The sequence below is a fragment of the Podarcis vaucheri genome (genome assembly GCF_965113315.1).
Source record: "Podarcis vaucheri genome assembly, chromosome: Z".
NCBI lineage: Eukaryota > Metazoa > Chordata > Lepidosauria > Squamata > Lacertidae > Podarcis > Podarcis vaucheri.
In genome coordinates, this window is record NC_138758.1 from 31,055,619 (window position 1) to 31,343,976 (window position 288,358).

Consider the following 288,358-nt stretch of genomic DNA (forward strand, 5'->3'; position numbering starts at 1 on the left):
TAAAAATACATTTTCATTTAACATTTACATTCCAGCAGCGGGAGAAAAGCGAAGCAGGGCTCCCTCCATCGGCTCTACTGTGGCAGGCCAACCCCACCAGGCTTCCTCTCCCCTCAAATGGCACTTGAGGGAAAGCCATTCCCTCAGGCTGCCTGGGGGCTTATCCACACTTCCCCTTGTCTCTCTTCTTTCTCAGGGAAAACCTCAGTCTCTAGAAAACACAATTGCTGTTTGCTCCAACTGAGTGCTAAAGAGTGGCTTTCCCTGGGGGAAAGCAGCAGAACAAGAGGAACTGAGATCTCAGCGGGAGAGGTGGGAAGCAGGAAGCTACCTCCATCACCTTTGCCAAAGACCCTGCTCCACCAGGCACCTCTTCCTGCTGGTCATTCTAAGAACAGCTGTTTAGAAATCTACCTGGGTTTTTGTTTTTCCTCTTCCCTCTCTGTGTCTTTGCCCTTGTGTGTCATTTTTTAAAAATATGGTAACCCTGTGGAAAGATACTTTTCTTGTTTTGATTGTTTGTGAACCACTCTGGGAGCTTTTTTGGCTGAAGAACCGGGTACAAACTCAACAAAGAACGCTTCTTTCATGTAGACTTTTTGCCATTTTTGAAAGGGTGGATAACACCCTCCCAAATTTTGACCCCAGAAAATGTCCAGATATTGTTGATACCACCCATAATTAAAAATAAATAAATCTCTGATTAAAAAATAAATCAAAAGAAGGAAACAAATAGGAAACGCATGACTATGACACTACCAGGATCCACAAAGGTGGCTGTTACACCCAATCCCAGCACAGGAGCCACAATGAATCAGGGATACTAAGAGCATATTAACAGTTCCTTTGCCTTCTGTACTGTTTGTAAATACTTCACAGGACAGTCACTGATCCAAAAGGAAGGGCCCTTCAGTCACAAAGTAGCCTGCCAGGAAACCTTGGCCACCAACTCAGTCACTGCAAAACTGTTCCTGCCTCCCCTTTTAGGAAAAACTGACTTCTTCCAAGCGGACATCAAATCTGGTAGCATCCCCAGGGGAGAGTCAATTTAGCACAAAAGGTGAATGGCAGGCATACTATTTTCAGCTCTTTCCGTTCCACATAACTCTGCTTTGAGAGAGGAAGGTAAACCACATTTTCTGGGGACTGGACCATAGGCTGGGCTTTCTTTCTAAGTGGGGTCATCTTTGTCCGGTTATCCACATCTTGGTCTCAGGTACAGACATTGGCCATTTGTTTGCTCAACTCGCAGGACTAGTGGCTGGCCAAACAGCAGAGGGAATTTCAGAGGTGAAAGGATAGAAGTTTACAAAATCATGCATGGCATGGAGAAAGTCAACAGAGGAAAATTTGCCTCCCTCTCTCATAACATTAGAATTTGTGCGCCTCCATTAAGGTTTAAAGTTGGCAGATTCAGGACAGATACCCCCCCCAAAAAAAAAACCTTCTTCATGCAGCATGGAGTTACTGTAGTTGTGGTTGTTGTTTTTATTTATCCACCCTTCACCCTAAGGTTTCAGGGTAGGTTACAACATTAAAACACAGTATTAAGAACAGTTTTATAATAACTTCCCACCACAAAAGTAAGGTGGATCCTAATAATATACACCTCAAGTATCAAAAGGCAGACTGAAAATGCGAGTTAAGACTGTGGAACTTGGTTCTACAGGAGACAGTGATGGCCACCAAATTAGATGGTTATTTTTTTAAAAAAAGATTCCATGCCAGGGGTCATTGGGAAGGGAACTGCAAATTGAACTACTAATATCATAATGCTATTATACAAATCAATGCCGTGAAGGCATTCGAAAACTGTGTATGGTCCTATTTGCCTTGCGTCAAAAAGGCTGTTGTAGAGATGGAAGGGGTTTAGAAAAGAGCTACCAAAATTATCAAGGAGTGGAGCTCTTGCCCTGTGATGAAAAGTTGCAGCATTTGGGACTTTTTAGTTTAGAGAAAAGGCAAGTAAGAGGCAACATTATGGAAGTTTTTACAATCATGCATGGCATGGAGAAAGTGGATAGAGAAATGGTGCTGGTCCCCCCCTTATTTCATAACACTAGAACTTTTGGACATCCAATGAAGCTGAATGTTGGGACATTCAGAACAGATAAAATAATAGTCCGTCCTCAGAAGGGCACTTCACTGAGTTCCGCAGATGGGGAACGAAGCACAAAGAACCTAAATCAAAACCAATCAAAAAGACGGTGGAATCTTTCATTTATAAAGTCACGATGTTGTCAAAATGTCAGGGCAGCTACATCTCTATTACTTGAGTCAAAAATAGAAAAGAAAAGAAGCTAAGAGAGCGGGAGATGGGGCAGGTGTGCACCGCTTGCAGGCAGAGAAATGTTCATTTGAAGAAAACAGTCTTACATGGGAGCGGGGAGGCGGCCCCCCCCCAGCTCTCCAGTATTGCTTTGGAAACCATGTTCCGTACATTGCAGGTGCCTTGGGGTGGTGGTTTAAATAGGAGAGTGAAATCAATAAGATATAAGTGTCTTAAGGATGGAAGGTCACCGCGGCCTGGCTTCGCTGCCTAGAGGCCATACAATGACAGCGGAGGATGTTTAGCAGCAAAGACATCATCAACAATGAAATATTTGATGACATTGCAAGGTTTCTCATTTGCAAACAAGAGAATGGCTATGACTCAGGGATGTAAGCGGAATTGAGCCTGGATCCCAAGAACTCTTGTATTCTTCGCTCTATTACTTTCCAAGGGCATCTTACCCTGCCCTGTTCCTTCTATACATGTAGAAAATATAGCATTAAGAAGCATTGTTGTATTAATCATAGCAAGAGCAAAACAAATTCTTTAAAGAATATTGGCCTCCGTCTATTGAATTTGATTTGCGTCAACAGCGAAGAATCGTCCTTCCAGATGTTCCTAGTCTGTTAAGGACTAGTATAATACCTAAACACTTTAATGTAAAAAACTACAAATTAGATTTGGAATTTAATGTTCCAGGTTGCTGTGTCTCCAAATCATTGTGTCCTCTGGTTTGTTTATTAGTTTGGTGTATCAGCAAGAACTTTACTAAGTTCACAGTAAAGTTTTGTTTTGTATGTTGTGTTTGTTATTATGTATTTCTTATTTGAGAAATTTCAATAAAAATTTATTCAAAAGCAATAATATTGTTGAGTGTGTGATTTCTTAATGTTAATATATGATATAGAAGTGATTATGGAAATGCGATAGATATGTTAATGTCATAGGGATGTCAGAAAGAGGGAGGGAAGGAAGTCAATGCTCCTTTTGAGCAAATAATATAAGTTGTGAATATGTGTATTGAACTGAAATGAAATATGGAAAACTCAATAAAAATTATGATAAAAAAGCAATAATATTGTTGTAGGTTTGGGAAGAGGGTCAGTCTAGACAATGCCCATGGGGCCCTTTCCAACCCTGTGATTCTGTACCTATGAGGGTAGACAGTATAACAGGAAACCTGTTGAACCAGCCAGATCACTGCGTTTGTAAGGTACTGGCCTGGGCTGGCCAGTTAAGTACTGCCAATGTCTACCTGTCCAAAGAGAAACAAATGGGTGGCCCTTTATGCACCTCACCTGATTGGAACTACAACAACCTAGGATGGAGAACAATAAACTAAGGAGTGTGTGAGAGAATTTGGGGCTACTGCTGGAAACTGGAAATACAGATGCTCCTCTTGCTCTGGGCTGGACCCAAAGCTGTGGCTTTGGGGCTTCCATGGAAACCAAATGGGGAAGAAAGATCTGCTTGAGTGTTAATGATGTGAGCCCTTCCTTCTATGTTCAGGTTTTATATGTATGTAAATAAAACCACAAATACTAATGACCTCACAATCTCCATTCACTTTCATTCCAAGGAAATGGAACCATAGGTCATAGCACAGCACCCCTGGAGTCTCTTAGCACTCAAAAGGGGGTGGGAGGGCATGCAGCAATATTAATTCAATTCTGCAGCAAAGGCATATTAAAACATTGTTCTCTCATTCCACATCAAAATGTTGCTGAAAACAGTTTATTTCTAGGTCCATCAGAACGTAATATATTTTCTAGTTCAATTCGTGCAGCCAGTACTTTAGAAACAAAACAAACCCTGCAACACTACGAAAACCACCTCTAGTCCAAACTTGTTTACAGATCACAGTGTTGAGTCCTGGTTCAGACTGGTTGCAGCGTGGTTGCCAGGGAAGAGAGTGGATCAAAGGATTTACAGAGGCTGGCTATGGCTGATCTGAGAGATATTTTATATCACCTGTGCTCTCATTCTTCCAATAATAATACTTGCTTACATCAGGTAAGCCTCTCTGTTTGTAGTGAAACATGCAATGCATGAACTAACTGTTTAAAATTTTTAATTGTTGTAACCTGCCCTAGGACCTGATGCAACAGCAAAGAAAGCTAATGCTATTCTAGGTTTCATCAATAGAAGTATAGTGTCCCAATCAACGGAAGTCATATTGCTGTTCTCTTTTGCCTTGGTCTGGGCTCCCTCATTTAAGGAGGATATTGACAAGCTGGAATGTGTGCATAAGAGGGCAGTCAAGATTATCGAGGGTCTGGAAAGCAAGCCTTATGAGGAGTTGTTGTTGAGGGAATTGGGTATGTTTAGTATGGATAAGAAGAGACTGAGAGGAGAATTGATAGCCATCCTCAAATATCTGAAGGACTATCTCATAGAAGATGGAGCAAGCTTGTTTTCTCTGGCTCCAGAAGGAAAGACCTGAACCAATGGCTTCAAGTTACAAGAAGATTCTAAGCACCAGGAAGAACTTTCTGACGGTAAGAGCTGTTTGGGACAGACTCCCTTGGAAGGTGGTTGGGGTCTCCTTCGTTGGAGGTTTATAAGCAGAGGTTGGATGGCCATCTGTTATGGATATTTTAGCTGACATTGCAGCACTGCAGGAGGTTGAACTACATGATCCTCGTCCCTTCCAACTCTACAATTCTACGATTCTAGTAGTAGTAGTACTTCGCCTGACTGGGTTGCCCCAGGATGTGTAATGTTAATAATACTGTAGCCTCAAAGCTGCATAAATACTTGCACATTCATATTTTGCTGCAGGCTGCACACAGCAACATGGGTTTTGTAGTCTTAATGCTTCAAAAGTATCTGGAAAATATGCTTAATTATTTTATACTGGAAAGGAAAATGTTAGAAAATCTAACAATATTTTTACTGCCTACACAACACATTATCTTGGATGCTTGTTTTGCACCCTGTTCAAAATGTGCCCAGGGCACCACATTACATCACTTTAGTTCCACTGGTGCTGTCAGATGCTGAGAAGTTCATATATTGTGTATCTCGGCTAAGTTCTTGAGGATTTTATGATGCCCACACCCACAATTACTTAGCAGCTTCAGGCTATAAGCCCAAGGAAGCACATCCTGTCTACACCCACAATGAGATGAATGTAACATCTGGATGACATTACCAGGGTTTTCTATCATCTAAAATATCCGTGGGTCTTTGCCATGTTTCCCTCCCCCCTAGCATGATATATTCTTCAATAGTACACAACCTCAAACTTACTCTCCATGGTTTATCACCAGAATAACTATCATCCTCAGATTCCATACTCACAATCATTAATGTGATGCAGCCATAAAAAGGGGGGGTTAGAATGGTAACTAGTCCCCCTTCTATTGCCTCTCCTCTCTTTTACCCTCCCCTTTTAGATCTGTTCAACAATATGTGTAATACATTGCAGGACAAGGAGTCTATGAGAGCTTTCCACCAGAACATACACACACAAATAGATCAAAATAAAAAAAATTCCTTCCTGTAGCACCTTAAAGACCAACTAAGTTAGTTCTTGGTATAAGCTTTCGTGTGCATGCACACTTCTTCAGATACACTGAAACAGAAGTTGCCAGATCCTTCTATATATAGAGAAGGTGGGGAGGGGTATTACTCAGAAGGGTGGTGGGAATCGGAGATTGGCAGATAGCTGAGATGAGCCTGATGAGCCTGTTGACGACTCTTAACGACTGTAGTAGGTCTTACAGGAAAAGGCAAGGGGTGAGAAGGTGAGAAGTGGCTTAGTCATGTATAATGAGATAAGAATCCAATGTCTCTGTTCAGACCAGGTGTCTCCATAGTTTTAAGTTTGGTAATGAGTTGCAATTCAGCAGCTTCTCTTTCCAGTCTATTTCTGAAATTCCTTTGTAGTAAAACAGCTACTTTGAGATCTTGTATAGAATGTCCTGGGAGATTGAAGTGTTCTCCTACTGGTTTCTCTGTTTTGTGATTCTTGATGTCAGATTTATGTCCGTTTATTCTTTGGCGTAAGGTTTGGCCTGTTTGTCCAATATAGAGAGCTGAAGGACACTGTTGGCATTTGATGGCATACACAATGTTAGACGATGAGCAATTAAATAGTCCCGAGATGGTATGTGTGATGTTGTTGGGGCCAGTAATGGTGTTGTCCGGGTACACCGTCTAACATTGTGTATGCCATCAAATGCCAACAGTGTCCTTCAGCTCTCTATATTGGACAAACAGGCCAAACCTTACGCCAAAGAATAAACGGACATAAATCTGACATCAAGAATCACAAAACAGAGAAACCAGTAGGAGAACACTTCAATCTCCCAGGACATTCTATACAAGATCTCAAAGTAGCTGTTTTACTACAAAGGAATTTCAGAAATAGACTGGAAAGAGAAGCTGCTGAATTGCAACTCATTACCAAACTTAAAACTATGGAGACACCTGGTCTGAACAGAGACATTGGATTCTTATCTCATTATACATGACTAAGCCATTTCTCACCTTCTCACCCCTTGCCTTTTCCTGTAAGACCTACTACAGTCGTTAAGAGTCGTCAACAGGCTCATCAGGCTCATCTCAGCTATCTGCCAATCTCCGATTCCCACCACCCTTCTGAGTAATACCCCTCCCCACCTTCTCTATATATAGAAGGATCTGGCAACTTCTGTTTCAGTGTATCTGAAGAAGTGTGCATGCACACGAAAGCTTATACCAAGAACTAACTTAGTTGGTCTTTAAGGTGCTACAGGAAGGAATTTTTTTTATTTTGACTATGGCAGACCAACACGGCTACCCATCTGTAACACAAATAGATGTCATCTTGACTGTTTCATCCTCTCCCTAACCACCACCTGCTACCTATTTGTTCCAGCATCTCTTCACCCAACCACAGTCTTTGAAAATGCTTATTCAACCCAATTCCCCCATCCTGTATATTCAGATCCTTCCTTGTACCCTATCTGGAGTTTTTTACTCAAATAGCCAGCCTTTGGGTTCCTTCTTAAATGGTTCTTATCAGTTGTGTAGTCAAGCTGACGTCTTGCATACATGGCACAAGCCTCATGGATGACAGGTTCCACAAAAATTCTACTTCTGTTGGTGACGACTTTGATGGTTTAATTTGGATGAGCAGAATATGCCCTTTTGCACAGCTGCCATGCACTGGGCCGACAGCTTCATCAGGCTGTCCATTATGACAGTTGCCACAGGAGGACAGAGTTGCTCTTGTACTCAGGCTCTGCTTGCCTGTTTCCCACATGCATCTTGTTGGCCACAGCAGTGAGAACAGGATAAAGGACTAGATGTGCCATCGTTGGCCTGTTTCATCAGACTCTTCAGATGTTCTTAATATAGGGCTACCAGACATCCCCAGTTCCCTGGGACAGTCCCTGGATTCACCAATCTGTCCCCGGACAAAATCTGTCCCCGGAATGTCCCCGGTTTTTAATTAATGTCCCTGGATTTATGCCTGGGGACTTCTGGCGAGGCAACATGGTGGACGCCATGGCAGCGAGCAGCACTGGAGGTCCTGGACACGTCAAAGTTCCAGCCAGCCAATCCACTGGCGGGGGGGAGGGGGCTATTTAAACCGAGGCGCGAGCCAGAGAGCTTCTTTCTGGCTTGCTTCCTCGATCAGCGCTCGCCCTGAACTCGCACAGAGCTGCCTGCAGCAGAAGAGCCCACGGTGCTCTTCTGCTGAGGGCTCTGTGCGCCCAAGTTGGGGGGGGGCGGTGAGCAAGGCACTGAGGAAGTGAAGAAGAGGAGGAGAAGCATAGAAAAGAGTTGTGCCACGTTGCGAGACACAGAGAGACAGAAATTAAAATTATGTCTGATTCAATTCCTCTGACCTGCTCATCAAACAATGCACCAGAAATGGAGTCAACAAGGGAAGCAAGGTGAGAAGACTATGAAAGATGGAATGGCCCATGGCCCTGGGGGAGATGAAACTCAAGGCTCATTCACATTCCTATTTGCCATGCTGCTTTCCCCCAGGAAACCCTCTCTTTGGTGCTAAATTGGAACAAATGGCAATCACCAATTTAGCACCAAAGCCAAGGTTTCCTGGGGGAAATTGGTGGGACAAAGGCAATACCTAGAAAGCATGGGACAAGCAGGGAACAGCTCAGAGTTGTGCTTCCTAGGCACTCCCTAGTGGAAGTGTGGACAAGCCCTCGGTGGCAAGGCAGCATAACCATGGAAAGGTTTAAGCAGGACTTCACCATGCAAGGTACAAGAATGGATGAAAAAGAAGACCCTCAAAAGATAGCATGTATTTTTGCCCATAGCTGAGCATACAACAAAAGGGATAGGCTGGGCCATAGCTAGGGGGTGGTGAGGTGGGCCCCCGCCAGGGGCGCAGGCAAGGGGGGGTACAAAATCGGCTTAAAATATGTCCATAAATATGTCTATAAAGAAAAATATTGATTATTGCCTCATAAGAAAAGGTTTTAAATAGAGGGTGAATTGAACGGGTGGCAGGGGGGTGGGTTGGAGGAGAGGCAGAAAGAAGAGCTAATTTGTCCGTGGCTAGGGGGCACAATCTGGACGGTTCTGCCGGGGTGCAAGATCACCTAGCTATGGCTCTGGGCACAGGCAGTCAAAGAAGCAGGAGGCAGGGCAAAGTGAGGTAGAAAATAAAGGGAAGGCTTGTTGCACTCAGTTCATTAATAAAGCTGTTTCGAGTTCCGCTCCTCTGACCTGCTCATCATTACAAGGACCAAGAGGGTGTGACTGTTGAAGAGATGCCCAAAAATCAGTTATGGGGAATCTAGGGATGCTCTGGGAAGATGGGCCTAAAGGCATTTCCCAGATGTCCCTAATTTCCTTACTGCAGGATTTATTTCATCAAATTTATGCACTGCTTGATTGGGAAAAAAAGCAACTGTGGATAAGCCCATGTGTACATTAAAACCAAGGACTTACCCACACTTCCTCTTGTTCAGCTGCTTCACGACTGGGAAAACAGCTCTTTAGTGCTCAATTAGAGCAAATGGCAATTTAGGTTTTCTTTCCCTGGATTGCCATTTTTTCCGATCTATCACTAAAGAATGATTTTTCCATTGGAAAGGAGTGGGGCAAGGGGGAAACCACTCAGACCTATGCTTTCTAGATGTGTAACAAGTGGGAGTTTGTGAGCCCCAATTGGGGGGGGGGGATACATTTAAAACATCCTGCCCACTTCTAAAAAATAATAATCCACAAACAGTTAAAGGCCAAAGCCTGGTTATAGAGGAATTGGGGGGGGGCAAGTACCTAAATATATACTGTATTTTTTGCTCTATAAGACTCACTTTTACCCTCCTAAAAAGTAAGGGGAAATGTGTGTGCGTCTTATGGAGCGAATGCAGGCTGCGCAGCTATCCCAGAAGCCAGAACAGCAAGAGGGATTGCTGCTTTCACTGCACAGAGATCGCTCTTGCTGTTCTGGCTTCTCAGATTCAGATTTTTTTTCTTGTTTTCCTCTTCCAAAAACTAGGTGCGTCTTGTGGTCTGGTGCGTCTTACAGAGCGAAAAATATGGTAGTTACCTGCCACCCCAACTCTACAAAAGGTGTGAGACTGCAGCTCTGAATTATACCACGTATATACTCTGGTTGATCCAAGAGTATTCATTATCTCAACAGTCTTACATGTTTCTTTCTTTCCCTCATCGCCCTTCCATTACAACCTCTTTCCTCTGAATAATAAATAATTGGATTTCTATTTGGTTCCCTGACTTTTCTTCTTTTTCTCTCTTCAGATTTTATCTGTGTTGAAATTATGTACATAACATGTACGTCACTGGACTTTTGTTTCCTTCTGTATGCATTATAAAAGAAATATAAATTCAAAAACCCAAATAAAAAAGGACACCCTCATTGTACATTTGCTCCCTCACAAGACAAAGGGAAGCGCACGGAGGCAGGAGGCAGGCATTAGCTCTTCAGCCCACAGCTGCAAGCAGCCTTTACTCTCTGCTCCCTCAGACTGCTGGTTGTTCTAGGGGCAATACGATCCTGTTTACCTCCTTCGGATGAAAGAGTGATCGGGAGACGTGTTCTTTTAAGGTGTTTGTTTTGTTTCAATGTGCAACTAGTATTTTAGCCTTCTCCTCTGTTTAGCTTCTTTTCGTGTCTTTGCATGCTCACTGTTCTCAATAATTGGAGAGACGTCCAGTTTCCCCCCTCCCTGCTTCTGACTCTCCCCCCTCCACGCTAACCTTAGAAGGGTGAGGGGGTCCCCTACAGGTGGAAAAGGTCCCCTGCAGCAGTTTTATGGTATGGCCATCCCTAGTTATCAGTACCGATGAAGGGGAGTCTATAAATATTTTTTAATAGACAAGGACACAAACAAATCCCTGCTGAGGGGCACCCACAATTGTGGGGTTTCAGGAGACCATGGTGATGCATCTTCAGCTGTTGCCATTGGCTACAGAGTACCTGTGACATCACAAAAGTACATGGCGGATATATAAGTGGCTATAAAGGTGGGCCTTATCTTGTTCCCTCAAGAGAACACAGAGGGCAGCAGCTGTGACATGCAGCATTGCCCAGCTTTATTCCACCTGCAGGAGGTGAATTTGAAGATGGACAGAGATGATTATCTGGCAGTGGGATGCTGTGGAGCAATAATAAGGCAAGTTCACTTGCTGAGAGGGACCTCAGCTTGAAGGGGGCTGATACCCAGTGTCAGAAGCAGGTTGGTGTCTAGCTGCGGACCTTGTGAAAGTTGGCAGGTGTTGGTGGGTGGAAGGTGGTGGAATTCCCATTCTGTAAGGCTGAAGCAGGCTGGTTTTGTCTTTAGGAGCTGGTGAGTATTTGTGGGTTGGAGACAGGGCACATTTGTGTATGGATGGAGAAAGATGAGGGAATAAGTCTGTTGAAGTTCTTCACAAATATTGCTTGGTATATGCTTGTGTGTGAGAGAGGTTTTGACTGTGGTTGAGGCTAATGGGTGTGCACAAATGTGATGTGTGAAAGAATATTAATGAATAGATGAAACCCATAGAAGTTGGCAGGCAAATGTCACAAAAGTAAATAGTGGCTGAGGGGAAAGAGGTAGTTCTTATGGGGAAGCAGGCAGGGAGGGTAGAGACCCATCAGGAGAAGGAGGCAGAGGAGAAATCAAGGCAGGACCAGCTGGAGACACAGTAAGTGGGGGAAAACATTTGGCTCCTTCTTGTCTATTTGAGTTGCCAACTTTTTGTGCTTGTCTTGTGCCTGTCTCACCTATATAGCTGTAAAAAAACAAAAAACTAATGCTATCACTGAGAATTCCCACCCCTACCCATCCCTGATAAATTTATTAGGATCTCTAGGTTTTGAAAAGTTATGCTTTAGTTGAAATATGCCTGCTGGGTCTAGTAAGGTGTTGATCCTTCAATGTGAACTTTCATCCATGTATTTTATTTTAAATGATTTTATAAGCTGCTTAGACTTTTCAGTGTACAAGGTAAAAGCAATAAACAATATCATTAAAGCAGAAATACAGCAGAAGATCAGCAAAGCAGTAAGTATGAAAGCATGTTGAAAACAATAAAGGCATACTTTTGGGGTAATTAAAACAATTTAAAACAAAGTCCAATCTTATGGGTCAGGGAAAAGAAAAAGAATCTACAAAAAGATACTTTGTGGAATCGGGGGGGGGGGGGGGTCAGACTGTGAGCCATAATGAGCCACAAAGACCGGGGTTTGAATGTCACTTCTGCACTCAACTAAAGAGAATGTTTTACCCTCAGTCTCCCTCCTTCCTCCCTGCCCCACATATTTACATAACAGTCTGAGATACTTGCAGCTGCCAGTGCCATGCTAGGGATTAAACCTGTGCCAGATATGGCTGGGGGATGCTACCTAACACCCCACAAGAACATCGGGCTTCCTAGCTAAGCAGTCCCCACATCTGTCTTTGCCAATGTGGGGTTTTAAGGTTCCAAGGTCCCCATTAAGTTCCCCTGCAACACTCTCATCACCCCAGTTTGAGATTTGAAGCCTAAGCTTTAAGAAGCAGCCCCAGTTGCAGTATGCGTTTTCTTTCTTTCTTTTTTAAAAAAATATTGAATTGTTTAAAAGTGCAAACATAACAAAATGTAAGAAAACAAAGATTTAAAAATTCAATCTGTATAGCTTCTCAGCCTGGAAGGACAAAAATACAAGGATCTAGAGCAGCTTCAAAGCAATTCCCTTTTAGGAATAATAAATATTTATTAAAGTATTATCCACTTATGAGTGCCATCGTTATTGAGAATAAAGGTTCTATATAGTCTTAAATTTGAGTCAGGCATTTGCATATACTGGTGGCACAAATACTGTCACTTTCCCCTGGGAAACCCAACCTTTAGCACTCAAGATTAAAGTTAAAGAGCAAGTTTTCCCTAGGAAAGGAACAGGGCAAGGGGGAATCTGCCAGAACTGTGCTTTCTAGGCATGGAACAAGCAGAAGTATGGGTGAGCCCTGAGTGACCACCTGCCTCAATATTTGTGTAACAAATAATACCATACCCTATGGGGGGGGGGGAGTCATTCAAGCTCTACCCTTTAGATGCTTTTAGTTTGTGAGAAATCTTTTCAAGGACAGCATTTTGCAAAAACCCTTGAAGACCAGCAATCCAGATTATTAAGATTAATATCCAAATTACTGAGAGGTGTGCTTTCTTTGCTTACAGATATACACCAAAGAGCCCCCTGAGGAAGCCAGACAGATCCAAAGAACTGGAAGCAGATTCTTCACAGAGCAACTCCTATAGGAACCCACTCTCCAAAATGCTGCGCCTCAAGGTATGTCCACCTTAAAACCTTGCTTCTTCTCTCACTGTATGAAAAGGGGATTTAAATCAGGAAATATTGCTGTGAATTTCCCACTCAGGAACTGCACTCCTAATTATCTGCTTTCCCTGTGGTTTGAACCCACCACTGTTTGCAAACAATTTGTAAAGAATGGTCTGTCGGCAAAGGCAACCCCATTTAGGGAAATTTAGCATATTGTAATTTTATTTGTATTAAGGGTTTTTATTAGTTTTATTCTTGTGCTTGTACTGGAATATAATTAGCTGTTCATGCCTCTGAAATCCTAAATAGGATGGGTGGTATATAAATGTTTCTGAGTTGTTAGGAGACAGCTGTTCCTCAGTCCCCAGAGCTTCAGTCCCCAAAGTTCTCCGGGAAGAGGGACTGGTGGTTAAACCAGTCTGAGAACATGTGGAGACTCTTTTCGGGAGGGAGGGAAACAGGGAGTTGGGACAACCAACTTTTTTGCTTCCATATAACACTCGCGCTAGTTTTTCTTGTCTTCCTGCTGCCTCCGCCCCCCCCCCCCGCGCTTCTTCTTTATCAGTGGTAAGATTTATTATTTTCCTCTGCCCCCATCCAATTCTGCTTTCACATCTTGAGTTTATCTGGAAAGTATACTGTCAGGGAACGACTTGGCTGAAGTTGCTGGAGGAGACTTCGTTCCTTTAATGAAGACCAGGTTGCTTTCCTAATGCCTGAAATGTGCCGCGGTGAAAGCAATCGCGGGGAGGAGGGTGGACGGGGGGCGGTGTTGGCAGGAAGGATGGCGGAAAGCGAGCACTTGTGGCTTTGCAAACCTCTTGTACCTTGGGGGATTTTTGACAATCTTCAAGGCTTTATCCAAATCCCAGCAGCTTCAGTGGGAAATGGGAATCCTCCTTTGCCCGGTAGTGATTCCTGCCCATCAAACAGCTTGGAGTCAGGTGAGAGGAGGGTGAGCCCATAAGTCTTGTAAACTCTGAGGATCTACTAATGGGTGTAGCCCGGGGGGCAGGGCAGCTGCCCACAGGCATAGGATTTTTGTTAAAGGGGTTTTTGGGAGAAATCATGGGTAGAAATACGTGATTTCATTACGTGGGGCAGGCTTCTGCTGGGGGGGGGAGGGGCAGAACCTCAGTTAAGTGAGTGCTTTCAGTGCTGCCCCAACTTCAGCTCCAAAGCTGGACTATGATAGACTATGTGGGAGAAGAGACTCAGCAAAGAGCATTTAAGAAGGCTGAACATAGCAGACCTAGTAAAGTAAGTGAAACGCTTTTGCCCTACCACAAAAAGCCTCTGCTCATCTTTCTTGCTCAGCCATGGGTATGCCTAAGGAGTCAGGGAGGGGCAGCTCCCCCCCCCATCAAGTAAATCAATACAAAATCTTAACTGAGGTCCTGCCCCCCCCCCAAACATAAATGTTGGCTATGCCCATGTGCTCAGCCATGCACACCACTTGTACCATAGAGCTGTCATTCAGTGCCTTACAGAAAGTAAAGACATGGCTAGTGACAACGATGACAGTCTCAATGGGCTTTGGTTACTGAGTATACACCGAAAAAACTGCATGGGGGAAAAGGAGGAATTTGAGAAAGAAGTGCTGAAAAGGTTTTCAGCAAATCCAAGAAAACTTGTTTTAGTTTGTTTTTTAAAGCAACATAAAAAATACATGTTCCTTGTAATTTCGCAAAATATACCCATTAACCACATGAAAGGTACTCCCTGGTGCTAACTGTTTTATTTAACTTCCTAGTTTTCAAATGACTGAAGATTTTGACTGGATTTTTCTGAGCACTTGGGGGCAAAAGAATAATTTAAAACAACTGCTGTTGAGGCATTTCATTCTGAATCTGCTAGAGAGCCTGACAGGGGCTGATGGCAAGTGGGTGTCCTGCCCTCCACCACCCCAGAACACAAATCCTGGCTACGCCCATGGTTCTGTGCCCTTATAAGCTCCCACAGTGAAAGAACCAAACCAATTCAAATTCAATTCAAACCAAGACCAATTCAAATTGGAAGCATTAGGAAGAACTTTCTGACAACAATGGAATGGAGGTGAGTTTGGAAGATGGTGGACTCTTCTTCGTTGGGAGGTTTTTAAACCAAGGTTGGATGGCCACCTGACAGGAATTCTTAAACTGTGATTCCTGGATTGCAGGGGGTTGGACTAGACCCTAGGGTGTCCCTTCCAACTCTGCAGAGGGTCGTCAAGTCTAACCCCCTTCAGTGCAGAAATCTTAACTACAGCACCCATGAAGGTGGACATCCAAAAAAACCTCCAAAGAAGGAGAGTTCACCGCCTTCCAAGTAAGTCTGTTCCACTGTCAAACAGCTCTTACTGTCAAAAAGTTCTTCCTGTTTAGTCGGAATCTCCTTTCTTGTAACTTGAAGCCATTGGTTCGAATCCTACACTCCCGAGCAGGAGAAAACAGGTTTGCTCCATCTTCCATGTGACAGCCCTTCAGATATTTGAAGATGGCTATCATATCTCCTATCAGTGTCCTCATATCCAGGCTAGGTAAAGGTAAAGGGTAAAGGGACCCCTGACCATTAGGTCCAGTCGTGACCGACTCTGGGGTTGCGGCACTCATCTCACTTTATTGGCCGAGGGAGCCGGCGTACAGCTTCCGAGTCATGTGGCCAGCATGACTAAGCTGCTTCTGGCGAACCAGAGCAGCACACGGAAACGGCGTTTACCTTCCCACCGGAGCAGTACCTATTTATCTATGTGCACTGTGATGTGCTTTCAAACTGCTAGGCTGGCAGGGGCAGGGACCGAGCAACGGGAGCTCACCCTGTCGCAGGGATTCGAACTGCCGACCTTCTGATTGGCAAGCCCTAGGCTCTGTGGCTTAGACCACAGCGCCACCCTGTGTCCCTCATATCCAGGCTAAATATACCCAATTCCCTTAATCAAAGAATGTATCAATTTTACGACATAAATAAGGACAACCAGGAGTCAGGCTCAGCAAGCAAGGGAAACGCATGCCACCTTGGAACCCAGCTGGACCTCATTACTGAAGCAAAAATCACCTGCAAGCCCTTTAAACCCCTTAGGGCCCAGGGAAAGCCAATGGCTAACCTGGGTGAGCAGTCAAGCCCAGATCTGGACCATTCTTTACTGAGCTGCTGCATTTATGTGGCTCACCACATGAGGGCAGCAGTTCCTGAGGAAGGCGAAGGCCTTGGACTCTGCCCTGGACTCATTAAGGATTGGGGGGGAAAAACCTAACTAATAATTATAATGCTCACTAGTAGAGGTGAGAGCAGCTCTGTGGGCACAGCCTGTTTCCCCCCCTTCTTGTTCAGGTTTTACATAGTCATTTAGAATAAACAAAACATGTCATGTAACAACAACCGTGTTAGGCAGGTCAGTATCATTATGTTGCAGATGGGAAACTGAGACTGAAAAAGGCAAGCCTCAAGCCACATGGCAGAGGTGCAGTTTGACTCCTGATCCAATTTAATTTCAAACTGATAAGGTTTTTTATTTATTTATGTTGTAAAATTTATACACTGCTTGGTTGTTGTTTTTTAAAAATGAAAGCTCTCACAGCTGTCTAAAGACTGCTGTCTAAAATAATCGACAAGGAGAATTAGCAACAATAGTTTTAAGACTTTCCTCCTCCTAGTGGTGCAGTAAAAAATTGCTAGCACATTGGCAAAGCTAAGCAGGGTCTGGTGTGCGTTGCAGGGGATTGGCCAAATCAGTGTTTCTCAACTGGGGTGTTGGGGGGGGGGTCACCTGGGGCCCCCAGGATATTCCAAGGGGGGCACAGGTGAAAATCACGTAACTGGGGAGCCACGGCACGAGACTAGGAGGCCACAGAGGGAGGCGATAAGTGAAGAAAACAGAGACGTGGCCGAGAAAAGAAAAAAACAAACAACAAACAAACAGAAGTAAAGCAAATACAGTGGTACCTCGGGTTACATACGCTTCAGGTTACATACGCTTCAGGTTACAGACTCCGCTAACCCAGAAATAGTACCTCGGGTTAAGAACTTTGCTTCAGGATGAGAATAGAAATCGTGCTCCGGCAGCGCGGCAGCAGCAGGAGGCCCCATTAGCTAAAGTGGTGCTTCAGGTTAAGAACAGTTTCAGGTTAAGAACGGACCTCTGGAACGAATTAAGTTCTTAACCTGAGATACCACTATACAAAGCAGAGAAGTGGAGTGAACCGAGAAGTGACCATAGTTCCCAGTGGATGGATCGCCACACACCCCCTACAGCAGCATTGCTTCCATTTCCTTCTCCCTCCCACTTTGGGATAAAGCAAAATTGTTTTTCATGGCATTTCCTACTTTGTATTTGGTAGAATCAGGTTTCAGTAGTGTGAATGATTTGCTTGGCCTAATGCGGAATCGCCTCAATGGACAGAGATGATCTTCGGTTATCCCTCACAGAGATAGAACCGGATATAAAAAAGCTTGTTTCTGGTCCTCAAGAACAAGGTAGAGAAATACTTAAAAGTATAAGTTTTTACGTAATTGTCTTTTCTATAAATTATAAAAATTGTAAGTAAAGATTGTTCCATTTACAAACAAAACTGCCTTTCTTAATAACTACCTTTGTATAGGTAGGGAGGGGGGGCCACAGGAAGAAAAAAAGTTCAGAAAGGGGCCACAGCTCAAAAAAGGTTGAGAAAATTTGGACTAGATGACCCTCAAGGTCTCTTCCTACTCTACCATTCTATGATTCAAAAATTAAGATAACAATAGACTGATAACAGGTTGAAACTCACATCAGCTTTCTAAACATCTGGGTAGAAAGGTAAAGGGTAAAGGGACCCCATCTGGGTAGGCTTGTCTAAACAAAAAGTGTTTTCAACAGGTGCCAAAAAGAATACAGTCAAGGTGCCTGCCGGATATCAATAGGCAGAGAGTTCCAGCAATACTGCTTTTAAGCAGGACAGAGCCTAGTAGGGTAATTTTAAAAGGTTTTAAACAAAAAACAAAAAAATAAGCAAAATCATCACAAAATGGTGCAGGGACTCCAGTACCCTTTGTAATCCTTCTTGGCACCTCCTGGGTCTTCCTTGACCCTCCTAAAAAGATGACATTGCTCCCGAGTCTGGATCTCCCTGACATTGTTCATTTCAGCACCTGGAAGCCTTCATCAAAAGGATGGTCCTGCTAGGGTGACTGTTTCTGCCTCCTTCCAGCTCTCTCTTAATGCTCACTTCATCCCGTGAAGGCAGCTGCTTAGCAGTTACTGCTTCCAGGATGGAGCACAGCATATGAGCAAATGTCCATATTTAGGCAGCACGAGGAGGAGCTACTTGGTTTGTGCAAACTCCCCCCCCCCCTTTTCCTCTCTTGGCTGATGAGGAAAAGCAGGCAGGCAATGCTAACTTGCTCCAGTCGCTCAGCCCCTAGCTCTGGGCCTGGACGTCCAAGCGCGTCAGCAGCTTTGCCCAAGGATATACAGAGTCCATCTGGACCACAGCAGGGCTTCTCCAGCCTTCTGCTGATGGTGGGTGAATGTGCCTGCAGCAACAGCAGCAGCAGCAGGAGCCCTGGCTGACCACCGGTCCTCCTCAGGATGACTCCCCAGCAGAAAGCCAGCTTGTCACCACAGGGGCAGAGTGAGCAGAATTTGGGAGCCTGTCCTCCCACCCAGGAGTGGAGCAAGGCAAGTACTTGAATGGTGTGAAAGGAGGCTGAAGGTGCAGAGAGTCTGTGTCAAGCGGTACAGCTAGGCTGGCTGTTCCATGTGTCTAGAGAAGTTACCTCTCTGTCCGGGCTGGAACGGCTTGTCCCCACATTCCTTCCTGGATGTTTCACTTTTTCCAATTTGTTTTTCTTCCCCTTCCCTTCTATTTATTGCTCGTGTGCTCATTTCTCCGCCAGCTTCTCCTGATGAGCCGCTCTTGAATCCTTGCTTATTTTCTTTTACTTGATCGTACCACAGAATCTGCTGAACCCGCAGCTGCTTCCTCCAACCATATGTATTTCCCCGCACCGGGATAAACTTTCCGTGCTTAGCTAGACAGTGTGTAACCACTAGACCTGTCCAACACACTTTCCTCTCGGCAGCCAACACATCTCTGTGTGCAGAGTACATGCTTATACAACGGTTCTCTGTGTGCTGTTCTTGTGCATGCCATATATCATGCACATACTAAAACAGACAGGCAGTGCTTCTGAATACCAGTTGCTGTAAACCACAGGGGCAAAAGTTGCCCTTGAGCATCCCACTGGGACATCTGGTAGGCCCCTGTCAGAACAGAACGCTGGACTAGATGGGCCATTGGTCCAATCCAGAAGGCTCTTATCTGTTAGACAATATTTGCTCAGCACACCCATTAGGCAGAATTCCATAAATATGTTTGTGGTTTACCAAGACTGAATAATATAATCACAGACTGATTCATGGCTTGACATTTCAGGGCCATTTCACACATTCCCTAGGCAATCTAAACCCAGATTTATATCCAACCCACAGCCAGTTCTTTACTTCTGGAAAAGTGTAACTGTCTAATATGCATATTTTAAAGCACCTGTCAGTCACACTAACAGTTCACATTCTGAAGACTGTCTAAGACTATCAGTAGCTACATGTTGGCCATGCTCTGGTCAGAAGCAGTAATTCTTCTGAATACCAGTTGCTGGAGACTACAGGAGGGGAGTGGGCTCTTGTGTTCAGGTGCTGCTTGCTGGTTTCCCACAGGCATCTGGTTGGCCACTGGATGCTACACTAGATAGGCCACTTGTCTGATCCAGAAGAGCTCTTCTTCCTTTCTTCTGTTTAAGTAGACACCTGAAAATTGCAAAACATAAAGAGGCATTTCGTGTAAAGCTGCTGGGAGTTTTGTTGCTAACCTGGATAGTTAAAACCATGACTTTATTCTACTTGAATTCTTCATTCAAATGTTTCAAGGGGACATCTACTTAGGGTGGCCATGTGTCCTACATTCCCAGAAGAGAGTACTGTATTTGATGAGCTGTCCGGTTTAACAGCAGAAAACCCTAAGAAGCGAGAGCAAGTTGTACACCAACAGTTAGGACCTTGGCAGCAGACTAAGCAGAGATGGATATATGCATTTCTGTTTAAATTATAGTAATTTGCAGTATAAATATAAATTAGCACAGGGTGATGCATTTCCTCTCCTGGAGTGATGAGTAAGTGGACAGCTTATACCCACTGGGTAGGAAATGCCTGGCAAAGAAGGTGCTCAGTTGCTCCAGACCAGCTTACTTGATGCTTGAAACATGAGCCCTCCAAAGTTTAGGTAGACCTACGCCAGCTGCTGCCCTCCACTTGTAGAGGTGGCCAAATTTCACGGTGAGGTGAATTTCTGTCAACCAAGGCTGCTGTTTTTTATACTGTTGTTAACTGTTGTGATGCTGTTTTGTCTGCTAATGTTATAGAACTGAATGCTGTACAGGTGGTGGTGGTGAGGAACAACAGGTATACTTGCAGGAGAAATTATCCCATTACCTGATGCTACTTTAGATGCTATAAAATCCCTCACCTTTCCTCTGAGGAGCTCAAGGTGGCATGCGTGGTCTTCCTCATCATTTAAATCCCCACAATATTGTGAGGTGGGTTAGACTGAGAGGCCATGACCAGCCCCCAAGGTTGTGGAGAATGAGGTTCCTATTTTTGTGTGGGAGTGTACTGTGGTTCATGCCTTTTGGGGGAAAGCCTTTTATCTGACCTCCAAAATCTATGTCTCCTCTAATTCGGCACTTGCCAGGCGTATCACTGGATTTGACCCCAAATTCTAGCCTTAAATCTAAAGAATTAATTTCCTTCCTGAAGCTAGGCTAGTTATTGCCCAATATGGAAGGAAACCTCTAATATACCAATAGTGGTTGGGGTTAATAACATCTGGAACATTGCTCTATCAGAATGCCTCACATATCACTGGTGAATAATCAAGGGCATCTCCAAAAAGATACCTTTGACACAATTCGATCTCCCTTTTTCTCTTTTATTGGGAATGGGATATTTTAATGCCATAATCATTACAGAGGTGTCTGTGGAAGTGATATATTGATTGAAAAATGTCTAGTATACCAGATCAGTAATTGGGTCCCTATTGAGGGTATTTGGTGAGCCAACATGACAGTGATGAGGGATTGAGGATTGGAGTAATTTTTCTGTAGGATTATGGCAGTGGACAAAGCTGAAGTGTAACTTTTGAATAAACGTGTGTGTTTTTTAATAATAATAATAATAATAATAAGTGGCATACATGACTGTCCATAGCCACTGTATGTCAACAACCCTGGTCACCAAGTGAGCATTGTAGCAGAATGGGGATGGAGTGTCACCTACCACAGATGTATAGTAACTAATTTATAAGAATATCAATAGCTCACCAATAATTGGCTACCTTGTAACAACTCAGAATCGTCAATACAAACAAATGTGACCAAAGGAAATAGATTTGAAATTGATATGAGCAGCAAAACCTTAATACAAAGTGAGGAAGGTGTTTTGTGCCAGAATCCAACTTGGTATATTGTAAATAAGCAATAAATGCTCTCAGAGGGGCTCATCTCCAACCCCCCCCCCCCGCTGCCCCCTTGACTCTTAGCTCTCCCGTAGGTCCTCCCACTGTCCTCCAGGGGGCGGTACCACCCACTTTGGGGACCACTACCATACACTACCATGCAAAGACATTTCCCTTCCCAGTGACTGTCCCTGTCACTCTCCAGCTCTTCCAGCTGCAGGCATTTATTTCTTTAGTCTTACTAGCCAGAGTGGTGCAGTGGTCAGAGTGTCAGACTAGGACACTCCATCCCCATTCAGGTGAAGGTTTTTGCATATTTGGTAAGTCGTTATATATTAATATTTTGTGCTGCAAATTTGCTTCACCCTTATGTTTTTGTTAGTAAGAATATGTAAAAAAGACTTTTATGCAATATTCTTTGCCATTTATATTTTTTTCTAAGCTACAGAGCACATGCTTATTTTTACATAGGTTTATTTTTTGAATAAGGGAGCAATTAATTGTTACTCTTCTGAATTTTACTGTGTTAGCATCCTCCTTAGTGGGTCATGCAAAGCCCTATTCTAAATAATGCTTTGACAGGGTAGGGGGCACTGGTGATGATTTCAGGGAACCAGGGGACAGTGGTCCGAAAAAGTTTGGGAACCACACTGGTCAGTGGATACACAGTGCTGCCCACTTGGGGTTTTCTCCTTTCCCCAGGTGCCTCCAGTCTGTCCACAGCACAAGGTTGGCTGCCCTCCCTTCTTTTCTTGTCGTGCCAAAGTGAGAAGATTCAGAAATGTTTAAGCCTTGTGTGAAAGGGGAGCTACTTCTAAATAGCTTGGTGTTAGCTTGGATAACTCAGTTGGTTAGAGCACGATGCTGATAATGCCAAGGTTGCAGGTTCGATCCCCGCATGGGACAGCTGCATATTCCTGCATTGCAGGGGGTTGGACTAGATGATCCTCAGGGTCCCTTCCAACTCTACAGTTCTATGATCCTTACTCTGAATATTATTGCTCCCTTCGAGTCCATTCCTGCATACCAGTGCGGATATGAAAGGTCCGTCCAGTCCCGTCCCGTCCCCCCACCCAGTAGGATTTACACTAGGGTAGTTACAAAATCCCCATCTCTGTTCCTTCACTTTTGCAGCCCAGTCTCAGGTAGGGGGTCATTTTGGTGATTTTTCAGAAAGGTGTGGAATTCAGCATGGTGGGGCGAATGTTATTACTATCATTATCATAGTCATTTATTTAGACCCCACCTTTGGCCCTGACAGGGTTCTGGGTGACTAACAGATAAAAACAAGAACCACTAAAAATAGGGGGGAAACAATACAGTGGTACTTCGGGTTACATACGCTTCAGGTTACACACTCCACTAACCCAGAAATAGTGCTTCAGGTTAAGAACTTTGCCCCAGGATGAGAACAGAAATCATGCTCCAGCGGCGCGGCAGCAGCGGGAGTTCCTACTAGCTAAAGTGGTGCTTCAGGTTAAGAACAGTTTCAGGTTAAGTACGGACCTCTGGAACAAATTAAGTACTTAACCTGAGGTACCACTGTAATAAAAAAACAAGTAAACATTGATAGAATTAAAACTATATATACATACACAATCTTATTACAAACATACAGATAATTACCATAAAACCAGCATGGTGACAGCCCTTTCATTAAAAGCAGCCAGTTCTCAAAAGAAGGACTTCACCTGCCAGCAGAAGGCCAGCAAGGAGGGAGCCAGTCTAACTTCTCTAGGGAGGGAGTTCCAAAGCTGTCTGGGTGCAGCCATCACTGAGAAGTCTCTCAGGTCCTGAGCCCCCATGAAGTGTGCCTGTGAGGGTGGTGGGACTGAGAGAAGGGAACCCAGGCAGGTTCCTATAAGGGAATAACATATTTCAAATAGCTTGGGCCTAAGCTGTGTAACAGTAACACCCTGCACTCCTTTCCTCTTGGTAAATGGTTGCTGGTGGGTGGTGGCAAATATTTATTTTATTTGCAATCAGAAGAATAGGGTGAGCCCCTATGAAAGATATCTCATGTATCCAAGAGTAAAGAGGCGCATCTGTGGCACACTACAGAAGCTATGCCATGTGAATGCCTGACTAAATAGCACCATATTTCCTGGGCCACTTTCCCCTGCCTTGCAGCTGCCGTTTCCCTGCCAACCCCCAGAATATCCATGGAGTGACATGAGCTGCATTCACACAGCAGTCTATGCCATTTCATTTTCCAAATTATTTAAATTTGTATACTACCCTTTATCTATAGATCTCAGACTGGTTCATAACCTAAGATTACAATATAAAAAGCACAAAATGATTCATTCTCTCCTACTACCTGTTGCATCTAGGCTGCAACTGGTCAGTTTCAGTGCAAGCCTATGATTGCCGGCTGCATCTTGCCTTCTTCTCCCTATCATGTTACTTTGGTAAGTAGTTCGATGGGGAGAAGGTCCTGAGTGTGTGTGGCTCTGCTCATGGATTTTCAGAATGACTTCTTAATGGCTTAAGAAAAAGAAGGAGCTTGGTCTATTACAAGACCAAACTACATTGCAAGGTGGGTCATTAACAGACTGGTCAACAAAGACCTGAAATTTAATAAACAGTGTATGTAAAACTTTAGAGCCAAATGTTGTTTGACTCCCAACTCCCACCATCCCTGATGATTCTGGAAACCTAGCAGAATATAGTGGAAGTTTAGGACTGATTTTTGTATTAATTGCTTGGGGGGGGTGATATTTGCAACCTCATTGACCGAGAAAATGGTGAAGGGTAATGTGATAAAATGTCAGGCTCTAATCTGGCATGCAGTCCTTTCCTGCTGCTTTCATGGGGGGAATCATGGGGAAACAGAAGCAAGTATGTGCAGAAATAGGGGTGGGGGCGTTGCCCAGTGATGTAGTGCAGTGTTGTGCCACACCACACCCACTGGTGTGAATAAAATTTATCACCACGTGCGCAGATCAGTAAAAAAGCAGCACTTCCATAACACAACAGTTAGAGTACTGCAGCGTGAAAGGAATGTTAGAAAACTACCACAGTATTTCCTGCATCTGAATGCACCCCTGATGTCAGGAAATGTAACATCATTTCTAGGAGACAAGTTGCAGTTGCAGGGGGTGGGGGGGGTGGGGGGCAGCAAGCAAAGGAGGCTAGTGGCACCACCTCTGTTGTCAAACAGCTGGAGTAAAAACACAGAAAAACGCAGCGTCAAGAAGAATGGGCCTGTGCCCTATGGCTATTGGTGTATGCAGGACTGGATCAAAGAACAGAAGTCCAGGGCCCTGCAGCCCTGGGCCCCCAAAATGAGCGTGGCAGGTGATACAGCACACATGGTTGCTGAGCTTTTTTTAAGGGAAACCCCAAAATTGTTGAGGTTTTTGTTATTCAGTTGTTGTTTTTTACTTGCCTAAGATCCAGAACAAAGCACCACCTTTAGGAAATTCCTCCCGGACATTCATTCCGCCTCTGAATTCATAGTAATGTCCAAGAAAATCCAGGCATACGGCAGTCCTACTGGTGTGGGCATGCCTGGGAGTTGAAGACACCAGGCTAATACTTACCACTGTAGCATCCTTCCTTTCCACTTATCTTTTCTTTAAAACGTTTTATAACCACGGGGCAGATACCTGGCCATGTGCATGGTTATCGGTGCTCATTTTATCATTTCTAATTGGAAACCACACCGGTCTTCTTTTCTACAACAAAATGCTGATTATTAGTCCCAAAGAAATGTATTGAAAGCATAAGGAAGCATGTCCCATTTTGTTACTTTAGTCATGATGGTGCTGTGATCTCAGTGACTTCAAAATGCAAAACTGCACGTGCTCAGAGTCCTTCCTTTATTTCTTTTTTTTAAATCAGTGCTGGTAAACTTTTTTTAAAAAAAATATTTTGGCTCTAACATGGCAGGAATGTAGAACCAGCTTCAAACACAGCTAGGCTGTTCTTTTTATTAATTCAGAAGCTGGGCGGGGGTGGGCAACACACATCAAACAAAATGCAGTATTTTGTAAGAAACAGCGTGACAGATACAGGATAGGTGTGGACTGTGGCTATGTTTACAACACTTCCCAAACAAACAATGGGAGTATACTGCATGTGTCCACTGGGTCAGTTTTTATCTGAGCTGTGGCACATCTGGGGAAGGGGATTCAAACCATTGGATGCCCCTGCATACAAAACATTCCCAGTGCATGGAAAGCCAGATTGATCTGCTTTACCCTGCTTTTTCTTAGTGCAAGGGAATTTGATGGTGTGAAAGTGGACTAATGTCTGGAGTTGCTCTGCCCAGACACAGGGCCAGCCACCTTCTGGAGAACTTAGCCATGGTGGGAATGTGGGTGGTTTCCTCTCAGACATTTAAGGTAAAGGTAAAGGGACCCCTGACCATTAGGTCCAGTCATGGCCGACTCTGGGGTTGCGGCGCTCATCTCGCTCTATAGGCCGAGGGAGCCAGCGTACAGCTGTGGCCAGCATGACTAAGCCACTTCTGGCGAACTGGAGCAGCGCACGGAAACGCCGTTTACCTTCCTGCCGGAGCAGTACCTATTTATCTACTTGCACTTCGTGCTTTCGAACTGCTAAGTTGGCAGGAGCAGGGACCAAGCAAGGGGAGCTCACCCCATTGTGGGGATTCGAACCACCGACCTTCTGATTGGCAAGTCCTAGGCTCTGTGGTTTAACCCCACAGCGCCACCCACATCCCTCATTTAGGACATTTAGGATGCAGCAAATGCCTAACACTTTAGAACAGTCCTTTCAGCCTTGGGACCCTAGTTGGACTGCAACTCCCACCATCCCTGGCTGAGGAGGCTGGGAATGATGGGAGTATTAGGCCAACAACACCTGGGGACAGGAAAGCTGAAGAACACCAGCTTGGATGAAAGAAATTCCCTCCTCTTCCTGAAAGGAATAACAGTAAAGGTAAAAGCACATCAATCCTACACAGCTTCTGTGGGAAGGAAACATGAATCCCTGTGATCCATGTGTGTAGGGTGAATAGCAAGAGAATAAGCTGGGTGCTTAAATTCAAAATGTGAGGCTAAACTCACCCTCCAGCAGAAGAAATTCCCCAATAGCAGATTTTGAACTCACAAAAGTCAAGCAGCATTATAATGTGGGGATATACCGTATTTTTTGCACCATAACACTCACTTTTTTCCTCCTAAAAGGTAAGGGGAAATGCCTGTGCGTGTTATGGAGGGAATGCCTACGGGTGGCATGCCTACGGATTTTCCTCCTCTAAAAACTATGTGCGTGTTATGGTCGGGTGCGTGTTATAGAGCGAAAAATACGGTAGGTTACTGTACCCTTTTATACCACTTAGCTGTATCCAGAGCTTCCCTCTTTCCTACGCCTCTTAGCACTTAACTGGTCATAACACTGAAGTAAGTTTCAAATGTGTTACTTACAAAACGTTCTGAAGGTCAGATTCATTCATGTATCCAGACAGCAGCAAGGAAAACTCAGGCAGAATACTCTTGGATAGAATATACAGAAAGGTTGCTTCAAACACGTGCTCTAAGCTTGGAGCCTGCTTAGGCCTGCTTAGACACGTCTTCTTTGGCCATTAACATCATGTGAAGAGAAAGAGAACAGGAAGAAAAGGCTTCACTTCCTCTCTCATTTGAGAAGAGGGGGCATCACTTAGCTGAGTCTAGGAATCCAGCTCTATAGTCTTAACCCCTTCACACACTAACTAGCACTAATGCGTAGTTATGTTTGACTGCAATTTCCCATAGTTTTTATGTCCAGGCTGCTTCAGGTTGAGCTTGCAGTTATCTTATCTGTGCCTCCCCTTCACATGGAACTGCTAGGTCCTGCTTCTTTAACAGCTAGATCACTGAATCAGTTGTAGCAGATAAAGCAGGCCTGATCTCCAAGAGGTCTTAGAAGGTTTAGGGCAAGGATGAGGAATCTCTTTACAGACTGGTCTCAGGCCCAGACATACCTGCAATTTGCCACTTGTTTGCTAAATTCACAGGTCTAATGGTTGGGCCAAGTGTGCAGCCGAACAGCAGAGGGAACTTAAGAGGTGACAGGCTAGAAGTTTACAAAATCATGCAAGGCATAGTGAAAATTGGCTAGAGAAAAGTTTTCCTACCTGTCTCATAACTCTAGAACTTGTGGACATCCAAGGAAACTGAATGTAGGAATAGATAAAAATTAGTCCTTATTAGTAGTATTAGTGTTACTGAAGCAAAAAAATAATAATCAACACAAGAATAGAGATAGAAATACAAAGCAAAACAAACAGTGCAGTATACTCTCCTTAAACCAGGTAAGCAGAGTACTTAAAACCATTCCAAAAGCCAAATTTCACACTACCATGGAGAAGGGCCCTGGGTGTCTGTATTTGTTGGATATATGGAAGACTAGATGGCCCATTGGCCTGATCCAACAGGCACTTCTTAAGTTCTTCATTCTACTCCAGTGCTTTTCAACAGCAATTCATTGTACAGAAATTAGCAGGTGGCAAGTGATTATGAAGACCTGGCCAATCCAGTTTTTCCCAGTCAGTTGGCAATCCTTTGTCAAGGTGCATATGCAAACTAGCCAGAGGGAAAGGAAGAGAGCAGGGTGTGGCTTTTCTCATGTCTGTACCTGCCCAAATTCCTTCTTAATAATGCCATTACTTTGCACTTGCCTGTAGCTTTCAGATGTCCAAAGCACTTAACATTATCCCATCATCTTACAACAATCCTGTAAGGTACACCAGTATTATTAGTGCCAAGTTGCAAATGGGAAGTCAAGGGTGATTGGCTTACCGAAGGGCGGCGGGGGGGTGTGCTTCCAAAATTCTGCATCTGAATTTCATAGATGAGTAGAGTTGGAAGAGACCAAATGGTTATCTAGTCCACTCCCTTCAGTGCATGAATTTGTTCCCAGATTTTGGAGTTCCAACTTTACCTGAAGATTTTGCTTCTGAAGTGGAGCTGTGCCTTAGAAAGTTTTTATCTTTCCTTCCTGCCCCCCTTCCCATTTCCAAATTCTGTACAGAGCACTGCTTTCAGTTCCTTCGCATCTCTCTCCCCTCTCCCCATTTTGTGGTGATAGTATATTTTGGTGGTTTTTAAGGTTTACCAGTGAGCACATAACTCTTGTGTACTGACACACATCTCAAAGGTGCCTTCCATCTTGCTCCCTTTTCTCCCTCAGATTGGCGTTTTCTAAAGGCGTTTTTGTAACCATTGCTTTGCAAGTGTCCTTACCTGCAGCCTATGCAGGCAGCACGAGCAATTGTTAAATCATTGCCATTTATATATTTGGGCAAAACCTGCAACCAGTTCATTCAAGGGTCTTGCAAAACATGTTTCCTGACCAGGAATTGAACCCGGACCGTGGCGGTAAGAGCGCCGAATCCTAACCACTAAACCACCAGGGAATTTTTTTTAATTACTGCCATTTGTACCTACAGAAGGTGTATCCTCTTTGCCTAAATTGTACATTTATTCCTTTGCACCCTCTCCTTTCAACGCTCAACACCTTTTTTTTAATCTCTTGACCCCCATAAGTTTATTGATAAACCGGAAGACTAATATCACTGTGTTTATGTTAGCACTCTGTATGTCCAGTGGTTTCCTTCCCTTGCATCATGCAGGAAACTTTACAATTACATACCTCTTTTCTTTTGGCAGGGCACTCTAAGTATGCTCAAAGGCTATCTGCTCTGGCACAATGCATGGCAAATTACAGTATTTCATTTCAAGGTACCATATTTTTCGCCCTATAGGACACACTTTCTCCCCTCCAAAAATGAAGGGGAAATGTGTGTGCGTCCTATGGGGTGAATACAGGCTTTTGCTGAAGCCTGGAGAGCGAGAGGGGTAGGTGCGCACCGACCCCTCTCGCTCTTCAGGCTTCAGGAAGCTCCACACAACCCTCGGGAGCCCGGCGCGGCTTCAGCATCGCTCTGGCTCCCATTCTGGGGGCTGTGGTTGGGGGAAGCTAGGGCGAAAAATACGGTACTTGAGTTTTGCTATGCTCTGAATCTCCATGCCCTTGCACTAGACAGGCTGGGACCCAGTTTGATTTATTTAACGAGGAGTGCAAAAAAAAGGGGGTGGTTGGGAGGCACTTCTGGCTTCCAATATATCTGCTCCTGTTATACCTATTAATTCCATTGGGGTCATTGTGGTTTCTCAAAGGGCAACACACAAAATAGACATGCCTCAAACCTGTCCAGCTGCCACCATAAGCAGTCAGATGCCATGCTTCTTGGTTGAAAAAAGTTTATAGGGACTGTGACATTAAGTTGATCAAAGCTTTGCAATTTTAATAAACTGGATTCAGCAGCAGCAGCAGCAACAACAACTGAAGTGCCTTTTTGCAGAATCCACACATGATGTTATTAGCACCAAAATACTGGCCTGTATTTTTTCATTTAATCTGGATTTACCCTTTCTGGAGAAAATCCAGTGTGTTGGTTGGTTGTTTTTCAAGTCGGTTGCCGATGACCCTTTTGCAATATCCATTTACATCCCTTTTCTGTAATAACCCTGTGTCTTGACACACAACCTTTTGGAAGAGTCTGCTCTAAGTTCGAAGCGAGACAACAGCTTCCGCCACCTTAGAGGTGGAAGGTGGTTTTAAAGAGCGGTGGCTGCTTCTGATATGTGGATATCCATCCTTCTTTCACCTCTGCTCTGAAAAGGTTTTGCATGGATTCAAAAACCTGCCAAACCTCTTTGAGCACATGTGCCAGTCAGTAATGGGAAGGAAGTATATCTGTACAACATAGAAAATGATGCCTCTCCTAACCCCACTTTTAGCCAACTTAAAATACTATTGTCTGTCTCCTGCTTTAAAAGAATGAATGCAGCATGTTTTAAATAAGGCTTTCCTGTAAATTGTATGCCAACAAACAAGACCTTTTCCACTTAACGTTTCCCTTAAGGGGAACGTTACAGTCGGCTGCCAGTAGTTCTGTGGAGCTGCCTGGGGTGCTATTTATTTATATACAAACTGGGTGCCGTTATTAGAAACAGCTGGCAATGCTAAAAGTTAAATTTGTAGTTCATGGGTTGAAGGGCTTCAGACGTCTTTACACCTAGAGAGAAGCACTGATCTCAGTGCAAATGCGTTCACTATTATACATCTCTGAGGCATCCTGGTGGTGGAATGGTGCAGTCTTGTTAGGTCCTGCAAGTTATGGGACAAGGGGAGAGAACATAGCATGGGATACTGTTTTTAGGCGTATTCCCACCGCTTCTGTAGCATGAAATTCTGAGCTCAATATTTTTCTAGGGTCTCTGAGCATAGGTATTCTGTTTAACTCTTGCCTTTATGAGTCATCAGTTGACATCACCTAACACACACACACACACACACACACACACACACACACACCTAACTAGGCCCACGTGCATTACCACATAGAATCACAGAATTGTAGAGTTGGAAGGGACCTCAAGGAATCTCAGCTGAAGCATCCATTATAAATGGCCATCCAGCCTCTGCTTAAAAACCTCCAAGGAAGGAGAGTCTACCACCTTCCTCAGGAGTTAATAATGCACTGACTGAAGCAGTACACACATACACATTCCCATGAATTTATTGTCAATCATTTCACTTGATGACTCACTCACACACACACACACACAAAGAGCTACGTTGTGCAAACATCAGCAGCTTAAAATGCAGCTAGGTCATTATATTTCTTAATTCTGATTGAAGCTGGTTTGGGAGAAAACAAATCAAAATGCAGGATTTCAGAAGAAACAACAGGTTAGATATGGGTTGTGGCTAATATTAGGTGTACACTGCTTCCCAAGCCAGAACTGGGAGCACACTGGGTGCCAGAAAGAGTAAACAGGAAGGAGCACACTAGGGTATTGGGAGACTGGGGTAGGAGCTGTCCACTCTGGCCACATGGTGTGTTCATTTGGATGCCAAATCCCCTGAATTTTGGTGGTTGCAAATTGCATCCCTACACAAAGAATACTGTTGTAGCTGGGGTACCAGAGTGAATACAGTGGTGCCTCGCAAGACGAATGCCTCGCAAGACGGAAAACTCGCTAGACAAAAGAGTTTTCCGTTTTGGAGGTGCTTCGCAAAACAAATTTCCTATGGGCTTGCTTCGCAAGACGACAATGTCTTGCAAGTTCCTGCTGGTTTTTTCCCTCCCCCCCCCCTTTTTCTAAGCCGCTAAGACACTTATCAGCTGATCCGATCAACAGATAAGCCGCTAAAAGCTGCTAATAGCGCTAATCCGTCAATGGGCTTGCTTCGCAAGACGAAAAAACCGCTAGACGAAGAGAATCACAGAACGGATTATTTTCGTCTTGCGAGGCACCACTGTATTATAAACAAATAAACAGTTGTGTTTAGATAATATTTGGGATATGGATGCAAGAGAACTATTCCTCTCCCCCCACGCCTGCTCTGAGGATTGGAAAGAAACAAGATAATTAGCAGGTTGCCTAGATGATGGGGGGGCCTGATGTCACAAGAAAAAATGTCCTTTTTGAAATCTAAAGGTTTGCTAGGAGGAAGTGGGGCAGAATTCCATGGGCTGATGTGGAGGTGAGAAGCAGGAACAAGGAGATGGTGCATGGGATGTCTCTGAAAGCAGTGCTGGGTGGTAGGGAAGGAGTTAGAAGATAGGAATAATAATAATAATAATAATAATAATAATAATAATAATAATAATAATAATTTATTATTTGTACCCCGCCCATCTGGCTGGGTTTCCCCAGCCACTCTGGGCGGCTTCCACAGAAACCAAAAAACACTAAAATATCATACATTAAAAGCTTCCCTGAATAGGGCCGCCTTAAGATGTTTTCTGAATGTCAGGTAGTTGTCCATCACCTTGACATCCGATGGGAGGGCATTCCACAGGTCGGGCGCCACCACCGAAAAGGCCCTCTGCCTGGTTCCCTGTAGCTTCGCTTCTCGCAATGAGGGAACCGCCAGAAGGCCCTCAGCGCTGGACCTCAGTGTCCGGGCAGAACGATGGGGGTGGAGACGCTCCTTCAGGTATACTGGGCCGAAGCCGTTTAGGGCTTTAAAGGTCAACACCAACACTTTGAATTGTGCTCGGAAACGTACTGGGAGCCAATGTAGGTCTTTCAAGACCGGTGTTATGTGGTCTCGGCGGCCGCCCCCAGTCACCAGTCTAGCTGCCGCATTCTGGATTAGCTGTAGTTTCCGAGTCACCTTCAAAGGTAGCCCCACGTAGAGCGCATTGCAGTAGTCCAAGCGGGAGATAACTAGAGCATGCACCACTCTGGCCAGACAGTCAGCGGGCAGGTAGGGTCTCAGCCTGCGTACCAGGTGGAGTTGGTAGACAGCTGCCCTGGATACAGAATTGACCTGTGCCTCCATGGACAGCTGTGAGTCCAAAATGACTCCCAGGCTACGCACCTGGTCCTTCAGGGGCACAGTTACCCCATTCAGGACCAGGGAGTCCTCCACACCAGCCCGCCCCCTGTCCCCCAAAAACAGTACTTCTGTCTTGTCAGGATTCAACTTCAATCCATTAGCCGCCATCCATCCTCCAACCGCCTCCAGGCACTCACACAGGACCTTCACCGCCTTCACTGGTTCTGATTTGAAAGAGAGGTAGAGCTGGGTATCATCTGCATATTGATGGACACCCAGTCCAAACCCCCTGATGATCTCTCCCAGCGGCTTCATATAGATGTGAAAAAGCATGGGGGAGAGGACGGAACCCTGAGGCACCCCACAAGTGAGGGCCCAAGGGTCTGAACACTCATCCCCCACCACCACTTTCTGAACACGGCCCAGGAGAAAGGAGCGAAACCACTGTATAACAGGAAGTATAGAACATAGGGTGCTGCCTTATATTGAGTCAGATCACTGGGTTCCTCTAGCTCAGTATTGTCTACACTGACCAGCAGCAGCTCCTTACAGGGTTTCAAGCAGGGTGCTCTCCCAGCCCTACCTGGAGAGGCCATTGGGAACGGAACCTGTGACCTTCTGCTTGCAGAGCAGTTGCTTTACCACTGAACTATGGTCCTTCCACAGATGGTCTACTTCATGTACATTTTCAATCCTGCAACAACCTTCCTCTTTAAAACCTTTGTAGGAAATAAACAGACCGATAGGAAATAAACAGACCAATAGTGTTGACAAAAATGGGTGAAAATTTTTCCAAAACTGAATGCCCAAAATAATTACTCCCTCCAAAATCAGGCAGGGTGGGTTTAAGCTTGCAGCACTACCAAGACACAAAATGCAAAACAAAACACAAAACAAAAGAACACCAGGATTCCTCACACCACACCCCCCCATATAACTTATTGTGTGTGCGTTTTCCATTGAAGTGAGTGTGTTTGAAGGAGGAGAGAGGGAGCTGTCCTGTTTTTAGAGCTGTTGCTTGTGTTATCAAAGGAAGAAAAGAGAGGCAAGATGGGCAAAAGCATTAAAGAGAGTGGGAGGCAATTAGCATGTTTTCTTTTCCTTTAGACTAGAGAAAGGTTGCTTGTTTTAAAATCTTAGGTAATTTCCTGGGGGCTGACCTTAGCAGACTGGAAACTGAGCCACAATGAACAAAATGAATCTCAACAGAGACAAATGTCAGGTTCCACACTGAGGCAGGAATAACCAGATGCACAAATATAGGATGTGGGATGCCTGGCTTTTGTAGCGGTCCATGTGAAAAGGATCTAGGAGTCTTAGCAGTCCTCAAGCTTCACATGGGCCAGCAGTGTGGTGCACCAGCCAAAAAAAGCTAATGCAATTCTAGGTAAAGGTAAAGGGACCCCTGACCATTAGGTCCAGTCGTGGCCGACTCTGGGGTTGCGGCACTCATCTCGCTTAGAGGCAGGACCAGGTGCCCCTGTAGATCCTGCCACCTGAGGTGGTCGCCTCACTTTGTCTCGTGCATGGGCCAGCCCCAAGGGGGGGGGGATATGTGAGCCTGCAGCCGAGTTAATAGTAAAGCAGAATGTTCCCCAAAGCTTTACACTGTAGTGTAAATTGGGAGGAATCTCTTTTCCATGCCCCCAGCACCCCCCCAAGCTTACCTTGACTCACCATTGCCCCGTTCTCATTAAAAACAGCTTCCCCCAGTTGCTCCGGGTTCCGTGTTATTTGTTTCCAGGCGGGAGCATCAACATTTGTCTCTCAAAGCAGGCTGCAATATAAAAGAAACCATACACTATGATAAATGCATAGTATCATTACAATGCTTGCAAAGTATCACATTTAAGAACTCAAAAAACCCTAAAATTTAAACTTTTCCATATTGGGACATGGGCACAAGGCAGGCAGGCAGGCAGGCAGGAAAGAAGGAAGGAAGGAAAGCAGTCTCTTTTACATAGTATTTCTGTGTGTTCTTAGGAGGGGGCATAAAGAAAGTATATTGGTTAATATTGTCATGTACCACCCACAATCTCTGTCTCGCGGTGACAAGATTTCAGGGCGTTCCAGGGGCCCACACAGGAGTTGTGTTTCATTTGGAAATCAGGCACAGCAGAGACTGTATTGTCTTTAAGATATGTGTTTTTACTGACACATATATGCATTCAAGCCTACTGTGGAGAATTCCAGAGCATGCACATCTCAAGAGGGGCATACTTCCTGCAGGTGCAAATCATTAGACCTCTGTGTCTCTTTGTAACAGCCTGCTCCAGTCAGTCCACATGGCTCCTGCAACCCCCTTCTTCCCAGAAACCCTTGCCAAATGCGGCTTCCCCTTCCGCTGACATCATTGCTCTCTGTAACCTTGGCAACCTCCCTCTCTGTGCAAGGCAGAGTTCTTGTCTTGTTGATTTCTTCTATTGATGGGTTAATGACTGGCCATTTCAGCCTTTGTTTCTTAATGGCTTATCCCTGGCAAGCTATGTCAAGCTGGGCTGGCTCATTGTCGGGAAAACTTAACCCAGCAGTGTTTGGTACAGTAAATCAAACCTTGATTAATTCTAACTTTTACTAATTCCATAAATTATGGGTGCCCTGCACCCAAAAACTCTGGGACTTCAGACACGGGTCCCAATATGAATGGAACCTCTTCCTTCCCTTCTGCCCTGCAAAGGCTCTGGTGGCAGATTGCTCTCCAGTCCCTGTTTCGGCAGGGAGGTGAGTCATCAGAGGCTGCTTTTCAAGGCATGTTTGCTGTAAGTGCCCCATTAGTCCACTTTTTCCACCAGCCACCTCTTCAAATGCTATTTAGCAAATCAGAGGCTGTGCCCGTTGTGTGATGCTTTTAAAGCATAAAGGGATTAATGTTCCACTCTAATGAAAACCAGATGTAGAAAGTTGCCTGGCTGAAAGCTATTTTCCACTGCCAAGCTGCAAATGAAACGATTTAATCAGCATGAAAATTGTTGCCAAATCTACAACTTTGACCGTATCTCCCAAGCTGAGATGCACCAGCACTACAGGCATCTGGGATCTGCAGGCAGGTCGTCCAGTAGAGGTGATATTTAAAGCACAACTCCAGCTCAGGTTTTTAATTTTTATTTTAATTTTTATTACGCAAAAAGGGGGGGGAATGCAAAACTCTCATGTGTACTGAATCCTGGAAAAGTCCAATAAGCATGAATGGATGCACAGACCGACCATCAATAACGTACAAATATTGGGACTATTCATGCTCAGTATAATCATAACAGTAAAGGTAAAGGTAAAGCGACCCCTGACCATTAGGTCCAGTCGCAGACTTTATTGGCCAAGGAAGCCGGCATACAGCTTCCGGGTCATGTGGTCAGCATGACTAAGCCACTTCTGGCACGGAAACGCTGTTTACCTTCCCGCCAGAGCGGTACCTATTTATCTATCTGCACTTTGAGGTGCTTTCAAACTGCTAGGTTGGCAGGAGCAGGGACTGAGCAACGGGAGCTCACCCCATCACGGGGATTCAAGCTGCCAACCTTCTGTTCGGCAAACCCTAGGCTCTGTGGTTTAACCCACAGCGCCACCCATGTCCAATCATAATAGTAGTTAGGGCTTATTAAATTAGTCATATTGTACGTATAGAAGATTGGTTGTACAACAGATCCCTTGCTTTAAGAATAATTCTTAACTAGTTCCCATTCTTGTTCAAACTCATTGATTCTTTGCTTTCCTTGTCTTGTAAAAAAAAATAAAAATCAAGTTAGCTCAGCTGGTTAAAGCATGGTCCTGATAATGCCCAGGTTTGATCCCTATATGGGACAGTTGCATATTTCTGCCTGCAGGGTGTTGGACTAGATGATCCTTATGGCCCCTTCCAACCAACTCTACAATTGATTATAAGATTCTATGGTTCTACTTAAAGCACCAAATTCCCATAGTATAATGAACACCTCTTTAAAGAATGAATTACTGATGTTTTGCATGTAGTGTCTGCACTGCTAGCACTACATAAAGAATTTTTTCTCTTTGTGAAAACCTGCTCTTTAAAGCTCAATCGGAGCAAGCAGAAGTCCGCAGAAAATGCAAATTGATGTTTGCTGTGATTCAGTCCTAAACAGCAGGACAAAGAAAGGCCCATGCATACCCAGAACATGGAAGCGAGGACTGTGCCTGGAAAGTGCAGGGCAAAAGGTAAGTACAGTATGGATAAAAACCCTTGGTGTTTGGTTCTCAAGTTGTGAAACATTTGGCATTAGATGGGGGATGAGTGTTTGAGTTCACTTACAAGAGAGTCCCCTTCCTCCCCCACCCAAAGAAGCTAAAGAAAAATATGAGTCTTAAATACAGATAGGCAATTTTACTTACTCGTTTTCCAAATCTTAATTTCAGTTTGTCAGATTTTTAAAAGTCCTCACAAGAAATTACCAGCATTTAGGGAGCACTTTATCCTAATATATACATTTTTGCAAGCAGTTCTACCTAATGTAGCATATTTTCTTGATATGCTATTGCAACACATCTATGCATTTGTAAGCACACTGTCCCCCGATATGTGCGTTTTGTACATATTTTGGGGCAGGGGATTGGAAAACTGCAACACAAAATGTATAGAAGTGCTAAATTTTGTTTTTGTTTTTTAAAATGATATTTATTAAAGTTTCAGAAAAGGTTACAAAAATAAGAAAAAGGGGAAAAAAGAAAAGAGAAAATACAAAATACAGAAAAATAAAAACAATTAAAAACAAATCAATCTTTCTATGTCTTGTCTTTCATTTACTTGTTTCCCTGACCTCCTCACACCTCCCTTTTTTGTATTCCTGTTCAGTTAGTTAATTCAGCAAATCCTTTCCCTCTTTGTTTTTATCTTAATCCTTTATCTTAATATATTATAACTTTAAATTCTCACCTGTTAACAATCCATTTTTACATACTCCTTTGTAACATTGCTGCTAAAACCACTTAACTTCATTCCGACATCATTCTAACATTCATTAATTTTGCAGTATTTCTGTAAATAGTCTTTAAATTTCTTCCAATCTTCTTCAACCACCTCTTCTCCCTGATCTCGGATTCTGCCAGTCATTTCTGCCAATTCCATGTAGTCCATCACCTTCATCTGCCATTCTTCCAGGGTGGGCAAATCTTGTGTCTTCCAATACTTTGCAATAAGTATTCTTGCTGCTGTTGTAGCATACATAAAGAAAGTTCTATCCTTCTTTAGCACCAATTGGCCAACCGTGCCCAGGAGAAAGGCCTCTGGTTTCTTCAGAAAGAAGTGCTAAATTTTGAAGGAGAGCTGTAGTGCATGTATGTGTGTGAGTTAGAAAGGTTCACATTAAAATGCAAGCTGAGCTGGACTTCTATCCCTAACTTAGGAAGTCATCTGAATGCAAAGAAAGAGCAGAAAACATCATCGTAGTGAGAAAGACTCACGTGCATCCCATCCACACCATAGATATAAGGTACTATTATGTCACTGTAACAGTCATGAAAAATGCTGGAAGTTGTAGTTTGTTAAGGGTGCAGGGAACTGTATCTCTCTGGTTCTCCATGACTGTTAAAAGCAGTGTAATCATGCTTTAAATGTATGATATGGGTGTAATCAAACTGAGGAAGAGAGCAGACTGAGTTTAACAAGGAGGCAAATTTTAAAAGAATTGAGGGAATCTACAGCTGAAGAATCAGAATTGTAGAGTCGAAAGGGATCTTCAAGGTCAAGTAGTCCGAAAACTCACTCTTTAAAGCTAAAGTGCAACAAACATCAATTGGGGTTTTCTGGGGATTGCTCCTTGCTCCAATGGAGCTTTAAAGAGTGGGATTTCACAGGTAAAAAAAGAGAGCACTTGGACATAGAGCTTTAAAGCATGGACCATGCCTGGAAAGTGTGGGGCAAAAAGTAACTGTGGATAAGTCCACAGTTGCACTGAAGCACGTAAGGTTGTTTGCTTGCTTGCTTGTTTGTTTGTTTGTTTGCAGTATCCATGCAAAATCATACTTACCTCTACAGAATATCTAATGGAAAAACCTTTTTCGAGAAATGGTAAATTTAGAATAAATGAGACAGAAAGACTTATGGGAGAGCATTTCGATGAGGACAATGTATGTACTTGGATGCATGAGTACTAAAGTGCCTATTATTTCGCAGATATACTGTTTATTGGCCATGGCTAGAAAATCAATCAGTTATGAAGAATGAACTTCCTATACTGTGATATTGTTAGCTTGTTGGTGAAATTGCTGTATTGCCAGGAATTGCTGTATTGCTGAAGTAACTGCCTCTGCTGTCTGAAAGGATTGGTTTAAATGGCTACCTCTTTTCAAAACATTTTGGACGAATTGGTCCAAAGATCTGTTGTGTGAGCCAAAGAAGTCAATTTCTGCAGGGGTGGGGCAGTGTAGAGGGGCAACATGATGCAAACATGTCAGCAGGAGCTCTGTTTTGCTAAAGCCTAGCAGCAGATATTTTTTAAAAAAATATTAAAATGATAAACCCTGTAATGCTCTTCAGAGCCCTACGTTTTGCAAAGCTTTGTGTTCTGGGGACTCTTGGAGGCCTGCGAGACTGACAGAGGTCACAAGCCCTGGAAAGGTAAAAGGCCAAAGGAAAAGCTGAAAAGTTCTAAGCAAAATGTGCAAGCAAGCAATAATGCAGACCAATTGGACAGCTCTTCGCGATTTTAAGGTAGCAAAGAGCAGGAGATGGAGGATTGTGGAGAAAAGTCAATCTTTCCTTTTTTTCTTCTCACAAAACAAATTCCTATTTGTGGGGACCTATTTACCTGCAATATGGCAGTCTTGGTCCATGCTGGAATGGCTGCTGTGCCTATAAATTTCACCCAGTTTATACAAGAAAGAGAAAAGTTCAAGTTTCGCTTCATGCAGGATGCAGAATAGCTCAGGGTTCACCTTAAGGGTTCGCCAGCAGGTGAATACTGTTTTGTTTCAGCAGGCCTTTAGGAACTGGCTTGTTTTCTGCTGCTCCAGAGAAGCGGACACGGAGCAATAGATCCAAACTACAAGAAAGAAGATTCCACCTAAACATTAGGAAGAACTTCCTGACAGTAAGAGCTGTTCAACAGTGGAATTTGCTGCCAAGGAGTGTGGTGGAGTCTCCTTCTTTGGAGGTCTTTAAGCAGAGGCTTGACAACCATATGTCAGGAGTGCTCTGATGGTGTTTCCTGCTTGGCAGGGGGTTGGACTCGATGGCCCTTGTGGTCTCTTCCAACTCTATGATTCTATGATTCTATGAACTGGCTGGTTTTTAAGGAAAGGGTTTTTAATAGGGCTTTATTATCTGTATATCAATACCATTTTTTGGTATTGTTTTAATTACTTTTAAAATACTTTTTGTATGTTTTCAGCTTTCTGTATCTTATCTGTGTTATTTTAATGTGTGCAAAGCACTTTGAGTCCCAGTCTGGGGAAAAGGTTGCATATAAACAAACAAACAAATAAAACAACAACAATATGAGTTGAGTGGAGAGAGCAAGAAAGCAACTTGGAAGCAGATACAAGGCAAATTTTGGGACTCTTGCACACCCCTAAGGGGGGGGGTGTATGCTTTATGCTGCCAGTTATCAAACAGGCTTGGCTGCCCATTAATCCAGGAGGACACACAAAAGAAAGTTTTTTCCCCCAATAGAACGTAAATCATTTTATGGATGGCTATGGAGAGAGAAATGACACATTTGTGGAATAGGAAATGTCTGCAAATGATGGTTTGCTATAATATGGCATAAGGTATATAAATTCAGTAAATAAATACATAAAATAAGCAGTGCTATTTTTCTAGAAAAAGAGGTGCTGGAACTCACTATGAATGTTTGCCTCATTCTCTTAGAAGGGGCCAAAACTAAGTTCTGGCTGAAAATAAAGCTCTAGGCTTAAGCAAGGGAGCCAGGGACTCATGGCATCAGCGCCAGAAGGGGCACTTAGTACATATCCTCCAACATTTCTCAGATGAAAATAGGGACATCCATTCCATAACGATAATTTTACTATTTATACCGCACACATCTTATTGGGTTGCCCCAGCCACTCTGAGCAGCTTCCAACATATATAAAAACATGATAAAACATTAAACATAAAAACCCCTCCCCTATACAGGAATGCCTTCAGACAGCTTGGGGGGTTGGATAGCTCCATTCTCGCCAACATCCTAAGGACGTCCTAAGGAAAAGCGGGACATTTCAGAATCAAATCAGAAACCGGGATGGCTTCTCTAAATCAAGGATGTTCCCTGGAAAATAGGCCCAACAGGTGACTCTCAGGGTGCTGTTCTGAATGTCCAAGTGGGTACTACCTTGCTGTTCAGTGGCTGGGTGTTTACATAGTGGAAGAAAGGTAGGATATAAATGTAAGGAAATAGACAATTGATGTGTGTTCCTTTCAGTACAGATGGCGACCATTTTGCATGAGTCCAACTGATGTGCAACCTCCAATGTGTGGGTCCTTTTGGACCTGGAAAAGGGCAGAATGGGGGTTGGGAGTGGAATGGGCAAGGTGGGCTTATACACGCTCAACAGCCATGCATGGGGGACAGGAACAGAAGCCCTCGTGCAAAACGGTTGCCATCTTTATTTTAAAATTTGTGACCACCTTGGATGCCTTTGCAGAAAGGTGGCTTATAAATACAGACATAGAACGAAACTTCATGGGCAAATTCACACTATGCATTTAAAATGTTATGGTTCCACAATCGTGGTTTCCTCCAGATAATTCTGAGAGCTGTAATTTGTTCAGGGTGCTGAGAGATGTTAGCAGGCCCCTACAGTTTTCAGCATAGTTTGACAAATCTCTCCTTTCCTGAGATTCCTGATAATTGTAGCCCTGGGAGAGGAACAGAGGCCTCCTAACAGCTCTCACTACCCTGAACAAACTACAGCTCCCAGAATTCTGTGGGGATGTGAGCCCTGATTGTTTAAGGGGGTATTATAGCACATTAAATTATATAGCACATTAAACATCACAGTGTAGATGTGACCCATATTCTTTTAAGGTAGTATATCCAGTGCTTTTTTCTTAAAAAATGTTTAAGGGTACAGTGGAACCTCGGAAACCTGTAAACTCAGACGTTTTGGCTCCCGAACTATCGAAAACCTGTAAATGATTGTTCTGGTTTTTGAATGATTTTCGGAGGCCGAATATCTGGCACAGCTTCCATGGTTGGCTGCCAGAGTGTCCTGCAGCCAATCTTGAGTCAAGAAAATCACTATTTTAGGGTTCAAATCAGGAAAAATAATACAGTAAATGGACAAAAGTACAAAGATTCACAAAATGTTTAGGGATAGGGTACCCCTGCATCCCCCCAGAAAAAAAGCAGAGCATATCAGCTGCAAGAGAGCCACAGGAAAGGAGGCTTGCCACCTTCATGTCTGGCTTGGGCTGTGGGCAGAAAATAGGATGCAGGACTAGAGAGACCATTAGTCTGACCCCGGAGCATCCTTGCCAATCACCTGCAATTTCAGGGGAGAGTTGATGTGGGCCCAGGGAAAGACCCACAAGGCTCCATCTCTTCTGGCAGGGTGCCACACTCCTCCCACCCCAAAACACGTGGGTTCTGGCAGAGTTTTCCCTGCAGTCACCTTAAGGTAGAAAGGAGCCCCTTAGCGGTGTGGCTCCTCTGCACCATCGCATCAAATACTCCTGTGGGTGCACCCAACTCTTTTCTGGCCTTTAAAATGGTCGCCTTTGAGAAGGGTTGTGCTAAGAGTAAGAAAACAGCCCTGCTCTCAATCTTAAAAGACCCCGAGGAATGTGCTACATTCTTCCAGCCCTCGAGGTTGGCGCCTGCACAAAAATGCTCCTTTTGCCAAATATCAGTCCAATGAAATGCTTGTTTGCTTTCTTTTTTAAAAAATGCCTCACTTCATAATTTACCTTGGCCTGGAGACGAATCTATATAGACAGAAACCCATTTTACCTTAAGCTTTTTATACTACCCCCCTCGTGCTTTCACACACACATAGTCACAAACATTCTCCTGACATTAACAGTAGTTGCTTCTCTTCCACTTTAAAAAATTACCAAATGGAGGCTTTGCTGCCTATAAAGGTTAGCCCAATAACCCTGTGCACGTTCACTCAGAAGCAGGCCCCACTGCATTCAGCAGGGCTGACTTCCAGGTGAGTGGGATTGCATCACTTGTTGAAATGTTAGGTCTTCTTTGGCCATATTATAATTGCAAATCATAAAATGAAAGAAGCTCATTTATGTTCACAGCCAATTTATGGAGCTGAAACAAATAGACTCCAAAATATATCCAAATAACGTTCCTCTGTGAACTTTTTAAAAATATATTTTATTGCTTTTTCACATAGTCATTGCTGTCAATGTTTCCCTTTTTTTAAAGGGAAATTACCTTATTCTGAATAGGATTCCTCGCAAGTAAAGGGAAAAGTTGACAGCTATGCATACAGTAAACATAATTTAAAATACAATAGACAACAACAACTGGCAGCTACTCATTAATAGGAAAGTGACATAATAACAGCTTAAAATTGGAATTTTGATGGTGAATATTTTACAGAAATTTGCTGGATGCTTGAATGTTTCTTAAATATTGTCTGAATCATTCATGTGTGATATCCTGTGGTTATCTAGGAAAATACTCTTTGACATTTGATAACAGCTATTTTGCAGTAGTTAATAGGTGGTACGCAAAGTATCTGGTGGTGTCTGGTGGGTAGCATGCTATAGTACAGGGGTCGGCAAGGTTTACCTCACCTGGGCCTGTTCACTCCAGCGAAGATCCCTCTGTGGGCTGGATTGCGTGATTTCCAGCATCTGCATCTGTACAGACGCGATTTCTGACCTCAGTGTCTGCACACACACGATTTTCGGCGTCTGCGTCTGCGCAGACACGATTTTGGGCACTGCAGAAGGGAGTCACCACGCCATGCTGCACTGGTTTAGTGCAGCGCGCAGGGACTCGCCAAGTGGGCGGCCTGGTTTGGGGGCAGATTGGGGGCTGGTTAAACGACCCCCATGGGTCACTTGTGGCCCATGGGCCTTAGGTTCCCAACCCCTGCTATAGTAGCTGCTAATACTTGATAATTGGTGTGCACTAGCATTTAGCATTTGCCAATATCTAATATCTGACATGAAATGGTATTAGTAGCTCATGGACATGCAGTAGGAATAGTATTCCACTGTGTATGGTATTTCACATAGGTTTCACTAACATTTTGTGAGATCCACCTAAAAAGCAGTACAATACTGTAAGTAAGTAAGTAAGTAAGTAAGTAAGTAAATAATACGTAATGTTTTGCTATTTTAAAGGAGTGGAGGAAACTGTTCACTCTTTCTCCTATGCACTTGAACACAATTGGAACGGGACTGGTGTTTGCCATAGCTTTCTTGTTTTGTTTTTTTTAAGTAATTCCTCCAGTTTATCAAAATCCTGAAGCTTTCATCAGTTTAATGTAGCATTCACAATAAATTTTTCCAACCAAGAAGTATAGCATATGGCTGTTTATGGTGGTAGTTCGACAGGTTTGAGTTGTGCCCATTCTGTGTGTTGCCCTTTAAGAAACTGTAATGATTCAGCAGAGTTACTTGGTAAAACAGGGAGCTGGTATATCTGAAGCCAGAAGTGATTTACTTTGCACACTTCATTCAATAAAAAAAACTGTTTCTTGCCTGCTTGGTGCCACGGCACGAAGACTCTGTGCATACCGTAATGAGTGCCTTTCAGTAAAACAGACACTGCAGACAGTAATTAGCCATGTACGTTGCCAAAACAGGCAGCCTCTGAGCATGCTCAGAATTCCTTGCCAAAAGAAAAGAGGTGGCCATGAAGTTGCCGGCGTGATACAAGGACAGGAAACCCCTGGGCATACACGGAGGGGTATATTCAGTGTTAGTCATATTTAGAGCAGACTCATTGAAATTGATAAACATAATTAGCTAAGGACCATTAATTTCAGTGGATCTATTCTAAGTATATATTAATTTGATATAGGCCAGAGTGCCTCCCAAACTGGAAATGAAGGTATGAATGGTGCAAGGGAGAGTAAGTGGCTTATGAGTTCTTTGTACTGTGAGTGTGTGTTTGTTGTCTTGGAACATATTTAATAGGGCCAGTTCTGGAATGGCTTCTAATACCTGTGAAATATACTTGGAGTCAAGTGTGAATTTCATGCTCTTTATTCAGGTCATAGTAGCAATGAATGAAACTTTCCCCAAAACGTCTAGCTATATACAGTCATACCTCATGTTACGTTTGCTTCATGTTAAGTTTTTTCAGGTTGTGTCCCGCAGCATCCCAGAAGTACCAGAAAGGGTTACTTCCGGGTTTCACCGCTCGCGCATGTGCTAAATCCTGCTTCGCGCATGCGCACAAGTGCCAAATCACACCGCACACCTGAGCAGATATGGCACTTCAGGTTGCGGGCTTTTCATGTTGAGAACGGGCCTCCAGAACGGATCCTGTTCGCAACCAGAGGTACCACTGTATACATTATTTACACAAAGGGTCCCGTGTGATTGGCTAATTCCGGGCTGCTCCTGAAGGCCAATCAGGTTGCTGATTCACTTCATCCAGGAGCTGGATTGGGTGGCTCCTGCAAACCAATCAGACTGCTGCATTCTGGATCCTATTTTTCTAGGATTCAGCTCAGTACATAACAACCTGCTTTGTTATTTTGAAGATTTCTTGTAGGACTGATGTCCAAAAGGGGTGGGGTGGGGGAGAGGATTTGATAAATCCTCTTGTCATGATGGAGGTTATGCTGTGCCTTGACATTGGGAGGCAGCAGTGCTTACAAATACCAGTTTCTGGAAAACACAGCAGGGGAGATTTCTGCTTGCTGGTTTCCCACAGGCGTTTGTTTGGCCACCGAAAACAGGATGCTGAATGAGATGGCTACTGGCCTGATCCAGCAGGCCGTTCTTGAGCTCTACCATCAGTAAAAGTTTGCCTTGGTGGTGATAAAGGGACCACAGAGCTGTATTGTATTATACATTCCTGTGCATCTCACAGTTGTAGATTTCTATTTGAGGAACTGGCTGAGTGTTTTTGCAACAGCCAATGTTAGTGAAAGGGTATGAATGATTGAATGATGAACTGCGTGGCAGGACTGGTCTGGAGTGTAAGCAAAGTGTGTACAGTAAAAGTAAGTTTCCTTTGGGTTTGTGATTCCTTTGTGCTAGAAGTCCATATCCTAACAAATTAAGATGGGAAGACCTTCTATTTTAACAGACGGAACAACCTTGACGCAGCATTTCCCCTCAACTTCCCTTAAGTATTGTACTGCAACATTAAAAAATTAACCCAGTTTAAAATTATCATGAAGAGGGTATGTGCAATAATTTATTTTTTTATTGCATTTATATCTCACCTTTTTCCCCAAGGAGCTCAAGGTGGCATACATGCCCTTCCTTGTCATTTAATCCACACAACAGTCTTTTGAGGTAGGTTAGACTGAGAGGCAGGAACTGGCCACACCCAGTGAGCTTCATGGCCAAGTGGGAATTTTAACCCTGGTCTCTCCCAGGTCCTAGTCCGCCACTCTAACCACTATAGGACACTGCCTCTCATAAATAAAACTCTGCCTCATTATTCGAATTCAACCCAATCAGAAAAGAGACTAAACAAATCAGCTCAAAGAAAATCTTATAGAACAGAGCATGTGGATCTCTCAAAAGCCCCCCCCCCCATACCTATTAAGCACCTGATTTTTGTCTGAAAACCCTGGGGTTGCTGGCTATGGGTTTTTGCCCCACTCAGAGCTGTTCAGATGCTCTTAGCTTCCAGCCAACAACTCACAGATCCTGTCTTTTGTGGCCAGCAAAATCACCTGAAACAAGGGCAGTTGCACAGGACTCTTCCATGCCTGCCCTTGGGTAGTGAAGCAATCTGCTGTCCTGGAGAATGGAGCTGTAAGCACTCTGAGATGCAGTGGGGTGGAAGCTCAGGAAACAGCCACAGAAACTGATTTTGTGAAAATACACCACACCAGAGCAAATGCTGTAGATTGAATGAGGTAGAAAGAGAAGTATTCCTCCCCACCACCCACTGCCATGTAATGATACTTGATTTATTTTAAATATAAGTGGTATTGGAGATCCTTCTGGATTGAAAGGCAGCAAATCTAATTAATTAAGCAACATCCCATCAGCCCTTCAATAAATGATCCAGGCGTGCGTCTTCTGCCAGCCATTCATTAGGGAACTTTAAAAATATAGTCATTTTCTGCATTTCATTTTGGACTGGTTACTTGCTGACACCTCTCCTTTACTCCCTCTTTTGTAAATCTAGAGTGGCTTAGAGGATATTAAATATTCTAGACTCATTGTTTTATGCCAGCTGCCTGTTTATCCCTTGAGGACATAGGATTGGCTTTGTTCCTCTGATAGGTTTAAACTGCTGAGGTAGCTTGTGGTGCTGCTCCTGAAGTACCAAGCCTGAATTCTGTCCTTTAAAAATCTGGAAACCCCATATCACTTGAAACTTTCATTGCTTAGGGGCTAAGGCATTTGAATTTCTGTGGCCAGGCTCAAAGGTATGCGACAAAATCATATTTGCACAATGGAAAAATGAAGATACTGTGTGATGATAATAAAAACAGTAGTAGAAGGGTTGACAAAAGCAAGCAATAAAACAAATAATAAAAAGCAATAAAATTAATAAGGAAATTATCAAACCACAGTATCATCATGACTAATTGTAGCTGTCTCTGAAAGTGCTCTACACAGAGCTGTGCAGCAGCCAGTGCAAATAATAATAATAATAATAATAATAATAATAATAATAATAATAATAATAATACTAATTCATACTTGGCTTGATTGTAAAAAAAAACCTAATGCAGTTTTCTAAAATGCTAAAATTATCAAGTAGAAAAGCTAAAAACAATTTAAAGACTTTAAAAAACATTTTTATTGATTTCTTCCTCTTGTTATATAAGAAAATCAACAACTTTCAAAAAATTAAAGTAGCAAGAGGTTAAAAACAGATTAAAATTCAAATCAACTTTCTAAACATCTGGGCAGGCCTCCGGGTTAACAAGGACCACAACTTTATTATCGTATAACAGGAACTGTGGCAGGGTTAATACCTCAGCAGCAGCAGCACGGCCAGCACTACCAATGGCAGAGTGAGGCAGCAGCCTCAGGTAGCAGATGCCAGAGCGAAGCATTCTTTGTGAACAGTCTCATGAAGGCAAGGATGAGAAACATGTGGTGTTCAAGATGTGGTTGGACTCCAGCTCCCATAATTTCTGATGTTTGGCCATGCTGGCTCTCGAGGCTGATAGGAGCCATCAGGGCCGTCTTAAGCATATCCGGCGCTCCCCCACCCCCCTGTTTCCCAGAGTTGTCGACCTTTTTCTTTAGGGAGCTGACACCACACTTACACATTATCTCCAACAAGCCCTTAGGACAAAATAAAATGAAAAGGCAGAAGAAAATGTAATGAAGTCCTCAATTCCAAAGCAAGACTCATTCAAGACTCAGCAGTTCTTCTAATGCATCCTCATGATTCAAATCACCACATATCAAAAAGTTAAAGCAATCACCAGTTTGTTGTTCTTTAAATAAATTGATAAAGACACAGAGAATGCAGTGCCCAGCCAATTTGTGTATAAGTACAAAGCTGACGTTTTCAAATATTGGGGGGTGGGTGTAAAGCAGTGACATCCGGAACCTAAAAAGGACCCAAAACTTGGGTCACAAAGGCTGCAGCCCTAACTGCACTTACCTGAGAGTAAGCCCTGCTGAATCTAATAGGACCTTAAAACCCGCCCCCGTTTTTAAAGGACTTTTTGTTGGTGTTTGTTTGTTTTTAACCACTAACTGCATGGAGAGCACGCTCTCGAGTTCTCCCCAGGTGCCATCACTGAGGGGGGTGACATTTGGCACACCGCCTGCCCGCAACTCCCAAGCCTAACCTGAGCTGTCAGGGAAGGGGCAGAGCTGCACCACCTTGTAGGCAGCCTTCCCCCTTCATTTTGACAGCTTGGGGGAGGCTTGGGAGACGCGGGAGGATGGCGCGCCGTTGCCCCCTGCTCCTGGGCTGCTTCCTGGGGGGGGGAGCCTCCCCTGAACTGTCAAAAGGAAGAGGAGAGGAAGGCTGCTGGCAAAGCGGCGTGGCTCCCTCCCCGCCACCGCCCAGGAAGCAGCCCGCCATGGGCAGCTCACTCCATACACACCCTGGGCGGCTCGTACCCTGGGACACTTGCCCCACCCCCACGGTCCCACCCCCAGGTGCACAGCATGTGCGCCGCTCTGGGTGCCTGAGCAGCTAGCTCCGCCTCTGTGTGTGTTGTGTCCTGTTGGCGCAGTGGTTGCAGCAGCACTTACCCTTCTTCTGATAGGATGTGCTTGATGGGGATGGACAAAAATATGGGGTTGAGAAGGGTCAGTTGGGAGCGGTGTGAGAAATGTCCTTAATTTCATCTGAGGAATGTTGGAGGGAATGTTATCTAAATGGTCTGTCATCCCTTAGTATTATGATCCTCCAGTTAGGAGGTGGTCCCTGGGAGATCCTCTCTTCAGTTTTGCTGAGCAAACACAGTCAGTTCCCTGCGGCTTTAATCTGAGGACTTTGCCCTTTTGAGGTCATGTTTTAAGCTGTGTATATGTGTGTGTGTTCCCCTTCCAGAAATCTTATGAATAACCTTGCTGGCATAAATAATTTGCAGGACAGCAAGAGAGCCAAACTCATCCCTTGGTGCCATCTCCCAGAAAAGTGTGTGTGTGTGTGTGGTAAAACAACAAACTGCTTTTGGCAGATATGTGTTCCGCCCCTCCCGCATGTCCTCGTTTTGAGGACATTTTAAAATAAATGAATCATCTTCCATTTCTTGGAAGGAAAGAGGCAGCTTGTTCCTTTCAAAAAGCGTCCTTCAGATGTGATTTAGTACCTTCAGGCCCAAAATCTTTGCAAAAACTTTTGAGCTCAGATTAAGATGCTCTCTCAGGATGAGGGGGTGGGGAAATAGTAAAAATATCAAGTGAAGGCGCATTAGTCCAAATATTTACAACCAATCTCCTTAGCTTTAAGTTCACATTAAGCCAGGGCTCCTGCCTTTCCCAGGCGGTACAACCTCCTCCTGCTGTCCTTTCCTTACTGATGCCCTTTAAAGTGTGGGATAACCAGCCTCGTGTAACCAAGAAGCATAAATTAATTAAAGCATGAAGGGGTTAAAACCATAGAGCAAACTGTACTGCCAGGCTTAGCTAGATTATCTAGCTTGGAAGGGACTAGAATCAATTATTTGGTCCCGTAAGGCTATCTAATGAACTCAGTGTGTGCAGAAGCCAAGTTGCTTGCTTCAACTTAGTCGCATGGCTCTCACAAGTAACTCTTATACCAGTAACTTAGGAACTTTCACCACTTTGAAACTAAGCCGAATTTTCCTGCCTGTGCAACTTTCTGGAGCATATGAATCTGAACTTTGAATAGTTTGCAAGCTAGCCATTTTTAATTTACCAAACGTCTGGCCTTTTTCCATGCCAGGGGAAAAGGGAAATTTTGGTACTCACAAAGGTATATTTTAGTGTATACATATTTGCATGCTTTTGCTGCTTACTTTGTGATTTTAAATTTCTGCTGGGGCTCTCTCACCAAAGAGTACTTGCCCCAAACTTGGATCTTGGCACCCAGGAATTACCTTTTACATTTGGCTTCTTGCCAGAATGTTTTGTGTACTGCCACAATTTTCTAAGTAATCATCAGCAGTCTCCTTTTACCATAGTGTACATTCATAGAATCATAGGATTGTAGGGTCATCTAGTACAACCCCCCACAATGCAGAAATCACAACTAAATAATCCATGACAGATGGCCATCCAAACTCTACTTAAAAGCCTGCAATGAAGGAGAGTCCACCACCTTCCCAGGGAGTCTTTTCCATTGTCAAACAGCTTTTACTATCAGAAGGTTCTTCCTGATGTTTGGTTTGAAGCTCCTTTCTTGTCATTTGGATCCATCGGTTTGGGTCTTTCCTTCAGGAGCAGCAGAAAACAAGCTTCCTCCATTTTCCATTGTTCAACCCATCAGATACAGTGGTACCTTGATTCTTGAACTTAATCTGTTCCGGGAATCCATCTGACTCCTGAAACCATTCGAAAACTAAGGTGCGGATTCTGATTGGCTGCAGGAGTTTCCTGCACTCAAGCGGAAGCCGCGGAAGCCGCGTCAGACGTTCGAAAAACGTTTGCAAACCTTAACACTTCCGGGTTTGCGGCATTTAGGAACCAATTTGTTTGACAACTAAGCCGTTTGGGAACCAAGGTACCACTGTATTTGAAGGTGATTCTCACGTTATTTTACCACTGTCAGTCTGCCACCCCCTCTCGCAAGGAGGCATTAATCACCCCTCTGGCCCAGCCAGCTGTCCCCTCCCTCCTAGTTTTTATCAGCCAAGAGGGGCAAGTGTACAGAGCACCTCATCATCCTGACCGATCCAAGCACCTTGTCCATATCCTCAAACCTTACTAACTGAAACTCAGCCAACACAACAGGAATAGACAGTACACTGGACACCCCTTGAGATTCCTCTTCTGGAATAGAATAGAATAGAATAGAATAGAATAGAATAGAATAGAATAGAATAGAATAGAATAGAATAGAATAGAATAGAAATTCAATGGCTATAATATAGCTATATCAGAGGGCAGATCCACCCCATAAATTTAAAGCACATGAGAATGATGGATAATATAGTTTGTTAAGGGTGCTGGAAATTGTAGTTTTTTGAAAGGGGAAAGCACATTTTTCAAAAGCCACCAGAATCCACAGTAGCAAATGAGACCTAGTATTTCTGTGACTTTGGGCAGCTTGGAGTCCCGGATCCATATTTACACTAAGTGACTGACCCTGGAAGGGTATGAAGTGGAAGTATGAGGGAGCAGGAGCAGGAAGCAGCTGTTGGTGTTTGGAAATAAGTTATATGAACCTCATTTTGTGGACAGCTTCCCTCTCTCCCAATTGGCCTCCCAAGGTTTTATCTGTTCTCCATAAAAAAATAAATAAATCATTTCCTTGCATGGGGTTGCAGTGACCTGCTGCACACTGATAGAAAACAAGAACACAACCCCACAATGCAATGCTGTGGGCATGTTTTTGAGAAGGGAGATTATCTGATAGCTTAGCTATAAATTACATTGGCGGGTGGGGGCACCCAATAACTTGATGACACTTTAAAAATAACACAGATTCCATGAAAGCTTCTGCCTTAATAAATTAGTTGGTCTTTAAAGGCGTCAGGAGATTTGGGTCTCATCCCCTACCTGCACACAACCAACCTACACATGGAAACATATGAAACAAGAATCTGGGAACTCTTTTATAACAGGGGAAGCCACTTTGGCAGAGGGCAGCTGGAATCAGGAGAAAGCTGTGCTTTTCCTGCACTGACGCCACATTCACACTATACCTTTAAAGTACTCTGATGCCACTTCAAATAGTCATCATGGCTTCCCCCTGAGAATCCTGGGAGTTGCAGCTTGTTAAGGGTGCTGAGAGGTGTTAGGAGACCCTTTATTCCCATCACAGAGTAACAATTCCCAGTGTCCCCTGTTGGGAAGGATTGAATTGCACTCTAGTAATTGTAGATCTGAAAGGAGATGGGGGGCGGGGTTCCTCCTAGCAACTCTCACCACCCTTTGCAAGCTGCAGCTCCCAGAATACTTTGGGGGAAGCCATGACGGTTTAAAGTGGTATCATAGTGCCTTAAATTGTAATATGTTTTATTTTATTTCCCCAAAACAAGAGCACAGAAGGTCATCAGAGAAATGCCTACACAGTAATGGTAAATAGAGTTCTACATAAGTATATTAAACTAATATGTAATTTAGGAGAGCCGTATTTCTTTCCTAAACCATATTTAAATGGTTGCTTTTAATGCTGTAAGCCACCCTGGGACCTTAGCGTAAAGGGCAAATAATAATAATAATACAGTGGTACCTTGGGTTACATACGCTTCGGGTTACATACGCTTCGGGTTACATACGCTTCAGGTTACAGACTCCGCTAACCAAGAAATATTACCTCAGGTTAAGAACTTTGCTTCAGGATGAGAACAGAAATCGTGCTCCAGCAGCGCGGCAGCAACAGGAGGCCCCATTAGCTAAAGTGATGCTTCAGGTTAAGTACAGTTTCAGGTTAAGAACGGACCTCCGGAACGAATTAAGTACTTAACCCGAGGTACCACTGTAATAATAATGGTGTGAATGCAGCCTGAGTGTCCCTCTCCTTCTGTATGCTTCTGAGCATATTTTTCTCATTTTGTTTTTTTTTAAAAACCACTGCAGTCCCTGTTGCTCTTTGTATAAACATGACCACTGCTGCTGCCAGATAATTTTGACTGTGGAAAAGGTGATTTTTAAAAAATGCTCTGGATCATTAGGAAAGAGTCTGAAACTTTAACTGCCCATGTCACAATGCCCTTATGCGCATCTGTGATGCAATCAAATGCGGAATGCTGCGCACAGTTCTGTTTACTTCACTACAAAAAGCTGGAGAAAGTGGAGAAAAAGTCACCCAAAGCAATTGGCTGACTTGTGTGGCGGCACATCTGCCGCCATAGCTAGTAGGAGCAGGGATGAGCCTGTGCAATGGTATTGGGTCTGGGGATGGGAGGAGTGGAGAGCCCCTCTAACAGAGCTGGCTGCCATCCTGCTTGGCTTTCCTGCATTGGCAGCAGCTATTTCAGATTACCAGGGGTCTCACCTAGGTCCGCATAAGAACATAAGAAGAGTTTGCTGGATCAGGCCAATGGCCTACCAAGACAGCATCTGGTTCTCACAGTGGCTAACCAGATACCTGTGGACAGCCCAAAAGCAGAATCTGAGCACAAGAGCCCACTACCCCCAGTGATTTCCGGCAACTGTTATTCAGAAGCTTTGCAGCATAGCCATCATGGCTGGGAGCCATTAAAAGCCTTCTCCATGAAATTGCTTAATCCTCTTTTAAAGCCTTCTAGGTCAGTGGCTATCACTGCCTCATATGGGAGTAAGTTCCATACTTTAATAATGCGCTCTGTGGAGAAGTGCTTTCTTCATCCCAAATCATCCAATGTTCATCTTCATTGGCTGTATGCAATTTCAAGTGCCATGGACTAGGAGAAAAACTTTTCTTTCTCCACGCTTTCCATAAAATTACCTTGCATAATTTTATAATTTTGTGTGTTTATTTTGAATCTGTGGACAAAGGGCGGTATACAAATTTAATAAACAGAAATATCATGTCACCTCTTATTTGCCTTCTCTCTAAGTTAAAGGGTCCCAAACTCTGCAACTTTTCTTCATAGGAGAGTTGCCTTTGATCAGGGGTCAGCAATCTTTTTCAGCCGTGGGCCGGTCCACCGTCCCTCAGACCATGTGGTGGGCCAGACTATATTTTGAAAAAAATATATGAACAAATTCCTATGCCCCACAAATAACCCAGAGATGCATTTTAAATAAAAGGATTTATAAAAACTCATGTAAAAACACGCTGATTCCCGGACCATCCACAGGCCAGACTGAGACGGCAATTAGGCTGCATCCGGCCCCTGGGCCTTAGGTTGCCTCCCCTCCCCTTGATCATTTTGATTGATATTTTTCCAGCTCTACAATATCCTTTTTGAGGTGAGACAACCAGAACTCTTCACGGTATCTCAAATGCATTTATACCATAGATTTATAATTCCCGCTGGATGCTGCAGGAGGCATGTGGGGCTAAACGTCAGACAGACTTTAGGCCACAACTCTTGTGGTCAACAGATCCTGTGCCGGTCCCAGTTATTCTTCTTAGTCAATTTTCACACGTACACATCTCTTGGTTTGTTACTGGTTTGCACTCTCACCTGCCCCAATGGGGGCCTCCAGGGCAAATGCTTTCAAGGAAAGGTTATAATATTTGGAATTATTCAGTTCAGAAAAATCCTGAGGATGGGGAGACATGATAGAGATATGAATGGAGAAAATGGATAGGGAAAGGTTCTCTCTCTCTCTCTCTCTTATATAATATGGAACTTCCTAGTGATGACTACCAACTCAGATGGCTTTAAATGAAGATTAGACAAGATCTTGGAGGATAACGCTATCAGTAGCCAATAGCCATGATGGCTATATTGCCTCCAATATGCATCGGCATACCAGTTACTGTTGACCCTGAATGAGAGAATACCATTGCACTCATGACTTGCTTGTGGGCTTCCCAGAGGCATCTGGTTGGCAACTGTGAAAACTAAATTCTAGATAAGATGGACCTTTGATTCAATCCAGTTTATGCTTCTGCAAGCTATTTTAAATTGTAGTTGCCATTGACTAGACCAGGAACCTTTTATATGCAGGATCTGCTCTGCCATCAAGCATTGCTTGCTTCTCTAAGAGTTCCTGTACTAACCAATGAAGTCCAGGCTTTCTGCACAAGTTTTCTTGCTTGACGTCTGTTCTGTCCCTTTTAATGTCAGAAGGAAAGCGTTCGCTGTACTGAGCAGGGCAGGTGTGTTGGGGTGTTCTTGTGCTCTGTCTTAAGTTAATTGTCTGGATAATAACACAGGAGACCATGCCAAGATCACAGCTTGGAAGGAATCCTGGCCCATTTCAGCAGGCCACATTGATAGCAGCAGGCCATACATGGGTTTGGAATGAGACTATTAGACTCTCACGTTTCCCCCTTGCCAAGAAACACAAGGCAGGAATTGGCAGCTTTAGGATGAGTAATGCACAAACACGGTGTGGCGTGTTGCAAGTTTTCAAGCACTTTCAAAGTGTGTTTGAGTAAATGTGGATCTGTCGCCATGGCCACGGAGCAAATCGAGCGGTAGAGTGAGCTGGGTCTCTGTGAGAAGCCCCAGGAATGTGCACTGGGAGAGCAGAGCAATCACTCCTGCCCCTGTTCAAGGGTGGGAGTTGTGATGAAATGAGGGGGAATTGATGCACATTGCAGAACCTGTAAGGTTTGCTTGACCCGGTCACCTGCCAGAGGGACAGAACATTTTTAGGAGACAAAGACAAATGCTTTCCAGGTGGACAGCAGACTTTCTAGGTCATGTTCCACACTAGCAGCAGTATTTCAGATCTCATTTATTATGGTGATGATTTATGGCATGAGACAGGACCTCCCCATGGTGCCAGTAAAGAGCCAGAATGGATGCTCTGCAAATATAGCCCAAATAGGCGAGGACAGGATGGGAGCCCAGTGCTGCTCTGCAGCAATCACTGGGGCGTCGTTTATAGTTAAGCACTAGAGCGGGAATCCAAAGCCTGGGCAGAAAATGAAATGCATACATAACTAGAACCTAAGTGCATACTTTGCATGAAAACCCCCAACCTGCCTGAAGGTAGAAAACATTGTGGGTTGGGAGCGTTAGTCTGCATGATGTCCGGAGTTCCTTCCAGTTCTTGGGTGCAGTACCCAGTGCGGGTCAGAATCATATGGAGGAGATTGCAAACCATTGGGACATCCTACTGGAGACCCTTAGCCAATTAGGGAGGGAGGAGAAAAGTAGTGAGGATGGAAAAAGGAAGAAATAGGCAGTTCTTGTTTAAACCTGAAACACCACCTGACAGAAAATTAATACTGTTCCTTTAATAGTGAAACCTTCAAGCTTTATCCCTCATTGCGTGTTTGTTTATAAAAAATACCAGGACAGACTTTGCTCGTGTGCTCAAGACATCGATTCCATAGATCATATTTTGTTACATTGTGCAAAGTATGAGCAGGCCAGGGTTGAACTGATACTACCCTTGCTGGTGCCTTTCCCTGGAAAGTCAGAGGCTCACTATGTCAGGTTCCTACTGGAAGACCGGACAAAAGCTAGAACGTTGGCAGTGGCAAAGTTTTTATCGGTGGTTGCAAGAACAAACGAGCCCTATATTCCAAACAAAGTGCTTGATTAACCTGGAGGTAGGCTGTATGAACTCTGTATTAATTTGTAATGTTTTGTTGGGTCTCTGGACCGTAATAAAGATTGATGATAAAAAATAATTTTTTTCCCATTCTCCTTCAGCTTTAATTTGTACCTAGTTCAGGGAATAAGATATCAGGAGTCCTTGTTGTTGGTCTGCGTATGTCATATAGATAATCCTTGAATTCTCAGGTATCAGAGGGAGGGAGTAACTAACCAAGGTTAAAAAACATCAGATTGGGTCATGTTGCCCAGCTTCCATCTTAGAATAATAGAATTGTAGAATTGGAAGGGACCCCAAGAGTCATCTAGTCCAACCCCCCTGCAATGTAGGAGTCACAGCTAAACTCACTGAGGGAGTTTGTCACAGAAGAAATGCCTGGTTTCCCTCTGAAATCAAAAGAACAAGCCTTTGCTGTGTCCTGAACTCCCATTGACTGCAAGGGAGTCTCTCTGCTCTTTGAATGGTGGCCTCCTCCTCCAGATTTCATTAAAGATTAACCCACTTTTAGTTTTTTTCCTGCTACATATTTTGGCACTTAATAGTTTTTACAGTTTTTTGTGACTTAATATTGATTGGATTTAAAAAAAACAACACCTAAATCTGGAAATGCACTTCATGAGTCCATTGTGTTATGTTATTAATTTCAGTATTTATATACCACTTTTCATCAGAAATTATTACAAAATGGGAAAACATCTGTGATGTTATGAGTTTGTGGGTGAGGGGGTCAGTCCCTTCCAATTCTCTAGGTCCTATACCTAGTATGGGTTATAATTTAACAGATGAGGTTGCTGCAGTAAGTCAGACTGTTTTCTTTTTAAGACCATGACCTTAGCTGGCCACTTAAGTGTCCTAATCAACAACCCCAAAAATGAGCTTGATTGCAAGAGCTGCAACCTGCTGATGCGGCCCTCCATGCTAATGGATGGGCCTTTCCTCCACTCCTTCACTTACCATAGCTGTTAAGTAGAACAAGAGCCAGTGTGGTGTGTGAGAGACAAGCTGGGAGCCAGAGACACAGAGACCTGCTTACTCTGTGCTGAATCCATAGCTGCAACCAATGGAGAAGCAAGATCTGTTGGGATGTTAATGCTCTGAGCCCCTCCATGTTAGGCTCAGATTGTATATGTGTGTAAAAGGATGCGGGTGGAGGTGTGGCCAAACCACTAAGCATCTTGGGCTTGCTGATCAGAAGGTCGGCGGTTCAAATCTGCATAACGGAGTGAGCTCCAGTTGCTCTGTCCCATCTCCTGCCTACCTAGCTGTTCGAAAGCATGCCAGTGCAAGTAGATAAATAGGTACCGCTGTAGCAGAAAGGTAAACAGCATTTCTGTGCGCTCTGGTTTCCTTCACAATGTTCTGTTACACTAGAAGCGATTTAATCATCCTGGCCACATGACCCAGAAAGCTGTCTGTGGACAAACACCAGCTCCCTAGGCCTGAAAGTGAGATGAAAGCGCCGCAACCCTATAGTCGCCTTTGACTGGACTTAACCATCCAGGGGTCCTTTACCTATACCTATATGTGTGTAAATAAAACACACCACAGTCTTTAGGTGGTGTGTAACAGTCCGTAGAGTGGCAGATGGTAGAATGCTATACATATTTTCTCTGGGAAGACTGCTGGAGTAAGAATATGCTATTTACATGCTTATGGTCTAGTTGCACCCCTCCCAATTCTATTTCCTGGGAACTCTTTTAAAAAAGTAGTCCTGTGGCCCTGACCTGGTCTTAATCTTGCCTCACTGAATGGCCTGAGCTAGAACAGAGTTGGCTTGTTTTGCCTGTGCTATAATCCTCCTGCTCTTGGTGGAATGATGTCATGCAAAACAAGAGGACTTTTTTATTTTTTGCAGAGTTGTATTTCATGGGAAGGGCATCAAAGGAGTCAGAAGAGTTTCCTCACATAGCCTGTAGTGCTTTTAAAACAGGATCCATGTGCAGTTTGGTTGTTATCAAATGCGTATGCTGAGAAATTCCTTTCTATGATCCATTGAGAGGATCGCCTGTCCCCATATGAACCAACTCAGACCTTGTGATAATCATCTGAGGCCCTTCCTCATGTGCCTCCTCCACCAGAGGTCTGAAGAGTGGCAACACAAGAACGGACCTTTTCTGTGGTGGCTCCGCATTTGTGGAGTGCTCTCCCCAAGGCCGCTTGCCTGGTGCCTTCATTACATATATTTAGGTGCCAGGCAGAAGCTTTCCTCTATAACTAGGCCTTTGGCTAATTAAACAATCAATGTCCTTTTACGCTATCTGTGTGTGGTGGGATGGGGGGTAATTTTTGTTATTGTGGTATGTATTTTTGTGTTTTTATATTGTAAACTGCCCTGTGATCCTTGGACGAAGGGCATGCTTCTGCTCTAAAGTAATTATAAGATTGCAGTGGGAATCACTATCATATGCCACAGTCTGGTTCTCAAAAGGATGATGGGATAAATGACCCGTTAATAAATAAACTGCTTGCTAAAGTTCACACTGATCCTTTTTTCATTAAATAAAGAAATCAGATTTGTCTGGCTTGATCTACCTTTTGGCAAAGCTCCAGCATCCCATTTGTTTGTTTTTCTTCCAGCTCTTGGATTGTTCTCCCCTGCCGCCGCTCCCCCCTCCATTTAAAGTTTATTCTGTGGGTTTTCGTGCTACTGAAGGCAGAAGAACATTGTTCTGAATTCCTGATTGTTAACCATTTAATTTAATTTTCTTTTTTGTAAGCTGAAAACAGGACCCAAAAGCACCAGGCCAGAGGTGGAATAAGACCATTGAATTAGGATCTCTGTTATATGTTACCTGAACAGACTAGAGCAGCTTTTGCCAAGTTGATGGTATAAGAAAATTTGGGGTTTGGCTTTTACAGACCAACTCTCCCTTTAAGTGACCCTGTATCTCCTAAGTTCACTATCAATCAGAGAAGAATGAGTGAGGGCAGGAACAAGTTGAAGAAAGTAAGGCAGATTTTCATTTTCTGTTGCAGCAGAGTTCCCCCTCCCCCTTGCAAGGAGGTGAGGAACCAGAACAAAAATGTTTAACAACTTTTAAAGACTTTAGAAATTGCCCAACCCCACCGCTTGTAAGCATCAAACAAGCATCACAGAAAGAGGTAATCTACAACAGAAATTTGAGAGTATGACTTGTCTCCTGACTGTCAAGATACCTGATAATGCTTGATGATTGCCTTTTCCTGGCCAGTCTGGCCCATTATTTTGAAATGGCAAATACCTTAGTTCTTGAATCCATTGCCACGAACCTACCTTTATTCATACACAGAAGATGCTCTTTTGACAGGCCTGCTCTGCTTTTAGCAGATACTTGCCAGCCAGGTTTTTGCGGAGTGGGTAGCCCATTAATGTGAGAAATCTATCTATTTACAGGATTTGCAGGTTTTTGAAGGATATTGTGAAAGGTTTTTCCAAGATACTCCTTTCTGCTTCAGAGAAAATCGCTCTGTGAACTCAAATGAAGTGTCCTCCCCCCAGAGGCGTAGGAAGGTCAGGTGGTACTCGGTGCGGAAAATTTCTTGTCACCCCCCCACATTGAATTTTTTTTTTTTTTTGGCCTGCAAAAATGGTTTAACATTTCTTATTTTCTTACAAAGGAATGTGGATTCTGGGCCTCTGATAACAAGTAGGCGACTATGGACAGATACTTAAATCTACAGGATGGATTGTGTTTTGGCTTGTGTTATTTTATTTTATTTATATTTATTGTTTATTTATTTAATAAAATTTATTTTAAAAAACCTGCAAAGTGATTTACCAAAACAAAAAACCACCACAGCAGTAAAATCATGAAAAATTAACAATCCTACTTTAAAACATACAAGAGCTAAAATATTAAGATTAAAATTACTTCAACTTCCTAAGCATCTAGGTATGCTTGTCTGAAGAAGAATGCTTTTAGCAGGTGCCCGAAAAGAGTCTAGCAAAGGCACGTGCTTTGTTGCAATAGGCGGGGAGTTCCAAAGTGCAGGTGCTGACACAGTAAACAATGCAGTACAGGTATTTATGTGGAACCTGTAATAGTGCTTGAAACTACTTAAGGGGAGCTTTTATTTATTGTGATTTCACCATGCTCTGTATTATCTGAAAAGGAAAACATTTATTAAAAAAACAGGACTGCACAGCAGCAATCTAGTCTCATCATGATCAGTGGAACTTATTCCCAAGCCGACGGTGCGTAAAATGGGCTGCAATCCTAAGCACCCCTTGTATCCAACTTGTACCTAAAACTCTGCACAAGCCTGCACCAGAGAAGTGTAGAGTTGGAAGGGACCCCTGAGGGTCATCTAGCGAAACCCCTGAGGCAATGCAGAAATCTCAACTAGGCCATCCCTGACCAATGGCCACCCATCTTCTGTTTTTCCCCTCAGCCAAGACAACAACGGAGACTTGGGGGGGGGGGAGATAAATTTTGACAATGGGGCAGATTTGTCAGGCATGCGCAGGAACAGCTTGAAGACTTTACACAGAGAGGAACCCCACACGGGTTTCCCCGCATGTAACGTAACAGGCTGGGAGCCAGCTCAGATAAAGAGAAAGACATTGGGGGACGGGAGGACAAAAGAGTACCAAAGTCTGCTCTTTGGGATGGTGGCACTAGGGCTCTGGGACCACCCTCCTCAAAATATTTGCTTGTCTTCAATGTATTGTTATCACTGTTGTTCTATAGTACAGATCCTTTTAAAATTAAACACTTTCTCTAAAATTAAAACGGCAGAAGTAATCAGTAGCATAGATATCAAAGGAAAGGCAAGAGAATAGTCCCTAATAAATACAAGGAAGACACAGATACACAAGCACACAGAAATAAATAATCCAGCCTTGGGGAGAGGGGTGGGAATGTACAGCTAGCTGTACTTAGCCTCGAGATGGCAGACTGGAAGGGCTTGAAAAATGAAAAATAAAAATCTTGTGTCTAGGAATATTTTTCTGCAAAAGCATCAGACTAGTTGTCAAAAGTGTGAACTTCATTAATAGACCCTATTTAAAGGAATTGTTCAATTAGCCACAGAATTGCTTTTGCTGATTTCCCCCATCTTCTTTTAATTACACAACTGCTTTTGGGGGGTGTTAGCTTCATGTAGGTAAGACTGAGGTATGTGGCTGAGAGGGTGGGGATCCTACCTTCATCCAGGGGAGGCTGAGGAAAAGGGGAGGCTGGCCTGCCGAGTGCCCAGGGCGGCGCTGAGCTGCTCCTCCTGGCACCACGTGCAGGCAAAATGAGGCGGCAGTGCTGCCATTGTCCCGTGCCTTCCACTTTTGGGGGCAGCAGATGCTTTTCAGATGGGGATTGGGGCCATGCCAGGCAGCGGCCTTGGCAGGCTTCCCCAGGAGCCCAGAAAGTCAGCCTATGTGAAGAAAATGAAACTAGGCCAAGTAGATTTGGCCTTGCCTTGCCTTTGCCCCGCCTCCAACCCAGCTGGCCAATCAGCTGCAGGTAGGGGGTGGGGCCAAGGCAAGGCAAGGCCTAATCTAGTCGGCCTAGTCTCATTTTCTTCGCATAGGCTGATTTTCCAGGACCTGGAAAGCCTAGCGGAGGGTAGGGCAGTAGGGCGGTTCATAAAAAACTTTTTTGAAAATGCCTGCTCCAAAGGTCTTATCTTACTAAACTAGGGGTTATATAGCTATATCTGAAATTTCATGCATATCAATTAATATCTTGACCCTGCTCCACTGAATTGAAATTTCAGCCTTCAGGACATAGGAAAACAGCCAATTAAACAGCTATTTTCGTGGAGGAGGGTCAAGATATTAACTGATATGCATGAAATTTCATATATAGCTATATAATCCCTAGTGTAGTAAGATATGACCTTTGGAGCAGGCATTTTCAAAAAAAAGTTTTTTATGAACCATCCTAGTAGGGCAGTAATTGTTCCTTGATAGTTTGTTACCCCCCTCTATGATGGCACCTAGGGTGGCCCGCCCCCCCTTCCTACGCCCCTGCTCCCCCCCCTCGTTTTTAAAGAATATTTCCTAATTTCTGAAGCGTGAAGGATTGCTTTTCTGTGGAGTGTGCATCTGCTTTGTGTTCATCTTAGAATTTGTGTAACACTGACACCCCCCAACTCCTAATATTTTGGACCACAGCTCCCATCAGCCCTAGGGAGCATGTGTCAATTCCCTATACCCAGCAGTTGATCCTTCTGCCAGATAAACTTGACTCTGGAAAAGGTAGGTTTTTTATGTCTTGGATTATTAGGAAAGCATCTGAAATTAACTGCCCATGTCACGATGTCCTTATGTGCATCTGTGATGCAACCAGACTTGAAATAATGTGCATAGGTCATGGAAACTCTCACCCATAATGATTGTGGGGCAGGAACATCTTCCCTGTAACTTACATGTGTGCTGAAAAGAGCTCTATTCTGAAATGTCAGGTGGCACAAGGGTAGGGGTGGCTGGGCCCAAGGTCCTGAAACTCTCTGGGCCAACCACCATTCTAGTTCATTTCCAGACTCATTGGGGGAAAGACTTTTCTAAAGACCAAATTGCACATGGCATTATTCACACTGTTAACTGTGGCATGATAATTATTGTTTGTTTGTTTTTGAAAATTAATGAGGGAGGGAGATTTAGACCACCGTGTGCAGAGGGAAGGCTTTAACCATTTACCCCATAATGTTCACAATTGGAATTAGGTCCACCACACTTGCTCTTTGCAACAGGAGAAAAGCTGTGCTATTTATTTTCCCCAAAGGTATAAATGACATGATATAAACACCCTATCTACGGCACAGCCACAACTATTGCTTAAATTGTATTTTGATTTTTTTGCATATTGATTAATTCCCCTGGGACTGTAAGCTTTTTCTTCTTGTTCCGCAGCTGCGCCTTGCAAAAATCCAATCTTAGCCACCGAATTTAAGCTTGGCAAAATCCCTCAGGTTGTCTGCGCTTCTAATAAGACCCAATTCAGTGGCTAAAATTTGATTATTTGCAAAGCACAGCCACAGAACATCGAGAAAAGGTCTTGTAATAGGGGGATTAATCAGTGCATGATAGGGTCAAAATATGGGTCAAGCAAAGGTATGGATGAGCCCTTGAGCCTTTGAGAAGCAAGCTGAAGAAGAGAACGTTCTACGTGGCTGTGGATGCTTTTCTGCACATACACATACATTTGCAGAAATAGGATGCTTCAGACACCAAGGCAACTCTTATCTAAAGTGTCACCACACATCTATATGGAAGTCCTTATTTAAGTTCCACAAACTGTCTGGATCAAGTTGACTTGGGGCAGGGCAAAGCTGTTGCACATGACTAGAGATGGATCAGGCCTCTCCATATGGGAAATTTGAACATAAGAAGAGCCCTGCTGGATCAGGCCAATGGCTCATCTAATCCAGCATCCTGTTCATCCAGGTGCCCCAAACTACAAGCAGGACCTGAACACAAGAGCACTCCCCCACCCCATGGTTCCCTGCAACTTATTCAGAAGCATTACTGCCTCCAACCCTGGAGGCAGAGCATGACATCGTGGCTAGCAGCCATTGGCAGTCTTTATCTTCCACGACTATGCCCAATCTTTTTAAAGACCTTCGAGTTGGTAGCAACCACTTCCTCCTGTGGCAGTGAGTTCCATAGTTTAACATCCTTTTTGCTGCCAGCGTAGTTCAGCTTTAAGCATGTGGAAACTAGTGAATTGGTGGCATACAGTACTTACCTAATCTGCCTTTTCTTTTTTTCCTTACAGAAAATGAAGCCTCTTGGACAGCGGAAGCGCTCAACACCTGTTGCACTCAGCAAGGCACTCAGCATGTCTAAGCATCACTCCGGGTCAGCAACTTTCATTTGCAATCCCTCCTTAGTATGTGCATGTGCTTGGGTTTTATTGCCTAGATCAGCCTTTGCCAAGCCTTAGCGTCATATGACCATACTGGGTAGAGCTGAGGGGAGTTGTCCAAAGCATATTGAGGGCACTAGATTGGCAGTGGCTGGCCTAGAGTGATGGGGACTGAAATTACCAATATTCTCCCAGTCCAAATATCCAGCATTCTATTATCTTTTTTTAGCGGGGGGTGCCACTTGAAAGATTTATATACCCCCTGACATTTAAAAAAGAAACAAGCTTGAAAGTGGTTTACAAAGAGAACAAAACAATAAACATATTAAGAAAATCTGTTAAAAACAGCTATTCAAAACTTTTCAAAGAATAATTAAACTTATAGATAAGCTATAAACAGATCAAAGCACATTGATAGGTTTGCCTGAACAAAAATGTTTTTAACAGGTGCTTTAAAAAGAGTACAGCGGAGGTGATATAAACAGGCAGGGAGTTCTATAGGGTAGGTACTGCCACACGAAATGCTTGAGTTCTTACAAACGGTGTGATGTGGCACCTGTAACAGGATCCAGTGCTGCAGATCAAGTGTGTGTTAATGGGGTAAGGCAATCTGGCAGATAAACTCACCTCCAGTTGTAAAGGGCATTGTACTGTATACTACAAGTTCAAGCTGTTAAGGGCAACAGCTTGAACTTGGCCCAGCAGCAGATTGGCAGCCAGCACAGACCATCTTCCTCTTGTCAGCAACTGTGCTGCAGCATTCTGCACTAACTTCAGCTTCCAGATCAAGTGCAGGAGAAGCCGCACACAGCAGTAATTCAGTACCAGTTCCTCAGGTCAAAGCGAACAAGAGGGCATAAATAGGTAGTGCAATCGCATAAGTAAACTGGCAAATTTTAGGCAGATCCAAGGCAACTGATCACATAGGAAAGTGAGGTCTGGATTGTGCCTACTGGCCTCACCTCCAAATCTCTGCAATTTCACCTAGATTTATTCACAGAGGCTGTGTGCCAGGGTAGCAGACCCTGTGGCTTTCCAGGTATACTGCAGCTCAATTTTTTTGTTTTTGTTTAAAAAATCTGTTACAGTCATTTGACCACATGCAATCTTAAGGGCACTGGACATTTAACTGCTGATTAGTTTTTTCTCTGCCCCCACCCCATTAATTCACAGGAGGGAAAACAAAAGAGCCCTAGTTCCCATAGGGCCACTGTGGAGGTTGCCCTGACCTCCCCCATCCTTCCAGGCTTCCTCTTTCCTGCACCAAATTACATTCAATTTGGCTTAGCAAAGGCCGTTTTCTAGAAGAGACTTGTTGGCAATGCTGGACATTCCACAGAAGAAGCAGTGAGAGAGGAAACAAAAGTGTGTGGCTCTTCCTCTCCTGAAGGCAACTTCTAGGTCTCCCTGGAAAAGCGGAGGTGGGCATTTCCTCCGAGGGTGCAAAGTTCTCTTGATGTGGGTCAGGGTGTGCTTCTGTTCCCTTCAGATGATTCCTAGAAACATGAATCACTTCCTCTCTCTTGCTGCTTCTGTTGAAAAATCTAGAGTGGTCACCACAGTTTATTGCAAGGCTGTTCTAAGTATATGGAGAAATATCCATTACTTTCCCATTGCAAAACTGAATGAACGCTGCCCGTCTCTTGATAAATCTGTCCTGCCAAATGCAGTGGTACCTCGGTTTATGAACTTAATCCGTTCCAGAAGCCCGTTCTTAAACCAAAGCCATTCTTAAACCGAGACACACTTTCCCTAATGAGGCCTCCCGCTGCCGGTATCCTTCCACAGTTCAGCTTCCGTTCCTAGACCGAGGTAAAGTTCGTTAACCGGAACACTACTTCTGGTTTTGCGGAGTTCTTATACTGAATAGTTCGTAAACAGTTCTTAAGCCAAGGTTGCACTGTACTGCTTTGTGATCTTATTTTATAGGTCCATTTAGTCATTAATGTTATTTCCAAAATTTCAGAATTAAGAAGCACAGGTTTCTAGTGGATGGCAAATTTGTAAATTTATTCCAAACTTTGCTTTGCACAAAATGGAACACTAAACACCCCCCCACCCCTTCCCCATATGTAACAGAATGGATGAGAAAATAATTTGGAAGGAACAACTATCATTGTTACTTGAGGCCTAGATGACCTTGTTGGCTTTCCTGGGTAGAAAACCTTCAAGTTAGTCTACTGAAATCCAATCTACTTGGGCCTGCCTTAGAAGACAGTCCAGAAATTGCAGCCACTGCAAAATTCAGCAGCCCAGAGTGCTTATGGGAGTGGCAGACTAAGCATATCCATTGTCAAAAAAAAAAACTTCACTGGTTGCCACTTGTTTTCCGGACCCAATTTGAAGGACTTATACTTATGTAAATCGAACCATCTGAAGGTTAGAGACTTCTCATGCATGTGAAGACTGGTTCCGGGTGGACTGAGTGGACGAGACTAATAGTGGGTCCAGTGGCCAAGAAGGCAGTTTCTGCATGTGCTGTAGAGGGAAGTGAGGGGCTGATGGGACTTGTCAACCTGGGAAGAGAGCCCATCTAGGAGAAGGAAAACTGATCCTAAACCTCCCCTGCCTTGAGGGCATCTTCAGGAGAAGAAAAGGCTAAGGAAATCCCTACACAAATCCAGAATGGTGTCCATAAGACAGTTGGATGGCGCCTTGCATGCCTTCTTTCGGCGGGGGTGGGGTGGGGTGGGGCTAGCTAAGGTCCTGCCCCTCATTGCATGAGGGGAATTTGTGCCTGAGCCTTCTGGACTTTTCAAAAGAACAGCAAGCCCAAACGGCTGTCTCTTTAATAGGGAATAAGTTATCACAGAGTTTGGAGACTCCCTCACCCCCACCAGCAATGAGATGATGGATTCTAGAAGGCCATGCTCTCTGTCATTCTTGTTCCAAAGATGCCCTCACAAATAACATTTCCTGCCAGTTTATTTAATTGAAATAAATATTTTCTTTAAAGCCAAGACAAAAAAACTTTAATGATTTACACTTTGAACCAAGCAAGCTTTTATGGGAACACTATTTTTCATTTAGCACCATACTATAACCCCTCTGCTTTGGGGAAATGATTTGTGCAGCTTCCAGCATGGTTTTTATCTGAGAGGAATTCTTGCACTGGCTGCCACTGAGAAGGCCTTTCCTTCTTCCAGCTTTCTCCATTTTCTGCAAGCGACTCGAATGGGAGAAACACATTCTTGGCTTTATTTGGATGCAGGGAAGAATGTCTTTTTGCAGACTAGGCAGAGGGCAAAGAGGGGGCACTTAACATTTCCTGGGTTGGCCTGACCCTGGGAATTTGTCACAACGTCACTGGTGATTTGTAGGTTCGCGTATTATTAGTTCCCTTGCATTGCATTTTTTAAAGAACAAGATTAGATAGATTTTGGCCACATATACAAAACTTGCACAATTGCTGGTTCAAAGCGTTAATAGATGTTGGTGTTGGATTCTGATTTAGAAATAATTAGTTTGGGGGGAGGAAGCGAGTAAGAAGCAAAATGATAGAAGTTTGTAAAATTATGCATGGCATAGAGAAAGTGGATAGAGAAAAGCTTCTCTCTCACTCTTGTGTAACACTTGAACAAAGGATTTGCTTTCATTATATGCTGGGGAACAGCCCTGAGAAAGAAAAGAGGAAGGTGTCATGCAGATACAATACAGTGGTGCCCCGCAAGACGAATGCCTCGCAAGACGGAAAACTCGCTAGCCGATAGAGTTTTCCGTTTTGGAGGTGCTTCGCAAAACAAATTTCCTATGGGCTTGCTTCGCAAGACGACAATGTCTTGCGAGTTCCTGCTGGGGTTTTTTCTCTCCCCCCCCCCCTCTTTTTCTAAACCGCTAAGCCACTTATGAGCTGATCCGATCAGCAGATAAGCCGCTAAAAGCTGCTAATAGCGCTAATCCGCTAATCCTTCAGTGGGCTTGCTTCGCAAGACGGAAAAACCGCTAGACGAAGAGAATCACAGAACGGATTCTTTTCGTCTTGCGAGGCACCACTGTATTCTGGGAGGGAGTTCCAGGGATAGGAAGGAGGGGCAGGTTCATTTAAAGGAGCAGGAGGTTTTCAGGTAGATAAAGGAGTGCTAAGAGTAAATGAACCAAGCTCCAGTAGGACCCTGGGTGGATCTGGTCAGGTTGGGTCTGAAGTGGATGCTTAGACTCCAGAAAGCACTCATTTTGTGTATCAGCCCTGTATGGGTGATGATGAGTCTTTCTTAATCAACCAATTTGGTATAAAATAATTAGGCAGTGTCAGTAACATTTTCCTGTTTTACAAACTAATATCTATTTGAGGTGATCATGTGGAACTTGATGATTTGACCTTTTTTTATTATTGAGCAGTTTAGAACTTTTATATTAGACCTTATATTGGAGGCTGACGACTTAAAGTGAATGCATAAAGCTATGTACTTGATTTGGGGGGGGACAGCTGCCCCCCTTACTACACCCATGTCCCAGAGACAGGGGCTGCCACTGCATCCCTGGTCTCCCACACTAATTGAATCTTCTGCCAAGTTGATAATGGCCTGATTGTGTTTTTGCAGCTGGCCTACCTTTTCTTATATTGGTCATGTGGTTTGAAGAAACCAGGAAGATTGTCTGGTTTTATTTTTTGTGTTGATTCAGATTCACTGGCATACACAAAGCACGAAGAAGAGATTTATATCCAAAACATATGTGCAGGATCCGTTGGGTGAGAGGGGTTGTTTCTGGTGTTTGCCTGAGCTAAGGATTGAAGGGGCCACCTTCATCGGCATTGACTCCACTCCCCCATCACAACTCATTAGATAATTTCTCTTTTTCAGCAGGGAAGTAACTTGTCATCCCGTCCATTCAGACAATGGATTACCAGCCAGGGCTTTCGGTAATCCAAATTCCGTTTTCATTTTGGAGGAACAAGTACAGCTAACCGCAGGCTTACAGACGCAAGAGAGATGTTTGTTCCTCTTCAGCAATATGTTGGTTGTTGCCAAGTTCAAGTAAGTGCAGATTTGATCTACAAGGCTGTTAATGAAGTGGGTATTTCTTAGGAGTACCTTGCAAAGGTTACTTGCCCAGGTGTCTGTACTTGCTAATGGAACCTTCTTGAGTGTGGTCCATTTGTGGCCTCTCTCTCCATTCTCAGAATTAAGCTAGCCATTGTTGCACCCTCCAGATGTTGGTGGACTACAGCTCCTCTCACTGTTTGCCATGCTGGCTGCTGGGACTGCTGGGAGTTGGAGTCAAACAGCATCTGGAGGGCATCAGGCTGGGGGCGTCTGGTGCAAGAGCTTGCTTAGCTTATCATCAGGGGAGGAGGGCAGTGGTGAGCTTGAGCAAATCATATTTGGAAAATGGGTGTTTCCAGCTGTTTGTTGATGATTGTGTGATGGGCACATCTCACCCATGCAAAAAAATTTTTTGCTACATCCACATAACTTTATTGGCACCAGAATACCTGCCTGTATTTTCCCTCTATTGAATCAGGATTTACCCTGCACATGGAAAATCTGACAAGTATTTTTTTTAATGCCAGCAATCTGCTTATGATATCTGAACGACCTGTTTGCAGAATTAATGAAGTCCTCATATGGAACACCCCAAGTTTCTAAAGTTCTTTTTCTTCATCTTTTAGGGTATTATTATTATTATTATTATTATTATTAAAACCTGGCCATTTTCTGAAATGGACCAGCAGGATAGAAATGTGCTATAAATCAGAATAAATAAATAGTCAAGTCCTGACTTTTTGATTTCTTCATAAAACAAGTTAAAAATGCAACAAATATTCTTATGAAATTAGCACATGAGGGGCATAGGGTTGAGCGGGAGGGAGAAGCAGAATTAAAGAAATTGTGCAATATTTTGCCAGATTGGTTTTGTTACTGCTAAGTAAAATCACAACAAGGCTAATGACTCTTTTATGAAATGCCAGACCCCAACAGAAATGGGGAGACTTGGAAAACATCAGTCTCTTCCTATGCAAGGTTTTACTGGTGTGCAACCGAACAAATAATTGTGATTATTTTATCATTTGTTTTATTTGTTACAGTAATTTGTATCTCACCATTCTACGAAAAAATTGTGCTCAAAGAATGTCACGATATGGTAAAATAAAACAGAAAATTTACAAGAATGAACAGAACGTACACTATTAAAAAGCAACAATTTAAAACATAATACATTCTTTAAAATTATGCTGGAAGAAAACAGCTTTCACTGCCTCCTGTGTAGATTTGGGAATTGACTGCTCCATTGGAGTCTTTTCTCTCATAAGGAGGAAATTTCTGGCCCCTGATTCCTGACCCCAACAACAACCATTCCCATTCATAAATCTGTGGGTCCATCCTGCTAACAAGGAGGGTGACTTCACTGGTGAATGTGTGTCGGGATGAATGAACCTGCCAGTTTCAGTTTCATCTCTCATTTATCCAGTCTTCAAGTTCAGGTCTCTCTGCATTCGCACATCAGTTTCCGAGTTACTGCTTTTAAAAGTCCTCATAAAACTTTGTTTGTATTTAATGTATAATTTTCCTAATACAGTTTACACAACTTGTATGCATTTTTGCCCTAGTAATGCATATTTTTATTAACAACCCCCCTATTGTAATGCACTTTTAAATGTTGTTTTCACTAACGCATGCATTTGTCCACATTTTCCATTAAAATGTGAGTTTTTGTGTACCTTATTTGATCGGAGAACTTGCAGCACAAAGTTCTTCTTTTTTTAACTGCATTCTGTTTTTAAAAGAATATATATTGTATTGCTTTTTCACATGTAATTTTAAAAATAACAACAGTAAGCAACAACAATAGCAGCAAGTCTGTCATTTTTGGGGGGGAAAGTGTGTCAGCAGTTGGAACCAGCAATTAGAACAAATCTGTGATGCATTTTAAAATCTCTAATCAAATAAGCCTCTCCAGATATTTCCATGGGGAAGTTGTGTCAAGAATTTTGTAGGACGGGTGTGTTTTTTGTCACATATTGTTTTGGGAAGAGTGAATCAGGAAGGTTTACCTTTAAGGCAAATTCAATCAAATTTTTCTCTCTCCCCTTATGGGTGGTTCGACAGTGGTCATAATTCAGGAGAAGTGAAGATAAATGGTGGGGAGGTCTATGGTGAGGATGCAGAAGAAGACATGGGCACCACATGCCGTCTTCCTCTTGCCAGCATTCTTAACATAACCTGTCTCTGGCTTTGGATCTAGGTCAACCTCCAACTTGAAAGTGAAGAAGCAGGTGCACCTGAGTAAGGTGTGGACAGGCAGCTGCCTCAGTGAAGTGTCGGAGAAAAGATTCACCCCTGAGACCTCCTTTGTGATTGGCTGGCCCACCACCAACTTTGTTGTCACTTATAGGTAACACCTTCTCTCAGAATTCATCATCTATCCCCCCCAAAAAAAATCACCTCACATTTTCCTTAAACAACATCTGATGACAACACAGGGATGTAGAAGCTGACCTCCACCACCCCTCACTCACTAAGAATGTTTCCCAATCTTACTTACTTTGTTTGGCTAATTTATTTACAAAAATTATCTCCCACAAAAATTTATCTCCCACAAAGATCTGTGCTCAAAGTAGCTTATGGTAATTTTAAACAACAGAATATATAAGCAGTAATTTGAGACAGGTCAAAAGCTGTCAATGGCAAAACTACGATGGCAACAACAACAGGAGTAAAGAGTTAACAACATCAGTTTGAACCAGTATTATTAATATGGAGATTCATTAAGGATTGAATGGTAGTTTAGCTTCCTTTGAAATGTTTGAGATTTCCTGCATGAGGAGAAATCTCAAAATTCAACCATTCATTCATTCATTCATTTACATCCTTTGGAACATACCATGAACATGACTTAAAATACAAATAAAATTCAGTTCTGGACACATCAAAAAATCACACAAGGATTACTGTCTTCAAAGCACAGTATAAAGATAACCATTCTTACTATGATTCTTACTGTTACAGCATAAATAAGCAATGTTGAGTACCTCAGAGTAGCATCCTGAGATAGCTGCATTGCATCCTTAGTTTTCTTATTCTCACACGTTACAAAATCAGACCAATCTGACCCAATCAATCAAACCAACATTTCATTCTTTTTAGTCCCTCTAGACAACTTTATGTGTCAATTTATGATTTCTCATTTGTGAAATATTTGGGGGTCATACTTGCTCTTTCTTTCTCTTTTCCCCTTTGTGATGCGATTCCTGTAGCCATTTGACCTTTGAAATGATTGTGCCTATTTGTCCATTTCGTGGCTAATTTCAGGTGCACAAAGTATACATGCTCTGTAATTCCCCCCCCCCAGCCTGTATCCCTCCAGATGTGGTTTGACTACACCTTCTGTTGGGTGTTGATGGGGGAAAGCTGCACCCAGCTGAGAGTATCTGTTATCTGAAAATAGACAACATTCCCTCCTTTACATACTAATTCTTCACATAGCTATACTATGGGATTTGTTACCACAAGATGGAGTGATTGCCACCAACTTTGATGGCTTTAAAAGGGGCTTAGACCAGTGTTTCCCAACCGGTGTTCCGCGGCACACTAGTGTGCCGCGAGACGTTGCCTGGTGTGCCGTGGGAGGGAGGCGGGCGAGTCGGGCGGCGAGAGGCGGGGCGGCGGCGGCGAGGATCCGCGTCGAGCTGGGGGCGGCTCCGCGGTGGTGGTGCCGAGGTTTCTCTCTCCATTCTCCCCTCACACACACACACACAGGAAATAACACAGGATCAGCTGACAGGACCCGGCCAATGGGGCGGCGGCGGGGCAGCGCGCGCAAAAGGGAGGAGTGCGAGACAGCGGCAGCGCAGGGCGGGAGGGCGGCGCATTGCGCGTGCTCAAACCCGCCCTCCGAGGCGCAGAGGGGAGCTGGGCAAGCGCCTTCTTCAACCACGCGCTCGTTTAAAAGTTTCTCTTTCAAAAAGGAAACGTGGGTTTCTTCCACCCCATTGGCTGCGACTCCGGCCACTCCGTCCTCCTCCCCCTCGCCCGCCCGCGGCGCCTCGCTCCTCAGCCTCCGCCATGTACCGCTCGCTCCGCTCCCTCCAGCGCCTGAGTTGCGCCAGGGGCGCTGCCGTCCACGCGCGCCAGAGGGGCCCGCCGACCTGCAGCCGCCATGCGCAGCCACGGAGGATGGTGAGCGGCGCCCCCCCCGCTGCTCGCGCAATGGAGGGAGGGAGGGAGGCGCAAGGGCGTCAGAGGTGACCTTTGCCGGCCTCTTGCGGGACAGGCGCCTCCTGCGCGGCTGAGGGGCCCCTTCCCGCCTTTGTGGGCCTGACGCGGCCTCAGGGTTCCCTCCCTCTCTCCACATATATAAATTGGCTTTTATTATTAGTGCTTTCGCATTCCTTTTTCTCCCTCCCAGGAGCTCCGGTGGGGGGGGGGCGGGCGGGGCTCCCCGCCATTTACCCCCAACAACCCTGTGAGGGAGGCTGGGCTGAGAGGATTCCAACCCGCGTCCGCCCCCGCTGCTTCCTTCAAGTAGCGTCCTGGGCGAGGACAACATTTGACGGCCCCTCCCTCAAATATCCCTCATTTTCGCAATAATTCATTTTGGTACAGCTGCTTTTTCCAACGGATCTGTTCAGTGTTGTTATTTGCGCCCCTCTGCCGCCAGCAGCGTCCCAAATCCAGCGCTGCTCCCCTCCTTAGGATGCCAAGGACTCTGAATTGGGAAGTGGCCCCCTTGGGAAGAGGGAGGCTTGCCTCCAAGTAAAGATGAATATGAAAGTACCTTGTTTTTAAGGGCCTGCGGTGGTGGTGGCTGTTTAACATCCAAGGCTCACAACACAAAAACACAAAACTACATTACATGGGACAGTGGTACCTCGGGTAACTGAGGCTTCAGGTTACAGACTCCACTAACCCAGAAATATTACCTTGGGTTAAGAACTTTGCTTCAGGATGAGAACAGAAATCGTGCTCCAGCATTCAATTTTTTTATAATAATCTAAAAAAGTTAACTACAGCTTTGAAACTTCCCAGGAGAGGCCGCCCAGCGCGGGGCTCTCGCCGTCTGCCTGCCTGGCTGCCTGCGAGCTCGGCGGGCAGTGCCTCCGTCCGCAGCGCCCGCCTCGCGGCTCTTATTCCCTGCCCCTGCCAAAGCTCACCCAGCCAAGCCGCGCTCTCCTTCCTGCCTCGCTTTGCTGCCTCCTCCCCCCCACCCCCAAAGCTTGGAGGTTCCCCGGCGCCGGCCCGCAGGTTTCACCCCCTTCTCACACCTGTTCGCGCTCCTTGCACGGAATGGGGCGGATGGGGAGGAACGGGGCTCGCCGCTGCCTCCGCTCGCCCTCCCCCCCTCCGCCGGCGGTCACGCGATTCTTGGCTTTTTGGCGGTTGGCACAGAAGAAAGGCAAGGGGGGGAATTGAAACTTACACTTTCGTGCGTCCCTCCCGGCGTGACGCTGCGCGCTGACATCACGGGGCTGTGGTGTGCCTCAAGATTTTTTTCATGAAACAAGTGTGCCTTTGCCCAAAAAAGGTTGGGAAACACTGGTTTAGACACCTTCATAGAGGATTTGACAAACAAAGGCACTACTCACAATGGCTGTGCTGTTCCTCCAGGGTCAGAGGCAGTATGGCTCTGAATACCAGTTGCTGGAAACACAGGAGTGGAGAGTTGCTCTTGTGCTCAGGTCTTGCTTGCTGGTTTCCCACAGGCATCTGGCTGCTAAGAGAACAGGATGCTGGACTATAAATGGGCCATTGGCCTGATCCAGCTTCATAGCTCTAATGTTCTTAATGTAGAAAATAAATACCATATTTTTCGCTCCATAAGATGCACTTTTTCCCTCCTAAAAAGTAAAGGGAAATGTGTGTGTGTGTTATGGAGCGAATGCAGGTGGGAGGCTCTGCTCAACGCTCCCTTTAAAGAATATTTTTTTTCTTGCATTCCCCCTCTAAAAACTAGGTGCATCTTATGGTCAGGTGCATCTTATGGAGTGAAAAAATACGGTGCCTTTAATTCATTAAGTCACTATTCCATCACATCCACACCATATATTTAAAGCCAATGGCTTCCCCCAAAGACTCATGGGAGAAGTAGTTTTCCCACTCATAGCTACACACAGTTAAGAACTACCGTTCCCATGGTATTTGGTGAGGGTCATGTTTAAATATATGCATTAAATATATGGTGTGGATCAGCCCTTTATTCCTGCTTCAGCAAACAAGGTTGGCTGACATTTGCCCCCCTCAATATCTTCCTGATTGAAGCTAAAAATGTTAAATTTCTTTCCTCATCTCATCCAGGAAATAATTTCCTATTGGCCATTCAGGCTATTGGGGAGTCTCTGCTCTGCCGCGCATTGCAGGATACCTGACTAGAAGAATGACGACTCTTGCCATTTGCTTTTTACAGCCAATATATGTTTGGGCAAACCTTGGTACAGGTTCTGTATCTCTCACGTCATTGCAGGGAAATAGTTTCTAAGAATTGCAAGGCAAGGAAAGCAGACAAAGCAAGATATTAATTAGAGGCCGTAGCCCAACGTGAAAAAGATGTTTGCTTCAAACGTCAGAACAAGGCACTTGCTCTCCCCCCCTTATCAGAGCCTTGCTTCGCTTCGCCAGGAAATTGAGCTCAGCAGCACAAGAAAATTATTTTTACTAAAATAGAACAGGAAGGGGCTGTGCTTTTGTACTGGGCCTTTGTCAGAAGGGACAGTGATTTATAGTTCTGTATATCATCTATGGCAGTGGTAACAAAGAAAGGGGGGAAACTTCCCCAGCCTGAGAGCCACATTATTCTCTGGATCATCTTCTGGGGGCCACATGCCACTGGCAGGCAGGGCTAGAGGCAAAAGTGGATGGAGCAATGAATGTGGCTTTTACCCTTCATATGGAAGGCTACAATCCAGCCAGACAAGACAGAGATTTCTATGGAGGAGGTTTCTATTCATAGAGAATAAGTCTATCAGTGACTGCTAGCCATGATGGCCAAGCTCTGCTTCCATGGTTGGAGGAAGTAATGCTTCTGAAAACCAGTTGCTGGAAATCTCAGGAAGAACTTGAGTGCTCCTCTGCTTGGGTTTTGCTCAAGGGTTTCCCACAATGAGCACCTGGTTGGTCACTGTGAGAGTGGGATGCAGGCCTAGATGGGCCCCCTTTGGCCTGATCCAGCAGGCTCTTCTTATGCTGTCATGGAAACCACAGGAGGGGGAGAGTGCTATTGTTCTCAAATCCTGTCTGCTTGTCCCCCACAGGGAACTGGAGGGCCACTGTGAGAAGAGAATGATGGACTAGATGGACCATTGGCCTAATCTAGCAGACTTTTCTCATGTTCTTAGGCACACACATCTCAACCTCTGAGACATTATCACAGTTCACCCACACAAAAGCACTTGAGGAGCAGGGCCTGGCAAGGGGTGGGACCTCTGGAGGGGGAATAGCATAGAGAGAGTCCCAAGGGCCACAGTTGGCCCCTGAGGCCACAGTTGTTCCCCACCCCTGTTGCAGCCAGAGGACTTTTGATGCTTTCTTACCATTGTGTTTACTACTCATTTTCAGATCGCCTGAAGTGAAGGACAGGTGGATGTCAACACTGCTGTGGTAAGAGTTGCATTCTTTTTGTCTGCAGCAAGGATGCCACGTGGCGTAAAGGTAGGAGTGGCATTGTGCCATGGTGGCCTGCCTGTGGCATCTAGTGGCCCTTGCCATGGTTGCTGCCTGCTCCCCACAAAAGCAGGCTAGAAGCAGGGCTATCTCCATCAGTTCCATAGTGGCAGGCCAGCCTCATCAGGCCTCATCTCCCCTCAGCTTGGCACCTGAGGGCAACTGCCATTCCCTCAGGCTGACTCAGTGGGAGAAATGGGAAGCAGAAGGCTCATTCCATCAGCTTTGCCAAAAGCCCAGATCCATCAGGCACCTCCTGCCTCTGAACTGTTCCAACTGTTTAGAAATTAATACTGAGTTTGAAATTTAATTTTCTTCTTCCCTCCCCATCCCTTTTTCCTTGTATGTCATGCTTTTTGGTCTTTAGGTTGTAAGCCTGCAGGCTGTTTTGAATGTAAGCTGCTGTGGAAACCTTTTTGACTGAAGAATTGGGTACACAAGTTATAGATAGATAGATAGATAGATAGATAGATAGATAGATAGATAGACAGACAGACAGACAGACAGACAGACAGACAGACCAACTGGAAGAGGGAGGAGGGAATGTGTTGGTCTATAGTGTGCCTCAGAGAGTACTGTCTTATACTTTATCAGTGTTCTACTTTGATCCCATTTAGCCACTATTCAGGTGTTCATTCACAAGGATAGCCAATGTCCTGCAGCCTGCAAAGCAGGCTCATCAGCTCCCGGGGAAGATGGGAGTTGTAGTTCCACAATATTAGGAGGACATCTTTTTAGCTGCTGCCACATAGGAAACACATGGGAAGGGTGGCATTGCAGTGACAGGCAGCACCCTAGACTAACACGCATCCATTAAAACAGGAATAGGGAACCATTTTCAGCCTGAAAGCTACACTCCTGCTGTGTGGGTAGCTGCATGCCAGGGCTGGGCGTGGCCAGAGATGAAAGTGGGTGGGGCTTTACCTTTGTGCGGTAGGTTACATTCCTGGCAAACAGAAATCAGAGGTCTTGAACATACCCACATACCCACACATGTGTAAAGCATTATCACGGCCCCAGGACCACATTCCAGCCAGGACTGCTCTGAGGGGTACAACCTGAGGAGAGGTGTCGTGGGCTGAGCGGGGTCCTCGGGGCTTGAGGTTCTCCACCCCTGTGTTAGAACCTCTGAAGGGAGCTACTGAGTGTGCACAGGACTTAAATGGCATGGAGATCCTTGAGTGAAATCAACCCCACCCCAAAAACGTTAGTCTCCCCAAAATGGTCTGTAGCAGTGTTTTTAGTGCCTTTCTCTGCATGCCCCAGTAACTATACACCTTGTGGTTTATTTTCTTAATGGTAAATTTATGAATTGCAGGCACATCAATGAAGTGAAGCAGGCTGAGTATCCCAAAAGCATACCCATGCAGATTTTGTTGATGGACGGTGACCACAGCTCCTCTGTGAGTAACAGTGGGGAAAATAGCCTGGCCTATTAGGTTGGTCCTGTTCTTCAGTACTGCCGTATGTGGCAGTGCTTAGTCTTGATTTTCAATCTACAGTGGTTTTAAGGCTCTATGTTACCTGAGCAGAACCTAAATGTGTTTTTTATTCTTTGTGTCAAGAGCACTGCAATAATCGTCTCCAATGTAGAAACAGCAGAGCATGTCATCAAGAGGACCACTGAGAAGCTGGGACTTCCTGTAAGTGCAAAATTTATTTCCTTTTAGAAATGGCTCAGCAAGTACTGCATTATTATTTTTACTAGGTATGAGGCGGGGGGTGGGAAGATGAAGTCACTTGAGCTTTCCTAAGTGTAACTGAGGCAAGGGATCCACTCATGCCCAAGAAGCAAATAGACTGGAGAAGGGATCTGGGCCACATGCTTTTGCATTCTACATTTAAAAAAAATTAAGTAGGTATTAATGAACAGGATGTTATTTATCTAGACTTACTGTGTATGCATTTTATTTTGGGGGGGTATACTGGGTTCTGAGAAGGAGTGGAAAATAAGCACTAAAAGTGAATATGCATGATTTTAATAAATACATAATTATGTCAACTGTAGGGTTGTAAAATACAGATTGGTTCTTTTATGACCAACATATTCACATGAATGCTTGGGTTTCACCCCTTAGTATAAGACATGAGTGTTGCAAGTTGCCGACAAAGCCATTGATTTCTGTGGCTTTGCAAGCATTCCTCCATGAGAAAATTGGTAATGTCAGTTAAGATTCCCTAAAACTCTCTCCCCCTGCTTTCCAAATCACACCTAAACTTTGCCACTGCTAAGGAAGGCAGTCTGGGAGGCACAAGGATGAATTCTCAGTTCATACAGAGCAAGTGGCTGTAACTCGTGGTCAAACCTTTTGCTCTGGAGCATGTCCCAGAATCCCTCTATAATGTACAGGGGTTCCTTGAGAAAAGAAGAGTTTGAAAGCCACTGGCCTCATCTCTTGCCACCTAGGCAAAATATACTAGTTTATAATTAGACTGTGGTGTGCTAAAATGTGCCATGTATATAATGACTCAAGACATGTTCATTGGCCTGACTCGCATGCTTTTCAAGTCTTTTGTGTGGATATTGCATCCATTTCCAACCTAGATGGCTTTAAAAGAGCATTAGACAAATTTGTGGAGAAGGAGGAGGAGGAGGCTACCGCTGCCTGCTAGCCATGATGGCTGTGCTCTGCCTCCACTCTCAGAGGCCATAATGCTTCTGAGTACCAGTTGCTTGAAACTACAGGAGGGGAGAGTCCTCTTGCTCTTGGGTTCCTCTTGCAGGCCTCCCTCCCACTGATGCATCTGGTTGGCCACTGTGAGAAGAAGATGGTACTAGATGGGCCATTTGCCTGCTCCAGCAGGCTCTTCTTATGTTCTTATGTAAGCCGCTGCTGTCCAGATGCATGGCTGTGCTGGTTGGGGCTGATGGGAGTTGTAGTCCAAAACATCTGGAGGGTACCAGATTGGGGGAGGCTCCTGTAAAGTTTCAGCTTTGACTTCTTTCCGTCTGACTGCCTTCCCCTTTCCTCAGCTGTACTGTTCCGCTTCCTCTGAATGTCAGACATGCTGGTCACTCTGTTGTATTCCATCAGGTTTGCAGCCCTGCATTTCCTGATCCTCCCTTCACCACCTGCTGCCTGGGCTTCATTGCCTGGTATCCCCTTCTGTTGTTTTGCATCCCCTTTTCCCAGCTTCTCCAGTCCTTCATTCTGCCACCTCATTTCTTTCTGTTTTTCAATCCACAGGGCCGGCCAAGAGACTATCTCCTTTGGGTAATACCAGGAAGGGACAATAATGCTTACCCACTTATCGGTAAGAGCTCTTGCTTTCTTGAGTGAACATGGATAATTCAGTATTAATTAATGTCAAAATGAATATTTGTAAGTCCTTCTGATGTGAGTGGCATCTTACCCTTTCATTTCTGTGGAGTGAAATTGTTGTTCCTTTTATCATCCAGGACATTGCACTCTGTGAGGCAGTGTAATGCAGCAGCAAAAAAACAAAACACAACAACCCTAATTCAATTCTAGGTTACATCAGCAGAAGTTGAGTGTCCAGATCAAGGGAAGTAATAGTCCTGTTCTGTTTTACCTTGGTCAGACCACACTTGGAATACCGTGTCTAATTCTGGGCACCACAATTTAAGAAGGATGTTTATAAGCTGGAACATGTGCAGAGAAGGGCAACCAAGATGATCGAGGTTCTGGAATCTAAGCCTTATGAGGAACAGTTGAGGGAGCTGGGTATGTTCAGCCTAGAGAAGAGAAGATGGAGAGGTGATATGATACCCCTTTTCAAATATCTGAAGAGCTGTCACATGGAAGATGGAGCAAGCTTGTTTTCTGCAGCTCCAGAGGGTTGGACCCAAACCAAAATACAGCAGGTGAAGCTCTTATGGCCAGGACTTGTATAAACAGGGGTGTTTGTGAGGGCATTTAGTGGAGGAGTTTGAGGGGGAAGCATGAATTCCATCTCACAGCATATTTATGACTAAGAGACACAAACAGTGAACTGCAACACCTGTGCCATGTTTGCCTTCCTGTCTAAGAATGTGCAAAATCATACATGACAGATGGCCATCCAACCTCTGCTTCGAAACGGTCAAGGAAGGAGAGCCCACCACTTTCAAAGGAGAGTCTATTCCACTTCCAAACAGCTCTTACTGGCAGAAAAGTCAGAATGTCCTGTAGTGTAACTGTTTGGAATGTCCTTTATTGTAACTTGAACCACTGGTTTGGGACCTACCCTCCTGTTACCTCCATACACTACTGCCTCTGTCCTGCCCCCAGTAAGGAATCACCACCACCACCAACTCTTCCTTTGGGAAGTGGCAGGAATTGTTCTGTATCATCATTACACCATGTGATCTCCCACTTGCAGTCTAAAGGACTACAGCCAAATACAGGTTTGCCACATCAGGGAGAACCAGACCCTTTCTGAATGAAGGCTCTCCCACACTTCCATTTGTCCCAGGCTTTCTGTGCATTTGCCCTGCTGCTTTCCCTGGGAAAACCTGCTGTTTACCACTGAGTCGGAGTAAAAGTCCATCAGGGTTTTCTGCAGATTGACATGAGTTCGGATTCAGTGGTAAACATCAGGTTTTCCAGGGAAATGCCAGGGTGAACAAAGAACCTCTTGGACCCATGCCCAGAAACCATGGGACAAGTAGAAGGGAATCCAGGACAAACAGAAGTATGGACAAGCCCTGAGTGAAAGAAGAATCAGATTCAAACCTTCTGCCTAAAGCAACCCAAACATCATATGGTTATAAAGGTCAGGTGCCACCCCCCACTTTCTACAAGACTCCAAGGGGTTCCAGGCTCTCACCCAGGGTCTGTGGTCCTTTGGAAAATTGAGACATGGCAGAGACTGTAATAGCTTTGAGAAAAATGGTTTATTCACCTATTTACACCTTCAGTCTGTATGGAGGGAGTCCAGAACTTATGGCATGGTCATCTGAAGCAGAACTTATCTCCCACAGCAGTGCAGCCCTGAAGTACAAGGCATCTCTCCCAGCCAGCCTTCAGCCAACCTGCCCAAGATGGATCCCAGTCTTTCTTCTCTCCCCTTCTTCTTCCCAGCAAACCTTGCTAAACAACCCTCTTTTCCTGTCACCTCACACCCAGTTACGCTGACAACCTTCCAAATCCCAGACTCTGTTCACACGTCAGAGCAAGGGGAAGGTCAGTTTTCTTGTACTGCCAATGGCCCTCAACAGCGTTGTATTGTTTTTAATAGCCCTAGCTTGGCCAGGTTGTTTTGCATTGGCTAGCTCAGGAATTCCTTTGCAGCTTGTATTTCTCCCTTCACATCCCAAATAATCAAAATCCTACCATTTATTAATTTCTAGGGTTTAGCCCACCCAACCCAAATCTTTAACACCATGCTTCCCACACCAACTTAGACAAGAGCTATGAAATTCAAACTTGCAAGGAAAACAATGCCTTCAGAGATGCTGTGGGAGGAAAAATGTTGTTTCCCTTAATCAACTACTCCTGTTTAAATAAGCAAACATCCATCTTCCCATTATGAGCGTGGAATCTTCAGCTTGTTTATTTCTCCTGTTAAAGAATTCCAGCTGATATTTCAGGATATTATTTCAAGTACGATAGGCTGGTAGTTAATTCAGATGGAGTTTGTAAGGACATAAGAGCCTGCTGGATCAGACCAATGGCCCATCTTGTCCAGCATCCTAATCTCACATTGGCAGGACCCAAGCACAACAGCTGCCTCCCCTCTTTCGGTTTCCAGTATGTGGTACTCAAAAGCATTTGCTGCTTCCAAGCACACAGAGAGAGCATAGCCATGATGACCGGTAGTCATTGATAGCCATCTCCTCCTATGAATTTGGCTGATCTTCTTTTAAAACCATCTAAGTTGATGGCCATCACTGCCTCCAGTGGGAGTGAGTTCCATAGTTTAACTCTGCACTGCGTGAAAATGTCCTCTTTATCCGTCAACTTTATCTTCCAACTTTCTGCTTCAATGGACATCCACAAGTTCTAATGTTATGAGAGAAGGAGGGCTTTTCTCTATCCATTTTCTCCATTCCATGCATCATTTTATAAACTTCTATCATGTCGCTTCTTACCTGCCTTTTCTCTAAATTAAAAAGTCCCGAATGCTGCAACCTTTTTCATAGGATAGTTGCTACATCCCTTCGATCATTTTGGTTGCCCTATTCTGAACCTTTTCCAACTCTGCGATACCCTTTTGAGGGGAGGCAACCAGAACTAAAGACACTGTAATCCAAATGTGCTCACGCTATCAGTTTGTATAACAGCGTTGTGATGCAGGCAGTTTTATTTTCAATTTGTTTCCTAATGATCCCTAGCATAGAATTTGTCACGGCTACTTCACACATGGCTGGCAGCTTCTGCTTCATTGTGTTAAACATTGTATCCTAGTTCAATGGATTTCTGAAATAGATACAATGGAACAGTCTATACATAGTGCGCTGTCTATTCAGATGTTGCTGTTTTTCTTGGTAAAAGAATAAATGAATCCATTTAGCTCCTAAACAGCTTTGCGCTGCCTTTAAGGAGCCTAAATAAATGCTTGGGTTTGAACTGAGGCTAAATGACTGGTAACAGGGAGTGATTTCAGAAATAGGCAGCAGGAAATTAAGATCAACACAATATTTTCCTTTAAATTAAATAATAATAATAATAATAATAATAATAATAATAATAAAAATGCCCTATGAAGGCAAAAAGTGTTTTGGATTTTTTTGCCATTGGCACATATCAGAAAATGATGCAAGTTTAGATGTACAATAACATTACACAGAGTATTTACTTTGGCTGAGAGTATAGGGCATGTCTTTTCAACTTTTTCCCATAGTGTTTCATAACAATTTCTATTATTAAATGTGACATAATGACAGTATCGTATTTAGGGTTGGGCTTTCTGGTCAAAATGGGACTAAAATGAGAGCAGAACTTTTGATGAAGGCTGTTTGGGAATGTTGACAAGAGCAGCCTTTTCCTTGAGACTTTTCAGTTAACTTATTTCAGAGGAGCCAAAACCCTTTCGCTGTTGCTTCTCTTGGGCTGTGGGAGATGTCAAAGCCTTTTAAAGCAGGCTCAGCAGATTTGGGGTCAGAGCCCCCTTCCACCCTCCTCCTCCTTTAGATTCCCTTTCCTTTGGATGGCTAACCATGTCACATCTGTGATGGGCTTAAGGTTTGTTTGTTTATATCCTACTGTGTAGCCCACAGGGATCCTCCCCACCCCACAAAATTTCACCAATGAAAATTAGATCAAAGTCTAGTGTGAGGAATAGACCTGCCATGCTGTATTACTTCCTTTACAGGTAAGGGATGATCCCATGTCTGGTGTGAAGGATATTTCCACAGTTTCTTCCTTTGGCTAGATGTGGTTGGTGGGCACAGGATTCTTCTCCAACTAACACCCCCAGGCCAGTCAGTGACCCACAGTGGATCTGAGTCTTGACTAGGGACTGGAGGATAAATTAGATTCAGGGCTTATCCACACTTATCTTTCATCTACTCTTTCTAGGCTCTGTGTCTGAGTGCCCTTCTTTTTGCCCTGGAGTGTTCCCAGTGAAAACCTGCTCTTTAAATATGAATTGGAGCAAATGGCAATCTGCAGAAAACCTGATTCCTCTGAATGAGCACTAAAGAGTGAGGGATGGGGGGAAACTCCAGGGCAAAAAGCCCCCAATGTTTGGACATGGAGCTTTTAAGCACAGACCTGTACCTGGAAAGAGGGGGATAAAAGAAAAGTGTGCATATGTTGTAAACAAAATCTGGTCTTGTTCCCTTATGGGGTACACAAGAGCCCTTATAGAGTCCTTTGTAGGTTCTCCATCGGTAGGAGAAAATAACAGAGGCCGACCAGAGAATATTGAGAAGCAAAGCAGCTAGTAAGCCTGATCTTTATTAATGCTGTTGCAACAGGGTGCTCCCCTCACACTCAGGAGAGTGGAGGAGGACCCAGAACAAAGGTGTGCCTCCGCTTATATAGACATTTTGAAATTCCCTGCCCTGGAGCTCAAGACCACAACCAGAAACATCATGCATACATCACAGAAGGGGTGTAGACCAAGACCACCCCCCAGATACATCATACCTACTTCATAGAAAAGGCAGTCTACAACAGAATTCTGAGTGCTTTGTTTATCTCCTGTCTGCCAGGTTATCTGATAACGCCTTATCTGTGGTAGTCTGGTCATTTTTTTTGAGATGGTAATCACTTAATACCCAAGACAATGGGAAGGTTCCTTCACCCTCACCCTCCTTGCAGAGAAACATTTGGTCAGTTTGGGAGTCAAAATGATTTCAGGGCTGTATTTCTGTGCTGCTGCAGACATGTGGTTTATATATTTATGTATGTCTTTGCTTGGTACATTTATGAACATTTATTATATATCTAAGGCCTTAAAAATCTTATAACACATAATAAGCCCTTTGTTCTCATTTGAAGGGAAATTGTCAAATTCTCACTTTCCTAAACAATATGGGGACGAAAGCACGGGACCTTACTTAGAAATCTGTACATGGGTTGTTGGAGGTGCGGGTTTCCAACCAAACTGTGTTTACAAAAATGCATATACATTGGTACCTTGGTTGTTGAACTTAATCCATTATGGGAGTCCGTTTGGCTCCCGGAACTGTCCGAAAACCAAGGCGCGGCTTCCAATTGGCTGCAGGAGCTTCCTGCACTCAGTCAGAAGCCACGTAAGCTGCATCAGACGTTCAGCTTCTGAAAAATGTTCACAAACCGGAACCCTGTATTAGGAGAGAGCATGCATAAAAATGGAATATATGGTGAAAATATCATACAACATGCTAGAAGTTGCTTGCAAGAAATGTGTACCTAAAACTGCATACAAAAATGCATGTATTAGGGGAAATCTGCAATAAAATGCTAAATAATTTTTGTAAGGACTTTTTTTTTTAATTGCAAATTGCTGCAGATATTCAGAGAATTAAGTTTAAGATTATAAAAATGAGAAACTGAGAGTTCTGAAATACAGTGGTACCTCGGGTTAAGGACTTAATTCGTTCTGGAGGTCCGTTCTTAACCTGAAACTGTTCTTAACCTGAAGCACCACTTTAGCTTATGGGGCCTCCTGCTTCCGCCGCACCACTGAAGCACGATTTCTATTCTCATCCTGAAGCAAAGTTCTTAACCCAAGGTACTATTTCTGGGTTAGCAGAGTCTGTAAGCTGAAGCGTATGTAACCCGAGGTACCACTGTAGAAAGGTCTTTCCATCCCTCGTCGTGACAGGCAAGTTCTTTCAATGCATTTAATTTCGTAAGTCCAGCTGGTTTAAGCATGGTCAGGGCTAGCGCCTTGACTGTTTTCAGAAGCTAACACCTCTTGTTGTTGCAACAGGCCATGAGCAACCCTTCAGCATTATTCTCAGCTGCCTCGAAGACTTCATGCACCAGCCACAAGATACGGACAACAGAATGCTGTTCACTGATTATTATGGAAATTCCATCCTGGACCAGCTCCCCAGGGATAGGCAATGCCAGTTCATCCTGAAACTCAGACACCAGGCTCCAGAGCAGCTGCAGAGAGGTAAGAATATAGTCCCAAATTGCTGGCAAGACCTTCAGGGATTTCAGCTTGTGACCTACTGTTTTAATTGTGGCTACAAATTTAGTACCAACATGAATTTTCTCACTAATTAGGAATCCAGTAAATTCAGATGCAACTGTTTGAACTCTGGGCAAATGTTTGTTTATTTATTAAGGCAATAAAATTGTCAAATGTTATTAAACACCATATTGGTTTATCAAATCACCAAATATTGTTAATGGAGATAGTTGAGGAGCAGGAAAAGGATAAAGGCGGAAGGCAGAGGTTGGCAGTTTGTCCTCCTTCCCTAGTGGAGGCTAATAACTGCTTCAGGAACTAGAAGATTCAATCAGCGAAATGAGTTGCTGCTGTTTTGGGGGTGGGAGGACTGAACACCCCTCCCGCAAGCGAATATCTTTCTAGTCCCTCATTTCTATATAATGCATGCCAGTAGTTCACAAAACAGTTCTATCTCTCTGCATAAGGATCTTAGAGACCTCCCTGCCTCATTTCTAATAGCTGCCCATCATTCTGCTTTATTAGAAAGCAATACCTCTCAGATATTATGGGCAAGGAGAAAAGGCTTTCTCAGCCAGGATGGACAGCAGGGGAAGGAGAGGACATTTGGAAGTTCATGGAAGATCAGCAGTCTCACTTCTTAATTGCTCCGAATTGCCTGCCTGGTACCCAGTTTGTACCTCATCAACCTTGCCTTAGAAAGGGAACACCCTGAAACCTGAGGTGCATTTGTGCTTTCAGAAAAGGTACAGAAGCACACCAAGAGGAAGAAATCTTTGATCGATTGGGCACTCCGCCGAAGCACCAGCACCCCAACTGGCAGCCCAGTATCACAGTCTCCGACCACCTCGAGGAAGCTTTTTGGCCTGTCCCTGGAATCATTGTGTCCTGATGGAAACCTCCCCAAGCCAATTATGGTAAGATGGGGACCCAGGGATGTTGTTTGGGTGCCTCTGCAGAATAGCTTCTTTACTCTTTTGTTCACTGTGTCAGTGCATATTTAGATGCATGGGAAGAAGGCTGTGAAGGTGGCTTGGGCCCTGTCTGCACTATACATTTAAAGCAGTATCATACCATTTCAAACAGTCATGGCTTTCCCCCAAAGCATCCTCGTACCTGTAGTTTGTTAAGGGCGCTTAGAGGTGGTGGTGGTGGTTGGCGCTTAGAGTTTGTTGTTGTTTGCATTTATGCCCCACCTTTTTCTGCAAAGAGCTCAAGGTGGCGTACATGGCTCTCCCCTTCCTCATTTAATCCCCACATCAACAGTGAGGATGGTTAGGCTGACTGGCTCAAGGTCACACTGTGAGTGGGTTTCATAGCCATGTGGGGATTTGAACCAGATCCTGGTCTAATACTACAGAACAGTGGTTATTAAGAGACCCCTGTTCCCCTCACATAGTGACAATTCCCAGAGTGGTTTATTATGGTTGTTAGTAATAATAATAATAATAATAACAACAACAACAACAACAACAACAACAATAATTTCATTTCTATACTGCTTTATATTTCTAAGAAAAAAATCTCAAAGCAGTTTACAACACATTAAAACATCAAATAAAATAACCCAGGATAAACATTACTGAAGAAAATCAAGTACAAAGGGAGTTGGACTAGAGGACCCTTAGGACCCCTTTCATATCTATGACTCTATAACTGTTTATAATACAGATGGTACCTCAGTTTTCGAACATCTCTGTTGACAAACAGTTCAGTTTTCAAATGCTGTAAACCCGGAAGTAAATGCTTCGGTTTCCAAACACGCCTCGGAAGTCGAACATGCCATGCAGCTTCCGCTGAGTGCAAGATCCTGAGGCCTAGTTGTCGGCTACTGAGTTTTCAGTTTTTGAACATTTCAGAATTCAAACGGTCTTCCGCAACTGATTACGTTCAAAAATCGAGGTACCACTGTACAGTGGAACGTCGGTTATTTGAGCATCTCGGAAGCTGAACGTTTTGGTTTTTGAACACCGAAAACCAGGAAGTAATTGCTTCTGTTTTCGAACACACCTTGGAAGTCGAACGGCTTCTGCTGAAGTTTTTTCAGTTTTCTCCGCTGAAATTGCAGACCGCCTTTTGCACCTCGGTTTTCAAACGTTTCAGAGGCTGAACGGTCTTCCGGAATGGATTACATTCAAAAACCGAGGTTCCACTGTACTGAATTTTAAATTGCAACCTGCCCTGGGACCTGCTGGTGAAGGATGGGTAATTAACAGCAACAACACAAATATTACCTCTGTCATGAATGAGAGCTTAATCTGATTGTCTAAAATGCAAATTGTAAGAATCGCCCTTAGTGATCATATAACTGACATTGTTCACTTCCACACAACCCCAGGATATCCTGCAACTCCTGTACCATGAGGGCCCCACCACAAGGGGCATCTTCAGGCGCTCAGCTAATGCCAAGACTTGCAAGGAACTGAAAGAAAAACTCAACTCTGGAGATGATGTCCAAGTGGATGGTGAATCTGTCTTTGTGGCAGCTGGAGTTATTACAGTAAGCTGGACCATATTGGTAGTACTTTAAAGACCTTAAGTTTTGCTGTGCTGACTAACAAGGATCTGCTGCAGTGGCTTAAGTGGGGGAATCATAGAATCAAGAGTTGGAAAGGACCCCGATGGCCATCAAGTCCAACCCCCTGCAATTCAGGAATTTCAACTAAAGGGAGGGCCTTTAATTCAGAATTGATGGCAAGTGGTGTCTTATAACCCTCTCAGCCTATGGGCAACAGCAGTTTTGAGTCATCCCATACTAACATCCAGGCATGTCAACTAATTTAGATAACAGTAGAGAAGTGTGAAGGGTTAAGGACTGGCAATCTGTGCAGAAAGAAAGAGGCATTCAACATGTCATTCTTCATGGCGATTAGTAAGAAAATTGACCCTCCTTGCTCCCATGATAGTGCAAACTGTGCTTCATGGAGATACTGATGATGTTAATTTTGCCCAATAGGTTTTGTTGCAAACAGTGAGGTTTCTAGTATTGTGGTGTTCTGGGCTTCTTACAGGTGGATACTGAGAAGCCCTGGAAAATGAAACCAAGTGTGGTAGAGCAGCATTGAGCAATATGCTTCTATCTGCACAGCACTGTGCACAATGCCATCAGACTGAAGTGCACAGGGTCCATTCAGCTGGTTGGCAGCACCTGTGGGGATTGAATGAGCAAATACTTGTCAGGGCTTTGAAGCCCATTGCAAAACATTCCAGTGGCCACCTGGTGTCATTGTGATGCTAGGTGGTTGACTGGTGGGTGTCCACATCTGCCTATCACAGGGTTTCCCAAACTTGAGTCTCCAGCTGTTTTGGACTACAATTCCCATCATCCCAGACCACTGGTCCTCCTAGCTCTGGCATGGCCAAACTTGGCCCTCCAGCTGTTTTGGGACTACAACTCCCGTCATCCCTAGCTAACAGGACCAGTGGTCAGGGATGATGGGAATTGTAGTCTCAAAACATCTGGAGGGCCAAGTTTGGCCATGCCTGTCCTAGCTAATAATGATGGGAGTTGTGGTTAACATCTGGAGACCCAACTTTGGGAAGCCCTAGCCTATCAGATTTGGGCCATACGGTGAGGGATAAATAGACTTTTCCCACCCCTACCTTAAACTGTGTGGTTTTTGACACACACTCACAAAATCAGGGCTTTTGTGCTTCATTGTAGAATAAATCTCAAAATCAACTCAATTGCTCTCTGCATGACTAACCAAATCACTCTGCATGTCTGTATTTAATATAGGATTTCCTACGCAATATACCTGACAGTGTTCTATCCTCAGACATGCACGGGCTGTGGATGGAAGCCATGGATAAGGAAAGCCGAGCACATAAGATTGAAGCACTCAAAAGGTTTGCTACTGGGGCAGTCTGCTTTGATAACCCTGGGTAATGAATATCTACTCAGTCTCCCATTCCAACTGCCATGTGGGATCCTTTAGAAAAAATAGTGCCATATGCTACATTCTAGTAAGATGCTCTTATTTTAAGGAGAATTTCAAGCATGCCCCCTCCTCAAAATGGCAAGGGGATGGAAAATTACTTGATCCATGTAGTGGGGGGGGGGGGGACATATGTGGACCCTGGCTAATTTCTCTTAGCCTGACTTTAAGGGAAGGGCTCAGCAAGAGACCACAAGGTTTGCCAGCAGAAGATCCAAGATTCAATCCATGGTTTCTCCACGTAAGAGGATCGGGGAGGGAGAGAAGGAAACAATGGGAAAAACCTCTGCCTGAATCCCTGGAGGGCCACTGCCAGCCAGTGTAGGCAATACTGAGCCACATGGCGCCTTCCTGTGTTCCTAAACTCAGAGTGGTTGTGAGGATAGAATTGCAAGGGAAGAGCCTTGCCTACCACTCTTGAGTGCAGTCGAGGAAAGGCAGATTTGGAAATGTGATCTATCAACAAGCAAGCTTCCAATATTTCCTGGAACACAGGTTGGAAGCCACTCTTCCGATTTATGCCAGCTGCTCTTCATTCAGCAGTTGATGGCTTTCCATGGGCTTTATACATGAGCATAATAACAGGCTCATAATTTGGGGTAGAATTAGAAATGCAGAAGCATTCAAGGCTCAAGTCCTGCTATGGATTCAGCTGAGATAAGGCATCATTTGCAGGAACCCTGCTTCTCAGTTGTGCTGCCAGCTGCCCTGGACTGGATACTTACACTTTCTCGGGGGAAATGATAAAACTTTAGTCCAACATGCAGTTGCCAAAATCAAACCCAAGCAGCATGTCCAAAGGATTAAAAAATAATAATCCTTGTTAAGAATTCTAATGTTGCATTCAAAATTAAAGTAGCAAAATTTCCTGCAAATGTTGAATGCTTGCTTTTCCTTTCTCAGTTGATGTGCAAATTTGAGGCTCAAGTACATTTAGGGTGTGTTTTGGCTGTGCAGAGTAGTAGTTACTATGCCACGAAAATCCCATCAGATGTGGACCCTCCTTCAGGGAGCCGATTTGCCCTTTTTGCCTGTGGTCTGAGCTGATGTTCTTCATTCTCGTTTCTCTTCCTTTTTTTGCAGCTTAGTGAATCAGCTCCCAGAAGCAAACCTCATTTTGCTCAGACACCTATTTGGAGTTTTACATCACATTGCGCAAAATTCGACAGAGAATCAAATGAACGCCTACAACTTGGCCCTCTGCATCGCCCCCAACATGCTGTGGCTTCCCAGTCCAACATGTCCTGAGGAGGAAAGCAAATCCACAAAGAAGGTAACAGCCTTCTCTGCTTCTGGGTTTTTACCCACATCCCTTTCGTTGGCTTTTCCCTTTGGCTCAGACACTCTGAACTCTGATTAGACTTCCCAAATCCTTGTTAAGTTTGTAGTCTCTTTTCTCAGAGCTGGAACACAGAGCTAGCAGTTGCATGATGCTAACCCTGGCCCAAATTGCTTTGGTCATCATGTCCAGAGGATATTTGTGATATGGTATGACAGTACTGACCACAGTAGCTCATGCACTGGTTACTTCAAAACTGGATTACTGCAATGCACTCTATGTGGGACTTCCCTTTGCAGAATGCTGTAGCACAATTGCTGACAGGAGTGATAGCTTGTCAGCATATAACATCTCTGCTCAGAGATGCACACTGATTGTCGATTTGCTGCAGGGCCAGGTTCAAGGTGTTACTGTATATAAAGGTGCTTAGGATCAGTTTACCTGTGAGATCACCCCATACATGCCCACTTTGACCACTTCAATCTGCGGAACCGGCTCTGTTACAGGTGCTACATAATACTTGTTCCATATTTGTAAGAATTCAATCTTTTAATGTGGTAGCACCTGCACTTCAGAACTCCCTGCCTATTGACATCAGTCAGGCGCCCTCACTGCACTCTTTTTGGTGCCTGCTAAAAACATTTTCATTTAGGCAAGCCTAGTCAGATATTTGGGATGCGGGCGGCTCTGTGGTCTAAACCACAGAGCCTAGGGCTTGCCAGTCGGAAGGTAAGGTTCCAGCAGGAAGGTAAATGGCGTTTCTGTGTGCTGTTCTGGTTCGCCAGAAGCGGCTTAGTCATGCTGGCCCCATGACCCAGAAGCTGTCTGCGGACAGACACAGGCTCCCTTGGCCTATAGAGCAAGATGAGCACACAACCCCAGAGTCACCTGAGACTGGACCTAACGGTCAGGGGTACCTTTACCTTTACCCAAATATTTAGAATGCTGATGTGTTTTTAGTTGTTTGCTGGTCTGGATTTTCTGAATCTTTTAATTGTTTTACTAATAATCTTACTGTTTATTCTTTCAGTAAACCGCTTTGAGGTTTTTGACGATCAAGCAGTATATAAATTTTATGAAATAAATAAAACTAAGTGGGTTTGGGTGAGTGTAAAAGGGCAGAGCTGGATATAGCACAGATCTTGTCCTGCTGCATGCCCTAAGCAAGCCTCATGCCCTCAGGCACAATGTCCCAGTCCTAGTGTTAATGTATAAGATTCACTGCTGGTCTCATTCGTATATCTTATTCATATAATTTATACAGCACTTGATTATTTAAAAAAATGAAAACCTCAGAACGGGTTACAAAGAAAAGATAAATCAATAAAATTATCAATAAGAAAAAGTGGCATCAACAATTTAAAACTTTCAGGAAGTTAAAATTACAATAGACACCCGCTTTCTAAATGTCTAAGCTTGTCTAAACAAGAAAGATTTTAGCAGGTGCTGAAAACAGAACAGTGAAGGCACCTGCCTGATGCCAATAGGCAGGGAGTTCCAAAGTGCGGGTGCTGCCACACTAAAAGATTTGAGTTCTTACCAATGCAGAGTGGGTATTACGTGGCACCTGTAACAGTGCCAGTTCCACCAAGCAAAGCAGTCTTGTCCTTTGTCTCCTGGCTCATCCACACTTCCACTTGTCCTGCCACTTTCCCCCAGGAAAACCTGCTCCTTACCGCTGAATCAGAACAAACATCAAAAAGCATTTCTGCAGATTGATGATTGTTCTGATTTGGCAGTAAGCAGTGGGTTTTCCAAGGGGAAGTGGCAGGACAAATGAAAAACCACTTGGGGCTGTGTTTTCCAGGCACAGGACAAGCGAAAATGTGGACAAGCCCTTAGACACCAAAATGTTCCTGCTGCTCCTCTGTCCACATCTAATGCAAATTTCCCCTGCACAGAGACAAAATGGGTTTGTTTGCTGATTGTGTGCTTCAGCTCTTAATCGCACAGTAGAATAGAGACTGGAATAATTATACATAATAACTAACAGACAAGTACCATGTTGTTGGAATTAGCCACATGAACAGCATCCAGAGCTGGTGTCCTCCACTTAATAGAATCATAGAGTAATAGATATTACCTTGGCAACTGCTCCCTTTCATACAGGTGGCCAGGCTGGTGCAGTTCCTGATTGAAAATTCAGCTGAAATTTTTGGAGGAGACATTGCTACACTGTTCCAACAGTCAGAGAAAGAGAAGTCCAAGAGTGCGGGTGCCTTCCTAGGTAAGACCATGGCTGAGATACATATCTGTTCATTTAATATCCCCGCCTTTTCAGCATGCTAATGATGGATTACATCCCAAAATGGAATAGAAAGGGGCCGGGGATTTCAAAGTAGAAAGAATCACCTGACTGGCTATGCCCACAGGATTCCTCCAGTCACTCCAGCAACCTGTTCTCACAGTGGCCAGCCAGGTGCCTGTGGGAAACCAGCAAGCAGGACCTGAGGCACTGTAGAGGCAGAATATAGCCATTGTGGCTAGTAGCCATTGATGGCTCTATCCTCCACGACTTTGTCAAATCCTTTTTAAACCCATCTAGATTGGTGGAGAAAAGAGAGAGAAGGAGAAGGGCACCAAGCTGTGGCAGAGCTGATTTTCCCATTAATCCCCACCTCCCAAAAAAACCTAACTTGTCCCATTTATTTCAGTGGACCTAAGGAAGGGGGATTCATGGAGGACAAGGTTATCGATGGCAACCTGCCATGATGGCTATGCTCTGCTGCCACAACCGGAGGCAGTAAATGCTTCTGAATACCAGTTGCTGGAAACCACAAGGTGTGGGGAGAGGGCTCTTCTGCTTGTGGGTTTCCCATCTGCTGGCCACTGTAAGAACAGGATGCTGGACTGGATGGGTCATTTGGCCTGATCCAACAGGGCTGTTTTTTGTGTTATTAGGTGCTCCCAGATGGGCTCTTAATACTGTGGACAGCTGAGATATTATAAATGGGTTGTTGGCAACAGGTTTTCTTTACAGTGGTGCCTCGCAAGACGAAAAGAATCTGTTCTGCGAGTCTCTTCGTCTAGCGTTTTTTTCGTCTTGCGGAGCAACCCTATTAGCGGCTTAGCGGATTAGCGCTATTAGCGGTTTAGCAGTTTAGCGGCTATTAAAGGCCTAGTGGCTTAGCAGCTAAAAGGCTATTAGCGGCTTAGCGGCTTAGAAAAAGGGGGGAGCGAAAAAAATCGCAAGACTCACAAGACGTTTTCGTCTTGCGAAGCAAGTCCATAGGGAAATTTGTCTTGTGAAGCGCATCGAAAAACGGAAAACTCTTTCGTCTAGCGGGTTTTTCGTCTTGCGAGGCATTCGTCTTGCGGGGCACCACTGTACTGAATTTTCCTCAAATCCAAATTAAAATGGGGTTGAAATCCAAATTAAATGGGGTTAAAATAGGGCTGGCATTTTGACACTTGTGTGTTGGCGCTGGAAATAAAAACCACACACACACACACTTTGCATTCCTGAGGAGCACAGCAGATGCACATTTATCTTGATGTGGCTTCCTCTTATCCCCACAGGCCAGCTCAATGATTCCTCAGATGAGATGGAAAGTGTTCCCTCCTACCAAGGAAGGGCAAATCAGCATTATGTGCGGGAAGCAGGCGGTGAGGGCCTCTTCAGCCCATTTGATGGACTGATGCTCAATGAGGATCAAGAGGACTGGGATTTGTTTAGCGAGATCACTGCCTGCTATCAGAGCAAAGCTGGGCACGCCAGTTCCAACTGCTGCGACTTCCTGAGAGAGCAGGGATCCTTTTGCTCACACTGCCCAGTCTGCTCACTGGGGCCCTCAAGGAATCGGTGCTCTTCGGAGCCCAGCGTTTGCCTGAGCTCTCAACTTTCTGTTGAGGACCACGAGCCAGTGGCCCGGCAATCCAGTTGTGATGCCACCATCATGCACAGCCACAGTGATTACGTCCGCAGGCTCCAGCAACTGCAGATGGAGAGCCAGAAGATCATAGATGAAGGGCTGAACCCTGGTCCGAGCAAAGGAAAGCAGAATTTCTGGGGGGCCTACCCAAGCACCAGCATGCCCAAGAAGCTTGACCCTCTGAAGTCGTGCCTGTCTAACACGTCTAGCTTCTCCAGCCTTTCATCAACCACCACATCTGCCTCCTCGCTGAGCTCCTTGGAGAGTGCTTTCTCGTACTGCTCCGAGTCATCTACCTTCAGCCCCACTGACGCCTCCACCCCGTCATTCACATTTGAGACGTCTACCAAGCACCACGGCTTGTCCCCTAAGATGACAGAGAGATCCTTGAAGGAGTGGCACAAGCCCTTGACCTCCCCATTGCCACTGGGCCCTTGCAATGTGGGCGCTTGCTGCGGGAGACAGGTGGATGACCAAGAGCCAAGCTGCAGCAGCAGAGTGTCATCGAGGGTCTTCATACCCGTAGGTAGCCCGTTTCACGAGGACAACTGGGACGAAGAGCGGAAAGATGCAGGAGCTGCTGAGATGTTCGGACGCACTCCTGTGAAGACAGACTTCAGAGGTCATTTCCCTAATACCGAGAGCCCTTCTCTGCCAGCACCGCAAGTGCAAAGGGAGAAATCTGTGAAGCACATTGAGATCAGTCGTCCCAAAGCTTCGCATCATGGCCAAGAAAGCCTGAAGCGCACCAAGATAACCGTATTCATGGCACCTAAAACGAGCTATCCAACAGCATCTCCTGTAGGGCAAAACAAGGAGGAGACAGCCAAGAATCTGCAGAGCATGAAAATTCATATTCCGCAGACAGTGTTCTACGGGCAAAACACTCCTTTGGTTCTCCAGTCTGCCTCAAGGAGATACCACCATGAATCAGTGAGCCAGTCACCCCAGGTGGAGATCCCTGAAAGTGTTCCCCTCGTGGAAGTCCCAGGGGACCCAGCTGAGCAGGAAGGGTGGCACACCAGGGTCCAGCGGAGCACATTCGGCCAAAACCTCCGCGTCTTTCTCCCGACCTCCATCCGCAACACCGTCCGGGAGTACTTCAACCAGGAAAGCTCTAAGGAATACTGCATGATGAGAGCAGAATCGGTGGAGAGTGAGCTTCTGCGGAACAGGGCAGAGTGGCTTAGAAGCCAGCCCCGCCCCAGCGCCCCGCCCAAGAAGCACAGCGGTCGAATGTTTCCAGAAGAAACCATTGTCTAGGAGCAGAGCACCTGCACCTTGCGCATTTTTGTGCTTTCTTTCCGCATAGGGAGGATAGTCCTGTGAAAGTGCCTCTAAAATGCTTAGCTGAGATGTGAAGATATTCGTTTTCATGGGCTGGTGTCAAGTGGCTGTCAGTGTGGTCATTTGTAGCTTTTCCCTTGGCCTCTGTGTGTGTGTGTTTTCCCTGCCCAGAAGAAAAGACGGGAACAGATGGCTGCTAACATGAAGCCGTACTCCACACATGCAAAGCTTCATCCTGCTGCTTTCTGCTGAAGATGCCAGTTTGCACAGAGGGGTGAGCAGACAGGAGCAGAGTCACTCAAAAGGATTTTTGTTGTTGTTGTTTCAGCTCCATGCAAACGTCATGGCAAGCCTACAAGGACGCTGAGGAGACCCTTTCAATTACATTGGAAAAAAAGTACAACAAAAAGAAATCCTGGCTGTTTTTTGTTTTGCTTTTCATCACTTTGTTAGGTGAAACTCGAAAGAAAAACATTTCATTTCATTCCCCCCCCCTTCATTTCTGAATTCTCATTGTTTGTGTGTTTAACTTGGGCATGACGCCCAAGGCCGTGTGGAAATAGTTATGTGATGTGGCCAAGTATGGGACAAAGCAAGAAAGCTACTGGTCTGCTGAGTTTGGTTTGGTCAACTGGCTGCTTTCTTCTTAGGGAAGACCTACTGAAGCTCTCAAGGTATCCCAGGCTTGGCAGGCTTCGTGTGGCTTGTTGATCATACTTATGCCATCCCCATTTCATCTTGCCTTGACTCATGTGCTTCATGTGAACATTATTTCTTTCTTGCAATGTTCTTTTGAAAGAATGGACAGATGTCTCAGAATAGCCCTCCTTTTATCCACAGGGTTTTCACTTACCGTATTTTTCCATCTGTAAGACGCTCCCATGTATAAGACGCCCCCTATTTTGGAGGACTCAGATTTAAGAAAATGGGGGGAGATGTATCCATGTATAAGATGCCCCCTAATTTGTGACATTATTTTAAAGGAAGAAAACCTAGTCATATACACAGAAAAAGATGGTAACCTCCAAATCTCCCCTTGTCAGCACCGCCAACTTGAAAATTTCTTCGGCGGATTTCTTTATAAGGGACGCTGGGGTCATTTACAACTTTCTACAACTCTGGCTACTTCATGAGGTCCTGTCTCAAGGTCCCTCCCTCCCCAGCTGTGTTTTGATGCATCAAAGTTACTGGTCGTTGTTGTTATTATTATTTATTTGAACTTACTAGTCATTTTGCACAAAGGTCTTAAAATGTCTTACAACTAACAGCAACAAAAATAATATGCAGTACTAATAGTTTAAAACAGATACACAACACAAGGTAATCAGACCATGAAAACAATCCCTCTCCCTCCAACATAGGTCTGACCACAAGAAAAAAGCCACCAAAGAAGGGGGTGCTTCCCAGATAACTGGGGGGAAAGGAACATCTTTGCCTGGAGGAAAAAAATATCAATGTCAGTCAGCGGTGGAGCAAGCCGATCAGGCTCCTGGGGCGACGTGTGTGCTGCGCCCAGGGGCGGAGCCAGTCATCCACGGGGGCGGAGCCAGCTGGCCACAGGGACACCGTGGGGCCTCCAAGGAGTCTGTCTCCTCCCACTCAGCCACCCTACAGCTGAGGAGCAGGTAGCAGGCAGACTGTTTGGGGCAGCACGGAGGCTGTAGGTGCTCAGGCCACGGCATCACTCCCAGGAGAGACGCATGGCCTGGGCACTCTGCAGGCCCTGCAGTGAGTGCCGCCCACCATTTTGTCACCCCCTCAGTGGGGACACCCGGGGCAGACCACACCTACTGCACCCCCTTTGCTACACCCCTGATGTCAGTGCCAGGTGTGTCTCCCTAGGGAGAGATTTCCATAGATAGGCCTACTGAAAAGGCCTGTTTTCTGGACAGCTGCTCTCTGGACAGCTGCTGGTGGGGTACACAGAGAAGGGGCTCTTATGCTGACCTCAGGATCTTGGCAGGCATGTGTGGGAGGAAGGTGTTCTTTAAAGTATTGGGCTCCTTCTGAGCCATGGAAAGCTATATAAATCAAAACTGATTTGGTTGTATTTTCACATAGTCCAGCATAGAAGGAAGTTTGTATGTAGAGTAAAATGGGCAGAAGGAACAGAGGAAGGGCAATCTGAAATGAAATTTTAACAGGTGGCAAATAGGTCTGGCAATACCTTAGGGCGTTTTTTAAAAACTAGGCATACTGTGCTGTGGGTAGCGCTGACCCTGGTGCAAAGAGCAGCCTGCACTGATTTCAGGAGGGAAAAACAAAAGAATAGTCTGAGCCCAAGCATTGCCAAGGGAAGTGCATGGATGGCTACCCCCAAGTGAAATCATGTGATCCTGTGTGCACTGGAAAATGCTGTCTGGCCGGCTGCCAGTGCTGGCTCATCCACAGGGACAGCAGATCTGGCCACCAAGGAATACATCAACTGCTAGCTGAACCACATCTTTCTGTGAAAGAAGAGAGCCATCCTTGCTTAGGGGACAGAAAGAGTATGTGATAGAGATTTTTTGAAGCAAGGTTTCGTTCAAACATTATAGAAGGTTTTCCGAGTGGGACATGTAGAAAAGAAAGCTGGGCCACTTCTTTAAACAGTGTTTATTCGCTTTAACTGCCGGTTTAAGAAGCTTTAATTGTGTCTGTGGTCTGCTCTTGAGCATTTTTCATTGAACCTAAAAGTAAGTAGAAGATCTCTCTTCCCTTAGTCAGTGGAAATCACTGTCCTTATCTTTAAACTGGAAGAAATAGATTTTTCCTGCTGATACGTGATCATTTAAAAAAAATAATGTTGCTGTTGTTCGTGTCGTGTCCCGTTGTGCTTGTTTGTTCTGTGAGTACAAGTTTAAGCTCTTTGTTGTCAATTTCTCTTGCACATAAAAGCTGATAAAGAGATTGTTTCCTTCTAGATTTCTAAGCTATGGTTGTAAAATATTTAATAAAAGAAGCACAGCTTTATTTGTCGAAACTGCCTACTCGTTTTTGTCCACTGCTTACTAAAGGTTGCTGGCTTTTAACACACATTTTATTTGTTAGAGACCACAGAGGAATTGTTGCGGTAGAAAGAATCCTACTCACTTCATGTTTTTGCAATTAGGAGGGCTGGAGGTCTAAAGAGGTGCAGGGGTAACAACGACCTATGCTACCCCCTTGCCTCTTAGTGTCCCCCATAGCGATTCCCACCGCCCTGCACGGGGTGGCACCCCCCACTTCGGAACCACTGGTCTACAGGGATGGCATTCCAAAGCTATAGGGAAAAGGCCACTCACCGCACTGTCCTAGGGGGTGGGCACACCAAGAGGGCCTTCGATGCAGATCTCAAGTGTGTGGGCAGGGTGGTCTGTGTGCAGGCAACCCAACAATCCAGACCATATTAACACTGGCTGATTTCATGGACAGATCAGAACACACTTAACTCTTTCCCATTGAAATCAAGACTTCAGAGTGGCTCTCTTTGGCTGGAACACTGCCTGGTTCCCTTTTATAGTTCACCAGTCGCCACTCCAATACCTCTCCATGCAAAACCTCTTTTGTATGCTTGATTGCTAACATACACCTACAAACGTGGCCCTTTGGGGTCCCTTCCACCTCTACAATTATATGATTCCACGTATAGCTGTTCCTAGGGTGTTTTGCACTGTTCAAAAAGTGCATCCCCCCACAACACCTTTGGTTTCCTGATTACATGTGGGATATCATATATATTTTTCCTGGTTTGTTCTTAATATTTAACAGGCTCTTGGGCCATTAAAATGTTTCAGGAGCAATTCACAGTATTGAAGAGGGCAGTGAAGATTCTCGACAGTGGGAAAGAATCTCCTTATCTAAATGTTCCAAATCCCCGTTTTCAAGATAGGAGTAAACAGAATGAAAAGTTAAGTTTTCTTTGGAAGGAAAATTTTAAATATGTATTCCAAGAATCTAGAAAGATATCAAACTGGCTCAAAAGTCATCCTGACTTCAGCCCAAACAAGGAGTTTTGGCAGGGTCCGAATGTCCCCTGCCCCTCTCAGCTGCACATGAACCATCAAACTGTTGTCATATTATTAAAGAACAACAAATAATTTAGGGAGCCTTATTCTCACATGTTTACTAAAAGTGGTGGAGGGATCATGTCCAGGAGGCGGAAACTAGATTTGCTCCAGATGCTTAATACACCACTCATATTCGGGGTTTTCAAAGTCCTCATGGGGCTTTGCAAGAATCCTGTGCTTGTCGCATTGTTCCATTCCCCAATTCTTTAGATCCTGAGGTCAGTGGTGCCCTGTGCCCTCCCCCACCCAAAAAAGGGTTTAAAAATCAAGATTACAAAAGTTGGGTGCCACCCCCTCTCTCTGCTGAGCGGTAGAAAAAGCCCCTTGGGGTTCTGGGCACTCAGCCAGGGTCTGTGGTTCTTTGGGGACTTGAGACACGATGGAGACTGTCATAGCTTTAAAAAATATGGTTTAGTCACCTATTTACACCTTCAGGCTGCATGGAGGGAGTCCAGATCTTACTGCATTGTCATCTCAAGAGGGGCTTGTTCCCTTGTCTTCCACAGCATTGCAGCCCTGGAGTCCAAAGGCATCTCTCTCAGTCAGCCTTCAGCCAACCTGCCCAAGATGGATCCCGGTCTTTTCTCTTCCTTCTTCTTCCCGAAGTGTTTTCTTCCTCAAAAACTTTCTTTTCCTGTCCCTTCAAACACACACCTTGGCAACATCTGTCTCCCCAGGGCAAAGAATTACTCTCAAATGGCCCATCAACACCTTTTGTCATGTTAACAGATTTGTTCTTCACTGGGCCAGCCAGACTGGTTTACATAAACCAGCCCAGGTATTCCATGTCTGGCACAGCTCTGCAGCTTGTACTTTTATCCATATCCCAATTAAAATCCTACCATTCAATAATTTCTAGGGTTTGGGGAGGTCCTCCCAAATTGATAGCATTATTACTTATTAAATGTATTAGTTTCTTTTTTGCCACAGCAACTTGAGACGAGTCACAATAAACAGAAAACAAGCACATACATATGCAAACATGCATAAACTGCATTAAAATATCCCACCCATGCCGAAAGGCCACAGTCAAAATCCAAAGCCCTGGTTAAAAAAGGAAATGAATGAATACGCAGTAAAATAGCAAATAGAATTCAATGCAAAGAAGAAAAATCTTAATTTCATATACATGTTCATGGGACTAAACTGAAGATGACGGAGTAATAATTTGGGGTCATTGCAGAGAGCTTGATGAAGATGTCGATGCAGTGCATGGTGTTCGTGAAAAAGGCAAATTCCATTCGGAAAGGAATTGAAAATAAAGCTACCAATATCATAACGCCATTACACAAATCAATTTTGGGACGTTTTAGTTTAGTTTAGAGAAAAGGTGAATAAAGGTTTTTAGTTTAGAGAAAAGGTGAGTGAGAGGCGACATGACAGAATCAAAGAGTTGGAAGGGACCCCCAAGGATCATCTAGTCCAACCCCCTGCAATGCAGGAATCTCAGCTAAAGCATCCAGGACAGATGGCCATATGTTTATAAAACGGTGCATGGCTTGGAGAAAGTGGAGAGAGAGAGTTGTTCTCCATCTCTCATAACACCAGAACTTCGGAACATCCAATAAAGCTGAATGTGGGAAGATTTAGGACAGATAAAATGTAAATGTAGTAAAATATATAGTTAAGCAAGCAAACAAATAATAAAAGGCTGGTGGTCTTAAGATTATAAAACAAAATAACTTTGAATTTGCAAATAAACCGGGAAAGTTGCTGGCTTGGCAATTTAACAAAGAGAGTAGACCAAGAGTAATCAATGACCCAAAAGAAATAAGACGGGAATTTGTAAGGTTTTACACAGATTTGTATAAGAAAGAAAAATAAGATCTCAAACAAATAGAGAACTACGGTATATAGAGGAAAGTAAGCTGGGCAACACTTCAATAGAAAGTATAGAGCAACTAAATAGTCCAGTTTCAATGATTTGAAATTGGAATTACATCAGGTGATAAGTCAGGGAAAACTGGGTAAAGCCCCAGGGCCAGATGGTGGACTACTACAAAAAATTCCAGAACAAGTTAGCTGTCCATAGCTGTCCAAAGTGCTAGAAACAGGACAAGCTCCAGAGACTTGGAATGAGGCTTATATCACCTTTCTACCAAAACAAGATGACGACATGACAAATCCCAAAAGATTTCGTCCGATCTCAGTACTAAACTGCGATTATAAATTATTCGCAGCAGTGTCAGCAAATAGACTTAAAAGAACTATGAGTGATATAATACATAAGGACCAAGCAGGCTTTCTTCCCAGCAGACAGATAAAAGTTAATGTTAAAAATATAATAAGCATAATAGAATACCTAGAAGTGCATAATGAAAAACAAGCAGCATTGATATTTCTGGACGTGGAGAAAGCATTTGACAACATGTCTTGGCTATTTATGAAGAGAGTTCTGAGGGAAATGGATTTGGGGAAAACATTTTTAAGGGCTATAGAAGCAATATGTACTGAACAACGAGCAAATATTATTGTAAATAACATTATTTCTGAGAGGTGGAGTCATGAAAGGAACTAGACAAGGGTGTCCATTGTCCCTATTATTGTTTATTTTGATTTTGGAGGTATTGACACAAAATATAAGGAATAAAAAAAATAAGGGGTATAAGAGTGGGCCAACGAAATTATATAAAGAGTGAAAAGAAAGTAAAATACCTGGGAAATATGGTTAATGGTGAATAATCATAATACCATTTAGTGATAACTATGTATGGGTTTGGAAAGAAATAAAAAAAGCTCTGCAAATTCGGAGTAGAATGCAATTATCACTGCTAGGTAGTGATTGTGTAGCATAACTAAAAATTATTGAAAAATGATTTATACTGAACGAAAAAAAACCATTTTAAAAATCCTTTCCCAAAAATCCAGAAGCATTGCTCTTAGGGTTAATAACAACAGAAGTCTCCAAAAAAGAGGGAAATCTGTTTCTATGTGCAACAACGGCTGCCCGTGTACTATTAATGCAAAAATGGAAAACAGATAAAGTACCAATGATAGAAGAATGACACATTAAACTGTTAGAATATGCAGAGCTAGCAAGGATGACTACTAGAATAAGAAACCAAAATGACTAAATATATAAAGAGGACTGGATATTTTTAATGGAATATATGGAAATGTATTATAAGCAAACAATTTACCGAGCAGGATGATAAGACTTCCAGCAGAGTAAGAAATAAATAAAGTATATAAAAGTTGTTGTGATAGATGAGGTAAACTTAGAAAATGCAGGGGAAAGAGAGGATAAAGGAACCTCGGAAGGAGAGGATAGAATTGTTTTATGTTGTTGTTTGGTTTATTCTTTGATATCTAAAATCTAAAAAAAACAATTTGTTTGTATTTCAAAGATTTTTCTTTATTGTATCATTTTTGTTTATATTTTGTTGATACGGAATCCTATCAGAAAAGCATATCCAAAAAATATGAATATCTAATCAAACAAGCAAATAATAAAAAGCTGTTAGTCTTTGTAGTGAAATACTGTAATAATTTTCACAGTCAAACCCGCATTTTGATGTTTACTTATTAAGAATATTTATATCCCACCTTCCCAAAAGAAAATTGCGCAAGGTGGCCAACCATAAACGGAAAATGCATCGAACAACAATCTAAAACATATTAACTATACTATGAAAATCACACAATGAAGAAACAAACAGTTATTAAAGAGGAGGATTAATCACAGATACAAGCAGCAGAAAGGTTTCTAAAGCTCACCAGCTTTTAAAATTATATTTATATAAGTTGGTTTTGAGTGAAACAATCTATTGGTCCCTCCTGCAACAGATGCAGGGTTTCTGTGATTAGTCAAAGAGCGAAGGCTGCTGTGAACTGGGTTATTATAGTACACCGTAAGACTGGGATGCCCATCACCTTAGTTGATAAAGTTTGGCAGTTCCCCGCATTGCTCACAGTAAGAATCACCAGCATTGTTAACAAAAAGTTGCTTCCATTTCACCGTCATATGTATTACAGACCAGCAAAATGAGGTTCAGAGACATAAGGACCCCAGGACTATCATTTAAGTATCAGGGGCATGCTATGCAGTTTCCACGTATGTCATGCCAAATATCGAACTTCAGTACACATGGCAGGTTTTAAACACAGAAGGCATCTCAAGAAGTCACAAGGAAAAGCAAGCAACAGCAAAATGATCAAGAAACATGAAGCCTGAAATGATTGCATTGTAGGAAGAGCATTCAGGAGAACACTGTGTCAGCTATTATTGCTTGGTTTGCTTCTCCACTTCCAGTTCTCTCCTGATGTCTGACACATCTGTGGGGACCTGGACCGTGAGGCCATCCATCCAATTCTTCACGCGCACCTGGCAGCCTAGACGAGACCTTATAAAGGACAAAAACAGACCCAGACATCTCTTGGTTTTGTTGTGTGTGCTTTCTTGTCTCCCTGGCTTCGGAACTCACTTCCTAAGGAAGCAGCTCCTCCCCACTGTGCTTCTGCCCGACAGCTGAAGGCTGCTTTACTCCAAAAGGCCTTAGGGAACTGGCTTATTTTAAAGGAAAGGGCTTTTAACAACGCTGTGCTGCTTTTATTTATTCTTTATTTATTGAATTTATATGCTGCAATTCATCCGAGGATCATGGGGTAGTTTGCAGTATGAAAATGACAAAAAATACACTTGGCAAATAAAAGCAAGCTTTTGTGTATGTGTAGCTGTGGAAATGGGACGCAGGTGGCGCTGTGGGTTAAACCACAGAGCCTAGGGCTTGCCGATCAGAAGGTCGGCGGTTCGAATCCTCGCGACGGGGTGAGCTCCCGTTGCTCGGTCCCAGCTCCTGCCAACCTAGCCGTTTGAAAGCACATCAAAGTGCAAGTAGATAAATAGGTACCACTCCGGCAGGAAGGTAAATGGCATTTCCGTGCGCTGCTCTGGTTCACCAGAAGTGCTTGGTCATGCTGGCCACATGACCCAGAAGCTGTACGCCGGCTCCCTCGGCCAATAAAGAGAGATGAGCGCCGCAGCCCCAGAGTCGTCTGCAACTGGACCTAATGGTCAGGGGTCCCTTTACCTTTACCTTTAAGCTATGAAATGTGTCTCAATTGTTGTTGAACAATGTAACCAAATTACAGTTACAGTTATTGATAGTCCTATGCTTTTTCCTCTATTTGGAAACAAGTACCGGTAAGAAAAAACCTCTTCAGCTTTTCCAGTCAAAGACACTGGGTAGGGTCACATGTACTAGGTATGTATGTATGTATGTCTCTCTCTCTCTCTCTCTCTCTATATATATATATATATATATATATATAAAATAAAATATATAAAATATAATAATTCACACACACAATAGAATCAAATGACATCAACCCATACTACTGCAGCAAGCTGCCACTCTTCACTGAGGTCATCTTTGGAAGCTTTGCTGTAGGTTCCCTGCCATGGGAGATAAGGAGGCTGGTGACCAGAGACACAGCCTTCTTCACAGTGGCACCCTGCAGGTGCAATGCCCTCTCTTCTGAGATGCGCCTGGTGCCAACCTTGGTTTCATTTCAGGGCCAGGTGAAAACCTGCTTATTTACTCAAGCTTCAACTGATCATTAATCTCACTACTTAATCTCTAGCTCACTTGGTTAGAGCATGGAACTGATAATGCCAAAGTTGCAGGTTCAATCCCTGTGTGGGACAGCTGCATATTCCTGCAATGCAAGGGGCTGGGTTAGATTAGGGTTGCCATATTTCAAAAAGTGAAAATCCGGACTAAAAAATTGTTGCGCTTTGGGGGGGGCAAAGTTGTTGAGCTGCTTCTTTCTTTCTTTCTTTCTTTCTTTCATCTTTTTTTCTGCCATAGAGGACGTTTTGAGCTATTTTAAAGTAAATTTGCCAGAAATCTTCACTTCTGACATGGGTTGCCATACGTCTGGATTTTTCCGGACATTTCAACTATTTGAAATCCCAGACGCTGACTGCAAGGGCCAAATCTCAGCTATGCCCGGGAAATTCTAGATGTATGGCAACCCTAGATTAGATTATCCTCAGGATACCTTCCAACAATTCTGTGATTGTTGCTTGTGCCAGAACCAGGTCACCAGATGGAACAGAGCTGCCAGAATGGCATCCTGGGAGCTGGATCACTGTTGCTAAGTAGGAGGATTGAGATGGGGGAGGGGGCAGCACTGTGCAAACACACTGGCAGGAGCGCCATAATGACGCCACTGGTGCACCTACATGGCAGTAAACCTCACTACCACCTTCATAGAATCACAGAACTGTAGAGTTGGAAGAAACACCAAGGTCATCCCCCTGTTTCTCTGCCTCTCCTTCCTCATTTTTCATAAGCAATTTTGCTTCCAGTGGTTCCACAAGCTATAAAGGTATTCTTACTGCCATATTCCCCAGAGAGGAACCACTTCTAAAATTTCACCTGGCACTAAAAGAAAATCAAAGGGGCAACAGGAATTTCCATGTTGCTTTTTAAAAGGCTAGAACTACGATTCTGAGGATGCAGAATTCTGCCCCCATCTTGAGTTTCAATCCTGCGCAGTTCAATTCAGCATGCAAATATGCAGTGTCTAGAAACAAGGTATGGATACTTACGTCTCGGTAAGTCCGTATGCCAGGTCCAGCATATCTATCTCTTCGTCACTGATGGGGTCCAGCTGTTGAAATGTGCTGCCCTCAAAGATGAGGTGGCAAGTGGAGCAAGCCAAGGCCCCCTCACACGCCCCTTTGGGGGTGAAAGGAATCAGCATCAATGCTACTTGTCTTAGTCATCTGCTGCAAGAACCTACAGTGTTGCACACATATATCACATACTCTCCAACATTTCTCCGATGAAAATAGGGACATCCCATTCCATAACAATAATTTTACTATTTATACCCCACACATCTTTATGAGTTGCCCCAGCCACTCTGGGCAGCTTCCAACATATATAAAAGCATAATAAAACATTTAAAAAACTTCCCTATACAAGACTGCCTTCAGATGGCTCGGGGGTCAGATAACTCCATATCCTCCAACATTTCTCCAGTGAAAATAGGGACGTCCTAAGGAAAAGCGGGACATTCCTGGATCAAATCATAAACCGAGATGCCATCTGTAAATCAGGGAGGTCCCTGGAAAATAGGGACACTTGGTGGGTCTGATATTCTAAAGACACCACTATCTCTGCTGACCCTGATTCCAAGGAAACAGAACCCTGAGTAAATGCTGGAACCCCTGAAATCTGTCACCAGTCGGAGATTACAATGTGCACAAACAGTGTCCCCAACCCTAAATTACTGTAGTTGAAGTGCAATTGCTGATGGTTGCTACTGCATCCCATAAGGTTTGTTGGCTAAAATCATCAATGGATAGCCCCCCTCCCTCCGTCCCTCCCTCCCTCCCTGAGATCGCTGAAAAAGAAGAGTTTGTAGGCTGTAGATCACTTGCACCTGCTTTTGCTGCCACCTGCTGGATCTGCCTTATTACAACACATCATTTTCTTCTTCCTTACACCCCGGCAGAGAAAGCAACAGATTTGTATTTCATTTATTTGTTATTGCATTTATATATCACCCTCCTCTCCAGGAGCTCAAAGTGGCATACATGGTTCTTTCCCTTCCTCACTTAAGCCACACAACAACCCTGTGTCAGGCAGAGAGGCAGTGACTGGCCCAAAGTCATAGAATCAAAGAACTGTAGAGCTGGAATCATCCAGTCCAACCCCCTGCAATGCAGGAATATGCACTTGTTCCATGCATGGGTCAAACCTGCAACCTTGGCATTATCAGTACCCCGTTCTAACCAACTGAGCTATCCAAGTGAGCTTTGTGGCTGAGTCAGTGGCATAGCGTGGGGGGTGCAGGGGGGGGCCGGCCACACCGGGCGCAACATCTGGGGGGGCGCTAATCTAGTGGAAGAGACTCGAGTGCTAAAATCCACGGGTTAGGGGGCGCAAATTACTTGCCTTGCCCCTGGTGCTGACAACCCACGCTACGCCACTGGGCTGAGTGGGGACTTGAACTTTGGCCTTTCCTAGGCCCTGGTCCAACACCCTGAGCCCTGTGCCACCACTGGCTCCTGCTGCCTCTAAGGAAGACCACATAACACAGACTTGCATTGGCACATATAGTGTTTGAGAGAAAGTGGGAATCTTTTACCTAGTGGGGTAGCTTTGTGGGTTTTGCTTGTGCAATTATTTTTATTCATTTATCTGAATAAATAAGTTGGACACACTGGTATGGTGTGTGGGTATCGGGGTGTGTGTGGGTGTGTGGGTGGGTGGGTGTGTGTGTGTGGCATGTGTGATGGCTACAGAGGTGTCCAATTAGGGGTTTCAGGTCTGAGTCAAAAGGAAGTAAAACAAAGTTGGTCATTGCATGGCACTTGGACCCTCTGAACTAGTGCTGTTTCCTTGCAGAGAGAGAAGTGCCTGCGTTCACCACGAACGCCTCCCTTGCTCTCTTAGAATGGCAATGGTACACACTTGAGAGGGGCCAGAACAGAGCTCCATCTGGCTAGAGCCATACAATACAAGAGTCTCCCACCCACCCAAACCACGTGGGGGTAGAGCAGGAAGGTAAGAGAGAAAAGTGTAAGAAGAGAGGCGTCCATTTGTGGGGCTCATTTTGAAAGCCTGACGCATGGACTGCTTGCCTGAAAAGTGGGGACTGAGTTTATTTATAGAAGACTGCTGTGAAGAGTAAATAGTGTTTGATTCCAGCATGCTGTTAGCAACTGACTGCTTTTAAGGAAATGGCCTTTAAATCGTGCTGTGCTGTTGTTACCTATCTACACTGTAATATATTTGTTTTTACATCATTTATGATTATATTATAGGTTAATTACTTTGCTTTAATCTTTGTGAGCTGCTTTTAATCCTGGTTCAGGGGGAAAGGCAGGGTATAAATAAATAAAATTGATGATTATAACAACAACAACTAGATTGCTTCTCCTGACTAGTATCTAGCTCCTGCCAAATACACTTTGGAACTCCCTGCAACTTGATATCAGGCAAGCACGTTTGCTGTGCTCTTTTTGGTGTGACATTTTTGTTTGGACAAGACTACTTATATATCTAGAGCATTGATGTGTATTCTAATCTGATTTTTGTTTATTGCTGATGTTTTTTTTAATGATTTAAATTGTTGCCCTTACCTGTTTTACTTATGTTTTATGGCTTTCTCCTTTTTTCTAAACGACTTGAAGGTGGTGTGTTGTTGTTTTTACACATTTTATGAAATAAATTAATAAAAACAGTAACTGGAGCTGTATACATGTTACTGCCTTAAAACACAGTTAGGCTGTTCTTTTTCTCAATTTGGCTCTAAGGTGGTTTTGGGAGAAATGCGTCAGAATATAGCATTTCATAAGAAATGACAGGATGGATCTGGCTCATTACTAGCGCCATGTGTTACCACTTAGCAAATCGGTGATGGGAGTGCGCATGAGGTGCGGAAAACGACTTAAGGCTAAAGAAAGAGAATGGGTCACATCACTTACCAAAGCCATCGATGTCGATGTTTTGATTCATCACCACCTCCAGCAAGCTTTCTCCTTCTTTAGCGGTGACTGAGAATTTATCTCCATCCCGGTTAATAAAATTTAACTTCACTTTCTCAGTAGATCTGTGGGAGGGGGAAGCACACATTCAATAAAGTTAGGATGCTTCCAGACATGAGAAGATCAATATTATCATTGTTGCAGTAAATGCTTCCAACGGTGACGGTGGTGGCGGTAATTAAGTCTTGTTTTCATTTGCTTCCTATGAAGCATCTCAAAGGGATTTCACAGTACAATAAAAGCACATGCAAAGCAATTACCTAGATGAAAACAATTTCACATCCAATACTGATGCAACCAATGATGATGATGATGATGATGATGATGATGATATCCCCACCTATAAATGGCTTGTTGGAGACCTCTTCCAAGGGAGCTCTGAGAATTGTAGCTCTGGGCGAGGAATAGGGGACCTCCTCACAACTCTCAGCACCCTTAACAAACTAGGATTCTTTGAGGGAAGCCATGGGTGTTTAAAGTGGTATCGTCATGCTTTAAATGTGGTATGACTGTGGCCTAAGGGGCAGCAAGAGAGGATTCAGGCCCAGGCGAGTTTTAACCTGCCAGGCCAAATGCAGCTGCCAGGTGTTTTGTCCTGCTGGGTCCTTGACCATCTCCCCCTCTCAGTTCAGCATGCCCCAAGCAGGGAGATTTCTCAAACCACGGGTGGGCTGTCACACAGGCTGCACGTGGCCTGTTGCATCACAAGTGTGCAGGCCTGAGATAATGGTAGAGAAGTGTGAAGGGTTAAAGACTGGCAATCTGTGCAGAAAGATTAGAGGCATTCAACATGCCATTTTAAGCAGTCATGACTCCCCCAAAGGCTTCTAGGGGTTGCAGTTTGTTAAGAATGCTGAGAGTTGTTAGGAGACCTTTATTTCCGTTCCAGAGGTATGATTTTTAGAGTGATAGAACAGTCAATCATTCTTTAGTGGAACGTATGGAATCTATCTATCTATCATCTATCTATCTATCTATCTATCTATCATCTATCTATCTATCATCTATCTATCTATCTATCATCATCATCATCATCTACCTATCTATCTATCATCTATCTAATACTGTTTTTCAGTTTGAATGTGTGGGTACCATGAATCCAATATGGGAGAAAGGTGGGAGAGTTTTGTTGATTTGTTTTTTAGAAAAGAAAAGAAAAGAAAAGAAAAGATGACCAGTAGAGAGATGAGGTTGTTCCAATGGAAGGATCTGTTCTTTCCCAGGCTCCATACATAGCTGTATTCAAATAAATTGCCATTCATGCATCTTGCTACAACCTCCTCACAGCTGGAGCAAAGGCACTCCATCACAAAGACCTAGAAAGGTGGCTTAACGGTGCAGTCCTATATGTGTCTGCTCAGAAGCAAGTCCTGTTGAATTCAGTGAGATTAGCATCCACACCCCCTTCCTCCAATGGGATCTACGGAAGCAAAGAATTTACGGTAGTTAAGATCCTGACTTACCCTGTGCCCCCCGCGGGGACATATTGAAGCCTGTGGCTGGTACTGAAGCATCTCCCCAGGTGAAGGCCAGCCAGTGCCGGACTGCAATCAGTTGTCACAAAGATAACCTGGGCTCTGGCCCTGTGTGCTTGAGACAGCCCAAGGCGGAGGAGCCCAGAGATGCTCCGAGACATCATGCTGACAAATCTTGATGTCTCCTAGTCTTTCAAGGACTGCAGTGCTGATATAAGTGCAGATGGGAAGGGGTTGGGACAGCCTCCCTGGGAGGGAGGGAGAGAGAGAGGGGGCACCGTTGTTCCAGCCCATCCCATGGGGGGGGAGTGGGGAACTGTGGTTGCACAAGACATGGGTTGCAAATGTGGTCACATGCATAGGCTTGTGTCAGCCGTGATGAGACTTGCATCCCTCATTTGTTCTGACTTATTGGAAACTGCATCAGCACGAATACTGCCTTTCGGGGAAAGCTCACTTTGCTTAATTTTGAGCCAGGGGTTCCCCTCCCCCTCTTACATAGTAAGGCTGATCCATCATATGCAATGGTCACAGCATTTGGGGGTAAGCAGAGGATGTAAGGAGGGGCAGGAGCTGCCTGCTGTCCTGGTCTCCTTGGCGCACCACTGCAAACCTTCACCTAACTGCTGCGTCCCCAAGACAAATGGTGACCTGTTTATTTGCTACAATCTGAGGGACGTGGGGTTACTGTGAGGGATGTCTGCCTTGAGGCCAGGGAAATCCCTGATCCCATTTTAGATCACTGGTTGCAGCTGTGAATGAAATTTGGGCACATGTGCATGCAGGGTATCAATCTCTCCCTTGCTGCTGCCTTAGAAATAGGGGGGGGCAGCCCCTCTCCTGGACTCCAGATGGTGAAAGCCACAAGGCCTGCACGTCTTTCACTGGCCAAGTTTTAAGATGCGTCCCTGGCCTCCTTCTGCTCCCCAATCAGAAGCAGCATCCTGCATGCTGTGCCTCAACCATCCAAGTGGCTTATCTCACAGGCAAACCTTGAACTGAAAGATGTGGGAGATGAATGTCCATCAGTGTCCCTTTTGCCAAGGACGCCCATACGACTGGCAGCGACCTCTCCTCTGTCATCTGAGAGACTGTTGCTCAGAAGGCAGGACAAGACAGAGGCCCTTGGAAGGGGAATGGGGGAGTCCGTTTTTATTTATTACGTTTGGTGTACATGCACCAAGCTAGAGGGATTTAAAAGAGGATTGGACTAGGAGGAGGAGGCTGTCAGTGGCAACTGGCCATGGCAGCTGTGCGCTTTCTTAGTGGTCAGAGGCAGCAGTGCTTCTGAATACCAGTTTCTGGAACCCACAGGAGGGGAGAGGGCTCTTGTGCTCATGTCCTGCTTGCAGGTTTCCCATAAGGGGCATCTGGTCTGTCACCAGGATACTGGGCAAGATGGGCCTCCTTTGTTCTGAGTCAGCAAGCTCTTATGTCCTTAATACTCTGCAAAACAAGAAAGTGCCAACTCAGGCCATTCATCCATCATGCATGGTGAAAGTGGGCAAAGGAAAGTTATTCTCCCTCTCTCATAACACTGGAACTCATGGCTACCTAATGAAGATTGTTGGGATATACCGTATTTTTCCGTGTATAAGACTAGGTTTTCCCCCTAAAAAATAATGTCCAAAATTATACACGGGGGCCATCTCCCCCCATTTTCTTAAATCGGAGTCCCCCAAAATAGGGGGCATCTTATACATGGGAGCGTCTTATAGACGGAAAAATAAGGTATATTGGAATATATAATGAATTATGTTGGGAGATTCAGGACAGATAAAGGGATGTCCTTGTTTATGCAGCAGAGAGTTATACTGTGGAACTCACTCCCACGGGAGGCAGTCATGGCCACCAGTCTAGATAAATACTTGAAGAAGGCTATCAGCCTTGGCTGCTAGCCATGATGGCTATGCTCTGCCTCCATAGTCTGGGGCAGTAATGCTTCTGATTATCAGTTGCTAGAAACCACACAGCAGGGGAAAGTGCTCTTGTGCTCCATTCCTGCTTCAGGGTTTTGTGTTGGGGCATTTCGTTGGCCCCTGTGAGAGCAGGATGCTGGACTAGTTGGGCCATTGGCCTGATCCAGCAGGCTTTTCTTAGTTTAGTGTTGGCTATATGAGGTGTGGAGAACCAGTTGCTCCTCTGACGTTCTTGGACTCTGTGACACCCATGGGCCGAGCCAAATGGCAAGGATGATGCATAGTCTAACAATGTCTAATAGAGGAGATCCCTGGGATTGCTCCTGGGACCTTCTGCATACAAAGCAAGGGCTGTCCCACAGAGCTATTCAACCCTTCCCTAAAAGGACCCTGTGTTGTAGCTAATGGATTAATGTATTTATTGCAGCTAAGATTTGGGCTCCATTGGGAAAAGGCAGAAACACCAACTATAATATCATGGGAGCTTAAGAGGTGGTCTCTGCCAAAATATTTGAAACCCACTAATCTTATGCACATCAGAGAAGGCATAGGCGTGAAACATGGATTGTAACAATTAGATTTTCTCAGAACTGGAGAAATCAAGATAAAACGAGAGTTGATAGCTGGTTTGGGGGGGTTATTAAAAACAATAACTTTAGGATGCAGAATGATGGATGTAGTAATTTAAATTATATATTTTATTGGATTAATGTATTGTACATTATAGATTATATCAAATGCTCTTTATAAGATATTGTTATTGATTTAGGGGGTGTCTATCTGGATGATGCCCTGAGTACCTTCCAGTACCTGGTGTCCTTTGTCTGTGGAGGTAGAATGTAGAAGCGCAAGCTTCCAAACCAGCCCCCTTGGCCAGGCAATGGTTTTGGTACCTTGATTAGCATAACCCAACAAATTGCTCTGTGTCATAGAACAAATGGGTGGGCCTTCCTGGCTCACCTAGCTGTTAGGTTGGAGAACAAGTGCCAGGGTGGTGGGGGTGAGCTGACCTGGAAGCCAGGTGGAAGCTGGAGACACAGAGAACTGCTTGCTCCATGCTGGATCCAAAGCTTCAAGATCTGTTGAATGTTAACACTGAGAGCCCCTCCGTCTTAGGCTCCGGCTGTATGTGTAAACAAAGCTGTATATCCTAAAGTCATCATAGTCTCTGCTGACCTTCTTTCCAAGGAAACAAAACCCCAAGTAAACACAGGAACCCCCAGAGTGCCTCATCTCTTGGGGGTTGGGGTGGCCTGTACCAATATTGTGCATGTTTTGTATTTATTTCAACCATTATTTTTAAAGCCTTTCCAGGCCTGCTCACTGGTGCATGGAAAACTACAGCTCTCCACCACTCTCCCTGCTCTTCAGATCCAGAAGTGCTGAGGCCAACAAGCCAGGGTTGCACTTCTAGGAAGACAGAAGATGACACCCAGAGAGGAGCTTGGAGGACATTGAACTGGGGCCAGAAGGTCTGAGTGAAGGTTGCTGCAGCTGATGTTTTTCCTCATTCCTGTGGAATCCTTGAGTTGCCTAAGAAGTATTTGCAGCCATAAATCATTAAGGCTTGCCTGTGCCCCTTGGAAACTCTTTCCTTGACTCTACTATAATCACATCCCAAGGCAGAAATGAGAGAGGCCAACACTGTATCTGTACAAGGTGACCAGTTTCAGGAATCCAGTATCGTTTTGCAAGTGATTATGTGGAGATGAGTTTTCCCATTAAGGAAGCAGAAGGGACAGAAACTTGGGAGTAATTATATAAATAGAAGGTGAAAAGCAACATGACAGAAGTTTATAAAATTATAAATTAAAAGATAATGCTTTCTCCTGCTCTGGAGGCTAGGAACTGAACCTGAACCAAGTTACGAAAAGAGATATTCCTACTAAACATCAGGAAGAACTTTTGGACGGTAAGAGCTCTTTGACAGTGGAACGGACTCCCACGAGAGATGGTAGACTCTCCTTCCGTGGGAGGTTTTTAAGCAGAGGTTGGATGGTCATCTGCAAGGTATGATTGAGAATCCTGCATTGCAGGGGGTTGGGGGTTGGATGAGAGGACTCTTGGGTTACCTTCCAACTCTGCAGGTCTATGATTCTACTCCTTTAATTACTTGGCATGTTGCAGAAAATGGTTGAATTGCACACAATAATTACTCACTTAAATAGTCTTTCTCAAGCCTACCTGGAGATACCAGGGATCAAACTGGAGGCCTTTCATGCATTGAGGCACCTGTTCTTCCAGTGAGGTATGGTCCCTCTGCATAAGATGTAACCCAAACCTGCAGCACTATTCAGAAATTCTCTTATCTATATTGTTCTACAATGCCCCCTAATGGTTCAATAGAGCACATGGCAAAGGGTTTTCAATTTCATCAGATTCAAGGGGAACAAATTTATGTGTATGACTTCTTATTTCAAGGCAATTTAGGAGGATTGAGTTTTGCAGTGGCTTAATAAATTAAAATGCATTCAATTTTATTTTTATTTTTTTAAAAAAACCAACCTTGAGTGTTTCAAGATGTCAAAGGGCCTGAAAACAAGGAAGTGAAAAGAGCTGAATATGGTTAGCCCGGAGAAGAATTAAGATGGCGTGACAACCATCTTCAGGACTTCTGCAGAGGATGGAGCAGAGTTAATCAGTTGTCAATAATAATAATAATAATAATAATAATAATAATAATAATAAATTTTATTTATATCCCGCCCTCCCCAGCCGAAGCCGGGCTCAGGGCGGCTAACAACACTAAAATAGTGCAACATTATAAAAACATCATAAGAATTAATTAAAATCAGAATTGATGGCAATTCTATTACTGCAGGTGATTACTGCAGGTGGCCTTAACCAATGGTGGAAATGGGAGAGATTTCAGCAGAATTTCAGAGAAGCTTCCTAATAGCAAGCACAGGCAAACTCCAGCCCTTCAGATGTTTGGGACTACAATTCCCATCATCCCTAGCTAACAGGACCAGTGGTCAGGGATGATGGGAATTGTAGTCCCAAACATCTGGAGGGCCGGAGTTTTCCTATGCCTATTAATAGCACGAGATGTTCAACAGTGGAACAGGCTGTCTCATGAAGAGAGTGAGCTCTCCTGTTTTGGAAATATTTGAGTAGAGTTTGGGCCACCACTTAGGGATGCTGGAGATGAAGACCTTGTACTGAGCATGGGGCAAGACTAGAAAAGTCTGAGCTTTCTTCCAACCCTGATTCATGCAGTGACAGCTTTCATCTAACAACACCCAATCCTTGCTGGCCTATAGGGTAAGTAGTCCTTTTGCTGTAGCACAGATCATTGTTCTAGTAAATTTTCCTAAGCTATAATAGCACTCTGGTTAATCAACCGGCTGTATTCCCATCCCAATTCTAGGCTCATCTTGCCCCTACCCCTCTGTTGACCCCAGTACACAGGCAGCTTCCATCTGCAATGGATTTAAGTTACAAGAAGGGAAATTTTGACTAAAACCTTAGGAAGAACTTTCTGGCAGTAAGAGCTGTTTGACAGTGGAATGGACTCAGAAGGTGGTGGGCTCTCCTTCACTGGAGCTTCTTAAGCAGAGGTTGGATGGCCATCTGTCAGGGATTCTTTAGCTAGGATTCCTGAGTTGCAGGGGGCTGGATTAGATGACACTTTGGGCCCACTTCCCCCTGAGTTGCAGGGGGCTGGATTAGATGACACTTTGGGCCCATAGAACTCTGCAGTTCTATGATTCTATACTGAAAGATCAAACTCTCAGAATCATGGGTGTGTACAGGTCACTAACTGGACCTGCAGATTCAACCAGCACCAGAATAATGCACACACACAAACACACCAAGGGTTCAATTGACCTAAACTTTATTGGCACTGAATGAAGAGAACAGGCTGTGGACTTTAACAAAACCCCTTTGCAGGCAAGGCATCTGAGTGGCAAGGATCAACATGGCTGGCCTGCCCCACAGAGACACAGATCAACCTTACAACCCCACCTGGGAAAACTGGTGTTTTAACAAAACATGTAAAAAGGTAGACATAATTTACAGCCAAAAAAAATAAATCCAAAGCACAAATATAAAGCCAGACACAAAAAAATGCTTAATAGGGTAACCCCCTCTCCCCCAGGATAGGATATATCCAAAGTAATAGCAAGTAAACAAGTTGGGGGGGGGAGTGGAGGAGGGGAAACCTCCATGAATCCCAACAAATAATTAAAAAAGTGTCTAAAAATCTCATGGTAATACTGAATGCTTCTTACATTAATTTCCTGCAAAATATCAATCTCTTTACAATACAGTATACATTTGTCCATGGAGAAGGGGGGCATTTCCCCCTCCCCCTCCACATTTCCAAGATTAATATTTTCTAATCGTGCACAGCTAGAAAAAAAGAGAATGAAATCAATACCATTAGATACCACTGGAATAACATAATACTGGTAGGATCAGGGGAGAGCTGAACCAACTACATGAGGAGTTAAGGCTTCTTGGCATAGGTTGGCTTGCTCCTTTTCTAGAAGTGAAAGGGCAGGAGGAAAAGCAACTGTGCCAGTGGAAGGTGTCAACAGAGCTCCGTGACCCAACCAGGGGCGATGCAGAGATGCTTTAACTACTTCATTAGTTCAGCACAGACCTGGGAGGCTCTGTGCTGATTTCTCTTGTGAGGATGTAGTTCTCTGAACCAAAGTGTGCCAGTAATGTGGAGGAAAACTGCCAAATTACAAGTTTGGGGCACAAAACGTTTTAAAAAGTGATTAAAAGTGATAAGGAATCACAGACTCTTCAGTTTAAGGGTAAATGAGTTGTGACAAGTTCAGCTGCAGTGTGTGTGTGTGTGGGTGTGTGTTAAAGTGTTCTAAGTAATGAGGTTGCATATTTTCAGGAGGAGGAGGAGCTGACAGTTCCTACCCTCACTTCCTAAAGGCACTATGTATATATATATATATATATTAAAAAAAGAGAGAAAGGGGGTGCATAACAAACTCACAGAAGACATTTAGACTGTGCTATTTTGCAAGCTGAGGGAGTCTTGCCTCCATGCAGCTAGGGCTGCCAATACCAAGCTGCCCAAAGCAGGCTGACATGGCTTTGGGACAGCTATGGGAGGTTTTTCGCTGCCCTCACTGGAGCGAATCAGAGCAAGGATGGGGAGCCTGTGCCCCTCAGATGTTGCTGGATGACAACTCCCATTGTCCTTGGAGAGCCACAGGATCCCCACCCCTGAACTGCAGCTCCTGTCTTTGTTCCACTCTCTCCACACAACTTTCCTGTTTCTAGTGGCACTGTTGGTATTAACACACTTTGGGAGGAAAGGGGCGGACGGAGAAGATCAGAAGAGATTATGCAGTTCAGGAGTTTAGAGGTGCAGAAGAGCAGGACAGCTTCTCTGCAAACAAAACTCGTTTGAAAAATAAGCTTCTTAGACTGTGGGTTGGGGGTGGGGAGACAGGCAGTCCCCAGCTGTACCTGATGCGGTCATGGCACAGGTAAAAGTGAGGTAACAAACTCTCTTGAAAAAAGGGAAGCCCTGCCAAAAAACTGGTGGCCAAAGTAGCACTAGAAGGTTCTGTCTGGACTTAGGAGGCAAATAGGAGCAACCTCCTAAAAGAAAAGTCGCATAAAACTTATTTAAAAATTCTGAAAAGCAAAAGGCACTCCAAGGCAAAGAAGGAAGGAGGAGGAAGAGTTTGGATTTGATATCCCGCTTTATCACTACCTGAAGGAGTCTCAAAGCGGGTAGCATTCTCCTTTCCCTTCCTCCCCCACAACAAACATTCTGTGAGGTGAGTGGGGCTGAGAGACTTCAGAGAAGTGTGACTAGCCCAAGGTCACCCAGCAGCTGCATGTGGAAGAGCGGGGACGCGAACACGGTTCCCCAGATTACGAATCCACCGCTCTTAACCGCTGCACTACACTGGCTCTCCAAAGAGATTTGGAGACAAGATCTGCTGCATTCCAACAACCAAGGCAGCAGAGACCAAGGCAGGTTTTGTGACTGTGCAAGTGGCTGGTGATGTGAAGAAGACAGGGTGCTTTTTTGCATTTGGTCACAAGTAAACATGAGGACTCTATAAAAACTTTACACCCGTGGAAAAGGGTGTCATAAGGCACCGATAACGTGGGCTGTGTGTTCTACAGACCTCCCTTGAAAGGGCCAGCTGCAATGTTTCCCCACATCTGTCTTGCTTTCTGGGGTTTATGGCTGCACATCCTCTTCTGAACACTTAAGTTGGACTGTGCTGGTCAATATGAATGGGACAAAGTATGTTGCTGCTACCAATCCCAAACATCGTCTCCTTATTGGACAGGGATGGGGAACCTGGAGCCCTCCAGATACTGTTGAAATCTGCAATCTCTGGTGGGAATCGGTGGCCAGCAAAATTTGGAGGCCAACAACACACGTAATTGGATATGGCAACATTTCAAGAGGGGAAAACAAAATATACTCAAATCACAACAATTATGGAATCCTGCCTCTTTCAACTGCTTAGGCAGTGGCATGTGCAAAGTGATAAAAAGATCAGGGTGATCCGTTTGGTCTGCTAAACCTCTGGGAATCATAAAAAGCTTTGGTCTTTCGCGTGGGTGGGTGGGTGGCACAAGAACATTAAATTCTGCTTCAGTAACTTTTCCTTCCAAACTTCTTTTTTAATTATCAAAACTAGACAGGCTTAAAAAGTAAAGATACCCCAACACACAAGTCTCTTCAAACATTGGCTAGAGAGACTAGTGGCAGGGATGGGTCCTTGGGGGGGGGGGGTCACAGGACCAGCACAGATGTTTCATAAAGCTGCATGGAACAGATTTCTCTCTTCAACCCAGGTTGAGAAAAGAAAATGGGGCATCACCATAAAAGTATATATATTATTATTTTTAAGGCACAGCTGACTAATCCTGTTTCACCCTATGTTGGATGGCAGCCTCTGCACCCAACTCTCAGACAGACTGTGGTGACTCTTCTGTAGTGGTTCCAGCACAACGCAGTTAAACACAGAAAAAAGGTGGCGGGGGAGGGAGGAAGAGTGCAGGGGAGACAGCAGAAGGCTCACAAATGATTACATGGACTCAAACTCATCAATGCGTTGCTTGGTGTTGCCCTGCCGGATCTGGCGGAGGGTCTTGTATTTGTCACGGCCCAACCTCATGTTCTCGGCATGGATCATATCATTGGCAGTCTTCTTTGTTTCGTCGCGGGCATTGGCCAGCTCGGACGTGAGAGCCTATAGGTGCAAAACGGGAAGGGGGGAAAGACCAGTTTTAAAATGTTATTTGCTTGTTTTATTTCATAGAATTTATACACTGCTTGATTGTAAAACCCTCAAGCAGTACACAATAAAATTATAGTAAAAGCCATAAAAAGCAACATACGAAAGATAAAATCAGCAATAAATGAAAAAAATAGATCAAAACATTCATATGTTTTAGTCAAATGTGTTGCACTGTTTGGTGCAAGTGGAATCCCAGTTGCCTGAGGGCAGAGAGCCCCAGAGGGGAATGCTTCTCCGTGAAGGCCACTCACAAATCCAACAGTGGAGGAATCAAGTGACATTGCCTGAGCCAATCCAAGAACATAACAAGAGTCTGCTGGATGGGGACAATGGTCGATCTGGTCCAGAATTGTGCTCTCATCGTGGCCAACCAGATGCCTGTGGAAAATCTGCAGGGATGACCCAAGCAGAAGAACACTGAGCTTCTTTTTCCAAGGTTGAATTTTTGGGACAGTAATTGTCTTCCAGCCTAACTCACCTCACGGGGTTGTTGTGAGAATAAAATGGGGGCAGGGACCATGTATGACACCTTGAGCTCCTTGTAGGAAATAGAAATCCAATAAAAAATACATAGCTCTCTTCTCCTCTGGCTCCCAGCAACTGGTATTCAGAAGCATCTATATGGGGTCAGTAAATCCCAACAGGGAAAGATGCTGGACCGGGTGGGCTCTGCCCCGGATGTTCTTAGGCAGGTAAAGAGCCAATAATAGCACTCAGACAGTTCTGATACTCCGAACGTCTGAAACTCTCACCCACTACTCCAATGTTTACATAGAATTTTGTAAAGGCTACTGTTTCAGTCTCACACTGAAACTCTCATCTCAATTCATTTTACTGTATTATTATTATTATTATTATTATTATTATTATTATTATTATTATTATTATTATTTAACTGGAAGCCACCCTCAATGTTTTATTGAAATGCAGGGTGAAAATATTTTGTTAGAAAGAAGCCAAGATAAACTGCAGATGTGTCTGTACAATGGGGACTGGATCCTTCAGCTCTGTTGTGACAGGGCCTAAAATAGCATTTTGCCAGAAGAGGGTGTAGAGTCCAGCTGGCCAAAGAGACAGATGCATTTCCACCTGGCCCTTTTATTAACTTTATTGTGAAAGCCATCTGAAAATATTTACTGCTGGGAACAAAGTGGGAACTTAAGTGCAAGCACTGGATGTTACAAGAGACACATAGCCTCCTGCCAAAAACAGAAGCCTGGGACATTTCTCTTCCTGTTTCCCACAATGTGCCAACAAATAAAAATCCATGTTATGATGAGATATTATGGTTGTTCAAACTTCCTGCCCCAATCCACTGGGCTGCCAGGATGGGGGAACCAAGTGTGCTGATGAAGCATCTTTTACTACCAAGGTTTATGGGAAAGACATCATGGTATTAGCTATGCTACTCTTGTACCACCTGTAGGTGGATCAAGCCCTTAACAACCTGGGACCAGGTTACCTGGGAGATGGCATTGCCCTCTTTATGGCCACTCAACCACTTGCTTCATTCTGTGTAACTGGCACTATTACAAGTGCCACATAATACCTATTCTGAATTTGTAAGAAATCAGTATTTTAGCACTTTGGAACCCCCTGCCTATTGATGACAGCCAGGCACCTTTGCTGTACTTTTTCTGGCACCTGCTAAAATACTCAGGCATCTAGAAAGTTAGCTTGTTTTTATGTTTATTGTTGTCCTTCATGTTTTGAATGTTTCAAATAATTGTTTTTACAGCCCCCCCCCGCAAAAAAATATTGTTTTGTCTTTTTGGTAAATGGCTTTGAGCCTCGCCCCCACCCCCCTACAATCAAGCAATACATAACAACAACAACAACAACAACAACAACAACAATTTATTATTTGTACCCCGCCCATCTGGCTGGGTTTCCCCAGCCACTCTGGGTGGCTTCCAACAAAGATGAAAAATACACTAAAATGTCACATATTAAAAACTTCCCTGAACAGGGCTGCCTTCAGATGTCTTCTGAATGTCAGGTAGTTGTTTATCGCTTTGACATCTGATGGGAGGGCATTCCACAGGGCAGGCGCCACTACCGAGAAAGCCCTCTGCCTGGTTCCCTGTAACTTGGACTCTCGCAGTGAGGGAACCACCAGAAGGCCCACGGAGCTGGACCTCAGTGTCCGGGCAGAACGATGGGGAAGGAGACGCTCCTTCAGATATACTGGACCAAGGCCGTTTAGGGCTTTAAAGGTCAGCACCAACACTTTGAATTGTGCTCGGAAACGTACTGGTACACGTATTTATGACGTGAATAATAATAAATAGGTGGTGCTAGACATTTGAGGGAAGCGGGTCTCAGCCCCACACCCTGCCCACCAGCCACACTCCCCCTCAAAGTAGCGTTGGCCCCACATTACCTTCAAGTGCTTCTGGACCCGCTCGTTCTTCTCTGCCTCCGTAGTCCGCTGCTCCTCGCTCCGGTCCTTGGCGGAGGCATGTGCCCTCAGCTCTGCGCTGGCCTCAGCAGCATTTTCATCCTGCTCATCATCATGTTCATTCTCAGACTGCATTGGTTCTGGAACATGCTGGGTGACCATGGCTGACTTCAACTCCTCTTTAGTCTTCTCTAGGTCTTCCTGGACCATCTGGGCCTGAGGGAGGATATCAACCCACCAATGGGTTAGTAGAGCTGGCGTTTGTCCACAGACAGCTTTCCAGGTCATGTGACCAGCACAATTAAGCTGCTTCTGGCACAACGGAGCACCATGATGGAAGCCAGAGCACACGGAAATGTCATTTGCCTTCCAGCCACAGCGGTACCTATTTATCTACTTGCACTGGTGTGCTTTTGAACTGCTAGGTTGGCAGGAGCTGGGACAGAGCAACGGGAACTCACCCCGTTGTGCAGATTCGAACCGCCAACCTTCTGATCGGCAAGCCCAAGACGCTCAGTGGTTTAGACCACAGTGCCACCCACGTCCTTATATATAAAGACTCAATTTCTCAATGAATACATTATATTGTGGTCTGCCCTCTCCAGTTCTCACCATATACGTAAGCTTAGCATTGCACACTATGTCCAAGGTTTAATTTAGCATTGTCTCAAGAAGGTTGTTCTCATTTTTGCCAAATTCTGACAAATCATAATTCTAGCACCACTTAAGAGATTCTGCATTAATTCGGTGTCATCCTGGTGCATCTGAGAAAGCCAGTGTGGTGTAGTGGTTAGAGTGCTGGGCTATGAACTGGGAGACCAGGGTTTGAATCCCCAGTCAGTCAAGAAACCTACTGGGTGACCTTGGGCTAGTCATTGCCCCTCAAGTCTAACCTACCTCACAGGGTTGTTGTGAGGATCAAATCAGGAGGGGAGAACCACGTACACCACCTTTTGTACTTTGGCAGAAACAATGGTATATAGATGCAATAAATATCTAAATAAAATCAGGTCAGACCAGTGGGCCAAAGGTTCCTTCATTGTTGTTCTAGAGCAAGAGTCAAAGTCATGCATCACAGATTATCATGCATGTACTGGAGAGGGCCATGTCTATTTTACACAAGTTAAATGCACATTTGCTGCAACACTGACATTGTGGAAGGTGGACAACACGCCTTGTAGGCAGGATCCCCTGCCTCTCTGTGCAAATGGGGTGTCTTTACTTTTCCCCATCACTGGGACAAGGGGAAATGGGGTGGTCACTCCTAGGCACAGGAGAGGAAGGAAAAGGCTTGTTCCAAGACAGGACCAAGACACCCCACTCACTTTCTGCTGCCACTGCACAGCCTCGCTCTCCTTCTTCTGTCGAGCCAGTTCCAGCTGCAAGATCCTATTGGTGAGCTCCATCATTTCAGACGACTGCAGGAATTAGCAGAAGATCACAAGTAAAGTAGGTGACCAGGCTCCTAAAATGCTACATTGCCCCACTACTCCCCAATCTGGCCCTTGCTCAGCTATAAGGTATAAAGTGTACTTTCCACACCCCTGCTGTGATCTTGGGATGCAGCTAAGAAAACTAATACAAAAATCAGATTTGTAAGTGTGCACGATTCTTCAAGAGAAGAACCCTGGTATACACGCATACCACCCTAAGAGAATTACAATTCCCAGGTCTCCTGGGGAGGGAATAACTATTAAACCAGTTTAAGCCTGCAGTGGAGCCTGGTTTTCTCTAGATAAGGGGTCACCAACCTACGGCCCGGGGGCCGGATAAGGCCTGAGGGACTCGTTTATCCGGCCTGCAGAGACCCCCGCCACTGCTGACCAGTCTTGCCAGCTTGTGCACATGCACACGGGCCTCCTCCAACCCGGATGTGCACCATTTGCACACGCTCCCCCACCCTCTGCGCAATCATCTCTGGAGACACCGGCCCGAGGCAAGGAAAACTTGGAGACCCCTGCTCTAGATCAGTGGCTCCTAGACCTCTTTGGCCCACCACCCAGTTCCCCTGCTCTCCCTATAAAAAGCATTACTGAGAATAGTCGTTTGCATGACCCACTAAGGAAGATCATAACACAGCAAAATTCAAAGCAGTAATAAAATTACACATAGAACCCAGTTAAAACTATTTAGTTAAACTGATTCAACAAAACTGGTGGACTTATCCAGTAGTGCCAACTTTCCAGAGTTTAATAGTAATTCACACCTCCAGTATCCTTCCCCCTTTGCCTCTAAATGCCCCCCCCCCCAAATCCCACCAGCCTCCAGGGTTAGAGTCAACAGCTTTTGGACTAATGGCAAGTCTAGCTCAGTACAAATAGCGGCCATTTCCTGCCTTTATGAGGACCCAGCTGCTGGTTAAATTATTTATTAATACTTGACCACCCTGGAAAGGCTTAGCAGATCTAATTTTTATATTCTAGCTCCTGTTGATGTGATGAACAACAGCGCCTATTCTACATTGGAATTTAAAATGTGTCAGCATTATCAACATTGTTTATTAATTTGGACTACCACATTATGTATTGAAATGAACTGATAATGGGCAGTTATATCAATATGCATGTTTCTCTAGTGTGTTGTGAGCCACTTTGGGGTCATTTAAATGGAACAGCAGCATACAACATGCAACTTAGGAACTCCCTGCCTACTGACACAACGGGCATTCACTGCACTCTTTTCAGTGCCTCTAAAACCATTTTTGATTGGCCAAACCTACCCAGATAGGTAAAACACGGGCATATTTTTATATGTTTTCAGTTTATCACTGATTTTAATTTTTAAAAAATGTTTTAAGTAATTGGTTTCACTGATAACTTTATCATTTTCTTTTTGCAAACCGCTTTGGGTTTGCTTTTTTTTTTTTACAGTCAATGTGGTATATAAACTTTATGAAATAAAATAACTTAGCTGCTATTGCTGGGGGTTGAACTAGATTACCCCTTTGGGTGCCTTTCCAACTCTACAATTCTATAGAATTCCATAAACACAATGACTTCCTAAGAACCCCAGAAGGGGCTGGCTGCTAGATCAGACCACTAAGCCCTCCCCATCCAGCATCCTGTTCTCGCAGTGGCCAACGCAGGCAACGCTTTTGGAGAGCCAGCCTACCAGCTGCTCCTGGGTCTTCTTCTGGTCATTGGAGGCCTTCAGCAAGGCTTCTTTTGCCTCTTCAGCTTCCTGACGCTCCTTCGCCAGCTTCTCCGCTTCTTCCTGAGCTCGCTTCCTTTCTTGCTCCAACTCTAGTGCCTTGCGGGTCTGCTCTTCCAGTTCTAGAGAGAGAGAGAGAGAGAGAGAGAGAGAGAGAGAGAGAGAGATAGGTCTACAGCTTGCCCACCAACTCTGTAAATCAGCACCAAGCTCCCCTTCCCACCACCTGCAAGGTGGGCACCAGAAGCTTCCCCTACCTAGCTGAGCTTTCTTTGTCTGCTCTTCAATCTGCCTGAGCCGTTCCATCAGCTCCTCCTTCTCGCGTTCAATCTTTTCCTTCTCCTTCTCTGCCAGCTCCCTCTTCTTCTTCTCATTCTCCAGCAGGGCTCTAGGCAGGGAGGAAATGTGAAGGATAACACAAAGTTCAACCCCCACCTGGCTGACAGATTTCCAGTTCTCTCTTGTGCAACAAAACTCTTAGTTGAGGCATTCTCGTTTTGCATCAGAAGTTTTTCAGTCATCGGCAATCAATATTTTGTTTTTAGCGTAAATTTAAAAAAAAGTAATTTTCTAAACTTTTAATGCTGATGCTGCACTCGTTTGCTCAAGTGGGCGCCTTCTGTGCCAACTTTTAAACACTAGCCGAAAACTTTTCTGTACTGCCAGGCCTATGCCGGAAATTAAGAATACATCCTTCCACAATGGTTAATTGGTGTCTTGGTTTTTTTAAAAAAAATCTTTTTAATGGTTTTAGTTGTATAATTTTATATTTTTATTGCTGCAAACCACTTTGATATATGTGATATAGCAATATGCACATTTTTAAAAATAAACAAACAAATGAGCCTCCATCAGAACAGGAGTGGGGCAGGATCCAGCCAGTGGGCTGGTTCCTGAGCTTTCCCCCACCCCTGCAGGTTATTTTACAAGTGGGCAGGGCCACCCAGCTGTCAATCACCCGATATCACAACAACACCACATTCTTCCTTTGCGGAGGTAGCTTGAGCTGCACCCACAGAGCAGCATCTTTTGCATCCAATGCAAACAGATATTTGGGCCTAGGAGTTAAGCACCACTGTTTGGCTGCACAATGGAATCCCCAACTTGGAACTCCAAAGCACAGCCAATCCCACCAGGGCCTGCTGTGACTGCCAATCAGCTGATGAACACAGACAACAAGGCCTGCTTGCTAAGGAACAATCCACAGCATTTTAAGGCTTCTAAATGTTCCTTTGCAGCTTCCTCTCTATTTGCCCCACACCTATAAGGCAAACGAGTGTGGTGTGAGGAAAACAGACTTCTAAGCTGAATTGTGACGCATGCTGAGCCTATTTGACCTATCAGCTGGAGCTTTCTCCCACTGCTACATCCTTCTCCCTGCAGCTACAGGGAAATGCTGTTCACATATGTTACAGAATAGACCCATTACACAGAAAAACCATACACTTTGCATGCAGTGGGAGTCAGAGTCCAACAGAATCCAGAGAGCCACAGTTTCTCCATACCAATGTGAAACTAAGAAAAGACTGCTGGATCAGACCAAAGGGGACCCATCTAGTCCAGCATCCTGTTCTCACAGAAGCCCTAATAGGAAACCCACAAGCAGGATCTGAGCGCTTCCACCCTCCCTTGTGGTTTCCAGGGGGCGTAGGCCTCTTCTACTATATTCCAGCTGCAGGATTTGCCTATGGAAAGAACACATGCCACACCCCAATCACTAAACTCCAATCTTGCCACAACTTTTCCTATAGAAGATGGCCATGACTAAGACACTGTGCACCAGCGTTCGGGAACCAGTTATGTCAGCATTTGGCACTCTGTTCAGAGGCGTTTGCATTCAGTTGAACGCACCTCTCCATCTGTTTTTGATGCTTCTCCTCTCGGGCTTGAGCCTTCATCTGCTGCACCTCAATTGTGTCTGGCTTACGCCGACGCATGTAGAGCTCATGGTTCCCCATGCAAAGAGCCAGAATACGCTTGTTAATCCTTAGCCGTGGGGCATAGAATACAAAGTCCTTTGAAAGAAAGATGAAAAATAAAGAATGAATCATGGATGCACCTGCGTCACTTCCCTTTCTTCTCCAGTAGTAGCTAATGCCTCAACTACATGCAAAATAGCATCCAATTAATTAGGCAATTTCCCCCATGCAAAAAGACAAAAGGAGCAAAAAAGAGCTAAATGGTTGTTCAGCAACCTTTAGCTTCAATGAGTCAGGAAGCTGGAAATCTGGATAGGAATTTAAATCTGAAAGATGACCTTTAAATAAACCTCACTCGAATATTAGTGGAGCATGTCTACATTGTGTTTCTGTTGAAATGTTGCACACAACCAGCTTTGAGTGTTGTCTAAAAACCAAACATTAACACAATAAAATATCCCATTACTGGAAAAAGAAAAGCACAACCAATTAATACGTTATCAGATTGAAGTAGCAGAAGTAAGTGAATAATAATAATAATAATTATAATAATTATAATAATTATAATTTATTATTTATACCCCGCCCATCTGGCTGAGTTTCCCCAGCCACTCTGGGCGGCTCCCAATCAGTGTTAAAAACAGTACAGCGTTACATATTAAAAACTTCCCTGAACAGGGTTGCCTTAAGATGTCTTCTGAATGTCAGGTAATTATTTATCTCTTTGACATCTGATGGGAGGGCGTTCCACAGGGCTGGCGCCACTACCGAGAAGGCCCTCTGTCTGGTTCCCTGTAGCCTCACTTCTCGCAATGAGGGAACTGCCAGAAGGCCCTCGGCGCTGGATCTCAGTGTCCGGGCTGAACGATGGGGGTGGAGACGCTCCTTCAGGTATACAGGACCGAGGCCGTTTAGGGCTTTAAAGGTCAGCACCAACACTTTGAATCGTGCTCGGAAACGTACTGGGAGCCAATGCAGATCTCTCAGAACCGGTGTTATGTGGTCCCGGCGGCCACTCCCAGTCACCAGTCTAGCTGCCGCATTCTGGATTAATTGCAGTTTCCGGGTCACCTTCAAAGGTAGCCCCATGTAGAGCGCGTTGCAGTAGTCCAAGCGTGAGATAACTAGAGCATGCACCACTCTGGCGAGACAGTTTGCGGGCAGGTAGGTCCTTCAGGGGTACAGTTACCCCATTCAAGACCAGGGAATCCCCCACACCAACCCGCTCCCTGTCCCCCCAAAACAGTACTTCTGTCTTGTCAGAATTCAACCTCAATCTGTTGGCCGCCATCCATCCTCCAACCGCCTCCAGGCACTGACACAGGACCTTCACCGCCTTCACTGGTTCTGATTTAAAGGCGAGGTAGAGCTGGGTTTCATCTGCATACTGATGAACACCCAGTCCAAAACCCCTGATGATCTCTCCCAGCGGCTTCATATAGATATTAAAAAGCATGGGGGAGAGGACAGAACCCTGAGGCACCCCACAAGTGAGAGCCCAGGGGTCTGAACACTCATCCCCCACCACCACTTTCTGGACACGGCCCAGGAGGAAGGAGCGAAACCACTGTATGACAGAGCGCTCAGCGCTTCGGGAACACACCTGCAGCCTACACAGACCTGCGGGAGTTCCCACAGGGATGTCTAGGCTGCGGATAGCAGCCTGCTTCCCGGAGCACCGGGCGCCCTGAAAGCAGAGCGCCCGGTGCTTCGGGAACACATCCGCAGCGTGGGGAGCCCTGCAGATAGCAGCCTGCTGCCTGGCGGGTGGGGCGCCCTGAAGCAGAGTGCCCCGCGCGCAGGGCAGACATCCACAGCGTGGGGAGCCCTGCAAGAGTTCCCCGCAGGGCTCCCCACGCTGCGGATAGCAGCCTGCCGCCCGGCGGGTGGGGCGCCCTGAAGCAGAGCGCCCCTCGCACTGGGCAGACATCGGCCAGCCCCACAAGCTCGGGGGACAGCAGGGAGGCGCAGCGCCACCATCCCGCTGTTCCTTGACCTTGTTCGGTTTCCCCGACCTGCTTTTGGGGGGGGGAAATAAAGGGGAATTTTTTTCCCTTTATTTCCCCCCAAAAAAACTAGGTGCGTCCTATGGGACGGAGCGTCCTATGGGACAAAAAATACGGTATATGTGCAACACTCACTAGTCACACCAGCTTAGGAAATACAGATGTCTTTGTTTTAATGGTGCCTCTCACTATTTCTTTCTCTTATTATCTACTGTTTGCTTGCTTTGCATATGGTAGGAGGTAATATCCTGCAACTGCACTTTTGAGTTCTTAGTAATGGTAATAAATAATTATTTAAAACAAACAAATTCTACCAATCAGCTACTTGTTGAAGAAAAGGTGGAGGTAGCTCTGTATGCAAACCCTGGATATGCTGAAGGGATCCCATTAAATCAAATCAAATCAAATCATACACCCCCATAAAGAAAAAAGGCTTTGGAAGAATTCCGTGCATCCAGACAAGGCATTTAAGTGCCAGGAACCATTCATCTTTGCAGCGATATTGCTGTTACTTACACACAGCAAGGTTCACCTCTTCCAGAGTGAGCTGTCTCACCGCAGGAAAACTGTTCTCATGAAAATGAAGCAAACACCTTTTTTGGCACAATTGCTGACCCAGAAAAACAAAGCAGATGTCCAGGAACCAGTTAATCTAAAGAGTCCTGAAGCACTTCTGCTACCAGAAAGGCAAGAGCAATCCAGAGATCTCAATGGTATTGAATTGAACAGAGTTTGAGGGTTGGCTGCTCACTCAGCCCCGCAGATGAAAACAAATGACAACTTCTCTCTAGCTTTTGTTTCAAACACCCGATGAATTTACCTCACCTTTGGAAGAAGAAGACACTTGACTAATCACAATGGGCTTTTATGTTCTATCACTAAACTACCAAGTGGAAAACTCTTCACACAAATGACTGTTTGAAAAGCTCTTCGTTCCTTAGAGTGCCCTTCGTTCCTTAGAGTGCCCATCAAACCAGCTGTATACCCAGTTGTGTGAGGTTTATTGCAGCCCTCTGCAATCTGCTGAGCTCCACACATTCCAGACTGCAACTACTACCAGTCCCAGCCAGTTTGAGCACAGTAAAACAAACAAACAAACAAACAAACAAACAAACAAACAAACAAACTGGGAGTCACTTGTTTATGAAAATCTAAATGTTCATTCTGTCACCAGGGGATTTCCCATAACAACCAACTGGCTTTTTTGGTTATGTAGATAGAGCAAAATAGAACAACCCCAAATTACTGATTTTCAATTAAATATTTGAATAGATTATTAACTAAAATATTTTAAACTACAAATGAAATCTTACTGGGGCTTTCTTGTCAATGGGCTTGATAACAAACTTCTTATCATTGAATGAAATGTTTCTAATCTCACTCCAAGGGAATCCGATTTTTGGTGTTAACCTGAAAAAGATGAAAGAAAGGATTTAATGTTTCAAAAGCTGAGCCCATTGGAATACTTTGGCAGTTAAACAACCTGACTACACTGATGTGGCACGAATGATTTTCCATCATTGAGACAAAAGAGGTAATGTTGCTCAGAATTTACAAAACCAGATACACTGAATTTATGTAAGATTTGCACAGAATGCAATGTAAGTGGCTTGGACAGTGGCTTGTCCAAATTGCCCAAAGCAACATACTAAATCTTAGGCCTCAAAAGGATACAGGATTTGGAGCCTGGAGAAAATATACACAATCTTAAATGCAACTCAGGCTATTAGGTGAGTGCAGACCCATTCCATGTGATTTCCATCTTATATGAAGACACTTACTGAGGAACTGGTGCCTATACAGTAGTACCTCGGGTTACATACGCTTCAGGTTACATACGCTTCAGGTTACAGACTCCGCTAACCCAGAAATATTACCTTGAGTTAAGAACTTTGCTTCAGGATGAGAACAGAAATCACACGCCAGTGGCACAGCGGCAGCAGGAAGCCCTATTAGCTAAAGTGGTGCTTCAGGTTAAGAACAGTTTCAGGTTAAAGAACAGACCTCCAGAACGAATTAAGTTTTCAAACCGAGGCACCACTGTACACACAATATTATTAATCCAATGACTGAATGCTTTGGTAGATGTGCTACTGGCCTTTTTACACAGTGCATTTTGCGTTACATTGCAGAAAGGGGACACCCAACAGAAGCTTGCACCAGTTTGGTCCACAAGGTTTGGAGGTCCCTGCAGTTACCTGCTTTGTTAATACTTTGTTAATTAAAATCAGTGCCTAGAGGAAATATATAGGGCACATGAGGTCAGGAGTGCATAGATCAGTAATTCCCAAAGAAGCACCAGTCCAGATGTGGATCACACAGGGCACCACAGGAAGACTCAAGCATGTAAACTACTATAGAAAATAAACTCCCACTTCTTTCTGGGATCACTGACCCTATGTAACCTGATAAAAATACTTCCTTAAATTCAAAGGATCAATTGAATTGGGAGTATGAAAGCAAGACATAATCATGGAGCATCTCTCAGGCTCAAGAAAGTCCAGATGTTGCTGGACTACAACTCACATCACCAACTCTGTTGTCGCAGATGAGCCCCATCAGGCCTCCTCTCCCCTCAATGGTGCAGCCATTCCTTCAGGGTGCTTCAGTGGGAGATAAGCCCAGTTCCAACAAGCACCTCCACCTACCACTGAACTATGTAGGCTGGTCATTATAGGAACAATTGCTTGAGAACTGGTATGGGAGATTTCCACCCTGCTCCCTTTCCTCCCTATCCCCTTTTCCTTGTGTGCCATTTAAAAGAAAGGGGGGAAAAGATTGTAAGTCTGTGGGAGATGACTGCCTTGTTTTAATCAATGGCATGTAAGCCATTCTCAGAGCCATTTTGGCTGAAGAGTAGGGTACAAAAGCTCTAAATAAACACAATAAATAAATAAATCATCTCTGGCCCCATGTCACGCTATCTAGAATGGATGGTGCTTGGGATTCAAGCCTTCCCATACCCAATCTCAGGTTCCAATCCCAAATAAAATTTCTGGGAAATAAACACCCACCCATCAAATTGGGATATAAATATTACACCACATTATCTCTCCCACTAAATAAACACTCTCCCTAGGAGACTAAGGCTTTGCATTTAGTCCCCTATGATGGATCCAGCAAAAGCTTTTAGCTGTCATAGATAAAGAGGATATGAATTGCACAAGGTGGGGACTGACATGAAAGAACTGCTGCTGTGATGGTTTTCTTCGAGCCTCCTGAAAACATCTAGGTAGCCAGCTGGCAAATGCTAGAAGAAGGTTGCTGGACTTTGATGCACTGATGCCTGATGCAACAGATGGCCCTCTCCCCTCCCAGTCCCCATGCAAGTTTGAAGGACAGTCTTGTTACCTGTCATTGTGCTCATAAATGTTGAGTCCAAGGGCATCGACTCCCAACCAAAGTTCTGAGCCCTTCTTGTTCTTAATACTGAAGTAGTTCACACCATACATCTCCAGATCTTGTGCAATTTTCAGATATTCCAAGATGGCATCTTCTCTAAAAGTACACAAGAGAATGGATTTTTAATACAATCTTCGCAAAGCATAAAAAGGTAAAGGTAAAGGTACCCCTGCCCGAACGGGCCAGTCTTGACAGACTGTGGGGTTTGTGCGCCCATCTCACATTTATTGGCCGGGGGCCAGCGCTGTCCGGGGACACTTCCGGGTCACGTGGCCAGCGTGACATCGCTGCTCTGGCGAGCCAGAGCCGCACACGGAACGCCGTTTACCTTCCCGCTGGTAAGCGGTACCTATTTATCTACTTGCACCCGGAGGTGCTTTCGAACTGCTAGGTGGGCAGGCGCTGGGACCGAACAGCGGGAGCGCACCCCGCCGCGGGGATTCGAACCGCCGACCTTTCGATCGGCAAGCCCTAGGCGTTGAGGCTTTAGCCCACAGCGCCACCCGCGTCCCTTCGTTCACAAAGCATGGCAGAGTTTAAAAGTAGTTCAAAACACAACACTTCTGACCTCCTGTAAATACAATGATGGGTTTTTCCAACCAAGCCTCCAAGCATATTTTTAAACTACGAAGAGGTAGCAAGTTGCCTATATCGACAGCATCCCTTCCAGAGGTTGTCATGCCCCACCCAGTCCCACTCAACACAGTCTCAAGGGTTACAAGTGATGGATTTTGTAATCATCATCAGGAGGCGAAGGGAGAGCTATAGGTTAGTAATTCTTTGTCAAATCATTACTGCATTAATACTATTGCAATGCCCAAAGATCTACCAAAGCTATTACAAGGTTTTTCTATGGAAAAGGGGGCCAATATATTCCGGCAGCCTCCCAGGTCTTTGCTGCAAAAATATTAACACAACTGACATATGGCTCTCAGATCTGCAGCTTCTTAAACCTTGCTCCCTTAGAATCATTCCAAACTAAGTTCTATCAATGCCTGTTAGGGATCCCTTCTTGTGTGTCTAAACATAGCTGTCCGCCTGGAGGTCTGGCAAATCCCTGTTAGTGCTCAGATATGGATTCTGAAGATCCATTATTGGTTAAAACTTATCTTTTTCCCTGTTGGGTTGGCACCCTTAACCCTACTGGATTCCTACCAATCCAAATGGAAAGCTACACTGCACGAAAAGCTAAGAGGCTTGGGGTTTTCCCCACACACCCTGATAGTTGTAGGTTATGAGAAAGCTAGAGCAATAATCCGCCAACGAATTTGGGATGTGGAACCGCAATGCCACGTGAGCAGGATGAATAAACACCCAGCAATAAAAGATAATGGGAGAGGATTTACCCCAGCCAATTATTTGTCAAAATTACAAATACCTAAATACAGACAGCCATTTACCCTTGCTAGATTTAACGTGCTGCCATCTGCCTTATTGCAGGGCAGATTCGAGGGTAAACCATACGCGGAATGAGTCTGCCCCTGCGGCTTGATGGAGGTAGAAACTGTCTCTCATGCCTTGTTACGCTGCAGTTTCTACAGGGATATACACTCGGTATTTATTACCCCTGCTATGCAAAAATCTTCAAATGAATCCGAACTTCAATGTCTAAAATCACTGGTAGATGACAAGGATCCTGAGATCACATTGTTGTTGTTTAGTTGTTTAATCATGTCCGACTCGTTGTGACCCCATGGACCAGAGCATGCTGGCACTCCTGTCTTTGAGATCACGTTAAGGGTAGACAAATTCTGTGTGATTGCCATAAAACTTAGGGAACAAGCTGTGCTATCATAATTATCAAGGCCATAAATGATGATTTTAGGTTATATGTCAGTGACTAAGTTTTAATTTTATTTTTTTAACTGTTGCTATATCTGTATTGTCCCTGTTATATCTGTATTGTCCCTGATAATATCCCTGCATTGTGCCTAATTGCAAATTCAAATGTATTCCTATTGTGTTTTATGACTTCCTTGATATTGTATGTGGGCTGGAACTGGTCTGTGACCGAAATAATAAAATTCATTCATTACTGCATTGACTTCTGTGATGCACTTTGAATATTTAAAGATGAAGCTATATTATGAACAAAAGATGCTCTTATACAACACAAACCAATTATTTCTATAATTTCTGACTTACCTGAGCATTCCTCGATGTTCTTCATGCCACACTTGGATCCTTTCCTCCCACTGATCCTTGTTAAGTTTGTGCTGCTCCAAAACCCTAGGAAGCAAAGAACAGCAAAGCACATCAGGAGATAAGCAGCTTCCATACATGTAAAACTGTGGCAAAGGAAGCTTGTGGGGAATTTATTTTTCAAACTCCCTCTATCTGTACAGAGGAAAATGTAGTCCCCTAAGCTCAATCAGTGGTCTGAGAGTTGTTCTCTGGTGCTTCTACCTAATACAAAGGTGGGGAACCAGATGCAGGCAGTCGGCCAGATCCTTATTTCCCTTAGGAGATAAGGGCAAAATTGCACATGTTGATGGGGCCTGGTCATCTGTCAATCATCTGAGAGCCCCACATTTGGAATATTGTGTACATGTACACTTTTGGTCTCCTCATCTCAAAAAGGATAATGCAGAGTAGGAAAGGGCTCAGAATAGGGCAACTAAAATGATCAAGGGGATGGAGTGACTCTCATTGGAAGAAATATTGCAATGTCTGAGACAGTTCAGAGAAAAGGCAAGAGGCCACACGACACATGTTTATAAAAGTATGCATGACATGGAGAAAGTGGAGAGAGGAAACTCACAGACATCCAAAGAAGATGAATGTTGGAAGATGCAGTACAGGTAAAAGAAAGAGCTTCTCTTCAAGCAGTACAGAGAAACTATGGAACACACTCCCACAGGAGGCAGTAATGGCCACCAATCTAGATGGCTTTAAAAGAGGACTGGGCAAATTAATGGATAGGAATAAGGTTATTGAGGGCTACTAGCCATGATAGCTATGCTCTGCCTTCACAGTTGGAGGCAGTGATGCTTCTGAATCCCGGCTGCTGGAAACCACAGGAGAGGAGAGTGTGGCTGTTGTGCTTGAATGTGGCAACCCGACAGTGCTGTTATTCCATGGGAGTCCGAAGTCAGTGCTGACAGGCAGTTTTGTGAGCAAGCAAGGCAAATCCTTCTCTTGAACCTCCCATGCCTGCTCAATGATTGGATGGAGAGGGAGTGCTTGTTCAACCTTGGAGGAAGCTTTGGAGTCTGAATGAGAAGGTGCTAAGCTATCTTTTTCTGCTGCTTCTATATTTCCCAATCTCTCTTGTTTTTTGCCAGCAAGGCTTGGGAAGAAAATTCTACCCAAGCAGGAAATACAAGACCCCTGATTTTCCTTAGCTCTGCCACACTGCAGCACAAATTAGAGAAACACAGACTCTAGGGCAGAGAGGTGAGAGTGCGGAACTCTTAGCAATGACTGAGAAAGGCCCAGCTAGTACACTAGTGTTTGCCTCCATTGTAGGAGGTGGTGTGCCTCTGAATATGTTGTTAAGGAACATGAGCAGAAGAAGTTGCTGTTGTGTCTTGCTTGTGTGCTTCCTAGCGACATCTGGTGACTGTGGTAAACAGTACACTGGCTGAAATGGGCCTTTGGACTGATCCAGCAGGACTCTTCTTATGCCCCCCTGGATTTAAGAACTTAAGAGGAGCCTGCTGGATCAGGCCAAAGACCCACCTATAATTCAGTGGCCAACCAGATGCCCCCAAGGGAAAGCAGGACCTAAGCACAAGTACCACACCCTCCCCTCCTGTAGTTTCTAGCCCCTGGTATTCAGAAGCATTGCTGCCTAGAACTGGAGGAAGAGCATAAAAAATGTGGCTAACAGCCATCTGTAGTCCTCTCCTTCATTTAAATGAGCATTTTCTGTTTCCACACAAATAGAAATGTGACTACAGAAGGCAATTATGTGTAACAACATGAATGAGGCATAGACCGGAGATAGACAGATAGGTCTATCCCCAGCTGGAGCAACTTACGAACATCTTGTGGGGAGCAGACAGGACTGAGTCACTCTTAGGCTAGCAGCTGATTGTCTTTACACTGAGATCACCAGTCACTTATGGAAGTTAACATACTGCACCTTTTTTTACTGCCATTTAGATCCACTGGAAGAATATGAATAGTGAAAGTCACAAGGAAGTAGTACACTTCCCATAAGGCTAGAAGCATGTGTCAAATCTGACCTACCTTAGAGGAAGCAGTTTGTCGCCAGTAAGGTAACCAGGGTTGTGCACCTCCTTGTTGAAGTCACCATATTTGGACTGGACAGCATAGGAAGCCAGCAGGACGGCAGTTTCTGGGGGACAGTAGATGTCATCATTCAGGATGCCCTCCTTCACTTGGAGGAAGAACAGGCGCTGGGTTATGTCCTGGATCAGCTCCTCTGCCACATCCTCTGGGTAGAATTTGGCACGGAATTTGAAAAGCAGTGGGCTCTCTTTGCGGACATCCTGCGCTGTTACCTGCAGCAAATTGGTAACAAGGTCTAGATCAGTGGTTCCCAAACCTTTTCAGGCCACATTCATACACACGGGCCATAGACTCAAGCCCAGTGCCCACCCCATAAAAAGTGTTATTCAGAATAGTGGTTTAAATAAGACAGTAGCACGTTTCAAAACAGTAATGATTCACTGCACATTAATCAGAATCCATCAAAACTGTTTAGTTTAATTAATTCAACAAAATTGATTAACTTGATCTGGCAACACTAGTTTTCAGAGTCTGGTAGTAATTTAGCAATAGTCTTAGACACCAGATTTAATAACTACTTAACTGTTCAGCAAATTCTTAATGCATTGGGTGATAACAGTTTCCCAAATGTCTGAATTAAAGGTACTTAGCAGGAATCTTAGATCATCAACTCCAGTGCCCCCTAGATAATCCCACCTCCCCCTGGGGGCGATACTGTTCCCTATGAGAACATTTGTAGAATGACACTTTCATCCAACTATTGTACATTCAATGAACGACCACTTTTGTGATGGCTCTGTACAGCTGTTGTTATTGTAGATATTACTTTTTCTTTTCTCTTTTTTATATCTAATTCACTTGTAACTGAAAATCATCAAAAACATGTTTTTTACAAATAGAACATACCCAGACCTTTTCTTCCTAATAAAGTCAGGGTTCAAGAGTATTTATCCTGAGACTGCAGTTCCTGTTAAGTTAAGGCAGCAATTTCTTGGTGCAACCTGTTTTTTTTTTAAAAAAATGTTTTGCTGGGGTTTCTCCTACTGCTCTGGAGAAACACTAAAAAAAGAAAAATAAAGAAACTGCTGCTTCTCAAAAAAGTGGGACCCTGTCTTTTGTGGGTGAGGCAGCAAGCAAACAGGTATGTCTATAATTATATTTATTTATATCTTCCCTTTCCTCTGACTGGGATTCAAGGCAGCTAACACGAATTAAAATGACTCAGATAAAATACAGAAAGCTTAGCTACATAGTAGATAGATAGATAGATAGATAGATAGATAGATAGATAATGACAGTTTAAAAAATCATTAAGCTCTAATATAATTAAAACAATGTAAAAAAAGAAATCTATTAAAATGCAGACAATAAAACAAAGGATGACATATGCCCACATCAGTAATTACCTTTTTGTTGAGTTTCAGCCATGTAGAGAAGCCCTTGGTATCCTGGTACTGGAGTCCAAAAAACCAAACCTCTCTCAGACCTATTGTTTTCACAACCTGTTTGGGAAAACCAAAGAGAAAGGTACTTTTTAAGTAAAAGTTACAGGTGGTTGTATTTGAGCTCAAATGTGGCCTAGGAAAGGTGTTACATATCTCCAGGAACACCCAGTGGCATAAAAACAGGGGAAAGTTCAACAAAGGAAAGAAAGAAAGTGCTTACCAGTGAAACCCCACATTAAGATCCAGTGGTGAAGATTTTAAAAGCAAAAACAAACATTTTAACTTTTGCTTCCCCCCTCGCTCAGAAACACTATTGCCCATTCTCCCCCTCCCGTTCCATAAACTCATCCCCGGCGCCCCCTACCCTGTAAGAAACATTATTCAGAATAGCGGCTTGCACGAACCATTAACAACACGATAAAATTCAAAATAGTAACAATGAATTGCACATTTATTTAAAATCCAATTTAAACTGTTTAGTTTAAGTGATTCAGCAAAACTTATGAACTTGATCCAGTGATGCCAGCTCTTCAAAGTCTGACAGACAAATATCGGGGGGGGGGGGGACGAGGGAAAAGACAAGAAAGCCTTATAAAATGTTGCCGTCTTAAAGCACAAAACTCTAATTGCATTAAGAAAGGCACACATAATCATTCAAGTTATGGTGTGTTTATAGATGCTAACAGCCTGTTTTCTTCTTAGGAGTAAGGCACATTAGCTCTAACAGCATTGAGGCCAAGAATTCATAGACCTCCAAGAAAACCAAGAAAAATGTAACTCTCTCATCAGCTTGAATGTCTAATGCCTGTTTCTCAACTGATGATGTTAAGAGGCCCTAAAATCCTCTTATAAGAAGCAAATCTCGGGGGGGGGGGGAGGAGGACACCTTCTGTTATATTTTACACTATCCAATATGGTCTAGTTTTTCTTAGCTGTTCTTATACCAAGACTTTTACTTACTAATTACTTTTCTAGCCCTACTTATTTCCTCCAAGGAGCTCAAGGTGGTGTACGTGGTTGTCTTTCTCCCCATTTTATCCTCACAAACAACCCTGTGAGGTAGCCCTGCTGCCCCATGTTTGGGGGGGGGGGCGGGTATCACACACTGGCTCAGAGCAACAAAATAAGCCTCCCTAACTGCACCCCCTCTCAACAGCCCACACAGATTACACAGCCTTTTCCCCAAGGCAAATGGATGACTCTGGGCCTACCTCACAGCTTAGTTGTGGGGAGTAAGGGGTGGAGGGAGAACCATCTATTCCACCTTGAGCTTATTGAAGGAAGAGGTGGGACATAATCAAAATAGGGAATTCAGCCCTCTCATACGTTTGAGGGATTGGCAGGCCTGATTTATAGGAGTGTGGGAGAGGAGCAGGCAGAACTCGTATGGACCTGTCAAACTAGTTCCTCAAAACCACCTTTCACATGGATAGTGATCGCTACAATGGTGTAGTGAATTCTGAAGTGTAACTGTTCTTCATGACAACCCCCACAGAATTTAAAGGGACCCCATGGGTCATCTAGTCCAACCCCCTTGCAGTGCAGGAATCACAACTAAAGAGAAATGCATTATAGCTGCAGAACCAAGGCAGTTTTCTTTTCTCACACCCTTGATTAGCATCCCACCTGATGGAAGAGTTCTGGTGGACTCAAAAGCTTGCTGGTTTAATTTGGGTCACATTTTGGCTAGAGAGACACTGGAATCTTTCCCTCAGCTGTGCAGGCTCATATAACTGGACACTTCTTTCTGCTTAAGATAATTTTGTGGGTTCCTCTCTGATAAAAATCTTGCTTATTTAAGCCACTGTGGTGCAGTCATTAAGACTGCTGGTATGACCTGTGGGTGATTAGGGTTCAAATTCCCACTTAGCTATGAAGTGACCCGTGGTCACAAGTCACTGCCTCTCAGCCTAACCTACCTCACAGGGTTGTTGTAGGGATAAAATGAGGACTAGGACCTGGGAGGAACCAGGGTTCATATCCCCACTTGGTCATGAAGCTTCCTGGTTGTGACCTTGAGCCAGTTGCTGCCTCTCTCAGTCTAGTCTACCTCACAAGGTTGCTGTGAAGATAAAATAGGAAGGAGGAGAAGTATGCAGGCCACCTCTAGCTCTCTGGAGGAAAGGCGGGATATGAATATGTTACAATTAAAGACTGGCAAACAGCACTGCAGGATATGACAGTCATCTTCCCTGCTGTGAAATAAGGGGTAGCGTCAAAAGCGGGCTCCCCCCTCCCCGGCAAGCTCTGAGAGTGAGGGGGTCGGAGCTGCAACGCAACGAATAGAACGATTCCTTTGATGGTACAAAGCTGCGAGACTGTGAGGTATTAGCGGTCAATTCTTCCAACGCTAAAATCACTTAAGGACTGTACCGTGAGTACTTTTTACATTTGGATTAAAATTTGGAACAATTAGGAGATGGGTAAGGGAATTTAAAAAGAAAGCCAGTCCCTACCCGCTGACAGATTAGTATGAACACAGTTTTCAGCTGCAAACCAGGTTCTTGCAGTTCACCCTGTCCTATGCTAGTAGGGCAGCTCGTCAACATTTATTTGCTTATATAGTGCACGTTCATTTGAGTTACCATAGTAAAAAACACACCCAACATATAAATGTAATAATATGTAATGAAGTAATAATAATATTCTTCCTCCCCAGATGTGGGCACCCAGACACCCTCCTTCTCATAATATGAATTTGTCAGCAAAGAGGTCTTCACAGGGGCAAACTATTATAAGGGAAAATGGACGGCCCAAAGCAACACACAGTAGTAGCAGATCTGGTAGCCGTTGTAACTCTCATAGGCTATGCTTGAGTTTATTTAGTTATTATTATCTATTGCATTTATATCCCACCTTTCCTCCAAGGAGCACACACACTTCTCCCCCTCCATTTTATTCTCACAAAAATCCTGTGAGGTGAGTTAATCTGAGAGCAAATGACTGGCCCAAGGTTACCCAGTGAGCTTCATGGCGAAGTGGGGATTCGAACCCTGGTCTCCCATGTCCTAGCCAAGCATTCTTAGCCATTACACTGTACAGGCTCCCCTCTCTCTTCTGAGGTGCATCACCCACGCAGCGCCCTCACCACTCCCCTTGCTGTGGCAGTGCAAGGCAGGCTTTAAAAACATTTATTTGGGTGATGTGAAGTGGCGTCCGTTTGCTAGTTCTGTTTTGGAACACCCAGCTATGATTACACAGAAGCTTTGTAGTGAACCATTGCTGTGGTGAGGGCACAGCATTATATTTTATATAGTTTTAAAATTGCTTTTTAAGTGTTGTGAGTCGCTGTGGGAAGATTTTATTTTGAACAACAGCTAAGAAATAATTAAAATAAATTATGGCTAGAGAAAAGCTAAGGAGTGTCATCTTGGCATGCCGGCCCATTTTTTCCAGGATCACCTGGCAAAGTGAAAATGGAAAATCTAGCATCACTTCTCATTAATATCACTGGTTATTGCCTTGAGTAGCCCAGAATGTTCTACATACCACAATTTTAAAGAGGACCAGGGGTGACCTGCATTTCTTAAACTACCCTTATACTGCCAAGTATGACCTTCAGAACCTATTGGTAGGGCAGATTTCAAAAAGAGTATTTCCAGAAGAACGACGGTTTCCACACCAAAAGGCATTTTACACAGACACAGTTTTAGTTATAGATTAATTGGTCTTGGAGCTGGTGATACAATCACTCAGACACACCCACACAGTTAATAAAGACCATAGGATATGCTCCCTTTCAGCAAAACAAAAAACAAAACAAAAAAAAAAACAAAAAAAAAACAACCACAAGTTCTTGGCAGCACATGTTCAAGGCACATGGGGCTACCACTTTGCTAAAGCTAAGCAGGTTTTGGGTCTAGTCAGTGACTGGATGGGAGACCATCTTCATGTGTGCCACTCTGGATTCCATGACAGTTAAAAGAAAGCGGGGTAATAAAAATGAATGAATGAATGTGCATTTGTGTGAGCTATTTGCTACAGCATTGCTTTCACATACTCCCCATTTTAGCACAAGACACATCAATATAAAAAACCCTCCCATCTCACCATATCAGTGTGTTCCCTTAATTTTTGCTAGGCCTGAGTGAAAGGACCATAGGGACCATCTTGAGAAATCAGGAATTCTGTGATACCAAGTTGGCAGGGTCAAAGCTACCTTCTCACTTGAGAGGGATAGTTAACACCCCCCTGCAAAAAACAAAAACAACCCTCAAGAAAACAAACAGCAATCACTCTAAACAAAACATTGCACCTAGCTGCCCAAGGTGAAAGCAAACCACTCTCCTAAAAAGAAAAGAAAATCCCTCAAAACCTAGCTTAGACTTTCCCCCTCCAGGTCATTTTACATCCCTGACCATTGCCTTCAGTAAAATTCAAATGCCATGTAATTGTTTCATTCATAGTGAAGAATGGAATTCCAAAGCAGAGACTGACTGGAACTTGGCCTATCTCTGAGGTGCTAATTAAGTAAGCCAAGTCTCAAAATAGACATTAGTCATACAATATCCAAAAGTTGGGCTCCTGCCTCAGTTGGGGAATTTCCATTATCTTCAGGTTCACACACATGCAATAACAAAAACTGCTCCATTTTTAACTAACCCTTCCTCTAAAAGGGTAACATAGGGTTGCTTCGGTTTGTCCTCATAGTCCTGTCAAGTAAGGTTGTAGCAGTGGTAACCATCATGGTGTTTGAGAGACAGCATTTTCTTTTGCACTGCCCCGGTATCAGACAATTTGACCTAAATTTACTAATCTGTTGGTTGTTAGTAATGAGTGGCATTCAGACGCTCTTATTCAGAATGGTGCTTTGCACCACCCACTAAAGAAAATAACAACACAATAAAATCAAAATCAAGTAACAATAAATTGCACATTCATTCACAATCCAGTTGAAAGTATTGAGTTTATTTAATTCAACAAAACTGATTACCGTAGCTTAATCCTACCGCTCCTTTACCACCCACTTTGGGAACCGCTGATCTAGAGCCTACTACTTATAGCTGAACATGCCAAACTATGGCTTTTTAATCTCCTGTGTAGATTGGCCCTTGGAACCAACAGAACAGTTAAAATGATTGCAGCTGCCACAGGGTGAGGAACAGCACAATTTCTGCAATTTGAGCTTTACTGTACTTTATTGAACCAGTCACAGTACTAATGATAAGGCACATTTTCTCAAGAGCACAGGAAGGCAATCAGGAATCAAGTTGGTGTGGTGGCGGAAATGGAATTATTTCCATGACGTACTTACTAGGAATACAGTGGTACCTTGCAAGACGAATGCCTCGCAAGATGGAAAACTCGCTAGACGAAAGGGTTTTTGGTTTTTTGAGTTGCTTCGCAAGACGATTTTCCCTATGGGCCTGCTTCGCAAGATGGAAACGTCTTGCAAGTTTGTTTCCTTTTTCTTAAAACCGTTAATACAGTTGCGACTTGACTTCGAGGAGCAACTCATAGCACGCGGTGTGGTAGCCTTTTTTGAGGTTTTTGAAGACTTTGGTGATTTTTTAAGCTTTTCCAAAACTTTTCCGACACCGTGCTTCGCAAGACGAAAAAAATCGCAAGACAACAAAACTCGCGGAACAAATTAATTTCGTCTTGCGAGGCACCACTGTAATGCATAACTGGACTAGGGTATTACTCTTGGACCAAAGTAGAATTCAGAGCAGCAACCATCATAGGGCACCTGGTGCCAACTGCCAGCCCTGCCATGTTGAACAAAGTTCCACTGGTGGCAACAGCAGCACTGCCGGCAAAGACCAGGTAAGGCGGCAGGTGGGGGATGGCGCTCTGCAAGTATGCTGCATCAGCTTAGGCTCAATGACAGCTGCAGTCCTTGTTTCAGATTTAACCTGCTTGGCACTATGAGGCTGCTGCCCCAGGTAGAGGCTCGATCCTCTTGCAGGCTTCCTTAGAAGATCATCTGGTGGGGATGAAGAGGACTTCACCCTAAGCAAGTGCCCCAACTAAATCTGGATATATTTAGTCCGATATTATTTAGCTGTGATTCCTGCATTGTAAGGGATTGGGCTAGATGAGCTGTGGTGTCCCTCCCAACGCTATAATTCTATGACCTTCCTCTCTCAATCCACACTTGGGACCTTTAATGAAACTCCTCACAAGTCTGCAGTGCATCATTCTGTGGTTCGTTCTACATTTCTGACTTGTGGGGGAGGTCATTCGAAACAGACACAGAAGGAAAAAAGGCTTCTTCTGGCATTCGGGATGAAAGAAAATGCCCATCACTGCGTCAGCATTATGGTTGGAGGGTGACTGTTAAGTGAGGTGGGAGGAAAATGGCCTGATCCAAAGGGCTAAAATGGCACGCTGTTCTCAAGGCAGTCTTTCCATCTGGATGGGGGCAGCCACACACACACCTACAAGCCTCTGTTTCAGTTTCCCTGCTGAAAGGCTAACAGCGGTTCAGGAGGCTGTGTTGCTTCAGGAGAAGCCATAAAAGCCCCCACCCCAGAACAATAGGGAAGTTTTATTCATATAGCCATACAAATTCAGCATTTCTAGAAGCCAGAAGCTGCATCACATTAGAGGAGGAAAGGTGACTGAGGCCATCTCCAGCAGGAAGATTGTGGGTGCCAATAAGAGAAGCAGAAGGAGAGAGATCAACTGAGCTGGCCCATGCAGAGGTAAGAAGAAGAAGAAGAATTTTATTATTTGTACCCCACCCATCTGACCAAGTTGCCCCAGCCCCTCTGGGTGGCTTCCAGCATATACAGAAATGTAATAAAACATTAAAAACTTCACTATACAAGGCTGCCTTCAGATGTCTTCTAAAGGTTGTATCTCCTTGACATCTGATGGGAGAGCAGTCCACAGGGCAGCTGCGATTACTGAGACGGCCCTCTGCCTGGTTCCCTGTAACCTCACTTTTTGCAGTTGGGGAACCACCAGAAAACTATTGGAGCTAGACCTCAATGTCTGGGCTGAATGACGGGGGTAGAAGCGCTTCTTCGGGTATAGAGGGCTGGGGCCATTTAGGGCTTTAAATGTTGGCATCTTGCATGAGCACCATTGAAATCCCATTAATTATAATTAGGATCTTCATAGCACAAGGAAATGACCCCCAAGCTAGTCGCCAGTGGAAGCAATTTATTTGGAATTACTACCTCATACATCAGGAACTCTGGAAACTGCCTTGTATGAAGACGAACCATGAGAACCTGCTGGATCAGGCCAATGACCTATTTATCTCACCATACAGTTACAAAGCATATATTTTTAGAGCAGAAACATCCACACTTTGGAACTCCCTGCCTGTTGACATCAGGCGTTTCTTCACCATATTCTTTTTGGCACCTGCCGAAAACATTTCTGTTCAGGCATGCCTATCCAGACATGTAGAATGTTGACATGTACTTTTAACCCTGTTTTAGCTTATCATAGATTTTGATTATGTTCTGAAGGTTTGAATTTTATTTTTAGCTTTTTTTTAACTGTTGCTTTATTCTTTCGGTAAACCACACTGAGTTTTGAGGGGTTTTTTGGTCAAGTAGTATATAAGTTTCATGAAATAAATAAGAATGAACTCAGTGTACTCACTTACCTAACTACACTGCTTTGTTTTGTTTTTTAAAGTTATGTCACCATGAATTAACCTGAGCTTGGACGGGATGAGAAGGAGTTGTAACAGGCACAGTCTGGGACAGAAGATCTCTTTAAAATTGCCCAGTCTTAGCAAAGATGAAGAAATAACTTGTAACGTGAGTGTGTGTGCGTGCTTGCCTATATCAACACACACAGGTACAGGCCTGTCCTTTATATCCACCCTAGGGCTACCATCTTGAATTTGAGGCAATCTGCAGTCATGCAACGTTGCAAAACTCAAGAGGAAACATAAGCTGTTTCAAAGCAAGGAAAACTTTGTGTCATAATTTCAGTTTCCATCTGCTGCTGTTTCTCAGGAACGTATTCCCGCAGATGTTCAGAAAACTGCTCAGCTTGTGCTAGAAAAACTTTTAGGAAATTGCAAACACTGGCATTGTTAGTCTGCTCCTCTCATACCTCCAAAGGATAGGTAAATCTTAAGGTGAAACCTACCACTATCTGAGGGGCAAAGCTGGCTAATTAACATCTAATCTCCACAATTTTACACTACAAACCAGATACAACCAACATCCGTCCACTTCACAGAAGCTCCTGTAAGAGCCACAGAAGGAAATATTTCAGGATAAAATTATGGAAGGGGCTGGAAGCTGGAAAGCTCCAGGAGACGACGTCATTCAGAAGAAGCATTTAGTCACCAGTTTCCTCTGAGTTCTGGAGGGAGGGAGAGGGAGTCTCCTAGCTGCCTATGTATTTGCAGCATGGAGAAGGGATGCTCAGGCCACAAATGGGTTGGGTTCAAAAAATAAAAAATAAAGGAGAAGAAAAGCCTTGAGGTCCAAACCAACTGACAGAGCACTTGGAAGTGCACACACAATTTTGGCTGAAGAGCTGCTCCTTCCTGCCAGGCAGACGGGGAGAGAAAGGCCCACTGCAACCTAAACAGCAGTGCAGTTTCACGGGACACATCTCAAGCTCAGGACTTCCCCTCAAAGCTGCTGCCTCATTTCCTGCCCAGAGGGAGGGGCCGGGACAGCTATGGCAGGGGCTCCTGCACAGCTCCCTCCTTAACAGGCCTAACTGTATTGCTCTGTGTGAGAGAGTTACGTTTCCAGATGGGACTGACAAGATTCAAATAAAAGGGAGCAGCAATCGAGCATGACTGGGCAGGAGAGGGACTGCCTACCTAGGTTTCCAAAACTGCCATAAGAAGCGGGATAAAGATAAGGCTGCTGCAACAGCAGTGCATAGTTAAACTATGGAACTCACTCCCACGGGAAGCAGGGACGACCACCAACCTAGATAGCTTTAAAAGAGGATTAGACAAATTCATGGAGGAGAGGGATCTCAATGGCTGTGCTCTGCCCACAATCGGAGGCCTACCTTTTCTCTATAAAGATAGCCATTTAAAACACATGATTCTGTCCTTGCACTGGGAAAATATTGCAGCCCTTCAGGAACTCGTCCTGGAGTTATGTTTGAGGAGAGAAGACATATACAGTGGTACCTCGGTTTACAAACTTAATCTATTCCGGAAGTCTGTTCTTAAACCGAATCCATTCTTAAACCAAGGAGTGCTTTCCCTAATGAGGCCTCCTGCCGCTGGTGCCCTTCCACTGTTCTGTTGGCAGTTCTAACAACCTTTTGGGATGGTAGCAGCCCAGGAAAGGGCCTTCTCTGTGGCAGCCCCTAAGTTGTGGAACTCCCTCCTCACAAAGATGCACCTGACACTTTCGCTATATAGCTTCTGGCAAATGCTTAAGACACACCTCTTTACTCTGGGATGTGGTTGTTTTCAAGGCCCACCCTACCTGTTCCTGTGATTGCAATCAGTTTTAACTTTTTTAAAAAAAATAATTGTTGTAAGCCCTGCTAATGAAGGGTGGGCAATAAATTTAATGATGATCATCATCTTTCACCATCCCCATTATTTAGGGTACGAGGTGGCTGGCATGGTGATGGCTTAAATAGCATGATACAAAACTGGGGCCGGGGGGGGTCTGTTATATTGCCTGGCAGCCACCATGCCTTTGTTTTGGGAGTTTGTGGCTACTAGCCACGTAATCTTACTTCAGTCCTCCATTATGCTAACAGCCCAATGCAACTGCGTCATTTGTAAAGTTGCAGAACTGAAAACAGGGCTCCAACAATGCTCCGTCGGGGAGGGAGAGAGAGAGAGAGAGAGAGAGAGAGAGAGAGAGAAGAGTCTCTTAGCCAAGCTGTTTTTATTTTTCTTCTACCACAGCAGGCTGGGCAAGCCAGAACATTCAGTCAGGCAGCAAAAATAAAGTATGGAACAATCGGTTTTATTTCCCATTGTGGCCAGAGCTGAATGGGTTATTTCCTTTGCAAATCAACTTCCTCCCGTTGCAATTGTCCAGAGACAGTTGCCGAGTTCCAGGGCAATGATTAAAAAAAAAAGAAAAGGCAGATTAGATTTTTTATCAAGGCACTGGCGTAGCAGCAACTTCCTGGATTCATGAGTCTTCCTACAGAAAGGCAACTTCAGAAGCCAAAAATAAGACATCGCCAGCCCACCAACTCTAATGCCTCCAAGACTCCTGGGGCCTTTGCCCTGGAGAATCTATTCTGAACTCCCTTTTGCCCAAGACCTGCAGTAAAGGTAAAAGAACCCCTGACCATTAGGTCCAGTCATGACCGACTCTGGGGTTGCGGTGCTTGCCAAAAGCCAGGTAAAAACCTTTCCTGGGTACTTCTAGTACTCTGAAAGCCTAGACCAGTGGTTCCCAAAATGAGCGGTGGTGGGGTATAATCTGGTACTAAGAGGAAGGTTGGAGACAGGGGGTGCTGGAGGTGTAAATGATTATCAGACTTTGGAAAGTTAGTATCACTGGATCACACTTATCAATCTTGTTGAATTAACTGAACTAAATATTTTCACTTGGTTTTTGAACAAATGTACAATTAATTGTTATAATTTTGAATTTTATTGCATTACAAGATAGACAGTTAAATTGGTGCTAGACCACTTTTTATGTACTTGACAGTAGCAGCCAAGAAACTGGAAAAGTGAGAAAACACCTATGATAAATAAGTGGCCGGTCCAAATGATAGAGTATTTGCAGTTGGCTATGATGACGGAGAGTTAGAGGGTATCCAATACAGAAAGTACAGAAAGAATGGAAAAAATTAAAGAGTATTTGAAAAATTATTGTAACACCAACAATCTCCTGGCAGAACTCAAATGATTCTTGTCAAATAAAAGGTATAGATAACAACTCCTTTTTTTATATAAGAACAAAGAAAGTAAATGGTAATTTGAAACTGTGTGTAAAACAATAATAGGAACAACAATACAGTGAGTCTAATCGGAAGTCAAATTTATTTATTCCTCCCCCATTTTTTCTTTATTTTTTATTCTTTCTCTCTTTTCCTCTTTTCTCTTTTTTCCCTTTTTTCTTTTCTCTTTCTTTTTCTTTCTTCTTTGTTACGTAAAATAGATAAGGTTTAAAAAATATATGGAATGTTGATCTAGTCGTTGTGATGTTTTGTAATGCTATATATTATTAAGGATGGTGGAATGTAGGGAATAGTGAATTGTGTTAGTTATTGTTCGAATGTTAAATAAAGGCTTTGAAAAAGTTGGTTAGTGTGGTGCTGATAATGCCAAAGTTGCAGGTTCAACAGCTGCATATTCCTGCATTGTAGGGGGTTGGACTAGAACTAGATGAGCCTCAGAATCCCTTCCAACTCTATGATTATTTATGGAGCCAAGGGGGCAGTGGCCCAAGATGGTTTGGGAACCACTGGCCTAGACAGTAGTGGCTACATGAGTAGGGTTGCTAGGTCAGGCGCATCCCAGACTCTGAGATTTCATGGCCCAAACCTGAGACATGGGGTGAGCCCTGGTGGTGTAAAAGGGTTGGGCCCTATTGATTCTTCCTCTGAGCTTCCTCCTGCGACTGAGCCCTGAAGATGGAGAACTGGGAGAGGGGAGGACAGAGCGGAGGAGGGCATGACCCCCCCCCACGGTCTATGCAAAAATTTGAAGCCAGCTGCTCCTGAGCTGAAGCTTGCAAGATGCACACATAATATTCTTAATACAATAATATTAGTAATAATTTAAGGCACTCCTTAAATTAGGGAGATGAGGGGTAGCTCAGCTGGTAGAGCATGAGACTCTTAATCTCAGGGTCTTGGGTTCGAGCCCCACATTGGTCAATAGATTCCTGCATTGCAGGGGGTTGGACTAGATGACCCTTGGGGTTATCTTCAAACTCTACAGTTCTATGATTCTATGGATCCTGCTCATGTGGAGATCCAAGCCCCCCCCCCGCCCCGTAGGAGGGGTCAAGGCAAAACAAAAAACTTCAGCCTAGGAACCCTATGCATGATACACTGCTCAAATCACTGGTAATATGGAATTAAGCTTAACTTGGCCAAGCCGAGTTAAGACCCTGCAGCGTCCACAATGTGGGGTTGACTTATACATAATAGTAGTTAGGAGCAGCTGACAGACTGCATGGAGCACTATGAACAGCCAGGACACATTATACAATCTGTTATTTTCATCAAGAGACATGTGTGCTTCACGTCCTCAAGACTCTGGTAACTGCTTGAAGTTTATCTCTGACATAGCACTGAATGTTGCTGGAAAGCAGTGAGACTGACTTGTGAGCATCCCTGGGCTCTGATATTTCTAGGACAGTAGAGCCCCAGTAGAGCTCTCTTGTCATTTCCTTTTCCAGCTAAATCATGTGGCCTTGTGACACTAGAAATCGTGGACATCCAGTGAAGCTGAAGGTTTGATGATTCAGGACTGATAAAAGAAAAGACTTCCTCACGCAGTACATAGTTCAACTGTGGAACTCACTTCCACAGGAGGCAGTGATGACCACCAACCTAGATGCCATTAACAGAGAATGGGACAAATTCATGGAGAAGAGGGCTATTGATGGCTACTAGCCAGAATGGCTATGCTCTGCCTCCGCAGTTGGAGGCAGCAATGCCAGTTACTGAAATACCAGTTGCTGGAAACAACAGGAGAGGGAGGCGCTCTAGATCAGGCTTCCTCAACCTCGGCCCTCCAGATGTTTTTGGCCTACAACTCCCATGATCCCTAGCTAGTAAGACCAGTGGTCAGGGTTGATGGGAATTGTACTCTCAAAACATCTGGAGGGCTGAGGTTGAGGAAGCCTGCTCTAGATGGTTGGCTACTGTGAGAGCAGGATGCTAGACTAGATGGGCTGCTGGCAATTTTATTTTCAATTCATTTCCTAATGAATGATGCAATGAAATCTGAAGCAAAGATGGGACAAGAGATTACAAACACCCACACCTACATCCGCATATGCACACAGTCACATCATGGGTGGAGCATGCCATGGCCATTTCTTTGTGCTCATGTCAGCCTTAAGATGTTAACCAACTTATTTCTTACAAAACACTAGTATATCTCATCCCCAGTAGACAAGGCGTATGAATATAAAACCAATGCAATTTAAATCATGATTTAGATCACCAAAGATAAAAAGGGCCATTTAAGCAGCTGAGTTAAAATCAATCCATTATTTCCTCAACAAGTGGCCATACTAAATTTGTTGATACAACAACTATTAAAACATGTTTGCAACTTAACTTTCACTGAGTGCTATCTAGCACAGCGGTTCTGAAAGTGGGTGGTACTGACCCCTAGAGGGTAGTGGGATTACTGGGAGGGGGCTGTGCATTAATAGGCAATAGGGCAGTAGGGGGTCACTGGTGGCGTAAATGACTATCGGACTTTGAAAAGCTGGTATCAGTGGATCAAGTTTGTCAGTTTTGTTGGATTAATTAAACTAGTTTTAACTGGATTTTTAATTCTTACTGTTTCAATTTTCATGGTGTTGCTATCTTCCTTAGTGGGTTGTGCAAATAACAATTCTGAAAGATGCTTTAGGGCAGGGAACCCTGGCGGTGAGTGCATTGAACCATGGGAGCGGTGACCCGAAAGGGTTTGGTTGCTGCTGGGCTAGAGCAAAATACAAATGCATGCATTTTGCATGAAAGGATTTTGTGCCAGCTTTGGGAGGAAAGCGGTAAGGATTTTGGGTTTTTTTGCTGCAGCAGGTTATAATGGATACTAACAGAACAGTGAGGTTATATTGTAGAAATCCTCTATGTGAAAGCAACACTCTGTTTTGACAGATGCAAGGAGGAAATATTAGGGAGGAGGCCATACTGCCACAGCTGTCTGTAAACAGGACATAAAAGAATGGAAAAAAAGAAACCAAGGACAAACATTTTTATTCAGGAAGACCCCATACTTACTTTCCCATGAAGATGTTGTTCAGGTGATGGAGCCAGAACAGACACACAAGGTTGTGGAAAGCAATAGTTCTGTGCTATCCTTCCTTTTTGGACCACCTTCCCCAACCTAGAGGTTTTGGGATACAACTCCCATCAGTCCCACCCAGAACAGCCATGCCTCCATCAGCTCTGCAGGCTAGATCAAAACCTCTGGAGGCCCCCAAATCGGGATGACTGGCTTGCCCTCCCCTTCACCTCCCATGACCAGGAAGTTATGGCTACTTTGTCAGCCCCAACCTGCATAGCACAAGAGTCAAAACAATCCTCTTCACCAGGGGCCATTTGACATGTTTTGAGTTCCATCTGAGGTTTTGTTGCTAATTTTGGTGTTGTTTAACACTTCTGCATTGTTTTAATTTTTTGTTAATTGTTTTGTGGACTTCTTTTGAACTTGTGAATTCTGTTCAGTTGGGACACCTTAGAATATTTATATCCCAACTCTTGGCAAGTCAAACCATATACTTGGGAAAGCGGTGGTCATGAATGTTGGTCACTTGATGACCCACACATGTGAGTGGGGGGTGAGGGAAGAGTGTGTTTATGGAGGGAAGTCGAGCATGTGAGGAAGCAGGGGATGGGCCTCCTTCAATACAGGCTCCCTTTTGATAAGAGAGAAGTGGTTCTGAGAGATCTGCATTGGCTCCCAGTACATTTCCGAGCACAATTCAAAGTGTTGGTGCCGACCTTTAAAGCCCTAAACGGCCTCAGTCCTGTATACCTGAAGGAGCGTCTCCACCCCCATTGTTCAGCCCGGACCCTGAGGTCCAGCGCCGAGGGCCTTCTGGCGGTTCCCTCATTGCGAGAAGTGAGGTTACAGGGAACCAGACAGAGGGCCTTCTTGGTAGTGGCGCCCACCCTGTGGAACACACTCCCTTCAGATGTGAAGGAAATAAACAGCTATCCTATCTTTAAAAGACATCTGAAGGCAGCCCTGTTCAGGGAAGTTTTTAATATTTAACGCTGTACTGTTTTTAACACTTGATTGGGAGCCGCCTAGAGTGGCTGGGGAAACTCAGCCAGATGGGCGGGGTATAAATAAATAAATTATTATTATTATTATTATTATTATTATTATTATTTATTATCAGTGGTGCCCTTTCATGGGCAGTGGGATTACCTAGAGCAGGCTTCCTCAACCTCGGCCCTCCAGATGTTTTTGGCTTACAACTCCCATGACCCCTAGCTAGCAGGACCAGTGGTCAGGGATGATGGGAATTGTAGTCTCAAAACATCTGGAGGGCAGAGGTGGGGGAAGCCTGACGTAGAGGGACACTAAGAGGCAAGGGGGCAGACAGAAGGGGGCTGTGGGGGGTGTAAAATAAATAATTTATTATTTATACGCTGCCCATCTGACTGGGTAGCCCAAGCCAGACTATCAGGTTTTGAAGAGCTGATTATCACTGGATCAAGTTCATCAACTTCGTTGAATTAAATAAACTAAATTTTAATTGGATTCTGAACAAATGTGCAATTAATTGTTACTGTTTTGAATTTTGTTATGTTATTATTGTTTGTAGTGGGTCATGCAAATGGCTATTCTGAATAATGCTTTTTATAGGGTAGGGGGCACTGGGGGTGAGTTTACAGAACCAAGAAGGAGTGGCCCCCAAAAGCCTGAGATCCACTGTTTTTCAGTCGGTGAAAGACAGCCAGAGTAGAAGAAAACACTTTCACCTGGTAGCGGATGTCAGGGAACTGACATCAGAGGAAAGGGAGGTGGTAGGGCTCCCAGAGGCTGGGAGAGAGTCAGCAGCTAAAGCAGGGACCAGCAGGGGGAGCGAGGGGTCTCTGGAGGAGGATCTCAGTAATGCTGAGAGAGACGCAGCAGCCAAGGCAGGAAACAGCAGGGGAGAGAAAGGGGTGAGAGACACGTCCAGCGAAAACAGCGGGGAGGTGTCAGAAGCAACCGTAGGGAGACCCATACTTCGCCGGAAGCTGCCACGTCGTGAGTCCAGGAGACGCGTTTCCGTTAAGGAGCTTCTTTGCTGGAAACGCTTCCGCAGGCAGCCACTGTCAGACTCTACTAGTGACTAGAGCAGACATGTCTGAGGAGCTCTGTCACACACAGAGGTTTGTGGAGCCGCACAAACTCTGAGGGGGCACAATTTTAAGCACAAGCAGCTAATCATCCCCTGACAGCAGTCTGACAGTCTTTGTACGCTGCCTGTGCAGGAGAAAGCATCATGAGCAACCCAGCCGGAACCGGAGAGGCAGGGGTTGGAGCTGGTCCAAGCTTGGAAGAAAGGTATCAAGCTTTGGAGGTCCAACTTGCGCTGCAGACGGCGAGGCTCGAGGAGAGAAGGGCTCAGGATGCAGACAAGAAGGGGAGAACCACTCAGTTCCCCAGAAAGGTACCAGGATTGGTGCAGAAGTTTGGGGGGGACCCCAAGGATTACCATGCCTTTAGGACAGAGATGCAATATGCCCTTAATGTGCAGTTTGATGAGTTCCCTGATGAGGAATCGCGAGTTGCTTTCGTAATTGGGCATCTTGAGAAGGGGGCGCGAGACTGGGTTCGACCCCTGATGGCAACGCACAATGATATCCTAAAGGACACTATGAAGTTCTTTCGTGCAATGGATATCATGTTTTCCAGCAATATTGAGGAAGGGGTGGTGCGCAGACAGCTAATGGCTTGCAAGCAGGGAAGCAGATCTGTCCGTGAGTACTGGACTGAATTTACCATGCTGATTCACAGATTGGGGTGGGATTTATCGGCGGCACCCATTCAGATGCTATTTGAAGAAGGTCTTTCTTCGGCTGTGAAAGACGAGCTGTCCCGGAGCCCCAGGGCGGTGTCTATGGATCAGCTGACCAAATCTGCGCTGACCATTGGAGCGCGCCAGGAGGCAAGAGCCTTGGAGAGGCGGGAAGGGAGAGGGGAACGTTGGAAGGAGTTCCGCATTCCAGACATTCCTGAGCCAGCTTTCCCGCCGGCAGAGCCGATGGAAATCGGAACAGCCCGCGCGCGTGCAGTTTCAAAGCCCAGTGAGGGGGCTAAGAAGGAGGGAAAAGGAGCCCGGAAATGCTATCTCTGCCAACAGCCAGGCCACTTTGCCAGAGTCTGCCCCCAGAGGAAGGAATGGCAAGGGATGGTGGGAGCTGTTGAGGGGGGAGAGCAGGGAGAAACGGAGCAGGTAAAAGCCAACGCCTGGTTGCCACCGTCAGGGCACTGCAGCCAGGCCAAAGAGCAGTGAAAGTGCCCGTGCCAGAAGCTCCTCGACCTGCTCTAGTGATTGAAGTGTCGCTAGAGCTGCAAAATGGACACCCCCTAAAAATAAAGGCGCTGTTGGACTCAGGCAGCTCCTGCAATTTTATGAGCAAGGAGTTTGCTGCTGAACACCAGATACAGACGATCCCTTTAAGCAACCCCCTTCAGGTGACCACGATCGATGGCAGGGAACTGTTGGGAGGAGGAGTCAGCTTGCAGACCGTCCCAATGATAATGAGGGTGGCAAGGCACACAGAACTGATAGCGTTTAATGTGGCCACCTTGGGAGGCGCTCCCATTATTTCGGGAATGAGCTGGCTAGCCCTACATGATCCGCTGGTGGGCTGGCATCAAAGAGTGGTTTCCTTCGGTTCAGCACATTGCTTAGAACACTGCAGGGGGAAAAAGGGGTCAGCAGGGGCCCAAGCCACCCTGGCAGGGACTGAAATAATGGAGAAGGGGAAGGTGCCACCACAGTATGCTGATCTCAGCGACGTGTTCAGCGAGAAGGAAGCTGACCAACTACCCCCGCATAGGCCCTTTGATTGCCAGATCAATTTACTCCCTGGAGCACAGCTTCCTGTAGGCAAGTTGTATGCCATGTCAGACAGGGAAATGCAGGAGTTGCGAGAGTTCATTGACAAGAACCTGAAGAGAGGCTTCATCAGAGAGTCCAAGGCAGCGGGGGGTAGCCCAGTGTTTTTTGTGGATAAAAAGCACACGGACAAGCCGAGACTTGTATGTGATTTCAGGCGGTTAAATGCAGTGACAGAGCCGGCGGCTTTTCCTATGCCCAGGATTGATGATATTTTGACCAGGGTGCGGAAAGGAAAGATTTTTACAAAGCTGGACCTAAGGGGGGCGTACAACCTGATACGTATAAGGAAAGGGGATGAATGGAAAACCACCATGTTCACCCCTTTGGGGGCATTTGAATACCTCGTGATGCCTTTTGGATTACAAACAGGCTCCGCGTGTTTTCAATCATTCATGAACCACGTACTGGGGCCTTTGCTCTACAAGAATTGCGTGGCCTTCCTAGATGATGTGTTGGTGTATTCGGAGAATGAGGAGCAACATGTGAGAGACGTCAGAGAAGTGTTGAGCAGGCTGCAAGCCAACAGGCTGTGGGTGAAACTGGAGAAGTGTCAGTTTCATACCAAGGAGGTGGAATTCCTGGGGTACCGCTTGTCAGACAAGGGGTTGGCCATGGACCCCGGCAAGGTTCAAGCAGTGCTGGAATGGAAAACACCCAAAACCAAGAAGGATGTGCAGAGGTTCCTAGGGTTTGGAAACTTTTATCGTAAGTTCATCCGAAACTTCGCCCACCTGACGGCGCCCATCACGGACTGTCTCAGCAGTAAAAAGAAGTTTGTTTGGACGGCGGAGGCGGAGCGAGCGTTTGAGGAACTGAAAAGGGCCTTCGCCTCTGATGAACAACTTCTGCATGTGGATTTACAAAAAAAGCTGAGGGTCGAAACAGACGCATCTGACAGAGCCATAGGGGCGGTGCTTCTTCTGCAGCCGGGGAAGGAGGAGTCAGAGTGGCGACCGTGTGCCTTCTTTTCGCGAAAGCTGAACAAATCCGAGAGGAACTACACGGTGTACGACCGGGAACTTCTTGCGATTCATGAGGCTTTCCGGAGATGGAGGCACCTGCTAATTGGTGCACAACATAAGGTGCAAGTGTGCACGGACCATAAGAATCTAGAGTATTGGAGAACTGCGCGAGTGCTCAACCAACGGCAGTTGAGATGGGCCCAGGAGTTCTCCAAATTTAACTTTGAGATTTGTTACGTGCCAGGCCCAGAGAACGTTAGGGCGGACGCTCTCTCACGCAAACCTGAATATTTGGAGGGGGAGGGAGCACCCGAAGAGACCCATGTCATTCCAGAGGACCGCTGGGTGTGTGGGGCGGCATTGGTGGGGCAAAGGGAACTGGTAGAGGGAACGGTGCAGGATGAATACGCCCAGGACAAACTCAGGGGTCTCAGGAGGGAGGGAGACAAACCCGGGGGTTTTGAGGAGAGAAACGGGGCGTTGTACTACAAGGGAGCGTTATATATACCTGAAGGGGAATTGAGGGAAAAGGTACTCAAGCAACTGCACGATAGCCCCACAGCAGGGCATTTTGGGCAACACAAAACCATGTGGCTGGTTACCAGGGAATTCTGGTGGCCCAAGGTCAGGGAAGATGTGCGGGAGTATGTGAGAGGGTGTGACCAATGCCAACGAGCCAAGGGGGAGAGGCGGGCACCGGCAGGTTTATTAGAACCACTACCCACGCCGGAAAGACCATGGGAGGCAGTGGCAATAGATTTCATGACTGATCTGCCAAGGTCCAGAGGGAAAACAGCCATCATGGTTGTGGTAGACCTGTTAACCAAGATGGCCCACTTTATAGCCTGCTCACATGCGGTCACAGCGGAAGAAACCGCTAAATTGTTTGTGGAAAATGTGTTTAGGCTGCATGGCGCCCCCTTGAGGGTGGTTTCTGACCGAGGGAAACAATTTACTTCCAGGTTCTGGAGGAAGCTCATGAGCTTATTGCATGTAGAGGTGAATTTCTCAACTGCCCGTCATCCAGAAACCAACGGGCAGGCGGAAAGAGCTAATGGTGTCCTCCAGCAATATTTGAGGTGTTATGTGAATGACAGAGAGAATGATTGGGTGGAGAAGCTGGCGTTGGCAGAATTTGCCTACAACAATGCAGAGAACGTGTCCACGGGGATGAGCCCCTTTTTGGCTAATCACGGGTGTCATCCCCGAGCCTTCCCAGGGGGGGAAGGGGAGAACTGGAGCGTTCCAGCTGCAGAACAGTTCGTTGAAGAAATGGAAGCGATCCATCGCCAGCTCCAACTTAACTTAAACAGGGCTAAGGAGGAATATAAGAGGCAGGCAGACAAAACCAGAAGGGAAGGGGAAAGCATTAGGGTGGGGGACCAGGTGTGGCTGTCCACCCAAGGGTTACCATTCAAAGGGGGTTGTAAGAAGTTAAGACCCAAAAGGCTGGGCCCATTTGAAGTCACGCAGCAGGTCAACCCAGTGGCTTTCAGACTCCGGTTACCGAACCACATGAAGCTGCACCCAGTGTTCCACAGGTCGTTGCTGTCACCGTATAAAGGGGACAGAGAAGGGAGGGTCAATAGGGGACCAGCTATGGAGGAAAAAGAACACAGCTACCATGTAGCGGAGATTCTCGATTCCAGGTGGAAGGGAGATCAAGTAGAGTATTTGGTAATGTGGGAAGGGGAGCCGGAGTCGGAAAACACCTGGGTCATGGCAGAGGATGTAGATGACGAGGTTTTGATAGAAACTTTCCATCAGAGATTCCCTCGTAAACCTCAGCCAGTGGCGAGGTTCCGGAGGGAATACTTCGCCACCACCGACGAAGAAGAAGAGTTGGAGGGGTTCTCTGATTCCGAGGCGGAGGAGGATTCAGCGAGCCGGAACGAAGACCAATGGAGGGAAATGTTCGAGACGTCTGAAGATGAAGAGGATTCTTTTCGGGGTTTTAGCTCCTCACCGCCCAGAGGAGAGAGTAGGGGCGGGGGGGAAGGGGGCCCTGGAGGGGAGGTGGATGTCAGGGAACTGACATCAGAGGAAAGGGAGGTGGTAGGGCTCCCAGAGGCTGGGAGAGAGTCAGCAGCTAAAGCAGGGACCAGCAGGGGGAGCGAGGGGTCTCTGGAGGAGGATCTCAGTAATGCTGAGAGAGACGCAGCAGCCAAGGCAGGAAACAGCAGGGGAGAGGGAGGGGTGAGAGACACGTCCAGCGAAAACAGCGGGGAGGTGTCAGAAGCAACCGTAGGGAGACCCATGCTTCGCCGGAAGCTGCCACGTCGTGAGTCCAGGAGACGCGTTTCCGTTAAGGAGCTTCTTTGCTGGAAACGCTTCCGCAGGCAGCCACTGTCAGACTCTACTAGTGACTAGAGCAGACATGTCTGAGGAGCTCTGTCACACACAGAGGTTTGTGGAGCCGCACAAACTCTGAGGGGGCACAATTTTAAGCACAAGCAGCTAATCATCCCCTGACAGCAGCCAAAGCATCCAAAGGAAAAGGTGGGCCAAAAGAGAGTCATTGGACTTTGCTGCACCTCCTTCGCACTACATGACCCATGGAAGCTAGGGTGCAATAACAGGCAGCAGCACGTAAAATAAACAATATACATACGCCTCACCCCCAGTCACATCTAGGTTGGCACACACTCTAACAACACACTGTTCTGCTTTTTATTTGGTAGCACATTCAGCTTCATGAGTCAGTATATGAAGAAACCAGACCCAGTCATGGTGGAATAATATTACACCATACATAGAGCATTAATGCGCTTTAATGGATAAGCATTTCAGAGTGTGGCATGGGGTACAAGAATTAAAACCACTACAAGCCCCAAATAATAAAAGTGTTTTATGAGTAGGTTAACCACAATGAATCTATTTCCTCACAATGCCAGAATGTCTAATGGAGGGAAATATAAGCCCTGAGGAGATTCAATGCTTTATTGTGAGTCACACCCCATTCTAATGCAATCTATAGGAAACCATCAGGCCAGACATCTAAGAACAGATAGGAGAGTTTGTCACCAAGGTAGAAAACTTTGTTGGCTCTAACTCAACCTTTTGCCAACTGGTGCCCTCCAGATGTTTAGGACAATAATTCCCATCAGCCTCAGACAGGAGAGTCATTTCCTGTGATTATGGGAGTTATAGCGCAGCAACATCTACAGGGAACATGGCATAGTGCTCTCCTCCTCCATGAACCTGTCCAATCCTCATTGAAAGCTATCCAAGTTTGTGGCCGTCACTGCCTCCTGGGGGAGCAAGTTCCCTAGGTAGACTATGTGCTGTGTGAATGAGTCATTTCTTTTATCCTTTACTATCTTTTATTTAGGGACACGGGTGGTGCTGTGGGTTAAACCACAGAGCCTAGGACTTGCCGATCAGAAGGTTGGCGGTTTGAATCCCCGCGACAAGGTGAGCTCCCGTTGCTCGGTCCCTGCTCCTGCCAACCTAGCAGTTCGAAAGCACATCAAAGTGCAAGTAGATAAATAGGTACCGCTCTGGTGGGAAGGTAAATGGCGTTTCCGTGCGCTGCTTTGGTTCGCCAGAAGCAGCTTAGTCATGCTGGCCCCATGACCCAGAAGCTGTACGCCGGCTCCCTCGGCCAATAAAGTGAGATGAGTGCCGCAACCCCAGAGTCAGTCACGACTGGACCTAATGGCCAGGGGTCCCTTTACCTCTTTATCTTTTATTTACCTTGCATCTTACATCTCACCCGTGTATTCGGTTGTTGTGGCTAGCTGCACCTACTAGCCTTAACAACAAAGGCGGCTCCGCACATTGTTATTTATTGCTCATTCTTCATCATTCAATATCCAATTCCACACAGACAAAAATGCTTCAGATGATACAGTCCGTAAATGGATGGTCTACTTACCTGGTCAAACAGCTGCTTCCCTGTGGTGTTGGGCTGGATGGCAAACTCCAGCTCAGCATCCATGGTGGTAACTCGGACAGTAATCTGGAATATAAAATAGGAGGGTAGAATTAGAATCCAGATGCCTCATGAAAATCCCTTCACCCATCCAGCAGCATGAGCCAAAATTTCTTTCTTACTATTAAATATTTATATGCTGCTATTTCATAAAACATATCAAGTGGCTTACAATGAAAGTACATGTTCAAAACTCCCATTGTTCTAGGCGCATTTTGCGACAGGGAATTTCATCAGCCCATGCCGTTTCTGAGCTCTGGGCACAGCACTACGCCTAAGATTTCAGATTAAAGCTGCAGAGTGGAAGGAAATGAGGATCTTTTTCTGCCTCCCCACTTCCAGCTACAGTGGTGCCTCGCAAGACAAAATTAATTCGTTCCGCGAATTTTTCGTCTTGCGAAGCACGAAATCCCATAGGAATGCATTGAAATTCAATTAATGTGTTCCTATTGTCAAAAAAAGTCCAAACAAAGCCAAATTTGGTACAAGAAGAGTTTAAGTGCTCTTTAAAGTCACACATACTGTAAAGAGCATTTCAAAAATTGAAGGAACAATAAATTAAGTTTCTAAACATGACAGAAAAACATTTAAAAATCAACAAAGTGTACAGTACATTTTCTAAGACTCTGGGGGACAACTCAAAGAAGGTTCCTCTTCCACTCTTTGCTTCTTGCTGAAGAACCCCCTCCCCAACTGTTCCCCCAGCCGCCCATCACACAGAAATTCAAATCCAGATTTTTTAAAAAAAAAAAACCAGCAGAGTGGCCCAATGGTCACAGAAAATCATAAAAATGCAGGAAAAAAACACACAAGCTTCCAGATTCTTGCAAACCCCTCCCCAACACCAAGTCCTTGAATTCCAAACACCCCAACCCAAAATCCAACCCCCCCAAAAAAAAGTTTTAAAAGTTTAAAAGAAGTTTTGGAAAAGCTTCAAAAATCACCAACGTCTTCAAAAACCTCAAAAAAGGCTACCACACCACGTTCTATGAGTTGCTCCTCGAAGTCAAGTCGCAACTGTATTAACGGTGTTAAGAAAAAGGAAACAAACTTGCAAGACGTTTTCGTTTTTCGTCTTGCGAAGCAAGCCCATAGGGAAATTCGTCTTGCGAAGCAGCTCAAAAAACGGAAAACCCTTTCGTCTAGCAAGTTTTCCATCTTGCGAGGCATTCGGGGCACCACTGTACTCTCTGAAGACTGGAAAAGAGACCCTCTTAAGAATATATGGGGGGGGCAGGGGAAGGAGAAGACCATGTAAAAAATGAACATATTATTTTAGCTGCAGTTCATTCATTTTCAGCTTTGTATTCTTGTTATTTTAAAAAAGTGTGCCTTGACATTCTGTTGTTGTGCTCAGAACCTAGGATTAAGGAGCCATTTAGCTCCTAGCTTTCATATCTCAGTTTCTAACACTGAAGCCATACAGTAAAAAAAAAAAAAAAAAAAGATTAAAATCAGACATTGATTAACCATTGTGAAAAGACGTTGTCTCAATTACCTGCATAGGCCTTGGCAGAAAAGAAAAGTTTGCAGCAGCAGTTTAAAAATTGAAACAGTCTGTATTGAATGACCGAAAGTCATCACCATCATCTCAAAAATGTACTGGATCAGCTTTCCCCAACCTGTTGCCCTCCAGATGTTTTGGGCAACTTTCATCAGCTCCAGCCACCACGGACAATGGCTGATGTGAACTGCAATCCAAAACAGCTGGAGGGCAAAGAGGTTGGAGGGAATTAAATGGACACACTTTGGAGAATGAGAAAGCAAACCTGCATATCAGAGTAAGAAGCAGTTTTGTGCTATGAAAAGCAATACATTCCTATCAAATATTAAGAATATATTTAAATCTCTTTCCAAGCTCAATAATATGCAATCAAGCAAGATTCTGTACAGCCATTGGTGGATCCAGGGGATCCAGGTGGCATGGGCTCGTGGCTCTTGCAAAGTGGGTCGCCCTAAGCAGCTGCCAAAGGAGGTGCAACTGGCCTTTCATTCTGGAACAAAGAGGGAGAGATGAAACTAGAAGGTGGCTTTCCGAAGTTCCAGGGTGGCCATACCCATTTCCCTTCAAATACCCCCTCTTGGAGCATTCTTCTCCACAGGATGTTCTTGGAGGGGGAGATACTGAGGGACGCAGGTGGTGCTGTGCTCTAAACCACTGAGCCTCTTGGGCTTGCTGATCAGAAGGTTGGCGGTTTGAATCCATGTGATGGGATGAGCTCCCATTGGTCTGTCCTAGCTTCTGCCAACCTAGCAGTTCAAAAGCATACCAGTGCAAGTAGATAAATACTGTATTTTTCGCTCTATAACACGCAGATTTTTTCTCCTAAAAAGGAAGGGGAAATGTCTGTGCGTGTTATGGAGCGAATGTGTGGTCCCTGGAGCCGAAAAATGAGGCAAAAATCAAACCGCGCTTCAGGGAGAAGGGAAGCCTGAAGAGAGGAAGTGGCAGCTTTCCTGCATTCTGCCTCAGGGTCTTACTGCCCGCCCTCTCTGTTTCGTTACTGTGTTTGCTCAAACGGAACAAAGAGCAGGGGAAGCCCCTCCCCTCCAGGCAAGAAGAGAGGAAAGCAGAGCGTCCGTCCTTCTATCCTCTCCCTGCTCCGGAGGAACAATGTTTGTGAAGGGAAGAGAGATTACAGGTTCGGCTTAAAATTCTGATTTGACTTCCTGCTTTTTGTTTTTGGAGACACACAGCATTCAAATATGCTTTCTTCCATTTAAAGAGGGAGAGAGAGAGAGAGAGAGAGAGAGCACACGCTGGCTGGCTTGTGTGGGTGGGTGGGGGGAAACTTTTGCCTTCCTTTCCTCACGTTATAGCCCTCTCCTGCATTCTTAGCCTTCTGTGTTTTTCCTTCCCTCCCCACTTAAAATGTGGTTACAAAGCATGGATCCACATGGATCCTCAGGATCTTTGCATTGGGTCACCCCAAATTCACCATCAGAGCACACAGCATGTCCATGGCTACAGCCTGTCCCCCCCCAAAAAAAAATCACGCACCCACTGTTGCCTGGGGCTGCAATGGTGCAAAAACATGGTTACAAAGCATGGATCCACATGGATCCTCAGGATCTTTGCATTGGGTCAGCCAAAATTCCCCATCAGAGCACATAGCATGTCCATGACTACAGCCTGTCCCCCCCAAAAAAAAATCACGCACCCACTGTTGCCTGGGGCTGCAATGGTGCAAAAACGTGGTTAAAAAGTATGGGTCCACATGGATCCTCAGGATCTTTGCATTGGGTCAGCCAAAATTCACCATCAGAGCACATAGCATGTCCATGGCTACAGCCTGCCCCCCCCAAAAAAAATCACGCACCCACTGTTGCCTGGGGCTGCAATGGTGCAAAAACGTGGTTACAAAGCATGGATCCACAGGGATTTTCAGGATTTTTGCATTGGGTCACCCCAAATTCACCATCAGATCACATGTCTGTGGCCACAGCATGAAGCACAAAAATGATACGTCCACTGTTTCATTCAGAATATTTTTTCCCATGTTTTCCTCCTCTAAAAACGATGTGCGTGTTATGGTCAGGTGCGTGTTATAGAGCGAAAAATACGGTAAGTACCACTCTGGTGGGAAGGTAAACTGTCTCCATGCACTCTGGCACTCGTCACAGCATGCCATTTTGCCAAAAGTGGTTTAGTCATGCTGGCCACATGATCAGGAAAGCTGTCTGTGGACAAACGCCAGCTCCCTCAGACTGAAAGTGAGATAAGTGCCGCACCCCATAGTCACCTTTAACCATCTAGGGTTGTTGGTTTTTTTTACCTTTTACGTTACTGTCCAGTGAGATACTGCAATGACTTTTCAGTTTCACCTGCCCATGCAAGTTTGTTTTATACTAGCCGGTTTCTTTACTGGCACTCAATTAATAAGTTGGCTTGGCAGCTATGGTTGGATTTGTAAAGAGGTCAGCAGTAGGAGTGTTACATTAATACAGAAGGCTACACCAAAGTTAATACTATTTGCAACCTACATTTGTGGAGCCTCCACACACAATGTGCTTTGTGCCAAAAGACATAAACATTATTCTTTCTAAAGGGAATGAAATCAAAGTTGTTTTTCAGTAACACCAGCAGTCCCTAACCTTTTCAGAATCAGGGTGCACTTTTACACCAAACATGCATGTGGAGGCCCTTTTCTCAAGCTTTTCCCATAGAGGTGCATGGTGGTAGTTCTCCTGTTGTGACCCATCTTGGACCAGGCCATGACCCACTAGAGGGTCCCAACCCACCAATTGTAGACCAGTGGACTACACTAACATAGACAGTTCTCAACCTGTGGGATGCCTTGCCAATACAAGGTTGACAGGAGACACGCCCACTCATTTTTAGAAGTCTTCTATAAGCTATATAACTTAGAAAGGGCTTTCAAACCTGAGTTTCTCTGCAAACCAGCTCTTACTGATAGATTTGATGTTTTTATCATTTTTATCGAACAACTGGCAAGGTCAGTGTTATCCTCCTTCCTGCAGCATTGTCTTAAACTAGGCTACTTGAAGAACCCATGAGAATGTCAAAGCCAAGAGGTTCTCAACACCGACTCTTTTGGGACACCCACAGTAACACATGAAATATATAAATGCCTCCCTTAGATCAACACCGAGAGAACTCTGTTTGAAGAGTGCCCTGTGTCATTCAAGTTGAGCAAACTCTGTTACATGAGCTCACAACATACTTAGAAGGAGTTGAAGCAAAGAGCTTTCAGCAGAAGGAGATTGATTGGTTATCCACTCTTCACCCACACTGGCAAGCAACACAAAAGATTGTGTTGGCATTCAGTTCTTGGCTGAGTCTCGACATAGCCTGAGAAAAGGAGCTTCAGCAGCCTTTGGCACCTGCCCAGGCTCCTCTGCACAGAAATCCATGCACTTTTAACAAAAGCCAGACTCCTTTACCACCTGGGTGCCTTTGACACACCAACATCTTTGCAGAAACAGGCCTTGTCCCTCTGCAGTTGAGCTCACTCTCCACTCATTGCAAGACTTTGGCAGTAAAAGAGACCTTATAGCCCCACCAGAAGCAGCAAGAATCTTGTTAGAGTAATGATAGAGCAGTCATGGGCTGCTATGCCAGCGATCAATCACTACATAGCAAAGGTTAGGAGATGTGCCAAAAAAGCTGAATTGGAGATGCTTCCTTTCTGAATTAGGTAGGAGCCTATTTGCCAGTGATTACATGGACATGTAGATTTGGTATGTTTAGCCTGGAAAAGAGGAGATTGAAAAGAGATAAAACAGGTAAGCTTTTAAGAAACAAGACATGGATTGTATGCTCATCTGCTAGGTGGCTCATGGTTTACTGAACAAAACATGGTTAAAACAAACCATTGTTTCATGTGCTTATACTTGATGTGTGTTTGCAGATATTAAGATAAAAAAACAGTGTCACTGCAGAAGCATTCCAGGGTTTAGAATGTTTAAGAATCAGCTCAAAGTATTGCAAGACACAACTGTTTTGGCAAAGGATACTTTGCAAGCCTGCCTCAGGAATTTGCAAAATGTCTTAAGGAGCATCACAGACTTTCCTAGAAACTCATCAAGTGGCTTTGAGCAATTTAGACCTTCACAATATGGACCTACCTTAGCAAGTTATCATGACAGCCTTCAAAGTATGTTAATGCCTGCTGCAAATTCCAGAACACACTTTGAAAACAGCAAGTTCCATCATCCCTGAGCACTGGCTATGCTGGCTGGGACTGATGGGAGCTAGTGGCCGACATTGGGTGGGGGGCACATCTTAGCCACACCCCGTTTAGAGATTGCAAATGAGTGGGACTGTCAAACTTCCCACAAACATTTGTGCTACCTCTCCATAATTCCCCCCACCCCCATTTAATGAGTTCTGCTGGGCCATCCACAGTGCAGTCAAGATGCACCACAATGGACCATGACATCTGCAAGATTGCAGCTTGCTGCTGCATCCTCTGCATCCAGAGCCTCTGTCCCTTTGAAAGTTTCAAGATATGCTCCCTGCATTCAGTCAAGGCTTCATAAACTGGAAGGCCAGAGATTTCTGCATGGACACCCACAGTATAACTCAGGCATGCCCAAAGTACGTGGCATGTCCTGGTGAAAAAAGCTCAACAACTTCAATCCTAAAAAACTTCATCAAATCTGGCCCTCTGTGAAAAAAGTTTGGGCACCCCTGGTATAAGTGTTTTATTGTTCATTAACTATTTCATATGGTCTCACATAGGAAAGGAAGCCTCTGGCTAGAAGTTTTAACATTTGAATTTTTAAAGGCAAACATTTGTCTCCCATTTTCTGAAATATCCTCAAAATAGAAGCAATTTTTTAAAAAAAGAAGTTACAAGCAAGCCTAAAAGAGCCTGAACCAACAGATATTCACAGGGAAGGAAGAGGCATTTTATTTTGGTAGTTTTAACACTTTTGTAGTTTACTTCAACACAGAAATATGGAGGAATATTGTTACCTGATGCCATTTATTTTCATCCCACCCTTTTTCTCCAAAGAACTCAAGGTGGCATACATGGTTCACCCCATCCTCATTCAATCCCCACAGCAACCCTGTGAAGTAGGATAGGCCAAGAGTGACTGGCCCCAGGTCACCCAAAGAGCTTCATGACCAAATGGGGATTTGAACCCTGGTCTCTCCCAGGCCCTATTCTGACATTCTAACCACTACACCAACAATGCACAGCTAAGCACTGAAACTGCTGTGCAGAGTCATTCTGCAGAGGATGGAGTATATGTTTTAAGCTGTTCCAGCCACGAAAATTGGAAGGTAGCAGCACTGATTCTCCAAGGTTGGCGACAAAATATTTTCAAGAGGCATTTCTTTGCTCCCATGGTGTAAACAGCACCTCGTTGGCCCTACTGTTGTTGGAGCCAGCAGGTTTTTCTAACAATGCAAAGTGTGCAGAAATCTGTTGACCAGAAGCGGGTGGGGGGTGGGGGGAACGATCCCTCTTTCAAAGTGCTGTCAACTCTGGAGGCAGGGAGAGGAACAAACAACTATTTGCCTGCCAAAACAACTCTGAACACACACCCTGAGGAGTGGGAACAAAGAACACTGTCTAGCTAGCTTATGACATCAGTTACAAAAAAGAGCAAGGAGTCTAGATTCTTCTTGTTGCCCACTGGTGAGCAGCTGCCCCACCATTCATGCCTCCTGTAGGGCATGGTGGGGGTGGGAGAGGGTGAGGGCTTTGGTTCTAGAAATGCTTCTGCAATGGACGGTCCAGATCTGTGTATGGCCAAGGACAACACCATGGTGAAAACTGGGTCTTGTTTATTGCATTTATGTCCCACCTTTTCCTCCAAGGAGCTCAATGTGGCATGCAGCCTTGTGGAGTTTTCTGCCACACAAGCTGGTTATGGTCTCTGGCTTAGATTAATAAATAACCATATGAATGTAAGAAAAGCCCTGCTGGATCAGGCCAAGGGCCCATGATTCTAGCCTTCTCTTCTCACAGGGGCCAAACAAATGCCTATAGGAAGCCAGGAAACAAGATTTGAGCGCAAGAGCCCTCTTCCCTCCTGGGGCTTCAAGCAACAAAGACCGAGGGGTCATCCAGACTTCCTTTTGTGCCACATTTCTAGGCACAGGTCCAAGCTTTAAAAACCTCCATTCCAGAGTGAGCTTTTTCTTTTTCTTTTGGTCCCAGCACTTTCTCTGGGAAAACCCCCCGCATTTTACCGCTGAATGAGAGTAAATGGCAATTGTATTTTCCATGGATTGTTGTTGCTCCACTTCAGTGGTAAAACACTGGTTTTCTCAAGGAAAGCACCAGGACAAAAATACCACAAACCACTCTGACACTCTAAATCATGTACCTATGCCTGGGAAGCCACCAGTACAAAAGGAATTCTGGATGACTCCTCAGTCTGCAAAGAACTATTTAGCCATGATAGGACCTCCAAGCTCAGAGAAAGTATGCTTCTAGCTGTAGATACCTGGGAGAAGGAGTCTATGCTGTTGCTTTGCTCACTGGCTTCTCAGAAGAGAACTTTTAACTGGCTTGTCACTGGAAACAAAAAACTAGGCCCAATGGTTGTATCAACACCACCCCACCACTGATTCAGGCCATTGTATGGGAATACCCACTATGTATGTATGTATACATGCATGCATGCATGTAAAGTAGTGCTGTCTACTACAGGAAAACTTAACATACAACACCCAGAGAGCAATTTCAAATAACTACATGAGTGTGTGATCACCTGCTATAGAGCACAAGCTATAGGAACACCAAAATTCGGCTAGGTAGGAGCCTCCCCTTCATGGGAAAAAGTCTCATTTATCCATCAAGCCAGCAGAACTTTGGAGAGTCCCTCAGTGACCTGGTGCAGACTCAGGATTATTTTCTTGCACAACCTTCCAATATATGCAGCAACAACATGATTTCACCCCCAGCTCCCCAAGACCTGATCTCCCAGAGGCTTCCAAGGATCAGGAGAGGTATGCCCTCCCCATCCAGAATGGGAGCTCCAGGAATACTTACAGGCATTTGCCCACGTTTCCAATCGCCAGCCCTTCTCCGCAACTCTCCTTTGGTATTTTATGTGCCAGCAGAGAGAGGGCGGGGGCACCCTGGGTCATATGAAAGTGCTTGCAATTGCTGAAGGGATTACAGTTTAATTAAATCAAACCTGTAAAGGGGGGCTTTTCAGACCCCTAAGCTAATCAGGAAACAGAACACCAGCTGAAAGTTGCTCCCAAGGTTCGGAGCAGAACCCTGTTGCAACCAGCAGAGAACAGGCTTAACCCTCCACTTGGCTGCCTTGGGAAGGATCCCAAGAAGTTGAGCTCATGATATGACACCCATGGTCCCCCCCCCCCCGCTCTGTTCCTACAGTAGAAGTGGCAGAGAGGGCTGTCAGCCACGGCGAAGGCCATGCGCTGCTGCCACTGCCAGAGGCAGTAATGCTTCTGAATGCCAGTTGCTGGAAGCCTCAGGAGGGGAAGCTGGTTCTCATGCTCAGCTCCTGGTTGCGGGTTTCCCTCTGGGGCATCTGGTTGGCCCCTGTGAGAACAGGGTGCTGGACTTAGTGGGCCCCTCCTGGCCTTATCCAGCAGGCTCTCCTCACTCAGAAAAAGGCCAAGATTGGTGAGTTTGTTTGCTTGTTTTTACACTCCAACATTGGGAACATAGAAGCAGTTGCAAAGCATGAAATGGTGGTGGAAGAAGAAGAGAAATGTTAAATGGTGCGCTTCACAGCTGCCTACATGGCTACCTAAAAGTTCCTTCCCACTAGCCTCTTTCAGTCATTCCTGCCTATTGCTGCCAATAATTTGGCTTGACTACCCTAAACAGCTGCAAACCACATTTCATTTGCAAGCCTATATATATTTACCTGGCAGTGAATCCTACTGAACCAAGTAGGGTTTTACTTCCAAGTAGACATGTGTAGGATTGAACATATGAACATATTTTAAATGCTCCACAAGCAAAGTGTCTGGACTTTCCATTAAGACACTGAATAAGGCAGGTTTGGAATAAAAGAGTTGGACTAGATGACCCTCTTTGGCCTCTTCCAAATCTATGGTTCCATTATTCTAAAGTGTGGAAGCTGACCACTCTATTTGGCGGTCCCAGAATTCCTCCACAGGACTGACTCTTTGCCCTGAAAAAAGGAAATCATTCCAATATTGCAAAAAAAAGAAGGATTTTATAGTAGAACAGAACATGCCAGGGTAAGGACATAAGAGGCCACTTCAGGATGTAGAGAGCTTTCAAGGGTGTTCATGCCAGAGATGCTTTCAGACTTTTCCTTGGAAGCTGTAAAGAGCTCCTTGAAAACTCTCTTGGTTGTCTGATCCACTAACAGAGACAAAGCACCCTTTCTGTGTGGCTTTCCAACATTGTCCATTTTCTGGAACCAACTGAAAACCTTCCTCTTCCTAAACTTGGGTCTCCAGCTGTTTTTGGAGTACAACTCCCTTTATTCCTAGCTAGCAGGACCAGTAGTCAGGGATGATGGGAATTGTAGTCCAAAAACTACTGGAGATCTTATGATTAGATATTGATAATAATTTAGGATGCACTGCAACGCTCATTGCAGATATCTATGTGTAGCTTTTCAGCTAGGTCTACTCTTTTCTGCGCATGTGCATGGAAAATGATTTGTCAGAGTTCTCCAGTTCCTTCTTTCAGGGCTGTGTTTTTCTTGAAGTTCCACTGTATGCAACAGAACACACACCATTCTCTTGAAATGGAAGTGCCTTGCATTTTCAGTGTTCCTCGGTGCTTAGCTTTGGAACATACAGAACATCCCCTCCTCTGTGTCCTTCCACACACCTTCTCCAGAGGTATCCTAGAAGCCCATCCTCTATGTTTGACTCACCTCCTTTCCCATTGATTGGCTCTGGTCAGCACAAAGTGTGAGAAGGCTTCTGAGTGACTAAAAAGCTCTCCATCCATGCTGATTGGGTGGCTCTAGGACACTGGAGACAGGGGACCCAGCTGCAGAAATAGTTAATGGCTCTTTGCCCTCTTGTGACCCCAGACAACTCCACCACTGGTACCACACAGGTATTAGATTTGCACATGGCACCAGAATTTAGCATCCCACAGTCCTCTGCTTCTACTGTGGCTAGAAGCTTCCCAAGTAACGCTTAAGATATGAGCAAGCAATATGAAGCAGCAGAAGAGGGTCTCCCTCCTGCGGCACAGGCCTGACTTGCTGCCTATGCTGTGTTTCCTCTGTTTCCTGTTTCACTCGGCTGGAAGGCTATTATACTCCGTGACTCACAAGAGACAACCATGTGTACAGGAAGATGCCCCATAGTGGCCCTCTTGCAAAGTAAGATTGGCCCCCACCAGCCAAAGCTAAATACCCTCTTTACAGACGCGGACGCGGACGCACACATGCGCACGCCTTGCAAAACCTCAAGCCAGGTTACTAAGCCTCTCAAGATGCACATTTGAGTACTGGGGTCAAGCTTACTTGTGTGGATCATGGAAACATCCATCATAATTGTTTTTGCTTTGTATTAGGAAGCAGGCTCTAGTGATCAGGGCTAGGAAGTCACAGCAAAGCTGTTCCAGCGAAGGGCGTGCTCTTGTGACACTCAAGTTCATATATTTATGGCACTGCTTTTTGAAACACTTATTCATGAACTTGTGCAAGGATCCAATTCCTCTATTTTTGCCATTTCCTTTCTCGCAAATAGAATCTTCAAGCACCCTCCCCTCGCTTTCCTGTCGCTGTTTCAAGAGATAACAGATGCTTTGGGCTTGGATTTATTTATTTTATTTTTTTAAGGCAGGCATTTAGAATAATGGTTTGCAAAAAGCCAATTTGGTCATGATGACATTTTGGTTAGCTCAGAGAAAAACAAAACAAAACAGCAGTTTAGACTGACAAGCAACTCCCCCTTGGGATACTCAGTTCTTGGCCCCGAACTGGCACAAATTCCAAATTTAAAGAGTAAAGACAGGACATGGCTGGTCTTGGTTCCAAACCACCTCCTCCACATTCAGTTTATATGTGTGGTTCCCTAGCAGAGCTGAATCCGAACTGTGAAAATGGTATCTATAGAAGATGCAATAGTAAGGAACTCAATACGACCACTATCATCTCCATTTCCTTGGCCACCAGCACAAGTCTTACTAATTTTTAGAATTACTACTCTTTGCCTTTGTATAAAAGAGAAGCTTTCACAGTCCCATTGTTTTTGTTTTAAATAAAGTGCAAGAATAAATAGAAATGGTTGAACATAAAAACATAAGATGAGCCTACAGGACCAGGCCAATGGCCCATGTAGTTCAGCATCCTGTTATCACAGTGGCCAACCAGATGCCTGTGGGAAATGAGCAAGCAAGACCCGAGCACAAGAGCAACACCCTTGCCCACCCTCCAAATAATAATACAGTGGTGCCTCGCGAGACGAAAAGAATCTGTTCCGCGAGTCTCTTCGTCTTGCGGTTTTTTCGTCTTGCGAAGCAAGCCCATTGATGGATTAGCAGATTAGCGCTATTAGCGGCTTAGCGGATCGGCTGATAAGCAGTTTAGCGGCTTAGCGGCTTGGGAAAAGGGGGGGGGAACCCCGCAGGAACTCGCAAGACATTTTCATCTTGCGAAGCAAGCCCATAGGAAATTCGTTTTGTGAAGCACCTCCAAAACGGAAAACCCTTTCGTCTAGCGGGTTTTCCGTCTTGGAGGCATTCATCTTGCGGGGCACCACTGTAATAATAATAGTGATTTTATTACCTATATGCTGCCCACCTGACTGTGTTGCCCCAGCCACTCTGGGAAACCATACTGGTTGGAGCTGATTGCAGTACTATCAATCTGGAAGGTGTCCAATTGGTGAAGGCCGCTTGAGGGATTTCTGGGGGAGAAGATGGACTGAACATTTTCTATCAACAGCTCATTGACCGAGATAATTACGTGAGGATTAATGATAGCCAAGCAGTAAATCTTGGGTTATTGAATTCACTCTTGATAAATAGAGTGAACAAGGAATTAACCTCTGTTGCTCTGAACAAGCTGTTTTTCATGCTGGGAGACAAGAGGTTTTGTGGAACCCTGACAGGGGTGAGTGACTTGGAGAGGAGGAATTTTCATCTTGCCCTCAAACCACATAACAGCCATCTAGGCTAGCCCTTAGGGCAAAGGTCAGCAGAGCTTCCCTTTCTCCAATTACCTTCAAGATTGCTAAAAATAACAACTGAAGGGGTTATATGTCTGCCGGTTAAAATTTACATCTGGAGTGTGAGCTAACTTCTGGCTGAAGAAGAGGTGGTTATTAAAAGACTAAAAGCAAAACAAAGGGCATGTTCTAATTGTACAGTGGTACCTTGGGTTAAGAACTTAATTCGTTCCGGAGGTCCGTTCTTAACCTGAAACTGTTCTTAACCTGAGGTACCACTTTAGCTAATGGGGCCTCCCGCTGCTGCTGCCGTGCTGCCACTGCACGATTTTTGTTCTCATCCTGAAGCAAAGTTTTTAACCCAAGGTACTATTTCTGGGTTAGCAGAGTCTGTAACCTGAAGCATCTGTAACCGGAAGCGTCTGTAACCCGAGGTACCACTGTATTGCGTTTGATTGTGACTTCCAACATAATATAACAGAACACAGCTGTAACTGTAGTTCAAGAACACCTGGTTGGGAAAAGCTGCTACAAGTAATCTACAGAACTGTTAAGTCCCTATCGTACGGGGAACTGAACTTTGCCATAAAGGAAGGGCCATATCTCAGAGGTAGAGCATCTTCCTTGCATGCAGAATGTCCCAGGTTCAATTCCCAACAGCATCTCCAGACTGGGCTGGAAGAGAGTCCTTGTCCAAAACCCAGACAGCCACTGCTGGACAATGCTGAGGTAGGTGGACCAATGGGATCTGTTTCACTTTAAGGGACCTTCCTATGTGCTTATGTTCCCAAACTGCCCTGGGATGAAGGTTGAAGCATGTAACTGTAGTTTTCTTTTTTGAAAAATGAATAAACTGAACAGGTCACTTTCACTGTAGTGTTGTGGTTAAAATGTTGGACTGGGACCTGACAGACCAGGGTTCAAACCCCCGATCAGCCATGAAGCTTGCTGGGTGAGCTTGCACCAGTCAGTGCCTGAAGGTCTACCTCACAGGGATGTTGCGTATATAAAATGCAGGGGGGAGGGAGAACTATGTACACCGCCTTGAGTTCCTTGCAGAAAGCTGGAATATAAATGTAATAAGCAAATGAACTGGAAATAAAAAAGAAGCTGACTTTAAGTCATGTGTCCTAACAGAAGGGTTTTTAGATGGGCAGATGCAGTCGTGAAATCGCTCATAGGGTAAGGCTTAAAATACCACATATTTTTTTAAAGGCAGAGACCTGGGTGGGGCATGCCAAAAACTTGGACTTGCTCATTGCTTCTTGTTGAGTAACTGCCCAGCAGGCAAACTGCTCGGAAACAACGAACCGTTACTCACTAGGCCTGCCCAGACTATGAGGTCTATCTATTCCAAATATATCTTTAGCCAGAAATGGTTAGATCAGGGAAATCTGTTTCCAAGAGCATTCTAATATTTAAGCTCCAAATCCTCATGTTAAAAAAAAAAAAGCAGCAAGAGGGACTCGTGTGTGAGCGTATAGCTCCACATCTCTGCAGACAAGGAACTGCTGCCCTTTTCCTCTGGGAGGGATGCTGTGTTTTCTGGAAAGAGAAAGTGCTCTGCCACACCACTCCTGAAATCACATACAGTGGTACCTCGGGTGGTGGCAGCGCAGCGGCAGCAGGAGGCCCCATTAGCTAAAGTGGTGCTTCAGGTTAAGAACAGTTTCAGGTTAAGAACTTAATTCGTTCTGGAAGTCCGTTCTTCACCTGAAACTGTTCTTAACCTGAAGCACCACTTTAGCTAATGGGGCCTCCCGCTACTGCTGCGCCACCAGAGCACGATTTCTATTCTCATCCTGAAGCAAAGTTCTTAACCCAAGGTACTATTTCTGGGTTAGCGGAGTCTGTAACCTGAAGCGTCTGTAACCTGAAGTGTATGTAACCCGAGGTAATGCTGTACTTCCTACATTCCCCATGTTGTATTTTGGGACGGTTAATACATGGGAAGTACATCCTGGAAAAGAGTGGTATGCTGTGGCACAGGGTTCAATCCTGCACTGGAATTACCTGCACCTATAGCCTTGGCTCCTTTAGACATGCACTACCCAGCACTTCTTGCATTAGCCATGCAGAGGCAGTCAGAGGTGATTGCCGTGTGCAAACCTGTGGCTCACAGCTCCTTGGGGCATTCAGGAGAAGCAGAGCTCTCTGCTGAGTGTACAGTTGGTTTTATAATACAGCTTTCCTGTCCTATAATGGTCTCATGCAGATGTCTGCACATCAGCCTATTCTGGATGTCTAAGAAATCTAGCCTTTCAGGAGTTTAGTGAAGTCATCCTTTGCCTGCTGCGATTCCACTTCCATTCTTCCATTACTGAACACGCCCTAAATGTTTCCTATACACAACGCTGGAAAAGGGACAGAGTAAGCTATGTTACTCTGACTTGGAAAAATAAAAGGCAAGTTTAGGGGTGGGGCCAATTTCAGAGCAAGACATGCTTATTACTTCTTCATTTTAACTCCACTCAAAGCAGGATTTCAAGCTGTGGTTCTCTCTCTCTCTTTCCCCCTCTTTTTTGGGGGGGCATTAATATCCCATGTTTTCCTCCAAGGAGCTCAAGTTGGCTTGCACAGTTCTCTTCCCCCTCCTCATTTACTCCCCACAACTTCCCAGTGAGGTAGGATAGTCTGAGAGGCAGTGATTGGCCCAAGGGCACCCAGTTAGCTTTATGGCCAGATGGGAATTTGAACCCTGATCTCCCAAGTCCTAATCCTGACACTGAAACCACCGTATGCAACCTTATATAAATATTATTTGTATATCCTACCTTCTTCAAGGAGCTCAAAATGGAATACATGGTTCCCGCCCTTCCTCCTGTAATCCTCATAACAACCCTGTTAGGTGGTTTAGGCTGGCAGCCCAAGATAAGTACTGTATGGTGTTTCCTGCTTGGCAGGGGGTTGGACTCGATGGCCCTTGTGGTCTATTCCAACTCTATGATTCTATGATTCTATAAGTGTGAGGTAGTTTTGGCCCAAGGTCTCCCAGTAACCTTCATCATGGCCATGTGGGGATATAAACCCTGGTCTCCCAAGTCATAGTCCGACACTCTAGAACCACTGGCTCTCAAAAGTTGATCCGCCACCATATGCATCCAGGCCCAGAACCAGTGAGGTTACATTGCAAGCTACTGTAGTCCAGGTTCACATGTGCAGCAATCAAGTGATGGTAACACCATGAGAAAAAAGACTGGCCTCATGTCAGTTCACACCCTTCATGTGCAAATCACCTAGTGGTGTACCTGCCGTGAATCTAATTTCAGAGCAAAGAGAGGAAACTGAGCTGGCAGCAAAGCTCCACACATTCACAGTTCAGAGATTCTCAGAAGTCTGAGGGTTTCAGGTCACAGAAAGCTATTTGAAAGCCTCGGGCAGAGGGCCAAGAACTACTTTAAAATGCTTAGGTGTTAAAAGACACACCTGTGTTGCTTTTTCTCTGAACAAGACCAGCTATATGTTGTACAATAACTGTTAAACATCAGCTTTCTGGATCAGATAATTCCTAGCAACATACAGCTGGATGCGCTTGAAAACTTAAGTCCATGAATTACCGTATTTTTCACTATATAAGACGTACCAGACCACAAGACGCACGTAGTTTTTGGAAGAGGAAAACAAGAAAAAAAATATTCTGAATCTCAGAAGCCAGAACAGCAAGAGGGATTGCTGTGCAGTGAAAGCAGCAATCCCTCTTGCTGTTCTGGCTTCTGGGATAGCTGAGTAGCCTGCATTCACTCCATAAGACGCACACACATTTCCCCTTACTTTTTAGGAGGGAAAAAGTGAGTCTTATAAAGCAAAAAACACGGTAAGCCTTACATATGGCACTTAAGATATATGCTGCCTCTGACTACAAAAGGCTTTGCTGAGCCGCTTTTGGTTAATACCTGGCAGGAGAATTTGCCCAGTACTTTTTGAGGTCTACTTAAGCACACAACCAATGCCACTGTGTTGTTGAGAATTCCACAGCTCAGGTGTGTTTTGCACAACCGACTTTTAGCCTGTACACCCTAGTGCAAAGCAACTTTGCACAACCAAAGTTTTGATTCCTGCATTACAGGGGGTCGGACTAGATTATTCTGGGGTACCTTGCAACTCTACCATTTTCGGATTCTATGAAAGCCGACTATGAAGGGTTGCCCTTACTGACTTCCAGAACCTTCAGGTGATGCAACTGGATCTTGCTTTATTTGTGTTATTCTTAAACTGGTGCCCACCAGAAGGCCTTCTTGAGGGCAGGATAAAAATTAAGCAAAAGAGTGATTACCCCCCCCCCAAACAAACCCCAACTCTGATGCCATTTTTAATACGAGTTAGGAGAAATTATAAATGGTGCAGTTCATATCTTAGAGAAGAGTAAATTTCTCCCTCAACATATTGAGTGTAGAGACATAAAGACAAAGTGAAACATATCATAGAATCATAGAAATGTAGAGTTGGAAGGGTCACCAGAGGGTAATCTAAGCCACCCCCCAGGAATGTAGGAATCACTCCTAAATAATCCCTGACAGATGGTCATCCAACATCTGCTTAAAAACCTCCAACGAAAAGAGTCCTTCACCTTCTGAGAGAGTCCGTTCCACTCTAACGACCTAGTGTTCTAGGCCCCATTGCAAAGAGAGCTTTCTTGAGGAAGACTAGAGCCACGTTATATGTTGGAAAACTCCAGCCAAATACTAAGCAGGCTGCCTAAGTAATCACTATGAAAACAAAAAGACAATGAATCCAGCTGGAAGAGTGGGCTGTTCTCCTACTGGCAGTGGCCAAAGGTTCCTTTAAAAAAGGGGTCCTTGTGCCAAATTCTACATGCCTGTTTTCCAGACTTGCATCACAGAAGTCCGACCAAAAAGGGAAAGTTAAAAATAAAGTCAAGTGCTTATCAAGTCAAAGTCAGCTCTGTTGCCTGCTTGCTATTTGAGCATTTCCATACAAATATGGTATCAACATTAGCCTGGAAGGGATTCAGCTGGTGGGAGGGAGAATGTGGTAAAATATGGTGGTTGTGTCAAATGGATTTGTTTTCTACCAACCTAGGTGGGTGGCCAATGGAGGAACTTAAAAAGCAAATGTTTTGGGAGACTGTAGATTTTGGCTCCATGCCCCCCCCCCCATGCACACAATATGGATACAGTGGTACCTCAGGTTAAGAACTTAATTCGTTCTGGAGGTCCATTCTTACCCTGAAACTGTTCTTAACCTGAAGTACCACTTTAGCCAATGGGGCCTCCCGCTGCTGCTGCGCCGCTGGAACAAGATTTCTGTTCTCATCCTGAAGCAAAGTTCTTAACCCAAGGTAGTATTTCTGGGTTAGCAGAGTCTGTAACCTGAAGCGTCTGTAACCCGAGGTACCACTGTATATCTGTCTCTGGGTAACTGCTGGTCTTTGTTTCCAGTATGAGGGCCAACTGCTCTCCAAGAATCACTGGTGTACCGTGAGGCTTGCAGCACCTAGCAGAGGCAAATCCAATAAAAATTTCCATTTTCAAGGCAAGTCCAAATGCTAATCTTAATCTTGAAGATCAAGCCAATGATCTCCCTGTGATTTTACCCCCTTTCTGCTGATTTGCTTAAGAGTCAATCTCACAAAGTCTTCTGGGGACTCAGAAGGTGGTTCACTATTTTGTGACATATTGATTGGTCCTATTAAGGCAGGCATGTCCAAAGTCCACTTTGGGGGCCTAATCCAGCCCGTGTGGCAGTTTATTTATTGAGGTCAAATCCTAAAAAGAGCTCAACAGCTTTGGTTGCCCCTCACAACCATATCACATCCATATTGTGTGCATGGGGGGGGGGGGCATGGAGCCAGTATGGTGTAGTGGTTAAGAGCGGTAGTCACGTAATCTGGGTAACCGGGTTCGAGTCTCCGCTCCTCCGCATGCAGCTGCTGGGTGACCTTGGGCCAGTCACACTTCTTTGAAGTCTCTCAGCCCCACTCACCTCACAGAGTGTTTGTTGTGGGGGAGGAAGTGAAAGGAGAATGTGAGCCGCTTTGAGACTCCTGAAGGGGAGTGAAAGGCGGGATATCAAATCCAAACTCTTCTTCTTCTTCTTCACGCATGTTCACTTCATCAAAAAGTGATGATGAAAAAACTTTTTCTTTGAAAAAAGTTTGGGCACCAGTAGATTGAGCACTTTTCACCCTGGATTTTAATTAGAAGCTATGAAAGGCAATGGATGTGGGGGAGGCCCTTCTATGTATCCCAGCTCCAAAAGAAGCACAAAAGGTGGTGGTCAGAGAACCGGTGCCTGTTTGCTTTTCCCCCCCTTCTCCCCACCAATCCCATTTCCCTTTTGCATCCTATCTTTTAGACTGAAAGCCTGAGGAGGGCACAGATTGCTATGCTTTCTAAGTTATCTTTGAACTGCTCTGACAGCCTTGTTTCAGCTGAAGAATGTTTAAAAGTGCTTTCAACAACAACAACAACAACAAAAACCCAAAACCCTAACAGACTTGAGTCAAGCGGCAATTTACTGTTTCACAACAAAAGACAGCAACTACACTTGGGAACTCCCTACCTATTGAAAATGGGCAGGCACATTCACTGCACACTTTTCGGCACCTGCTAAAAACATTTTTGTTTAGACAAGTCTACCCAAACATTTAGGGATGCGGGTGGCGCTGTGGGTTAAACCACAGAGCCTAGGGCTTGCTGATCAGAAGGTCGGCAGTTCAAATCCCCGCAACGGGGTGAGCTCCCGTTGCTTAGTCCCTGCGCCTGCCAACCTAGTAGTTCAAAAGCACGTCAAAAGTGCAAGTAGATAAATAGGCCTTTACCTTACCCAGACATTTAGAAAGCTGATGAAAGTTTTAGTCTGTTTTTAGTTTATTACTACCTTAACTTTTTGGAAGCCTTAAATTATTATATCTGATTCTGCTTTTTGATAATATTATTGTTTTATCTTTTTTGTAAACTGCTTTGAGGGGGTGTGTGGTTGTTGTTGTTTTTTACAATCAAGTAGTGTATCACATTTTGTGAAATAAACAAGTGTTAAAAAACACCACCCAGTTCCTGTGGACTGCGCAGCAAAGCCCGAGCTGTTTGTGATCACCCATAGTATGGATCCAGAAAAGCAGCCGCGCATTGGGACATGAAGACACCAAACTGGATTGCAGGGGAAAGTGCAAATAAATATTTCCATCAGGGTAAGGGGGTTGGGGTTGCATTAATTCATCAACCTGAAATGGATAATATTATTCAGTGTTCTTTTTAGAAATAGGAAGTTTGGAGGAGAGGCACTTTCCCCTCTCAGCTGCATTTACAGAAACAAAAAGTCACATAACTGCACAGTTGCAGCCTTACCCAATTCTAGAAACTTAATCCTGCAGAGCAGAGGCTTTGAGAGATTTATTAGCTCAGTATTTTTGTAAAGTCCACAGCAAACAAAAGCTTACACATGATTTACAGGGCTCTGCTTCAACCCGTCATCTGGTCACAGGTGAAAAGGAAGACTAGGAAACTTAACTCTGGTTTTCTAGTGCTCACAAGAGGAGGGAGAGAATGTCACTTGCACCAACAGAAGCTGTAGAGATCAAGACCGCTTGAAGGGGCAGATTACTGTTTAGATTTCCAGCAAAGTTCAGCTTTGTTAGAAACCACTTCCACTGAGACCACACACACACACACTTGGTAAAAAAAAATGCAGAGGGTGTCGCACACCAGTTTTCATGAGCACTTGCAAGTCTTATGCAGGATGTCACCCACTTAATCTGGCTCTTAAATCTGTTCTGCAGTCTCCAATGGTTTTTTTATTTTATTAAGAGAACATCTGGATTCATCTTTTTTGCTGGGTCTCTGCAGTTCTCTGCTACCTTGCAGGCAGAAACTCCAGAAGTTTCATGCCTGATCTTTCACCTTCTTACGAAATAGATCTTTCAGTGTGGCAGCACCCAAACTTCGGAACTCCCTGCCTATTGATATCAGACAAGTGCCTTCACTGTACTCTTTTCAATACCTGCTAAAATTATTTATGTTTAGGCAAGCCAGTCAAAATATACAGAATGTTGACATCTGGCTTCTAGCTTATCGTTGATCTTAGGGGTTGTTGTTGTTTTCTGTTTTATACTGTTGTTTTTAACTGCTTTTACTGATAATTGCATTGCTTTATTCTTTCAGTAAACCACTCTGAGATTATTGCGGGGGGTTTTCTTTTCTTTACACAATCAAATGGTATGTCCATTTTAATTAATTAATTAATAATATTAACACCTTCACAGCCCCGCTCCCTACACCATAAATGTCTGAGAGTTGTACCTTCTCTGTGCTTTTTTTTTTTTTTTTTTTGCATTGAAACAGGGCCAGCTTGGGGGTTCAATAAGTCCACTTGCCAAGCAACTCCACTCCCCCTTCCCTGTAGGCAATGGGTGGCCTAGGTTCTCTTTCATCCGATCCACCTGCCCATAAAAGTCAGCTGCCAGCAGATGGCATCCTCTCTGCAAACTGCAGAAAGAGAGGGAAGGAGGGAACGGCAATGCCAGAGGAAGCAGAAGCACAAGTGGTGCTGCTTCTGTGTGAGAAAAGAATAACAGCAAAAAGCCTGATCACAGAATCATAGGATCGTAGAATCAGAAGGGACCCCAAGGGTCATCTAGTCCAATCTCTTGCCATGATGTTTCTTGGCCTGCACTGAAATAAGCTTGCTGGGCTGGAGACATACCTGGAGCAGAGGCTCACGTGCCTATAGATTCTGCATCCTCGTTGGGTATAATAGCCAGCTCACAGGGGTTCTCTCCCAGGGTAGATAGAGGAAAGATGCAGGTAGGGAGCAGCTGAGTCTTCATGCCCCACTGTTACACCAAGAAAGGCAAATGGGCTGCAGTTTGAGTAAATGGAGCTGAGAGTGGATGGTGATGCATCTCTACAGCATATCTAGACTGTATACAAAATGAGCAAGCTATAGAGTTAAGTGAAAGCACTTTTAAGGCAGAGTTTCTCACTGAGGAAAGCACACAGTTCACTCTCCCACTAAAATGATAGGAACTTTTAAGGTTTGCACATAACTTTAAACCATAGTTAAACAAAACTATGGTTTAGATGTTGATTGTGGGTGCTTTGCTCCTCCCCAGCTGAGAAACTCCTCCCAGCCCAGCCCAACGAGGCTGATGGGAATTGTAGTCAAAATAAAGAAATGACTGGAGGGCACCGGGTTGGGGAAGTACCTGCAGCACACCACTTAAGGAGCTGGTTTTGGGGGTGGGGAGCATTAAGTACCATGCACCAGACGCTGCTCCCATGCACACATTATTTTATCTGACCATCAGCATTCTGCGTTAACTTGTGCATGAGGCTCAGCGACTTTTCCCTTCAGGGAGAGCATCCCCAAGGGTAATTACAGTCAGTATTAGAACTGGGTCAACTGCTGAATGGGAGCTGAATGGGAGCCAGAAACCAAAGGATGGACACAAAAGATCTACAGCACCATTGGAGAAATACCTCATTTTGAGGATGTGTTCACTCCGGAAGTAGCCAATGTGCTGCCCTCCAGATGTGTATTTGTCCCCAGCTCCTATCATAGAATTGTAGAGGTGGAACCCCCCGAAGGGTCATCTAGTCCAACCCCCTGCAATGCAGGGATCACAGCTAAAGAATCCCTGGCACCCAAGCGAGTGTGAGCAAAGGTCAGGAATGTTTGTAATCCGAAGCATTGGTGGGGGGAGGGAAGGCTGCTGCTTCTGCCCCTGGTCTATGGAGCACGGGAGAAAACAGCAGCACAGGCCTTACTGTACCATCCCCAGGTGGTTCCCAAGTGCTGCATGTCAGCCCCTCGTATTTCAGCCATCTCCTACAGTATCTTAACCACTGGTTTATTTGTAAGAACGTAAGGAGAGCCTTGCTGGATCAAGCCAATGGCCCGTCTAGTCCGGCATTCTCTTGCTCACAGTGACAAATCAGAGGCCACAGCGGGAAACCTGCAAAGTAGGACCTGGGCACAAGAGCACTGTCTCCCCTCCTGTGATTCCCTGCAACTGGTATTCAGAAGCATTGCTGCCTCTGACTATGGAGGCAAAGCATAGCCAGCCTGGCTAGCAGACCTCAATAGCCCTCGCCTCCAGGAATTTGTCTCGCCATTAATTTATTCAAGCCAACTTTTGGGGGGGTGGTATTTCCCTGCTTGGGTGTTGCCAGTGTTACATTTGTGGTGTTTTTGCTTACATTGTTATATGTATTTCGCTACATCTGATGATACTGTACCCACTTTCAGACTATCAGTTGTGACAAATGCCTTGAGTGAAGAGTACAGTGGTGCCCCGCAAGACGAACGCCTCGCAAGACGGAAAACCCGCTAGACGAAAGGGTTTTCCGTTTTGCAGGTGCTTCGCAAAACGAATTTCCCTATGGGGTTGCTTCGCAAGACGAAAAAATCTTGCGCGTCCCCGCAGGTTTTTTCCGCTCCCCCCCTTTTCCTAAGCCGCCTATCAGCTGTTCCGCTGAAAAACCCGCTTAACAGCTGATCAGGGAAAGCCGCTAGACCGCTGTAGCGCTAATCAATGGGCTTGCTTCGCAAGACGAAAAAACCGCTAGACGACGAGAATCGCGGAACGGATTCTTTTCGTCTTGCGAGGCACCACTGTATGTCTGCCCAACAAGTGTTTTATTACTCTAGCTCATGTGTTAAAGAGTTCAATAGTCTGTCTCTCTGAACAATGCTCTGGGGAACTCTGGAAGTTTATATGGTGCTCCTCAGTGAGGACAGGCTTCTCCAAAGGAGTCTGTATACCTTCCTATGTAATGCAGGAGGAATCAGCATTCCTTGGAGGCAGAGAATAGAAAATCCACAGTAGTTGCAGTTAACTGCCCAACAAGTTCAGGGTACAGCACCTCCAGAAGAGAAGTCTGTCTTCTGAGTCATGTCGCTCTGGCTTTCCACCTAAGAAGACTGGAGTCTTCACACAAACTACAATTCCCACCCACCATTAAAAGAGAGTTTGCAGTACCTGCCCCCTACCTCAAAATATCTTCTGCTACTGCAACTACCACATGGACACATCAGTCTCCACTCTTTCCTCCAGTAAAGAACTGAAGTGGTTTCCTTTGCAATGATTTGCCCAAGTGATTGATGCTGAATACTTGCAAGTCACATTTCGATTGTGGCAAGCAGGAGCTGGCGCAGAGCATCAGTACATAAGGCTACAGCCAGCCAACCCCTCATGCTAGAAAACACCTCTTCTATGCTGTGCTTCCATTTCAGCTTCCTCCCATGGAGCCATGGTATTGCCGAAAGGCTGTGGCTCATTGGTAGATCACCTGCCTTGCATGCAGAAACTCCCAGGTTCAATCCCCAATGGCATCTCCAGGTGCAGCAGGGAGAGGTGCCTGCCCAAAACCCTGGAGAGCCACTGGCCAGTCTGGGAGAATTATGGATCTGGGTGCTCCAACAGCAAAGGCTTTTCCACAGGGTTTTAAGTATCTGCATCTATTGCACATGAAGGCAGTTTGTGGAATTTGAAACACACACACACACACACACACACAGGAGCTGCAGGTCCTGTAAAGAATAGCAGCAGTGCTAAACCTCATTCAATACAGACACTGCAGTCATCAAGGATGCTACTTTACAAGTCAGGTAAAGGTAAAGGGCCCCTGACCATTAGAGCCAGTCGTGACCAAGTCTGGGGTTGCGGCGCTCATCTCACTTTATTGGCCGAGGGAGCCGGTGTACAGCTTCTGGGTCATGTGGCCAGCATGACTAAGCTGCTTCTGGCAAACCAGAGCAGTGCATGGAAATGCCGTTTACCTTCCCGCTGGTGTGGTACCTATTTATCTACTTGCACTTTGATGTGCTTTCGAACTGCTAGGTTGGCAGGAGCAGGGACCAAACAATGGGAGCTCACCCCATCGCAGGGATTCGAACCGCTGACCTTCTGATCAGCAAGTCCTAGACTTATATTAAACCATTTGCAGAGACTGGTGCATTATATCTATGGAATTTAAGAGGTCTTCTACCACCTGACTGAGGCAAGTTTTTCCACCTTTGCTGTAATGCCTGGCTCTTTATTGGGGAAATAACTGCCTTGAGGAAACTAAAAGCAGTTCACAGGTCAGAGAACTTGTTAACTCCCTGACATTATGCATCTGTTATCTTCAGAAGGGTTATTTTCAAAATATTTTGCTTCATGAAACAGAAATACTGCTATCTTAAGAGAGTTTAGATTTCAGGTTAGAATATTTTGCTTGAAACTCAAATTAAGAAGGTATGCCTAACTGCAAAGGTTTGTGTGCCAATGTGAACTCTTCACATGGTTTATTTCTATAGATTATGGCACGAGTAAAAGTTGGCATAATTTGAGATTCCCCATTGAGAACTTTTTTTGACCATGGTACAAGTCCTTATTTCCAGTGCCCTTGGAAGGCTTCCCAATGTTAATACCTTATGCAAACAAGTAATCTGGCCACTGGCAAAATTTAATTTACAACTCCTGTAAAAAGAAGGGGTTCCACACATACAAAATAATCTGCCAAGCTCAGGAAACAAGCAAAGATACCCAGATTAGTCATTTCTCACTAGGATTATATTATTTCAACTACCAACTATGTAAGGTAAACAGAATAATTTAACAGACAATACTTTAACAGGACAGAAACAAAAGAACAGTAGAATATATAGGTATAATGATAAATGACTCATCTAATTCATGACGCATCTAAATTCAAGGACAAGCAATGGCTCAGAATAGAATAAAACCACAGACTCATAGAATTGTGGAGTTGAAAGAGACCCTAAGGGTCATCCAGCCAATTCCACTGCAATACAGGAACCTCTCCTCTCTCTTTCCTCTTTTGCAGGTTAAACATACCCAACTGCCTCAACCATTCTTCATAAGGCTTGGTTTCCAGACCCTTGATCATCTTGGCCACTGTCCTCTACACACGTTCCAGCTTGTCAATATCCTTCTTAAATTGAAGTGCTCAGAACTAGGCACAAGACTCCAGGTGTGGTCTGACCAAGGCAGAATACAGCAGAACTATGACTTTCTTTGATCAGGACACTAGACTTCTGTTGATGCAGTCTATAACAGCATTAGCCTATTTTGCTGCTGCATCACATGGCTGACTCACCTTAGCTTATGAGCTACTAAGACCCCTAGATCCTTTTCACATGTGTTGATGGCAAGCCATGTGTCCCCCATCTTATATTTGTGCAGCTGGTTCTTTCAACCTAAGTGCAGAACTTTACATTTGTCCAAATTGAAATTAATTTTGTTAGTTTGGGCCCAATTCTCAAATCTGTCGAGGTCATATTGAATCGTGATTCTGTCTTCTGCAGCTACCTCTCCTGGTTTGGTGTTGCCTGCAAATTGGATGGGCATCCCCTCAATTTCTTATTCCAAGTCATTTATAAAGACATTGAACAACAGGCCCAGGACATAACCCTGCAGCATTCCACTTGCCCCCCCCCCCCAGTATGATGAGGAACCATTAGTGAGCATCCTTTGGGTTCGGTCAGTCAACCAGCTACAAATCCACCTAACAGTTACCTCTCGTCCAGCCCACATTAACACCAGCTTCTCTGTAAGGATACTATGGGGGACTCTCTGCTTTTCTGCATATACCTGGCTAGCCACTGATTGAAGCAGGATGCTCAGCTAGATGGGCCTTAAGTCTGATAGAGCAGGGCTCTTTTATGCATTTAGAAGTCCTGCTGTTCTTGGCAGTGGGCAGCAAAGTCTTGAGAATCTCAAAGAGTTTCTTCTCCTAAGCAGGCCTTGGTGCCTTGACCTTAAGGGTGATGATTCAATGCCCGATAACAGGAACTTTATTGTGCATATGCAGGGAGGGCTTGTGCAAAGAGCAAATCAGCCAAATAAGGCCTTTTTTGCACAAAGTCAGGGAAAGGTCCAGGAGACGACGTCATTCAGAGGAAGCATTTAGTCACCAGTTTCCTCTGAGTTCTGGAGACTGGCCAGAGGGAGTCTCCTAGCTGCCCATGTATTTGCAGCGTGGAGAAGGAATGCTCAGGCCACAAATGGGTTGGGTTCAAAAAATAAAAATAAAGGAGAAGAAAAGCCTTGAGGTCCAAACCAACTGACAGAGCACTTGGAAGTGCACACACAATTTTGGCTGAAGAGCTGCTCCTTCCTGCCAGGCAGACGAGGAGAGAACAACCCACTGCAAGCTAAACAGCAGTGCAGTTTCACGGGACACGTCTCAAGCTCAGGACTTCCCCTCAAAGCTGCTGCCTCATTTCCTGCCCAGAGGGAGGGGCCGGGACAGCTATGGCATGGGCTCCTGCACAGCTCCCTCCTTAACAGGCCTAACTGTATTGCTCTGTGTGAGAGAGTTATGTTTCCAGATGGGACTGACAAGATTCAAATAAAAGGGAGCAGCAATCAAGCATGACTGGGCAGGAGAGGGACTGCCTACCTAGGTTTCCAAAACTGCCATAAGAAGCGGGATAAAGATAAGGCTGCTGCAACAGCAGTGCATAGTTAAACTATGGAACTCACTCCCATGGGAAGCAGGGACGACCACCAACCTAGATAGCTTTAAAAGAGGATTAGACAAATTCATGGAGGAGAGGGCTCTCAATGGCTGTGCTCTGCCATCCAGTCATGGATTCTTAAGCAACAATATACTGTATTGTCACAGCCCAAAGAGTCACACTAGCTCTTGTCTATTACTATCACTTGTGCAGTATCCTGGCCCCACATTAACCAATAGGGAGAGCAACCTGGTTTACAGCTGTGTTTATATTGGGGTGGGGCAGGTTCCCTCACTTAATATGTGGGAGTGCTCAACTTGGAGAAGATGATGAGTTTAAAGCTGGTAACAGTATGGGAGTCAGTGTGGTGTAGTGGTTAGAGTGTCAGACTAGGATCTGGGAGAGATCAGGTTTCAAATCCCCACCTGACCATGAAGCTCTCTGGGTGACCTTGGGCCCATCACTGCCTCTCAGCCCAACCTACCTCACAGGGGTGTTGTGGAGAGTAAATGGGCAGAGGGAGAACCATGCATGCCACATTGGGCTCCACAGAGTAAAAGTGGGATATAAATGCAACAAATAGATGAGTATAATAAGTATTGCCTTTGAGAGAGGATTGGCCTTGCTAGTATAACAGAAATGGGAAGCAGACCCATTCCACCGGTTCTGCTCCAGTGAGCTCCACTTACTCCCGAAACTGTTTCAATAACTGATGCCTAAGAACTACCATTTAACTTTTAAGATTTTGTGTCTGAGTTACGTTTCCCCCCCCCCTTCCCACCCAGTTCCCTTTTCCTTTCATGTGGTGGCACGACTTGCAAACCCGCAAGCAGGGACTCTCTTGTTATTAATTTGATTGTATCTAAGCTGTTATAGGAGCCTTTCCAGATGGAGAGTGGGTTAAAGATTAATAAATAAACATTTTGGAAATAGAAGCTACATGTTCACCCACACATGTTCAACTTAGCACATGAAGTCAGCCCTTTTCTCTTTGTAGGTGACTCTGTGCATGGGAAGAAGATGTATCCCTGGCCCCAGACAGTCTCCCATGCTAGCAGTATCGAAAAGCTACTTGCAGATCACTTGCGGAGGGTGTCTTGTTTCCCACACCCAACACTACCCTGGTCGGGTTGGCCAGCATTACCCCCCATATACCAGATAGAAGGCCAAGGGGGCAAAGCTAAAGCAACTTGCCTTTAAGAGGGAGTTCATTTTAGGGCCATAATGTGGTTTTTCCATAAATTTCTGAATCAGAAGCTTCCAGTGCCCTATATTTCAACAAAAACCCCCCGAAGAACACCCCCCTGCCCCTGACACAAACACAAAAGGGAGATGAAATGGAACATTTATAAAAGGATGGGAGAAGATGAAAGCATGTACACTTTAATTAGGGTTGCCATATTTCAAAAAAGTGAAAATCAGGACAGAAATGTTGTTGAGCGAAATCTGAAAAAAATAAAAATGAAATTTGCCAAAATCTACACCACCGAACTGGGCTGCCATACATAAGGATTTTCCCTGACATTTCAGCGATTTCCACCTGGATGCTGTTTATGAGGGCTGAATACAACCCTAATTAAATCACCTGTTCTGGCTCCCCCCCCCCCATTGTCATTACTGAATATGTGGGTGAACAACTTGAAAGGTTGTCTCGCTAAAGAACTTTTGACATGGATGTTGGCTGTAGCCAGTATTTCAATAGCCCAGAAATGGAAAACCTTAAAAATGTGCATTTGGGTGTGTAGTATAAAAACCTACGGATTTTGGCTACTGTAGAAAAAAATGCACATAAACTGTGTTGTTCTGGGGGGGGTGGATGGAGGATCCAAAACTTTTTTCTGTCATGTGGTGTGATTTTATTTCCTATGCTTCAGACTTAGATGCTCAACACCCACCACCCATGCCCGTTTGGGAAATAAGGATGTCTTGATCTGTACTGCTGTGTCACCATTTCTTTCTGTTATTTATTGTTTGCTTTGAAAACAAACCAACTTTTACTGACCTATTTAAGTATTTTGAAACATGAGAACTCAACAGCAGGGGGTCAGCAAACTTTTTCAGCAGGGGGCCGATCCACTGTCCCTCAGACCTTGTGGGGAGCCGGACTACATTTTTGGGGGGAAATGAATGAATTCCTACGCCCCACAAATAACCCAGAGATGCATTTTAAATAAAAGGACAGTCTACTCATGTAAAAACATGCCGATTCCCGGACCGTCCGTGGGCTGGATTTAGAAGGCGATTGGGCTGGATCTGGCCCCCGGGCCTTAGTTTGCCTACCCATGCTCAGCAGCATTCACTAATGCCACAAATACACATTTTACTACACACACAAAAAAAATCACTTTTAGAAACTGAACTATTTTCCAGCCAGCATCACTAATGGCAGAGAAGACAAGAGATAAATTTGAACTGAGAAATCTCTTGCTCACAGCTCAGCCTCCTACCACTAGACTAGACACTTGCAATCCTCATAAAGCAATCACACCAGTAAATGGGCATGTAGTTAGATGGTCAGCGTTGAGAGGCGGAAGTGGAGCACTTGGGTGAGCATCTCTTGGCTAAGCCAAGGTGGGAACTAAACAAAAAGGGGTAGATACAGTGTTTCCTTTTAAAAAAAAAAACAAACCCAGTGATTCCCGCCCACATGTCTCACCACACATAGCACCAACATCCTACAGTGGAGATGGCAGGAAGCAAGCTGGGAGGGAGCTGTTTAGCCCACTCAGATGGTCCTCCCTTCAAAGTGTAAGACTTCCTGCCAGTGGCAAAGTGGGCAATGGCAAGGGAACTAGCCTACTGCCCAGCTTTTTTGTTAGCCAGCCAACAAACCAAGAAGTCTTCCATTTATTATACGTCCTCATTTCAGCCAAACCATGGAACTATAGCTTTGCTTTCTTACTTACTTGTTTTTTGGGTTGTTCTCACAACCCACCCTTCCTTCTCAAGCTACTGACCACAGTTTCTCAGTTTGGACAACACAGGAAAACCAGAGTTGATGGGAACATGCTGTCTTGTTGACTGGCTCGTGAAAAAAGAAGGGCAAAGGGTCTGCACCCACAGGGCAAAAGGCTTGTTCATATCTTGGTTCAATGGCCCACTCACTTAACGTTGTTGGAGAGAAGGCAGTGTCTACTGTACCTGAAGTTGATGACTATTTTAGCATTTTGCAGGAGCTGTTTTCTTTTCTGGATCTACATGAAGATGGAGGATTTTAAACACATGGGGCAATCTACATTTTTCTGTAAAGAGCTTAATTGTAACTAGATGGTCTGCATACTATGAAGCAGTCCAGGCAATTAAAAATGGATATACAGGCATTTTACAAACTCTCAAACATATTTTTTAAGACTCAGACGAGAAGCCTGAATGTAAACAAGATGCAGAGAATTTATACCATAAGTTGACAAAGCTGGAAAATGCTATTTTAACAGTCATTTGAGAAGAAGTGCTGGAGCATTTCACCAAACAAGTAAGAAATTACAAAACCCTGGTTTTGGTGCATTTGAAGGTTATTGTCTGCTATCCTATTTACTTTCATTTGTTAAAGAACTCAGAGAAAATTCAGTCGATAGGATTGCACATTATGAATCAGAAGCAAAAGGTCTGTATGAAGCTATCACTTCAAGTTCTGATGCTTCCCAAACACATTGTTACAAGGAAATTTTCAAATAGAACAAGTTGTGTTGCTTCTTTCAGAGGAGCTGACAATTTTAGGATATAAGTTCTATATCAATTCTATGATAGCTTGATAAGCCAGTTACTCAAAAGGATTAACCTGATGAGCAGATTGGTGAACAATTCTGAAATTGATGAAGACACTATTAAACTTACGATATCATATTGCAAAGGTTATATTGATCACAAATTAGTAAACAAGAGTTATCAGTTCAAAGAATGTCTGCACCACAGGAAATCCTAGAACAGGCCACCAAAAATGCAATGTGTCGAGGTTCTTCAGCCTTTTTGTGAGCCACACCTAATTGAAATGTTCCCCAGTTTTACTACTGTGCCTAAGCTGTACTTGACAATGCCTACCACAAGCTGTGAAGCAGAAAGGAATTTTGCAACACTGTATTTTATGGAGAACACATTTCAGTCTACCATGATGGAAGAACACTTGAATTCTTTATGTATATCGTCTCTAGAAAATGACATTGCAAGGAAGCTCTCATATGACAAAACTGCAAAGTCCCTGGATAGCTACAGGGAAGGGACAGCCAGCAAGGGGCGCCTTAGGTATGGTGGTAAGGGACCCTTCCAACAAGCAGTTCAGATGGAGGGTTTCACAAACATATCTGAGGAGCTACTGGAGTCACAGTGTTTAACAGAGCAATCGGATAAATATGTCACTTTTTTAAATTAACTTTTTATTGCAAGAACTTACGAAAGTAAGAGCAGGTGGCAAGCGTCCCTTTTAAAGGATTTTGACTTTGCTTCCCTTGCACATGCAGGAGGCAATGCCACTTCCTACAAGTATGCATGGCCTGAAGACAAAGGCAGGAGGCTGCTCACTTGAGAACTATTGTGTTCACTTATGTGCCCAGTTAAACCAATTGACTAAGATTTAATCTCAGGGTTTAGATTTCACTCGAGACAGAAAAGCATGCATTTCCTGCCACCGGATGTACACACTGCAGGTGCTGAGATGCAGGCATATGAAGTCTGCACTCTCTCACACAGCCTCAAACTCATAACTATGTAAGTTTATCCACACGTACATGGTGTGTGTGTGTGTGTGTGTGTGTGTGTGTGTAAGCAACACGAAGTCACAGCACAGAGGCAGTATGCTGCACTGGTTAGTGTGTCGTGGGTGAGTCCAGGGTTCGAATCCCCACTCAGCCATGAAGCTCAGCAAGTGTGACCTTAGACTAGTCACTGCCTCTCAGCCTAACCAACCTCACAGGGTTGTTGTGGGAATTAATTGAGGAGGGAGATGAGAACCATGTACACCACTTGAGCTACTTGGAGAAAAAGGTGGGACATAAATTCAATAAAATATATGTATTTGGACCAGCAGAAACTATGGAAGGGTTTCCCTTTCGGATTTAGCCACATCCAAATCAACAGCAGCAGAACCTGCCCCTGGAAGAACAATTTCTCCCCTTTACCTTCCTGAAGACGTGCGGGTGACGCTGACTGTGCTTGCGTATGAAAGGAACCATTTGCAATGTCCCTGTGAAAACAATGCCATCAGTGATGGGATCTCACTACCGTGGGCAACAAAGTTGTTCCATTTGTTTTGGAGAGAGATGCTTGATGAAATCTTATGCTTTGAGGTGTCATTTTGGCAAGAGATGGAACTATGAAGAACTCACAGTTAGTCCCACTGACCTTAGCAGGTCTTGGTTGCATCACCTGGTTCATGAAGAAAGCCTCCCTCAGGTGGTTTGAAAGCTTGGGGGTGTGCTAGCTGGAACTGCATTAATTCCATAACACTACAATGCCACCCCCCCCCAGTAGAAATGTCCAGCTACCAGTAGATCTCACGTGTCTCTGAATCCTATGTTTGAGAACATCCTCCTTTCTTTTTCCCTTCCTTCCTTTCTTCCTCTTTAAAACAAAAACCAGAACCAGCAGGTATTTTTTTTGGTAGAGGGGAGGCAGAGAAGAAAGGATTCAGACCACGGAATGCAGTCAGTGGTGGTAGTGGTGGTGATGTTCCTAAAGAAAAGCCTTACATGCACATTTTTCCTGCTGAAAAACTCACCTCCCCCATCCTGCAGTCTTAATCTTAATCAGCCCCTACCCACCCCACGAGTGCTACTTTTTAAAAAAGAAGAATCCCAACCACAAGTTCATAGATGTTGCTAACATGATAAATACCGTATTGGCCTGAATATAAGCCTCACATTTTTTCCAAATTCCAACCGTGGAAAGTTAAAGTGCAGCTTATATTTGCAACCTTACTAAAACAGGCTTTTATGATATCACTGCTGAAACAGACATACAGTAAAACGGAATGGGTGTGAGTGCCTGCAGAATTTTAAGGGAGAAGCTTATATTTAGGTATTGTCTCTCTCCCCCCCCCCCGAATTTTAAAGCTGCAGGTTATATTCAGGTGCGCCTTATATTCCGGCTAATACAGTAGTTTAACTTGTCTTGTGTCTGAGGGAGAGAGAGAGCTCAGGAAGATGAAAATCCCAAGTACAGGAAGCAGCCCCAGCCCCCAACAGCTGCAGACAAGCCTTGATCTCTTGTATCAGACAAATGATCAGCGTCTCCACAGAGGACAGTCACCAAGTCACCTATAATCAGTCACTTATTAATTTAATAAAATTTAAATGCTGCTTGATTATTTTTAAAAAACAGACACTTCTGGGTGTTTTACAGCAGTAGAACAACATTATCCATAATCATATTACTAGAAAGTCACAATTAAAGGTGCAGTTTCTTTCTGGGAAGTATTGCTCAGCATTGTGAGATTTCGTAAAAATTTATGCACAAATTTAAGTACATGGCAATTTTACAGAGGAACGTAATGAGACCCTAAAAGCCCATTGTGCAGCAGGCTTTCTTGAAGCCATGCTGGCTGGGATTGATGGAAGATGTAGTCCCAAAGCTCTGAAGAGGACCAAGTTGAGGAAGGCCACAATCCAGCACAGATGGACACGCCTTAATACTTTTATTTCAGTGGGCTTCAGTACACCTGTGCCATACCATAGCTTTAATCTTTCTTTTAGTCCACATCATGCATACTGCATACAGACAGGGGAAAGCAGGCCTGAGACTTCTCATTCATTGAAGGATATTCCTTCCCCACCTTCAGTGGTGGCTCATGAAGGAAGTGGTGATGAGGTCTGGTGCTGGGGCTGCACATGTACCTTCAGGGCCAATGCCACCAACATGGAGCTCCCCCAGCCTTCATCCCTGGGAGGACACCACTGTTCCTGTCTGCCCACCATGATCCACTGCCACGTACCCCTGCTTGCCAGCTTCCCAGAAGCTCCTGACTTGCTACCACTGGATGGAAGGAGCAGTAAAGCGACCCTTGGCCCGATTCATGTACTTGTAGGCTTTTTAAGAGAGAGCACAAAAGACACTTTAATTTATATTTTTTTCACACACACACACACACACGCGTGCCACTGACAGTACCCTCGTTTCCCCCCTCCTTTCACATTTATATTTTACCCCACTCCCCCACTAAGCATCTATTCTGTTTCATAGTTTATACACTGCTCAGGTGTTTACAAAGAGAATAAAACAATAAAAGTGTCAGTTAAAGACAACCATAAAACACCTCTCTAAACAATTTAAAACACAAAATCAACAATAAACAGATTAAAACATATATCCACATTCCTTTTCATTCTTCTTTGCTGCCGGTTCTACTTCCTCCTCCTATAATAGCTTTTAGTCTCTTTATCTCCTATTCCATTATTCTAAAAATCAACCTTTTATCCCCCTTTGGTTCATTAAACACTGCTCTAATCCTTAGAGGGAAAAGAACTCCCTTTCCGCCCACTTGTCTTGTCTTCCAGCCACCTTTACCAAGCAAAAACAAAAAAACCAAAAAAAACCCACTTTATTGCTTTTTTGTTTAGCTGAAGCCATTACAAAAGAAGATACATAAAAACAAAATAATACATGACATAGTTAAAGTAATTACTAAAACTAGCCATTCTATCAAATAAGAATGTTTTTCCACTGAATAATTTAATTTACCGGTATAACCCACACAAACCTTTCTCCTTAAAATTGCAGCTCTGAAGGACTTACTCACACACCACATAATTAAACTACGAACTCACTCACACAGGTTTTAAAAAAAGGGGTAAAAGGTAAAGGACTCCATGACAGTTAAGTCCAGTCAAAGGCAACTATGGAGTTGTAGCGCTCATCTTGCTTTTCAGGCTGAGGGAGCCGTCATTTGTCCACAGACAACTTTCTGTGGCCAGCATGACTAAACCGCTTCTGGCAAAATGGGATGCTGTGACAAGAGCGCACGGAGACAATTTACCTTCCCGCCAGAGCGGTACTTATTTATCTACTTGCACTGGTGTGCTTCTGAACTGCTAGGTTGGCAGAAGCTGGGACAGAGCAATGGGAGCTCACCTTGTCATGCGGATTCAAGCCGCTGTCCGATTGGCAAGCCCAAGAGGCTCAGTGCTTTAGACCACAGTGCCATGGCCACCAAGCTAGATAGCTTTAAAATAGGTTTTAAGAGGAGGAGAGGGCTATCGACGGCTACCAGCTGTGATGACTAAACTCTTCCCTCCACAGCTGACAGCCACTAACATTTCTGAATACCAGTTGCTGGAAAGCATAGGAGGGGAGAGCCTTTTTTGCTTGGATCATGCTTGTGGCCTTTCCATTACAGCATCTGGTTGGCCACTATGAGAACAGGATACAGTACTGGATCAGGTGGGCATTGGCCTGATCCAGAAGACTCTTATGTTCTTTTGTTCTTAAAGGCAGAACTGGTCAACTTTTCCAGGAATGCCAGGTGACCTGCTATATGGTGCACTGCTGGTGCTGGCATCGCTCCAACCAGAAGGCTATAGCATGGCTAGAGAGTAGGGAAGCACTGAAGCGGCTGGGGCGTGGAGGCCTGCTTGAAAGCAAATTTGAGAAATGCTGTTCTAGAAATTAGGAGGGCTGGTGCACATCACAATTCATTAGAATATGCAACTTTGTGTTTGAGTGGGCCATCCGGGAATCAACATCACAGAAGCTGATTTCATATCTGCACAGTTGTGATGCTTTCATTGAGTAAGCCACACACGCTCAGCCGAAACCCTCATCAGCCATTCATGTCAGGCAAACTGAATGCACTGGATTGGGGTGGGCTGCTCACACATTTTGCCCCAAATGAGTCTGAAGCAGGCTCAAGTGGTTCAGAGCAGAATTAAAAGTGTTGGTGCTGACCTTTAAAGTCCAAAACAGCCTTGGCCCAGTATACCTGAAGGAGCGTCTCCACCCCCATTGTTTGGCCCGGACACTGAGGTCCAGAGCCGAGGGTCTTCTGGCAGTTCCCTCACTGCGAGAAATGAGATTATAGGGAACCAGACAGAGGGCCTTCTCGGTAGTGGATCCTGCCCTGTGGAACGCCCTCCCATCAGATGTCAAAGGAATAAACAACTATCTGACGTTTAGAAGACATCTGAAGGCAGCCCTGTTTAGGGAAGTTTTTTAATGACTGATGTTTTAATGTATTTTTAATCTCCTGTTGGAAGCCACCCAGAGTTGCTGGGGAAACCCAGCCAAATAAGCAGGGTATAAGTAATAAATTATTATTATTATTATTATTATTATTATTATTATTATTATTATTACCAAGTAATGCACACACACACCCAAGGCATCTTGCAAAGCAAACATGTTCAGCTTAAATCAACAATGGAAACAATGGGTGGACAAAATAGTATTTGGTGGACCACATAAGAACATAAGGAGAGCCGGCTTGATCAAACCAATGGCCCATCTAGTTCAGTATCCTGTTCTCTCAGTGGCTAAAACTGCCAAACAGGACCCAAGAACTCTCCCCTCCTGGAGTTTGTGGCAATTTGTATTCAGAAGCATCACTGCCTCTGACTGTAGAGGCAGATTACAGCCATCATGACTGATAGCCACTGATAGCCAAAGTGCCTGTTAGTTGCTAGGATATTTGTAAATAATGTTAGAGTAGATGAATTTGCAATGTGTTATTGAATTCTTAAGCAAAATTGCACCATAAGCACTGCCTTACATATACAGTCGTACCTTGGAAGTCGAAGGGAATCCGTTCCGGAAGACCGTTTGACTTCCAAACATTCAGAAACCAAAGCACAGCTTCTGGTTGCCTGCAGGAAGCTCCTGCAGCCTATCGGAAGCCATGGAAGCCCCATTGGACGTTTGGGTTCCAAAGAATGTTCGCAAACCAGAACCCTCACTTCTGGGTTTGCAGTGTTCAGGAGCCAGAACGTGCAAGTGCCAAGGCATTTGGGATCCAAGGTACGACTGTAATAGATCTAGATAATAGTTATTCTAGTGAAACAGCAGGCTGCAAACACCCCAGCCAAGGTCCATGCAATAACCACTTAGTCATTACCGGTACATGTAACAGCAAGCCTAGAAAAGCATCTCTGTGTTCCAGGTTCTAGCATCAATTCCTAAGTCTAGGCTTCCAGGACTTTTTCCAGAACATATCCAGCAGCCCACTTTAACAATTATAGCATACAGATGTTTACCAGATGCAAAGTAGGTAACCTCACATATTTGTTATCTAAACATGATCTCAAGTATAGTCTTAAGACATCCCAACCAAAGGAGGTATCTGGCTAGCAGGTCTTTAACTCATTCCAGAAGGCTAAATATTTAATCAAATCTGCATGTCCACATTCATGAGCATTTAGCTTCTGAATCCACCTCAGACTTCCATATGCAGCTACTTAACACTCATTATCTGCAAATGCAGTGGTACCTCTGGTTATGAACTTAATTTGTTCCCAAGATCTGTTCTTAACCTAAAACTGTACTTAACCTGGGGTACCACTTTAGCTTATGGGGCCTCCCACTGCTGTGCGATTTCTGTTCTCATCCTGAGATAAAGTTCTTAACCCGAGGTACTACTTCCGGGTTAGCGGAGTCTGTAACCCGAAGTGTTTGTAACCTGAGGTACCACTGTACACAAAACTGATCTGCAAAGCTGCCCCTAAGCTGGAGCACCAAGGCTAAGGAAGAAGAAGAGTTGCAACAGGGTGTGGAGGGGCAGGAAGTGACACCTCCTTACAACATTCATCTGAACCACTGGATGTCTTAGCAATGATTCCTACAGTGTGTGTTCCTAGTTACTGACTGATGCAAGTTCTAAAAATTGCTCATTGCTCAGAAAGCATGTAGAAAAAGGGTTGGAAGGATGAAGCCGCTTTCTTTCTCTCTCTTTTTGGGGTGGGTTTTCGCATGCCAAAATGTTTTAACTTAAGGAAGGGGAAGGAATATCTGTATAACCAATCTCATTTCAAAGGTTATATGCCATCAAAGAAATGGAAAGTATCAAATATCAGCCCCTTTAAAGAACCTATTGTATAATCAAGGGAACAGCAGATCAAAGAATCGAACAGGTCTTTCCCAACAGTCAGGTGCGCCAGAATCACAATTCATTCATTACTTTAAAGAGATATGCATGGAACATTTTCCTTCTAAAAAAAATAAAAAATCTTACTCGCCTATGCTGCATGCTTCTCTCTCTCTCTCTCTCTCTCTTAAAAAAAACAAAACTGTTTTAGGATTTCTAACTTTTTGTTAGCTCCAGAAGTTTTCTAATTGGAAACTAAATAGCAACAAGCCAAAGTGCTTCTTGCAAAAATCTCTCTCCTTTTTTACATAAAGAGGGCCTTCCCCGCAGACAACCTCCTTTTTTCAAAAGGAAGTCAAGTATGGGCTTGAGAAGCTCAGCATTTAAGGCAACAGACCCTCCCTTAGCCAAGAAATACTTTTGAGTCAAGCTGAGACAAGGCTCTGTAGCAACTCAAAGAGAGAAACAAATTATGAATTGCAAGAAAGCTGGGAGACCCATAGAGAACAGAGATCAGTGGTGGAGAATCTGCATGCAGAAGGTCTCAGGTTCAATCCCTCTTGGCATCTGCTTCCTGAAACCCTTGGGAGCCCTTGCTGCCAGTCAGTGTAGACAGTACTGAGCAAGATGGACCAATGGCCCGACTCAGTATGAGGCAGTTTCTTGTGGTTCCTAACTTTAGCCACAAAGTGTGTTAAACTGGTTATACTGTTATGCATCTATGACAGCTGATGTAGTTTTTACACCGTATTTTTCGCCCTATAGGACGCACTTTTTCCCTTCCAAAAATGAAGGGGAAATCTGGGTGCGTTCTATGGGGCGAATGCAGGCTTTTGCTGAAGCTTGGAGAGCGAGAGGGGTCGGTGCGCACCGACCCCTCTCGCTCTCCAGGCTTCAGGAACACACCCGCAGCCTAGGCAGCCCTGCGGGAGGTCCCGCAGGGATGTCTAGGCTGCGGATAGCAGCCTGCTGCCCAGCGCGAGGGGCGCCCTGAAGCAGAGCGCCCCCCGCGCCCGGCAGACATCCGCAGCGTGGGGAACCTTGCAGGAGTTCCCCGCAGGGCTCCCCACGCTGCGGATAGCAGCCTGCCGCCCGGCGGGCGGGGCGCCCTGATGCAAAGCGCCCCTCGCGCCGGGCAGACATGGGCCAGCCTCACAAGCTCGGGGGACAGCAGGGAGGCGCAGCGCCATCCCACTGTTCCTTGACCTGGTTCGGTTTCCCCGACCTGCTTTTGGGGGGGAAATAAAGGGGGGGAAATCCTTTATTTCCCCCCCCCAAAAAAAACTAGGTGCGTCCTATGGGATGGAGCGTCCTATGGGACAAAAAAAACGGTACTCACAGAATTTCTGATACTTCATTAACACATTCAGGAGTATATGCTTATCAATGCTCAAAATCCCCTCTAAGTGTAAAACGGTTGTCCTACCCATAGATGGGTTTCACCACAGCAGGGAAAACCCAAGCAGAAAGAGATTGCTTTATGCTTCCTGCAGTGAGATGTGATCAACCCTCTGCTTGGAGAGCTGGTGCCATTGAAGGGCCAGGATATAGGGAGAAGACGTCCTGGGCTTGGCATCTTCCTGTGGGGTTTTTTGCGTTTCGTGGAAGAGAATAAAACTCTCATGCAAGTCTTTCTAAGATGCAAAGCAACCAGAGGGCATGACTGCTTGCTGGCGGTTGCCAATGGAAAGTTGCACAACTGCATTAATTTATCCAGCAGCCTCCACTGAGTGCAACCAGCAGGAGCTTCATTATTTCTGAACACACACACACACTTTTGTAAGTGCAAAACAGAACACAGGAAGCTGCCTCAAACTGAGTCAAGCCATTGGTCCATTTAGCTCAGTACTGTTTGCAGTGGTTCTTCAGGGTCTGAGACAGAGGAGGGTCTTTCCAGGCCAGTTACCCACAGCTGGCAGCAATGCTGTGCATACCAACACCCCTCCATAGCCCCTAAAAGAGCAACCCCTTGCAAATTAGCCTCATGCAAAATTATCAGTGGGTAGTGCAAGCCCTTGAAAGTGAGGCATGCTTAAGTTACCCTGAAATGAGTGAGACCTATTGCAACATCAGCTCCATTGATTTAGTTGAGACTTAAGCATGGGTAATTTTCACATAAAAATGCAGATTGGTGTCTTATGTACATATACCCACAAGTAAGACCCTCTGAGTTCAGTGGGGCACATTTCCCTGCAAGCATACATAAGATTGCAGCCTTAGGTGAGGAAATAAATAAAAGCAGGAATTATGCATTGGATACCTGAATCAAAAGAGAACAGGAGGCTCTAGTAACCTTGATGGTTGTAAAGATGAGGGCACACTGGGAAGGAGCATCTTGTAATGAATGCCTGTCCCCCTTTACACAAAGGGAAGGAGTGCCCATCTTCTTTTGCATCCAGCCCTCAAAAAAACATGTATTCATAAGGATGCATGCCCCCGGTAATATTATGTACCTTTGCTCAAAAAAAAACAAAACTTTCTGTGGCTTAAAAGTTTGCAGTCCTAACTCAAGTTCCTAGTCAAGTTAGTCCTCTCAGAGACTGGTCGCTTGGACTTTTGCCATTTGTTTTTTTTTGGGGGGGGCGTTTAATCACAACACAAAGCGTCAAGCTATCGTTACCTCCACCAGCTATCCCTACAGAGCAAATAGTAGCACTGCACTTTTGCAGGGTGACCAAACCTGCCCTTCCGCCCACAGGTGCTGCCCTGTCCAACCCGCCAAATGAAACAAGCAACGCTACATATATAACTACAGAAAATATTTACACCCCCACCCTCCCATTGCAGAAGCAACGCTCAGAGTGGGTGGTTAAATGTTCGAAACAACCCCAAAGGCATCACCAGTGTGTTGCAATGTACAGCCAGTGTCCTTGGGTTTCACAGAACACATAACTGGGGCATCTAGCATTCTGAATCCATCAGACTGCCATAAATAGGTGGTAGCAAATAAATTTAGACTGGTTTCAGTAATAAACAGGAGTGGAAAGTTGTGAAGTGGTTCAGTTCATGACCTGCTCAAAAGCTGAATTCACATCCAGCTTCTCTACTCAAAGAGGTTTTCCCGGGATTTTTGCCTCAGTTTCTGCTAAGAGAAGTTCTCTGAGGAAAAACAGCCACACATCTCCGGCCACATGGGGGAGGGAGATGGCAGCGACAAATAGGACCCCCACCCAACCGCCGAACTTTCAGTGGCTCTTGAGAAGCGCAGAGGAACAAATGCGAACTCAAGGCCCGAAGCGGGGCGTGGGCCGGGGCGCATCAAGGAGGGGGGTGCGAGAAGAGTGGGCTGGGCTGCCCTGGCAGGGAGGGGGGAGGACAAGACTTCCTCGTGCGGCTAGAGGCGCGCCCCGACTGACGCTCCTTGGAGAAGGCCCACTGGCTTTGGAGAGCCGCCCGCGCGCCCCCTCAGTCAGCCAAGCACCCGGCAGCGGGCGCTCGCCCTCCCGCTTCACAAACACCCTCCCTCCCTCCTCCTTCCTGCCATGAATGTATCCCATTCACGAGGAAGAGGCGAGAGAGCGAGGGAAGGAGAGAGGGAAGGACCCAAATGCCTCAGGCGGGTCAGCGGGCCCCGGAGAAAGGAGGAGACGGGAGAGACCCGCCGCCAACCGGGAGACTAGAGAAGTGGCAGGGCCGGGAGCCGCCGTCATCCCCCGCCCCGTCGCCGTCAGCCGGGCTCGAACTGTTGCCCGCCTCCCCACACCCCCCTCCACCCCGCGGCCCGGAGCCCGCCCGGAGAACGTGAAACAGAGAAGCCTCCGTGGCGCGTAGGGTCAAGCAAAGCGTTTCTGAGTGAGGCGCAGAGGGGGCTTTACGCGCGCAAGGGAAAGCCCTCCTCCTCCCCAGGCGGGAAGCAAACGGGGTCGATTCCCAGTTCGAGAGCGGGATAGAGGGAGAAGTGCAATGCGCGGGGCCTCCCATTTACTCCGTGGAGGGCGCAAGCCTCTCCCGGCAGGCTCTCCGTACCGTTTTGGGCATGGTGCCTTCGGGCTGGCTCGGCGGGCTTCAGTCTCTGGGCAGGGCGGCTGTCGCTGCTGCTGCTGCTGCGGGGCGCCTCCTTCTGCTAACGGGCTCGACTGACTGGGCAGTTCTCCCCGCCCGCCAACCTTTGTGGGCCCGCGGAGCGTGCGCCGCCTTTCTTTGGGGCAGTCGCTCCCGAGCCCCCGCCCCTCCCGAGCCTGGCGTCCTGACTCCGGCCGCAAGCTGGCAGGCGAGGATTGGGTCCCCTCAGGGGCTTCCTCGCCCACCCCTTCCGTAGAACAACCCCCACCCCACCCCCGGGAGCAGGAAGGGCGATGGGGAGCGGGAGGGCGGAGAGGGGATTTTTCTGTCCCACTTTGCTATCGCTCGAGCGCTTAAGCGCTTTCGGGAAAAAACTCGTTCCCTTCTGGAACTCCCTGCCACAAGATGAGCTAATAGCCACCGGCCTAGATGGCGTCGAAAGGGGATCAGACAGTTCCCTGTTGCTATATCATACATCAATACACACAAATTATTTCACTATTCCTGCATTACAGGGGGTTGGACTAGATGACCCTTGGGGTTCCCTCAAACTCTACAATTTATGATTCTGTGTTTCTCACTTTTACAGCATTCTGTGAAATCCACCTTATATTTCTTCCATCTTTTTTTCAAGCGGAAGAAAATGCCTTGCTCTTTCTTTTGCAAAGAACGGAACAGCGTGTATTAAGTTTATATCCCCCCTTTCCTCCCAGAAGCTCAAAGTGACATAAAGATCCCCCCTTCCCATTTGTCTTCCCAACACCACTGAGGGGTAAGTTAGGGTGGCGCAGTGTGCTTCGCGGCTGAGTGGGGATTTGAAATGCGGGCTCCCCTTGTCTTCCTGCAGTCTCCCCCTGACACTTTAGAGCTATTGTTCCCAAAATGACTGGTACCACCCCCTGGGGGGGGCAGTGGGATTACTCAGGGGGAGGATACTGGAGGTGAAAATGACCATCAGACTTAGAAGAGCAAGTATCACTGGATTAAGCTAACCAGTTTTGCTGAATTAATTAAATACTTTTGACTGGATTGTGAATAAATGTTTAATGAATTGTTACTGTTTTTAATTTTTATTGCGTTATTATCTTCCTTAGAGGTTAATCCTAACTACTATTCTGAATAATGCTTTTTATCGGGTATTGTAGGGGCACAGGGTGGGGAGGGCTGCGTTTATGAAATCAAGGGGCCTGAAAAAAGTTTGGGGACCACTGTAATCTACTGGCACAATCAACCACAAACAAATGGATTGTTTATAGCACTATTTCATTCTTCTTCTTCTTTTCCTGAGGCGTGGGTTTCTCATGCGCAGTGATGTACTGGGGATGATATATCTATACAATTAGCATACTTTTCACTATTATATTTCTCGTGGGTTTTCTTTTTAGTTTTTCAGTTATATATAATATGCACACAATGACTCATAAATAGAAAAGTGTTTTATTATATAATTATATATATAATTGCCAGGCTGTTGGATCAGATCAAGGGCCCATTTCCCCCCAGTTATTCTTTACCCACAGCAGGCAGCCAGATGCCATTGGGAAGCACAGAGCACATGCACATTATCCAGGGCAGGGAGGGAGGGAGGGAGACTCCCATGGTATTGGTGGGACAGTCAGTGTGTTCCCCATGTGCAACCTGGATGGAGGTCGTGGGATGGAGAGAGAAACAAACAACTAGAAAATACGAAAACTAAACACTAACAAATATATTATTTCCACCCCAAACAACCAAATGTTATGCCTCCCGTTTATCATATATCACTGTTGCTTTATGGAGTTGCTGGGAAGGGTTTTTTGTGCGTGCGCGCATGTGTGTGTGTGTTGCTTCCTCTCTTCTTCCTAGATATTTATCTCTTTGGAGAACATGGTTTCCTATGGAAAAGCAGTGTGCAAACTGACTAGGCTGATGGAGAAGACGTATTAAAAAGGGACGGGGGGGGGGGAGCTCACTTGTGGCTGGAAAGTTCCTGCAAAGTATCCTTTTATTTGGATATGACTGTACACCAGGACTTATTATTGACTGCTCCATTGCTATTTCATGGAATCATTATCTTATTATTCTTAGTATTATCTGTATCTCTGTCTACTCGGCATCATTCTTTTCTTCTTGCTTGCTTGCTGAAATCTCTCAGACATTTGTATTGTTATATGTAACAAAATAATTAAATTGGGGAGAGGGTTTACTACCCCCAATACCAATAACAGTACGTACCGTAATTCTTTTTTGGGGTTGTGAACATAACAAGCCCCCCCCAAATGTATTTATATTCAATATTTATTCATTTGTATTGTATTGTATTTCTTCTTGTATATTATTGAAATATGTGTCCTTTCTCAAATAATAATAGCAATAGTAGAAGCAGTAATAAAAAGCTCAGTTCCACTGCCACCCCCATTTTCCCAAGTAGCAAAAACCAAGGTATATTTGGTACCTTATGGTGCTGCGGATGAATATTTGAAGTTATTGTTTGCCTGAAACCAAGGCTGCGGTCTTATAGGTATTTCTCATTGAACTTGATGGGAATTAACTGCTGAACAGACATGTTATTTATTTATTGCATTTGTTTTCCACTCCCCCCCCCAAAGTGTCACCTTTTACACTCAAAGTAGCATACACAGTTCTGCCACTCTCATTGAGTGTAAAAGTTCTCACAACAACCCCGTGAGGTATGTCAGGCTGGGGGGTAGCAACTGGCCCAAGGTCACTCAGTGAGCTTTATGCCTGAGTTGGGTTTCAAATCCTAGTCTCTCCCAGGTTCTAGTTTGACACTCTAACCACTGTACCACACTGCCTATTATAGGACTGTGCTGCCAATGATTCCTAATTTCCAACTTAATAAATATTGTGAACAGTACAGTGTCACATGCTAACAGTACAGTGTCAAATGCTTATGCATTTCATGTTCTTAAAGTAGTGAAGTTTAAAATTGATAAGAAAATCAAGTTATTGCATGTATTTCTTTCCTCCCACAATATTTCCATTTGTTTATTTTTTTGGAAAAAATGACAACCTCCCAGTGTTTTCCCCATGGCTTGAACACCTTCAGAAATTCTACATTTTCAAGCAAGTCACCTTGGCTTTCTGGAAAGCAAACTCACACACAGGGCAGGAAAGAAAACGAATGCTCCCAAACCCATTTTGGCCTTGGGGGCCACTTCACTTAAGCTCACTTTAGACAAGAACCACTTTTATAGAATCATTGAAATGCAATGCAGGAATCTTTTGCTCTTTGTGGGGCACAACCCTGATATTAGGAGTCCCATACTCTACCAAGTGCGCTATCCCTTGGCGACAATCAAGTATCTCTGGAGCAGCTTTATTCGTTCCTGTATGCAATATGCAAGGTTCATTCAAAGCAGACTTGTAGCCTTCCTGGACAAAGCTGTGGGAACTAACTCCCAGTTAACTCTTTGCTAAAACCAGGGGACTATGTTCTACATTGTATCCAATGCAACAATACCCTGTGTCACAGAGGTTTAGGGCAACTTGTGGTTCCTGAATTTCAGGGAACTGGACTAGATGATGTGGGGGGCGTTGTCCTTTCCAACTCTGCAGTTCTATGATTCTATTATTCTCACTGTTCCCTTCCCTGTCTTCCTATCAAATGTGGGCAGGAGGTGAGGCAACCCACCACTCCCTTTCAGTTTCCTTATCCTCCTTTAAGCAGAGGAAACAGTCTTATACCTGCCTCTGCTTCCTGTTTTCCACGACTCTCTTTTGAGGCTTCTAAGTCGCTGCAAGGAACCTGGAAGCATGCAGCTTCTCATCAGCCCTATCCAGGCTGATTACTGGCTGAACTACTTGTGTGCAATAGCCAATCTAATAGCCTGTCCCCCGTCCCCCGCCACCATGATTGCATTGCAGATAATGGCATTACATATTATGCAATGTGCAATACATGGTTGGAGGCAGTCATGTTTCTGAATACCTGTTGCTGAAAGCCAAAGGAGGGGGAAGTGCGCTTGTTATTGGGGTCCTGCTTGCAGGTTTCCCAAAAGGGACATGTGCTCAGCCATTGTGAGAACAGCCCAAAAGCAGGATCATTCAATATCACTCCCCCACACTGTGGTTTCTAGCAACTGGCATTCAGAAGCATTGCTGCCTCCAACTGTGGGGGCAGAGCACAGTCATCCTGGCTAACAGCCATCAATAACCCTCTCCTCCTCCATGAATTTGTCCAGAGCAACTTATTTGGTTATAGGAATGAAAGTACTTAAGAGGCAAGCTGAGGCCATTATCTTACAATTGCCTAGTTCAGCAATAGAACCTTCCGTCAGATTTTAACCCTTGCTGGGTATAGGACCCCAAGAATTGAAAGTAACTCAAAACACATCCTGCAAACTGACCTGCCCTAAAACTGCAACATTATGTTTAGGATTGCCTCATTAACTCAGCAACTCCCCGACTAGGCCAGCTCTCTATTGAGAGTGCTAGAATTCCTGAGGCAGAGTTTGCCCAGCATCAATCACCAAGGTAGCCGCATTCTTGGCATGACTTTATATACTTGAGTTTTTATTTCATAATCCCAATGCACCAGAGTCTGCTTTGGTTTCGAAGTGACATTCTGTTAACAAGTTTATTTTGTGTATGTGTGTTACAAAAACATACTGTATAGGAAGTCTGGCCACACAGAGAATCGAGTCCTATTCAGATAATGTGCTAGCCCCACTTCTAACGTCCTTGCATGCACTTGCTCCACTCCTTACACTCCTATTTTGAAAACATAAAAGGATCCTTTTGGCTCAGGCCAAAGGGGCCCATCTATTCCAGCATCTTGTTCTCACAGTGGCCAGCCAGATGCCCATTTGGGGAGACCTGCAAGCAGCACCTGAGCAAAAGAGCCCTCTCTCTCTTCCTGTGGTTTCCAGCAACTGGCATCCAGAAGCACTGATGCCTCCAACTATTGAGGCTAGAGCATAGCCATCATGGCTAGTAGCCATGGATAGCATCATCATTAGAATTTATCTAATCCTCTTTTAAAACTATCTGGATTGCTGGCCATCGCTGCCTCCTGTGGGAGTGAGTTCCATAGCTTCACTATGTGCTGTGTAAAGAAGTCCTTTCATTTATCTGTCCTGAATCTCCCAACATTCAGCTTCAAGGAATGTTCACAAGTTTTAGTGTTATGAGAGGGGTAGAAAAACTTTTCTCCATGAGATGCATCATTCTATAAACTCCTATCATGTCACCTCTTCCTCTCCTTTAGTCCAAAATGCTGCAAACTTTCTTCCTAGGAGAGTTGTTCCACCCCCTTGATCACTTTGGCTGCCCTTTTCTCAACCTTTACCAACTCTACAAAATCCTTTTTTGAGGTGACCAGAACTGTACACAGTGTTTCAAATGTGGTTGCACCATGAGCAGAGATCTGAAGGGAGATATTTTTACAAATTCCATTGAATGCCCTTAGATACCTTATTGGGATCCAGAACCCCAAGGAGATGTTTAAGCACATTCTTAGAAAGAACAGGAAAAAGGAGGAGAAATGTGTGTTTCCTGCTTAAATCTTCTGCTTAACAATGTCATTGTTTAAAGTTGCATGTGGAATAAGTCTGTCTTGGATGTGTGAACTGGTTACTATAGTCATTATTATTTTCTTATTGAACTATAGTGTTTGGAATACATTGATCAATACAAAGAGAAGAAAATGTTGCAACTCACACACAGGAGGCCAATGTGTCAGGATCTCATTTCATATCCATGACTTCTGTTCAGCAGATATACTGTAATATACACTCGATATTCACCACCCAGGTCATCACCCAACAGAGGTGTATGGGGTGTTAGGGGAAGGGTAGTACCTCTGGTGGGTGAAATGTTGTGCTCCTTCAGGAGTAGTTTGTCCACTTTTGGTCCCCACTCTTCACTCAGCTCACCTGTGGCTCCTTGAAGCTTTCAGCATGCAACAGCGGCCACACCCCAGGAAATGGTGTTGACTGGCTGGCTAAACCAGGTGAGGGTAAGCCAATGGGTCTCAAACCCTAGATGCATTAAGGACTTCCCTAGTATGCGAAGACAGGCTCTGACGGATTAAGCGGACAAGACCAAGAGTGGGTCCAATGATAAAGATGGTGGTTACTGCACATGCTGTAGAGGGAACTGAATGGCAGATTGGGCTCGTCAACCTGGCGAGGTAGCCTATCTAGGAGAAGGAAATCTCTGATCCTAAACCTCCACTACCTTGTGGCTACACTCATTCATGATAATGACTTCAGGATTAAACCTTTAGGAAATATCCATGCCTACTGCCTTGCGGGATATCTTCAGGAGGAAAAAAAGCTAAGGAGTAAGCCCTAAACAAATCCAGAGTGGAGTCTCTAAGACTATTGGATGGAGTCTTGTACATCTCTTTCTGACAACTCCTGCAGCCAAGCTGGTGCCGTGTGTTACTTTCATTTCCTTTGGGCCACATCAGTGAGGCTGAGAGGGAGGGTCTCGTCATCTGGACAGCCCAGGACCATGGGCGTAGCCAGGATTTTGAGGGGAGTCAGGACTTTTGTTAGGGGGCAGAACCAACGTGATTGGTCAGTTAAGTATTTCTATTGTTTTACTTGATTGGGTATGATGACAGCTGCCCCCTCTGCCCTGCTCCCTGGACCTACAAACACACTGTCCAGGCTTACTTTGGTGCTGCTAACTCAGCAATAACAATGTGGCCGGCTGCAGTTATAAGTTATCTGCAGCCACAGCAGGTGCTGTGATTCTCCAGTGGTTTGACTTCACCCCTGGAGGTGCACTCCATTGTCTTTTGAGGTAACAAGTTACCACCACCCTATTGACTTTCTATCTCCGTTGGTTTGTTTGCCTTGTTCAGCTTGGAAATTTGGGTTATGATAAAATGGGGAGAGGAGTTTGACAGCCCAGATGTGCTCACTCTGTTGCCAAGCCTACAAAACTCATGTTTGTCTAACTGCTTACCTCAGGCACCCAGTTTTCTCCCCAACATTCCCATTAACCCCTCAAGTCGTTTACCACAGGCATTAGTTCCTTTCTTTCTCTAGCTCACCGGTCCTCATTCTTCCCCCACCTCTGCCTTTAGAACCTTGGGAAATAGCCAAGGAAAACAGTGTGATGACAGACTAGTGCAAATATAGTATAGAGATAAGCAGCAGCTCGTGCCAATAGATTGCATGAACCGGGAATGCAGGAGACCCAATTCACTTACAGTGTATTGGTCCCAGGAAATCTTCTTGACATTCCTGAATGTATTTATATTTATTCCCATTTATGTATGTTCAACCTCATATACAGCTTAAACAGAATTGCCATGGCCTCTATTTGTTGTACAGTAGTACCTCAGATTAAGTACTTCATTTGTTCCGGAGGTCCGTACTTAACCTGAAACTGTTCTTAACTTGAAGCACCACTTTAGCTAATGGGGCCTCCCGCTACCGCCGCCCCGCCCGATTTCTGTTCTCATCCTGAAGCAAAGTTCTTAACCTGAAGCACTATTTCTGGGTTAGCGGAGTGTGTAACCTGAAGCTTATGTAACCTGAAGCGTATGTAACCTGAGGTACCACTGTACTCCACTTCTCTCTTTTTTTTGCCTTTGTTTTTTTAAAAATAATATTTATTATTTTTAAACCTTACAAAAAAGAAAGAAGAAAAAAACATACAATACAATATATAAACAATACACAACACAACATTAACACATTAAACAAAGCAAAAGCAAAAGCAAAAACAGTTCAAAAACACACATCATACCATCTCAATATCCTCTCTTTCATTCCCTTGTTTCATCGACCTCGTCTCACCTCCCTTTTTGTATTCCATTTCTATTAATTGTTTCAGCAAATCCTTTCCATCTTTCTCTATTTTCTGTCATATGATTCTCTTAACATATTTTAACCTTATTTTCCATTAAAGCTATAATACTTATTTATGCTTAATTCCTTAAAACATTTCAACTAAAGCCATATAATTTCCTTCCAACATTTTTCTAACATTCATTAATTTTACATTATTTCCATATATAGATTTTAAATTTTTCCCAATATTCTTCCACCGTCTCTTCTCCCTGGTCTCGGATTCTGCCAGTCATTTCCGTCAATTCCATATAGTCCATCAACCTGGTGATCTTCTGTCCGAGGCTCTTAACTCTTTTCCAAGTCCCTTCTGCAAATCTTCTTCATGTTTATACATGCACTTTACTTTGTCTTCTCCTGATCTTGTTCTTCTTTCCCTTCCTTTGATGCTGAAAAGTAAATCTCGAGGAAATTCCCACCTAGCAATGTTTTTATTCCTTCTCGACAAATCAGCCAGATCTCCATAGCTAAAACTAAAATTCACAAGGTATTTCCAGTCGTATTTCAAAGTTTCTCCAAGTCTAGCAGTCCCCACAACTCCAGTCTCCTCCTGACCCAAGTCCAAATCCCAAAAGTCAATAAATCCCTGCATGAAGGGATCTATCCAACTTTCCTTCTCCAGTCCAAGCGGGGCTCCAATTCTCAAAGTCTGGCTTTCTCTAGATTCAGTCATAAAAGGCATCCACTTATAGTCATCAAATTGCATCTGTGAGGCTGGGGCTCTAACAACTTTCTCCCCCGCCTTCTCCTCAATTTGCCATGTCAAGGTAGATCCCTGTATCGATTCCTGAATAGTTTCCGTATTAATATTCACTTTTTGCCCCAAATTAGTCACTTTTTGGTCCAAGTTATCAATTTTTATAATCATCACATCCGTCTTCCTATGGAGCTGTTCCAGTGAGTCATTAATCTTACATAATGCAACCACTAAGGCTTCTTCTGTCAACATTCTTAACAGTCCAAGGTCAGTCCCAGATTCTCACGGTCTTGTCTTACAGCTGGAAATTCCCCACTCAGCTCATGTAACAATTTCAAAGGCTTCCTCTAGGGGGAAACAATTTCTATTTGTATCAATCCTTTTAAGAACAATTCAAACAATAAAGTTAGTTTCAATTTTCAATTACATTTACTCCTTTTTAAACGCAGAAGGAGACAATGGAAACAATGTATTTCTCTTCTTTAACTTACTGTCAACAAACGATCTATTCACAGTCAATGAACATATCCAAAACTTCATTCCTACTAGCAGCCCATTTCCAGGTTCAGAGCAGTGGTAATTTGACTTTCTTCACTCTCTCCTGCAGGCTTGTGCGGTCTAAAAATTCCCCCCTCTCCTCCTGCTTCCAAGGGGGGTTTGATGATTGTAGCTGATGGAAGTTTAGTCCTTTATAAAAAGCTTGCCAAGACTTTAGCTTGCAGCCTTTTTGCTCCAGTCTATTTACAAAAGGGGAAGGCGGACTTCCTGTTTGAAGCCTCCCCGTTTCGGTACCAAATTAAGACGTTTAAAAATCCAATTTTCCATTCTATTCACGGGTGGTTGTTTTAAAGTCGAATTGTCCACAGGAAAAAGTCAGCGCTCTCCAGCAACAGCAATGCGGCTTCACTCTGTGAAAGAAGCAGTCAATTCGCAGCACTGCGCCACTCACCCCACGTCGCTCAGACCCTAATTTCCACGAAGTGAATTCCTCCCAGTCAGAGGAATTCAGACATTACCGGAGGCGCTAACCAGGAAGTCTCCACTGTACTCCACTTCTCTCTGCTCTCTGCATTCCCCCCTGCTTCTGCACCCATTCACCAACTGGGGATAATACTTCATGCTCCAGATTAAAATTTATATCATAATAACTTTGTGTTTGAACCAGTCTCTTACATCCTATTCTCTGCTTGTGCTTGTGCCCTTTGGGTCACAGCTGAAAACATAGGCATTTCTAACAGCAAAACTTCCCAGTTCTGCTCCACCCTCACCAGCTCTTGATGAACAAAGAAGGAACTCCCATGAGGCCAGCTCTGCTGGGTGGGGAGCTCCTCTTTCTGCTCAGCCCCCTGTGATATCAAGTATTTATTTGGGCGGGTTCCAAAGGAGCCTGTCGGCTAGGTCCTACCAAGTTACCTGCAAACTGCAAAATAAAAAACTGGGCTTCTTTTTACCGGGAATGCTTCTTGGCCTGCTGAGGCCCCCTTTGAGTGACATCTCTGAAGCAAGCAATATAGATTAAATAATGCTGCCTGGGAACCCAAACAATTGGCCTTTAAAGGCATAGGTCTTTGAAAATAGATTAATTGATATTCCATTGGGGCCCCTCCAAAGATGACTGGACGACACCAATTCACCTTTAACCATAAAAAGTTCGGTAGCTTAATTGCAGAACTTGTAAGCGTTGGAAATGCTTTCTCATGTTGCAGCTGAAGCTTAACAAACAAGCAACAAACACTTGAATACAGGAGTGGGGAGAATGGAACCTCCCTTGGCTCCTGCTCCTTGAACAGGCAGGAATTAATTTTCTCCTGTTGGGGAAAGAAGCATCACCTGATGTCCTTCTGGCTGGCATTCAACTACTAAAAGGCACAGTAGCTGGTTTGGAAAAGAAAGGGACAGGGGTGAAACTGAGCTTTATTTCACCTGGGTCAAAGACCCAGTTTGGCACCCACCCCCCACCCCCATGCATTTGCATACACACACACACACACACACACACACACACACACACAGGCTGGGAGCCTCAATGGCACCTCTGGAAGTTTTACCTGGGGCAAAAAACCAGCTAGTCCCCTCCCCCAGTAGCTATGGCACTGGAACGCAAGAACAACCCTAAGGCAATGTTACAACCAATGTTCACATGGACCCTTCATTCCATTCCTACCCCACCTTCACTCCAAGGAATTCAGGAAGGCATGCAATGGTTCTCTGCCCTGCCAAATTATCCTCACACCAACCACTGTGATGTAGGTTGGGCAAAATAAGATAATATCTGTCCCAAGATCACCCAGTGAGCTTTATGTCTTGGCAGGTATTTGGATCTTCTCTGTCCATTTCAAACACTTTATTGACACTACCTAAGTCCTTAATGTTATTTTAAAGTATGTTTATTTTCTGTTTCCAGGTTTAGGTCAATCATTAGGGAAACTTTTCTAACAATAAGAACAGGCTAGCTGTAGCACAAATGTGGTAGAAGATTGCACTGAGATTCAGCACAGCTATTGAACCACTCTGGATTTTAAGGTCCAAAGACAATAAAATTAAAATAAAAGTAGACTTTGTCCCAAAGTGATTAGATTTGCAGTGACTTGATATTGCTGTCCCTAACTGTTACCTACAGACACACATCATCATTTCCTGCTTCTTACACTCCGAAAATTTGTTCATTTCAACGGAGACTTCAGCTTCTATTTTTAGAACAGTTAAAAATAACTTGGGAGTGGCCAGCTACTTTCAGCCATAGGCAGAAAGACTTTTGGAGAACTTTTTTTTTAAAATGAAGTCCAAACCTCAAGCATCTGCAAATCTCAACAGTTATTTCCATGCTCATTCAGCCAAGCTAAAGTTACTGATTAAGATGCCATCCTGCCAGTAGCTCAGCACCAATCAGTTCCAATTGCATAATGGAACTAACTGGCAGATTTCAATCATTTCCATTATGAAATTTTTGATAAATGGATTACTTCTAGCACTAATTTGCTTTAGTCAAGAAAGAGGATTGGAAATAATCCAGGGTGAACTAAAGGGGGGATAGCAAGTTTCGCCTTTTATTACGATCTTTCATTTCTAAGAAACCTTTAATGGTGCAGAGTGCTTTTGTCATCTTTATTTCATTCCTCTTCAAAATAGACCCAAGAGTGCAGGATGAAGGGAAGAAGTGGTAAAGCAGAGCAGTCCTATAGGTGTAAGCCTGGAGTATGTTTCAAGCCAGTCAAGCGCCCCATCCCCAATAAGTATTTGTTCCCATTTTACAGGCGAGGGCAGCAACTTACCCAAGTCTGCCCGCGTTAGATGGGAGGCATCTAAAGAAACTAGTGTGGCTGCATAAGTCATAAGAAGCTTACAGATGAGCTGAGATTTAAGAAGGGCATGTATAAGAAATGGAAGAAAGGGGAAATCAAGAAGGAAGAATATATGTGAGTTGCCAACAGTTGCAGGGCCAAAGCTCAGAAGGAGCTCAGGCTTACAGGGGCAGTTAAAAACAACAATAACGGTTTCTTTGGCTACATGCAAAGCAAAAGGAAGAACAAGCAAGTAGTATATCTGTTACGTTGTGGGTGAACATATCAGACGACACAGTGATTCTTCAAACAGCTCTTGTTTATTCACAGGCCAGAACAGAACTGAACTGAAGGGTTCAGCCAGCCTGCTTATATAGAGCTCCACTACAATGCAACAGTAACCACTTTCTGTAACTATCCAATCACTGAATGTCACTTTCAATCCCTTATTTGCATTTGTGGACCTGCGTGAAAACTATCTACAGTATCCCCCTGCTGGCCCAGGGTGAGAACTTCAGTACATAACAATATCCTCTGTGTGGAGAAGACGGAGAAATGCTATTGGGTGGCAACAGGGCTTTTTTTCAGCTGGAACTTGCTGGATTTCAGTTCCGGCAACTGAGGTGTTCATGGTGAGTTCCGGCACCTCTTTTTCTAGAAAAATAGCACTGCATGACAGAAAGAAGGCAGAACTACTCCACACCTACTTTACACCAACAACAACACTTTATTACTGTTGTAGACGAGCATAATACTTCACCCCTGTCTTCACCCAAAAGGAAAGCACTGTGCAACCTGGTCATAACAATGCCAGGAGGGAGCTGCAGCCCAATATAGGAAAAGAGATGGTAAGGGAACACCTAGCTACTTTAAATGAATTCAACTCTCCAGGGCCTGAAAAAGGGTATGAAAGGAGCTTGCTATTGTAAATCTCAGAGCTTCTGTCTATAAATCTTTAAGCGCTTAGAAAAGGAACAGCCATAGTTAGCAAACCTGATGAAGCTGGCAAAATACTTTGTATGAAGGTATGAAATGAATAAGTGTCACAGTGCTATATGCAGCTCAAACAGGCTCCTTTGGGATTCTTGGCAGATGTCTGGGTTTCTTATTGCTTTTCTGAGTGCTGCAGGGCAGGGCATTGTCCTTTTACCACATTATCATTCATTCTTGATTATGCCATAATCTAGAACAAACAGAAGGGTGCTGGAACTGAATGAGAGTCAACAAACAGAGGATAATCGGCTGTGATTACTGTACTCTACTCTGTTGATGTTCCCTGACCACAGCCAAACAGAGGACCGGGAAGAGGGGGTGGAATACAAAGCACCCAAAGGTACACTTTTCCCTCTAAGTGCTTGCTTACAGTGAGAAGGAAAAAGTGTTGGTGCAATGAAAAATAGCTATAAACGGAGAATTCCTGGATGCCAAGATCCAAGTTTGGGGCAAATACAGTGGTACCTCTGGTTGCGGACAGAATCTGCTCTGGAGTTCCAGTCGGATCCCGAGGTTTCCACAACCTGAGGACTGCTTCTGCGAATGTGCAGACCACTTCTGCGCATGCAAGCGTGGCGAAACCTGGTAAAATACTTCGAAGTTTGCCACACGCGCATCCCAAAGTTTACGTAACCAGAGGGTTATGTAACCAGAAAAGTTACACAGAACATAAACTTGGCTTAGCCACAAGATGGTGAAAGTTCCTAAATTATTGGTATAGGAACACAATTAGGCTTGTGTGAGCCATGTGGCTACTCTTCACATGCTGAGTTCATCTGGTAGACTGGGGAGTGCACAAAGGCTTGATTACCTAGCTGAGCTCCTTCCCCTCAAGGTGAACAAAGCCTGGCAGGATAGCTTACTCTATGGTTTTAACCCCGTCATGCATTAATTAGCCATAAGCACATTCCTTATATAAGTTTAGTTATCCCACAAAAAACAGGTTCAGACTCTTGAAACAACATCTTCCACACAGGACTCAGTGATGCCAAATCTGCCTTTCTCCCATCCAGAGTTCAGAAGTTACCTCTTTGCTGGTTGTCGTGTATCTACATTTGCTTGTGGGTGTGAGCATGGAAAGTTTGGGCACTGCAGTGTAAAAGCAGGGACGCAATGTAGGTGGTTCTTTCGCCAGAAAATGCAGTGCCCAAACTCACCTTGTGGAGGCGTGACCAATCTGCACATGAAAAGCGGGTGTTTGGTGGCATTTAAACGAATGCGTTAATGTTCAAGCCCAGTTAAGTAGTGTCAGCTTCTGTGGCATAATTATGTGCAAAGCAGACAGGAAATGCAAAACCAGCACAAGGACTGTTCCACATGATCTAGTGAAAGGGAAGCTCTTTCCGGTATTTCTCCTGCATGCACCACTGCTTCTTTCTCTTAACATGGGCTGAGAATTCCCTGGTGCATGTGATTTACACCTTGTTTTCAGAATGTGCAAATTCCCCACACAGAAAATGATATCAACAGCCCTGGATGATAACATGGGAGGGAGGGTCTTCCTTTTGTTTTGATGTATGGAGTGATTTGATTTATTAGAAAAGCTGAAAAACAAACTACGCGTTTCCAGGGGACAATGTAAAAAGGATAGATTTGCAGAGATCTGGTTTGATCCTACAATGTATGTCAATATGGAAGAATGCAATCTGTTTCCTCCCTCTGCTTATCAATGTATTTGATTCAGTAATTTAGTATATTACTCCATTTTAAGATTCATCACATCCATGACAGTAAAGGCTTTTATTTTATTCTATGTTTAAATAGCCTTATACTTTAATTGTGTGTGTTTTGTTAACTCTTTAAGTTGTTTTACTTGCTTTTACACAGACACACACATTAAATACAGTGGTACCTCGGGTTACATACGCTTCGGGTTACAGACTCTGCTAACCCAGAAATAGTGCTTCAGGTTAAGAACTTTGGTTCAGGATGAGAAAAGAAATTGTGCTCCGGCGGCGCGGCAGCAGCAGGAGGCCCCATTAGCTAAAGTGGTACTTCCGGTTAAGAACAGTTTCAGGTTAAGAACGGACCTCCGGAACGAATTAAGTACTTAACCTGAGGTACCACTGTATGCATATTAAAAACTAGTATGTTGGAAAATGGGAATTGCTTTCCCAGACACGCCAGTTTTCTGTGCAGAGGAAATTTCTGTTTGTAGGTACGTTGTGTTCTGTTTGTAGGTCATGTGAGTCACCACCTTCAGTCTGTGAAGTGGGACATTCCAGAGATGGGCTTGACTCCTTATATGGTGTTGGCTGACTACAAAGGCATGTCCTTTGATGACTGCTGTCTGCAGGGCTGACCACCCTTGAGGTGGATTTAGGGCAGTCACCTCAGTAGGCAGAATCCCGTGGGCGCCCTGTGACCGCCCCTCCCACCTCCGCCATAGATGCGAGGAAAAGCGGCGATGGGTTCTAGGTTACAGTGAGATCTTGCAGGGCTCTCACGACATCTCACCAGAAGCCACGGCCACTTCTCCTCACTTCCCCAATGCCACTGTGGGTGTCCCACCACCTTACCACCAAGGAAGTAAGGAGAAGTGGCTGCAATATTTTGTGGGGAATATTTTGTGGGGCGCTTGTGAGATCTCGCTGGAAGCTGCCACTTTCCCTCACATTTGTGAAGGAGTCTTGGATGGAAGGCCAGGCACTGGGGTTGTCCACACAACAGCGGCGTAGCGTGAGTTGTCAGCACCCGGGGCAACGCAAGTAATTTGCGCCCCCTAACCCGGGGCAAGGCAAGTAATTTGCGCCCCCCCTAACCCCTAACCTGTGAGTTGCCGCTGGCGCTGCCGCCCAAACGACGCCGCTTGCCCGGAGGAGGAGGGGGGCAGAGAGGCGAGGAAAATGCAACGGCCCAGCAGCTGCAGCAGCACCGGCGAAGGCGGGGCTGTGAGGAGGGGCTGCCTGGCGCGTCCTCCGCGGCGAGCGCTGAGAGCCGCTGCCTGCCGGGCGCCTTCAGCCTGGACGCGCGCACAGCTCGGCGGTTCCGCGAGACATGCGGCTCCGCTACAGCCTGCGCCTGAGGCTCTTCGGCGACTCCGGAGGCAGCGAGCGCGCCCCCCCCAGATGTTGCGCCCGGTGCGGCCGGCCCCCCTGGCACCCCCACGCTACGCCACTGCCACACAATACTTCCATGGCAGGGGGGTTACGCAACCATCCCATTGCCGCTGTTGGAGAAATGAGAAGTGGCGGCGATGGCAGCTTCTACCTTCTAGTGAGAGCTCATGTTAAGATCTCACCAGACCCCAGAAACTACCACTGCAGCCGCATGATCCTGGTACACAAGGTTTCAGTAAGGCAGGACACCTTTCCAGTTCATGTTAGGGGTCAGAACAGGCACGGCCACCCATGGCTGTCAATCATAGTGGGTGCGCTATAGTGACTGTGAGCATGAGCTCAGTGCCTGGGAGTTCCTGCTTCAGGCTGTCCCCTGCTCTGTGCTTGCTAGGCAGCTTCACATACTCTCACTCTGTCTCTCACTGCCTCAGCTCTCACATGTGTGATAGGAAGGAAACAACACTGGCCTAAGTTAGAAGGCTGTTGTAAGGATTGCAAAGATGATACACATGATATAGGGTTGCCACACATCCCTTAAAATACATGACAGTCCCATTGGGGGGCACAGAGTTTCCTGTCCCATTTGGTCCCCAATTTGTCCTGCTTTTGAAGTCATAAAAATGCTGGTTTTGTGGGGGGGAAGCCCCCCACAACCAGTTCTAACAATTGTAGGTGCCATCATAAAATAGGCATTTAGTTCTGTGTGAGAGAACAGGGGCGGGGGAGCATATTTAAAACAATTAAAAACAATTAATCGTCAGGATTACTACTACTACTACTACTACTACTACTACTACTACTACTATTAAATGTTCGGAAAAAGTCAGAAGCCTAAGGCAGTATAAGTTCTTCAGCTAAGTTTCTTCAACATTTGTCAGTGACAACAGCTCACTCATAGGAACACAAGAACCAAACTGACTGGACAACACAATAATGAACCCAAGCAATGAATTGACTGTTGACAGTTGAAAGTGCATGCGCTTACTTGCCATTAGAACGTTCATCTACCAACGCTTATACGATTGGTTAGAACGCGCCTTGTAACATAAAGGTAAAGGTAAAGGTACCCCTGCCCGTACGGGCCAGTCTTGACAGACTCTGGGGTTGTGCGCCCATCTCACTCAAGAGGCCGGGGGCCAGCGCTGTCCGGAGACACTTCCGGGTCACGTGGCCAGCGTGACATCGCTGCTCTGGCGAGCCTTGTAACATAAAATGTGTTAAACCCAATTCATAATACTCCTCCCCCCCCCAACTTCCTAACAAAAGGAACAAAACAGTCATCAAGGTGTGCTGGCCTTTTCCACTCCTGCTGGGACTGTGCCTGTTCCTGTGTCTGAGTGAGTGACCCAGGAGGTTCCTCCGGTACCCACGGTCTGAGTGGGGCGGTCAGCGAGGCCAGCTCTGAAGGGGTCACTGCTGATGGAGCCACTGAGGATTCTGGCCTGAAGTCGCCCTGCTGGGGTAACTCAGTCACCAGCAACCCGTCTGGTTCCCTGCCTGGCCTGGGCACAGAATCCCCCAAAGTACCCATTTCTCTGCCTCTGGTTCTGCTTGAAGTTCCGTGTTCGGAGGTGCTCTGGCTCTGATATGGTTGATGTGTCTCTTCCAAACCAGTCCCCCCTCCAACCCTACCTTGTAGGAAACCGGACCTGTACAGTGGGCAATGATACCAGGGACCCAACCCTGTCCAGACCTATAGTTTCGGACGTATACAGTGTCCTCCGGGGAGAACCCTCTTGGAGACCCCCGCACCACAGTGGATGGCCGTTGCTCAAGGGCCCGGTTGGGGTGCATACGATCAAGGAGGGTAGTGAGTCTCTATCTTGAATTGTACCCTAAGCTTATTGGACCCCAGGGTAGGAAGTTGGAGTACCCTGGCTGGAGAGGTGGACTGTAAGTCCTCCTCTATGGACACATTGCTTGGGCTGTGCTCCGGAGATCTTGGAGCGGCAGACTCGACCAATGTGCCCACAGCAGCGACATGTGCCGTCCCGAAACCTGCATGTCAGATGCTTGTGGTTTTCTCCGCAGTTGGTGCAGGTCCCTTGAGGCGCATCAGATGACCGCTGGTTCAACTATATGCTCGTAGCTTGGGAGCGGTGGTGTCAGTCGGATTGGTCCAAAGCTCAGTGGACATCCTCATTGTGGGAATCTACAGAACTGTCTTGCTGGATGCGGTGAGTTCTCCTTTTGGTACGTGGGCTGTGGGCCGCCTCTCAAAGGCCATGGCCATATTCATTGCTTCCATCATCGTGAAGTCGTCTTTTGCCAGCAGCTTGCGGTGGAGACAGCTGTCTCGCATGCCACTGATGAACCTTTTGAGAAGTTGTTCCTCAATGTCAGCGAATTGGCAATACATCGCAATCGCCCGGAGTGCTGTGATATAGTCACTCGCTGACTCTTGCGTTTGTTGCTCTCTGTGTGAAAAGTCGTAGTGGCGGTGGTTCTTAGTTGGCTGAGGCGCGAGGTGTCTTGTCATAGCCTGTGTCAGCTCATCGAAAGTGCATGCCTCTATGTCCCTGGGTGCCATCAGACCTTCCAGTAGAGTGATGGTGGAACTTCCCAGCACGATCAGTAGCACATCCGCCTTGTCTGCCTCCCTAGTGAAGCCTTGTAGTCGGACGTAGCTCCTTATTCGGCGGAGCCACTGCGGCCATTCTGCAGGATGGCTCATATTGAAGTTCGGCGGCGACCAACTATGACTGGTAGCCGTCCTCAGACCTGGGGCAGTCGCTTGTGCAATTGTGAGTGGTTGCGAAGACACGGCAGGCACAGTCTTGTTTCCAGGACCATTTGCTGAGTCCAGTGTGGTGGTGAGGTTGCGCTTACTGTGAGGTGGCAGGTGGCAGTGCTGTGGTGCGGTCTTGGGCCTCTGGCAGCCGGTGGGAGCTCATCAATCCCACCTTCATCGCCAATATTTAAATTCAGAAAAATCAGAAGCCCAAGGCAGTATAAGTTCCTCAACTAAGTTTATTCAACATTTGTCAGTGACAACAGCTCATTCATAGGAACACAAGAACCAAACTGACTGGACAACACAATAATGAACCCAAGCAATGAATTGACTGTTGGCCATTGACAGTTGAAAGTGCATGCGCTTACTTGCCATTAGAATGTTCGTTTACCAACGCTTATATGATTGGTTAGAACGCGCCTTGTAGCTTAAAATGTGTTAAACCCAGTACATAACAATTATTATTATGGAAGCTTTTAAATCATTTTTCTCAAAAGATTTTCTTGGTTTACAAAAATACGCGCATTGTCTCTTCAGGTTGTAAACTATTTTCTACAGATCGGTTACATTTGATGTGAGACATTAGTGTTGATTACAGTGTAAGGTCAGAGAAGAAAAGAGGGGGGAGAGGAAGAATGGTGTGGTGTGGTGAAACTTATATTATTTTATATAGTGTACACTTGTCCATGTCAACTGGGTAGGTTCTCTTTCTATTCGCTTATTACATTTCCTTGGTAGTGTTACGGAAGGGGGGGGGCATGTCTTCTTCACTACAATATATTTGCTCAATTTCTCTAGGACTCCATCACCCCTCCCCTGTCCTCCATAATCTCTCAAGTAATCCTGTCAAAATCACTCTGCCAAACCTTTCCTCGGGCAATGCCAGGTGACAGACTATGCGTACATGGACCATTGTCTTCTCAGGATGTGCTTATCTGCGCATATCTCCAGCTCTGCATATTCCCCCCTCCCTCCTCCATATGTTAATCCAGTGTAACCCAACCTCTCCTTAATGTATTCATGATGTAATCTGTGTAACCCAACCTTTCCTTAATGTATTCGTGATGTAACTGGGATGTATTTTGCACTGTATTCTGGGACATGGAGGGAAATTTCAAAAGTTCATGTCACCCCTTTCTCTCTGTTCAATCTCGCCTTGAACCTGTTGCGCAATAAACTTGGATCTTCTGCAGTTTGCTCCTGCGTCCGGCTGAGCTCATTTTCTTCCGCAGGGACCCACGGACTTAGTCCGATGAGCTGGGTGGCAGAGTAACCCCGCACCCAGATTTTAGCCGTAACAGTTGGCTGCCCAACGTGGGGCTTGTGGTTCTCCCGAGCTGCTGACTGGGGGCCCCGAAATCTTCAGCCGGCTCCGGGCCATTTTGCCTGGGAAGATCCTTTTGGACCCCCAGCCATCTTCCAGGCGGTAATCGAAAGCCCTAGGAGTTCAGCCGGGGAGCAAAAGAGGGATCCAGCCGGCTTATTCATCGATCCCGGGATCATCATAGAAGACGCGTGAGTATAAGGAAAAAGGAAAATCCAGTGCACTGGTGGGAAGGGGGTGGAATCTCCTGGCAACTGAATTCTCTGCCCTCCTCTCTATCGCTCCTTCTTGCCTTTCTCTTGGTCCGGTTAGTGAGAGAGACCGTGGACCGTTGCTCAACCCGAAAGGGGGGTTCTGAGCTCTATCTCTTTTCCTTAAAATCTCCAGCCAGCCGCACCAATTGGGAGTCCGAAAGTAAGACGGTGAGACCCGGCTTGGAAAGACAGCCGACTTTCCGCAACGGGCATCCCAGTTGAAAGCAAGGGGTTGGAGCTCTCTTTCCGAACTTCCCGAGCGCCCTTACGGAGGGGGCAGGAAGGGGTCTGGCTTTCTATCCCAATCCCAGCCGCACTGGTCGGTGCCACGTAACCGTGCGTGAGCCCGCTTCCAAAAGCAAGGGGGATTTTCAGTTCGAAATTCTATCCAGGGACCACCCGATCTGGCACCGCATGGCGCGGGCGTCCAGTAGGGCCCCTTTTCCTGAGATGTGACGATAGGTAGGAGGTTGCCAGTAGGGATAGCCCATGAGGAATTGGGCAGGACCGGCAGAGTGGAAAGAGACCCCAGGTTATAGGAAATAAGGAAATAAGGAAATAGGAAATGGAACGCAAGGAACCGGATAGCTAGAGCTCTCTAAAACCCACTAAGGAAGTTGCCAGGCAACTAGAAGCCCCTTCTCCTCTTTACTATACGTCCCTGTACTAAGCGTACCAAACCCCTAGACATACCAATCCTAATCAACCCCTCTCTTTCCCCCTTCTCTATCCCAGACACCCCCCCAAAAAAAGGAAAAAGCAAAAAAGCAACAACAGCAACGCATGCATCTATAAAGGGGTACCCAGTCAACCAAGCGTTGTGAGCCCTACCAGTCTGATTAACTGGTGGTGTGTTTGAAGAGGCAAGGAGGCTCATAAAACCATGTGGGACCTCCCTACTAATTTCACTTAATGAAGCCAAAGGTAGTGGCCCAACTCCTTGCAATAACCAACTAAAGGATTAGAATATATATGTTTACATGTCGTCTGTTATGTGTGTTGTCTGTTAATACATATATGAGAATATGTATGTTTACATGTTGTCTGTTATGTGTGTTGTCTGTTCCTTCTGTCTCTGGCAGACTGCCTTTCTTAAGTGTGCATAGTTTAAACTGCAAGCTTGCTTCAAAATTTAAATCTAAGGAAGCCATGCTGGATCTTAGCAGTCCTAAATAAGACAAAAATTGAGAATGAAGTGTGCAAATGTTTACCCCACCTCTTGCTTTGCCCCAACTTTTGAGATTGTGAGTCTACAGTCTTATTTTGGAAGGTGCTGATAACCTAATGTTTCTGCTGCAAAAGCCTAGTTGAGCCAACTGCTCTCTCAAGCTAAAATGCAGTGTATGTACTTCATTAAGCATATGCCTATAAAAGTATGGTGTTCATTCTAAGAAAAATATTTGAATCCAGTTTTAACTTTGATTTGGTTGGACAGAAGAGTTATTGTAAGGCTCCTGATATCAGTCTCTATAAGACTTCATGGCCTCTTTTGTTAGAAAATGCCCCCCCTCCCCCTTGTTTCACTCTGCCTCTTTCAATTGTTTTCCCCCTTCTTACTTCTGTGCCAGGTAAATTTACTCCCGAGTAAGCTTCCTTTAAAGGAAACTGCAAAGAGGGGAGGGGCGGCAACACTCGTGTATTCCCTTAAAAAAAATCAAATCTAGGGCTGCTTTAACTGTGCTTTATAAGAGATCCTCTCCCTATCTTACGAAAACTGTTCACTTCAATCTTCCTTAAATATCATTTCAAACTCACTCAAACTATCTCAAGATCTGCAAAAAGGGTTCTGTGTAAAGTTATGTACTTTTATTTTCCTCTTCCTTAGTACATGATAGGAGCATAGATGTTTCCTTTCCCAGCTGTAAATCTGTACTTAAATGTGTATGCCTCTTTGGTAGTACAAATCTTGCTGCAAAATCTTGCTGTGAACCCTATATTTTGGAGGGTTGGACTAGATGACCCCAGGGTCCCCTTTCAACTCTCCCGATTTGTGGCTGTGTGGAAGGACATGTGTCTGCAAGCATTGGAGGGTACTTCTTAAATTCTGGTGACGTGATGGAGTTGAAATTCAACCTAGCTTTGCTCTTTAGTTTTAAAAGGTGAGAGGTGAAGCCCAACTGGTAATATCAAGCATTTAAGTGATTACAGTGTTCATCATTTTGTCTATTATTTAAAAAAAAATCAAACTTAAAAGTCCATTAAAAGTTTAAGCACATAAAAATTCATATAATCAAGTAGAATTAGCCTTGACCATCCATCCTGTAAATAAAGGGCAGTAAAATTTGTCTGCAGATGGTAAGGCTGAGAATGTTAAAAAAAAAAAAAATCCTATGAATTCTAACTCTCTGGCCATTTTACTCATAAATAAGAGAGCGGTTGATTGTTCCGCGAATGACCAGATAAAATGACCAATAATGATAGTCCTTTCCTGTACATAAAGGAAGCACTCCTGTTGCTTGGGCTGAAATTGCTAGCTTTGGTGAATACTTAAATTGCTGAGTTTCTCTTTTTTGTTGTTTTAAAATCTAACCCTATTTTTAAAATCTACTCCTTACCTTTCCCTTCCTTATTCTAATTGAGCCAAAAGATGCAACATTTTCAATGGTATAAAAGGTTTGCTGAGACATGAACTCTGCACATGCACAGAGGCTAGATCAGCTTTAAAAAAAAAAGAGAGAGCGAGAGAAAGGAGGGGGGAGAGAGAAGGTTTGGAGAGCGTGAAACCTATACAAATTTCCTTATGTAAAACTTGGAACCATTGAGCGAAATCATCCTTAATGTGTTTTGCTCCAGGGCTACTTAAGACAATAGAGTTAAGTACTGGACATGCCAAATTCTTTTCACAGGTAAATATCAAAGCACTCCCACTGTGAGTTCCTCTCTTGAGTAGTTTCCCCCCCCCCATGGGATTTAAATTTTATAACAGTTTTCTTGTGTGTGTGTGTATGTGTATATGCCTATGCATTTTAGGAACAGCATTTCCTGACAGACCTCTCACATGAAATAATTTTCCCTTTTAACAGAGTGTCCTTTCTGAGGGGATGCAAACAGTGATTTAAATACTCTATAAAAAGTAATTGCATTTGTTTTCCTTTTGTCTTTCTTCCCTTAAAGCCAAACAGTCACTTTCTTTCTGTTCAGCAAAACAAGTCTGAATCCCTGCTATATTAGTTGATTTCCTTCTATCTCTTTGTGGCTTTGACATTATTTTTTAGGTTACAAATAATCTGTTTTCCTTTATTAAGTTTGTTTTATCAGTTCTTCCATTATATATATGAAATTAATCGAAGCACAACCAAACATTGTTTGTGGAATGGTATTTGTTTACCTTTTTGCCTGAGCATTTCTTAATTCTGTCATTTTGGCTAGTGCAAGGTACTTGCACAACTTTAAATTGCCATTCATTTTCTTGGTATTAACTCATTTCCCAGTATTCCACTATTAACATTACAGCTGATGTCACATCAAGAAACACTTTTATTTTCATTTGGGATGTTAGAATGCCAAAACAGATTACTTCAGGTTACTTATTATTGTGTGTCTTAGCATTTATTTATTTTTGGTTCCTCATAGCTCATTTTGTGTGTTTGTGTTTTACTTTGGGGACATGTTCATCACATGTTGAAAGTCAGTTTCATGAAGTTCTTTTATCAGATAGCACATAGTGAATTTTAAGTTTTTCCCCATTGTTTTCCCATTTTTTTCAGTCTAGTGGTTTTGATAATATATTTAATAATAATTCTTTTCTAAATCTGATGTCCTTGTGTCAAGTTTGTTTTCATCTGACTGGTAATCTAATTTTTTGCTTTCTTTTGTATTTTTTAACCTTTGTATTTTTTACAGTTCTCTTTCTATACATGTGGAGTAATTTTTATTTTATAATATGAAAAGAACAACAACAACAAAAACTAAGTGAAGGAAAGCAAACAAACTTAGCAGATAATAACAGTAATTATATGGAAATGTGATAATAAATAATACTAAATAATAAATTTTATTTCTATCCTGCCCTCCCCAGCCGAAGCTGGGCTCAGGGCGGCTAACAACAATCAAAATAGTCCAATAATGATAATGAATAAAATGTTTAATCCACTAAGATTGTTATTATTTGCAGCTTCCCATGGAAACTGGAGGACATCCTTTTTGCCTTTTGCCCCTTCCTTGTCTAACTGTTTTTAAGTCACCCCAAAACCCTGCCCCTTACAGGATATCACTTCTACAGATGTGCAATGATGAAAAGCAGCAACAACCCCTCAACAACCCCTCAACTCAGTTCTTCGCTATCACAAGACCTGCAACACCAGAGTTTTCAAAGTGGCCACAGCTATCTCTTTAAAATGATATAGACTGACGGGGGGGGGCTGACAAAGGGGGGAGGAGTTGAATTGCAAGGACATTTTTTCACTTGAACCTCAAGCCTCTGCTCCAAGATTCAAAAGATACATACGTAAAAGATCACAATGGTGTCAAGATATGCAACAGATATTTAATTATTTTGTTTTGTATTATGTGTTATTATGTAAGAATGTTGAAATGTGTCTGACAGTGTGATTTCCACAAAGGGGGGCAATTTATTGTGTGTAACTGTTTTTATGTTTAATGTCTTATTCCTTACACACCAGTGGAGAATTCTCATGCATTTTATACTTTCTAATAGCTCACACTATTGTGTAGTCCAATGTTTAGATAACCACAATTCGTTGTCCCACCTGGCACTATGCCAACCTTCCCTACCCATTTTAAAAAATGTGCTAAAACTTGCTTTACCAAGGAGAAGCTTCTAAGAAACATGAAGGTGGATATGCTTTGGTTTAGCAGGAATGATTCCTTATAGACTTAAATTGACTTATTTGGACAACTGCCCTTGTTAAGAATGGTTTTCTTTTAACAGATTGGTTTGAAGAGTTGAGAACCATGGGGCAAGATAAATTCAAATTGGACTCAGTTTGAATTGGGCAAGTGTATCCAGGCTGCAATTAGCCTTTTGGTCCTTTAAGTGCAAGTGAGCAACTTCTCATGACCACAGCCTATAATAAAATCCCATAGCTAAAGGCCAAGGCGAAGACCTCTCCCTCACGAGATGCCCAAACCTGTGCCAGCTATGGTGAATGCTAGGCAACATGGTTAAATGAAAGCCCTGAGGGGATTCAACAGACAGGATGTGTTGCTGTAGCACTATGTCAGTGTGAGACCACAGAAGAGCTACCTTGACACCTGAGAACACAAAAATGGCGGGGGGGAAAGCAAACTGCATTTTTTTCAGTCAGTAGTAGACCTTCCTGCTAAATGTAAAGCATAAACCACTATTGAAAATATTTCTCCCAAGAGCTAGGGTGCCACAAGTAATTTAGTAACAAAATACAACAGATGTTCTTTTATATAATACCCTATATCCAGCTATCTGCACTGCTATACTTGCAAATGACCGTAAGAGGCATGGCTTGCAAGTCCCTTTCAGGTTTGCATAAACCCACACATCTGGTACGGTAGATACCAAGTTATTATTTAGCGCATATATATAACACGCGTGTACATTGTATTCGTCCGTGTTGCTCCCTCTTTTGCTGCCCTGCTCAACCCACCTCCTTTCCATTAGAGCGTATTCCCACTCACAGGGAAAACCTACATTCACCGAGATTTAGGGTGCGGAGAAAAGATTTGCAAGTTCTTACAGAACTTTAATGCAAATCTATCTCCGAATGGGGGACTGTTACGGAAGGGGGGGGGCATGTCTTCTTCACTACAATATATTTGCTCAATTTCTCTAGGACTCCATCACCCCTCCCCTGTCCTCCATAATCTCTCAAGTAATCCTGTCAAAATCACTCTGCCAAACCTTTCCTCGGGCAATGCCAGGTGACAGACTATGCGTACATGGACCATTGTCTTCTCAGGATGTGCTTATCTGCGCATATCTCCAGCTCTGCATATTCCCCCCTCCCTCCTCCATATGTTAATCCAGTGTAACCCAACCTCTCCTTAATGTATTCATGATGTAATCTGTGTAACCCAACCTTTCCTTAATGTATTCGTGATGTAACTGGGATGTATTTTGCACTGTATTCTGGGACATGGAGGGAAATTTCAAAAGTTCATGTCACCCCTTTCTCTCTGTTCAATCTCGCCTTGAACCTGTTGCGCAATAAACTTGGATCTTCTGCAGTTTGCTCCTGCGTCCGGCTGAGCTCATTTTCTTCCGCAGGGACCCACGGACTTAGTCCGATGAGCTGGGTGGCAGAGTAACCCCGCACCCAGATTTTAGCCGTAACAGTTGGCTGCCCAACGTGGGGCTTGTGGTTCTCCCGAGCTGCTGACTGGGGGCCCCGAAATCTTCAGCCGGCTCCGGGCCATTTTGCCTGGGAAGATCCTTTTGGACCCCCAGCCATCTTCCAGGCGGTAATCGAAAGCCCTAGGAGTTCAGCCGGGGAGCAAAAGAGGGATCCAGCCGGCTTATTCATCGATCCCGGGATCATCATAGAAGACGCGTGAGTATAAGGAAAAAGGAAAATCCAGTGCACTGGTGGGAAGGGGGTGGAATCTCCTGGCAACTGAATTCTCTGCCCTCCTCTCTATCGCTCCTTCTTGCCTTTCTCTTGGTCCGGTTAGTGAGAGAGACCGTGGACCGTTGCTCAACCCGAAAGGGGGGTTCTGAGCTCTATCTCTTTTCCTTAAAATCTCCAGCCAGCCGCACCAATTGGGAGTCCGAAAGTAAGACGGTGAGACCCGGCTTGGAAAGACAGCCGACTTTCCGCAACGGGCATCCCAGTTGAAAGCAAGGGGTTGGAGCTCTCTTTCCGAACTTCCCGAGCGTCCTTGCTAGGGGGCAGGAAGTGGTCTTGCTTTCTATCCCAATCCCAGCCGCACTGGTCGGTGCCACGTAACCGTGCGTGAGCCCGCTTCCAAAAGCAAGGGGGATTTTCAGTTCGAAATTCTATCCAGGGACCACCCGATCTGGCACCGCATGGCGCGGGCGTCCAGTAGGGCCCCTTTTCCTGAGATGTGACGATAGGTAGGAGGTTGCCAGGAGGGATAGCCCATGAGGAATTGGGCAGGACCGGCAGAGTGGAAAGAGACCCCAGGTTATAGGAAATAAGGAAATAAGGAAATAAGGAAATAGGAAAGGGAACGCAAGGAACCGGATAGCTAGAGCTCTCTAAAACCCACTAAGGAAGTTGCCAGGCAACTAGAAGCCCCTTCTCCTCTTTACTATACGTCCCTGTACTAAGCATACCAAACCCCTAGACATACCAATCCTAATCAACCCCTCTTTTTTCCCCTTCTCTATCCCAGACACCCCCCCAAAAAAAAGGAAAAAGCAAAAAAGCAACAACAGCAACGCATGCATCTATAAAGGGGTACCCAGTCAACCAAGCGTTGTGAGCCCTACCAGTCTGATTAACTGGTGGTGTGTTTGAAGAGGCAAGGAGGCTCATAAAACCATGTGGGACCTTCCTACTAATTTCACTTAATGAAGCCAAAGGTAGTGGCCCATCTCCTTGCAATAACCAACTAAAGGATGAGAATATATATGTTTACATGTTGTCTGTTATGTGTGTTGTCTGTTAATACATATATGAAAATATGTATGTTTACATGTTGTCCGTTATGTGTGTTGTCTGTTCCTTCTGTCTCTGGCAGACTGCCTTTCTTAAGTGTGCATAGTTTAAACTGCAAGCTTGCTTCAAAATTTAAATCTAAGGAAGCCATGCTGGATCTTAGCAGTCCTAAATAAGAGAAAATGAGAATGAAGTGTGCAAATGTTTACCCCACCTCTTGCTTTGCCCCAACTTTTGAGATTGTGAGTCTACAGTCTTATTTTGGAAGGTGCTGATAACCTAATGTTTCTGCTGCAAAAGCCTAGTTGAGCCAACTGCTCTCAAGCTAAAATGCAGTGTATGTATTTCATTAAGCATATGCCTATGAAAGTATGGTGTTCCTTCTAAGAAAATATCTGAGTCCAGTTTTAACTTTGATTTGGTTGGACAGAAGAGTTATTGTAAGGCTCCTGATATCAGTCTCTATAAGACTTCCCGGCCTCTTTTCTTAGAAAATGCCCCCCCCCTTGTTTCATTCTGTCTCTTTCAGGGTTTTTTTCCCCTTCTCCTTCTTATTCTGTGCCAGGTAAATTTACTCCTGAGTAAGCTTCCTTTAAAGGAAACTGCAAGGGGGGGGCATTGTCAAATCTATGGCTGTTGTAATTATTTGTGAGTGGTTATATCAATTGAATTAACTTTGCTTTATAAAAGATCCTCTCCCTATCTTAGGAAAAATGTTAACTTCAATCTTCCTTTAAAGATAATTTCTATAGGTATGTGTGTGTTTCTGGTAGTACAAATCTTGCTATGAACCCTGTATTTTAGGGTTGGACTAGATGACCCCAGGTCCCTTTCAACTTTCCCAATTTGTGGCTGATGAGTTGAAATTCAGCCCAGGTTGGCTCTTTGTTTTTTAAAAGGTGTGATGAGAGGTGAAAGCCATGATGTTTGAAGCAGAACTGGTGATATCAGGCATTTAAGTGATTACAGTGTTTATCATTTTGTCTATTATTTACAAAAATCAGACTTAAAAGTCTACTCAAAGTTTAAGCACATACAAATGGATAATCAAATAGAATTAGCCTTGACCAATCCATTTGTCTGCAAATGGTAAGGCCGAAATGACTGAGAATGTTTTAAAAAAAAAATTCCTATGAATTCTAACTCTCTGGCCATTTTTACTCATAAATAAGAGAGCGGTTGATTGTTCCGCGAATGGCCAGAGGGATATTAGCCCTTTCCTGTACATAAAGGAAGCAGTCTCGTTTGCTTGGGCTGAAATCGCTAGCTTTGGTGAATACTTAAATTGCTGAGTTTCTCTTTTTTGTTTAAAATCAAACCCTGTTTTCAAAATCTACTCCATACCCTTCCCTTCCCTTATTCAAATGTTAATTTAGCCAAAGGATGCAACATTTTCAATAGTACAAAAGGTTTGCTGAGACATGAACTCTGCACATGCACAGAGGCTAGATCAGCTAAAGAAGAGAGAGAGAGAGAGGACGGGGGGGGGGAACTGTAAGGAGGGAGAGGAGGTTTCTTCCAAATGTAAAAGAAAAGTCGGAACCATTGAGGGAAATCACCCTTAATCTGTCTTTGCTCCAGGGGCTACTTAAGACAAAAGGCTACAAAAAAAACAACAAAAAAAAACTAGCCCATCAAAAGTCAAGAGCTTTCCAGGTTCCAAATCTTAACATGCCAAATTCTTTTCACAGGTAAATATCAAAGCATTCCCCCCCTCAATGGGAATTTTAGGAACAGCATTTCCTGACAGGCTTCTCACATGAAATAATTTTCCCTTTTAACAGGATATGTGAACCCCGATAACAAAGTGTTTGTCCCTTTTTCCTCCCACAGCAACTTTCTTTCTGTTCTGTGAAACAAGTCTGAATCCCTGCTGTATTAGTGACCTCTATCTCTTTGTGCCTTTGACATTTTTTTAAGTTACAAATAATCTGTTTTCATTTATTTAATCAGTTTCTCCATGATGTCTATGAAGTTAATCGAAGCACAACCAAACATTGTTTGTGGAATGGTACTTGTTTACCTTTGGCCTGAGCATTTCTTACTAATTCTGTCATTTTGGCTAGTGCAAGGTACCTGCACAACTTTAAATTGCCATTCATTTTATTGGTATTAACTCATTTCCCAGTATTCCGCTATTAACATTACAGCTGATGTCACATCAAGAAACACTTTTATTTTCATTTGGGATGTTAGAATGCCAAAACAGATTACTTCAGGTTACTTATTAATTGTGTGTCTTAGCATTTATTTATTTTTGGTTCCTCATAGCTCATTTTTGTGTGTTTGTGTTTTACTTTGGGGGACATGTTCATCACATGTTGAAAGTCAGTCTCATGAAGTTCTTTTATTGAATAGCACATGGTGAATTTTAAGTTTTCCTCATTGTTTTTCCTTTTTTTTTTCAGTCCAGTAGTAATATGTGTGGTTTTGATAATATCTTTGTACTATTTAATAATAGTTATTTTCTGAATCTGATGTCTTTGTGTCAAGTCCATTTTCATCTAACTGGTAATCTAATTTTTTGCTTTCTTTTTATTTTTTAACCTTTGTATTTTTTACAGTTCTCTTTCTATACATGTGGAGTAATTTTTTATTTTATAATATGAAAAGAACAACAACAACAAAAATTAAGTGAAGGAAAGCAAACAAACTTAGCAGATAATAACAGTAATTATATGGAAATGTGATAATGAATAAAATGTTTACTCCACTAAGATTTTATTATTTGCAACTTCCAACAGAAACCGAAGGACATCCTTTTCGCCTTTTGCCCCCTCCCTTTTCTAACTGTCTTTAAGCCCCAAAACCCTGCCCCTTACAGGATATCACTTCTACAGATGTGCAACGATGAAAAGCAGCAACAACCCCTCATGGCTAAGGGGAGGAGTTGAATTGCAAGGACATTTTCTCACTTTTGAACCTTAAGACTGTGCTCCAGGATTCAAAAGATACATGCATAAAATATCACAATTGTGTCAAGATATGTAACTGATATTTAATTAGTTTGTTTTGTATTATGTGTTATTATGTAAGAATGTTGAAATGTGTCTGACAGTGTGATTTCCACAAAGGGGGGCAATTTTTGTGTGTAATTGTTTTTATGTTTAATGTCTTATTGCTTACACACCAATGGAGAATTCTCATGCATTTTATACTTTCTAATAGCTCACACTATTGTGTAGTCCAATGTTTAGATCAACTTATAACCACATTTAATTGTTCCACCTGGCACCCTGCCAACTTTCCCTATCCATTTTAAAATGTGTTAAACCTTGTTTTGCCAAGGACAAGCTTCTGGATCCATAAAACACCAGGTACATGAAGGTGCATATGCTTTGGTTTAGCAGGAATGATCCCTTATAGAGTTAAATTGACTTATTTGGACAACTGCCCTTGTTAAGAATGGTTTTCTTTTAACAGATTGGTTTGAAGAGTTGAGAACCATGGGGCAAGATAAATTCAAATTGGACTCAGTTTGAATTGGGCACGTGTATCCAGGCTGCAATTAGCCTTTTGGTCCTTTAAGTGCAAGTGAGCAACTTCTCATGACCACAGCCTATAATAAAATCCCATAGCTAAAGGCCAAGGCGAAGAAATCTCCCTCACGAGATGCCCAAACCTGTGCCAGCTATGGTGAATGCCAGGCAACATGGTTAAATGAAAGCCCCGAGGGGATTCAACAGACAGGATGTGTTGCTGTAGCACTATGTCAGTGTGAGACCACAGAAGAGCTACCTTGACACCTGAGAAATACACAAAAATGGCGAAGGACAAAACACCAACTGCATTTTTCAGTCAATTAGACCTTCCTGCTAGGTGTAAAGCATAAAACACTATTGAGAATGCCACAAGTAATTTAGCAACAAAATACAAGAGGTGTTCTTTATATAATACCCTATATGCAGCTACCTGCACTGCTATACTTGCAAATGACCGTAAGAGGCATGGCTTGCAAGTCCCTTTCAGGTTTGCATAAAGCCACACATCCCATTCACCAAGATTTAGGGTGCGGAGAAAAGATTTGCAAGTTCTTACAGAACTTTAATGCAAATCTATCTCCGAATGGGGGACTGATACGGAACGGAAGGGGGGGGGCTCCTTTCCCCCTTCCTTCTAGGAACATCCGAGGCCCCGCTTATTCCTATGGCCCCGCTTTAGCCAATCACAGCCATGCATTCGTCCTGCAGAAGCTAGCTCAGGGAGCTCCTGCACGCCTCATTTCACCCCTGACAAGCTGCTGACGGCCCCCCACGGCGAGAACAGTGGATCCGAAACCAGGGACCTCCTGTTACAATGTATCCATTCTGTTTCTGCTTTTGCCCTATAGTACAGAATGGGTTTGAAATCATTGAAATCTTTAGAAATTGATATAAAATCAACCGTAACTCCGATTTCTTCGCTCTCAGTGTCATTCAACTCAGTTCCCCGTGGACTCCATGATGCTATCCCTACTTCCATAATCCCCAAAGCGGCAGGTCACGTACGCAGGAACTTCTTAATTCGCCAAACCTTCCCTCTAGGCAATATTAGGTGGCAGACTATGCATATCTCTGACCGATTGTCTTGCCACCACCGGTACTCAATAAATGTGTATCTATGTATATTTCCCGCTCCGCATATCCCCCCTCCCTCATCCGAAAATGCTAATTAATGTAATCCCACCTTTTCATAATGTATTCATGACGTGTAAAGTATATTCATGATGTAACTTGTGAAACCCAACCTTCCCATAATGTATTTGTGACGTTTCATGCACTGTATTCTGGGATATGGAGGGAAATTTCAAAAGTTCATGTCACCCCTTTCTCTGGGTTCAATCTCGCCTTGAACCTGTTGCGCAATAAACTTGGATCTTCTGCAGTTTGCTCCTGCGTCCGGCTGAGCTCATTTTCTTCCGCAGGGACCCACGGACTTAGTCCGATGAGCTGGGTGGCAGAGTAACCCCGCACCCAGATTTTAGCCGTAACAGGTTCATGCATCCTCAACGTGTAGACCTTTGCAGAGGTTTGCTTTAGTGACCCTCACTTCCTTGTGTTATATGAAAAAACCTGCTCCTTTTCCCTTATGGGGTATCCAAGGGTCCTCTACTGGTAGGAGAAAATAATAGAGACCAACCAAAGAATATTGAGATGCAAAGCAGGTAGTAAGCCTGATCTTTATTAAACTGTTGCAACAGGGTCCTCCTTCACCACATACAGGAGAGAGGAGGAACCCCAAATAATGGTGTGCAAGCCCTTATATAGACTTTTGAAGTTGCCCACCCTGTTGCTCAAGACCACCCTCCAAAACATCATACATACATCACAGAAGGAGGCGGGTCTACAGCAGAAATACATCACAGGAGGTGGATTACAGCAGAAATCCTGTTTGCCAAGATATCTGTTAACAGTCACTGATTGCTTTACCTGGGCAGCCTGGCCACTCTTTTGTGATAGTAAACTCTTTTAGTTCCTGAATCCAGGTCACAGGCTAACCCTGTTCATACAGAAATATGTCCTTAAGACAGGTAAGCAAAAGACAATGAAGAGGTTTTCCCATTTCCTTCCTCCTTGCAGAGAAATATTTGAGATCAGTTTGGGAGAGTCAAAATAGTTTGGGAGAGTCAAAATGTCTTCAGGATTGCTCTCCTGTACTATTTCAGACCTTGGGACGCGGGTGGCGCTGTGGGTTAAAGCCTCAGCGCCTAGGGCTTGCCGATCGAAAGGTCGGCGGTTCAAATCCCCGCGGCGGGGTGCGCTCCCGCTGCTCGGTCCCAGTGCCTGCCAACCTAGCAGTTCAAAAGCACGTCAAAGTGCAAGTAGATAAATAGGGACCGCTTACCAGCGGGAAGGTAAACGGCGTTTCCGTGTGCTGCGCTGGCTCGCCAGATGCAGCTTTGTCACGCTGGCCACGTGACCCGGAAATGTCTCCGGACAGCGCTGGCCCCCGGCCTCTTGAGTGAGATGGGCGCACAAACCCCAGAGTCCGTCAAGACTGGCCCGTTTGGGCAGGGGTACCTTTACCTTTACCTTTACTATTTCAGACACATGGTTTATAAACTTGTATATGTTTTTGCCTTGTACATTTATGAACATTTATTTTATATTTGGGACCATCGAATTCTTATAACACTTGGATTAGAATATGGCATCTGAAAGCTCTGTAAAAAAGAAGGTAAAGAACCCCTGACAGTTAAGTCCAGTTGCGAACGACTCTGGGGTTGCGGCGCTCATCTCGCTTTACTGGCTGAGGGAGCCAACATTTGTCCACGGACAGTTTTTCTGGGTCATGTGGCTGCATGAGTAAACCACTTCTGGCGAAACCAGAGCAGCGCACAGAACGCTTTTTACCTTCCTACTGGAGCAGTACCTATTTATCTACTTGCACTTTGACGTGCTTTCGAACTGCTAGGTTGGCAGGAAGTGTGTATCTGAAGAAGTGTGCATGCACATGAAAGCTCATACCAAGAACTAACTTAGTTGGTCTTTAAGGTGCTACTGGAAGGATTTTTTTATTTTGAATAAGAACTCAGTGTGTCTTAAATGCAGCTGGAGCACTGGTTCCTACATTGTTCATCAACAATTGCTCTTCACAGAGTAAGTTGGTGTCAACCCACATGTTCTGAATTCTGCAGAAAAGGCACCTGGGCATTCTACTCCTCAGCCCTGCCCTGTGGGCACCTTCTACCTTCCTCTTTTGTTTCAGGTGGCTTCCTTCCTGTGGAGCAGCTCTTTAAGGCCATGTACTTTATAGCCAGTGACCTTGCTGTTCAGAGCACCTTTAACCCCTTGGACATCTCCCACTTGCTGCAAGAGTTCATCAAGCAGTTCAGCAGCACAGCAGTGGACGTAAAGTGCTGTAAGTGTAGGAGATAAGAATCTCCGCCCTGGAGTATGGGAGTCCACATCAAGCCATTGGATGGCCGTGACACAGGTGAGTCTGTCTGCTCGCCAGTTCCTGCTCCGTGTAGGTCCCAGATAAGCCCCTTTGGGGAATCTGAGGGTGGCTTGAGCCCCACAGCCCCCTTGAAGTTTGGGGTGAAGAGCTACTGGTTCAGTTGCTGCAGTTCTGTCCAAACATAGCTTTGGGTGAGGGAAGGTCAGCAAGGCCTTGTGACTTGTGTTCTTCCTCTGCCTTGTTCCTCCACCTCCCTTCCATTTGGGTGTCTTGTATTTTTTAGTTTCCAAACCTGAGGACAGGACTTAACTCACCTTTTTAAAACCAGTGTCAGCTGCTTTAGGAGACAACATCTGTCTGAAAAGCCAGAAAATAAGTTTTTTTTTAAAAAAAAAAGCTTATTATTGCTACTAGAATCATAGAATCATAGAGTTGGAATAGACCACAAGGGCCACCGAGTCCAACCCACTGCCAAGCAATACTACTATTACTACCATACATTTAAAAGAATATATACCACCTTTGAAGTGCATGGAATTAAATTTGTTCTAACCACTATGCCTTCTCTCTCCTAGAATCTTGGCATGGTGCATTCCACGTCACCAAGGGCTGTTGCCCAGCAACAGAGCCTGCGACCGTTTGAACTGAGGTTCTTGCATCCTCAGCGTATAGACCTTTGCAGAGGTTTGCTTAGTGACCCTTGCTTCCTTGGATTAGAATATGGCATCTGAAAGACTCCTGGAGGTAAGGGAATGTTGGCATTTCAAGTAGACTCAACTAGAACATTGAATAGTGATATCACCAAGTTTGGCAAAGAGCTATCAGAGGTCAAAGAAAGTGTTGAGCTTTGGGCAAGTTTATGGAAGGGAAGAACGAATGCTGTAAAGGAAATCTTGGTCTTTACATTGTAGTTGGTTGAATATTATTTTAAACAGGGCATTCTTTATGCTGCATATATATGTGAATCCAGGAGAGGGTTAACTTAAATTTCTAAATAGTGAATATTAACTTAAGTTTACTATAGTTAGAACGGGAAAGAGAAAAACAGAGGGGAAAAAGATCGCATGAGCAGCTGGCCCAGTGGAGGGGTAGGCGATGCTGGGTGGAGCTGGTCTTTCTGCAGTGCTGATGCATGGAGCCCTTCTGCCCACTTCTCTTTTGGAGTCAGTCTGATGGGAAGGCTTCTCCCAAGTGCAGACAAGGGGGAGACAGAAAGCCTGGCAGAACTCTACCATACACTAAGACTCCAACAGCTCCATCAGGCCTCCTCTCCCACAACTGTCATCTGGGGGCAGCCATTTCATCAGGCTACAACTGCACTTCTAGACATTGGGGCCTGGTTTCTGAGTTTGCTTTTCCTTCACTCTCCTTGCCTATTTTCATTGTGTGCTGTATTTCTGTTTGTTGGTTTGTTTTATTAGAATGTAAGTCTGCAATTAGGGAGTGTCTTGTTTTTGATTTCACTAAGCCTCTTTGGGAGCCCTTTTGGGGTACAAATGCTATGAATGAATGAATCGGGTCTCTGAGACCTTCAGTTTGCTTCCCAGATCAACACTGTAATGATACATTTTAAGGTCTTATATATATAATAAATGTTCATAAATGTACCAAGCAAACCCCATGTCTGGAGCAGCACAGGACTACAGTCCTGAAACCATTTTGACTCCCAAGCTGACCAAATGTTTCTCTGCAAGGAGGGAGGAGGTGGAAAAAAACCTTCCTTGCTACAGGAATTTAATAATCACCATTTCAAAGGGTGACAGACTACCAGGAAAGGCAATCAGATAAGGCATTATCAGATAACCTGGCAGACAGGAAAAACAACAACATTCAAATTTCTGTTGTAGACCACCTTTTCTGTGTTGTAGGTATGATGTTTGTGGGGGGTGGTCACACAAACAAAAATGTGCTTTGAGATGCTCCCATGCCCCCATTTTGCAAAGAGGTTCTCCACTCCACCCTGCCCCATGTCCATATTAGCATATTAGATATCACAAGATACCTGCTTTCAAAAACGTGAAGCTTAGGCTTAATAGCACACAAAACGGATATCTTAGGAGAAATGCACTCTGAAATGTGGAAGTATTTTCATTAGCACGTAAAAGAAAAAAGAAATTCCCAAACTAAAGTGGAAATGTGGAGAACTGGAAAAATGTGGAACTGATAGAAAGTGAAAGTGAGAGATTCATCCATCCCTGCCTGGGGGCCTGATCCATTCCCCACTCTCTGACCTTCCTCTTTCTTTGCTCTCTTTTCCCACGGACAGGGAATTGACTTTGATGAAGACAACACCTCTGTCATTAGCTTGGACGAAGGGGAGGATCTTCCTCTAAGCTAATGCTGTGTGGATTTCCCACCATCATCAAGTGCTTTCAAAAGCCTGCTGGTTCATTTCTCTGGTTGTGCTGCTTGGGCTCTTTGTTGTTTTTTTTTTATAATAATTTTTATTACATTTTTCCAATTACAGATAGAACAGAAACAAGAAAGAACATAGAAGATAAAAAAAGAAAAAGAAGAAAATCAAACCATTTCAGCAACTTATTTCAAGTTTCTATCGAACTTCCCCACATCTCCCGCGCAGTGCGTTCTTAACAATAAAATTATCAGCAAGTTATACCCTTGTTTCATGTGTTTCTTTGTACTTTCAATTACAGTTTAAGTTTAAATCCCTTATTTTCCATTTACTCTAAAAACATAGCATATTGTCATTTTTAACCATTTAAACTTTGATTCTTTCAAAAATATTATCCAATTTCATATATAATCCACTCTCATTGCTGGAGCTAACCTTCCAAGTCATGTGGCATCTTAAAGTTCATATAACTTATAATACTTTTGCAAATAGTCCTTAAATTTTTTCCAGTCCTCCTCCATTGCTTCTTCTCCCATATCTCGGATCCTGGCAGTCATCTCGGCTAGTTCCATGTAGTTCATCAATTGCGTCTGCCAATCTTCCAGTGTGGGCAAATCTTGAGTCTTCCAATGCTTAGCGATGAGGATTCTTGCTGCTGTGGTAGCATACATGAAGAAGGTTCTATCCTTCTTTAACACCTTCTGGCCGACAATGCCCAGAAGGAAGGCCTCCGGTTTCTTAGGGAAGGTGTACTTAAACACCTTTTTTAACTCGTTGTAAATCATTTCCCAGAAGGCCTTCACTCTTGGACAAGTCCACCAAAGGTGAAAGAATGTCCCCTCAGCCTCCTTACATTTCCAACATTTATTATCGGACAAATGGTATATCTTAGCAAGCTTGACTGGGGTCATGTACCACCTGTATACCATTTTCATAATGTTTTCTTTCAAGGCATTACATGCGGTAAACTTCATACCGGTGGTCCATAACCTTTCCCAGTCCTCAGACATGATATTATAACCAATGTCCTGAGCCCATTTTATCATGGCTGATTTGACTGTCTCATCCTGAGTATTCCATTTAAGCAGCAAGTTATACATTCTCGATATTAACTTGGTCTTTGGTTCTAACAACTCTGTCTCAAGTTTCGATTTTTCCACCTGGAATCCTGTTTTTTTGTCTAACTTAAAGACCTCATTAATTTGGGCATAATGAAGCCAATCTTGCACCTTACCCTTTAGTTTTTCAAAACTCTGCAACCTCCAATTATCTCCAATGTTTTCTATTATTTCCCAATATTTCGGCCAGCCGGCCTCCATATTAGGTTTTTTCCGAGCCTTGGCCTCTATTGGTGATACCCACCTCGGAGTTTTGCTTTCCAATAAGTCTTTGTATTTTTTCCAGACCATAAATATTGCTTTTCTGACAATATGGTTTTTAAACATTCCATATGTTTTTGCCTGTCATACCACAAATACGCATGCCAACCTAGCGAATTATTAAAGCCTTCCAGATCTAGGACATCAGTGTTTTCTAACAGAATCCAATCTTTCATCCAGCAGAAGGCAGCAGCTTCATAGTATAACCTTAAGTCTGGCAGGGCAAACCCCCCTCTCTCCTTTGCGTCAGTTAATATTTTAAACTTTATTCGGGGCTTTTTGCCCTGCCAGACAAATTTCGAGATATCCTTCTGCCACTTTCCAAAACATTCCACTCTGTCCACAATCTGCAAGGCTTGAAACAAAAACAACATTTTTGGCAAAACGTTCATTTTTATAGCTGCAATTCGGCCTAACAAGGAAAGTTTCAGTCTTGACCAAGTTTCTAGATCTTTTTTAACTTCTGACCAACATTTCTCATAGTTATCTTTAAATAAATTCAAGTTCTTAGAAGACAGATTGACCCCCAGGTATTTCACTTTTTTGACAATGTTTAGTTCTGTTTCCTTCTGAAACCCCTCTGTTTCAGTAGCTGTCAAATTTTTCCCTAATACCTTAGTTTTTTGTTTATTCAGCTTAAAACCCGCCACCCGACCAAATTTCTGAATCAATTCTAAAACCCTTTTTGTACTAGATTCTGGCTCCTGTAATGTTAAAACCAAGTCATCTGCGAATGCTTTCAGTTTATATTGTTTCGCTCCGACCCGTATTCCTTGTACCTGCCGATCCTTCCTTATCATGTTCAGCAACACCTCCAGGACCGAGATAAATAATAGAGGGGATAGGGGGCACCCCTGTCGTGTTCCTTTTTCAATATAAAACCCTTCTGTCACCACATTGTTCACTATCAACTTAGCCTTTTGTTCTGAATAGATTGCTTCTATTCCATTCTCAAACCCCCGTCCCACTCCCATCCCTTCCAAGTTTTTCTTCATAAACTTCCAAGAAATATTATCAAAGGCCTTCTCTGCATCAATAAATATTAGCACTGCTTTGGTGTTGATATTTGTTTGCAACAGTTCCAAAATGTCAATAATATTCCTGGTATTGTCAAACAAATGCCTGCCTGGGAGAAAGCCTGCTTGGTCCTTATGAATTACTTCATTTAGTACTTTTTTAAATCTATTTGCCAAAATGTCTGCAAATATTTTGTAATCCACGTTTAGGAGTGAGATGGGACGGTAGTTCTTAAGTTGAGTCTTTTCAGTTTCCACTTTAGGTATCAGTGTGATGAATGCTTCTTTCCACGTTTCTGGTGCCCTCCCTCCCCCCATAATCTGGTTACAAACCTCCATTAATGGTTGTATCAAGCAGTCTTTTAACGTCCTGTAATACTTGGAGGTAAGTCCATCAGGGCCTGGAGATTTGCCTAGCTGCATGTTCTGAATGGCATCCTCAATTTCCTGTTGTGTTATTTTACAGTTCAAGATTGATCTCTTCTCTTGAGATAGTTCTGGTAGGCCATTGTCTTTCAAAAATTGTTCTATCTCAATCACTTCCTCAGACCCTTGGGTGTACAGTTTTTTAAAGTATTTCTGGAAGCACTTTCTAATTTCTCCCGGTTTCTGGATGTTTTTCCCTTCAACTTCTAGGTTAGTAACGTAATTTAATTTTTGTCTCTTTTTCAACTGCCAAGCTAGCAGTTTCCCACATTTGTTCGCAGATTCAAAAGATCTTTGTTTCATTTGTTTAATTTTCCATTCCACTTCTTGGTTGATCAATTTCGTATATTGTGACTGGTGGAATTTAATTTCTCTTAAAGTCTCTTTTGATTTTGGATTCAATCTTAATTTTTTCTCTCCATCTCTTATCTTCTCTAGTATCTTGTCCTTTTTCCCGTTCCAAAGTTTTTTCTTAATCGTATTCTGTTGTATCAGAAACCCTCTCATAACAGCTTTACTTGCGTCCCAGATTATTCTTTTTTCCACCAAGGTGTTCAAGTTAATTTCAAAGTAGTCCTTTAAAGCTTTTTGGGCCTTCTTTACAATCTCTTGATCTCTTAACAGGTTGTCATTCATTTTCCATCTGAAGGAATCGGCAGTAGTAAATCTCATTTCCATTTTCAGAGCGTTGTGGTCGGAGCAGGTCTTTGGGCAGATTTCCACTCTTGTAGTCTTAGGTGCCAGCCCTCTAGTTGTCCAAATTTGGTCGATTCTTGTCCATGACAGGTGAGCCTCAGAAAAGAAAGTTCCTTCTTTACCTAAGGGGTTTCTTGTCCTCCATAGATCAATCAAATCCATATTGTCAGTTAGTTCAAAAAAAGTTTTTGGTAGTCTTCCGTCCTTGGTTAGGTTCTGGTTCTGTGACTTATCCATATAAGTGGAGACCACCCCATTCATGTCTCCCATCATAATGATGTTAGAGTAATCCAGATAGTCCAGTAATGTCTCATGTAGCTTCTTGTAAAATTCTGATTTCCCCTCATTTGGTGCGTAGATTCCTAATATCAAAACTTTTTCTCCTTGAATTTGTATTTCAATTGCCAGGATTCTTCCTTGTTCATCTTTAAACAAAAATTTTGGTAGTAGATTCTCCTTAGCGTAGATCACCACGCCTCTCTTTTTAACTCTGTCTGATGAAATAAATTCTTGGCCTAATCTTTTGTTTATTAACACTTTCCTATGGAGCCTAGTCACATGAGTTTCTTGCAGACAGATTATATCCAAATGTTCTTTCTTCAAAATATGAAAAATCCTTTTGCGTTTTTCCGGGGAATTTGCGCCATTAATATTCCAGCTGTACAGCTGCAGAGACATCCTGTATCAATCTGTTGTTGCTCTTTATGGGGCGTCTTCTTTTTTGTCCAAATCCGAGGGTGCTGGTTCTTTTCCAGACTCTGGTGGAGGCCAAGGAACTGCTGCTCCCTTCTGCAGGTCCTCTCCGTGGTCGTGTAGGAACTTCTGGCTGTCCTCTTTCGTTTTAATTTTAACCTTCTTTCCTTTGTAGTTAAATGATAGGCCTTGTGGAAACTCCCACCTGTAAGGTATCCCGTTACTTCTCAGAAGTCCAGCTAGATCAGTGTAGTTAGATCTGAGATCCAGTAATTGTTTAGGGATGTCCTTGTAAATTTCCGCTCTTCTGTCCTGGATCTCAAGTGCTTTATTAAAGTGTAGGTCAAGTAATTTGTCTCTCTCCTGCTTGGTCCTTAGGATAATCAAACAATCTCTGGGCCTGTCTTTCCTGACAACTCTTCCCAATCTAAATGCAGTTGTTATTTTAAAGTCTGTATCTTCCTTAATGCCCCAGAATTTAGAGAATTCTGTTGTCAAAAAGCCGGTCAGATCCTCTTTCTCAATCTCTGGGATGGAGCGTAATCTTAAATTATTTTCCCTGTTTTTCAGTTCCACCATAGACAGATAGGCCTGCTGGTCACTGATATGTTTATGTAGTGGCCTTACCTCTCCTTTCAATTCGTCCACTTTCTGAATTGCTTGATCAGCTTTTTCGTTTGCAGCCTCAGCCAGTTTCCGATTCTCAGATGTGGCGTCCTTTAAATTCCCAATTTCTTGTGAATGCTTAGCCACTTGTTCAGATAGTTTGGTGATTGAGGATGTGACTAAGTCAATTTTTGCTGTTTGGTCATCAACCTTCTTATTTAAAATTGCGAATTGTTGTAACATTTCATCTAGAAGGGTACCAGATCCCCCTGCTGCCATATCCTCAGTTGTTGGCTGTTCAGATTCCTTTAGTAGAGATGTTGTTGAGGGTGCAACTCCCTGTAAAACAGCAGGGACTGAAGATCTGCGAGACTGAGAAGTCAAAGTTGTTTGTAGAAGTTGGCCTTTCCCTGCTTTCGATTTTGCAGATCTTGTTTTCGGAGGGCCACTCATTCCACACCTGTCTTTGGATTCAAGGTCAGACTGTCAAATGCTCCATGGGAAAGACAGGCCTCAAAGTAGATAGCCAAACCGCAGAGAGTCAAAACAAAGTTAGTTCTCAGGAATTTGTAAATCCCAAACTCCACTAGAGGGAGTATTGTTACAGTTCAGGAAAGAAGGAATAAAGTTTTGGTCGCCATTAAAGTTCCTGCAGCTGAATAAGTTAACGATAATCCTTAAAACTTTTTTCCACTTGCAGAGCCCTTTCAATGTTACCACGATAGTCCCATCTGAAGGTGCAAGATACAGTTACTTAATTGTATCTTCCAATGATGCCTCTATGTATCCGTTTCAACTTTATAAATGTATCCGCAAAACAACCCTTTTCCCCCTGCCAGTCCGGGACTGGGTTTTAAAGTTTTTAGAATCCACAGAAGGAGAAGGTCTCCAAGTTAAATCAGCACAGTAACATAAAGAAAAAAGAAAGCTTGCCTTTCCTTTCAGTTGCTAGCTCCGCCAAACGCATGGTATTTCCCGTTTTATAATCCCCTTCTATTGCTTCCAGCTTGTCTGTTCCTTTGCCTTTGATCTCTAAGCGCTACCGGGAGACGGACTTCCTTTTTCTCGTCTCCCGCTTTCAGCCAAATTTCCAATTTGCAGTTCCGAAATAAAACACTTCTTACTCACGAGTAGGTGATTTGGAGTCCAATGCTTAAGGAAGAAAGGTCGGCGCTCATCAGCAGCAGCCGCGCGGCTTCGCTCCCGCAGAAAGAGCGATGTACTCTCAGCACCGCTTCCCCTCCGCGCTTCCGGAGCCCCTTACGGGGTCCCTTCTTCGTTTTGGGGGTCGCTCCAGGTGCCCGCCGAGTCCCACGGCCACGAGCTCACTCTGCTCGTGGTTTTTCTTAGTGGATCGTCGCTGTGCCGTAGCGAACGATCCTTTCCTGCGGAGCCCCTCTTCAGAGACTGAAGAGGACCGCCATTGCCTGTTTTGCGCCGCCTCCGGAAGTGCTCGCTGCTTGGGCTCTTTGAAGGAGGGGAGGCAACCAATTGAAGCTCCTGATACTTCAGGACTTCCTGATACCTGAGGGCTCACAATGGTGGGTGTGAGGTCAGCCATTTCCCTTCTGACCCGTATTTGTCACAAGCAGCCCTGTTTCAGTTCTACTGTATTTCAGCTTCTGTCAAAATTCAGCTGGGAATTTACTTTCCCCCCTCTTGTAGTTTTGCTTGCTTGTCTTAGGACAGAATTATTAATTTGTGGCTACCAAGACTCTGCCATTTTTCTTTATATTCGTTTGTGTTTCTGTTTTTGGTTGTTTTCTCTGTTCTATGCAATGAGGAGAAGGTAATAAATACTGCTAATAGTATGTTATAATACCCTTAAAATAATAAAAACAGCAAAGGCCATGTGACATTTCAAACCTTTCTTACAGAGAAGAGAAGCTGTTGCTTACCCAAAACCTAAAAGCCCCCCACTATTCCTTTCTCCACTCAGCATCTCAACATGTTCTACAGTGTCACATACCGCTGGCAATGCACCCAAAGGACCAACTGAAGCATCAACTGACTGCTGTTGTCGTCGTGGGAAAGAAGGGTAGGAAGAAGCAAGTCTAAATTAAAGTGCTATGAGATCTTTCCGACCTCCTGAAGACCAAGGAATATGTAAGTTACTCGAGGGAATCTTTGCAACCACACAGGGATGTCAAACCCTTCAGGCTGCCCCTTCCAGGCCCACCCTGCAAAGTGCCCAGTGGACAATCAGGCATCTGAGCACGTAAGTGATCTAGAGAACAGAGTTGGGCAATAGTACAGCAGATCCTAGCAGGCTTTGCAGTTGGCATGGATCAGCTGATTGGTGCCAATTGCAAGCCTTGTTTTTGGCAGGAATTGGCTGCCCTCAGGAGTTTGCAATTGGGAAGAGGGCTGTTGCACCTGGGTCCTGCTTGCAGGCTACTCATAGGCATCTGGTTGGCCACTGTGAGAATAGAATGATGGGCCACATTGGCCTATGGAATGAGCCAACAGGGTTCTTTTAGACTGCAGTCTACATGGCTCAGATGCAAGCTGTCTGAAAGCCATATTCCCTCCTATGAACCTGTCTGGGTTTTGAGCTCTTTGGGGAGGACCTTCTCTCAGTTCCGCCTCCCTCACAGACATGCTTAGTGGGGCTGCGTTAGAGGAGCTTCTTAGTGGCTGCTCCCAGACTTTGGAACTCCCTTGCTAGAGAAGCCAGGTTGGCTCCCTCCTTGCTGTCCTTCCACTGGCAGGAGAAGACTTTCTTGTGCAAACCGGCTTTGGTGAATTGACTGCTTTAGAATAAAGGGCTGGTCTCCTGCTGTTTTATTGTAATTATATGTAAGTTTTAAAGTGAGTTTATATAAGTATAGTTTTAGTTCTATCTATGTTTAATTGTTTCTTAATGGTTGTTTTTCCTATGTTTTTAGTGCTTCTTGTTTTTTATCTGTGAGTTGCCTAGAGTCCAGTCAGGGGAAAAATTGGATTATACATAAATATACCATGATGATGATGATATTATTATTATTAATAATAATCTAGCAATGCTTGGTGTCCAAAGCACTGCCATCAATAACAGGCTGAAATATAAGCAATGGATTACTGAAATAATAATTCATGATAGTGAAGTTAATGTAATAAGAACACATGTACTGTAAAACAGCTAATAAAAAGAAGTAAAAAACAAACATCAGGAAAGTAGGGCTGGGAAGTCAAAAAGAAATTTATGTTGCTTTTTTGTATATGGCATTAAATGTCTTAGAATACTTTTAATAAAAATAAAATAATAAAATAAAATAAAAAATATAATAAAAATGATATATGAAAAAAGATAATGGGTTGCTTCTCTTAGCAGTAACTTCTCTAGGTCTCTTCTCAGCCATCTGTAGTGCTTCCCACATCCACCCCTGGTTGACAGGCAGTTTTTCTTGTCTGTGCGTGTTGGATCCAGACATGGAGTGCAGGCAGTGAGTAGGGATTCGAAATATGGTCTCTCCCAGTTCCTAGCTCAACACTCAGATCAGTAGGCCCTGCTGGCTCTTTCTTATTGGCTTTGAAAACAGTTGTGGTTCTTACCTACCTAACCTTAGCTATGTTTGCACAAACTGAATCATTTACACACTGGTATGTGTGCGCTGCACTAACACCCATGCCTGATGACCCTGACATAATTTCCTGCAGAAAGCATCACCTGGCAGGCAGCACTGGCGGCATTGCTAGAAGAATTCTGCACACCCTGCCAGGCTCGTTGGGCTGCTCAGCTTCACTTGCATGGCTGGAACAAGGGCTGCACAGACTGTCTCTTTATCCCTAGACCAAGGGTCAGCAAACTTTTTCAGCAGGGGGCCGGTCCACTGTCCCCCAGACCTTGTGGGGGCCCAGACTATATTTTGAAAAAGAAAAAGAAAAAAGAACGAATTCCTATGCCCCACAAAAAACCCAGAGATGCATTTTAAATAAAAGCACACATTCTACTCATGTAAAAACACGCTGATTCCCGGACCGTCTGCGGGCTGGATTGAGAAGGCGATTGGGCCGGATCCAACCCCTGGGCCTTATTTGCCTACCCATGTCCTAGACCTTTGATTTACTCCCTTGGGGTCAATTAGCCTCTTGGGATCCCAAGAGGCCAAGCTGGGCTCTCTGGATCTTGTTTAACAAAGTAGTGAAAGAGAGCCCTGAAGGGTCGCTGTGAGTGTGAAGGAGTCTTGGACATAAGGCTGGACCCTGTGTAGCAATGGGGGGGGGGGGCTGAGCTTTCCCCCTGAAGGGAAAGCAAGCAGCAAGGATAGTCATGAATTAGCGCCCGGGGCAGCAGAGGAGGAAAAGGAGGAGCAATAAATATGCACTGGCTCAATCCTCCCTCCCTGAAAAGGGCTGCCTCTTTTCACCTCAGCATTTTTGATTCAAGGGTGGATTAAGGTGTGAAACCCAACATCAGGACCCTCTCTCAAAATACTAGAGCTTTCAAAGGGGCCACCCAGTGAAAGATGAATGTTGGAAGATGCTGTTCCTGGCAACCTTGAAGTCACTATGTGACAGAATGATTTTTGATATGTATTTTGGGGGGAGTGCTTTTTCACATGTTTTTAGAATGCTTGTAAGCATGTTTTTAGAGTTCAGATTCTAGTCCTCTATGCAGTTGCTGTCCTTGTTTGATATTCTTCTGCACCCTCCTGGTAAGATTTCAGGCTGCATTCAATATTTCATTTCATTTCATTTGCCCCACTGCCACCTCAGAACTGCTGCTACTGTTTCCAGCTGGTGCTACTGATGAGGTGCAGTGAGGCAGTTGCCTCAGGTGGTAGATCCAGCCTCTGAGGGCAGCAGAGGAAGAGGCAGGGTGGGATTTTCTGCTTTTCATCAAGTAGCCCTCCTAGAATCATCACAGAACTGCAGAGTTGGGAAGGATCCCAAGGGTCACCTCGTTTCATCTCAAAGCCTATTTGGGCTCACCTGCGGAGTTTGATGGATCCTGATAGATTCCGTCAGGCCTTGCGGGACCCTGCTCTCCCTGGCGACTCATTAGATGACCTTGTCGAGGACTGGAATAATCGGTTCTTGGCGGCCATCAATGAGATTGCGCCTAAGCACCCTCTGCTATGCCAAGGAGCTCCGGAAAATGAATCGGGATCTCAGATTGCTACAGCGAGTATGGCGATGGACTCGTGACAGAGCTTCAAGAACATCTTATAGGATGATTATGAAAGCCTATGAGATGGCCATGAAAGCTGATAAGAAATCTTACTTCTCAGCTTACATTGCATCCACTAGCTCTCGCCCGGCACAACTTTTTAGAATAATTAGGTTGACAACATCCTTAGGAGGACAACCAAATTTAAGCACAAATTCAACTCAAAGCAGTGAGGCATTTGTGAGCTTTTTTGCGGAGAAAGTCCTGTTGCTCCGCCGTGACCTCCCTGCCAATTTAGATACAATAACAGAACTGGAGGCCCCTCAACTGTCTTCAGGTCCAGTGTTGGACCATTTCAGTCGGCTACTCCCTGCTGATGTGAATAGATTTCTCTGAGCTGGTACGCCCACCACTTGCCTCCTCGATCCGTGCCTGTCTTGGCTGATTATGGCGTGCCCAGATGTCACGTGGATCCCCCTGGTTGAAATTATCGATTTGTCCCTTGGCACAGGGACATTCCCAGGGGAGCTGAAGGAAGCAGTGGTGTGTCCACTCTTAAAGAAAACTTCACTAGATCCTTTAGCTCTATCCAATTACCGCCCAGTTTCAAATCTTCCGTATCTGGGTAGGGTAATTGAGAGAGCGGTTGCTGAATAGCTTGGTAGGTTTCTGGAGGAAACATCGGCTTTAGACGGCTCTGGTCACCCTAACAGATGATCTCCGTAGACAACTGGATCGAGGTGGGTCGGAACTGCTGATTCTTAGATTTGTCAGCAGCCTTTGACATGGTCGATCATGATCTTCTGGACCACCGCCTCGCCGACGTGGGGATACAGGGCATAGCCTGAAAATGGCTGTGCTCCTTTGTCTCTGGTCGGGAACAGAGGGTGGCGCTTGGGAGGGAGATGTTGTCGTGCCATTGTGGAGTGCCGCAAGGCACAATCATCTCCCCATTGCTTTTTAACATCTTAATACGCCCCCTTGACCAGATTGTCCAGAGCTTTGGGCTGGGCTGTCTCCAATATGCTGATGACACTCAGCTCTATCTGCTGATGGATGGCCACACTGACTCGATCCCGGACACACTGACCAGATGCTTGGAAGCTGTGGCTGGATGGTTTCATGGGAGCTGATTGAAACTTTGAAGACAGAGGTCCTCTGGCTGGGTTGGGATGGCATGGGGATGAAGGACCAACTCCTTTCTCTTTCGGGGCCCCAATTAGTGCCAGTGCCTTCCGCTAAGAATTTGAGTGTAATCCTTGATGCCTCCCTTTCCATGGAGGCACAGGTTACAACAACAGCCAAGGCAACATTTTTCCACCTTCGCCGCATCAAGTAGTTGGCCCCTTACCTTTCCCGCCCTGACCTGGCCACAGTGATCCATGCGACAGTCACCTCCAGGCTTGACTACTGTAATTCACTCTACTCGGGGCTGCCCTTGAAACTGTGCAGAATGCTACAGCAGGGCTCCTCACGGGGTCCCTGCCATGGGAGCATATTCACCCAGTGCTATACCAGTTGCATTGCCTCCCAGTGAAGTATCTGGTCAGGTTTAAGGTGCTGGTTTTGACCTTTAAAGCCCTTTGTGGCTTAGGGCCCTCATATTTACGGGACTGCCTCTCCTGGTATGCCCAGCAGAGGATCTTAAGATCCATGAATAATCATAGTTTAGAGGTCCTGGGCCCTAAGGAAGTCAGATTATCCTCCACCAGGGCCAAGGCCTTCTCAGTGATGGCTCTGACCTGGTGGAATGCTTTTTCCCATGACACCAGGGCCCTGCAGGATTTAACTTCCTTCTGCAGGGCCTGTAAGACAGAGCTATTCCGCCCGGCTTTCAATTTGAACTTAGCCTGATCTTTTATTTACCTTCATTCCCTCCCCCTCCCCTTTTTATGAAGATTACCCGCTCTGGAATCCCACAGCTACCATTTTTTCGCTCTATAGGACGCACTTTTTCCCCTCCAAAAATTAAGGGGAAATGTTTGTGCGTCCTATGGAGCGAATGCAGGCTCCTTGGCTTCAGCGATAGCAGCGCGAAGCCTCCGAAGCACAGAGGGAGTGCTCTCAGTCCCACCAAGAGATGCTGGGGACTGAACATGGTGACTTCTACATACTAAGCAGTTGTTCTACCACTGAGCTATGGCCCTAGCTCACAATATTGCTGTCAGGATAAAATGGAGAAGGTGGAGGCTGAAGTGTGTATGTTCTGTGGAGGAAAGGTGGGATAGAAGAAGGAATAAAGTATGTAAACCATACTATAAGTGAATAAACTACAGTATATTTTTAACTTACTCTCCTAATAATTTGTATATAAATTATAAAAGTGGTATATAAATTTTGTTAAATAAAAAAAGAGGAAATGTTCAGACTTTCAAACAGTATGTTATGCCTGAGCCTTCATTGCTGAAACTCCCAACAGCATTTTCATGCTCACAAACACCTGATGAAGGAACCATTGTGACATAACCCATTCAAGCAGAGTGAAGGGGCAAGAGGCTGTGAAGGGCTCCCATCTATTAAAAAGCCACAGAAAGTATTTTCATACTGCCTGAGGAATGAATCCCTAATTTAACGTTCATAATTGCTGGATCGATTTAACAGGACTGGAGCTAACATTTGCTTGAATTTGGCACCATTGATAGGGAACTGCCTGCTGCGTCCTCCGCTTTGAAGTCACCCTGGTCTTTGGGCCTCAAGCACCTTCTTCAGCATGTCCAACCCATCTAAGAGGCATATGATACTGGTGTTCCACTGGGTTAGGAAGAAGCCCCTGATAGAGAAGCTGTGCTCTACTATCTCGGCCAGACCTTCTGCCTCTGCACCGGCTTGCAACACTCCTCACATTTCACCCTACTTCATGAGGAGCAAGACACAACCCGCTCCGCTCAGGAGGTCCAGCAGGCGCAAGGTGCTGTGATTGCCAAATCTCACCGACCCCAAGTTTTTAAGATCTGTCATTGGCAGCGTTGGCCGGAAGAGAGCCCACAGGCGTGGCAAGCAAAAGAAGACTCCAGTGGGAACAGGAAAAGGAGTGAGGGCTAGGCTAGAGGCAAGAAGGCTCCAAAGCTATTTGCGGGGTGGGATTGCTTTGGAAGATGCCTTCTCACAATCTCTACCCTTGAACCACGTAAGGACATAAGAAGTGCCTGCTGGATGAGGCCACATTGGCCTGTCTAGTCCAGCATCCTGTTCTCACAGAGGCCTGTGGAAACGAGCATTCTGTATTCCCTTCCTGCATCTTCCAGCAACTACTATTCACAAACATTACTGCCACTGACTGTGGAGGTAGAGCATAGCCATCGTGCGTAGTGGCCATTGATAGCCTTTCCTGCATAAAACCATCCAAGTTGGTGGCCGTCACAGCTTTCTGTGGGACTGAGCTTCCAGAGGGGTAGCTGAGCATGCCTGCTGCAGGAAAAGCAGGCATTAAAAGCACATTTCTCCCAAAGAATCCTGGGAATTGCAGTTTGTAAAGGGTGCTACGAATTGTAGCTATGCGGTAGAAGGGTAATCTACAGTTCCCAGGATTCTTACAGGGGAGAAGCAATAATGCTTTTAATGTATGGTGTGTACACAGCCCCAAATTAGCTCCACCAGCTCTGTAATACTAGAGCAGAGATTATAATGCATATTGTTGTTGTTGTACTTTTATAAATATTATAAAACCCATTCCTGCAAGCCATGTAGTCTGGAATAAACTCAGTCACCCCTCCCATCATTAATTGTTTCTACTAGGTGGGGAGGGGTATTGGATCTGCTTCCCTGCCTTGAAGAAAGGCGCAGGTCAGATGTGTGCCCAGACCTGGCCATGCTTCGCAAAAGAGGTGTGTTGGTTCAAGGTGGCCACGCTGCCTGCAACTTGCACTCCTTCCTGACATGTCTTCCCCAAACCCCTTCTTCCAGAGGCTGTGTTGAAGTTTTCCATCACATGGAGCACAAACTCGCGGAACTACCTCGAGGCTCAGGCAGTGGTGGAAACCCTCCTCAAGCATGAGACACCAGAGAGCCTCTTGCAATACAAAGGGATCAAAGCAGCGGTGGAGTCTCTCCTACCATACACGGCACTTCCAGAAGCTGGGCCGGTCACTGCAGGCCTACATGTTCCTTGATTTCATGTGACAAAACATGAAGTTGCCTGATGCCACCAAGTGGGACGAGGAGATAGACAAGTGATGAGCTTTGTTTATTTATTTATTTATTTATTTATTTATTTATTTATTTATTATTAATTTTATTGAGTACAAATTAGAAAAAAATACAAATATACAAAAAAAGGAAAATACATGTAACCAATAGAAAATTAGAAAACATTTTACCTCTTCTCATATTTACAATTATTTGCACCTCTACAAAACAATATTCACAATAAAGAAAAGAAATGAAAGGTAAAATATAAAAGAAAAGAACAACAAGAAGAAGAAGATAAAGAAAAGGAAGAAATAAGATTAATAATGAGAATTTTAAAAGTAGATAAGTATTCATTATACACAGCCATTTCCAATCTATATTTATGTTCAACTATGTATTTTCATCATATCCTTATCTATCTTAATTAAAATATTTTTAAAAGACTTCCACCGTTTGCCTCACACATTTTTGGTAGTCCATTTGTCAAAACCTCTGTTCTTCATATTTTTCCTTTAGGTCTCCTTAATGTCTCACTTCGTATTTTTTATATTACTCACAAGATTATTCTAAACACAACCAGATTTTAGTAGCCGAGCCCTGGTTTTGTAAGTAATCATTTAAACACTCCCATTGCTTCATGACATGACCATAGTTTGAGGTTTTCTCCTTATTAAATCTATCAATTTTGCTAGCTCCAGGTACTCGCAAAGTTTCCCGAGCCATTCTCTTTTTGTTGGAATGCTATCCTTTTTCCAATAGCTAGCAATCAAAACTCTTGCCGCTGTTGTCATGTATAAGAATATGTTAGTTTTATCCTTTGGGATATCTTTATCAAGAATTCCTAGTAGATATGCCTCTGCCTTTTTATTGTGTGATGCCCTTATCAATTTTTTTATCTCGTCGTGGATCATGTCCCAAAAGGTTTTAATCTTTGAGCAAGTCCACCACACGTGGTATAACGTGCCTTTTGTCCTATTACATTTCCAGCATTTATTGTTGTTCATTTTATTCATTTTTGACAATCTGTCAGGAGTTAAGTACCATCTATGATGAATTTTTCTGTAGTTCTCCCTTAATAGGTGACACGCTGTAAAATTTACCGTATGTTTTTCTCACCCTTACATGGGTTTTGGATATACCGTAGTTTTCGCTCTATAGGATGCACTTTTCCCCCTCCAAAATTAAGGGGAAATGTGTGTGCGTCCTATGGAGCGAATGCAGGCTCCTTGGCTTCAGCGATAGCAACATGAAGCCTCCGAAGCGCAGAGGGAGCGCTCCCTCCGTGCTCCGGAGGCTTCGCATTGCTTTCCCTGAAGCCTGGAGAGCGAGAGGGGTCGCTGAACACCGACCCCTCTCACTCTCCAGGCTTCAGGGATAGCCACCTGAGTTCCCGCTGCATGAGTTCCCACTGCGTTCCGGAGGCTTCAAGTTCCTTTCACTGAAGCAAGGAGAGTCTTGCTCTCCCGGCTACAGCAAGAGGGACCTGAAGCCTGCGGAGTGCATCAGGAACTCGCGCTGCGCTCTGAAGTCTTCAGGGATCTTTGAGGCTGGCGGTGGGGCAAAGCAGCGCTTCCCCCCACTGCCAGCCCCACAAGCTTGGGGGGCAGCGGGAAAGGAGCGCGCAGCCTTTGCGCTGCTCCCCGACATGGTCTTTGAGGCTGGTGGTCTTTGAGCAGCGCTCCCCCCCCCACCAGCCCCAAAGAGCAGGTCAAAAGGAACCTGAAGCCTCTGGAGCCCAGCGGGAACTCCCACCGTGCTCCTGAGGCTTCGGGTTGCCTTCACTGAAGCCTGGAGAGCGAGAGGGGTCAGTGTGCAGTGACCCCTCTCACTCTCCAGGCTTCCAAGGTAGCCGCCTGAAGCCTCCAGAGCGCAGCAGGAACTCCTGCTGCGCTCTGGAGGCTTCGGGTGAACGCACCTTGAACGCACAGAATGCACCTTGTTTTAGAAGGGGAGAACAAGAAAAAAAATTCTCCCCCTCTCTGCTCAGCGCCCCTTCAGTGAAGCGGCAGGAGAAATGGAAGGGGCTCCATTTCTCCTGCTGCTTCGCTGAAGGGGTGCTGAGCAGAGAGGGGGGGATTTTTTCCCCTTGTTCTCCCCCTCTAAAACAAGGTGCGTCCTATGGTCAGGTGCGTCCTATAGAGCGAAAAATACGGTAGTTCTCCCCTGTTCTCCTCTCTGGCCCAAATAGGGCTAACTTAGCCAGCTAGCCCTGGTGATCATCTAATGTTTATTTTGATTTCTGAATTTATTGTTATTCACGTTTTATACTGTATTTTATGTTGTTTTTTGTTGCATCAATTAAGTGCTTTAAATTTGTTGTTAGCCACCCTGAGCCTGGTTTTCTGAACCAGGAAGGGTGGGGTATAAATAAAAATTTATTATTCTTATTCTTATAAAGCTCTTTTGCATTGTAATGCTAATATTGCCACCAATTCTGTGGGTTACTAGACTTCCTTGCCAGCTTCGTTTCCTCAGGAGGACCAGGCAGGATGCAAATCTACGATGTGTGGAGGTGGGTGCTGGGGACTCTAATCAATGGCACATCTGCCTCCCATCCCCCTTTCCTTCTTTTCATAGGCCCCCTTGTAGTATAGTTTAATCAGAGGAAGCAGATATACCAAGGAAGTGAGGAGCGAGTGAGGGCAGGGCCACAGGGCAGCAATTCCCCCTCCCACATTTGTCAGTGTAAACAGTTTCCTGTTGTTGTAGCCCGAAGCCTAGTGTGACATCATTTTTGGGCCTCCTAAGGCAAGGGCCATCCCTTCCAGCCCGCCCCTCCTGTTGGATTGTGGGGGTTTTCGACCCTATATGGCAGTGGAGTTCAGCAAATCGCGGCCATTGGGGGGGAGAGAGCAGTGATTTTGCAAACAGGAAAAGCCTCTTTTACTTTCCCTGTAGGAAACATGGGCTGCAGCCGCAGGAGAATTTTGGCAGCTAGAGGAGGAGCAGCTGGACCTGAAAGAGAAATCTTGGAGGGAGGATGGCAAGGGAGGGGACAGACAGGACTGTCTTAAGCCTATGCGGCGCTGGGGTGCAAAGATCTGCACTGCCTCCCCTCAGGTTGCCCAGAGTTGTCAACTTTTTTTTTTTTTAATCTCTGCTCAGGAAAAGAAAACAGGAAACATAAGGAGCCCAGCACAACAGAACAGTCCAGGGCATCACCATCGGCGACTGAGTGAAGCTGGGCACCTCGTGGTATAAGCAGCGTGCGTTGGGCGGGCCTCTCCACGGCCCTATGCCAATTCCTGGCACGCAGGAGCTGGCTTGCTCACCCCCGAACTTGTGGTGCAGAAGAGCCTGCCGCGGCTCTCCAACGGGCAGGCGGGCTCTTCCCCAGACTTCAACTCTCAGGCCCCGGACTCTCGGCCTGGCTCCCCTGAGAGCCCAGAGCCCGGCTGCCACGCACCCCTGGCTCCTATGGTTAAGAAGGCCCTGGGGACAGAGGAGCTTTTGCCTCTTGCCTCCAGATGTGAAACCATTACAGTGGTACCTCGGGTTAAGTACTTAATTCGTTCCGGAGGTCCGTACTTAACCTGAAACTGTTATTAACCAGAAGACCACTTTAGCTAATGGGGCCTCCTGCTGCCCCCGCGCCGCCGGAGCCCGATTTCTGTTCTTATCCTGAAGCAAAGTTCTTAACCTGAAGCACTATTTCTAGGTTAGCGGAGTGTGTAACCTGAAGGGTATGTAACCTGAAGCGTATGTAACACGAGGTACCATTGTACTTGCTTCAAGTGTTTGGAAAGTATGTGTAGCCGAGTGGTCCCAAAAGTTTTTTGGGCGGCCCACCCACTCATCCCTAGTGCACCACCCACTAAGGAAGATAATAACACAATAAAATTCAGCAAAGAACATTGCATGATTTTTTTTAATGCATTTTTATGAAAGCGTAAGGGTGGAGGAAATCTTTAGCATGAAATGTTTATATATAACTCATTAACAAACATCCACAAACCTTCACCTGGCACATCTGTATGGTAACTAACTTCTAAGAAAATCAACCGCTATTACCAATACCTGGCTACATAGTGACTTGTGACAACTCAAGAATCATCATAAACAAAGGTGACCAAAAGAAATCGCTTTGAAAGCAATCGGTAAAATTTAAGATACGAAGTAAGGAGACCACTGCTGCCAGTCAGTGTAAACAATACTAAACTAGATGGACTAGCAGTCTGACTCAGTAGGCAGCTTCCTATGTTCCTATGGAGCAGTACCATTTCAAATGATGATACAGTGGTACCTCGGGTTAAGAACTTAATTCGTTCTGAAGGTCCATTCTTAATCTGAAACTGTTCTTAACCTGAGGTACCACTTTAGCTAATGGGGCCTCCCACTGCTGCTGCGCCACCACCACGCAATTTCTGTTCTCACCCTGAAGCAAAGTTCTTAACCCGAGGTACAATTTCTGGGTTAGCGGAGTCTGTAACGTGAATCATCTATAACCTGAAGCGTCTTTAACCTGAGGTACCACTATATTCACATATTTGCTCCTCTATGTGAGATATATAAATCTCCCTGCACAGCTATGTTAACTAGCATAATAGCAGGAAGGCTATGTTGAAATTTCCCTCTCTGATAAATGTGTGGGTAGCATTTTACATTTACAATATGCTATCACCACCTGCAGTTCAAAATGCTCCATGGCTCCTTCACATGGGCGGGCGGTGGATTCCCATGCACACAAAGGCATGCAGCCCCAGCTGCAACAAAACATGTCTCTCCCACACTGGTCTCTACAGCCACAGAAACCCCGCCTCCCAAATGTGCACTCCTCCAACGTCTCCCAAGACAGACAGGTGCTAGCAGCAGACAGATTCACCTGTGGGAGCTAATGGCAGGATGCAGTCTTTTCACTAACTGAGAGCCTCCCTCTAGCACATGGGTAGGCAAACTAAGGCCTGCGGGCCGGATCAAGCGCAATCACCTTCTCAATCCGGCTCTCGGACGGTCCGGGAATCAGCATATTTTTACATGAGTAGAATGTGTGCTTTTATTTAAAATGCACCTCTGGGTTATTTGTGGAGCATAGGAACTCGTTTTTATTTTTTTCAAAATAATAGTCCAGCCCACCACATGGTCTGAGGGACAGTGGACTGGCCCCCTGAGGAAAAAGTTTGCTGACCTGTCTAGCATTTGCAATGTGATATTCATCAGAACTTGGAAGAAGAAGTAGAGAAATGGCTGCGAACCAGATGTGGTTTACATGTTTTAAAATGCTGGAGTTTTTTCTGTGTGGTTGGTGTGTGATCTCTGCTGAGGAAGAGCAGCCATGTAACAATATTTATTGAACAAGTGGGGTGGGGGATTCAAACAGAAGGATGCTGCTTTCAGAAGGCAAGGCAAGGTTCTTAGCACTAATAAAACATTGCCCATCTGTTGTAATGCCCAGCCCCATTGCAAATGACTTGCCACATTTTGGGGGGAATCGCTGCTTTTCTGTGTACATTTCGTGCTATGATCTGTCTACAGTGGTACCTCGGGTTACATACGCTTCAGGCTACATACACTTCAGGTTACTGACTCTGCTAACCCAGAAATAGTGCTTCAGGTTAAGAACTTTACTTCAGGATGAGAACAGAAATCGTGATCCGGCGGCGCGGCGGCAGCAGGAGGCCCCATTAGCTAAAGTGGTGCTTCAGGTTAAGAACAGTTTCAGGTTAAGAACGGACCTCCGGAATGAATTAAGTACGTAACCAGAGGTACCACTGTACACAAATGGCCAGGAGAAAATTTGCAGTGGGTGGCAAAGTGCAAAATCTAATTCACAAGAGTGGCCATGATGAACTTTTTTTTAAAAAAAATTATATTTTATTGAAAATTTACAATAGAGAAATAAAGTGAAAAAGTGCTTGAGACTGTGGTACAAAACAACATATAGGTATATAAGTAGTATGGTTATTCTAATGAGTATACAATTATTAACAAGTTATTATGCTTTTTATAAATGCATTCCAAATATTATTTTTGTCCACACACAATCTACAACTGAAAGGGTCCGTTTGTACTTTGCAAAAGTAGTCATATTTTCTTTCCACTGTTGAAAGAGGGCCATGGTATTGTCTTTCCAATTTTTAAAAATATCAATTATGTATCCAGCACTTATTCATTATTTAAGTGTCATTGCTAATTGCAACCCATAGCATAAGACAAAAAGTATTTGATTTTACTTTTGCATCAGAAGTGAGTATCGTAAGCATTTAATGAGAAAAAACTCTAAAATGTTGCTAAAATGGTGAGCAGAAAATTTCTTTTTTATTAAAATTTGTGTTACATTGTTACATCACTCTGTAGCAGAATGCTGTAACACTCATTAAAATTTGCTAATATTTTAATATTGTAAAAAATGGATGAGAAGTTTAGACTACAAGTATTTTAAAAAGTTGTTAATATAGTGCTTAGTGTTTTTTGTGTTTAGAATGATTAGGTTTTCTTCTTCAGCTAACACATAACCTGCTGCTGCTTTGCCCCTAGCAAACACGCACACACGCACATGTGCACACACCCCACTTGCAAGGATGCTTTGCTCAGTCCTGGCTCCAGAATATGGGGCTTGTGCATGGAAAAATGGAAGGGGTACAAATTCTCTCAAGTTGCCTCTGACCTCCTTGGGTGCTCTGGGCGAAGGTCCGAAGGTCCCTGACACCCCCCCCCAATCTTCTGGGACAAGGAGTTTGCCTGCTTGTTTCCAGAGGCGGACTTTAGTAATATGGCACCCTGAGTGAGCACAAAATTTGGTGCTCTCCCCTAAATATTTCTTATTTTCACAATAATTCATTTTACAACAGAGTGTAGTATTTTGCACCTCTTCAGCTTGGCACCCAACACAGGGGAAACGCCTGGACAGTCCTAAATCTGGTGCTGTTATGATGTCATGTGTCCATGAACAGAAGCAAGCATTCATCATGCTAGGGATTCACCTACATTTACCTTTTGCCTTTTGCTTTATATGAACAGGTCTGCACTTTCCTGGTCCGTGTGTGAGTGCTTCTTCTTCTCCCCTCCCCACCGCTTTCCCCAGGAAAACCTGCTCTTTAACACGGAATTGGAACAAACTGCAATCTGAATTTTCCACAAAATTGTTTCTGGTGGTAAAGAGTGGGTTTTCCTGGGGTAATAAGTGCCAGGGAAAGAGAGGCGCTTGGACAGAGCTTTAAAGTGTGGACCTGTGCCTAGTAACATGACACAAAATGAAGTCTGGATGAGCAATCTCCGTTCATACAGAGGAATTTTGTATCGGACATGAAATTATACCTGGCATGGAGAAAGTAGATGGGAGAAGAGCTTTCCTCCCTCTCTCCTAACACAATAACTCAAGGACATCTGATATTGTATGCTACTCTGTTACAATTTGAACTCTGCAGAATGCCAGTTGTAATACAATAAAGTACCACATAAGAAATAAAAGAAACAATAAAAATACAGGGACAAATCTTACAGCATCTAGCACAGCACATTCCAACTCCTGCAAGAGGCAGAAAAATAATTAAGTGGTCCACCAAGACCTCAGCAGTTTTCAAGTGTTCCGTGGAACGAAACATTTGAGTACTGTACTGGACTAGGTGGATGCTGCAACTTGCAATGCTGCACGTCATCACATGAGGGCAGCCACACACAATCGCAAAGCTTCCCAGTTTGAGTCATGACTGCTCCCGACAGCTTCACGAATGCAGAGCATCTCAGGACTCCTCTACGCTTTACTGTTTTACATGCAATTTATTTTCAGGGTGCAGCCGCATTTAGAGTTAAGCACATGGGAAGGTGAGCAGGATCACACAACCACATTCCTCTCTAATACATGTTTGCTCTATGCAGAGCGGGGATTGATGCTAGGAGCTCTGATCGTCGGAAGATGGATATTGTGAACGGATGGCAGTAATGCCATCTTGTGTGGCAATATGAGAGTTCTATCAGCATATGAGTGTTAAGAATATCTATCATGGTCCATACACACATGCAGAATGTTACAGTAATCAGGGAACGGACACATATGCCAGGAGACTGGCATCTGACTGTACAAAACAGATGCCACTGGATGCATGTGGGAACCTGCCCACAGTACAGATCACATGTTCTATGCCCAGATTGGCAGATCAGACCCTAAATCAGGGCCTAAATACATCTGTGTGGTTAGCAAGCTCTGGATCTCACAGGAAACTGAGTGCAAATGGTCACATGGTGCACCTGTGTCCAGATAAAAATAATTAGAGAAACAGATATATTTCATTCTGAGACCAGACAGTTTAAAAGTATTTTTCTTTACTAGCAAAATCTTAATCCTGTTGCAGAATGTAAGATTAATCATGGAGTTGATACAAAAACATAGAGAATGAGCAAAATGTATAACATACACAATTTTGCCTTACCAGAGCTCTATAAGCAGGCAAAGTGGTGAATTTTCCACAAGAAAACTCCAAATTCCAGTAACAGCAGCTTACCTTTTTATAAAGTTTTGAAACACACCTAACCATGTAAATATGTTCTATTTCATTACATAGGTTAAGCACCTCTCTCATGTTCTGAAATTAATTGCCAATTAATGTAAAAATTTCTAAGCTTGATCAAATGCCATTTTGATGTAACTTTTAAGTCCTACAAAACATATTGAGATAAATCATATAATTACCTTTTCCTGAAAAAATGAAGCTTTAAAAAAAGTACATTGCTTTATATTTTAATCTTAACCAAATTCCAGATATCAGGCGTGTGTCAGAAGGAAAATAAATTGATATGGATTTATATATGATTTTTATATATAGTAGTAACTTTGTATTAGTTAATTAGCATTTTTTATGTAACTGTGTATTTTTGTAATATTTTGTTTAAGTTGTCTATTGCTCTTTTGGTTTTTGTACGCCACATAGAGATATTTTTCATATGTTGTGGTATTAAAAACCTACAGCTATGGGATGATCAGCAGAAAAAAATTAGTTCTTGTGGACTTTTGACATGGATGCTGGCAGCTGCCAGAACCTCAATTGCCTCCAAATGGAAAAAAGTTGCAAGGCTTGAGACTTTCACTTTGGTATAAAAATATGTGGAATTTATCACTAGCTGCAAAAACTGATAAATCACGTGCTGCCAAAGGCTTGGAGGACCCAGAAAAATCATGGGCTGTTGGGTGGGATTTTATCTTATGTACCTTTATACAGACACACAGGACTGCCTCTCTTCAGGGCAACATGAAACTGGTGGCGGTCTTAAACACCCCACCAACCTAAAATTAAGTCTCTCCTGAATATACTGTGCTGCTTTTTTGTACTTCTATTATTTTTGTTGAATTGGTTTATTTATTTATTTATTACGTCAATAAAATGCTTTCTTGAAAAGCTTCTGTGATGTGCCAGGGAGCTATTTGGAAGCCTTTTTTTCTCTTCCTACAGAAAACTGGGGATGTGATGCTCAGGAGTCCTCAGGACAACAGCGTCACTGCTTCCATTGCTTTCCTCTTCCTCCTCTCCTTGATCACAGCAGCATCATAACAGCCCTTGAAACTGAATAGAAAAATCGGGACTGGGACAACGATGGTCAGCACACCACAGAGTGCAGTGCAAGCTGCTATCACTTGGCCGGTGACACTGACAGGGACAAGGTTTCCATACCCTACAGTGGTCAGAGTGATGACCGCCCACCAGAAGGCCTCGCCAATGTCATGAAACCCTATTTTAAAGTTGGTACTCAGCAGCTCCCCATAAAAGCAGAGGGTGCCAAAGAAAAGGACTTCAGAAGCAAAAATCAACAAGAAAATGAGTATCTCTCTCAGGATGGATTTGAACATGCAAGGCAGCACCCTCAGCATCAGAGGTGTCTCCACGAGCCTCAATACCTTCAGGAGTTTGATGATGTAAATAATGCGGCACAGACCCAGCCACTGGACCAAAGGATGTGACTCCTGAGGGTGTGGCTCCTGTGAAGGTCTGGCCAAGGACAGCTCAATGTAAACTGGGAACAGGGAGAGGAGATCAGCGATGTTCAGAGGGTTCTTCAGGAATTTCTTCAAATCTGGGCAGCACATGATCCGTACGAAGAACTCAGCTGTGAAGCAGAAGATGAAGAAAAGCTCAAGGTGGAGGAGGTAGGGGGGCACTTCGTAGGAATAGGCAGAGGGAAAGAAGTGATGGTAGTAATGGTGGTGGTGGCTCTCTATAGTATGGTCTGGGGTGATGTTTTTTATGAACCCCTTGGACTCCTCACAGAGGATGATGATGATAGCAATGGTGAACAGCAGAGAAACAACTGCCAAACCCTGCAAAGATAAAGGAAGGGTGAACATAGGAAAATGGGCCCACTGGTTTATATTTATATAACTAACTATAACTAAATATTATATATATGCACACACTGTATTTATTAAATTTATTGGTAACTTTTTGTTGCCAAAGGCAACTCACAAACTAACTAACTAATTAAAACCTACATAGATGCATTTAAAAAAACACAACACATTAAAAGAATACATTAAAGTAATGCAATGGAACATCCCACCTAAGAGGCCACAGATATTCAGAGGCCAAATGTCTGGTTAAAGAGGAAGGGTTTTGTTAGGCATGGGAAGACATATAACAAAGGTGCCACCTACTCTCACACGTTTGTTAACTTTTCCTACATTCACGTATCAGATTCTGCCCCTTTGGCTATAGAAGAGCCCATATGAGCACCAATAAAAGAAAGTTCTTTTTGAAGCAGCAAATATGGAACTCAGTACTTTAGGAGGCCAACACAGATGGCTTTAGAAGAGGACTGGACAAAATCGTGGAGAACAAGGTTGTCAATGGCTAGCAGCCATGATAGCTAAGCTCTGCCTCCACAGTTGGCGGCAGATATGCTTCTGAATACTAGTTTCTGGGGAGGGCACTTGTGCTCAGATCCTGATAGCAAGTTTCTCAGAGGCATCTGGTAGTGTAACGTATTCTGCACAATTTATTATATAATGCTATTCTGAATAATGCTTGTTATAGGGTGGCAGGTGCTACAGTTTATGGAGTTTGTGGAGTCCAGGTGGTGGTGGGAGGAATTGCTGCCTTGGAGGAAGTTTGGTATATACAGCACCAAGTTAATCTGCAGAGTTGGGTTTTACATTCCCAATACTTGACCAGTCCCCTTAGCCCCTCTCTCCACCTTCCCCTGGCAAATCACAGAGCGAAGTCTGGCACTTATCAAGCACATTCCTTACCATTGCATGTTTAGAGGAATGGGGCTTTTCAAAGAGATCCCACAATTTGGCCCGCAACCGGGCATACGGACAGCCACTCCTTCTTTCTTCCTGGATCAGGAGACCCTGGTCGTTGTCTTGCTCGTCGACAATCCCAATGTCGTGCACCTCCTCTTGGGGCCCTCTCCAGCAACAGGGGGCCAGCTGGGTGCCTGTGAGCCCCCAGAAATCCAACTCTTCCTCAAAGGCAGATTCACAGACACCTGCAGGGCAATGGAGTTGCTTTGTGCTGTAGTAGTTCAGCACCTGTCCAAACAGCCAGCCACTCCGATCAAAGAAGAACTCCTGGGTGCTAGGGTCATGGTCATGTTTTGTGTTGGCGTGGGGCTCTGTGAGGCTCCACAGTTTGGTCCCTGGGAAAGCCTGCAGGGTGCTAAGGTACGTTTCATAGCGCATGCCTCCAACGTTCAGAATGACCTTTCCGGCGGAGACCTCCATCTGTCTGATGGTGGTCCAACTGGCTTCTTGCAACAACCTGGGAAGATTCAGAAAGGGGCTTAGTCAACAAAAATACAGTTTTGAATACTGCTACAAGCCACCCCAGTCTCTGCAACAGTGCAAGATTCCAGAGGTTCCAGGCCCTTACCCAGGGTAATGTTTGGTGTTTTTATTTTTATATGTGTTTTATTTTTATATGTGTTGGAAGCCACCCAGAGTGGCTGGGAAAACCCATGCAAGATGGGTAGGGTATAAATATAATAAATAATAACAAGGCACAGTGGAGACGGTGGTGTCTTTATGATATATGGTTTATTTACACATATTTGCAATCAGAATCTACGATGGAGAGACTCCCAGCAATACACTCCCAAGAGGTTCTCTTGCTTCCGTTGTGACGGACAGCAGAGCCAGACCAGAGTCTGGTGATGCACTTCCTCAGAATTCCACCAGAGTGCTGGAGCCTCTCTCTGATTGGCTACCAAGACAGTCGGCTGGGGTGGGGTGGAGGGTGGAGCCAGCACTTTGCGAGGGAAAATAAAAGGAGTCGTTTCTGAGGGAGTTTTCAGATACAGCGTTTAGTTTGAGAGGAAGAAAGGGTGTTGGTCTAGGGGAGAGAGAGTTTGTCCTGAGTAGAAACATCCACTCTGAGGAAAATATCTAAAGCTAGAGAAAAATATCTAAAGCTAGGAAAATATCTAATGCTACTCCTGTGAGGGTATCAGGCCAGAAGTTAACTGGGAAGGCCGAGTTTGAGCCAGGAGAAGTAGAAGCTGTGTGGATACAGTGTACTTGGGTCTCATTCCAGTCAGGAGTGGAGAGATCTAAAAAGAGAAGACTCCCAAAACAGTTTAAAAGGGGCATGGTGATCCCCTGAGCTGCTGTACCATTTCGAGTACCTCAGGTGTGGGATGGGCAAATGGCTGGGTAACTGACAGAAAGCACCATCTTGTTGAAGAACCAAAGTATTAAGCGGCAACACCTATGCAACCACTGAGTTAAGAACTGAAGTGAAATAACGTGAAATGAGCGGAGAATTTACCATCTAGTCTAGGAACCTGCAACATCTACCTGAAGTGTAATAACTGAACATAAGCATCTGAAGTTTTAACAGAATCTGTGCTTGATTAGAAGCCTGAAACATCCATTAGATTTAGTATAATTGTTAATAGGTTTGCTGTTTCCTGAATGACCATTATCTCCTGATATATCCTTTGTTTCTAGTTTCTACCAACCTTTATTGGCATAAGTTGAAATAGTAAAATCATAAAACCATACAAAGCTATCCTTTGTTTTATCCACTTCATTCTGTAAAAATATGTTTCTTATTTGTTCAACTTTTACCTGAGTCTCCAAGTATCTAAGATTTCCCTTACACAAAACCAAAAAGATAACCCATTATTATAGGGTGTGTACGTAATTTGGATCTGCCACAATAGGTATATGGTGGTGGGATCTGCTACATCTCCCTAGGCACACCAGCCTTGGATCCAAAACAGAAATCAGCCATGCTCTCGGTCTCCTTTTATAGCCTGTCACAGTTTTGCTTGCACATCACTGCCACTCTAAAAACTCTGGCCTTGTGACTCCTTCTACTTACGGTACTTATTTTGAGGGAGGAGGGTCTCACACCCCTCTGCTGTCCAGCACAAAGTACCGTAACTGCTTTGTTAATCACCCATCTCCCTGCCCCTTTCTCAGGCTTTGTTCCCCTACTACCCACACTCAGCAAGAGGTTACCAGGCTAGGCTGGCTTGCATTTTTAATGTATGCATTGAACCCAGGTGTTCAGTGCTTGGCATAGTTTAACTCCCCAAACTGATTACCGTAATTCTAACTTATTGGACCCAGGAATTTAGAATATCTCGTACTATGCAAACTCATAACAATGCAATAACTTACCAGAGAGCTCAGGGTTCTTGCCCTTGGGGGGGGGGGGAGAGTTTTTGAGGTGGCTCCTCAGCAAAGGGTGGACCAGCTAAATATCTTTACAGCACGAATGCATCTTATGGATGTTTAATTTCCACGGTTCCAGCCACACGAAGGTGAAGCGAGACAAGTGGAAATCCTGCAAGCTGAATGCAAGTTAAATGCATGTTGTATTTGTCATTGTTATGAGAATTATAAGGTCTAAGATATAAAATAAATGTTCATAAATGTACCAGGCAAACGCATACATAAATATATAAATCACATGTCTGAAACAGTACAGGAAAACATCCTAAAGCCATTTTGACTCTTTCAGTGACCTCAAATATTTGGATAGAAATGGGAAAAGCTCACTGGGCAGGGCTCACCTGGGCCAGACCTTGACCCACCCTCACCCAGGGAGGACAATGGCCAGCCGGCTGGGGGTGGGCCTAAGGCCAAAGAAAAGAAGCTGACCCCGTTGTCCAAGCCTCTTTCAGTGTTCTTCCTTCCAGGATCAAGATCATCAGGAGTGTGTCAAGATGGCCAGATTGAGGTAAGTAACCGGCTTCTTTGCGTTTTGCCTGGATTGGGGGGGGGGGCTTGGCCCCTCCGCCAGGCTAGGCCACATTTTGCAGCCTTCTTTCTTTCTGCTTTCTCGGTTTTCAGTTTTTTGTTCGGTGGTGGCGTGGGTTGGCGCTTGGGCCCATCTGCCGCCGCTCACCGCAGGAGGGGGCGCTCCACCAGCCCCGGGGGGGCGGGGCGGGGCGGGCATCCCAGTTTGTTTTAACCCATGTGGTGGCCTTTATTTTGTGGCGGCGCTGGGGAGGGGGCGCAAGGCTCCCCTGCTGCTGCCATTCGGCTGGGCCGCAGGGGTAGCCTGCTTGGTTTTTTGCAGCAGGGGGGGCATGGCTCTCTGCTGCCGCCATCCACTGGCCCGAGCGGGTGGCACGGGCCCCGGCTAGGCCGCAGGGGTGGCCTGCTGTTCTTTGTGGTGGCGGGGGGGGGCATTACTCCCCCGCCGCCAGCTGCTGGCCTTTGACCCACCCTTGGCCAAAGAAAAGAGGCTGACCCCGTTGTCCAAGCCGCTTTTGCTGTTCTTCCTTCCAGGATCACCCACCCTCCCTCAAATTAATAATTTCTTGGCTCGATATTCATCCTAGATCAGGGGTCTTCAAGTTAATGATTCTTTTCCTTACAGGCTAATATTATGCGTTCCAGGTCAGTGGGCGCTTCTGCGGTCGTAAGAAGGTTTCTGTATTCAGAACCGGGAAGGAATTTTCCATGCATTGGCAGGTTTTGCCTTCTCCGTGGCATTTCGTCACAACTTTGGCGGTTTTAGGCCTTGGAAGGGTATCTTTTAGTCTAACATCAAGTCGGGTGGAGGGTGTATTCATATTTAGAGAAATATTGTAAAATTAATGAGTGTTAGAAAAATGTTGGAATGAAATTACATGGCTTTAGTAGAAACGTTATAAGGAGTTAAGTTCAAATAAATTTTAGGGCTTTAATGGTAAGATAGGGTTAAAATAAATCAAGACAATTAAATGACAGAAAACAGTGAAAGATGGAAAGGATTTGCTGAAATAATTAATAACTAGAATACAAAAAAGGGAGGTGTGAGGAGGTCAATGAAACAAGTTAATGAAAGACAAAGATATGGAAATATTGGATGTGTTTTTAATTGTTTTTGTTTTGATGCATTGTGTCTTTTTCTTCTTCTATGTACTGTAATGTATTGATTTGTATTGTTTACTTTTTCTCTTTTTTTACTTCTTTCTGTAATCTTTAAACTTTTAATAAATATTTTTTTTTTAAAAAAAGAGAACCTACATAAGGACTCTATATGGCTCTTGGGTACCCCATGAGGGAAAAGGAGCAGTTTTTTTCTTATAACTTCATGCTTGAAAACAGTAACAACAAGAACAATAAAAGTTAAATGGGAACCAAGGCCTATGAGATCTCATGGGAACTTGGATGGATCCTTGAGATCTCACAATATCTCCTGGGAGCATTGCAGACCTGGCGTGCAAAGAGGACCTTCTTTCTGAGCAAGGCAGAGAGTCTGAAAGCTGTTTTTGCATGAGGAAATTCAGTAGTCCGTTAAAGTCTCTATTGGCCAATAACTGGCAAAATGCTGTATATCATTATTATTTTCTTTGAAATTCACCAGTTTTACAATGGATATTAAAAAAACAACAACAATGATACTATCAAGGAAGACAAAAACATATGCAAGATAGTTGAGTTCACTTCCAGACTGTAGGGCCCTGGCAATTTATATTGGCTTCCACACCTCTTGGTGGCCCTGAGAGAACTTTGCAAACACACACAGAGTTCTGCTAGTTGTTGCTGGTGATCTAGGGGCTGCTCTTGTACAGGTTAGAGAAAAACCAAAATGTTTCCACTAATATTGTGTAGCAATGCACCATCAGAGACCAGCCTGGCACAATTTAACAGAAACTACTTAGGCTAGTAGTTGCCAAACTTTTTTGGGCCACTGCCCCATGCCTCCATAAACTCATAAAAAGAATTTTTCAGAAGAACAGTTTGCATGATCTACTGAAGAGGATAATAGTGCAATAAGATTCATATTTAATCACACTTTTAATCAAAATTCAATCTATAGCTATGTTCCTCCCAAAAAACTAATTTGTAGGTATGAGTGCATGTCACTGATGCACACAAATAATGTTCTGATCTAATATTTCAGCTTAAAAAAAGGAATATACTTCAAAAAATATCGCATGAAAATATTTCTCAGGAAAATATAAGGAAAATATACCTACCCACACTTACCAAACATGCACAAACCTTCACCTAATTAATGTATAAGAAAATCAATAAGCATTACCAACAGTTGTGAAAACTTAGAATTAAAAAAAATACAAACAGGACCAAAATACATAGCTTTGAGAGGGATAAAGGTAAAGGACCCCTGACAGTTAAGTCCAGTCATGAATGACTCTGGGGTTGCAGCGCTCATCTCGCTTTACTGGCTGAGGGAGCCGACATTTGTCCACAGACAGTTTTTCCTGGTCATGTGGCCAGCATGACTAAGCCACTTCTGGTGAAACCAGAGCAGCGCACGGAAACACTATTTACCTTCCTACTGGAGCGGTACCTATTTATCTACTTGCACTTTGACGTGCTTTTGAACTGCTAGGTGGACAGGAGCAGGGACCGAGCAACGGGAGCTCAACCTGTCAAGGGGATTTGAACCGCCGACCTACTGATCGGCAAGTTCTAGGCTCTGTGGTTTAACCCACAGCACCACCTGTGTCCCCTTGAGAGGGATAAGAGCAGTTAAACTTTAAAGTCTGCTTTGTTTCAGACTCTAGCGTGTCAATCATAAATAAGTGATTAACATGCTCAGAAGGGACGCGGGTGGCGCTGTGGGTAAAAGCCTCAGCGCCTAGGGCTTGCCGATCGAAAGGTCGGCGGTTCGAATCCCCGCGGCGGGGTGCGCTCCCGTTGTTCGGTCCCAGCGCCTGCCAACCTAGCAGTTCGAAAGCACCCTCGGGTGCAAGTAGATAAATAGGGACCGCTTACTAGCGGGAAGGTAAACGGCGTTTCCGTGTGCGGCTCTGGCTCGCCAGAGCAGCGATGTCACGCTGGCCACGTGACCCGGAAGTGTCTGCGGACAGCGCTGGCGCCCGGCCTCTTGAGTGAGATGGGCGCACAACCCTAGAGTCTGTCAAGACTGGCCCGTACGGGCAGGGGTACCTTTACCTTTACCTTTAACATGCTCAGAAAGGCTTGCCTTTGACCTCCTGCCACCCCCTTGCCTCTTAGCACCTCTCTAACTAATCCCACCCACCCCAGGGGGCAGTATCATCAAATTTGGGAGCCACTGATTTAAGCAGAATATGTTTGACCCGCCTTTTCCGAGAACAGCTGCTCAGCTGTTAAATGCACCTCAAAAATCCATCTAGTTCCATTCATATTTATTCAAAAGTATTCTGATCTACGTTATGCAGAATTGCACACCAAAAGATGGACCTTAGCTGGCCACTAAGTATGTCCTCATCAGCTTCCCAAAAGAATGAGCTGGGTTGCAAGAACTACAACCAGGTGATGGTGTCCTCCTCCACCCCCTCACTTATCTGCTAGGTAAGAGAACAAGGGCCAGGGTAGTGTGTGAGAGCTGAGCTGGAAGCTGGAGACACAGAGATATGCTTGCTCCGTGCTGGATCCAAAGCTGCAGCTAACAGAGAAGGGTGCTAATGCTGTGACACCTTCTATCAAATGCTCAGGTTGTATATCTGACTAAATAATACAATAGATCCAAAAGACACCACAGTCTCTGCTGACTTTCATTCTAAGGAAACCAGACCTGCATAATCACAGGAACTCCTGGAGGCTCTGAGTTTGGGGTAGCATGTAACAATATATTCCTCCTTCCTGAGCAGGGAAGACACAGTATGTCTGAGCACATCCCCTGGTGCATGAAAAGAAGTACGTGCAATGGCAAAGCTAGATGGCAGCCCTCAGGAGGTGCCACCACTGCAAATCATGACTGTCATTTCTGCCTGCCTGTCTCTTCATGCCCTCCAAACCCACAACTTGAGTGTCATCACCAACCTCTTCTGTTGTCTGCTAAAAGCCCCCATTGCACCATACTACACACACACACATACGTGAAGAATCCCAGAGAAAAAGCTACAGCGCCAGTCCTTACCTCCACAGTCCCGATGCAGTGGTGGGTGGAGAGAGAGAGAGAGAATGGGGGAAGAATAAGCAGGCAGCAAAAGTGAGCTGTCTGCAAAACACGATGCCTCTAGGGGCCCAGTTCCAAGCCTAGAGATGTCAGATGCCAAGAAGCAAAGCCAGCCAATCCAACAGAAAATCTATTTGAGTGTGTGTAATGCACACCCTCCGCTCTGCTCCCCCAACATACCTTCCTATCAGCAACAACCAGCTATTATTTAGTGGACCATTTATAAATAAGCCAGTAACTCCCTTGCCACCCACAGTTCCTGAAAGAGCTCTGGCCTCTTGGAAATGGGCAGAGTTCAAACTCTCTTGGCTCAATTCAAAGCAGATTTGTTGTGCAACAAGGCAGCAGGGGTCTGGAGGGATGGTGAGGAAATGAAGCAAGAACAAATTGTTTTGTTCTTGCCTTTTCTGCTCAACTTGGCTGCCTCCCTCTGGTTAACTTCTTCCTCCTGGTGAAGAAGATGATGGGCAAATGAGGGTATTTTCACAGCCAAGGTTTTGAAACTGGCCATCTGGGGTGCCTTGGGTTTCTGATGGGAATATATAGCAGAATGTTCACCAGAATGTGTCTTTTATACATAACCAACATCTAGATCTGAGCATAATGAAGCTCACTGGGTGATTTAGAGACCAGTCCTCACAGGGTTGTTGTGGGAAAAACACGGGCAAGGGGAGACAGTGATGTCCAAACTTTTTTCAAAGAGGGCCAGATTTGATGAAGTAAAGGACCATGGGGGCTGACCAAAGTTGTTGAGCTTTTTTTTAGGATTAAAGTTGTTGAGCTTCAATCGTACCTCCCACAGACCAAGCTGGAATCCTTGAAAGCATTGCTGGAGGCATCGCTCGGAGTTAAAAAGACCACCCTTCGCCAGGTGCAATCCCTATTTTTGCATGTAGGGTAGTTGCGCCAGGCCATGCCTTTTGTGCCCGTCTGGCATGGCTCATGGCCAGAGAGGTAGCCCCTCACCATTGCATTAGGGTGACAAAGCAGATAAAGGATGCTCTGCTTGCATTTTTGCAGGATTATAATGGGGTCTCATTTTGGCAAAAGAGCCTTAACCCTGGGGTGGAGTTCCAGGTCCATTCTGATGCTTCTGGCCGCTTTGCTTTGGCGTGTTCTTCCGGGGCCATTGGTGTGCCCAGCCGTGGCCATCTTCTTGGCATGCAGCAGGCATCACTTGGGATTTAACCTTTCCGGAGTTTTTTCCTATTTTAGTCGCCATTCGCATCTCAAATTCCAGGGTCTGCTTCTGGTCTGACAATCAAGCGGTGGTAAGAGTCATCAAAGTCCCAGAGGGTCATAAGGGTGCTGCTCCTGTTCATGCTGGAGTGCCTGTGGCACAATATTTCTTTCACTGCCCGCTTCATACCTGGCCTTAACAATAACATTGCTGATGCACTGTCTCATTTCTAGATGGAGCGTTTCCGCAAACTGGCACCAGAGGCAGACCAGACCTCGGACGCCTTCCCAGACAATCTGTGGGAGATTGGAAGCGAGAAGTAAACCAGGGAGTATTGTCATCATTAGCACCCTCCACTAAATTCTTATTCCAGGGCCTGGAACGTGTTCGGGCATTTTCGTGGCACCAAAACACATTGTGCAAAGGAGGAGGAGGTGCTTCAATTCATGGTGCTCCTAAAGCACAAGGGCCTTGCCATAAAACTTTAATGCTTTACAGGGCAGCTATCTGATTCTTTTGTAAATTCCTTCATTGGCCAGACCCCTGTGAGAGCTTCCACGTCAAGAAGCTGCTAACTGGATGGTGGCGAGTCATTCCCCCACGTCAGGATGGCAGGAAGCCTATCACTATCGACACAATCTAATTTGGAAAAAACTACCAGAGATCTGCTGGTTAAATTTCGAAACGCGTCTCTTTCAGGCAGCATTCTCCCTAGCCTTCTTTGGTGTCATGCACATTGGGGAGTGTTTGGCTGGGTCCCCTCAATCAGGGCTGGCAGACACTGACATTAAGTTCTCCAGGGATACATTGAATGTCAGGATTCGGTCCTCAAAAACTGAGCAATTGCGGAAAGGGGTCATGCTGGCGCTGTCCCCGACGGAACAGGAGGGCCCCTGCCCATATCAGGACACACGCCGCTTCTTCAGGGTCCGGCCCAAGTGCAAGGGCCCTTTCTTCATTCATGCAAACACGCGCCCTTTGACGCGATCTCAATTCACAGCAGTCTTATGCAGAATTATAGCGGCCTGTGCATTAGTCCCCAGGAATATACCGGGCACTCCTTCCATATCGGGGCTGCCACTTCAGCGGCAGTCCAGGGTGGGACCCCACCTGCATCAAGATACTGGGCGCTGGTGCTTGGCAGCCTACAAAAGCTATATTCGTTCTGGCTCCTCCACCTTATCACTTGCAATTGAATTTTCTTACAGGTTTGCCCACCATGAAGATCTGGGTTGTAGGGCACGGCATTGTGCATTGGGCAGCAGATTATGCACGGTCGCACAATGGGGGCCGTAACCTTAACATCCACCCCAAGGTACGCATTTATTGGATTGCCCAGTGGGGCATACGTTGGCGGAGCTTGATGCCCATGTTGCGTAGTGCTGCGGTGGCGCATTGCCCTCCGAAGGTCTTGATTTTACATGTGGGAGAGAACGATCTAGTGGAACAAAAAGGCATTGCCCTGGCCCTTGCTGCAAGGGCAGATATAAAAAGCCTGCATGCCTTGTACCCGACAATGACTATTGGCTGGTCCAATCTCCTACCCCGTCTGCACTGGAGGGGGGTTTCCAATCCCTCTCACATCAATTATGCTGTGGGGAAAATCAACGGCCATGCGCAAGACCATGCGGCAAATTGGCGGGTTCTCTATCCCACATCCCACCATCTGGGCAGATAAGGCTGAACTATTCCAGGAGGATGGAGTGCACCTGACCCCACTGGGTAATGACCTCTGGGCTCCACGACTTGCAACAAGCCCTTAGGGACTGGGTAGACTGCAGGGTTTGATTGATCCTCAGTTGTGGGACTTGGCGGCGAGGCCCTTAGGGCCACAGGTGGCAGTTTTAGGCCTTGGCAAGGTATCCTTTGGTCTAACATCAAGTTGGGGAGGATGCATTCATGCTCCCTCCCCATGCGGCGCTTGCAGGGCCCGTTAAATGGCAAAAACCGGGAGTCCCTGGCCCTAGAGTGGCGGCATGTAGGTCAAACTCCTGGAACGAGGTCGGTGAAAGTTTGCGCTTTGCAGTCCCCTCTCACTGGACCTCATCTGCCTGCATATCCTCAGCCAGGCGGGCTGAGAGGGTTACCTGCCAAGGCCTGTGCCAAGTTTCCCACTTCTGAAGCTCAATAAAGTTGTGGCCAATTTTAACCCATATTCTGGTGTCTTGTCTCATCATTTGGGGCAAGGGGGTAGGCACCACAGACAGGGTTTAGCACATGTGTCTGCAATTTCCGCCCTCCCTTCTGCATAGGTGGGCAGGTGCCACCCACCTGCTTGGGCTGGCCTTTGACCCACCCTAGGCCAGGGATGACAATGGATGGCCGGCTGGGGGTGGGGCTAAGGCCAAAGAAAAGAGGCTGACCTTGTTGTCCAAGCCTCTTTTGGTGTTCTTCCTTCCAGGATCACCCACCCACCCACCCTCCCTCAAATTAATAATTTCTTGCCTCCATAATTTCATCCTAGATCAGTGGTCTTCAAGTTAATGATTCTTTTCTTTCCAGGCTAATATTTTGCGTTCCAGGTCAGTGGGCGCTGTTGCGGTCATAAGATGGTTGCTGTATTCAGAACCGTGAAGGAATTTCCCCTGCATTGGCAGGTTTCGCCAGTTTCATATTACTCATTGCCAATACACACTTTTATCATAATTAAACTTTTTCTTAATATATCTAATTTCTTATATCTACCTTGCAACTATTACTGAAGTTCCTCGAATGCTGCAACATAATTTAAACTACTATATTTACTTTTCAAACATTGTTTGAAAACCTCCCATTTTGAAACAAATTCCAGTTTTGATTTATTCTTTATTTTTTCTGATAAACCATCTAATTCGGCATATTGTGTCAGCTTTTGGATCCAATCTTGTATAGAGAGGATTTCATTACTTGAAGAGTTGAAGGTGGCTCTTATTGGACTCAAAATTTGGTCACTGATGGCAGTGATGTGTGGCAAGGTAGCCAATGCCCAGCTGCCACCGAGAGGGCCCAGATGAGCATCCAGAGCGTGGTGGCTAAAAAAGGTTCTGGCCTTGGGCAGGGACGGTGATCTGTCACTCAGGCATTACCTTCCGTGTTGCGTCCCTTTACAGGCTTGACAGGGTTCATCTGTCTGTGATTGGGAATGAATTTTTGGCTGACCTCCGTGTCAGCGGGGTTAAGGGATTGGTTACAGGTGTGAGTGGCTGGTGGCAAGCGTGGGTGCTTGTGTGGCGGATAGGCTCTGGTTCAAGTGATAGGGATGGGAGAATGTACTCGCCATCCCTATGTGAAGGGTATTCTGTTAAAGGTTTGGTCGATGGTTTGGTCAACCCCTGAGAGAGGGTTGTGCCCGTGCCCGTGCATGAGTCCAGGGGGGCATTTGGGTGGCAGAGATAGCCTGTTCCCGGCTTTCCGCTTATCCAGGTATTCACCCTAGGCTGACCTATGCTGGTACCCAAGGTCAGCGCTCCCTGCAACAGTGCAGGGAGCTAGCCGAGCCAGAGCCTATGCAACCACTCACTTGCTGTAATCAATAAAGTTGTGGCCTAAATTCTGCCAAAAAATCAAACCAACTTTTGTGTCTTGTGTGAATTTATTTAGGGTGGGGTTTAAAGGTCTGAACATGCAAAGGGAAATTGGCAATTTGCCTGTTCTGGATAGGGTTGCCTCCCTCAGAAGGAGCAAATGCAACACATGGGCTAGCTTACAAAGCCGATTGGGGAAGCCAGTGTTGCATGTGTGACATCATACACACACACGACACTTGGTGCATGCATCGCACATATATGTGACATCACACACATGCTAAGTGTCATGTGTCACAAGCAGCCCAAGCCGAGCATCCCAAACTCTGGGCGCTGTGTGCACCATCAGTTTCTCCACCTCTTCCTCCTGTGGCTGCCAGGGAAGGAGGCCCTGACTGCTCCTGACATTGCTCTGAGAAGGAGAAGGAGGCGTCACCAGGACAAGCTGGGGCCACATTCCCCAGTAACTGCAGGAGGAGAAGCCCGCCACAGAAGCCGCATCTCTGCATTCAGCCTCCTCACCCCCCAAGCTAGCTAGTGCCCCTGTCCTGCATACATCTCTGTCACTAGAGGCCCAGGTGTCATCTGCGGCTAGGAGAGCCTTTTGCCAGCTTTGTCTGGTTTGCCAAAACAACTACAGCTGTTTGTGGACAAGGACACAAACAACTACAGCTGTTTGTGGACAAGGACAGCCCGACCACTTTAGGACATGCATTGGTAACCTCAAAGCTGGATTACTGCAATGAGTTCTATGTGGGGCTGCCCTTGGGCCCGTTTAGAAGCTCCAGCTGGGCTGCAGCCAGATTGCTGATGGGAGCTTCAGGCTGAGGATAATTGACGCCATCTTTGAAACAGCTGCACTGGCTGCCCGTCTCCTACCAATCCAGGTTCAAGGTCCTTGCATTCATTTACACAACTGAACAACTTAGGTCCAAGGAATCTCAGGGACTACCTGAATCCTTATAATATTCCAGCTTGATCGCTGAGATTGCAGGAACGCCATTGGTCATTCCCCAAGTCGGCAAGGTTCATTTGACAACAGCGAGAAATAATGTCATTGGACCAGTCCTGTGGAACTCTCTGCTACTGGAGATTGAGCAAGTGCCTTCTGTTTCAGCTATTAAACGTCTGCTGAAAACATCCCTATTCTGCCAGGCCTATACAGGCAAGTAATAAGGCATCCTTCCACAATGGTTAATTGTTGTCTGTTTTTAACATTTTTATGGTTTTCATTGTAGTGTTTTATGTTTTTCTTGTTGTAAATCACTCTGATAGTTGTTTTAGAATGACACAGCAACATACAGATATTTTAAATAAATGAATAAATAACCACATAAGAATTCTCAGAGTGTAACAGTCAGTCCCTTCCTAGGGAACTCTTGGAATTGTAGCTTTGTGAGGGGAAGAGGGGGTCTCCTAACAACTCTCAGCACCCTTCACAAACTATAGCTCCCAGGATTTGGTGCTGTGGGGGGGACGACAGGAGTACTTTAAGTGGTATCATCAGTGCTTTTTTCTGGGGGTACGCACACTCCTAAACATTTTGTGAATCTTTGTACTTTTGTCCATTTACTGTATTTATTTTCCCCGATTTGAACCATAAAATTGTGATTTTCTTGAGTTGAAATGAGAGTACTCCTAAACATTTTTTTAAAGAAAAAAGGAACTGGGTATCATAGTGCTGTAAGTGTCTGGTGTGTACATAGCCAGTGTCTTCCTGGATGCTGGGGTCATGGCAGCTTCTAGATTTCCCCTTAGAGTGTAGGTTTGTTGGGGCAGGGAGCTGACTCTGTCAGGTTTGTCAGGAGTGAAACTAGACTTTAGTTCACCCGGGTCAAAGATCCAGTTTGGCACCCACACCTACCCACACTCACACATTTGTGTACACACACATACAGGCAGGGAGCCTCAATGGTGCCCCTCTGAAGGCTTCACCCAGGGCAAAAAACTCTGTAGCTAAAGCTCTGGGTTTGTTCCTCTGTAAAACACTAGATTTCCTGGTGCCAATGGAGGTGTCCCTTGAAATGCAAATAGAGACAGGTTTAGGAGAGGTCTATGGCAGGGGGAGGAAGAGCTGAATCCTCCCTCCCAATCCATCGTGGTCCTGAGGCGGCTTATGCCTCTCCTTAGCAGTTCTTTACTAAACAGAAGAATCCTTCATGTTCTCTGTGTTTATTCAATTAACAACGATGCCTATATTGCCCCTGAGAAACATGAAGCACAAATTAATTGTAATGGAGAAATATAATTACCTTTAATAAACTGTAGCGTGAAAGCACAATGCAGCATACATTATATGATTTAATAATACAAAAATCTCATTTTCGTGCCAGAAGGCTTCTCTTAAGTGCAATGTAGTTATGAAATTGAGGTGCCAGTACCTAGCAGAAACCCAGGGGGCTTGGGGTCTACACTTTTTGAAGTCTTAAGGCCAAAGTGCACATTATATTAAGCACATTTTTGGAGGGGGTGGGACTTGCTTAATGCTGCATCCAAGGTAGGTAGGTAGGTAGAACTTTCTGAGAGTAAGAATAATTCAACAGTGGAATGGATTCCTTCAGAAAGTGGTGGACTCTCATTTCTTGGAGGTTTTAAAGTGGAGATTGGCTGTTTGTCAGGGATCCTTTAGCTGTGATTCCTGTATGGATTCGAGTTGGACTAGAGGACCCTTGCAAGTCGCTTCCAACTCCACATTTCTATGACTGTGATTCTTTTTTCAAGTGTAGACTGTGTCCGTTCCTGCTACCTGCCAGTAAAACATTTGCAATTATTTGCACTTCACTGGCTGGTATCCCACATTGCCCCCACCCCCCTTTTGAGACCCATGGTTGAAATGCACCTGATCTATGCTGATGGCTTCTTTGAAACTCACCTGATGCTCCAGTTTGCTTTGGAGCAGAGAGGAGAGTGGCTGGTGTATGTGCCCATTGACAACAAGCTATGGTTCGTGGAGTACTATAACATGCCTGCAGGGCCATTGGGGTCAATGGTGGCTCCCTGAAGGCCATCATTCAGCATAAAGCACCCAATTCAAGAGGAGAGCCAAGCAAACAAGTGAGAGAAAAATATGAGGAATTCTGGATCCTGCTGTAGTCTTTCTAATCTTATATGTATGCATGTGTGTGTGTGTGTGTGTATATATATATATATATGTATTCATGTATGTATGTGTGTGTGTGTGTAATACGCATGAATGTATATATGCATGTAAGTATGTAATACCTTTTGATCATGTATGTATGAATGTGCATGTATGCATGTAATAACTTTTGATTAATATGAAATTTTAAAATAAACTGGAATTTAGCTTTCCAAATACTTCCACTATTTTCTATGAACAGAAGGAATGCTGAGAATCTAATGCAAGTCATTTTTATGAGTTGTGGCTTTTGGGGTTGGGTGAGGGAGGGCCACCCCTTTAATATCAGTTGACCCCCAAACTGAAGTGGGATCTAGTCCTTTCCAGAAGTAGGTCTTACATTTGCTCCTTTCTCATTTCCAGTTTGGAAATGAGAAGCTTTATTCTCAGAGACTGAGCGAGTTGTGATGAGGGCCACTAACCATGAAATGGTGGGTTTTGCTCTCTCTTCTCTGTGCATTTGGGTTTCCAGTAAGTAATATAGTTTGCTGTATGCCTGGTATATGAATGTGTTGACTTTTATTTCATGAGTCTCAGGGTCCAATCCTAAACACATTGGAAGGAAACTTCCCTGAATCAATGAAATTAACATCTAGGTAGCCATGTAAAAGATTACACTGTGAGGAGCAGCAGCAGCAGTAGTACTGCTATTGTTGCTTTTATATGCTGTTAAATCCCTGCATCATTTCCCCCTTATATTATTATACCAGTTGTGTTTAGGTTGCAATGTTAGCTGCTGTAGGTTTTTTTCCTGAAAAATGATAGTGGCTTATACAATCTAAAAATATATAAAGACAGAACATTATTGGCGACTCTAACCCATTTCCCCTTTGGTTGGTTGTGGCAGCATTAATCTCCTTAATGGAGCCCAGAATGCCAACAGAGATCAACTTGCATCTATCCATGTTCATTGTGGGCAAGCAAGAGCCATGATCACAGTCCAAAGGTATGTTCCAGGCAAAAAGGCTTGAAGGCAAGAAGCACGAGGAGGAAGACCTCTTTTAAGAACATAAGACCATAAGCAGAGCCTGCTGGATCTGGCCAATCCACCCTTCTAGTCCAGCATCCTGTTCTCACAGTGGCCAATCAGATGTCTCTGGGACACCAGCAAGCAGAACATGAGCACAAGGGCTCTCTCCCTTCCTGTGGTTTCCAGCAGCTGATACTCAGAATTATTGTTGCCTTCAGCCATGGATGCAGAGCATAGCCATCATGGCTAGCGGGCATTGGTAGCCCTCTCTCTCTTTGGAAATGTGGGAGCACAGGTTAATTCAGTTGGCAGCACAGAGGAATATGATGCTCAGATAGAAGCTAAAAATTGCATCAAATCAGCTGAAGCATCTGCGGTGTGGCAGGAAGCTATCTAGAAGCCAGTTATCTCTTCCCAGGAATAATTGGCAACATGGTGCTCTGGAGTCCTCAGGACAACAGCGTCACTGCTTCCATTGCTTTCCTCTTCCTCCTCTCCTTGATCACGGCAGCATCATAATAGCCCTTGAACTTGATCAGAAAGATAGGGATTGGGATGACTATGGTCAGCACGCCACAGAGTGCCGCACAGGCTGCTATCACTTGGGAGAATTCAGTGATAGGGTACGAGTCTCCATAACCAACAGTGGTCAAAGTGATGACTGCCCACCAAATGCAGGATGAAATGCTCTCAAAATACGATTCAGGTACTGGGTAAAGGACCTCTGTGTAGAACATGAGGATGCCGAAGAACAGACTTTCGAAGATAAAGATGATCATGAAGATGAAGATCTCTCTGAAGACAGACCTGGACGTGTATGAAAGGACCTGGAACATTAGAGGGATTTCTATGAGCTTAAGGATCTTCAAGAGCTTGAGGGTGTACAGTGCACGGACAAAACCCAGCCAGGCTTGTCCATGTGTGCAGAGCTCAATGAAAATTGGAAAGAGGGAGATGAAGTCAGCGATGTTCAGGGGGCTGGTCAGGAACTTCTTTTTATTTGGGCAAAATGTAAGCCGCACGGAAAACTCAAACAAGAACCAGAGGACGCAGAAAAACTCCAGAGGGATGAGGTAAGGGAAGTATTTGTGAATCTCATTGAGGACGGTGTCAGTGCTGTTGTATTCATGTCCATAGACAAAGAACTCAATTTCTACATCAGCTTTCTTTATGAAAAGGATGCAAATCCCAATGTTGAAGACCAGGGAGATAGCGGCCAGAATCTGTGGAAAGAAAGTTCAGCCGTGTCACGAAGTTAGTTTGTGAGCTTTGTGTTAGAATACAGGAACATAAGAAGCGCCTGCTGGATCAGGCCAATGAAGCATCTAATCCAGCATCCTGTCCTCACAGTGGCCACCAGATGCCCCAAAGGGAAGCCAGCTAGCAGGATCTGAGCACAAGAGCCTTCTCCCCTCCTATGGTTCCCAGCAACTGATATTCAGAAGCATTGCTGCCTCACCATGGCTAACAGCTATTGGTAGCCTTACCATCCTCCATGAATTTGACTAATCCTCTTTCAAAGCTGTCTAGGTTGGTGGCTATCGCTGCTTCCTGTGGGAATGAGTTTCCTGCTCTATGTGCTGCGAAAAGAAGTACTTTTTAAATCTGTCCTGAATCTTCCAACATTCAGCTTCTTTGGATGTCCAGGAGTTCTAATGTTTTGGGGACCTTTCTCTGCCTCATGCATAATAAACTTCTGTCATGTCACCTCTTACTTGACTTTCTTCTAAACTAAAAATATCCAGACACTGCAACATTTCTTCATAGGAGCACTGTTCCATCCTTGATCTACACTGACTGGGGAGTGAATCTCCAGTATTCTAGAAAGGTTCTCCCCTCCCACCCTACCTTGTGGTGCCACTGGTGATTGAACCTGGAACCTTCCGTTGGCAAGGCAGATGTTCCACCACTGAGCTCTTCCCTCTAAATTGTGGCAGAACCCCATTTAGCCCCTGTTTGCAAAGTGGATCAGCCTTCCTCAGCCTGGTGCCCTCTAGATATCTTGCGTTACTATAAATCCCATCAGCCCCCAGTCCATGTGACTGTTTTCCTATCAGCTCAAACTTCATTCAGTCAGTCATGCTGGCTACGTCTGATGGGGGTTGGTACAAAATATCTGGAGAGTACTATGTTGGAGGAGACTTCCCCAGATTCCCACAAAGAAAGAACTGCTCCATCTACCATCCTTGTGTCCTTAATTTACTGAGAGCTACTATTTCCCTCTCAGAATTAATGGTGCATGCATGGCTTTGATAGGTAGCCTACATTTGAAGAGATGTAAAAAAAAAAAGATTGTGTGAAAGGATATTGTCAGGAGAATCTTCTTACACAGGCTGTGTGAAGAATGTGTCAAGAATGTTTGTGTAGAAAAAGCTCAGTCTTGAACTCGCCTGATAGAGAGAAGGTACCCTGTTCTTCTCAATGAAGCAGGCATCTGGTTTTGATAATGCAGACATGTGTTTTCTCTGTAAACATAATTTCTATGTGTGTTTAAAGCTGAGGGGAGGGGATGCCTCTATATAAGCCTGTGTAATGTATAGGCACGTGAACTCCACATGGCAGGATTTTTTCAGTTGGAACTCACTGGAACTCAGATCTGGCACCTCTTAGGTGGGCACCATTGCCATTATAAGAGAACAAGGGAGGCGTTTATGGTGAGTTCCAGCACCTCTTTTCCTAGAAAAATAGCACTGACCCAATGGTACAAAAGGAGCTTACAGATGTAATCCCAAAGCCTTTGCCTATAATTTTTGAGTATTCTTGGAAAACAGGTGAGGTTCCTGCATACTGGAGGCAGGCAAATGTTGTTCCCATCTTCAAAGGGTGCGGGGGAGGGGAGAAGATCCAGTTAACTACTGACCAGTCAGCTTGATGTAGGTAGCAGGAAAGGTCATAGAGCACTTAATTAAATGGTTGGTCTGCGAGCACTTATAAAAGGATGCTCTGATTACTAAGACCCAGCATGGATTTCTCAAAAACAAGTCATGCCATATGACACTCAGTTCTTTTTTTGATAGAGTTACAAGCTTGGTGGATCAGGGGAATGCTGTGAAGGTATTGTATCTTGATTTCAGTTAGGCTTTTGACAAAGTTCCACGTGATACACAGCTGATAAAATGTGGGCTGGACAAGGTAACTGTTAAGTGGATTTCTAGTTGGTTGACTGACTGAACTCAAAGAGTGTCCACTAATGGTTCCTCATCATCTTGGAAAAAAGGGAGAAGTGAGGTGACACAAGGTTCTGTCCTGGGTTCATTGTTGTTCAACATCTTTATAAACAACTTGGATGAAGGAGTTGAGGGGATGCTTATCCAATTTTACAGGTGACATCAAACTGGGAGGAGTAGTTAATGCTGCTGGAGACAGAACTGGGATTCAAGATGACCTTAACAAATTGGACCCCCCCTTGTTTTAAAGTAGCAAAGGGAGCCCTGTTTGGACTTCCAGATGTTGTTGGAGTCCAGTGCTCATCAACCCCAATGACCAGGCTCTGTGGAAGACCACAGGCTCTCTATTCCCATTTTAAAGAAATGCTCCAGCACTTACCTTTGCACTACCACTGGAAAACGGTTTTTCGAAGAGGGTCCAAATTCTGGGCTGCCACTGGGCCCTGCAACTATTATTTCTCCTTCCCACCTGGGCCAGGAGAGCCTGGTCATCTTCATCCTTGCCGTCATCCCAGAGGGCGAGGTCTTCCTGCTGGCTCTCCATGTCACTCAGCCTCTGCAAGCAACAGGGAGCCAGGGCGGCCTCACTGATCTCCCAAAAGGCCAGCTCCTCCTCAAGGACAGACTTGCAGATGTACTGAGGGCAGTGGAGGTGCTTGGTCCTGCAGTAGTTCAGCACCTCTTCAAAAACACGAGTATCTCTGTCGAAAAAGAACTCTCCAGTGTTGGGGTCATAGTCAAACTCGGTGGATGCCTCCTGGGGCCCTGTGAGGCGGCTCAATTTGGTCCCAGGGAAGGCTTGGAGGGTGCTAGCATAAGTCTTGTATCGGATTCCCCTGAAATTCAGGGTGATCTTTTCTCTAGTAGATTTCATAATCCTGGCTCCTTGTAATAGCCAATGTATCCACCTGTCAGGATGGGACAAGTGACAAAGTATAGTCATATAGTCAAATGCATTGGAGGTATTTAAGCAGAGGTTAGATTGTCATCTGCCAGGTATTCTTGAGCTATGATCCCTGACCCTCGGGGCAGCCTTCCAATTCTACAATTCTATGATTCATTGGAGGCTTTTGAACAGAGGTTGGATATCTATCTATCTATCCATCCATCCATCTATCTATCTTATCATCTATCTCCTGGCTTTTCCCCAGACCAGGATGCAAGGCGGCTTGCACAAATCACAGCAAAACAGATCAAATACAACAAGCTAGAAATATTCTTATTAAAAAGTAATTAAACTGTACTAGAATTAAAACAATATAAAAACAGATCTATTTTACTTGGCTACCCAGGCAGATGGGCGGCATATAAATAATAAAATTATTCTTATTGTTTTTATTATTGAAACATGGATAGTAAAAATAGCATAGCATTATTGAAAAGCCCTTTCCAAAGACATGTCATCAGCCTTCATCTGCTGGCGGAATAATGACAAGTGGGTGGCCAGTCTGCTTTCTCTAGGGAGGGAGTTCCAAAGTTGCCTGCGGTCCACCACTGTCCACCACCAAGAGAAGGGCTTTCCCCATAGATTCCAGAGCTGTGGTGGGTTTGTATGAGAGGATATGGTTAGGGTAGTGATATAGCTTGAGCAGCATAGCTAGTGGCTAGATTATGTCATACCCTCCAACATTTATCTGATTAAAAGAGAAATTCCATAATTTCATTCCATAATTATAATTTTACTGTTTATACCCCACACATCTTACTGGGCTGCCCCACCCACTCTGGGCAGCTTCCAACATATATAAAAACATAATAAAACATTAAACTTAAAAAAAAAAAACCCTTCCCTATACAGGATTGCCTTCAGATGGCTTGGAAATCTGACAATTCCATACCCTCCAACATTTCTGCAATGAAAATAGGGACATCGTAAGGAAAAATGGAACATTCCAAGATCAAATCAGAAACCAGGATGTCTTCTCTAAATCAGGGATGTTCCTGGAAAATAAGGACACTTGGAGGGTCTGCTATGTGTGTGTGAACATGGGTCTCTTCAGTCCTATTCTAACCCTCTAACCCAGGGAAGTAAACCTCCCTTTCTGCTCTTGGGAATCTCCCTGGCTTCACTCCTAATCATATGCACCAACTATAGCGGGTGAAGGTGTCATCAGCCCCCTCAATATTGCTTAGCAGGGGGGTCATCCTCCCCGAATATTGAGGGGGCAGAGGAGACCGAACTGCCAAGCTGAGCACAGCACTTCAACGGAAGGCTGCGCCAATCTGTGCAGTGTCAAGAGAGCCTGAGGGGACTGACCTGGCACAAGGTCCCAGTGGCCTACACAGCATCTCCTGACACTGTGGGGACCAGCATGGCCTAGTGGAAGGCTGCAACTGCCTGGGTGGCATCTCCTGATACCACACAGGTTGGTGTGGCCTTATGCTAGTCCTCACCAGTTTACCGTGCACGCCAGGGATGTATGTGACGTCATAGGACATATGTCACACATGCAATATTACATGTGTGCAACATGCGCCAGCCCCCCTAATCTTGGGGGCAACACGGTGCCTCTGCTCCTGACCAGCAGCAAGAGAAGAGTAGCCAGGATATCTGCAAAACAGGTACAGTGGTACCTCAGGTTACATATGCTTCAGGTTACAGACTCCGCTAACCCAGAAATAGTGCTTCAGGTTAAGAACTTTGCTTCAGGATGAGAACAGACATCGTGCTCTGGCGGCGTGGCAGCAGCATGAGGCCCCATTAGCTAAAGTGGTGCTTCAGGTTAAGAACAGTTTCAGGTTAAGAACGGACCTCCGGAACAAATTAAGTACTTAACCCGAGGTACCACTGCAAAACCTTTGCCACCATTGTCTCCCTTCTTTGCTTTTCTACTGCTCTCCCTGCCTCACACAAGGGAGAGATGCTTGAACATCCCTGGAGAAGGATCTGGGCACCCACTCCACCACTGATCTGCAGAAGCTGACCTGGTGCCAGGCTTCTGCATTTTGTGGGCAGAGTAAGGCGGGAAAACATTGCTGGGTCAGTGTAGATGGTTTTTAGGCTGGATTAG

General features: G+C 44.6%; 4 protein-coding genes and 3 long non-coding RNA genes across 21 annotated transcripts in view; 3 read left to right on the forward strand and 4 right to left on the reverse strand.

The window, feature by feature from the left end:
• Positions 1-10,760: 10,760 nt before the first annotated feature.
• Positions 10,761-99,837, forward strand: LOC309523944 (rho GTPase-activating protein 20-like). 12 transcript variants are annotated; one of them, XM_082208224.1, is made up of 17 exons: positions 35,166-35,316; positions 36,867-36,949; positions 59,980-60,111; positions 64,301-64,383; positions 69,196-69,366; positions 71,576-71,725; positions 76,882-76,923; positions 78,305-78,389; positions 78,552-78,629; positions 80,175-80,241; positions 86,293-86,481; positions 87,241-87,416; positions 88,838-88,999; positions 90,239-90,348; positions 91,521-91,710; positions 93,826-93,943; positions 95,236-99,837. In XM_082208224.1, the coding sequence occupies exons 1-17, from the start codon at positions 35,214-35,216 to the stop codon at positions 96,849-96,851; spliced, it is 3,555 nt and encodes a 1,184-aa protein (XP_082064350.1). In that variant the 5' UTR covers positions 35,166-35,213; the 3' UTR covers positions 96,852-99,837. The 12 variants fall into 12 exon arrangements, with proteins under 12 accessions (XP_082064353.1, XP_082064347.1, XP_082064357.1 ...); XM_082208220.1 differs by having other exon boundaries at positions 35,167-35,316; positions 69,193-69,366; XM_082208227.1 differs by lacking the exons at positions 35,166-35,316; positions 36,867-36,949; positions 59,980-60,111 and adding exons at positions 10,761-10,878; positions 12,905-13,016 and having other exon boundaries at positions 69,193-69,366.
• LOC309523991 lies at positions 17,969-35,107 on the reverse strand. Of its 4 annotated transcripts, none has more exons than XR_014215718.1 (6): positions 35,000-35,104; positions 34,447-34,556; positions 27,558-27,596; positions 26,866-27,014; positions 23,096-25,149; positions 17,969-19,767 (listed from the first exon to the last, which is right to left on the reverse strand). It is a non-coding gene; the product is annotated as an uncharacterized lncRNA (long non-coding RNA). The 4 variants fall into 4 exon arrangements; XR_014215719.1 differs by having other exon boundaries at positions 26,866-26,933; positions 35,000-35,103; XR_014215720.1 differs by lacking the exons at positions 17,969-19,767; positions 23,096-25,149 and having other exon boundaries at positions 26,757-27,011; positions 35,000-35,107.
• A 4,389-nt stretch (positions 99,838-104,226) lies between the features above and the next one.
• On the reverse strand, positions 104,227-112,093 carry LOC309523976 (adrenodoxin-like). The gene is made up of 4 exons (XM_082208295.1): positions 111,872-112,093; positions 110,349-110,473; positions 107,460-107,589; positions 104,227-105,246 (listed from the first exon to the last, which is right to left on the reverse strand). The coding sequence occupies exons 1-4, from the start codon at positions 112,045-112,047 to the stop codon at positions 105,126-105,128; spliced, it is 552 nt and encodes a 183-aa protein (XP_082064421.1). The 5' UTR covers positions 112,048-112,093; the 3' UTR covers positions 104,227-105,125.
• A 5,530-nt stretch (positions 112,094-117,623) lies between these two features.
• Positions 117,624-204,254, reverse strand: MSN (moesin). The gene is made up of 13 exons (XM_082208257.1): positions 204,101-204,254; positions 162,087-162,170; positions 139,528-139,623; positions 138,119-138,393; positions 136,070-136,153; positions 133,874-134,020; positions 131,836-131,932; positions 128,449-128,612; positions 126,855-126,985; positions 126,559-126,719; positions 124,773-124,865; positions 123,430-123,663; positions 117,624-120,998 (listed from the first exon to the last, which is right to left on the reverse strand). Exons 1-13 carry the CDS (start codon positions 204,110-204,112, stop codon positions 120,834-120,836), a joined length of 1,743 nt encoding a protein of 580 aa, XP_082064383.1. The 5' UTR covers positions 204,113-204,254; the 3' UTR covers positions 117,624-120,833.
• Positions 204,255-238,343: 34,089 nt separating this feature from the next.
• Positions 238,344-248,491, forward strand: LOC309524152. The gene is made up of 4 exons (XR_014215819.1): positions 238,344-238,420; positions 238,530-238,757; positions 239,297-239,465; positions 247,830-248,491. It is a non-coding gene; the product is annotated as an uncharacterized lncRNA (long non-coding RNA).
• A 5,033-nt stretch (positions 248,492-253,524) lies between these two features.
• LOC309524157 lies at positions 253,525-255,292 on the forward strand. The gene is made up of 2 exons (XR_014215824.1): positions 253,525-254,013; positions 254,886-255,292. It is a non-coding gene; the product is annotated as an uncharacterized lncRNA (long non-coding RNA).
• Positions 255,293-263,349: 8,057 nt separating this feature from the next.
• Positions 263,350-288,358, reverse strand: part of LOC309524246 (uncharacterized protein) — a 26,881-nt gene continuing 1,872 nt past the window's right edge. Inside the window, exons 2-5 of the mRNA XM_082208709.1 lie at positions 285,727-286,255; positions 282,634-283,403; positions 266,284-266,797; positions 263,350-265,356 (exon numbers count right to left, since the gene is read on the reverse strand). Of these exons, the coding sequence (XP_082064835.1) occupies positions 264,523-265,356; positions 266,284-266,797; positions 282,634-283,403; positions 285,727-286,221 (2,613 nt within the window). The 5' untranslated portion in view covers positions 286,222-286,255 and the 3' untranslated portion in view covers positions 263,350-264,522. The remainder of the gene's footprint in view (positions 265,357-266,283; positions 266,798-282,633; positions 283,404-285,726; positions 286,256-288,358) is intronic.

Coding starts and splice junctions, on each gene's coding strand:
- LOC309523944 (XM_082208220.1), top strand. CDS start 35,214: ATGACTGGCCATTTCAGCCTTTGTTTCTTAATGGCTTATCCCTGGCAA. Junction 89,000..90,238: donor TGGCAGCTGGAGTTATTACA/GTAAGCTGGACC, acceptor TATTTAATATAG/GATTTCCTACGCAATATACC. Junction 90,349..91,520: donor AAGATTGAAGCACTCAAAAG/GTTTGCTACTGG, acceptor CTTTTTTTGCAG/CTTAGTGAATCAGCTCCCAG.
- LOC309523976 (XM_082208295.1), bottom strand. CDS start 112,047: ATGATGTCTCGGAGCATCTCTGGGCTCCTCCGCCTTGGGCTGTCTCAA. Junction 110,474..111,871: donor GTCCCCGCGGGGGGCACAGG/GTAAGTCAGGAT, acceptor CCCCTCCCACAG/ATCTACTGAGAAAGTGAAGT. Junction 107,590..110,348: donor CATCGACATCGATGGCTTTG/GTAAGTGATGTG, acceptor TCACCCCCAAAG/GGGCGTGTGAGGGGGCCTTG.
- MSN (XM_082208257.1), bottom strand. Junction 134,021..136,069: donor GAACATCGAGGAATGCTCAG/GTAAGTCAGAAA, acceptor GTGTACTTTTAG/AGAAGATGCCATCTTGGAAT. Junction 123,664..124,772: donor CTGTGCAGTGGCAGCAGAAA/GTGAGTGGGGTG, acceptor ATCCTCCCTCAG/GCCCAGATGGTCCAGGAAGA.